General features: G+C 38.5%; 3 protein-coding genes and 1 pseudogene across 4 annotated transcripts in view; 2 read left to right on the plus strand and 2 right to left on the minus strand.

The window, feature by feature from the left end:
- The first annotated feature begins 12,695 nt into the window (after positions 1-12,695).
- Positions 12,696-151,321, plus strand: LOC112983244 (guanine nucleotide-binding protein G(q) subunit alpha). The gene is made up of 7 exons (XM_064500310.1): positions 12,696-13,541; positions 61,028-61,212; positions 111,857-112,011; positions 124,285-124,413; positions 125,428-125,557; positions 143,128-143,281; positions 147,221-151,321. The coding sequence occupies exons 1-7, from the start codon at positions 13,115-13,117 to the stop codon at positions 147,409-147,411; spliced, it is 1,371 nt and encodes a 456-aa protein (XP_064356380.1). The 5' UTR covers positions 12,696-13,114; the 3' UTR covers positions 147,412-151,321.
- On the minus strand, positions 50,766-54,165 carry LOC135324306 (uncharacterized; annotated as a pseudogene).
- Positions 151,322-169,065: 17,744 nt separating the features above from the next.
- Positions 169,066-253,168, plus strand: LOC135324308 (guanine nucleotide-binding protein subunit alpha-14). Its single transcript, XM_064500315.1, has 7 exons — positions 169,066-169,411; positions 204,273-204,457; positions 246,102-246,256; positions 247,929-248,057; positions 249,352-249,481; positions 251,518-251,671; positions 252,766-253,168. Exons 1-7 carry the CDS (start codon positions 169,291-169,293, stop codon positions 252,954-252,956), a joined length of 1,065 nt encoding a protein of 354 aa, XP_064356385.1. The 5' UTR covers positions 169,066-169,290; the 3' UTR covers positions 252,957-253,168.
- Positions 253,169-264,744: 11,576 nt separating this feature from the next.
- The window catches only part of LOC112983242 (intermembrane lipid transfer protein VPS13A), a 157,469-nt gene continuing 133,855 nt past the window's right edge, over positions 264,745-288,358 (minus strand). Inside the window, exons 61-72 of one of the 2 annotated variants that reach the window (XM_064500301.1) lie at positions 287,904-288,049; positions 287,718-287,799; positions 286,360-286,473; positions 285,884-285,959; positions 285,604-285,767; positions 285,211-285,256; positions 284,802-284,925; positions 284,311-284,425; positions 273,228-273,313; positions 272,416-272,539; positions 270,813-270,887; positions 264,745-267,885 (exon numbers count right to left, since the gene is read on the minus strand). In XM_064500301.1, the coding sequence (XP_064356371.1) occupies positions 267,835-267,885; positions 270,813-270,887; positions 272,416-272,539; positions 273,228-273,313; positions 284,311-284,425; positions 284,802-284,925; positions 285,211-285,256; positions 285,604-285,767; positions 285,884-285,959; positions 286,360-286,473; positions 287,718-287,799; positions 287,904-288,049 (1,203 nt within the window). In that variant the 3' untranslated portion in view covers positions 264,745-267,834. Of the gene's footprint in view, positions 267,886-270,812; positions 270,888-272,415; positions 272,540-273,227; positions 273,314-280,540; positions 282,665-284,310; positions 284,426-284,801; positions 284,926-285,210; positions 285,257-285,603; positions 285,768-285,883; positions 285,960-286,359; positions 286,474-287,717; positions 287,800-287,903; positions 288,050-288,358 lie in introns of those variants that run through there. The other variant, XM_064500302.1, reaches the window with a different exon arrangement.

The following is a 288,358-nucleotide window of genomic DNA, read 5'->3' on the forward strand; positions in this document are numbered from 1 at the left end:
TTTTGGACTCAGATAAGTTTTGGCATGCTACAGATTATACTGCTTTTTTAAAGACAATAAAATATAGGGCTTAACATATGTCAAATAAAGTTGTCGTAGTTGGTTCAGTAAAGCAAATATTTCTTTACACCAGCTTCAAGACAAAAAAAAGCTGACACATCATCTTCACTACTGCCTGCATTACTTCCTGTCTGACCCACAATTCACACATCAGAGCATCCAATTAATAGAAAGATAAACAGTCCAGAACTTAGTAAAACAAAGAAAATGGAATAGAAAAAAAAAATCAGAGTCTTAGAGGAAGAGGAAAATATAGTGCTATTTCATTTTTTCCCCTTTAAAGATTCTAAATTTAAATTCAATTTGTATGTTATTTTGGTAAGATGACGTTTCTGTTTTCATGTTTCTCCATCCATCATTTGGTTTACATCTAACAAAAAAACACCCTAGAGCCTAGTCGTAATAATCTCAAGTCAATAGTCTTCAATTAAAATCATTGGTATGCATGTCAGAACACATTGAAGATAATCTTTACTCACACTTAGGCCCTTTTTCCATGTGCCAGCTCATTTGAGGGCATTAAAAATAGAATACATATTTGACTCAAGAATATCAGGAAGTGAAGGAGGAAGGTAGCCGTTTATAATTACCTGAAATAGGATAATAGAGACATTGCCACTACCGTGCACAGAAATGAAATATGCTGTTTCTTATAAGCACTGAATTCATTCTTACAGCATGTCTTGTGCTTTTTCCAAGCAATCTGCAAAAAAATGCAACAGAAATGGTGTGCAATGCACTTTTGAACTAAGGCTTAAAAGGGGACTATTAAAGGCCATTGGTCTGAAGGATTTAGATTTCTAGGCTCCTAAGGGATATTTTCCCATAAAAAACATTGCTTTTTGGTACATTGTGCAAGAAACTACATGAGGAGCCAAATTCTGTTTTTCAATATATCCACAGGGCTTCTCTTTCACCAGTTTGAGCTATTTATTCGTATCCAAGGTTAAAAAAGAGCCCTAAGTAAATACTTGTGAAGTTTAGCCCTCACCAAAAAGCCAAGAAAAGAAAGTAAGGCTTTATATGTAGGAAAAGATGCAGATACATTCATGTAATATTTCATGTATTTGCTGAGCAAACAGATGTTCAAACAGGGAATCTGCTTTAGTTCCCTCCTAGAGCTTTTGGAGGAATAAACTGTATATTATCCTGAGTCAAACCTAAAAGCTCATTCTAATGTACTGGGTTTATGTCCACGATATATGTTAAAACCAACAGTATTGGTGCCAGAAAGTCATCAGCTTCCTTCTGATACCCATGCCCATATACTTGTTGTCATTTATACCCATGGGTCCTGAATTTGAAGGGCATGTCATATAAACTGTGGCCTGACAACTTTCTAGGCTACCTTTTATAAAAAGTGCAATTGCATTACAGCCAAATAAAATGCATTTAGCTCTCCAGCAGTAAATCACTGGCTAAGTTTTCTTTATTTCAACATTATGTCTGACTTTCAGACATAGTTTCCAACTATTCTGTAACAGGATAGGCTTCCACTGCCGGCCATGAAGTCTTATTTGGCTGCTGAGATGGGGTATTCAACCCTTATTTTGGTAAATAAAAAAAAAAGAGAGAGAGAGAGAAAGAAAACCAAAAAGCCATTGCCAAATTTCAGAAATATAACTACTAGAATTAAAATTTAAATAATGCCAGAAAGTTGAAAAGTCATGGGAAAACGGCCCAACTGTCTCAGGCTAATGGCTGATCAGTATTCACATAAAAAGTGCATAATTCTGATGATGCCTCTTTATGCCAAAGTGCAAGCTGCTTCTGAAAATATTCATATAGATAAGCATTTCCAGGAGCAAATTCAGCTCTCAGTGTTAAGAACGTCTATGGAGGAACCCATGAATATCCCTGTAATACAATACTGCTGTGGTGAGGCTTCTGTGAGTCTCTCTGATTTCATATGAGTGTGTATCTAGGTAAAAACACCTGGGAGAATGAAGGGAGGAGGTGAGAGATATAGTCACTCATTAGCAATGTCCAGAGCAACACACAGACTCCCAGACACCTAAGTCAGTAGCTGCTTTTCATCTTTTATCTGCATGTCTTTTCAGCTCTTCAATGTATCTGTGAAAGGAGATACCAGTGCTGCCTATATAGAGAGAAATACCGGCTTGCCTGAAGGCAAAGGAAGTATCTTTCTATGGATGTTTATTATTTAAACTTCTTTTTTCTTTCTCTGATTCTCCATCTTACAATGCCAAAACATATCCATGTTAATATCTTGTTGACTGTTCAGCTATGCGACAGTGCTAAACGTTCCTTTTGGAGGAAGACACCCTGCCTTGTTTTGACTCAAACCTAATGGCTCGGTCTACTTGATTTGATTTTTATCTGAAGCATCTGTAGAAAGAACAGCATCACAAGCATAAAGTAGTCAGCTTCTTCCAGACATCCGTGTGCCCATACCTGTTGCCAGATTATTGTCACGAGCCAGAGATTATCATGAGCTTCAGAATTTACAGTTATCAACATGTCCTTAATTCTTAGAATAATTCCTTACAGCAAAAAGAAATCATAAGAATATAATATGTGAAAAGCTTTTCTTTACTATAGCATCCAGGATTCTCATCATAGACGTGCAAATGGAACGAGATTAATTGTATGCGTGCACAGACATAAAACCGATAAATCTTGTCTGTGCGCAGGGAACTTTTGAAAATTGTTAATATTGAAGTATATACATTGCCATGCACATTATGTTATAAATGCTGAAAAACTTGAGACTGCCAAATAGTTTAAAAAACCCTCTAGTTCTCTCCACTGTTAGTAGCACGTTACCAGAAACTGAAAATCAGCATTTCCTTACTGATGAAATTTTTCTTATACCCGACAGACACTTCACCAGAACTACAGAAGCTCACATATGGATATTATTTGTGTCCTTCTTGGGATGTTATTGGCACTGTGAACTCATCAGGGTGAAGTCCAGGTCTTCCTGGTATTTGGGTACAGTGGAACAGTAGGGGGAGCGCCGCATTTTTTTCCAAGTAAAACCCACAGAATCACAACCAGGTTCTTAGAATAAGCATATATTAATGGTGGAATTTTCCCACCATAAATACAAGAAGTTTGGATCTGAAACATAATTCAAAGAATAACTCGAATTTTCTTAGGATCCAAGCTACAATTTAACCACGGATTTTTCTGAAAATTTCCCAGTCTTTTCAAAGGGAAGTTGCAGGGATGCTGAACATTCTTTCATTTGTATTTAGTCACTAACTCTTTGCAATCTCTTTAGATATATCAGCACCAAAAGAAAAACAAGATCTCAGAGTATTTTTCATCAGATACTGTATAACGTAATGCAAAGCCACAATTCAAAATGTAACCAGATTAGGAAGTGGACTAATGGAAATATAGCACCCTGAGAGCCTGCTTCATACCCACACCAGGGTAATAAATGGGTTTTATTCAAATGTGTAATTAAACCAGCTTCGCACTCTATGTAGCACTCTATATATGTCCAAGGCAGCATTTTGTAATTGTCGAAAAGTCTCTTTTCTGTCTCTTCAGACAAATTAAACCAGTCATGTTATCCCTTTCACCACCAATGAATTTCCATAATTTCCTCAAATATAACTATAGATTCACCAATCTTCATTCTTTTTTCTTCCTGCATTAGCAAACACTCTCTAAATGCAATGTTAAGTGCCAAGGGAATTTGGCTAATTGACAGCAATCACGGTAATACTATAGTTAGCTGTGCATCTCAGGCATGAGACGTTTTCAATTTCTACCTATGTTCAGGTTCAGAAATCATCCCGTACTGTCTTAGGCAACATACTAACTGGCTATTTCTGCTCTAAACTGAGGCTCACAGTACAATGTACATTTTTACTTCAGTACATAGCTGAGTGGCTTGCTTCCCGCACAAGTACCAAATGGAAGCCAGTTATCTGCTATTGCCTTCTAACTCAGTTTTCTCCACTATTTTAAATATATTTGTATATTTATATATATAAATATATTTATCTCAAGTATTTGTGATGGCCTTACATAAGACTTAAGGAGGACCATTTATGCTTGGTACAATAAGCATTTTTTATCTGTTCTCACATGAAGATAGAAAGACATCTCCACTGTTACAATTTTAGAGGAAGACATTGTTTAGTCATCTTCTTCAGATCCTTCTCTGCAATCACTTCAAAATAATAAAGACTGGAATCAGTGTCCCAATGGACTTCTGTTGTCATTTTATAAAATTATACGTAGCTATAAAAAGCATTCAATTGCCCATCCCAAACCACAATTGACCGGGTCATAATTTTGATCCTCATGTCACTTATCACTCAATGATGACAGACATTTCCTGTTGTTTTTCATTACGAGATTTGTTAGCAATATGCAAAAGATATCTGATGCTCCTATTAATGCAGGATATAAAGCATATGCACAGTTCAGGATTCACTACTGAAATGTCCAAATTCATCTTGCAGTGAATTTGTGTTTGAATTATACATTGTTGAAAAGGCAATTCTAAGAAGTTCTATTACACTAAAGAGAGTATTTATTTTCTGTTGGTATTCACTGGAAAAACATCACATTGGTTCATGATACTCTAACGCTACATATGGAAATTCTGTGGAAAGAGATATTTGCATAGTTTCTTAGCTGTGAATTGTCAGTTTGCATTCACATACAAATTAGTTTTTACACCAAATTTTTTTCCATTTATGCTCTTTTGTTTTGATTTTTGCTAATCAGGAAAGTAATTCCCTTTAAGACAACCAGGTGAAAATACAAACATAAATGTGAGAGCTAAAATGCATTGCCCCCTGAAATCTTCTGCTGATGACAGATTCCCTTAGAAACCTCTTTCATATGTGGTGTTGAATGATACCTGAAACTGTAATGATACACTGTGTGATGTCTGCTGGAATTGCACCAAGAGTATCCAATTATTATTTACTCTGCTATAGAATTATTCAGGCAGAAAAATACACAAACATTTTGACTTCCAGTGTTGCTGTAGTGATGATCACTTTATTTTTACAGTTATATATATTGCATTCTGTGCTGTAAGTACTTGATCCCGGCTGGAACACTTTGCTTACATTGAAATACAAATACATTCAAAAAAAATCTCCTATACCTACTGCATACCTGTGTTTTGATTGGGCATTGCTCAGGTGTTTTAACTTAGGAAAGATATAATGCAAGATGGTAATTTTTTCATCTTACATACTAACCTTTGGTATGAGGTTATGAAAAGTATTGTGGCATGCCTTGATTTTGGTCTAATCTTCCATTATAAAATTATGGCTGATAAGATAGTTATCCATAGTTATTCTAATAACATATTTTGGATTGCAAAAAAGTAAACTCAGCTGATACACTCTTTGGATAATGGAAGGAATTATGAATAAAAATTTCCGATGAAACACTAATGAATGACCTATCAATGAACTACCTCTACTTGGGTATTGAATAACTGTTTTCTCCCTGTCTTGTGACACAAGAAGAAATAAGGTTGGAGTGATGGCCTATCAACTTATTCTAATGGTCAAAGTATTTCTTGAGGATGCAGGATCAAATATTCACTGAATGAAGTGGAGGATATACACTGTGTATATTAAAAATCTTAAAAGAGAAGCTGGAGACTGATACTACTATATATAATGGTGAAAAACAGTATAATTCCATTGAAGATGATGGAGTTACAGTGCTGTAAAACTCAAATGAAATCAGAATTAGGCTGCATATACCCAATAATAGACTGAAGGAGAAGAGTGCAAGCAACAGTAGGGAAAGAATGCTTGAGCTCTTAGATACATAACCCAAACATCTAATACTCTTAACATTTATAACCCAGTAAAGCATGAGACTGACTGCAAATAAACTACTACACAAAGTCTCTATAGGTTAATAAGTATGCATGATCATATGCCTAAGAGTAACTTATTTCAGAGCTGCACAAAAATAGAAACCCTGTAAAAATAAAAGCTGCCTTGTAAAAAATGACGCTAATTCAAGAAGTTGAAAGGAAAGAATAAATGTACTTGAATGTTGAAGAATGTAAGAAAAAAGCATAAAAGTCATCTTGATGGAAATGGCAGTATTCCTAGGCTGCCAAAATAAAGATTCATAATTTAGGTTGCAGAAGTGGAGGAATAGTATCGAACAGACTGTATCTTGGGAGGAACATTTTATCAATCATAGACTTTCCCAAAACTTTTTGGGGGAAATTTGAAACAGATAATAAATCCCAAATCATAAAAATACAATAGCCTGGATAAATAATTGGCACCTGTTTCACAATAAAGACAGTAGATACACAACAGCGAAAAAAGTCATCAAAAAGCCCACAGATGCTACTATTGAGCATTTAATTATCTCCCTTTTCGAAGCTGCTGAAGTACTGTGGTATCACCTTGTACTCTACCAGTGTTACAGTGTCCACATCATATGGTGATATCAAGAGTTTTTCCAGTGCTGGAACTTACGCTACATTTCCACCAGACCCATGTAGACCCTATGGGAACAGCTGATCCATCCAGTGGCTCACCGCTCTGGCTCCCCAACCCACCGGCCATTTCCCTTGCACTAGCTCTACGGCTCCGCTGAATCTTTGTGAAGCCAGTGCAATTCCTTAAACTAACAGCAAATGAACTCAGAAAAACATGAAAAAATGAACAGTTTCATGCAGGGTTAAGGAGTTCAGTCAGCTTGCTGAGAGCCAGAGCTGGCAGAAGAGAAGAGAAAGACGAGATGGCGCAGAGCAGGGAAGGGAGCTGCAGAGGGTGATGGACAACGAGGGTCTCCCTCTGCCTCTTCCGTCCACCGTGACCACCACAGCCTGCTGCCCTCGGCAGCCATCTCGTGCATGGAGCAGGCTGCCCAGGCACCATCTCGCCCCCCACAGCCTGCTGCCCTCGGCGGCCATCTCGCACACGGAGCGGGCTGCCCAGGCGCCATCTCACCCAGCACAGCCTGCTGCCCTTGGCGGACATTTCATGCATGGAGTGGGCTGCCCAGGTGCCATCTTGCCCACCACAGCCTGATGCCCTTGGCAGCCATCTCACGCACGGAGTGGGCTGCCCAGGCGCCATCTCACCCAGCACAGCCCGCTGCCCTCAGTGGCCATCTCGCACATGGAGCGGACTGCCCAGGCGCCATCTCGCCCACTGTTAAAGAATAGCGAACTGAAACTGTCTAGAGGTAGCCGCTTAGCACAACTTATATAAAACTTGCTTAGCATGAGTAGCTAAATTTGCTGAAGCCTTAGGCCGCACTTAGATAAAATAATGAACTTTTACTTAGTCCAGTAAGAAAAGGGCCTCAGAGCTGGTTCAAGCTAGGAAGATAAGGAAGCTACAAGCAGTCTGCATTCCTGCGTCTCACACTCCGAAAGGGAGGGTGTCAAGGCTTTGAAATAAGACCAGTGCAGGGCATTAGGACCTTGAGGGACAAAGCCTCAGCTCACTGCTGGGGCAGTGTTAATTGTTATGATTTAGAATCACCTCCTCCTCCTCCTCCTCCTCCTCAGGACCTTGAGACACAACAGTAAGACCCAACAAAAACAGAGGTACAACCGTCATCAGAGACCTCAAAAAACAAAAATAAGGAGAAAAACAGCTTACCTCAGAATGACGATGAGACCCAATGAGGAGCAGGAGACCCCAGACCAAAAAATTACTATTGGTCTAACTACTGCATGAGGGGTGGGAAATGTAAGTTGAAAAAACTATAATTGCCCAGGATTTGTTTATGTTAGGGTCCCTCTTCGGAGGCACCCAGCTCGAGCTGTAATTACTGCACGCGCGTCATTAAAATTTAATTATTTAATTTGCTTTGATTTGGCTCTGAACTTTTCTGCGGGAACCTAGGGTCAGGCCCTGTTATGGTGGCCGACAAGCCTAATTTCCTTAACACCCACCACAGCCCGCTGCCCTCGGTGGCCATCTTGCGCACGGGGCCTTGCCCCAGGCCTCCGTGGCCCTCTCAGCCCTCACGTTGCCATGGCGCCTTCCCTCCACATCAGCTTCTCTCTGCACTCTCCAGGAAGAGGAACAAGAAGTTGTGGATGTGACTTTATACCACCCTGAGCTCGAGCTACCACTCTTCAGCAGAGGCATCAGAGGAGAAATACCAGGCCACAAGGAGACATTTTTTAGAGGATTTTCCCTGCGCTCCCAGGCATGGTTTGTGGAAGTAGCCGATGCGGCGCGGTGAGCCCGACATGGCGACGTGCCCGCCGGGGGCCAACACGGTGTGGTGGTGCGGGGCGAACAGCACCGGGGAGCCGGGGAGAATGACCCCCCCCCGCGCTCGGGACCCGATCCGACAAGCAGCGACAGTAACATCGCTAGGGCTCCTCAAGGGCGGGATGGCGGGGACCGCCACCATTTCCGTTTCAGGGTAAGGAGGGGGACGAGCGGGGCGGGCTGGGGGCCGCGGGGGTGCCGCCGGGCCGGGGCGCCGGGCTGGGCGCCCCTTGCCGCCGGCAGGTGGCGCCGCAGCTGCGCCGCCGGGGCGCGGCGCGGCCGGGGCTGCCGCCTGCCGCCCCTGCGGGGAGCCGGGCTCCCTCCTGCCCCCGGGGCAGGGGCGGCCGGCGGGGGCGGGCAGATCCCCCAAAGTGTCTCAGGGCGGGGCGTTGCAGCAGGGCTTCTTCAGTCGAGGAGCTCTTCCATCAGTTTTTACACACACGCACGCAAACTGGCCTTTCTAATGGTCTGTATAGGCAGAAGGATGGGCAGGATGCAGCTAGGGCGTACTGCATCCAGCTCCGCGCACAGCGTGCAACTGGAGCTATATGCCTGCTTGGCTAGCTAATCCCCTTCTGGTAGCTCCTCTTGCAGGTATTTTATTTTCCTTTCTGCGTTGCGCCGTCAAGATGGGATAGGCATCACCATCAACTGAGCCTTGCAACGGGACCATCAGAACTCATCGGAGTTCCCACTGGAGCTGTATGTGCTTTGGCAAACACCTGAAACTCACTGTTATTAAAGGCGACTTGTAAAAAATAAAAATAAAAGGAATATCTGGAAGGTAAGACTGCAAAGGGAAAAGAACAAATTTTTTTGAGGCCAATCATAATATGGCAGATTATGGTATAATAGACATGGTATGTAGAGCAACAATGCTATACATACCGTAGTTTTCTACAGATCACCTTCCCCCCAAACCTAACTGAAGTGGATGGAAACAAAACTAGTAGGGCCAAGAGAGCATATAAAGAACAGTAAAATATTGAATAATTCTCGCACTTCTTCAGAAATAAGTCATCAAAAGGAACAGTTGGCATGCAAACGAGTACAGAAAAAGACAAACAATAAAAATGACAAAAATATTTCACAAAAACCAAATGAATGAATGCTTTTTTTTAACCTTTTCTTAGTCATTGCTTCATACTGGAGGACCCTAGCAGACAGTTACTACTTTGCAATAAGTAACACTGAGGAACTTTTAGAAGGTGATTTTGTCAAAACAACACATACTCGAACAAACTGATTATTTCAGTTGAAGGAAATTGCAAATACTGGATGTTACTCATTTAACACTACACAACCAGCAGATACAATTTGTTTGTTCTTCTAAAAAAAAATGATTAGGAAGGCATACTGGAAGGATAATTTGCTCTGCTCAGACATACTGATGGCCTCTAAATTAACTCTAAGTACTCAAAAACAAGACTAAGATGTAATTGTGTATAGCACTGTGAAAACATCTTCTTAATGCACAACAGCAATCAAAAAGCACTTGTAAGATATTCCGTTGCTTAAGATGCGATGCTGACTAACAACAAAAATCCTACAATGTTGTTACATATGATCTGCTGGTTTACTGTCATGTGAGTACCAAGTTCAGACACTATTTGGAGGCTGTCAAAACATCACAGAAAACCTATCTCAAACAGAGATATGTCCGACAGAATGACAATAAATATCTTCAGGCATGTGGAAGGAAGAAATTAAAAACTGGGATTGATGGGTGCAAAGAATGATACAAAGATGATAAAATAGAGTGGTGATTCCCCAATCTTTGTTGGCTCGTGAGCAAGATTACTGGAGATGCTGCGTGTTTAATACCATTATTTGCTCCGTCAGTCTCACTTTTAACTTTCTAATTTCTTGTGGCAGTGAGCAACACGAAAATGTCTCACAGGCAACGAGTTGCTATGAGCCATGCACTGGAGACTACTTGGATAGAGGAATACATGAAATTATTAATGTTACAGGGACGGTTTATCAGGAAGTATCTGTACAGGGTTAGGTAAGAGTATGGATAATATCTATGGATAATAATTATCTGTATGTGTAACAATTGTATCTGTCATTTACTGATAATTCTTATTAGAATAAAATATTTATAAAGGATGTTTCATGTTTCAAAACAAAAGCCAGCCATTATGGAGATTAGGGCTGGAAAGAAATTTCCTCATAGGTTTATTATCTCATAATTGTCCATTATGGGTGTTTTTCTGACTTCCACTAAGTCAAAAAGCAAATGGGTAAAGCAGGGTGTAATGGCTATCAGCCAATGCTGTATTCGGGACTAGACGGCTTACCCATTAAAAATCTGAAGATACTTATTCAGTAGTGATTTTGTATCCAATGATGTCAATAGGAGTGGTACACAGAGATTAAACTTACGGTCCCAGGGGTGTCTTTTCTCATTAAAAATGCAAAATTAAATGACAGTTTCGTATTTGAGGTACACACAGCGTTCATGCCTTCAGCACTCAGCATATAAAAGAGTTGGTTAAAGAAAGCTGAGTCAGACTTCATGTACTGGGGATGGTTACAGTATTTTTTAGGTATGTGTGTTTTTATAGGACTACCGCACCCCCAATTTGTGGAGGGATTTTGATGAGTTGACCTATACGTCGCAGATTCATTGACTCATTCATTTCCTTTCTTTAGACTTGATGCCAGATGCTGTTTGCTGTGGACTTGAACTCTGCAGCAATGTTTTGGGCATGAAGCAGCTGCACATCCGTTGCTTACTTCTTGTAACCTGCGCCACACATCCATTTTCATCTTTTCAGTCCCCAACTTTTAGGAGGAACTTCTGGTATGTTGAGAATTTATCTCATGAAGAAAAATCTTTTCCTCATTGATTATTTACTCACATTTTTACATGCCATATCTGTAATTCCACGTAGAGAAAATTTTATTGGTCAATTTAATATTAACACAAAAACCTGGGACAACAACACAGACAGACAAACAAATACATACATAAACATTTTAAAATCAAGTAAATAGAGAAGATGCTTTTACAGACATATAGTTTTTGATTACTAATAATAGTATTCTGTAATAGTATTCCAGAATTTAGCCTAAAGTTTACATATTAGCTTACTGGAATAAAGAAAAATAAAAGTATTCCAAGTTGTATTAACTGTTTTTATGCATTATAAACAAAAATACTATACAGAATGAAGCAGAAATCATGCATTTACATTTTTTATGCTCTAAAAATTGTATTATTATATTATTACATTTTTTAATTTCCTGTTAGTCTTATGCCTTATGATGGACCTTACTACTTAATTCATATTGTCAATCTATACAAGCAGTTTTAAGAGCAAGTGACTATCAAAACAGATGAGAACAGACGCGGGAGAGGACATCCCATGTGAAGCTAGAAGATGGGGAGTGATGCGCCTCTACCTAATGGACTACTGTGACTTTCCTGGAAGATTTCGCAACATTCCCAGATACCGTTAATTTAATGTGGAGGTGGGGAAAGGCGTGGAAACTTCGCAAAGATTTTATGAATCCACAGAAACTAGAGCTTTAATCATTAATGTCCATCAAATAGCGTGCCATCCATCTGGAGGCTGTGTAAAGACAGGCTCTTGGGGAGCGGGATTGAGGGCATGCTGGTCTGGCACTGGGAAGAGAGGTGGCGGCTAACCGTGTTGGCTGAATAAAGGTCACAGCAGATTCCTTTAAATGACAGAATACCAGGTTCTTGGAAGCAAGGGAAGGCTCCTACTGGTTTCGTTTGTTGTAATCACTAGTGAACATCTTTGTTTTCTTCTGTATATGGCAGGAACTATTCAAGTATAGTTTTCAGGTGGACTGGCGTAAGAAGTTACCAGCGTCTAGCACGCTTTTACCCCCCCCCCCATTTTAATTTCTGCCTGAGGGTGGAGAACGCACGCCTCCCCTCACATAAACGCTCACATCCCCCTGAATCGAAGGCAGCTCTTCCGCGAGGAGGATGCCAGGGCACAACAGAAACGCGTACCACCGACCAGCAAAAGGAAGCAAAAGCGGATAAAGCGTGTAGCGTCAAAAAAAAAACAACCCCCCCCAAAAAACTGCTCTATCAAAAAAAAAATCTGCCCTCCAGGATAAATAAATAAATAAATGAAAAGGCTGCCGTTCCTTGCGGCCATTTGGTGTGCGGAGCCGCCCGCCCATCTCCCCGCGGCGGCGGCAGGCAGCGGCCGGGCGGCGCCCGGGCGCGGGGCCCGGCCGGGCGCGCGGCTCCGCGCCCCGCTCGCCCCCCGCCGGCGCGCGCGCAGCGGCAGAGACGGGCCGCCATATTCCCGCTTCACCACACCCGCGGAGCCGGGGCGCTGAAAAGCCCGGCGAGCGGGGGCCGGGGCCGTAGCCGCGCCGCGCGTGCCTCAGCTCCCGCCTGCCCACTCGGCCTCGCCGGCGGCTCCCCCTCCGCCCGCCCCGTGCCCTCCCTTACGGGCCGCGCCGCCGCCGCGGCTCTCTGCGCCAGAGGGGCGAGCGGCCGCCGCGCCCCGCCCGCCGCCGCGCCGGGAAGGAGGGTCGGCGGCGAGGGAGCTCCGCCGGCGGGCGCTCGCCGGGCGCGGGGGAGCCGGGCTGTGGCGCCGGGGCGTGGGCGAGGTGGGAGGATGCGTGCGCGGAGGCGGGGAGGCAGCGGCGGGCGTTAGCGCCTCGGCGGGGGCGGGGTGGGCACGGCGGAGCGCCGCGTTGCGCTGCGCCGCGGGGGTGTCGCTCGCCGGGGACGCTCGGGACCGCGCCGGCTGCGGGAGGCGGCGGCGAGGGAAGGCGGGCGCGGGGTGGCTGCGCCGAGCGGCTGCACTCGCCGGGTAGCGCTGCTGCGGCCGCCGCGGTGGATGTGTCCCCGCCGCTCGGCGCATGATTTAGAGGAGAGGAGGAGCTGGACGCGGCGGGCGCCGGAGGCAGAGGCGAGGGGGATCCGCGCCGCCGGGGCCCGGCGTCTTTCTGCTCGCCCGCGCGCGGCGTCGGGGGAGCTGCCCGCGCCTGCCCTGCGGCGCCCGGACGGGGGCCGGCGGGCAGAGAGCGCCCGTGTCTCCCGGGGCCGGCGCTGCGGCGGGGTGTGTGTGTGTGTGCGTGCGTGCGTTTTTAGGGGGGGGTGGGGGCCGCGCCTGAGCCAGTTAGGAAGAATGACTCTGGAGTCCATCATGGCGTGCTGCCTGAGCGAGGAAGCCAAGGAAGCCCGGCGGATCAACGACGAGATCGAGAGGCAGTTGCGCCGCGACAAGCGGGACGCCCGCCGGGAGCTGAAGCTGTTGCTGCTGGGTGAGTACGGCCGCCGCCGCCCGGCCCGGGCGCCGCCGCCGCGGGTGCGCGGGCAGCGGCGGGGCGCCGCCGGGGTGCCTGGCGGCGGGCGGGGGTTGGGGTTGGGGGGGGGGGGGGATGGGATGTGGCCTTCCAAAATGGAGCCGGGGGGAGCGGGGCTGGGGGGCGGGGGGAAGGCGGCGGCGGGTTGCTGAGAGGGCTGGCGGGGGGGGGGGGTCGCTTTGCGGATTGATGGTAACAGGCTTTAATATCCGCATTGTTCTGCGAGCCCTGGAAAGGCTGTTGGCTCGCTGGCTGCTCTTTTTTTTATTATTATCATTGCATTTTATTATTGTGGTTTTTATTTTATGAGGTAGATCGGGGTAAGGGGCTCGCGCTCAGATTGTGCACCGACTTTAATAATAAAAACAAAAATAAAAAGAAAGCATAAAGCCTTAGACGCATGCATGAAGCCGGAGTAACCTGAAGTATGCCGGAGGATGACAGGGTCCCCAGTACCTCGCAATCCACCCCCTGGCCAGGAAATGCGATTTATTGTACTGTTTCCCCTTAATTAAAAGGGAGGCTGTTATTTTGGGACTGCAAGTGTGCAAAGGCGGCATTTATCTGATAGTAATTCGGCTGGTGCTAAAATAAGCCTTTTGAATTAAAATATGTTTGGCCGTGTCGGATGTGCTCTGCTCTGCTGTGTAGTTCCTGTGGTAGCACAGCTCGTGCCTCGGACTCGCAGGCCTTGAAATATGTCCGCACCAGTGTCTGGAGCGGGGATGAGCCGGGATGGTCCAAGGGAACGCGAGCCGTTTGTGCCAAGGATTTTTTTCCTTGTGTCATGTATATGAAAATAGTGGTTTTATATTGGGGGGTAAACTGCCTTTTCCGTGAGGTAAGGAGAGCTGAAAGGAGAAGTCAGAATTTGGTGGCAGTGCTTGTTTAGGAATATGATATTTTCTACTTTAAATAATACAGTTTGTCTTCCATACGTGGAGAAAGGTGTTGGGATTCTTCACCGGTGTGAAAAAGGAGTGGTGGCGACGGATACGCTACCAGTAATAACGTTCTGCGCTACCAGTAATAACGTTCTGCCTCGTTTTGCCCTAATTTTGGTTGGTGGAAGTGCATGTTATGACTATTTCAAGATATAAAAAGAAGATAAAATAGGGGATCTATAGCTTGCATTTGCTTAATTTTATAGATGTTTAAGTATAATGACTTAATTATATACATCTGCTTCAGGAGAGGCAGTTGGCATTTTTGACTTACTCAGATCCAAATCATTTCTACATTTCTCTCATTTTTTTTGCAGTAATGCTAGAGGTTTCTTCCAAGTTCGAAAAAAATATATATATGAAATTTAGTGGGTGATGCCCATATATACCACCCAGAGAAGGAATTCAGAGGTTTGTTTCTGTGATCAGTAATGCAGAACTCACATTGCTTTGTAAGATCCACCCACTAGCAATGTTAAGTGTGTAGATAGGCACTGGTAGATTGGGGCCTGATTGTGATATTACTTTAGACCAAATGAAATGTGGCGACCTCAGAGAGAATAGAGAAGAGGCCATCAGTTAGAGATCTTTGGAGAAAACTTGCTGATTGCCTGTATGAAAGTGGGGTTTTCTTCTTATTTTTTTTTATACGTTGACATCAGCATAAACCAAGAGTGTTGCTATACTTGTGAAGGTGTAAGCATGATGTGCTTGAAACCAACAGACGTAAATGTTCTGCGTCATGCTTAATAGCATATCTCTATTTGCGTGGTGAAACCAGTACAGGAATTGTTGTATACACATTTTTCATATTGTACTTAGAAAAAACATATGACTGAGGTTGACAGAAAGTGTTTGTGCATGTGCAGCTGTTTGGATTAACACTTAATGATCTCATCTTGTAAAATGCAGTATAGTGGTGAACCACTGAAGTTGTGGGGTTGGGTAGAGATTTGAGTTTTGATTTATAAACAAATTTTGAGGAAAACTCTTTGTTCTTGAGTAGGTTTATTTTAGATATCTGACAGCACTTTCCTCCTCCTGCCTGCCCCCCACCTGCCACTGCTTCCCAAGCATAGTCAGCTGCTCAGTTCTTAAGTTTGTGTTGTTTGTGGGGGTCATTTGTATGGTTATAGACAGACAAAAACATTTTAACAATAGGAACGTAGTCACTAAAATGGTGAGACTGGGAAGACACATAATGTCTCAGCTTGGTGAAGTTTGTTTGGTTTTTTTGTTTGTTTTTTTTTAAATTGACTAGACTTCAAGTTAGTGTCCCATTACATATATTTCCCTCTCAAAATTTAAAGTAGTAGTATTGCTTAATTTTGTTTTGTGTAAATGTTAGACAAACTTTTCAGAAGTGCCAAATTCTCAGTCCCACTTTGAAAAGTGTTGTGGGACTTAAAAGCCTACGTGGGTTAAAGGCTTTTGAACATGGGACTTAAGATGTATTCTTTTGATCATAAGGAGAGTTAGCAGCACAGCTTAAGCTGAGCCATGTTAATTGGCCATGCAGGCTCCTAGAACTTGTTGCAAGTGTAAAATAAAAGGTTTTAACTTAAAAGGTTTTAAGGAACAAATGAGTACATTTATGACAGATATTTTTTTGTTATTTAAAACTTATACATACATACAAATGGAGCAAATATTTAAAAAAAATTTTTTTTCCTCCATGATTTGTAGAAATTATAGTGCTTCCTTGCAAAATGAAATAGCTTTTTTTTTTCCCCTCGAGTTCTGTAGGAAGTGTTTACTGTGTGACACACTGTGATATATACACCCTTATTGCGTATAAATAATTATATCTTTTTACTCTTCATGTGATCAAAGAGTTTAAATTGTTATAAGTCTTTTCTGGAAAACTTGCATTGCATTGTAAGACTATTTTTAAAGACTAGCTTAAAAATAAACCCTCTCTCTGATTAGATAGTAAAATACCACTTTTGGGGTCCTGTTCTGATCTGTTCTAAAAATTAGGGCAAAGTTTTTTTGTTTTTTGAACTATTGTAATTCTAAAAAGCCAGAACTCAGAAATATGCACTGAAATGTATTACAAAGACATATTAGTAGTTCTGCTAGCAAAATTGGCTGTAATTTTTAAGGCACTTTGCAACAAATTCAGTCTTCCACTGAATTTGTTTTTAATCTCATGTATTTTCCGAATTCTTCTGGATTTCATTACTGCTGAGCACTTTGTAAAAACTCTATGATTGTTCTCCAGAGCTTAAAGTTGTTAATATCCATTCATTGTTTGCTTATAGCCGTAAAAACACTTGCATTATTTTTTTATTAGGAAAAAAGATGTGTTTTTAATATGTTCTTTTACTGTTATATGCCAGACAAAATGTACAGTATTGTGTGCTTATGTTTTAAACCTCTATGTACATTATCTCTTTTTAAGTAGTAAGAACCATGTGCTCTAGCTGTTCTACGTATATCATTTTGGTTGTCATAAGTGGAAATTTTGCCTAGTCTCAGAAAGCAGTTTTGGGCCTCAGTGACAGATTGTAGCCATAAACCTTCGCCACCGGATGTACTCTACCTGTACATGGGCATATATTTATATTATACATTATTTTCTCAGCAGGATGAGCTGTGAGTACCTAAGAAAATCAACTAGCTGTATCTCGCTAGCTGTGTCAATATACCTGTAAACCTTGGCCAAATTAAGTATTGGAGAGCCTGACTGTGTTTGCTATTTTGCATCGTGCTTGCTGGTATTGTGGCATGCACAGATGTGGCTCTTAAGGGGTGAGCGCTCTTTATGTTAGAGAGAGCAGATGTGTCAGTGAAGCGAGGTGTCAGATATGAGTGTCCTTCCATTCGCTATACATTACCAAAGGAAGCAGGTGGAAGATAAGCCATTTGAATGAGCGGGAATTGCAACCAGTCTTCATGAGAGACCCTCTTTGAATCTAGGGTGGCTACTCAGTAAACCTACAGGATATATATGCATTTATTTTCTTATACTGTGTCAGCTGAATTAAAGATTCATGTGCAGAACTCAGTGAATTAGCAAAGGCTTGGATTTTCTTTAGAAATCTGAAGAGGAAGTGGGCCCATTAAGCCAACAATGGATTACACTGATTTTATATAACTTTTTCATCAATGAGAGAAACAAGCACGCTTCCTTGTTTTTTCATGTAATTTAACTGCTGCGTGTGGTTTATTAAAATAGAACAGAACAGAGTGGCAATTTCTCACAGAAGATATTGCAGTAAGTCCCTGCTGGTACATTATTGCTCAGATGTGTGTCTTGGAATGTGAATGCATTATAATGAGAATTCTGAGAAGTTGTACATAAATGAATTTCCTGTTTATATATACATTGACCAGCTCTTGCAGCTTTGGCCAAACAAACGTTGTTTGTTTGTTTTCACTGGATGTTTATTGTAGTTACTAAGCTGTTTAGAGACTAACTTTTGGGATGTTTGGCTAGTCAAATTTGTACAGGACAAGCCAAATAACAGAAATATTGAATATTAATAGGCATACTGTCTGTTAGCTTTATTGGTCTTGAAAACCATAGATCTCGGACAACAGTTTCTGTTACAGCCAAATCCATTCAAAATTGTTTGGAAATAAGTGTGCATAATACTTGCAAGTGTAATGTAAAGTAAGCCAGTGTAGTGATCGAAGGCTTCCTATTGTATCCGTTTCAGTGGTTTTATCTTCAGAAGAGTAGCATTTAGCATAAAGGTTCAAGTGCACCTCTGAGTATGTTAAGATACCTGTTTTTCTGTAATGAAGTTCTTAACTGTGCTTGATGAGAAAATGACATAGTTGTATTCAGCCCCTGCATATTTTTGGTAGGCTGCTTTGCAGCTCTTTGTCTGTTTCCTTAACTGCAAAATAAGGATGATGATAAACCATGAGACACTTACATATCTACTATTGATTAAAAATATATTCAGCACAAAAATCACTAATGCAAAAATGCTGAATGTTGTTAAGAATAGGTTAAACAAGGAGTTAAAATCAGTTTCAGGTCCGCATCTGTGCCCAAGTTCTCTGTAAAAATCTTGGTGTTTTTTTACAGTTTGGTTTTGTTATTTGGCTTAATCTTTCCCTGCTGTGTTCTGAAATACCTATGGAAATAGTCAGTCTCTTCTACTTATATAAGTAGAAACACTGATACAATGTCTTTCAGTTGTGTGCACAAAGTTAGAAATGCTGATATTGGGCAACATATTCTAATTGACTATTTTCTTTGCTCTTCATTAAATCAGAAAACTGACTATTTTGAAACAGAACTGTAGCCTTTTCTTATTTTCTTGTTATCTTATATGATTTATTATCTATCCTTATACTCACACTGAACACTTAAAAGTATTTCAAAGCAATTACTATAGCATACATTTACAACTAGGAAATAAACAGATGCTTAATATACATCCAGATGTCTGTTGTAGCAGTACTAGTAAGTATCTCTTACTCTGGAGAATCTGCTTCTAAGTATGTAATAATTTAATTCTAGATGTGAGACACTTTGCTATATTCCAGCGTATATGGGTGTATATGTCTTTATGTATGTGACTGTTTTTGAGAAAACATGATTCATGATTTATGATCTTGATATCAGTGTGATACCGCTGATCCATCACTAAGGAGTATTTTGTTTCAGCCCTTACAATGGAGTTTTTGTTTTTGTTTTGATTTCCCTTCTTTATAGAAGTGATCTGCTCCCACTGAAGTTAATGGGAATTAGCTTAGAGCCTGAATAGTCAGAGAATTCTAAGTTAATTTTATTCATATGTCAAAGAGCCAAGGGACCCCAAATTTTACCTCGCATTAAAGAACAGAATATTGAATTAGTAGAGGAGGGAAAAGTATATGCCGAGTAGAGGATTCTCTTGAGAAGGGACATCCGGATAGATGCGGCAACATTAAGAAATAATAATTCTGCTTTTTCAGCTCCTTCAAATTATTTTTGTTGGTGTATAATGACAATGGCAATTTCACAAGGGAAAGGATTTCTTTTAAGTAATATGCCAATCTGTGCAAAATTAATCCCAGGAAGGTGTGTGAAATAGTATTATAAGGTAGATGTGTGATTAATGGTAATTAACTTTGTTGCAATAACAGAATACTATAAACACTGAGCATTTTTTTTTCTTGCCCTGCTAAATGGAATAACATTCAGGAAAGATCTTTTCTCACATTTGAACACTACTATGTATGAACAGCTGTTACTAATAAAAGGTGAATGTTGAAAAACTTCCCATAAATTTATTTGCTCTACTTATTTAAAAAAAAAAAAAAAAAAAAGTCTGACTGGCAAGAACCAAAAGCAAGAAAGCAATAGAAAAACCAAGGGAAGACTTGAATGTAGGAAATACTAGGAAGCCATATATGCAGTATTCAGAGCATGAAGGAAGTAAGTGTGCAGCAGGCATTAAGTGTTGTGTTAACCCTGTGCAAAGAAATGAGGTGCATTAATATTGAAGGGCATGAGTCCAAGTGACACCACAGTTCTGAAAGTTTTAGGAGTTACTAAGGAAGTTCCAGGAAGAGCACAAATGTGTTTTCAAGCTAAATTTAAGATTAAATCTTAAGTGTTCTGAAAGCACATTGTTCCCCCAATAAGTAATGTTGATATAGAAACTAAACTGAAGGATGGTGGTCTATTGATTATTCTATGCAATTTGTCCTTTATTCATCCTTTGTGGGGTTTTAATCTGTTTAATTTGCATGCTATGTTTAGTGTTTTGAGCTGGGTCGGTACTGTGGAGTTTTGTTGCAGAACCCCTGTGTGGTTGCGGTTGCCAGCAGAAGAGTGCTGCTGTTCTTTGCTTATGCATTTGAGAAGGTAGTGTGGCTATGCCAGAAAACCAAAAAAAAAAAAAAAAAAAAAAAAACCTCCCCACCAAACAGAAGATTCCTGCTTTGGTCTGTTTGAGCAGAGTTGTCTGACAAACTACTGATAGGAACTACATGGCTTAGATAAGCCTCATGGTGGTTTTTCAGCTTATCTTTCTGTAAGGAGAAGAGGAGGTATAATATATGCACAGGATGAATAAAGCAGTAGGGCATCAGGAAATTTCTGAAAATGGAAACCATGAATGTATGAGCGAAGTGAAAAGATAGGAGAGGCAGTATCACTATTGTCTTAGCACACCTGGGCTGTGTATTGGCACTTTCTTCTCAGAACTGGATTACTGAAGAGTTAGCTGATCTCTATGTGTGAAAGAAGCATCTGTTAGGAATGGGACCGGACAGTATGCCTCATCTCAGAGCAAATAGGTAGATTGATCTGGATAGGACCTTGGGAAGACACTTAATTATCTATGCCTTTTGTAAAGGAAAATTATATCTAGGAAAATACTATGGTTGTTGGAATGTTTTGGGATTCACCCCCAGTCACCAAGAATTTACTGCAGGAGAGTTTGCTTTTTTCCTTGGGGGGAAAACTGTGAAAAGAGTAGTCAGCAGTTGAAATATACCTTGTTTTTCCTTTCTTTTTTCTAAAAACTCATCTCCTCTACAAAGAGATCAATGCAGTTAGATCTTTAACTCTGTTTGAAGTTAATTCAGAATAGAGCACTAATCTTGGTAAGCATCGCCAAACATGGATCAAGTTTTCTGCATGAGTTTAGCCAAATTCAAATTAAATCCTAGATAAGAGCTCAAGGTAATCATTCTGTAGGGGCTCCGTGTAGTCAGATATGATGGAATCTGTGATGGGTTGGGTCCCTTTCCTTAGGAGTCGGGAGTTTAGAAGTTGCTGTTCTAGTTAAGATATAGCTATGATCTCAACCAAGCAAATCATCTTGCTCATGACTTTATACACTGAGGTACTATGCAAGAAAGCTGGTGAAGGTACATAATGAAATTTTGCATTAGAAGTGTTTTAGACTTCACAGGGTTTGCTTTTATGGCACAGCTTGCCTCGTTGCCTAGTCGTGTTTGTCCGGCTGTCATAGTACCTGAGCGTGTGCTCGCTGGCTGCCAGGGCACCGCTTACTTGTACCTGGCTACTTCATTGCTCTACCAGCTGCAAACTCAAATGCAACATGATAAACTTTGGCAAGAATCCTTGTGCGGAGTGAAAACATTTATGTAAGTTAAGGGAAGTTGCTTTTCTCTCCTTGTTCTATAAACCCATCACAGGCGAGTTTTTAACTCTTAAGTCTTTAATCTCTCATTTTGCTAATTCTTTTGCTCATATTAGAGGATGTTGGAAAAGAATGCCTAAGCGATTCCAGCCCTTGTTTCTGGGTAAATGGGTGTTAGCCAGAAAGTCAAACAGAAGGTTTCCGTAGCAGCAGCTACTAACTTATAAGGCCAGAAAAACTCAAACACATAAAAGTTGGGAAAGATGCCATCATTCCTTGTACTTTTAGGAACCTATCAGGCTTGGGAAACTCAGGATCAAATATGGGACATTTATTTTACTCTGCTACTGGATTTACTAAGTAGGGTGTGTTCCACTTCATCTCATAGACCAGAAGAGTACTAGCAACAAAAATTAAATGCTGAAAAACCAAGGAATGTCACGTGTATCTTTAGAAGGTTACTATATTGCCATCCAGGTACTTGAATGATTTGGTGTTTGTTCTTCCAGAGTGTGTTGTCTAGATGGAGTTGAAATCAGCAGTTTTTTTGGTAGTGAAAATCTTTCAAAGGTGGTTTGCAAAAAGGACCCCTTTTTTTCTTGGAGACACTTGTTACAAGCATAATTTGCTGTAGTAAATCTCAGTTGATCTTCTAGGGGAGAAAATAATACGGATACTTTTAATACTTTCCACTTCTACATCATCTTTGTTTGTTTGTTTGTAAAAAGGAAATAATAGTAGCCTGGAAACTTAGATGCTGTATGATCGTGCTGTGGAAAAAACTCTCAAAGAATAAAACACATTGCTTCTGGTTCTACATATGTATTTAAATAGCTCTGATTAAGTTCTGTTTTACTTCTTTTTGTAGTGTGTGTGAGACCAATCTTGACACTTCGAAATGTTTTCAAAGAGGATGGTAATCTGTATGCCATTTTAATCTTTTCTGTTTTTGCTGATGCTTCCAGTTTTTATTAGGGTGGTTACAATTCATGCACCTGATCATCATTAACGAAGAAGAGATCACTAGCTTATCTCGGAGTGCAGGCCACCAAGCAGCTGTCTGACTGACTTTTGAACACTGCTGACCTGCCCCACTATTGAAAGAGATTTAGAGATCAAAGTCCCTTTATCTCATTACCATTCCCCTGATTCCTCAAGTCGCCTTTAAAGTGAACCTCTGTGTGGGGTTTTCATCCAGGAAATTACAGGTATTGGACATAATGCCAAAATGTTCTCATGTAATTCCTCATGAGAAACACTTCTGATGTAGGACTTTATTTATTTTATTTTATTTTTTTAAGATCCTGCTGTTTTCTTTCCTAGATGGGGAATTGTCTTTGGGGACCCTAAGACTCAGTCAAGCCATAACTTAGAGTGCTTTTAGTAATCGGCAATTTCCTAGAATTAAAGACTTTATGCCTCTTGGCAACCTGACTGCTGGATGGAACAATGCTTGATTTTTATTTTTTTTTCCCTCTGAAATTGCATATAAAACACAATTCTGTTTTTCTGATGGAGAAGGGAATGTTGAGAAGCAATAGTGTGAGACTTTTGTACTGTGTTCCGTTTCCTCATGCTCTCTGTTTATCCCAGTGTTAAAATGGTAAATAAACTGAAGGAGATAACATTTACTTTCATCCATGAAAAGATGGATTTCACTTAATGACTGTTTCTCCTGGTTTAGCAGCTGATTTCATAGAAAGGCAAAACAGACAATTTAGAAGTAAATTTGCTTTTATCAGAATGTAAAATTGAGCATGTGGTAGAAATAGGACTGAGATCACTGTTTCATGGGAATTACTGAATTTATGTATATTTTTAACCCGTAGTTAGCATGTTTGCTCTAACTCAAGTGTTAGCCTCCATAATATTTTATTTTTACAAAGAGTTGGCTTGTGATCATCTTAAACTGGGCTATTAATACCATCTGTGATCATAAGAAACTAGATACATTCTTTGTCAGGAGTAGCTTTTGGTCTCGTAGGATTTATTTATTCAATCATGTTCATTCTTGCTTGCTACCTATAAGACAATTCTAATCCAGTGGAGTTTAGTTCTGTGTTGGGATGTTCAGTAGAGTAATATGCTACAAATAATTATTACATCTAGTTAGAGTTAAGAACTAGATTTATGATAATCTCTGAAGATTTTAGCCTTTGAACCAAAATCAGATAAATGACGTGTACAGAATTTGCCAACAGCTTAATTGCAGCTGTATTCCCAACTACAGATGCCTTTGACTTGACAGAGAAGATAGTATGTATGCCTTTAAGTTGCTTCTCTTGAAGAAATTTCTAACTTGAACATTCTCTGGATAATAGTATTCTTGTGCTTTTGGTTTATATAAAATCTACCACCATGTTAGTTTTGTTAGCGCAGTTTTTATTTGGCTATTATTCTCAGAAAATCCTTTGGCTGAATCTTTTAATATACAACTTTTTTTTTTGTCAATGCACAATGTAGTAGAATGTGGAGTATAATATCTTAAAATTTTACATGTTTTTTTTTCCCCATCTGTGAGGTTTTCCCACTAAATGGTATAAAACCAGTGAAGCAGGAGGAGATGCATGGTTTTTCTTCTAAAGAGGCAAAAGTGTGTGTGTGTGTGTGTGCGTGCAGCTTTTCTTTTCTTTTTTTTTTCCTTGTAATTATGCAACTGTACTGCATATGTCGCTTATCAAGCTGGTAGGGTATATTCTTGTTAGAAGAGCTTACGAAGTCCTGTAATTTATTTATTTTAGTGCCTTTGCATTACAGTTTAGTTCTTTGTCTCGCAGGAATGATGTTACTTCTTGGAATAATATGTAGCTGGAGAAACAGGCCATTACCTTCCATGCATGTGTGTGTGCTTTATTTGTCTTGCTTACTTGACATCAAGCTACTTCTGCGTGGTGACATGCAGTTCTCTGATACCTATCCATCCATTTCTGTGGCTTTCCGTGCACACACACAACCTCGCAAACTGTAGGAAGTGGTTAGAACCAGAGTCATAAGAAAAACAAATGTTTGTTTGTTTGTTTATTTTATATTTATTTTCTTTAAAACAGTATTTCAGCCTACTAATCCAGACTGTAGTTTGGGTATAATTACAGTAGTTCTGTGTTTTGTGTGTATCTGTGTTGGATTCATGGCTGCCAGATTTGCTTGTGTTTCAATTTATTTATTTACTTTCATTTTATTTAGTTTTATTTTTAGCCAAAATGTATGCCTGTTCCACAAAAAGCAAACAACGTGTCAGTTCACCTGTTCACTGTTGAATTTATTTTTTGAACTAAGATAAAGTAGAAGAAATAGCCGCACTATCCTCAGTTTAAATAAATAGTTTTCACGAACATTGCATTTATTAACAACTCTGAAGACAACAACAAAAGAAATAGTCAAAGATCCTCTGTTTCCAGCTCAGTCTGGAAGGAACTGCATGGGGTCAGTCATTCCTTCCACAGGTTTGTTCACATATGTTCCATGGGTTAAATGCCCAAAATCTCTGTTGTTGCCTAGCGTGCTGGCAGCGTGATAGCGTAAGGCGTTGTGGGGTCAAGTTTCTGGGTGAGGTTGGATCCCTGCCCTACACCTCTTCTGGTTTGGGGTACTGTGTTTTCTAGCATTAATAATCCCCTACAGATCTGTGTGGTTTTTTTTGTTTTTTTTTTTTTTTTTTTTTTTTTTTTTTTTTTTTTTTCCTCTCTCTGGGCGTAATCGTATTCTGGTGTGTATGGTTGATTCTCTTAAAACCTACGGGTAAACTTAAAACTGGATTTTCAGTTGTGAATGGCTGAGGTTAATCTCCTGTGCTGACACTTGTGGCCCACTATTAAAAGGTGCTGAATGTTCCCCTCCTGTTGGCTTTTAGAGAGTCTATGTGAGTGAATGAATTCACCTGTATAAAAGCTTCTGTGAGATACAGGAGCCTGTAAGACAAAAGGAGTCACTGTGATAACTTTTTTCCAGTGGCTATTAAACTTCAAATTAGAGATGTGTGAACAAAGTCATTAATTTTAGAGGAAAACATGTAGCCTTGAGCTAAAAATTCTTAAGAGATGGGCGAACTTGCACAATTCTTAGTATGTTACAAAAATTAACTTTCCCCTATAAAACATTGTCTCCTGTCTTAGTTTGGATTTATCTGGGATTTGCATCTAGCCACTGGTTATATCTCCTCTATTTTGACCTCTGGTATTAAATGTCTGACCCAGGGACACTTAGGAAGTGAGACCAAGGTACTCATTCATCTTTGTATCTGTTGTGAAGCTAAGTAAATTGATTTTCTAACTCTTTACCTGTAGGCTGAATAAAGCAATCCTTTAATCATTCTCATCGTATCCTAGTTCTTTTTGAGTCCTTTCCAATGTTTCACCATCACTTCTGAAGTATGGACAATGAGAAGAGGACACTGGGGTACGTACTCTTTACTAGGAGTACAGAAGTAAAATTTTTTCCTGTAGTTGAGATATCACCATTGTTATATGTACAAGGAATACAACAGCCTTTTTATCCATAGCATCAAGCTAGTTACATTTAGATCACTATCCATAATAACTAAAATATTCTTCAAAATAATTGCTTTCCGGGGTGAGTTCATTCATCATTTGCAACCTGCTTTCTCTATTTCTATATAGCTAAACTTAGATTTAGCTATATTCAGATGCACAGTCTTTGCCTGTTCCTGGTGTACAAGCTATTCCAGTTACTTTACACTATCATATCCTCTTCTTAATTTACCATTCCTCAGCTTTTGTCACCTACAGGTATTGTCAATAATAATTTTGTTTTTCTTCTATTTCTTGGGTAAAGCTATTCAAGTCTCTCACCCGTATCCTAAAATCCTTGGGATCCCATTAGGAACAGAGCTGTCTGTTGAGGACTTTCTCCTATGTAATTTAATACTTACTGTTTAAACAACTCCAATTTATTTAATGTATGCTATGTTGGTTTGTTGTATGACACTAAATCAGTTGCTTAGCAGAAATCTAGTTTCTCAAAACCGCTGCTTTTATAAACCAAACCAGTAGAATTGTTGTTAACCACATAAGAAAGAAACTTCTGGTATGCACACTCTATCCCTCATCACCTTTCTGTCCTTTAGGTTTCTTTGTGGTATTTCAAGACTTCTAAGGCAGGAGGGCTTCTCAGTCAGTTCTTCTAAAACTCTTTGGTAAGAGGTGTCTGGACCTGCTGAGAGCAATGTTCTAACTTTAGTAACTGCTCTGTAACGTTCATATTCAGTGACTGCTGCAGTGGAAACTCTTTCATTGTCATTTTAAAAAAGATCTGTGTGTTTTCCCTCAAAACGAAACAGAAATATTTGCTAATTATGTATGGATTTTCTGTGTTAATACTAACAGTTCTGCTGTGTGCATCCAGTAAGGGACCAATGCTGTCTTAAGTACTTTGTGATACAAAAATGTGAGGTTTAAAAACAAACAGAAAAACTCTGGAGCCGCAGAGTTCTTCATTTGACTGACTTTTCTTTGCTTCACAATTTTTTTAAAAACTTCCCAAGGTTTTGATTTACTTAGAACTTTTTACCTCCCCTCTTAGCAAGAGTGCTTTTACTGCTTTTGTATTTCAGTCTTTTTCTTGTTTTATGGAATTGAAGCTGTCCAGCTATTTAGTGTAATGTTCTGAAATGGCTCTCAGTTGTTCCCATTTTAAATTTAAGTCAGTTGTTTTCACTCATAGTTCTGTCAGCTTTTGTTAAAATAGCTCTCATGAAACATGAAGTACTTGCACTACTGATTTTGGACTTCTGTTTACACATAGCAAATTTAATTTGAGTCATGTTCACAAGCTCCAAAAGTTACTTTTCACTTTAGTTCTGCCACAAGTTCTTTTTCTTAATCTGTCAAGATGCACGTGTGATTTTTTTTTTGTGTTAGAAAAGTATAATTTGTAAAGTACAGAAATTCCAAGGTCATTTGCTTCAGACCTTTAGCATCAGTTACATGGCTCCAGGAGATGATACCTCCTTCTGTTTTCATTAAAGTTAAGTGTTTAAGGAGCCCCACCAGATTTTGTCAATTTTTTTATGTATTAGGATTTAAACCAAAAACTTTAAAGGACATTGTGCTTTAGAAATGGCTTGTAGACAAAAAGAAGGCTATCACTGAATTTTCACTCATGTAAATCTTTGCTTCAATTATGTAAATTTGAACAGGGAATTATATTATATTAGCAATTCTTTGGGTGTGTCATTCACACATCAAGCATTTTTTACAGGCAGTTGAATTCCCTTTTTTAATTTGATACTTTGCTTAATGTTAATCTTACTTTGATTTTCTGCTAAATAATTGCACCTTTGTTCTCCCTTTCATTTTTGCCATTTAATAGTGTAATGATATTCAGACCCCTCTGGCCAGCCTGCCCTTTTGAATATCGTTCTTCCTCTTTTAACAATGACAGCTATACAAACTCTGCAGCTCCATCTTTCACAGAAAGCCGGTGAACGTTCCCCAAAACAAAGCTCTCTAGTGTCTGCTCTTTGCTGGTCTGGGAGTTTACCTCTAGATTCTTCTTTTTTCTTCTGGTATGGAACAGAAATGGTGTTTAAGTTGTGTGTCAAGATGATAAAGGCGGGGTGCTTAGATATTTATAATTTTGAAGAATCGTGTTACTTTGTTTTATACCAAACCTGAAGTGTCACCAGTGGATACTCGCCCAATGACTTTAGGCATGTGTTCACTTTTGCTGTCACTGCCTGTGTGAAATACACCCCTTGATCTGTTGGCCGGGACTTGCTTGCATCCTGATAGAGTGCACTCTACTGGAATAGCTATCCCATCTCTCTGCATCTACACCTCCGGGTATCTGCAGGCTTCTCCTGTGTACTGCACACACTCCACTTGTGGCTCATCCACCTCATGAGCACTGTGGCTGTACACCACTGTGTAAGGGGCAATGCTTGGTGAATGCTGGCAGCTGCTGTTTAGCGCTTCTGTGAACATACAGGAAAGCTTCCTGGGTTACACCATGACAAATAATGACTTTTGGAGGCCTGCTATAAGGCCTTCTGCATCTTCTGCAAAAGTGTCTCCTTAACAGCTTGGTGATTCTTGTTATCCTGGTGGAACTGAATGCTCCAGGACTTAACTGCAAGTAGAAGAGTCTGGGATGCTTACAGGATACCTCCTCTCTCTGATCTAGGTTTCATGGCCAGAGTCCCATCTTAGTTCCCCCCCCCCTTAATCCCATCAAGATGAAGAATTGGGGCTTATGGGACTAGTACTTACTTGTGGGACTGCATTGTCCTATGTGCCCATAGTGACTAGCAGGTCGTGCATGATTTTCAGCTGTGGATGGACACCGCTGAAGCATGATTGGGGTTTGATTCCTGCTCTCCAGCAGATGCAGCCGGAGTTCCTGCACCTTCCAGAAAAGAGTTTCCTCAGTTAGTGGAACACTTAAACCCCTGACATCCTGCTTTGTGGGCAGCCAGTTTGGGGTTAGCAAGTTCAGTGAGTGGTGCTGTGGCAGGATCTTGCAGATGTGTATCAGCTATGTTACCAGTTCACCCAGACCTTTAATTGGCATGGGGGGAAACCTATGGGATTCACGTCCCACTATACTCCCCTTGCTTCTCAGTTAGGATTGTGTTTGTGGGTTTATGAAGAACCATTTTTGCAGGCAATACTGGGCCACTGTGACTGGCTACTAGGGGAAAATCAGTGAAACCCTTAGTTCTGTAGTTCAGAGGTCTTCCGGTGGTAGCAGGCCACCACACTTACCTTCTCAGGGAGCAGCAGCCTCTCTGCTACTAAAGTAACAGTCTCTCTTGTGGGGGAGACAGCAGGATATCCACTTACCCTGGATTATGGCTGTGTTGGGTAGCCTAGAGCCACATTTCAACTGAGCCCTGAACGCGTACAGGATTGAGGTAGAATGTGTAGTTCATGTAGTTGACTGTGAGCCAAGGGACCTTCCCCACTGACCTTGTGTCAGTATTCCCAGTGCTGTCAGCATCACTGCGCAGCGATCCTGTGTAGGATCATTGTGTTAGAGAAGTTATAATTTCAGGGGTTTGGCAAATCATTACGAATAGATCGATCACAGCAGGACTGAGACCCTCCAATGCAGGTACACACACTATGGCATGCCCCTAACAGCACATGTGAAGTGCTTGCATGATGCTACTTACGTGTGCAAGCCTAGGCTGGTCCAGCACAGCCTGATAAATAGCACTTGATAGCGATCATAAGCTCAGCTGGTTTGCCCAGTGCTCAGAGGCACTCTGTCTAGTGCCAGCAAATTGCCTTTGCATTCAAAGCTCAATAACAATAATAAAAAGTAACACAAGAGAAAAGCAATCTCTCCTCTCTCCTCCTGATGCTTTCATTCACATAAGTGGGCTGCAAGGTCAGGGGTTTATTTACGAAGGCCAGAGTCAATCCCCTTGTGTAGCTAGATGAGGGAAAGAGATGGAAAAGACCTGTGGCTGCCTACAAAGGCAAAGAGACGCAGTGTGTTGCCTACATTCCAAATATAAATGTTTTCTAAAATACATACAAATGTGTTTTTAAAACAGTCATCCTATCCATAATATATGGTTGAGGTTACCCTGAGGTTATGTGAGGAGGGGAGGGGGAAGGTGCAGCCTGCCCCTCTGTAGCCCTGTCTGGCTCAGGCTGAGCACTGGAGCAGCAGAGCAGCTGGCTTGTACCTTGGCTCCTGGGGGAGGGCAAAGCTGGCAGGGCTTTAGTATGCAGTAAGTGCATGCTGCTGGGGGGGGCTGGCAGCTCCTTGTGAGGGGGTTGTGGTGGTGGAGAGGAGGGACAGGGGCTCAGGCACAGAGAGGCACCCACTTCCAAAATAACAGGTAGTCCTGCTCCTGCTCTATCGTTCCTTTCTTTGGGAACCCCTCTCCTAGTTACACTTGGAGGTAAGCCAGTACCCTGTAGCTGACAGTTGTGGTACACCACATCTCTGACATCCCATCTCCAGCACCCTAAAGCATCTGCAGCCTTGGCATCCACTGCTGACTGCGATGTCTGGATCACGCGACCACTGCTAGTAATGCCTGAAGCTCTGCAATGCACCTCAGCCCTGGTGCAAGAAGGAGGAGGATTACGGAAGGAGAGGAACGGGCCTGAGGGCAGCATGCTCACGATGCCTCCCTGCCAAGTCTTCCTAACCCAATCCGAAGTGGATTGAGAACCTAGCGCTGCTTTGGGAAAAGTGGGACCTTTGGAAACAGCGGCAGAGAGCCGTCTGTTTGCTGTGCTGCAGGGAAGAAGGAGGGTGCTGGTGCAGTCCTGAGGCAAAGCATCTCGTGCAGCTTGTTGTTTGGGAGAGGCGGTATGTTTGTCAGGCTGCGCTGGAATGGGAATCTTGGCCTTTCCTGTGGGCCCTTTTAAATATAAAACTGCCACTCAGTGCTCCCATGGTAACTGGCAAGTGAAGTCCTTGAAGAGGGTTAGGCTTCAACAAATGGGAGACCTCCTTTAGCCTCTGGGCAGTCATACTTAGCCATTCTTTTCTAAAACTGGCAGGTGAACTTCTGATTTTTCCTTCTCTTGTAGCTCTGTTTTTTTTTTTAAAACTGTAGTGGGCCCTCAACCTGTAGAATTTCTTTGCATCTTGAAAAAGTAAATGATGACAAGTTGTTTCTCAGGCTCTCCATGACTCATTCCAGCAGTGGGTATTAGTGGAGTCAGCTGTTTGATGCTATACTATTTTCTTTCCTTTTCCTATGGAAATTAATAAATGAGAAGAACGGAAAATCCATTTGAATGCTAGATTATCTCAGTCTCCTTGTCTGTCCCCTCCCAGTGGCCTGCTTTAGATGTACTAAGGCCTTTGTTTGCTATGAAGATTTCTCTTTCGGTCTTTTTTTTTTCCCCCTCCCTATGGAATAAATTATCTTACCAAAACACAAAAATCCATGCTATTGAGTAAAAGAAACGGAGAAAACCTTAGAGCTTTCGGTGTGCACCTTTCCTCCAGCCAAGTATAGTGAACTTGTTGTTTTTTCAGTATGTCTGGCTCTGTACCTTGAATATCCCAGGTTTCTTTCACTCAGAAGACTGTAATGAGGTTTAGAAATGAATTCTTAAATTTAGGTTTGCAGTTGTAAATGAAGATTTTTCCCTTCCTGCCATTCTGCCTTCTGACACAATTGCCTTACTAATGAATCCCCTTTCACAGCCTCTTTCCGGAGACCATAGGTCAGGACCTTTCTCACTCTTTTCCAATTTGGGTAGTTAAATAGAAGAGATTAAGTCTATAGGAAGGCTACTTAAAACCAGACAGGAAATACTTAATTGTTTCCCCTAGCACTTCTTCTCAGGAGCAGAGAGGGGAAAATGATTCTCTCTCCCATTCTTTTTGGAGTGGGAGACCTCCCTGACCAATTGATAATGCAAATTCAAGAGTTTAATGCCTTCACACTAATTTTGTTTTGGATTTTGGGCAGTCCTTTATGTCTGTCAGCAAGCAAGGTAGATTGTTTTTCTAATGATGTTTCTAATAATGCCGACTATTGTGATTGTATGTTGTGACATGTCATTTAAGAGTATTTCATCTTTTCTTAAACTAACGGTATCTCTGTTACGGTAAGTATCACAGGCCTTATTCTCTTCCCAGTAATCTCATTGTAATTATGAATTAATTTCCAAAAAATGCTGGAAATTACATGAGTCTTTATTCCTGTATCAGTTAATGAATCCACACTCACCATTATTTCTCAAACAAAATGATGATTCAGGCTAATCTAGGGTTTTTTTATTTGTTTTTTGTTTTCTTCCATTGGCTGTACGGTGCTTTTTGTGCTGTAAATTAACAGGGAATGGGTGCGTCTGACCAACATTGCTATTTGCCTGTGAATCACTTAAAATAATTAGTAGAGCTTGGATCCTGCTGGTGGATGATTCCGTTTCTAAATGATCAGGAGTTTGCCTTCTACTGAGGACTTTGTGTATCGGTATCTTATTTTCATGCAATAGCTTTTCTGTTTGTAAAAGCACCGCATTAACGCTAAATATTCAAGTTGGAGGAGAGAGGAAGGAGAGGTTACTCACAGATGATGCTGTTCTCCCTCTAGCTCATCATCCAGTTTATAGGCTGAGATGGAAAAGAGACCAAGGTTGATCAGAGGTGGCTTTTAGTAATTTATGTTGCACTAGAAATGCTTGCCTTGGAGTTAAGTGTAAGATATTTATATTATTCAAGACTTTGCTAAATGTCTGAACTAAGTTTCACATTTAAATATCTTGGGTACATCATCTTGTATTAATTCCATAAAAGTAACTATTTATAGGAGTTCCTTGAGAGATGTAACACAGGATATAAATAGATAATATAGAGATTTCTACAAGCTAGTTTGCATGTGTAAAATAACAGAATGATCCAGCAGGTATTGCTTATAAATATTTTTGATCCTCACAAATGTTCCCAGAGAACTAGAAGAAACAAAATGTTGTGTTGAAATAAGTTATAGTAGCTCAGAAAAGGGAAAGGAACCAGAGGTCAAAAAAGCAAAATATAGGAATTAAATGTTATTTGTTCTAGACTATGCAGTGAGAACTGTAAGGCCCAGACAGAATCAGAAGCTAGGACTCTGCTTTTTGACTGAGGATGAGAACATAGTAATTTTTGTTCCTTTTATCTGGTGAGGCTTCCTACTTTTCAACACATGGAAGATACACAGCAGTGTAGACAGACAGTGAGTGTGCTTTCTTGAGAAGTCAAAGATGGAGGGTTGTATCAGGCAAATGAGGGAAATGAATTATAATTTTTCTACATCCTGCATGACTCAGCTGAACACTAAGCTGTTCTATGTAGAAGTGGTTATTACCTTCTCTGGCTGTATTTTGAAGCAGAGAAATTGTCCTCACACTTCATGCCAGGCCTGCTCTGGTAGATGAACTCTGTCTGATGAATGCCTCTGAGAGGCAAAGGGATGTTTTAGTTTATGGACCCTGATGGGGCTTAAGAATGAAGGACTGAACTCCTTAGTCTTGTCAACAGCAGGATACTTTAGGGTAAGTCAGGAGCAAAATCCTAACCAGCTGGTGAACTTAAATGTCAAAAACTGACGCAGTATGGATTTTGCTCGGTAGAAATATAGAGCAGCAGAGCAGAGATTTAGAAACTTTGCAGTTGTGGAGTTGGGCCTAAATCCCAGATTATTCTTTCTTTCCTTATCGATGGGAGAAGAAATTCAGACCAAATGTGTCTTACAGTCACTGACAATTCTTGAGCTATGTTTTAAATTTATAGGCTGACATCTTGGCCCTACTAAGGACAATCAGTGAAATTCCCACCAAGAACAGCAGGGATACAAGTCAGTAGTATAAGTCAAAGCCTCAGTTCAGAGCCTTAGCTTCCAGGTAGGAAATGTGTTTTCCTTACACATCTAATGAATGAGCTTTTGTAACAGCATGTGTATTGCTCTATAATCTTAGATTCAGGGGTACACAAGTCTGAGTCTTCAGATTCACAGCAGGCTGTTGCTGTCCTGCCAGATCTGCTTTGGCAAGGAACTTTGGAATCTTACATATAGTGCTAAATAGATAAGTTAAAGATAATTAACAAAACGGCTTTTCCAAAAGTATTATGCACAAATACCTTGCATAATCTTTGGTTAAATTAAGAATAAATAAATAGAAGAGGTGAGTAAAAATACTAGCTGGTATTTGTTGCTTCTATTGTATATAGCAATGCCAATAAGAAGGATTCAATTAATTTTTGCGTAGCTTTTTTGGTCCTGGTTGGTAGATCTTAAATATCCTTCTCAGGCGTAGAAAGATTTTTACTACATAAAAAGGCAGGCTTCTACTTTACAAAGCAGCATTCTAACTAAAATCAACAAAAGCACTTTAAGTGGAGTGGAATGACAGAATTTTATGAACTTTTATGGAATAAATGTGCTATGATCAGAGTTGCTCGAGCAGCTGGAGCAAAGTTTAACAGTAGAGAAATCACGGATATTCCAAATTCATTCTTGTTTTCACTTTGCTTTCTTCTTGGATGATAACAGCATGAGAGTATTTGTAATAAAAGGGAATAGTTATATAGCACTTCACAGTTTCAGAGTGTTGTACACCCACTAGCTGAACAGTTGCTCTGTCACCTCAGTGAGAGAGGTAAGTAGGTAATTATTATTATCCCTGTGACTGTAGGTGGGGAACGGGAGACAAAGGCTATGTCTACATTAGCAAGTAGTGCAGACAGGAGAATGGGTCTGTAGGGCAAAACAGTAGGTGCTGAGAACCTGATGTTCATACTCCAGAGTATTTTTGCTTCAGACCAGCTCTAGTCTGATCCCAACAACTGAAGCCTGTTTTGGCTAGAATGCACTAAGTGTGCTCCTGAAGTCCAGGTGTGTACTTCTTCATTTCCATTTGCCTTAGTTTTCTTTGTAAAGGAATCCAAATCACTCAGAGGCTGTTTGATAATGAATGAAAGCACAGTAAGCAGGGATGATCAGGATGTTGCTTCAGAAGTGCATTCCTGAACCTAACTCAGACTAATGTAGATGTACCCGGAGGGATGCTCTGGACAGCGTTTCCAGGTGGGAGTTTTGCTGTGCCTGCAGGTTGGGGAAGGTCAGGTCTTCATTGTCAGAGCTGTGGAGCACAGCTAGCATTACAAAAGGTTTACGTTTGCTAGACATCTCTATGTAGTATTTTATGCACGTGGAATGAAAACTTGGCCCTGGTAATTGACTACTATTTTGCACAAAAATGGTGGAACTGGCATTTCACCTCAGGAATTTTCCTTAACCCTGTTGGTGGTGGGTCATAATGAAATATTAATTCTTTAGATTGATTTAGGTTTAGAGACATCCTTTATTTAATTAAGTCTGATTCTCATGAAGACTCATGAGAAGCTTATCCTATTTTTCTGTATGTCAGTGTCTGCAATAATTTAAAATCATTAGTCTGTTAGGTGAAAAAACTTTGAGCTGCAGAAAGGTTATATATAGCAACCTAAGTAATTGATTGGGGAAGTGTTTATTCTTTGATTAGGTAGTATAAAAACTGTTCAGTTATTATTTATCTTTTGTTAATATCTAAATTACCAGTCTTTGGTTTGATTTGATTTTTCTCTCAGTTAATGGTTATGAGTACTGTCGACCCACATCACTGAATGCTTCAAGCATCCATGAAGTAGGAGACGATGAGAATAAGTGTTTCTAGTGTTTTTAAAGCTAAGAAAGCAGGCTGGGAAAAATGTGAACAAAGCTTTCAGGGCATATTTTTGTCAGGGAGAAACAAAAGATAGCTCCCCTCCTGCCTTTTTTTTTTTTTTTTGCATGTATTTTCATACAGCCTTTAAATTAACTTTGACCTGTGCAGTGCGTGTAGCTGCACAACAGTGCTCTTAAAATGAGGTTTGAGGTTGGCTTTCCATGTGGCAGTTCTACATCTACTGAAATGACCCTGACTTTTGAATTTTTCCACATTTAAAGTGGAATAGGTGCCTTTAACTTGTTTCACGGTATCTTTTACATATTTCTCAGAAGTGCTTTACAAAGGTTATTGGTCACCAATAAGTGTGGAAAGGAAAGATTTAAGTTAATAAAGAGAAGTTTTTGGTCAGATAGATGACAGAATAGGTTTAGTGTGTTGGAGAAGTGTGTCTCAGAAAAAATCCTAGGCTGATTAGGGGGAAAAAATGAATTTTATTCAATCAGCTGAGTTTGTAAGAGGGCAAGCTCTTACACTGGCAGATGAGTCATATACTGCCCTAATTGTCGTTTTATATATTACCAAAACCAAAAGGCTCCTGTCTTTAGCGAGGCTATAGAATATGGCTGTAGGTCATGTATTATTGTTTAAAAACAAGAAAAATAGTTGTTTATTAAGTAATACGACAAAGAAAAAGCAAAAAAACAGGTGAAAACTCTGAGACAGGATTGGATTTGGAGCTGGGAAATTAGTTAGCTGAATTCATGGGACAAAACGTTCATTAACTTCATTGTCGATTGTTGTCCAGCTTCATGGATCGAGAGAATCGCAGACTGTTTCTCTCTCATGGCCTCATAGAAAATTAATAAATATCTCCCAAATTTGATTAGGAAGATGATCATTTGAAGTAAACAAACCATAGTCTAATTACGTCATGCATTTGCTTCTAGTTAAGATTGCCAGTAAAATATATAATGGTAAATATGAATAGATGAGTCTTTTTAGGTCAGTATTCCTTCCTAGCAGAAGCCAAAACAATATACTTTTTTAATAACAAAGTCTATTTTGTGGTTTGTCTCAGGGCAAATCATTTTTTGTGTACAGTATCGCCAGTAGGATGCATGTGAACCAATTGCCCTACACAAGTAGTAGACGTAAAGGAATTGTCACTTTGCTCTAGGAAGTAAAGTTGGTGATTCAGTAGCTTTCAACAATGAACTACTGTTCCAGCATGAAAATTGCAGATGCTATAGGTGCGACATCTATGATTAATAGAAAAATGAGTTCGTTAAGGTGCATCAATATGTTATGTATTTAGGCTCATTGATACTGAGGTTCTAATGAGATTCCAGCTGGGATAGTTAAATTCTTTGCTCTTCTGCAGAGTGATCCGTTGGTAGGTTTCAAAACCTTTTACACAAAAGGTTATTTATTACTTGCGCTATTTTAAAGGTAAGGAATGAAGCAAAGAAAGATTGCATAATTTGCCAAAAGTTACTGACCAAGTCAAAAAAGGTACCAGGACTAGAACAAATTACCTGGTCCCAGTCCAGTTCCTTTTACAGTGAGCCTTTGTGGCTCTCAAAGTCAGCAAAAATCATCCATAGGTAGCTGGTCGATTGCAATCTTCATGCTTCAGCCTACTGCTAAGCTGTACAACTCCTGGCTGCAACAGAGCTTCAGGGCATTTCCTTTACTATAAACCCCGATGATCTAGATAGTATATCCTAGCATGAGAGACCCTATTACTATTTGGTTGTCTGCAGGCAAAAAAGTTTGGAAGCCCGCATCCTTCTTGCTTGCTCTAAATTGTGGAGCTTCAGTAGTGGTTGGTGTTTGCAGCCATCTGTTACGCTTACCCAAAATGAGTCCATTTCAGCAGTGGTATGATTCAGCCCAGGCTTATGTCTGTAAAAGGCCTGTGGGTGAAGGTCAGTGCAGCAAAGAAACTTCATATTTTTGCATTGATAATGCCTGATTGTTCTGCATGGAATAGCCCAAAGCGAATGTAGCTTCAGACTATTTAGTGTGCCCTGAATATCATTTTGTCCTTTTTAAAGTATAGGCACATCAACCCATTAGGACATCATAATCTGGCCTCTTGCAGAGCCAGCCCAGGAATAATCAATGGGCCAAGGTAATTGTCCTACGAGCAGTTGCAGCCCATGAATGTTAACATATTCCAGGGTCCACTTGCTTTTCACCCCTGCTCAGAGTGACAGTAGTGTACACACATAGTCACTCTTTACATGCTTAGTAAAGCCACTGCTTTCTGGGAGTGCCAGGTTTACTGCCTGCATGCCAGCCGCATGTTTGCATTTGTGCAGAAAGCCCAGTGATTTTATGAATGTCAGGTATGTGGACGTGATAGACATGGCAAATAACCACCACTGGACAGTTCTTTTACTGCTTATTTGCCATAGGTCTTTACCTGCAGCAGGGAAAGATCATGGCCAGCAACATTTCCCTACATCTCGATAGTAGGTGTCCCTCCAACATAAGGTTTGTCTTCTGCTGTTCTACAGAAATGGGCATGGTTGCATTTCAGTCTTGCTAATTCAGGAAACAGCTGCACGAAGGAAGGAAAGAAACTAAAACGCTTATCTCAGGTTTTAGGCCATAGCATTCAGGGCTATAAAAATCTAGAACTTTGATCCGTTGGAGTAAGAGGCAAAGTATTTTCAAACTTCCAGAGTTTGTCAAGTACTAGATTGCCTGCAGTCATCTATCATTTGAGACGCAAAGTGAGTGGAGTACAACCCATTGCATCTGCAGTTATTTTATCCAGGGTTGTTTGTCACAGCATTTGTGTTTCCCATTGCATTTAACTGAGTATAGCTAACGCGCTGTCTAGCAATCTGTCAAAGGGAAAAACGTATGGTCATGGAACTGCATTAAACAAAGCTTTAAAGAAATTGGATGGTGCTGGTTTGAGTGGAGTAGATTTTCTGCTCAGAGACTTGATGTCTGATTTCTGCTTTTAAAAAATGTATCAAGGTGCAAAATGACAATGTAGGTAACAATTTTATTAACTGGAATATGAAACTGATAAGCTCATGTAGGAAAAAACTGTGTGTGGAATTTGGAGGGAAGAAAACTCTCACACAGTTGAAATGTATAGAAAAAAAACAAACAAAAACAGCCCTGAAATTGGTTCTATAGTTAAGTACCAATAGTTTTTTAAGTAATACCGGAAAATGACACTGATTTCTATTCCTTCTGTCTGTTTATAAATAAGTAAATGTGTGCTTTTTATGATGAAAAATGGTAAGAATAGTATAAGAACATTGGTGAGTAACTAATCTGAGAAGCGATAAATCACATTCAACTGGCATAACCACATTGTGCTCTAATCTGTTCTCATTCAGGTAGATGGATATTTCACCAGTGAGTTGAAAAGAAAGAAGATCAGGACCTGTACATCTAGTTTTACAATGTAAAGAAAAATCTTGCAAAGAACTGTTCCTCATGGATCTGAAAAAGAATTAGAGCAGGTTAAGAATAAACTTTAACAATAGAGCTGCATTAAACTAAATGTAGGGAATTAGTGGAAAATGAAAGGTTTTGCTCCTTTTACTTGACAGTTAAGTTTATAAAAATACAGTAGTTACTAGTAAATTATAGAGTGAACTCTTTTTAAAAAAAAAAAAAAAAAAAAAAACCATTGTCCTCATTTGTTGTTATGCTATAGCATAGATAAGTCACTCTTCAGGACAGCATTTTAACATGTTTAATCTTGCTAACTACTGAGTCTAATAGAATTTAGTGACATGAAAGAGAGCAAAATTAATTTGAAAAAAACTTGGCATTTGCGCATAGCTGAAATTACACATGCAAACAATTACTGTGGAGCAGCTGATATGTGGTAACTACTCACACCATGGTAACTTTGTTCTTAGACTCCTCCCTCCCATTTTAAAAAGCTATTTAGATATTTAGGTTACTATGTGATGTGCAGAAGCATTTCTAAAGCATCCAATGCTCCTTATTCTTTATTTTCAAGAATGCCTTTGAAATTAAAATATAAAGAGCGTACATTCCAATGTATCTCTACTCTCAATTTTCTACCCTCATTCATGTTAATAAGGCCATAGTTTGCAGTAATCTATTGGGACTACTTAAAGAGTAAGGATGGCAGCATAAAGTCCTTAATAAGGATCACAGAAAGAAGGTTTCTATGATTAACCTTTCCTGAGGTCATCATCACTTTCCTTAATTTCTTTTTCCAAGCTGTTCTGTAACTGTTAATTTTTTTGAGGTGTGACTGTGTCTTTCCTTGCTACTGAAAACAGTAGAATTGGTACTTTGTAATTGTGATCTCCTCTTATTTCTTTTTAATTGGAATGCCCTAAACATACCTTGGATCTGCATTGCTGCAAGGAGGTTTACAATTTTACAGTCTCAGTAGTGGAATTTTATTATTTTAACCCTAAACTGGATACTGTAATAATCCATATTTTTATGCAAATACAGCATGAGTTTTATCTTGTTCTTTTTATACAACTTAGATTACAGAAGTAAGTTTTCACTCAAGACTCAAAAATCTAGCTTTTTCAGGATTTTCACATTTTGATTTTTTTTAATTAACACGTAAGAAAATCATTTTCACTCTATTTTCTGAATTTCCACATTGGAAAAGCTCAAAATATCAACACTTGGCAGGTTGAAGTCAAGCTATGTGATACTTGACATAAGTCCTAGTCTTAGGCCTGTGCAGAAGCTTTTAAAATGGTGGTGGTGGGGGGGGGGGGAATCCATCTTTTGAAAGCAGATTAAAACATGAGGGATAGAAGGTTAGTGAAAATGACATGGGAAACTCGATTTTAAAGCTGTATTCTTGAGTCATTCAAAAATGCTTGGTTTCGATCTGAATAGTAACATTCATTTCAGTTTGTTTGTTTTTTTTTTTTTTTTTTTTTTTTTTTTTTTTTTAATCAGGGAATAACACAGGCCATCCAGAATTCTCTAGTCTGTCTGATTTAACACATTTCTATAATTTTATTCTTTTTCTGCAATAATGAGAAAGCAGTCTTTAATTGCTTAGTTACGCCAACTAAGTTGCTCTGAGAGAGTTCCTGTACTTGTTGTTATTTACTAGATAACATTTTTCTAATCAGTTAAAGCCCATTCCTAAAACACTTAATATTGTCTTTTATGGAACTGTTACCATAAGCAGGGGATTTAGAGGACCAACCTCTGTCCTCTGAGCATAAATGTAAGAATGCTTATAAAATAAGTTTTGTAGATCATCTTTAAAGTGAGCCTGCAATGTCTTCCTGGCAAACATTTCGTGACTGTTAATTAAGCAGGAGGTGTTGCCTATGGTGGATGTGCATACGTGATTCAGCAGCTGCTGTGTACTTATCTGGGAGGGTGCATTGGTTAATTTTTTACTAATGTGCAAAGACTTCCAGCAGTGTTTGGGTCTGTAGTAGAATAGTGTTGCAGCAGCTGTTTTTTTTCTTGCATTTCTTCTGTGACAGATGAAACAGCTGCGGTCAGTTAAGAGTGTCCAAAAAACTGGCAGCCGACCAGAGGAAAAAGGAGCGTTCAGAAGTATCTGGCTATCATGTTGTCTTGTACTTCCCTTCCCTCTTAAAAACAAAAATATTGTGAGACATCGAACGGCGTTGGCTGCAGGTACCTGTAAGTGTGACATCCTAATCCTTTTTCAGTCTTCTCTTGCTCCTGACAGCAGCCAAATGGCTCCATTTTTCCCTCTGCTTGAAAGCTTGGGAAAGCGCTTAAAATGCTGCAGAAATAAATTATGTGCTACAAGCTATGTAGGGAGCTTACTTCCCTACTTCTTTTGTATGAACGGAAGACAGGCTCCTTCCTTGTGCTCCCTTTGTAAGTGCTAACCTATGTGTGTGTCATGTGAAGCTTACAGCTAAAACCTTGATCTTGCAAACTGAGTTGATTTGTTCCATGCAGAGCGCTCTTCTGTTCACTTGTGTGGTTCAAAGATCCGCAGGGGGAGATTTAACAGCTGGTTGCGGGTTTGTACGAAGAAAATGTGTCTGAAGGGCATGTGCGGTTGGTGGAGGTGATGCCTCATTCTTTGGTGGTGAATGGGGATCTTTAAACTGCATCTTTTGCAAGGCGGTATCAAAAGCCGTATGGGAAAGCCATGTGGGGAGTCTGCTAATTGGAAATTGTGAAGTTAGTGGAGGGAGTAGTGTTTGTGTTAATGTTTTTCCTTGCATTGCAAGATGTTAGAATTTTCAAAGAAGCGGACTTTTGTAATAAAAGGTTGAAGGGCCTTCAGGGCAACAGTGTGGTTGCACTGTTTTTTTGTTAATGCATCTAAAAGGGCTAGGCTATTTTTTAATCATCATACACTTTTATCTGTAACTTCCTTCTTCCTTCCTTCCTTCTAGAGCAGGCCTGAGAATGAAGAAAACATTCTTAACTTCTGTTGCATTTCCCAGAGTTTGTTTCTCACAGGACGTTTTCAGACCTTCCTATCCAGGTTAAAACGGATTGAGAGGCTGCAGATTATATTATTATCTGTTTTAGAGGGGGCAGTTTATTTGAAAAAAAGTCTTTTTGTTTTTAACTTGATCTTTCAGATCAGCTATGTTTCTTCCACACGTTCGTGCACATGTGCCTTCTTACAATTGCTATGGAAGAAGGACTTATAGGGCTGGTGTAATTTTAAATAAGCCAGTTTTTCTTTGTTACTATATTTCTACCGCAAAGATATAAAGAGTTATGAAAAAATTCAAGTAAATATAGAAGTGCCAAATATAATCACCTTTCAAAATCTTAACATTGTAGTCATAGGACGTAAATCCTTGTTTGGCTTTTAACAGTTAACCCTGTGGGTTTTGTTGACAAATGGCTGAGTGCTTGGTTGTTTGGTTGTTTTTTTTGGTTGAACTGAAATTATAATATAAAAACAATATGAAGAATGTTGACATATGTGGATAACATTTTAATAATCTAAAATGTAAACTAAAAATTTGGACTGGAACACTTTTCATTTGACTGTTGTGCAAAAGAATGACGTATAAAATAAATGTTTACTTCCTGGAAGTAAAAGTTTCCTCTGGGAAAAAAAAATTGACAAACAAAAACTAGAAATCTTCCCCCCATAGTGTGAACTGCAGTTGCATTATGATGCTTTGCCATGGCAGTTAAATTTGTATGTAGTTTGGTGTACAAAATCAGAATGGGGACTGATTCCCTGCTTAGGCATGTTCTTAAGCATCTTACTCCGTAACAGTGGAAAAACAACTAGAAATGTATTTCTGAACTGTCTCTGTGAAAGTGGAAGCAACAGTAACTGGTGAAAAGTAGAAATATGTGAATGCCTGTAAAACACCAACCCAGCACCATAGAAAACTTAATTAGCCACTAAATTAAGAGAATTTAGAATTTTCTTTCGATTAAAGCAGGATTTATAATGTCAGTAGCTTTATACACCTGTGAACAGCATGTGGACTTCCATTAAACAGGAAGCCACAGACCATGTCAAGAGAGGGCAGGACTATAAAGAGGCTTTGGGAGAGAAAGGAGCTGGCTTTCTGTAGGGGACATGAAGTTGCATCCCAGGAGTGCAATTTCTTGGCTAGAGCTGAGGCTGTTTGAGTAAAATGGTAGCTGTAACTCAAAGCGGCTCTAATTCATGCCCTTACTAAGATTTCTTCTATACTGTGAAAGTATCCAGCAAATGGATGCTTTTTCTGAAAGGCACCAAGGAACATTGCTTAACCATAATTTTGATTATGTTCTAATTAATATTCTTTCATGTTTTTAATACCTTCATTAATAGGGAGCAGTTATTAATCTAGCCATTCTTGGTTGATATTTTATATATATGTATAAATGGTATAACAATATATTGCAAAAAAACCTAAAAGCTTTTTTAGAAGTTACTGATCTTGTATATACAAGGTAACATAATCAAATCCAAATAAATATGCATATAACAAGCTTCCAGGTAATTTAGTAGTAGTTTTTCTTGAAGAGAACATTGGAGTACTAGAACTTTTTTTTTTTTTTTTTTGATTTGTCTGGAATAGTGCCGGAAACCATTTTCCTTTTAGCTCCTGAAGTAGCTCAGCTAAGCAGGTCACCAGGATGGAGCTGGATTCAAGTGAGTCTGGCTGGAGGGGCAGTACAGGTGACTGCCGTCTGCATAGTAACACCATGCTCTGCTGTGATGCCTAAACATTTTGTGCAAGAAACGGCACATTAAAATGTTCCTTTTGGCCACGGGAAAGTGATGCTTTGAGTGACGTGGCATGTTAACACACTGTGCTGTGATGTGTGCAAATGCAAAATGAAGTGACCAGATGCTCTGACCAGTGAATTTTGCCCATGTGTCACTGGTGTCTTCTAATATCATATTCTTAGTGTCCCAGTAAAAGCTTCTGTCCTTCTCCTCCCCCATGTTTAAAATGTTTCAGCTTTTCAGTTATCTTCATGAGCAAATACTGCATCTGAAAATAACGCTGCATTTCAGTAATCATCCAGTTAGCATCAGAATACCTGTATGATATAGTGCAGAAGGCTAGCAAGGATGTCCTCTCAGAACTTAGCTATTCAATTTACTTTCTATTTTTTTCCTAATAAAAAGCAGGGATGCGGGGGGAGAATCTAATTATCTTTTTAATTATAAACTTGTTCTCTGGTAACATTACCCTTGACCTGATTTCTTAAACTTAGAGTGCCAGTGGTATATTTGTGTCTGAGTCTTCACTGCTCTGTGTGTGTGCGCGCACACACGTGGAAGTATGCACATAGGTGTATTTATTGTATTTATATCAAAATACACAAGGACCACGTGGAAGTATGCACATAGGTGTATTTATTGTATTTATATCAAAATACACAAGGACCACGAATAAAACATGAACTTATGTGGGTGTTTTTTGGCTGGGTTTGGAGTGGTTGAAACCAGACTTGGGCTCTCTTTCCTGGGATGCAGTGCTGCCGTGGCTGCATTGCCGCTGCGCAGTGGAGGAGGTGGCTGGCTCCAGGTGGCCTCCGGTGAGCGTTGGGCAGGAGGAGCCGGTTGGGCTGCCCCCTCTCCGTGGTGGGGCGTACAGCGTGCAGAGGGGCTCGTTCCCGTGCAGAGGGGCCGCTCCGTTAGCATACAGCTCTTCGTGGTGGCTGCGAAACCCCGAAAGTGCCAGAGGAGAGCAAAAACACCGAAGCGAGCGGCTCTCTGGAAGGGAAGCAGCAGTTAGAAAGCGCTCAGGAGCCGAGGACAACCTGCCACGAGCAGCAGGAAACGTGCCACGATACGGGGAACGGTGCTCCCCTCCGGGCAGGCTTTTGGCGCTGTTGCCCTTGGAGCCAGCGTGGGTTTCTGTGCGCGTGCTGGTGTGGGGAGGCCCAGATAAAACTGTGACCAGCACTATAAGCCTAGGGCCAAGGGGGAATGCAAATGCAACGCTTGGGTTGTGCGGATTATCTGAGGGATGAAAATAAAAATTGAGTGGTGTTTTCGCTGCCTTAGTGCCGTGCTGGAGCTCTGTAATACGAGCTGTTGGCTAGGCTGGGCCCATGTATTTATCAGGGGAGAAGGAGGTGAAGGAATACTGCTAGTTTTAAGGAACAAGTCTTTTGGGGGCAGAGCCCCTTCTCAGTGTTGCTTAATATCCTGTGAGACACTTTCGCTTCCAGCAGTCGCTTTCATAAGGGAGAACCAGGACTCTGCACGTAGCCAAGAAAGCCATAGCCACAAGGCTTTCACATTGCCTGGATGGCTGTGGAGACAGGGCTGCCAGGAGCAGGAGCCTTCACGTGAGGGGAAGGATTTGCCCGTGGACTCCTGAGGCTGGTAACTGGGAAGCTGCAGCCCCTGCAGCCCCCCTCACATCCCCTCAGGCATCCTCCTTTTCTATTCCTTCAGCGGAGGCTGCGGTTACAATTCTCCATATGGTTCCCAGCTCAAGTTTCCTGTCCTTTCTATTTATTTCTTTAATGGTCTGGAAGGGTGATTTTTTTTTTTGTTTGTTTGTTCCTTATCAAATGCCTAACGCACCTCACCAGCCCCCCCTCACCACCACCACCTTTACATTAAGTTCAGTTGCATATCCAAATGTAATGGCACTGAGACAGAGTAGCCAGGATAAGAGCGTATGGAAGTGATGTTGATGTCTTTTTAAGAGATGTGCATGAGTGGCCTTGACACCAGGTGGGTGTAGGTCTAGAGAGCTACTGCTTGTCCAGTCCCCTTCAGGGAGGAGGAGTGTAAAGTTCCCTTTATGCTGATAGGAGGAAGAAGGGCTAAATATGAGAAGAAAACACATAGTGTAAGACTTCATGTTTACATCTCAAGATGTATTTTCTTTGGAAACCACGGAGGTTATACAATATGTCATAAAAATTGTAAAATACATTGTTTAAAAATTCAGTTTTTATACGGGCAGATTCCTCACTGAAGTCAGCAGAAGGCTTTGGTTGCAAGACCCTGGGCTTGCGGACTTTTGTTTGTTTTACTTTGATTGAATTCAAAATTTTTATCACTTTAGTGCTAGTGGTATATTTAAGGCTTGAGAGCACATTTCTTGGTTTTGGCTGTTGTGCTGACTGAGTGACTGGAAGTTATGGATAAGGGAAACTGTAGGATGGGTATCTGAATATTGACATTTGAGATGCGGTAGCTTTGTTTCTAATGCAAGTTTGGTAATAATGCTAGTAAGTTGACTCTGTCTAATTATAACCTGCAGAAACAGCTATCGTGTTGTTACCTTATTAGCACAAAGGCTGTGGAATGTTCTGTAGCACCAGCATCAAAAAAGGGGGATAGCTTCACTATCTTCCCCAGGAGCATATAGCATAGCCTGAGAATAGCTGCATGGAAAAAATGTTTGTGACCCATCATCTGTTGGAAGCACCAGTGTGATCTGCATTTTTTTTTTTAACTGTCCGAACACATATGAAAATGTTCTCTCTTTTGCATGAATAAATACCATATAAAAAGGTTGTAAACCAAAGTATTTGTGTTGGTTATTGTATGCAAAAATAATTTTTTTTTTTTTTTTGGAAGGAATGCTCCATAATATCTAGGCGAAAGCCTAGAATTAGTGTATATTTTCTGGAAATAGTGGCCAACCATTTAAAGAAAGAATACAGGGAAGCACTAGAGAGCATTTGCTGTTCTTTGTCTCTCACTTAAAACAGTGGTATTTAGTAATACCAAAAATGTTGCTTGACACAGTTGTACTTCTGTTACAGTGCAATATTTATTTGTGTGACTTTTGCTTATAGTAAAGATAAGTTTATGCTGTTTTCAGTATAATGAAACAATTCATTTTGAAAGCATTTTCACATTCGAAGAAACAAAACTCTCTGCTGTATCCTTTCAGTTCCTGGATGGAGGCCCTTTATATGCGTGGGAGGTCAAAAGTTAATGTCAAGCTCTCAAAATAGATCTCACAAACATAAGATGTGCTAAATATTACCCAAAAAACTTTTTTGGAATGTGTATTTGGTTTTGTACTTTAGATGTTAACATGTTCTTAAAAATTAGCAAATTACATAACATACCAGTTTTCTTGATCTATATTTGCATATATTAGAAATAGTGATTAAGTATACTCTCCAGGTATTACAATCCTTCTCTAAAATATCAATTAGAAAATAGAGTACCAAATATTCTATCTACAATTCCTGAAAGCAGAATGTACAAAGTATAAGGTGGTATTTGCATGGTAAATGTTTTTTGTTTCCTAGATATCTTTTTGTATATGGTAATTACGTTTGCTACTAGAAAACATCAAGCGATTCAGATCACTTTTTTTCCAGTTATAACAACTGAAATTTCATTCAGTGGAGAATAACTGAGCAGTGGAGAATAATTAACCTGGGGGGGGGGGGGGGCGGCGGCGGCGGGGAGAGAAAAACAAAAAACCCTGTGGCTGTATGTTAGACATAAAGATCACATTTTCTAAAGATTTAGGTATTTTCTTTAAAAAATGAAGGTATCTTATTTCCCCACATTAAAAATACAGGAAAATCACTATGATTTTGAATGCTAACAGTATTTGTCCTTGCTTTTGGTTAAGCAAATAAGAGTGGTTTATACTGTCCCTGAAATGGTGTTGCTAGGAATACGAATTTTGTCTGTCTGTTCGTAATCCCTCTGAGTAACAGAAAATGAAAGAGACTTGAAAGGAATTTAAACAATAAACTTCCTCGTAAGAAACACTCAAAGCCTTCTGAAACATAAACTTGAAGAGTAGATGTTACTATTTCATTTTACAAATGTGTATAACAATAGAATATGTCACACTATTAAAATAAAAATATGTAAATATAGACTTTGATAAGACGCTAATAATATCTAAATTATTTACCATTGAGCCATCTTGATGCTTTTCTTGGTAATGTTTTTTTATGGTGAGCCTTAAGTCAATCATGTGGTGAATTTTTTTTCCCCGAATTAAAGAATCTTTCTAGGAGATATTAGATGAGTATTAACCAGCTTATAAACTGTTCTTTAACATGGTTGCATTTTTTCAACGTTATCTTAAAGCCTTGTATTAGATAGGCTTACTTAATGGCTCAGAGTCATACACCAAATATAGAAGTTAAGGACAGTTTAATGTCATTTTGGCTTTGTTGATCTGAAATAGCCTCCGTAATTGCTGACAAGTACTTCCTTTTTGCCTACGTTTTATGTAACTGTCTACCTCAATGAGTTAATAAAGTTAGAGTGGGCTCACTTGAGCCTAATATTACAGCACTTGAAACAAACTGAACTCAATGGGAAGTTCAGCTCCTGGAGATCTACCAGATGTGCAGGGTTACATGGTCCACACAATTTCTGGTATTTTCAGTTGGATTTATGAGCGCAGATGAAGGACAATAGGTGGGATATTTAATTAAAAAAAAAAAAAATGTTAGGAGATCCAGCCCCAATCATCATCTTTATTCAGATAGCAGATGAGTTGCTTTTCACAAAGTCAACAAACCTAGGATGTTTCTAATAATTTTGGTGGTGGTCACCATATTTATTACCATTTTCTATTTATTAATGCATTACAAAAAGCGTACGTACTGGTTTGTAGGTAGTTGTAAATGATATTGGTCTCCTCTAAGAAGGTTACAATTTAAAATAATAAGAGAAAATAAAAGGTTTGGTGAAGAGGCTTTCAATTTATCTACCTGGATTTTTGTATCGAGCTTGTTGCTATGGTGATAACCAAGCACCCTTGGGAGCAGTGATCAGCTCTGCTACATTTGTGCCTTGGAGTTTACTTATGTGAGTCTGGTTTCCAGAGCTGTATTCTGTTCTCAGATAGGAGTATAAAAATCCACATGAAAGCGAGCTGTGCAGAATTATGCAGAAGTTTCCAAAGATAGATTTGGCCCTTTCATCTGTGCAAGGAAAGAAGAGCCTGCATCACATCTTACACTGCTAATGCTTGTCTGCTTCTACTTCTGTTCATACTTTTTCTGTGGAAGAGCAGCATGAAGCAGACTGATTTTCAACAGTTTTCTGTCAGGTAGAGTTGTGGCTAGCATAAATAAAAATGTTTTTGAGGATAAAACTTTATTTGCAGCACTTTGGCTGTAAATGTATTAAATCTTTAGCCAGAACTTGTCAAAGCTTCATAGGAATATCTGTTTCCTCCAAACCATCTAAAATGGAGGGGCTAAACCTAGACTGTAACAAATTGTTTCCCTTTAGGAAGTCCCTAGTATTTCAGAAGGATCCTTTCAAAAGCAGGGAGAAGAAGGTCGCGCAGAGTGGGGTGCTGTCCTCTTCTGAACCCTCTTACAAAGCTCTGTAAGATCTTGAGGAGTTAGTGTTCTTCTCTGAAGGCAGCCCATTTATCTCTTCTCTCACTTTCTTGCCTCTAAATTGTACCCAAGCCACAAGATGATAACTCTAGCATTGTGAAAATTATCTGATTCTAGCTTGAAAAGATAAGGAGGTTTTTCTGCTTTGTTGTTTTTTTCAGAATTAAAGGTGGGGGAGAGGAAGATGCTGACTTCCAGTAATGGATTGTGCCTGGCTGCATAGTAGTAAAGCGTGATTTTGATTATCTGGCACAAAGCTATATTTGATTAACTAGATTTCTTGTAAAGGAGTTTGAGAGTTCTGTTTCAGTAAAAAGCTTGAATTAATATTCGTTTAAGGAGCTGCAGAACATCCGCTGAATTTTGAATTTTAATTCTATCTTCACAATTGTTGGCAATTCAGTGTCCTATTTAGGCTTTTTTGCAGTAGTCACTTGGAATGTCTTAATTTTGCCACTGGTACAATGAGGGTGTGTATTAGTTTTATTTCTTTGAGTTTAGTGGCTATGCTAGAATGCCAAGCAAAGTTTATTATCTGCTCAAACATAGCCAGATTAAATTTGTAAGAGGATTACTCTACTTTAGAAAGCATTCAGACTGTCTCCATAATGGGAGGGTGTTTCTTTCTTTTTTTCTCTCTCTCTTTTTTAAGAAGTGAGAGAATTAAGCTGCCATGCCTTGATGTATTGCATTTTGTTAGTACAGTATGATGTATATTCATATATTAATGAATTTGAGAGAAAAAAAATAATTCTTAGGTATAGGTAGTTGATACCGGTTTTATAATCCCATTTCAGAAAGGAAAATGTATGATAGCCTTGCTAATCTTTTTTAATGGATAACATTTGCTTAATTTTGCATAAACATTTAAAGAATGTTCAAGACTATTCTTGAAACAATTCACTGTAGATTGATGTCAGTCTTTCACACTACTCATTCAATATAATTCTTAACCTTCTGAGCTGTATTCATAAAACTAGCAGTTCTTGCTTTGGAAGGAGTCTTTACTTATTTTGCCAGGCTTTTTTTTTTTTTTTTTCTCCCCCTTTTTCTTTTTGTTTTGTTTTGTTATATGAATCATTCATAGTCATCTTAACTATATGTTTATAAATTATTAAAATGATACAAAGGAGATAATTTTATGAATAGCAAAATGATAAGCAAGTGGAATATGCAAATGTGGATTATGAACAAAATAAATAATTGAAAAGATGAGTATGTAGCAATTTTAATTTAAAGAGATTCCGTCAGTGGAGCAAACACTTGTGGCGGTCTGATTCACAGACTCCAATGTGCTGGATCAGAATCAACTTTATTCAAGCAAGCAAGCCCTTTATATAAGCTCTAGCCCGGATCGGTACTTTCCCAAAGGTCATGTTCCCATCATCACTCCTTCTCATTCCGTGCGGCTACTACCTTATCTACATACTGCTATTTATTCCTCCCAAGGCTTTCGGCTCCTTAACTCTATCTTGTCCAATCCCTCGCTGCCTGCCCCTACATCTCCCCCTTTTTTATTTTCTAAACTAAATATTGCCAGTGCAGTGTGTATTTGTACAACAAGTACTTGATGCAAAGCCCTTCGAGTCATTCTCTGCACAAGGCTTATTAAGCAGGGGAGATAGATAGCAAGGGCTAGAAATCTTAGCAAGATTACCAATCCACACGCCAGTACCTTCTTAACCCACGACCCCAAACCTAACGTCCAGTCCTATCCCTCAAAAGGGTTCCACTCTGATTCTATCTACAACTTATTAGTGAGGTCGTGTAGTCGCGGTAAGCTTTTATGAATCGATAGTGACCCTGCACGAGGCAGGCAGGTATTGCCAGAAAACGTCCCGACATGGGCTCATCTTAACGGGCTCTCAGTCCTCGTTTGGTGTTTCGAGGGATGCGTCAACAGGTCGAATCAGCCGTGCAGGCATCCAACGAGGCCCGTTACCTGTGGAGACACAAGCATAACCTTTCCCCCACGTTATTAAGTCTACTGGTTCACTCCATTGACCCGTTTCAGGTTCTTGTAGTGAACCCGAGGCTGTTCTTGCCACGTAGGGCATGAGAAATGCTTATTAACTGCACTTTGGTCCGTATAACGGTTTAAGAGGTTGAGAACATATAAGGCTTTCCATAGCTGCTCTTGTGGGGAGGCACCGGGGCTATTCCCCCTTTTTTGTTTTTCAAGCATGTCTTTTAGAGTACGATGGGTACGTTCCACTATTGCCTGGCCAGTTGGGGAATGGGGAATTCCGGTCACATGAGCGACCCCCCAGGTTTGGAGAAATGCCCGCGTTCGCTGTGCAGTGTATGCGGGACCACTGTCAGTTTTAATTTGAGTGGGAACCCCCACTGTGGCGAAACAGGCAAGCCAGTGACGACATACATCACGGCCTTTTTTTCCCCCAGCATAGGCAGTAGTGACAGCGTAATGGGAAAGGGTATCTACAGAGACATGGACGTATTTCAGTCTTCCGAATGAGGGATAATGGGTAACGTCTGTCTGCCAGACATTGCAGGGTTGCAGGCCTCGAGGGTTGGTCCCTGAGTAGGGTGGTAACGGGGATACATTTTGGCAATGGGGGCAACTTTGGATAATGTCTTGGGCCTAGTCCCTTGTGATATGATAAGTTTTTTGTGGCGCTTTTGCATTTTAGTGGGGAAAAAAAAAAAAGAAATCATGGGACAATTTAGCCTGCTGATAGGTGTTAGGTATCAGCACAGCTGCCGTAAAATGGTCAGCAACGCAATTGCCTTGGGCAGTCGGCCCAGGTAGAGTGGTGTGAGAGCAAACACACAAAACAAAGTAGTCATGCTCTCTTTGCTCCAACAGAAACAACAGTTGTTCCTTCAGAAGAAGAAACAATTGTTGATTCAGAAGAGTTTTTAAAAGGGAATCGTTCCAGGCATTGGATGACGCCCGTAACGTAAAGAGAGTCAGCAACAACGTTCGAAGGCTGTGCCTTGGACAGTGTGAAGGCTCGGACAGCAGCTGCAGAAGCAGATATTGGGTGGTTTGTCTGGGGTGTCTTCTTCATCCGAAGTCCATCTTCTTCCTTAAGCTGTTTATTCTCCTCCGGTAACCTCTGAACTTCTACTTGAAGCCTCTTATATTCTTCCATTACTCTCTTAACTTCAATGTCATCCAAAGAGGAACTTATTGATTTAGACATTACAGAAGAATCTGTCTTTGTTGCAGTTGCGGATACAATTTCATTTCTATGTCATAAGGCGTATCATTTTCCATTGGTAGCTCAAACACACGCCTAAGTTTCGAATGCATGAGTTCTTCTGGTTTTGCTTCTTTCCATACTGCTTCCATATCTGAAGTATCAGCTGGAGCAAGCATAGGCTGTTGGTTTTTCTTTTCTTTTTTTTTTTTTTTAAAAGCCATAAACTAGTGTTTACTTTTCTCATTAGGATCATAGTCCAAAGGCTGTAGCATCACAGAAACATTAATTGATGTTCCTGCATCGATAATTGCACTGTTAGGTCTTACACAGTATCTACATGGTGCCGTGGTCTTAACTTTGAAGCACACATTCCCGTCTGCAGGATTGCCGAGCTTCAGGTTTGCGGTGACACCATCTGTGAAAGGCCCTTTGAATCTGAGCTCGTGCTGCCGTTCCAGGCTGAGGCCTGCTCCGCTTTCGCCATGTTCCTCCTCCTGCTGCTCCGCGGTGGAGAGAGGAAGGGCCGGGCGGGAGGGGAAGGAAGGCAGGGAGGAAAGGAGGGAGGGAAGAAGGCAGGCGGAGGGGTGTCCCCGGCCGGTGTAGTCACGCCCCGCCGAGCGGCCCTGGGGCGATGGATCCTTCCCAGAAGGCCGGGTCAGTGTTGGGGGGGGGGTTGTGGGCAGTCCGCACTCGCAGGAGGCCCCGTCTCTTGAGGGGGGGGGTGGTTCCGAAGGGGCCGTAAGATGGACACAGCAAGGCGCATTAAGAGGCGGATAGAGGTCCGGCTCCTGCTCCGGATCGATTTGCCCTGGGTCAAATGGATTGTCTGGGTCGTTTCCTGGGGAGTCCCGTCCACCCACCGCCCCCACCACCGTGTCGCTTGACAGAGGTGCTGTGGGGGCTGCAGGTGCCTCCGGTCCCTGTGTTTTCTTCTTGCTGTGCTCTTTCAGAGTCTCAAGCATGGTTTGCCACGGGGCTAAAAGTCCTGCCGCCATCTTATCATTTCTTGTTGCCGCGTCCCAGAGCTTAACTCCGATTGAGTCCCACGTACCGAGGCTATAAATCGTGGTGGAATTCACCTCGGGACAGTTCGAGCGTGCCCACATCAATAACATTTTGAGGTCTTGGTAGGGGGGGGTATATCTCTGCCGTGCTGTTTCAAAGTCTTTTGCATTACGTTTAGCACGGACCTATCCTGCGGGGAGATTCCGTTTCCCACGACTCCCACGCGTTCCCGGCCGCTTACCTCCGTCCAGCGGTAGGTAACCTGTTGCGCGCAATGCCGCTCCCTTTCAGCGGCTCCCCTTCTGCTTCCTTTCAGCAGCTCTTTGTTCAGCCGGGCTCCGCCACCGGTTCAGCTAACCGCTGCCTCTACAGCCCTGGACGAAGTCAGTCTTCGGTCCCTGTTCGGGCGTCATTTGTGGCGGTCTGATTCACGGACTCCGATGTGCTGGATCAGAATCAACTTTATTCAAGCAAGCGAGCCCTTTATATAAGCTCTAGCCCGGATCGGTACTTTCCCGAAGGTCATGTTCCCATCATCACTTCTTCTCATCCCGGGCAGCTACTACCTTATCTACATACTGCTATTTATTCCTCCCAAGGCTTTCGGCTCCTTAACTCTATCTTGTCCAATCCCTCGCTGCCTGCCCCTTACAAACACTTGGCAATCGAACAATACGTACACCTCTCCTAGGCTTTTTGTTAATGACTCTTAATTTAAAGCTGTGATTTATTAGATTTCAAAGATCATCACTCAAATTTCTCTCCTAACTGAGCTTTTTGTAATTATTCCATTCAATTTTTAACATAAATACAAAGTCATGTGATGTAGGTACAGGAATGGAAGTCAAGATCCCTTAGCTCTCTTCCTGCCTTGTTTTGTTGCTTTGCTTGTAATTTCTGAGGCTTTCTTGTTCCATAGCCTTCTCCATTAGTGCAACTGAAATAAAAATTTGTTGTAACGTCACCTGACTCTTGTGAGGTGTAATCTATTAATGCTATTTAAGGACTTTGATAGTCTCAAATGGAAGATAATACAGAGCTACAGTTCATTTGATGGACATTGTAAATGTACTTACTGTATTTGTTATTAGGGCTCGTCATATTTTCTTCTGGAAATTTCAGTCCTTTCTGGATGATTTGTCATCTAAAAGGATGACAAAGATGAAAATGGTCAGTCCCATATATTAGTCTTTAATGGTATATGGCGGTTGATGATGTAGGATGGTACCTTAAATCTCTGTGTGCATGCGTCATGGAGATATGAGTTCTAATGATATTTTGGGGGCAATGGAGGGTGGGGGGAAAAACAGTTATGTTTTAGTACTAGGACTCCTTAGTTAGAAGGGCTTGCTTCATGGCAGCTGTGCCATCTAGAAGTCTTTCTGTGTGGCCAATGGGCAGCTCTTTAATTGCGCTGCCTTCAACAAGGGTGGCGATGGAGACTGTAGAGCCTAAGAGTGCATTTGTATGGGGTCAGGATGAGGAAGAGTAGGTAGGTGCTCGACAGAGCTGTTCGGTTCTTGCCTGTTTGGGACCCTGCTCGTTCTACTGGCCTCCTTTTTCTCCCCATGGCAGAGAAAAGAGGCTAATTTTGTTCCAGAATTTGCACCTAGGTGTTACTGGGTGAACTGGGGAGCTTCTCCTTCATCTCAAGCAAAATTTTTTTACAGGCCTGCTCAGCCTGATGTCTAGTCCCGTAAATGGCCTTCAAAAGCGAGCCTGAGAGTCTGCTCCAAGTGGTAGGACAGGCTGGCTCTTTTGCTCAAGCTCCTGGGATGATCTCATACATTCTGCAATATGTTGTGGCTATTTTGGCACCTAAAAAGTCAGGCCGGTCCAGCCTGAATTCTGCACAATTTCTATGGTTTCATATAGGACCATACTCAGTTTCAGCAGAAATGTGATCCTTTTGCGTTCCACCACTGGAACAACAACAAAAGAAATCATATTTTTTTGTTTAGCTGGATTAGTAGTAGCAGAGAGGACATAAAACTCTCTTCCAAGTGAAATACAACTTTATAGCTGAAATCAAATGTTTTTCTTCTCATGTGTCACCTCTCTACTACTGTTTTAGCTCTTACTTCTCATGGGAGTTAATCTACTTAATACCTGATGAGTTTATGATTTCAGCTTTTTTTTGTTGTTGTTTGGGAGACAGTTCACAACAGACTCCGTTTTCTTCTGGGTAGATATTCAGTGAAACAGCATAGGTATAGTAATACTGCAAGCAGAAAAACAAGCAGCAGATAGAAATGTCATGCTCTGTCCGCTCTGCATAGGATGTTAATTCCACTCAGACCCATAAATCTTCACTTTCCAAGTACCTCTGCTTCTTGTTGTCATGGAGCCCCAAGCTAAAAGCCAGGCTTCTATGAATGAGTACGTTGGTAGTTTAACAATTCTTAGTAAATTTATGTGGATGGTTACTAACAGGGTTGTGGGTTTTGATTTTGATGGCTTTTTCTTTTCTCTTTTCTATTAAGAGTCTCCTTTTCATCGCGCGCTCTCCAGGATTATCTAATTTAGATAGAAAACTTCAACCAATAAAATATGACCTTGTTTTTATTGCCTTTTTATAGGTCAAATTTAGGAAAAAACATGGAGAGCCAGGCCTAGTTTAGCAGCATTTGTTCTCTTAACAGATGTCAGTGTGGATTTTGCTTTGAGAAAGGCATTTTTGTTGCTTTAATTGAAAAATGGCCTTATATTTGATCACACAAGATACTACACTTCAGATTTATGTGAGTTACAATGTAGAGAAATGGGAAAACAAGTACAGGTATACACTGTGCACCAGTGTTTAAGAAAAGCTTGTGTACCTAGGCTCTGGATCTTGAATTATTTTCAAGTGATTCTCCCGAGTTTTCCTTGGCAGCCACTACATGAATTTTGAAGCCACACTGCCATAAGCTGCATTGCTCCTTCTTCAAAATGAACCATGTTTTAAGGTTTGCCATAAGTTTCACAGAGTTGTTTTTCCCATTTTGTAGTTTCGTTTTTGCAGAATGTGTACCAGGAAAAATAGCCGTAATGAAATAAATGGTGCATGATCTTTGTGTATGAGGGGTTACTGCTGCCTTTGAGCAACCTGACTTCCTTCCTGGCTGTGCTATTGGAGATAATACCACTGGGGGACTTTGAGATCTCTGGCTGTAAAAATCCTTGATGATGCAATAATATTTGTCAGTATTGCTGCTTGAAGAAGAAAGCTCCTGGGAGGTGTTCAGGGGTTTGTAAGGTGGGAAGCTGCTGAACTCTTTCCAGACTTCTAAGTTTGATAAGCCTTTATGCTCTGCTTGAATGGTAATTCATCCCTGTTTGAGAGAGTTGATCCCTCCATTTAAGACAGTCAGTTAAATCTTTTAGTTCAGCAGTTTTTTATCTGGAGTGAAATGTATAAAAACATCAAATGACCAACGAGCTTGGGTGCTTGAACCCACGAGCTCTCTTGTTCTGGTCACACTTTAGACTTCTCTCCAAAGAAGTGCCTGAGGGTTATATTGGGGTCATATTTTTGGCAGAGAGTTACTGTTTCTGGAAGATGAGGGGATTGGTTGGTGTGGTTGTTTTGGGGGGATGAGAGGTGGGGTTGGTTTTTTAAAAGACATTCAGGTATGCTGTGTGGCCTTTAAGTGTCTTCTGAAAGATGAAAACAGATCATTCATCTGGCTTCAGAGAGAGGATCCAGATTTGGATTAATTTAAACATGCAATGGCAGCTAGCAGAAAATTGACTTCAGGGCAGCTTTGCTCTACCTCCCTCAGTTCAGCTGATCTTCTATCTTATAATTTCACCTTTGTTTCCTCTGTTTATCAGCTAGAGATATTCCTGGGATGATGGTAGTAGCAGTGGTTAGCAGAAGCAGTAAGGCATCCAGGTCCCCTCTGGACATACGGATTTTTTTTTTATCCATTTTTAAGTTTTCTTCTTGTCACCAAGCAGAACAGACCCACTCAAGGATCCTGTTTAGGTTATTACCAGTGTTGTTGTTTATTATGGTGAAAAGTAAGATTTCAGGCATGCGTTGCCAGGTTATATTGCTTAACTCGCTCTGTAATGGCTGAGGCTATGGAAGGCACAATCAGTGTGTTAGTCAAAGTCTTGATCTTCTCCTAATGTCAGTCTTTGGTCTTAAAAAGGCCAGGGGGGTGTGTGTGTGTGCGCGCGTGTGTGCACGTGTAAATACATAAATCAAATCTAGGTTTGACTTTAGTGCTAGAATAGTAATAGTTCTCAACCCCAGTTTCCACTAGCAATAATACTGCAATAAGCAGCTTTGTTTAGATAACCTTAGTAATTCATTGTGCTCAACTCCTCCTTGTTTTGTTTTAGTTAATAACTTTTTTTTTCCCAAATTATCTTAGTTCTGGGGAAAGTATCTGAGTAAACTTCTAGGAACATACAAGTATTTGGTATACTATCACTATTAAGCAGTTTTCTTTTCACGTAAATTGAATTTTTAACAGAAGGATTTGACTTCATGGATAAAAAATGCCAAAATAGGGACTTTCTTCCCTTCGATCATAACAATCTAAGAGAAACTAATAATGTGAAGTGATAGAAGTTCCTATATATTGTGCCAAAAATGAACATTTTTACTTCCTCGTAATTTTTGTGCAATCCCCTAAATATTATTCTATCTGTCATTCTTACTGTTTTATCCTGGTTTTGTGTTTTCTGTCCTTGGAAATTTCGCATGACTTTCTTTTTCATCAGGACTACTTTTCACATTTTGCCCCTCTACACATAAGACTCCATACAGTTCAGGAGGACTAGAAATGTTCTCTTCATTGCTGCTGCCAGTTTAACCAGAAGATTAATCTGTGGGAAGAAATGGCTTGACTCAGCACCAGGAAATCATCTTGTTCACAAATTTTAGTATACCTTTAGATCTCCAAGTATAACTGGTTGTTCTTTGACTGACAAAGCCTTAGTCTGGTGCCACCCAATTGAAGAACTAGAAAGCTGAGTAAGATGTAGACTCCTTATGTGTTAGATTCTGCTTTGGTTTTTAATTTTGTTTGCCCATATATGGCAACTTCTACAGCCTTACTCTCAAAGTACAAGCAATCTGAGCTACTGTCTTCTCTAATGTAATGCAGATTGCTTTATCAGCATGTTTTCTTTCCAACTGATTGCTATGTAAACTTGCAATACAGAATTAAAAGAATTTAAAGCTTCGTTTTCTAAAGCAGAGTAGATAACACCAGCATGTTCTTTCCATGTCATGCTAAGTTTGCATTTTTTATTTTTTTTATTTTTTTTGAAGGAATCTGGTTTTCCTCTTGAAAAAGCATCACATTGACCAAACATGGAAGTCACTTTGTATTCAAATGATTTAGAGATGTTTGGTGCAAATGATTTTCTTATGCACTAGTTAGAGCAGAACTGTTGATAAAAGAGTTAATCTTGCCAAAAAGGCATGCTATAAAAATCCTGTGCCTCACGCGTTCATGTTTAACAGACTTTCATACTAAATGCGTGACATATATCTTGCAGGAAAAGCTGGGAAATATTACAGAATTATTAAAAAAAATGTTTGATATGGTACTTTATTTCACTTATATATAAGACCATGTGTCCATTGTGTAGGTTTTAGAAAAAGGGAAAAGCTGAGATCATCTAAGGGTAGCCACAAGCATTTTTCAGTATGTAATAGTTCTATTTTGTGTAGGTCTGTAGTTTTATAAATTCTCAAGAGAAGTCATATTTGCTCCCCTCCGGTAGGTTCCAGAAATACAAAGATCTCACCTGTACCTCAGATGAATTGGAAGATACAAACTTAGCATTGATCCAGGACTAAGTATTGCCCAAAACACGTCACCCTTTCTGCAGAGACCCTTGTTTTGCGGTTATTAGGCTGCAGGGGGAGACTTCTGTCTGGGGCCTGGCAGCGCCCTGCAGAGATGGTTGGTGCCACCCTTGATTGCAGCACGGGGCTGAGGGGATGACCGAAGGCTTGGTGTGGGAGCAGTCTCCATCTAACTTTACAACTTTGGAGAAGGTTCTTTTTCATTACAAAAACAATTGTTTGTCTCCTCTGGGGAAGTAAAATAGGTCTGTGTATAACACTGCGCTTGATTTTCTGGGAAGGTGTGGGTAAGGAAGACTTGCACTGGAAGTTTGTTTTGTACATGGAGGAGATGGCGCTGAAGGTTCAAAGCAAATCCTTGGTAAAGGGCAAAAACTTTCAGAAGCTTTCAGGTAGGGTTTTTGCAGTGCGCACTACCTTGGAAGTACCTATGGGTTGCCTGCACAGCTTCATGCTCTAACCTTACATTGCTCTGCTTGTGAAATACACTTCTCTGATGAGACACTTAAAACATCAGGCAAGGCATAAGGCTCCCTTTGTCTTGGAAGCCAAATATTACGGCATGAGGCATAAAAGCTTTATAAAAATGATCAAAATAAGATCTGGGCTGAAAGGCTGAGAAGCACAACACTGAACAACGCACCCAAGTGAATGTATTGCATTTCTTGAAGGTCTAAGAAGCTAGGTGAGCATACAAGTGTTTGTATGGCCATGTGACTCTTCCTTCAAGATTTATAGTTCTTCCCTATAAGAAAACAAATCACATGAATAATTTGGATAAGCCCCTCTAATTACAGAGGATGAGCTCACTGAGTTGAAGCAAAGGAAAAATGTTAGGTGATATATCCTGCATGAAATTTCCAACAGGCGGATCTTAACTTTAAATTGACAAATACTCAAGAAGTTCATTGAAAAAAAGTTATCATTTGTGCTTTTTCTGAAGTATATAGATGCAAAGACATTTCAAGGAAGACATTAGCAAATATGAGCCAAATTTTAATTACAGCTGATTTCATCTGTTTCAGAGGTTAAAGTTTGCAGAGCTGTAATTGTTATACTGCTTCCCTTCCCCCCCCTTTTTTTAAACAAACTTATCTAAGGGTTTTATTTTGCTGCTTATCATAATGTCCTTAAAGTTGGCCAACTGAGATAATTTTTTTCATATATATAACTTTCTGAATTTTTGTGATAGTAACTCCCCGAAGTTAGATGTTGCTGAGAATTTCATCTTCAGGAATGGAAATTTGGGCTTATTACTTTCAATATGCAGCAGTATACTTTAGAAATTTTGGATTGTGTCTTTTGTTTTAGTTATTAGTTTAGTTATTTTCTCATTGCTGTCCTTCTTCTATTCCTATTTTGTCTTCAAAATACAAATTTTAATTCAGTGTTGGTTCAGATGTTACTAAATGTTACTGCTGTTTTGATGTGGAACTGGTCGGTGTAGTTACCGTGCAAGCAGCATGAGCACTTGACACTGTTCTGCCTTGCACTGAACAAGCTGTCTGCTTTGTGCAGGAAAGTCATGTTTGTCCAGTGACTGAAGTGTATCCTTCTTATTTGTCTTGCAGGCACGGGAGAGAGTGGCAAAAGCACGTTCATCAAACAGATGAGAATCATTCATGGATCAGGTTACTCTGATGAAGACAAAAGGGGCTTTACAAAACTGGTGTACCAGAATATATTTACAGCAATGCAGGCCATGATCAGAGCCATGGATACCCTCAAAATCCCATACAAGTATGAACACAATAAGGTGAGATTTTTGTTTATTTCCATAGCCGAAGCTCTTTCTCCTTTTATCTTTAGAGACTCTCCATACATTTCCTAAAAACTATACATGGCATATAACTTATACTGTATTTAAAGTTGAGAAGAAAAGGGCTTCTTCTAGCTCTCTGCCCTCTGCACAGCCCTGACAAAACAGAGGAGACGAGAGAGCTCCTCCTAACAACATGTCTGTGGGATTTGTCAAGGGGAGAAAGTTAAGGGCAGGCTGGTGTTTGCCTATGGCTTTAGTCATCTCTTTCCCTTTCCTTCCAGCCCATGTTATGGCCAGAGCACAGTTAAACCATTCTTGTCTTTACCAATGCTGCTTAAGGTTTGCCATTAAGATTACTTGGGAAAAAGTTCAAATTAATTGAAAAATAGCTGGGGATATCTGCTTGTGTGTGAGTGTATTATGAAATAAAATTTGACACAAGGCCTTAGGACAAGCAAATTCATTTGAGACTGATGACATCACTGAAATTTAGAAGGAGGAAAATACACTTAAAGCATTTTTAAGGATTATCTTTGACATGCCTGACTTCTTTCCCTTTTTTTTTTTTTTTTTTATATTTGCATTTTTAAAGAAAGATAGGTAAAATATTTTAGGCATTCTGTGAAGGAGAGTGAAATGCTTAATATTTACTTGAATAGAAGGGAGGTTAATTGCATGGGAAGGCACAGAATTACGTGGCTATATCTCCCACTCCTTGTCATGGGAGTGGTACGTCTTTTGTTTGAGAACGGTCCTGATTTTTGCTGTTGACTCATTATCAGTAACTATGTCAGACAGGTTAAGTTCTCTCATGAGTGGAAGTTTCACCTTTCTTTGAATCTTGTGAAAGGAGATGTAATTCTTTTTTTAGTAATCTTGGATGAAAATTATACTTAAGTTCTTTTATTCTAGTATTTATTTAAATGTCAGAAACTATCAAAGAGCAGAGAAATTTGCTATAAAGAAATAAGCTTCCATTAACCAGGGAAAAGAGGACAAAATAAATTAGTGTTAGGATAAGAAGTCTTTTGTGCTTAAATATATGAAGTTTAAAGATTAAAATTGAACTGCAGTACATGTTTTAAGGTATCTCTTATTTAGAAGTAGGAAGGGTGAAGCTTATTACCAGGTAAAAAAAAACACTTTGTTTCTCCATTCAGGTCCACCAGAGTCACTGCAGCTGGTCATCACTTTGTTGGTGACATAATGCTGCAGTAACCAAAGAATCTTGCATGAGCCTGGGTTTATGCAGTGGGAAGTTAGGCAGATCCTGCTGTCCAAATCCATATTGTTAACCTTCTTTAATGTGGGGGGATGTTCTTAATTTTTCTGTGGGTTGTTTTTTTTTGTTTTTTTGTTTTTTGTTTTTTGTTTTTTTTGGACATTAAAAAAGTTAGAAAAACTTGTCTTAAATAGTAAAAGAGAATGCTGAACTGAACTTCCTAGTATGATTGAATGCTGGAGCTGTCAGATTTCCCTTTGCCCCTCGGAAATAAAAATCAAAGTAATTTGTATTTATTAAAAAAAAATGTATTTATGTGTGTGTTTCAGCTTGCTAGCTCTGTGTTTTTGCTGTACATGGAGCACTCAATTTCTTAACATACTTGAAAAGCTGGTTGATTGTGAAGCACATGTTTTCCTTCAAAACTGGTATTGACTGCTATTCTGCTGTAGTATCTGGAAGTCCTGGTTACAAATCAGGATTTTTTTTTCTTGTTTTTTACTACAGAGTATATATTCTATAGTTACTATTCAAAATTCTGAGTGTTGAATTTATATAGAATGTTTTTTATGTAGTTGAAGCCAATTGGTAAGATGTGGCATAGCTGTATACACATGGCCAGACCTTTCCAGTTAGGGCTGTTCACTTTCTCTGTGCTAGAATAACTTTCCTGAAAGTGAGAGTTTATCTTTGCACTCAGCTATTTCACAAGCATTCCCACCAGTTTTAATAGGGCTGCACGTGGAATAAAGTAAAACTCCCCAAATGATATGTTCTAGGCACGATTCCTTTAAAAATGCTGTCTGGAAATAGAGTGGAAGACAAACTTGCTACACAGTCATGCCAAACTACTGAAGACTACTTTTATGCTTTGTATACAAGGTCACAAAGCAGTAAACTTTTTTTTTTTTTTTTTTTTTTAGTCTGTTGAAAACAAACTCATTAGCCTAGCAGCCTAGAAAACACAGGAAGGAGATTCAAATTAATAGGAAGTGCCCTATCAGGAAATCCTATCTCTGGAGAGAATATCTCAAAGTTTGAGTAACAGCATATTTTTAGCACAGTACTTGTTTTCCACAACAGTTTAAAAAACTACAGTTCAAGCTGATATTGATGTGATTGGGCCTAAACGAATAATGGTAGTGTCCCTTTTAATCAAAGTCTTCATGTTCAGGGTTAGTTTTGGGGGTCACAGTAGAAATGTTTTTGTCTTACTGTAGCAGTTTTCTTAACTTTAGTAAAAATCACTAAAACTGGGGTGTTTTTTAATCTGAACGCTTCTGGAATTTGAAGTGTTATTTTGTCTAAAATTGGTGTTAAAATTTAGTGTCTCGATGCTAGGGCACTGTATCAAGCAAGATGCTTTTCTAGTTAAAGTGCAGAATATGAGCTCTGCTGAGGTTTAAGATAATGGGTCAGCATGATCCCTTCTCCTAGGAATTTGTCTGTTGTAGGAAATGGTGGCTAATGGATTGGGGTTTAGTTTCCTTTTGGGTAAATGTTACTGTTTCTGTTATTTATTTTTTAACTAGAAGTTTTGAAGTCTTTATATGCACCTTGAGTTGTAGGGTGGGAAGCATTTTATCAAATACAGAAAAGCCTTAGTTGCATATGGAAATGTGCATAAGCAATTACTAAAATTGCCCATCTTTGCAGAATTTTTGTGGTACAGTAGTAAGTTGGGGCAAGCATAGACATTCAAATTCACATTTTAAAAATCTAAAATGTAGATTTATATTTTTTAAAATTCTTTTTAGAGTGGCTTAGAAGCCATTGTTTCAAATAATATACTCCCCATTTCTCCTTTTTTTTTATCTCTTTTACATGTCTAATATTGCTGAAGGTGGGGAGTATACCTGGACAGTTTTTTATTTTTCTCACCCGTTGTTACAGCAGTTCTATGAAACAAATCTGCTCCTGTACTAAACAACTACCATCACAGTTACTGTTCCCTTTGAAGGCAGTTTCCAGAAGACAAGTTGCCCCTTCCTACTGAGAGGCAACCAGGAAGGTGTCACTCAGTGGTGATTAACAGGCAGGAAATCTTTACTTGAATCCCATGCCCATAATTTCCTGTGAGACTATATTCGTAACAAGATACCTAATGTGAGTAACACAGTAACAGAACAGGCTAGAAGAAAATCGTTAAAGAGGCTGAAAACGTAAAAGCAAGTCTTACTGTAGATCAAGGAGTTTGCTATAAGCTCCATAGAGTGGTTCCACAGTAGAAGTTGTTTCCATATTTACACCTATTTCCCATGGGGAATGTTTTTAAATGGATATAAGCAGGTATGTTTTTGAAGTCTGTGGTCTTGCTGACATTATCTTCAAGGCCAAGTTTACCTCATTGATAGCTCATTTCTTCTTAGTCCCCTGTAACATGCAAATAAAAATACAGACAATAGTAAGACAGCAGCAGCAGGTATGGATGTCAAGTGACATAAATTTGTAAGTAAACAAACAGGAGTCTTAAACTTCTTAGACCTCCTTCCTCTGTGAAATTTCATCTCAAATAAATGTATGTTGGGAAAAAAGGGCCTAGCTCTTATACCTCACTTGGTCTGCAAAGAGTATGAAGGATTGAATCCTGAGCAGCCATGTGCAAGCAGCGCGAGGTGCTCTGACTTTCAGATGGTGCAGAATGTGTGGGATTTCTGGCCTTTTTTTTTTTTCTTTTTTTCTTTTTCTTTTAAAGAACGCTATTCTTGGGATGTTGAAACGAAATGCTGAAGAATAGCTGTTGGTTTGGAGCACACATAATAAAGTGGCTCTTCCAGCAGATGGAGAAACCTGAACCATGACATCTGCACAAACAGTATTCTTCAGGGTCTCAAACCTGAAGCAGAGAATTTAAAAGCAGGTTGCAGGAAAAGGGGATTTATATTAATAATGTTAGTTAGTATTCAGCATATCCTAGTACTCTCAGATGTCCTCCTCCAGGCACGCAAGAATAAAGAAAAATTATCCAATAAATGGAGGCCACGCAGGCAGTTAAATGCTTCTAATACTGTGGAGCTCCAAATGCAATTTTCTGGCAAGAAATAGATTGCCTAAAAGCCAGCCAACGTGGAAAAGACTATAGTAAGACTTAAAGTATCATAATCAACTAACAACATGTCTTCGATTCCTTTATCTGAATCTGATTTATTTTTTCAGGAGCCTTGATGTGAGGTAAACATTGGCTCCCCAGCAGCTTTAGGAGCTGGGTTTTTTTTACTGGAGCTTTAGGGGCTCCAATGGGGTTGGTGAAGTCTTGCACAATCCTACATAGATCTCTCTCTCTCCGGCTGCTTTTCTCCTCTTTTTAAGTGTTTCCGTGTTAGTCACTTACTCCTCTCATGCTCGGCCTTTCTCTCTGGCATCTTTCTCTCTCCAGTCTTATATACGTGTGGCCTCATCCAGTCCTCGCCTATTTAACCTGCTCTCAACTGTTTTCCTTTTTCTTTATATCTGAGTGAAGTTTTAAAAAAATCATCTTTTATCTGCATAGTGACTCGCATCCTGGCCGCCTTCTACCAGTGCACTTATCTCCCCTCATTTGTTTGCCCTTTGATTAGAGCAGAGGCCTCTGGGGTTTGACTGTATTGCTCCAATGAATTTGAAAATTACTTGCTTCCTCTGTACGTTAGGCTTAACTGTTTCACAGTTTATTGCAACAGAAGTCAGTTTTGGGTACTTTTCCAAAGGTAGGAAAAATAATTGTGTATCAGAGGTAAAGCAGACCAGCAGGGCTGTGTGTTCTCGTGGTGAGTTGAAAATACTTTTCTTAAAAATAAATGTACAAATAAACATTCTTAGGTAATCTTGTGGTATATAAATGAGGAGACTGTCTTTAGCCTTCAGTTCTGCAAACGGAAAGGTTTACATTTTAGAACATCTGCAAGCCCCAAAAAGTCAATCAGTTAATTACATGTTTAGGCTTACACGTGTGCTTACAATTAACTTTGAAAGGATTAGGACCTCGGCTATGGAATATGTACACCAGCTACAGGATATTGTAGACATACGTTTGAAAACTCAATGCTAGCTACTTTTCGCAGTGCAGTAAGATTCCTTCCTTCCTCCTTTTCTATTTTAAGAGAAGCTCTTTATTTTTTAAATATAACATTTGAAGTGATTAACTGCCCTTTGCTAATGGGAAGTGATAAGTATATACAAAAGCACATGCGTGGGATGTGCTGTCCATGTTTTATCTTTCCAATTCCACTGTTTCACCACTTGTGCTAGTGTGGCGAAGGGGTGGTGATAACGCTTACTCACAGATTCCTATTTTATGATCGCTCACACAGCGGTTAAAGGACCATGACTATAGGAAAGCAGGTTTCTAATGTTCTTTGTTTCTTTTCTATAACTATTCTATTTTACTTCAGATATGTTTGTTGAGTAGTTACTTTGCTTAGAGAACACATTGTGTTGTCCGAAAGGAAACATCCATGTGCTTATGCTCTCTGACAACAAGAATGTGGAAAAACTCTTGGGGCAACATTTGTGCGTAATAGGGGTTTGGAGTTTATTTTAAGGTAATGAGTGAGCTTTTGTGTTATCGGAATGATTCTGATGTTTTACTTTATTAACAAGAGAGTTGTATATAACATAATGATATATAAATATATATAAAACATATAATATATAATTATAACTACATATATTTTAATGGAGTAAAATATTTAACAGTAATAGCTTCCTAATTATTTCATTCATTAGTACTAGAGATGTCTTTAGATTATTCAGCAATTATTTTTGAAATAGCTTCAGATTATTAACTATTTCTATGAAACTCTAAAAAAATTCAACTATGTTCCATTTATACTATGCAGCATTACTGAAAATTCTTAAAATCTCATGTCTTCATTGTTTATTTCTACAAACTTGCAAGATTTGCCAAAAATAAGATTTACTGCAGTGTGTTAAATCTTCAGCTAAAATGGACCATTTTTTCTGCAGATTTTGTCAGTCTCTCTGTTTGCACTTCCTATGTGGTAAAAGTTGTACATCTGAGATGCAAGAAAGCTTCCTCTTGTTATACAGTTCAGCTTTGGTTTAGAAAATTGGCTAACGTTAAGCAAAAAAGTTTTAAAATATATACATATATAAAAATATATACTATATATGTTTATATATATAGTATATATATTTATGTGTATATTTATAATATGTATATATGTAGAAATATGTATATAATATATTTGCATATATATTTTTAAGTGAGTTTGTTTTTTAATTATTATTGTTTTGTATTTATAATGGGATGTATCATCTTGTAGAAGTATTCACACAGTTACTTTTATTCTGTGCTTTCTTAAAAGCTGTTTTGTGGGGTTTTTTTCTCCCAGATCAAAATTTGTATAAGGTCTGCACATTAGAGTTGATTATATATTCACACTTCAAAGTCCAAAGCCATGAGTCTGATCACATGCCTCCCTGTTCTCAGAATGTGGTCCCATGTACCTTCCCTCTTAGATTTTGTGTTCACTTTACTGTAACTTTAAGTGACTACGTAAAGGTGAGGCATGAGACAAAGGTGTGGTTGTGTGCTTCTGGAAAATCCAAGCATGACATAATTGGTGTTATGTTTGAATTTCCTTTTGACAACCTTCTTTCCAGAATCAAAACACAGAACCTTTTTGCATGCTTCAACTTTGGCAAAAAAGTATGTATCAAACCCTCTTGACTGGTTTCTGTAGGTTATATTGTGGTGGTACTAAGATATTGGGTAAGTAGGAAAATCATTTGTTATGAGCAAGTCACTTCTGTGCACAGTCTCGGGTCTGACAAAGCAGAGGTTGGTATCAGGTTGAAAGGGTAGCAGCATCAGAGAATAGCTTTTAATCCCTTCCTGCACTTCGCATATTCTCATGTGGCTCTTGATTTCCTTAGTCCCTGTCATCTGTGAGAGTTCATGAGGTGCATGCATTGGCCTGGGCAAGTAATGTTTTGGAAAAGCAGTTACAATTAAGGCTTTTTCATGCTCATTAAGGTTGTTTCAGGTTCATGACTTTTCATTTTTCTTCCTGTATAAGGCAGAATTAAAATTTGCCTCCTTAATTAGTTAAGCTAATTCATAGATACAGTGTAATAATAAATTGCACGTACATGTTTTGCAAGCTTGCAGCATTTTCTAGAAAACTTTCAGAATATGAATTATGTGCCAAGTAGTTTGTTTGAAGATGTTCCTGTATTTTTAGATCTTTATTTATTTATTTTAAAATACAGCCGTTGGTTTGAGGACATATGCTGTCTGTATTGTTGGCTGTACAACTAGATAAATAAGTGCTGTTGGTGCATGAAGATGTTCTCTGCATCTTGCCTCCGGTTCTTGTCCAGCTATTTTTTGGACCAGTGAACCAAGTGCTGCCACTTGTGCAGGTTGGATAAAAGAGTGTCTTGTTACTGGAGCATAAAAAGGCCTTGGGCACACCCGCTTCCCTTCTGGACTCTGGTGCACCATATGCTGGGTGGAGAAAGAGTGGGGACGTGCCGGGGCAAGAGTGATTAGCACAGCGGCTGTGTAACCCTGGGGAATCCCACGGTGGTCTTTGTGGTGCCAGTTGCACCACTTTATGGCCCTTTTGATATTTGTGTTTCTGTTTATCCAAATAAGCTAAAATACTGGGATCAAAATTAATATTAGACTTTAATATTGGTCATATTTTTCTGGACTATCTCAACCTTAGAAAGTCTGGTCGCAAGCTTGTGTTTCTAACTGTACCATCTGTAGGGCTGCACTATGTCATTTTACATTTGTAAAACGTAAAGATAGAGAGGTTTAGAATAAAGTAGAAGTTAGGCTCTTGCATGTGTACTTCTGTTAGTCTGTTTATTCGATTATGATTATTCTCGAGGTAGTCCACTACTTTATTGTTGCTTCTGCTCAACTAGGTGCTTGAAATCGGAGAAAGATGGTAGCCCCAATTATTCAAGGCTCCTTCAAGGATCCTTTAAAACAAGAATCTGCTGAGTACTAAACAGACATTTAATAGCTTTTACACCTGCAGGGTTCACTAAGTAATCTCTCAGACTATGCTGGCAAGTTGCAATAGTGTAGAAACAGGATTTGTGCCCCATCTAAGTATTTTAACAGGTGTTCTGACATAACAGAACTTTTCTACAGTGTACTCCACAGTTGCTGAGTGTAGATGCAAATGTAATATCAGTTGTTAATCCACTTTTTCAGAAAATGAAAAGAATATTCAGTTTGGATTGGAAGAGGTGTGTGTTTTTTTTGGGGGGGGGGTTTGGTGGTTTTTTTTTTTTTTTTTTTTTTTTTACTGTCACTGATTTTTATTAAGGGTAGGAATCATGATGATATTCCATGAAACGTTCCATTTCTGTGTCTAAACCAAAACATCCTATGTTCATATATCATTTGATAATAAAACTGAGGCCAGAATAATCCATCGTACCAGCATCTGAAAGCTAAACTTCTTAAAGGCCCATGTCACAACCAAATAGGACAATTCTTGTGTAATTTTAAGCTTCTGAAATATGTTTTGTTTTTGTTTTGTTTTTAATGTCATTCACAAAACCATGTAATCAGATAAAACTGTGTGGGTGTGTGCGTGCATGTGTGCTGGGATGGAATATTTTTGTTTGTTTTGAAAAACTTTTTGTATACATTTTTGTGTTTCCTTTAATGCCCCATGCATTTGTTTTAAAGCTGGTTTCATTCAAACTCTGGATTGAGAATGGACTTTGGAAAGCAAAAATCTTTTACAGTAAGGCTTCTATTACCTTTTTTCCATAAAACCAGAACTTTCTGGGCTTCCTTTGGTTCTTTTCCTCCTCTCCTTTCTCTGTCCCTCTGGAACTTTTCAATACTGCCTTGACCTTTGAAAAGTTAAAACGGTAAAATAAAGGATTGAAAATAAAACCACTCAAAACAGTGCAAAAGTATACTAGGTATTATAAATTCTCTTGCAGTCAGTAGTCTGCAAATAAAAATAAGAAGGGCAAAGGAAGAATAAAATGTGGTGACATTTTTCAAAAATATTTTGTGGCACTTTTAATTTAGATGTGCAGTAACAATTTGGGGAAGAAAACTTCAACGTTTATTCTCTCCTTAAAAAAAGGCTGGATTTTTTTTTCTTCAACCACCTGCCACTTCATAACCGGCTTGTAAAGCAGCTTTTCTGTAGCTAAGAAAAGTTAACTGGGTCTATGGTAATAAGGTAGGTGCCATCAGGACTGGACTAAGACATCACTAAAAGATATGAAGAGTGTTTGAAACATAGTGTATTGTACAGAGTATAAAATGGAGTTTTACGGAAGAGAAAGTTGGAGGGAGTTACCTGGGCATGCAAATTTGCTCTGAGGGGAAGGTATTTAAGGGATACGCATGAGGAAATTGAGGAATACATGAATGGACAAGGTTTTTTTTTCAGGGGCTGCAAAGGAGTCTGCCGCACAAGGAGACTAAGTGAGGGATTTATGCAAGGGCAAACCTAGAGGCTGCAGGTAGTTTCTAAGGACTGCTGTGAGATTTGGAGGGAATGTGTCCACTCGCGTGAGCATGTTAGTTGTAGAAGCATGTTGTTTCTCAGTTTGTGTAATGATCCTGCATTGTGTATAGTTGATTCACCGCTTGTGAACCAAGCTTGCCAGCTCGCAGAGAGGAATCTAAATCTCTAACAGCATTTTTTCCCAAGCGGAGTCTTGGAATTTTTTGAACTTCATCTATGGGTAGTTGTAGTGCCACTGATCAGGAAAGCAAATCTTGTGATCTTATTAGACTAATTGTGAAAGGCCTCATTTCAAACAAGAAGTTCTTTAGCGAGGCAATATTTATAAATAAAACCATTCTAATCGGAGAAGGGCATGGCAGTACAGCCTTGTAGCTCACATCCTTCTTGTGCGATAAACAATGATATGCCCCAGCTGCCCTTGCCAGAGCCGGCTAGTCATTCACTGCATTGCCATTGCAAAATATTTGCAACAGCAACTCCCTCTCATGAAAAATTAAAGAGTTTTTCCTTATCTCTCTCTCAGAAAAGAAATTTGCATTTTAAAGAAGTTGATTTTTAGGATGCAGTTCTAAGCACTGAGAGAAGCAGGAGCTGGCTAGTTAGCTCTGTTGTTTCCTGATTCCAGTGGTGTGTGTGTATGTTCTCGCTCGTATGTCTCTGCCTATCTGTCCCTTTTTGGACGCTCATCATCTTTTGTGGTCTTCCTGTAGAGCTTCCTGTGTACTGCTCTCTGACGATACCATATGAATCAGCAATGTGGGTGGTGTTTTACCCATCTGACAATAACACTGCGGCAACAATATTTTTAATATTCTTCACTGAAATCAGCCCTAATTGGAGAGCTATCCAGTAGGGTGTGTGTGTGTGTGTGTGTGTGTGTGTGTGTGTGTGTGTGTGTGTTTTTTAATTTCTGCCATGTATTGACTAGGATATACAGTAGAAAACAGCCTTTTGTGAATGCATGCCAAGCAGATGTTATAACTGTCTGGGTGTACTGAAACAGACACCATCTACAGAAGCCTTGTCAACATAATATGGAATCAAGTTGTGGCTGATCAACACTGTAATGTAATTTTTCATTGTGTCCTGCATTACTGGGCTGAACTACATGAGAATTAGATTGTAGGGTTTCTTTCCTCTTGGGAAAGGAATGGAAATTATATTTCTCATATGAAGCTATCCCAGTGAAAGGAAATTTAAATAAATATACTTTGGAAAGGGTTTGGCAGAAATGTACGTATTGGTATAAAGGGAATGATGGAGCTGAGATGTAGGCTGAATTGTTGAGAACCTACTTTCAAGGTAAGGTTTAATCCCTGAAGATAGTTTTGTTAGTAATGCTTCTCCAGTGCTTAGATGGTCTCCTTAAGTCATTATTCTTTGAATGTGACATAGTTATTTCTCAGCAGGGTGCCAAATAAGTTTTTTCCCTTAACACCTTTTTTTCTTGGCCGTACTAGATTTAGCGATTAGATCTCTTTCATTGTATTAGGGGTTTTGTTTGTTTGTTTGGGGTGTTTTATGGTGGTTTGTTTGTTTGTTTTTAAGTCTTTCACCTTGGGTATTCTCCATATCTGATCTTGTGCAATTGTATTTTGCTGTAAGTGTTTTGAAGGTAAGACAAGTAAGGTAAGACTGTTAGACTGCTATTTTTTCCCTGGCTCCTGTATTCCTACTGAACCTTCAGTATTTTTGAAACTTGAGTTTCTGAGGAGAGTCTTAACTTTCTCCAGAAGTATGGATCATGGAATTCACCCCACGGGGTCATGCTTTGACATAACCTCGTTTTGTCCACCTATATGAAGCTAAGGTGGCTTTGAAATACAGTCTTCCTGTTTAGTAGAATTTCCAAGCGCCCATTTTGCAGAGAGAGGGTTGTACCAGCTGCAGAGTTCCAGAGATTTTTAATACAGTGCTTATTAAAAATAACTGCTGCAAATGAATGTGGAAACAGACAGACAGTGTCATAAGCTTAGGTCTATAGTTGGTGGTTTTGCACAAAGTACAAAACATCACTTCTATGAGCTGCATGTAAAGAAGGTACAGTATCTCTTCTTATGAGAAGCAAAAGTGTAATGCATGCTTTTACCATGAAGTAATTTTGACTCAGAAGCTGGAGTTCATAGATACTTTGAAAGGCTGAATAAAATGTGCTTAACCAGAACCCTACCACACCCAAAATACAGACATCTGTATTCATCTCCATCTCCTAATTATGCCTCAGTGCCTCAGCAGATGAATGTAATGAAAGTAACAAGGATAAATCCTCGCTGTTATGATACGTTACTGGTGCCAGCACTTACAGTTTATAAATAAAATCAGTAACTGAGCAAAGGATTTTCTTCTGCGCTGTATAGAATTTTTTTTCTCAGCACAACCAGTTGTAGAATAAGGGACAGGCTTGCACGCTTCAAAATGTTTCTTCTGTTTTGATGGAGTCTTGCCATTTCAAGTGTTCCTCTGTGCTGTTATTGCATGTTTTTACAGCATCCTGCTAAGCAGCAGCCCAGTGCTGTTAGCGACCAATGGGTAGTACTGAAGTATTAATACATAGGCTTTAAAATGCAGAATAGTGCTGGAAGAGTGTGTGTAGCTGTTATGCAGAGGCTATTTGTGTCGCACTTTTCCTGCCCCTGTTCTAGAGTGCAGGACTGTGGCTCCATCCACGGCCCCAGCCGCTGCATCCTTTGCGCCACTTGCAGGAGCACCTTCAAAAGGAGCTGTCTCAAAATAATCCCATGTTTGATTTACAGAGTAGTCATGAATGGAAAGTAGCCTGCCCAGCACATGGGTTACCATGAGCTAGAAAGTCTCTTTGGAGCTAGGTCCTCTTGTCAGTGTAAATGAGGTATGGTGGGCAGTAGTAGGGATCCTGCGTTCAATCCCTCTCTCTGTCACTGACTCATTATGTGGCCACAAGAAAGTCAATTTTACTAGAAGTGTTGAATGTGCTTGTTAAATCTGGGTAATCCAATCTAAATATCTATAGTAATGCCTTAATTTGTTTTACTTGCTTAATTTACTTAATTTCAATAGCTAGCTTAGCTGCCAATAAGTACATCAGTGCAGCATATCTAAGAACCTCAATATGGGTCTTGGATTTGATTCCACAGCATTTAAAATCACATTACTGTTGTTTACTTTAAAGATACAAAACTTTAAGCAAATCAATTTGAATATGACAATTGTGTCTCTCTCTTTTTTCCCCCCTTTTTCACTTCCGTGTAAAATAAGACTGTTTCCTCCCTTTATAACATTATTGTACCAAGGTGTTAATCATATTAGTTTGGAGTTGCTTCAAAACCTGTATGATTGCGGAAGTGAAGCATGTTCAATCATGTATTTGTGGCTCAGCACCTTGTGCCACTTTGCTGGCATATAGAAATACACACTCTGCGTGCACAGGAGCTGGTTCAGACAGCCAGCTGCAGAAGTTTTGGCTACATGCTGCCCACTCCCAACCTTTGGATCGCCACGCTTGCCTCAGTCCCGTGCAGCATTCATCTTGTAAGTGTATGGAGGTGTAATTAGATCACCGTGAGCTCTGAAGTAGGAAAAGCAGAGTAGTATCCACAAGATCTATTAGCAGCTGATGAAAGGTAGGGCACTGTGATGCTGCTGCTGCTTAAATCAGAGTAATGCCTGAAGCTAAAAGCTTTAACCATCAGGAAGGTATAAAGATGATATATCACTCACCACCTTGTGCTTAACTCTCTTTTCCCCTCCCATCTAGCTTTATCGAGTGCTTTGCTGAAGGTATATTGCTCGGCTAGCTTTCTGGATTTGACCTCAGCCCTCGCAGGCAGCAATAAAGCGTTCTAGAGGATGTCAGTTAGTCAATACCAGACTCTTTTTTTGGGGGTGGGGGATCTTAATGTACGCTCACTTACTGACTTCTTAGGTATTGCAGGTAATTAAATATGCTTTCTACTGGTTAAGGCAATGAACAAACTATTTTCCCTGAAGTAAATCAGAAAGCAGTAGACCTACTGTTAACGTGAGCAAATAAAATTTTACTGCCAGGTCTCATTTCTTTTGCACCCGATTTGTTTAAGACTTGTCCCTTTAATTTATAGAGGTAAAGAAATATCGTACATTTTCATCTGCATTTTGAGACTGAAGGTGTAAACTGTTACCTCTTTCCAGAAATATTTTTATATTCGCCAGTCTCTTAACTGAAATCTCGCACATTGTCAAGGAGTTTTTAACTTTTTTTGCAACTTGGTGGCAAAGTTGCTTTTAGGAAGTGAAATTTCATATGCTGGACATAAAACAGTAGTGATTTAAGTATCATTCAACTTGTAAGTAAGACTATTTAGAAAGAACTTTTGAAATACTTCCCATTTTAATATTGGCCATATCAAAAACAGGAATAGAGAGGCGAACTTCACAAATGCAGTTTTTCTCTGAAGAATCAAAAGACAAACTGCAGTAAGTTCCCTTTAATTTGACGAAATTAATGCTGCCTCTTCTGGCATCGGTTCTTTTAAATGTTTCAAAAGAAAATCTCCATTCTCTGCTAAAATGTTTCTGACAGCATTTTAAAGCTTTTTTAATAGCTTGCTAATTGTACTAACAGTTCCTAGACCCGAGGAGCAGCTTTGCATTGTTCCTTTGATGTCAACATTTTTATTCCTAAATCTGGATTCAACAAGGGGCCTCATAACTGAGCTGCTAATTCTACTTTCAGTGACACTCTTCTTTAATTTTTTTTCTTTAAGGTTAGCAAATCTGTCTTCTGTGATAAGCTCTCACAAATGAATCCTAATTTTGGAAATTGCCGGATTGGGCATACTCAATTTGTAATAAATAAGTGCTAATGCTTTCCCTCCTCATGCTCCTTTTTCCCTCTGCCTTACCTGCCCTCCTCCTCTTTGTGAGGTGCTTCATTTTTAACCTTCCACTGTCACGGTTTCAGTTATATGAAAACAAAGGGATAGATTTTGCAACTGAATAGAAGTCAGATGTAACTATTGGGAAGACAAAACTTCTTTTCCAGCTCTCTTAATTGAATGCTGCTAACCAGAAGTGTGTTCGTGCCTGATAGATGGACAGTGAGAGCGCAATGTGTGTGCTGAGAAGATTCCTCTTTTTAATTGCACCACCGCCTAGCTCTGCTAGAAAGAGCCTGACTCATTTTCCTCCACCCCGTCTGTGTTGTCAGGGCTGGTGTGCAGTATGTATTGATAGAGCATGTGACTTCCATACAGATAGTACAGTCACACAAATGCAATCTATAGTCCATAGGTCAGTTCAGTTTGATGTACTGACAGGGTGGGGTCTGCAGGGCAAGCACAGTACACTGCTGCTTGCTAGGAAAAACGCTCAGCCGAAGAATCGCCCGATTCTTACGTATTTAATCTGCAGTCACCTACTTTGGCTTATGGGGGGCTTTATTAACCACCACCCCAGCAGCACCCCAATCCAGTTGTCTGTGATTCAGCTGCTGTGTGAGTTGCATGCAGTTAATAGGAAGGGATAGTTTACCCCAGAGCTCTTTCTCCCACAGCAACCCCTTTGCCTCTGATTTTTCTTACTGATTTTGTTATAAGAGTTATTCCTGGCAGTTGAGAAATATTTAGCCACTCACCAGAAGCCCCAGTACTTGCCTTTCAGATTGGAAGGGGGTGGTCAAAGGCTTTGCTACTCATTTACCTCAACAAAAAAAAATGAAGGTGAAAGATGTAGTTGAAATTGTAACTAACACCACGAGGGCTCTTGCCTTGTGTTCTCTCTGCAGGCAGACTGCCCCTTGACATCGGTGCCCCTCCAAGCATGCTCCACAAGCCTAGTGCAAGCCATCATGTCAAAATCTTCTTATAAACCTGTAATTTGAACAAAAACTTGAGGAAATCTTTGAACTTTATAGTACGAATTGAAGTAGATTTGGCCTGTAGTTGTTCTTCTTTCTCCCCTGAAGACTTTCATGACTCAACATTAATTATGATGGGTCCAGTGGTTGTCCTCTTAATCATCTTGATGAGCACTTGCTCAAACTGATACCAGATTATTCACATAAGGATTCCTGAACATGAATGAAGGTTGCGTAATCAGGCTCAGCGTATTTGAAATATTTAAAGGGTGGATCTGTAACTGATTATCTTCCTCTCCCAAAATACAGGACTCATTCGAGTCCTCCTTAGAGAGGACTAATTTTTTTTTATGCTTGGTGTTAGAGCTGGATTTCAATCCTCAGCATGCAGAGTGGTGTCAGTTTAAAAAAAAAAATCTCAATTCAAGAACTCGGTTCACTTCAAGGAATTTGTAGATTTGTCTTATTCTCTAGTCTGCGTTTGTATTATTATTTATTATTATTGTAGCTAATTAAAATTAGGAGGAGTTGTTCTCTGCTTCAGACCAAAGCCAGTTGATGAGCTAGATGAACACCATTTTTGTAAGATCCTGCTCACTTCCTGAGGCTTTTCCTTGCTAAGCCAGTGAGGAGCAAGAATTGTTGATGTTACTGAATATCTTGTTTATTAAAATGAAAAGTTAGGGTGGACCAAATGTCCAGAGAACTATTGGCACTTGTAAGTAATTGAAATTCACTTAGTGTAGTCTTTGACAGTGGAATATTGTGTGGCTTTGGTTTGACTCAGTATATTAAATGCATGTTTTCCTTAATCTTTCAAATTCATGGCTTGGTCCTTATGCTTGTGCTTCTTCTCTCCCTCTTTTCCTTTGTCTGTACTACCCAAGGGGGGGGGGGGGGGGAATTAGCATCTCAAATCAAGAAGACTGAACTAATTAATTTTAGTCCTCTTCCAAGGACATAACTGCTGAAACATTGTTTTCCTTTTAAGGGAGGCACCAGGAAATTATAGGTATGTTTGCTAACAGTGGGTTTTTGGGTTTTTTTTTTTTTTTTGGGGGGGGTGGGGGCAGCATGTGGGGTGGCAGGGGGAGTGTTATTTTGGGGGGTTGGGTTTTTTGGTTTTATTTCTTTTTCTTTTTTTAGGTCTGCATGGGCAGCAGTGATGTAGCTTGTTATGGGAGTCCTTCCCTGTTAATGTATTGGTTCAGGAATAATATCCATATCCTCTGCTGTAGGTTTGGATACTTGATGGCAGGCGAACTAGGAATAACTAATGTTATCTAATGCATAGTCTTGTCAAGGAGAGTCGCTGTATAGCTACTTGTCATCTTTTTCTTGTCTGTTTCATTTGTAGCATTTGCATCTCTTAACTGTGAAATGAAAACTTACTGTAGCCCTTGATTGAATTAAATCCTCTAACATTGATGAGTAAATTGTATAATTTTAGTGCGTTGGCGTCTTTTTTTGTTGTTTCTGTTGTTGCTCCTGAGGCTTAAAATAAATGGTGAATCAGTGCAGCAAGTAGCTGAATTAAGTGGGAAAGGAAAGTCATTTTCTGGTTATCTGGCAAAGGCATACTCTTTCTGGCGGTTGACCTAACTTTCACGTTAGTCATTCATGTACCGGTTCCTTTCGACTTTGTCATCTTTGGAGACTCTTCATACCTTTTCCATCTAGCAGGGGAACTAAAACTAACAAGCTAGAATTAGACAAAATATAATAATTTAAAAAAAAATAAATCCACAATAGGCAATACTTTTTTTTTTTTTTCTTCTTAACATCTTGGCAACCTCCAGTGAATAGCTGCTGGAGGAGGAAGGGTGGTATTCTTTTATTTATTTGTGGTATAACCTAACGGTGCTACACTGAAATTTCTGGGAGTCCCCTTTATATTAACCCCTGATTATAAAGTGACTGATGGCTGCTTCAGTCCTGCTCAACTGTAGGAAGAGGAGGAAGGGCCTTCTTTACTGGTGAAAGCCTCTGTGTGTGTATGCATGTGTATAAGGAGACAGGCTGAAGAGATTCTTGTTCAGCTCCTATCCCTGAGAGCTGCAGAAGGGGAAAATGCTGAATATATTCTGTCCCCTTTGCTTAGTTTCCACAGCAAAGCAAGGAAGCTGTCTCTCTGGCTGGCTTTCTTTGGCAGTGTATTTTAGATTTTCTTCCTCCTCAAAAGCTCTGATTTAGAAGAATGACAGTTCTCCAGAACCTCCCTTAAGGAATTGCAGCAGAATACAGTTAGCACAATTTTTTTAATTCAATGGCTACTGATGAAAAGCCATTGGTGGGGCTGATTATGAACTCGTGGATTCCTTCTGATGGTATTCGACAGAGCTAGGAACAGCGGCACAGGTGACTTGGCTTTCTGGCCACTAACTCAGGAAGGCAGCACTGTTTTAGTGTGCGTGGGAGTCATGCCTGTTATCTCTGTAAATATAAAAGGAGGAGGCTAGCAAAGTAATAGTACTTCACTTAGAGCCCAAGTTATTCATGAAATATCCTTGAAAACTGAACCAAAACAAGCAGCTCAAGGGAGTTATGGGAGTGGCTGATACTTGTTATAAATCTAACAGGTTTTCACCACAATAAATGGGTGCTGTTATGTAAATTGTGAGATATTCCCGGGGGGGATGGATGGATTTTCCATTGTTCCCCTGATTCAATTTTAACAATAGATCAAGTCTGTGGGATTGTGTCTACTTGATGCATTGTTAGTGTCGATGAAACTGCTGCTCTTCATGCCTGGTCTCCATTCACTGTAAGTGCCATAGCAGAGGATGCTTCACTAACAAGTCCATATCTCTTAGCTGGCGAACTCGATCTGCCTTTATATCAGCTCTGCTTGCTCCATGTTTAGATTCAAATAAGCCTTTAGACTTCACGCTCACTTGATTTCAGTGATGGCTTAGGAGCCACATAGAAATTAGGAGGAGAACGCCTTGAATCTAGACTCATCTTGTGAGACTGACGTCAGAGGCAGTAATTTGGAGGGGAAGGCAGTGGGCTGTGTTGGTGTGTTGGCACTGTGCTGAACACTGCCTTGAAGGGATTTGCTGCTGCTGTCTCAATTTTTTTTTTTTTTTGTTCTTAGCTTGACAACAATGCAGTAAATCATTGTTAGACAGAGGTCAGAAAACTCTTCATGTGGGTAATCAAGCAGTAGTGAGGCTATGATAACATAGCTGTTTTCATAGCTGTTAAGCTATGATATTAATGACAAAGATGGATTAAAATGGTTACCTGAAAGGGTAAGGTCTGTCTCAGTCTTCTGAGCTTTTTTTTACAGTTCCTTGATTATCCCGGTTTGTTAACACTTATTAAATTGAGAAGTCGTATAATGTTTTGTTTTATTAGTATAGACATTCATGGGCACTTTTTCAAAGAGGATGTCATATTACAGCGTTTGCAACTCTTTCTTGAAAAGATGCAAATTATTTTGAATGTCTTTATCAATGATTGTCTATCTTCTGAGAGACTTTTTTCATGGGAGTCATTCCTCTTTTTCACACTGCTTTAAATAATTGTGGCTAAAGTAATTTTGTAACAGACTGGATAAATCAGTGCCAATCATAACTTATCTGCATTAAAATAATTTTATGTTAACTTGATTCTAAATGTTTCACTATTGTGTTGGGGGGGAAAAGGCATCATCATCTCAGATGATATCAGTTAAAAGCACAAGGCATGCTTTCAGCTCTGTGTGCTGTATGAATAAGGCAGCAATGAAAAAGTTAGGACTTGATTCTAGCTGAAGGAAAAAAAAAACAAAAAAAAACCCAGTATTTCATGCCACACTGGAACATTACATATCAATATCTCCAAATATTACAGCATGTATAATCTGTAGTAGGGCTTAAGGTCTTTATGAGTAAATGTTCAAGAAATTCCCCCTCTACTCAGCTCTGGTGAGGCCACATCTGGAGTACTGTGTCCAATTCTGGGCTCCCCAGTACAAGAGAGACATGGAGGTACTGGAGAGAGTCCAGTGAAGGGCTGCTAAGATGATTAGGGGACTGGAGCATCTCTCCTATGAGGAAAGGCCGAGAGAGCTGGGCCTGTTCAGCCTGGAGAAGACAAGACTGAGAGGGGATCTTACCAATGTATACAAATATCTTAAGGGAGAGTGTCAAGAGGATAGGGCCAGACTCTTTTCAGTGATGCCCAGCAACAGCACAAGAGGCAACGGGCACAAACTGAAACACAGGAAGGTCCATCTGAATATGAGGAAGAACTGCTTTACTGTGAGGGTGACTGGGCAACCTGTTCCAGTGCTCAGAGAGGTTGTGGAGTCTCCTTCCTTGGAGATATTCAAAACCCGCCTGGATGCGGTCCTCTGCGATCCTGTGCAACATGCTCTAGGTGACCCTGCTTGAGCAGGAGGGGTTGGACTAGATGATCTCCAGAGGTCCCTTCCAAACGCAACCATTCTGTGATTCTGTGAAATTAGAAGAAAGAATATTTAGCTCATATAAACTAAAGCATAAAGATTTAGGAGAAGACTTCTGAATTTCTTACTTTTTATATAGTTTAGCAGTTGTATGCACTTAATGGCTCATCACTCACTGTTCTGAGCATCATGGAAATAAGTGGAGTGTGTAGTTTTGTAATTTTCTGAAATGCTAACTAAAATGATGAGGGAATAAAAAATAGGGTGAAGGCTATAATTAGAAGTCTCTCAGGAGTTTTGAGGCTTATGTTATACAATACTGAAATTTTGTGTAGTTATATGACTAGAAGTGCCTCCCCCAGTGGAGCAGAAATGCATGCAGTGATCTGTTCCATCATATCCTCTTGCTGACTGTTAGATGGTTGTTCAGTATGTGCATGGGTAGTAAAATTAATCTTATTCTCATACTGATTTGCAGGCAAATGGCAGAGTCTATATACTTCAGTAGCGAAAATGAAATCTGTCTATGCTTTTCTGTAATGCCAAAAATAAGGATGGGATAGCAAGAGCTAAAATTTTTACAAGTGGCCTTCTATTTTTATTCAAAGAACATACTGCAAACTGATCCAAACCATGTATACAGGTCAAGGAAAATGTACAACTAGACAACACTTACTCTAATGTTTCCAGTTGAGTTTACTGTTAGTCTTGTGGTGCTTAATCATTATGGAAGTATGCCTGCTAGCTGGTATGCTACAGGAAGTAGTCTGGGGAAAAACTCATTGAAAAATGTAGCTAATGTTATCCTTGCACTATTTTGCTAGAATTCTTTTTTTCTTCTTCTTCTTTCTCCTGCGCGCTCTCTTTCCTCCAAAAAAACACCTGGTGCTCTGTCCCACTGAGGAATGTCCCTTCTGGAGCCAGCAGCTCTGTAGGCATCTGCTGGCTTGCCAAGATTGCAGCCTTCTCTAGATGAGTTATGAGTGTGCCTCTCCAAGAGGAAAGGAAGTCTGTTCTTTCCTGTACCTTCGCCTGACTGTGGTTCAAAACATGAATAAGCACTCAGTAGATTTAAAACACAGACATATTGAACCACGTTTCATTAATTTCCAATATATTCAGAATTGCCCTCTGACAACTTCAGTTTAATAATTACATGAAAAGTATTGCATAAATCCATAAAACCTCACATTTACAGTCATCCTGCTTAAACAGAGCCTTACTGAATATATAAGCGATCTTAATAAACCTTCCTGAAACAAAGTGACAGTTTCAAATATATAGGCTTCTTATCTCTGGTACAGTGTATTCTGGTTTTTTTTAATTAAAATTGGACTATCGAGGTATTAGAATAGATGTAAAGGTTACAATGATTTTTTTTTCCATATCTTTGAAAGGTAATTTGGAAAGTGTGGGGTGTGGGTTTTGGGTTTTGTTTTGTTTTATTCTTAAGATTAGGTTGTGTTTCAGGAGGTTGTAGAGTTATTTTGCAAGGAAGTGCTGGAAACCCCTCATTTTTAAGGTTCAAATATAAGAAGAGTTGGAAAAGATCTTAGACACAACAATCTTTAGTGTAAAGTATACTGTTGTAATAGTATCACAGTAGGTGCACATCAGTTATAGATGCTTTTACCATGCAGATTTCTGTTTTTTCCGTATTCCTAAGCTGCACACACCTTTGAAAGCTGGAGTGTTTATAGATCACATGGGGGCTAACAAACTGTTCAGCAAGTTCAGGCAGCACCCTGCAAGAGTTTGGAAGACTAAGGGCAGAGGGTGAGACTAAAAGAAGAAATACTGGGAACAATGCAAAATACATGAAGCAATGGAAAGGAACAATGGAGGGATAGAGTGGAGGCTGCAGAAGTAAGATGATCGTAACTTGTGTTACAGCAGCATGTGGTCAAGTATAGGATCCTACTTAATTTTTCCTCTCTACTTGTTTAATAAGACTTTTGTATTGAAAATGTTTCTTTTTGTAAGTAGGCCTAAAAGGTGATCACACTTCCAACGTCATGTTGAAGAGTTCAACAGTTTTATTCTGACTGATATTCTCAAAAGGATAATCAAAAATACAGGAAACATTATCAAATAAGGAATATAGTTCTCATCTTTAAGTCCTTTATTTCAACATTTATATAGGTCTCCTAGTTCTCCTGCAAGATCTTTAATGACCTATCAAGAGTTGCTCTCATTTTGGTTGTTTGCTGACATTGCACATCTTCATATGTCCTCAGAGACTTCACAGCGAGACCAGTTAGCCTGTGCATAGTTTAGGAATCAGGGCATTTCTCTTACGCTATCAAGAGAGATCCCTCCACAGTAAAGGCTCCTGTTAAGAGCATAATTCTGCACTTGCCTCTGGAATTGGTTGATTCCGAACTGTGTTGTTTTGACAGGTTCCTCCAGCTCATTTCATAGGCTGGATTACCAGAAGACATGTAGGCATTGCCTCGGGCTTCCTTATTTTCTTTTTTCCCCGTCATCATCAAAACCTTGGATGTATATCCAGCCCATCTACCCCACTAAAAGAAGGTTCATTCTGATGAGGAATTTATGGCTGTTTTTATTACTACTTCTGCTGATGTTGCAGAAAACTTAACTCTGGAAAAAAAACAACGTTTGAGACAAATAACTTGATCTGTTCAAAAGTTACTTAGAGCATGCCTAATATACTAAATAAGTTTATCTTTGTGCTATACATCATGTTTAGCTGCTCTGGTTTATTGTCTGCCTTCAGCGTGATTAACACATAACAAGTATCTGGAACTGTGGAAAAATTTCTTCTGAGTTTTATTTGACCAGGCTGGAGGTTTGCCTAAATGCTTACTGTACAGAAAGATTCATATATTGGTTATTGATGTTTAGTAACAGTGATAAGCACTAAAATGCATAGGGGGTGTTTTTATTTTATTTTTTTTCAAATTCTCAAATTGTGTTACAATACAACATACACTAGAGGAATGATACTCTGTTAATGTATGAAATATCCTCTGATTTTTCACTTATTTTGAGCTAAGATCATTTCAGTTATTCCATCCTGATAGATGTATACTTCTAAGTGCAAAAAACTATGATTTTCTTCATGACTCTGAAAACAGGGAAGTATTAGTTGGATCAGATATTATGAAGATGAATTGAAATAAGCCATTGCTTAAAATGGTCACTGCGGGGAGAGGAACAAAAAAGTTATCTTTTCCGGGGAATCTAAATTCAATAGTAAAGAAACAGCAAGCGCTTCCAGTTTCAGCAACAGGGAATGTTCAGCCAAGAAATGTAATGCAGGAAACCAAAAGTAGCAATAGTTGTGCCAGTGAATCCTGCCTTGTTTCAGTCACTTTTGTACGTGTACGTACGCACACGTACACACACACACACACACACACACACACACACACGTTTTGTGGAGCTGTAGTTAAGTTTTCACATACTTGATGAAAAAGCTAGACATAGAGAAACACTGTGTGCTGTGTTTGTTGTTACTTTCTCATTAAGCAGAGCTGTTGGCCAGGATATGACATGATGGTTTTTTTTTCTTTCTCCTTTCATTTGAAGAAGTTAATATCACCAGAACAGTTTTAAATTTACATTGTGTTCCCTGCTGGTGAGCCGTTTCTCTGGCTACCCCTGTGATAAGTACTTACGAACTGGAGACATTGTGCTGAACGCTTTTTTTTTTTTATACTCATACTGAACACATTTTTGACTACTTTTCTTTCTAGCTACTTCTCTCTTCTAAGATTTACAGTCAGTCAACAATACTTCTGCAACTTCATGGGTTTGGGGAAATGGGTTTATTAGATATTTTGACAACTCTTTGGTGAAGATGTGTGGACGTACTACTTTCTTCTGGTCGGATGGTCCTTTTGGAGTGGTTTGTTGTAAGATCAGATGACTTTGATGTAATTTTACAGTGTTACAGTCCATTCACAAAGTTTTAGTTTTTCTCAAATCATTTGTCTAATTTCAGAGTCTTGATGGGGTAAAGATAGCTTTGTGTTCGCTACTGTTACCTGGGGCAGTGCTACCATTGTATCATGTTTCATCATAATTTTTTATTATTATTATTATTATTATTATTATTATTGTTTTTAGACATTTTCTGTAGCAACCCTCCTGGAGCATGAGACCAGTTTTGAGACTGTCGTCCGGCAATTCCCGGAACAGCCCCACTTACCCTCCTGCTCCAAATGCCTTCCTGCTTGCCTGCCTTCCTGACAGTCTCTCATGTTTCAGAGTCGGGCTTTGCTTTGTTTTCCCTTTCCCTGCTTTTGGCTCCCATGTGATTCCAAATTATCCATCAGAGACTTCCCGCTGGGCCTATATGGAATTCCAAAAGTCCTCTCTGGGGCTATTTGCACGGTATAATGTCGGCATCAGAAACCCTACACCGTTCACAACTCCATGGGAATCATAATTTATGTGGAAACTATTCTTTCAGAAAAAGAAATCTTCCCTTCCCAATCTTATCTAATGCAGTTGAATTTTATGCCTGGAATTTGTTGGTGTTTGTGTTCCTGATTGGATTGTCCAAGCCCTTGCAGACGGGAGGGAGTGAAGGAGTTGAAATGGGGTTGTTTTTCTCAGTGGGGAGGAGGAAGAAGGCAACCCTGGGGAATCCTAAGAAAGTTTGGTTTGTTCTTTTCCTGTTTTTCACAAGAAGTTTTATATTCTGGTTGCATAAACTAGCTGAGTCTGTTTTTGAGTAAGGGAGAACAAAGGACAAATCATTAACTGTAAGTTGCATTGACTGTTTACTGAACCTTTAGAAGAGAGATGTTGATATAGTTGGATCATTTCTTCTGAAACCTTCATTATCTCCCAAAGATTCATCTGTCAGTTTACAATTAACAAACAAAAATTTAAAGGATGTTTTGTTTGATTTTTCATGTATTTTGGTGAAGCTAGCGGAAAGTTTGTTTCAGCCTTAATTATACCGAAATTACTATCTTTCCTTGGTTCTTTTTTTAATTCACTTCTGCACCCTTCCTGATTTTCTCCTTTACCTAGGCCAGCAAATCTTATTTTGTATTATTTGCAAATAAGTTGAGGGGGGAAAACAACCTTCATTAACCACAGATGAATCTCAAAGAAATTTAAATGGAAATGCATCTAATAAGTATTAGGTTAGCCCAAACTGGCACTTTTTTGTGCTCCAGATGCTCAAGCAGCTCTTTGCAAGCCATCTCTTTTCTGTGCCTTTTTTCTTGCACTTTCCTTGGAAGATAACCCTTCTGTCAAATCCGTTGAGTCCTCGCTTTTAAGCATTGTTGACATCAGGTCCAGGTTTGACATACGTGCGAGAACATGCCAACCTCAAAAGACCTAATACAACTTGTTCTCTGAAAATTATTGTTCTTCTCCTGATCATCTTCCTGATTATCAAGCTGGGAACCAGAAGGTGGCCCATTGCGAGCACTTTTATTATGGGGTTGGAGGGAAGCATGAGAAGAGTTTAGCTCCTTGAATGGGACTTTTTAGTGGAACTTCTCCGTAGTATTGTGTATTGCTTTGTTTATACTTCTCATTTTAATTGCGTCTGCTATGTAAGGGTTCTTCAAGGCAGGTAGATTTGCAGGAGTGCAAAACTGCTGGTAGTATAAACTGATAAATATATGAAGGGTTATAGGAGGAAGTAAGTCCAAATTGATGTTATTTCCTTTGGTTTCCCTCTGAGAAGATGTGTCCTTGCTTACTGTGTATAAAGAAGTCGTAGTGGTGTGAAACATGGCTCTCTAACTTATTTATTCATTCACAGTTTTGTCTTCTGAAGTACTGGAGCACCTTCTCATTTCTTTCTGCCTATATTTAAGTTTTCTCCAAATGCATTGGATAAGCAGCATTGTAATGCATTATTATGGTAGTGATTGTACAGTAATTCCAGGTTACTTCAGTTTTGGTTTCTATTGAAACAGAAAATAATGTGCAGCTCTGGGAGTTCTTACTCTTTGGACATCTGCTTTTTTTGGAGAGGGGGGAAAAAAGAGATTAAGAGATTAAAACAGAAGAAGAAAACTACCTATATATGCTGTTTCTTATTGTTCCCTTCGCAAAATAACTTAAGATAACATAGCAGGAGGAATAGATCACTTAATTTATTTTAATTAAAATTCAACTGTTAGTGATTTTGAAAAATGCTTGGAGCTTAGATGTAGTTAGAGCACTGTACATGTCCTTTGCCAATGAATTTCATCTGCATATGACTAAAGATGTGAGGTTTTAGAAATATTATTTTCTGAAACTTTCAGGGGAACAATGCTTTAAAAAATGTCTGGTATGGGAAACTTTGAAATGTGTGAAAAAGTTTAAAAGAATCCAATATTCTCTTCCAGATTATACTACCATGACTTTTTTTTTCCTGGTAATCTTAAATTATTACTGCTGTACTGTAGTCCTACAATATGTAATTGATATATCCTTTGAAGGCATTTACTTTGTTTTGAAACAGCGTTCACCATTTACAATTCCAATATACTGGAGGCTAAATTTAAATCTGATCCTCACTGCGGTACTGTTACATGCGTTATAATCAACATAAATGGAAAGAGCATGTTAATTTCCTAGGATTTTTTTCTAGCACTATGATTATCTGCATATAACACTGAATCTCTTTGGACTTCTTTAATCTTTAATCATCTAGTATGAAATCAAGCATAAAATACAAATTTTAACTGTGTTGAAGACCTACCTCTTAAATGGCATGTATTTCAAATCAAGCAGGATTTAGGTGGATCAATAGCAGCCTAGATCCCCCTTAATGAAAAGATTTATTTGGTATATAATGACCCCTCTTTAACCTTTAGCTTCAGATACATGCTATTTATTTCATACATGGTAGAAGAGATTTTGAATTCATACCATACATCTGTTGTGTACTGAGTTGGAGTAATATTCATCAAAAGGCAGTGCTTATTTTGATGATGTAAGGGAAGGTTTCGAATAAGACATTGGTAAAGGTTGAGAAATGCTGACAAATCAATGTTGGTTTTAGTGAATCTATGCTGATTCATATCAGCTGATGCTGCATTCAACAATTACAGATCAGTATTCATGAGATAATTTACTATTTTAGAGGGTTTTGGAAGAAATGTACTTTTATTTTCTAAAATACTGCATTTTAGCAGACATGAAAATAGTTTTCCTTAATTGCCCCAAGAAATTAAAACAGAATTGACTTCTCAATGAAAAGAAGCATTTTCATTTCAAAATGAAAGCATCTGCTTAGCATTTGCCTTTCATTTTCGGATCATATGTCACACTATAACGTATTGTCTACCTAATAGATACTATAGCATATATATATATATACACACACACACACACACACACACACACACACACACTACAGCACGGTTTCTTCCAGCCAAACCAGACAAAAGTGATTGAAGTGCCTCATGTGATTGGTAATGTAATGAAAGAAATCACTATTGTCTTCAAAGGCTTGTTTTTTATGAAGGAGGTCCAGAGTTTAGTTTCATTTTGATTTTTGTAGCTTTATTATATGGCTAGTAGGTCCCATCTTAAATAAAATCTATTATATGTGGTACTCACAAAATTGAGCTGTCTGATATGAAAAGAAATAACTGACCGAAGAATGAGACCGAAGTGGAGAGAATCCTCAGCTCATGTTGTAGCTTCTGCATTTTGGAGATGTCTTTCAACTGTACATCTTTCATAAGATATATATATGATCAAATCTAAATACTGCAGAACGGTAACAGAAAGCCGTAAGTCACTGAATCTTTTTCTTTTGTTGTAAAATATACCATAAAAGGTGTTTATGTCATCTATAGGGGAAGGATCTGTTTCAGTTGCAGAATTTTCTAAGAGATCCCAGTAACTGCCATGAACACCTGCAATTCATTTCTTTCAGTAAGGAATGGCAGGAAGAGAGATTTGGACTTCTTACTGTATATCTCTTAAGACTCATACTGAATAAAAAAGTAAAAATTTTAGGTCTTATGCATATTTTGCTCCTAGGTAAATCCATTCTTGTGCATGTATATTTTGCTTCTAAGTAAAATCATTCTATTTAAAATATAACTTAAGCCCTAAACTTCTAATACAGCAAAGCCAATAAATTTCCACTTAAAGATTACAATTTTGCAAAAATAAATGTTTCAGTAGTGTAATCAGTGTATAATTGATATTCTCTGTTTAGTGAGGTAGAAGTGATACTGACATAGCAATGGATCTCATCTAAAAAAAACTGCAAACAACTGATTTTTATTATTATTATTATTATTTTACAGCAGGTCTTTAGGCCACACCAGCTTTCGAGACAGAGTTTGTTACACTTACAGAAAAAGAACATGTTGTAAGTCTCTCCATTCAGGTATTATTGTAGTTTAGATTTCAGAAATCTGAACACCTCAGAAATTCTGTCAGCCAAAGAATGCACATTTTGAACAAGTTTGTGGAGTTTGTACTAAAATGAAATACTGTAAAATGTTTTACAGCATAAGCAGCCTAATTACATTTCTAAAAAACAAGTGAGTTTTTTCTATTACTATTTAAATGTAGCATTTCTAGCACATACTTTCTTCTAACATTAGCAAAAAAAATTATGGAAAGAAGAAAATAGACACTATAATAGTTTCCGTCTTAGTGATGGACTCATTAATGTTTGATGCAGTCTTTTTTGCAGCTTCCCTTCTCCGTCTTCAGTGGGTTGGCACGGCCTGGTGTAACAGAGGTGGCAGCAGGGGCACACAATATACTGAACCTCCCTGGTTGCCACCTCCTTCCCAAACCCTGTTTTTCACTGTGAAAAATTATGCATGTCTTGTGCTGTTGGGCAGAACTACTTTCAGACCTCCCCCCTGCAGCCTCCTGTCTGGATGATTCCCTTTGAGACGAATTTAACCCGAGAGTGAATATAGTCCAGTGTGTGATAAATCAAAATGACCTAATTTAGCTATGAACTTACAAACATTTATGGTAATGCTCTGCTCTTAGAGAAGCAAATCTAGCGCCTTGAAAATTGCAGTAGTCCACCCTATTCTCAAGAGTCCCCAAATCACCCAGAAGGCGTGATTAGTTTTCCAATCTCTCTTTTTCCTGGGCCAAGTAATTGAGAAAACGATAACTAACAGTCATCATTAACATGTGTCACCTGCTACCACCTTAAATGCCTGACAGTCAGGGTTCAAACTAGGACAGAGCTCAAAGATTAGCTTTAAAAAAAAAAAAAAAAAAAAAAAACCTTGGGGGAAGCTGTAGATACAAGCCAAGTCTCCCTTCTAATACAACTGAAATTTTTGGAGCAAGTTTTAAGAGTAGACCTAGTTTCTAAAGCAAATTAGGCTGATGAGAATGAAGGACCATTTACTGAATGAGTGTCCCTACACAGGGATGTTATGTGATCTAATAAACCTTTAAAAAGTTAATTTCAATTAGTTCTCCAAAGTGGAAAAGCTTTATTTACGTGTGGAAAAGCTATTAGTAGTGAGTGGCACCTAGAATGCTTATCACAATGCCTTGTGATACAGGAAGAGATTTTTAAAGGTGGAAGAAGAATGTAGGAGCTATTTCATTTATTTGTAAAATAGACTTCTTAAAAACTATAGTGTGGTACAATATTTCTCACTGTTCACAAAAGGGGGCACAGAAGTGCAAATATTGATGTAAAAAGTAAAATACACTCCATAAGCAATAACTGAATTTCATATCAAAACTAGTCAGTGAGCATACCTGCAGCAAACAGTATGCAGCACTTACTGGAGCCATAGTTGTGATATGAAGTAGCCTGTATAATGTACCAGAGAGAAACTGCAAGCAGTTCTTTCAAACCCTGTTCCTCAAGGAGCACGTGATGAATGCATGTGGCTTTGGAATCCGGCAGAGCCTTTGAGTCAGTGAAAACTCTTGTACTGCCAGGGAATGAGCTCAGTTTAAATCTTTGTTTCTTATGCCCAGAAAAGAAAGTGGCTATTTCCAAATAAGTCTTTTTTTTTTTTTCTTCTAAGTGATAAACCTATATTCAGGACCATAAAAGCTAGCTGCCTTCCAAGCTGCCTAAAAGAACCCAGAACAGTTTAGCAGCTTGAAAGGAAGTAAAGACTTAAATGTCTGGCTCTTGAACCTCTGAGTTTCAAGAGAAAGTAAGAGTGCTGAGCATTTGGCAGTGCAGTAACAAATGAGCTCGTATCTGCTTTATTGAAAGGGAGGACAAATTTATCAATCCATCCCCAAAGCCTTCAGCAAACAAAACAGTAAAAAATTGTGGAGCATTAATCAGAGCTATCCGTATACAGTTATCCGTATATATCTGGATGAGTACTAAGTCTTTGATATGAGGTAAAAATAAAGAATGAAATAATGGCTAATACAAGATTGGCCTGAGAAAAAATAACAGGAGCGTCGTGTGGGTGAAAAATATGAACAACATCGATAAGGATTCTGTGGTGACATGCACGTGAATGAGGTTTTTTTTTTTTCTTGGCAGCTTTCAGTTTTGATGGTTTGTCTGTTTAATAGTTCTGCTGGCTTCAGGAGACTTCTGTCTGGCTCCAAAGTAGCCAGAAGGCTGTCTTCCTCCAGCAGCCTACCATGGCGTTAACACAATTACATATGTTTTCCGGATAATTTTTATGACCTACTCTTCTTTTCACCAGCTGAGCAGAATGAATAATAACTTAGACATTAGTCTGCAGGCTAATTGTGATATAGACAAGGTGATCTGTTCTGAATGCGTGATCACTAATTTCAGCAGTTAATTAAAGACAGGATTTTTCTGTATAGATCAGAATAGCAAAATGATGGGTTCTAGTTCCAAGATGGAGAATGCCCCTTCATCCATATTACATGATATCAGGGAAAGCAGTTTTAATCTCAAGGGTTTTTTGCGTGGCTCTTTTTTCCTCTTTCATTGTGTTGTGTTTTTTTTTTTTTCCACGCCTAATCCTCTTTAGACTATGAACAGGCATATTTCTGCTAAATCAATAAATACAGTTCATTTTTTAGGTCCTGCTTTATGTCGCTATTGTAGCTAGCCGGTCTGTCTGTTTGGGTTTTTGGAGATGTGCACGTTTTGAGCAATGATGTAGTTAAGTATCTTAAGAAATGGGGTAGAAGGGAACCTATAATTGCTGTTTTCTAATGAAGCTCCATGTTTTCATTTTCACTAGGAATTTTGAAATGTTTCCAGTTATACCATTTTATGAAGTAGTGAAGCACATATGCTATATCTAGCATTTATTCTCAGTGTTGAATCTTGCTCTTCTGCTTTTTCTTATGTCCGTTCTCTTCCTCTCTTTTTAGGATTTTCTGAAGTCTTGTTTTCTCTTCCAGAGTCACTGCTACAGTATTGACTTTGCTGATGGTACGGATTGTATCAAAGAAACCTAGCAAGTCTCATTCAGTTAGATGGTGTCTATGGCAAGTTATTTCCATGATGTGTGACTTCTGGAAATGAAAAATTAAGATTTCTGCAAACAGAAACAGATCAGCATGTTTTAAATTTGCTGAACGATATGCAATATTGTAATGTGAACACAGAGAGTGAAAACTGTTGGCTGTGGTATGTCTAATGCATAGTGCCTAGTTGGAATTTGCATAAACCTGAATTACCTCTCAATAAAAATACATTCATGTAGTAAATTTATTTAGAATGTTCCTGAAATTACTTTCAGGCCATACAGAGTTACTTATTTTTTTACTTAAAGCCATACATGTGTATATGACATGAACATGTGACCGTGTAACCCAACTGATTAAGCTTTACAGTGAGGACCAGCTGAGTGAAATGTTTGTCATCCGTTTGGGAAGCAGCTTTGTGTTTTCTGTTTAGAACTAAGTAAATTCTGTGGGTGTTTAGTATGAAAAGTAAAGATGTACTGTGTGCAGTGTGCGTGTTTTAAATAAGTGTTAAGATGGGAACCAGAATGACTATCTTTTTTTTGTTTTGGGGTGTTTTTTTCTGTTGGTTTCAGCCTTCAGTTTCCATAAATTAGAGGAAAAATACATAGAAATACAGCCTAAAGGCAAGGAAGGAAGAAACAGGAAAAGTTTTCTTCTCATTCATAAATTAACCTTTCATAAATCAGCCAGCTTCCTGCTTTCCTCCTCTGCAGTTTTTAACCTTACCAGGTTCTTCAGTTTCAGCTTTTCTTGTGCAACCTGACTCGCACAACATACTTTAGGGATGGCCATGTATACGCCGCGGTCAAATCCAGTCCCCAGAATTCTGCAAAAGCAACTCACAGTTTAATACAAAACTAGAGAACAGACAGACATGCCCAGCTTCTGCAGTTGTGGAGAAACCATTAGCATCTCTTCCCATGTTGTGCTGGTTATGAGGGGCAGCTGTCTTCTGCTCTGTTTGATGCCAGTTGGGTATGGCTCACAACTCCTTGGCAGGCTGCCACCATGACATTTGGATGAGTAATTTGGTTTCTCCCAGAGCCCTTGTTCTGCTTGTTGCTCGTTTCGACGTCTTTCCTTCCAACGCGATGAGTAAATAAAGACCAGCATTAATCCAGGCAAGGGTTGTTGATGAAGAGAAAAGGCTACTAGTGCTATCTGTCTTTAATCTTTTCTGGGGCATGAACCCCTAGCAGCCTTTAAGGTTTAAGTCAAGTGTCTGTGTTGGCACTGAGAATATCACCTGAACACTTAATACTGAAAATGGACTTATCTCTTATGAGGTTTTGAGAGGGTTCTGCATGAAAGCAGCCAATAGGGTGGTGCCCTTACCATGAAAAATAATAAATTAAAAAAAAAAACCTAAATCTAGCCATATTATTAGAGCTGTGTTTCTCAGTTGCTTTGAATAAATAAATAAATATTTTACCTCCCCTGTTGTATCTCTGAATAAAAGTGAGGAGACCAGTGTAGCATCATCAGTTTAAGTATGCTTCTAAAATACTATTCTAGGAATGTTTTTATTACTTCCCTTGGTTTTAAGATATACCCCCCCCTTTTTTTTTTTTTTAATAACAGTACTCCTAGGACAGTAGGAGACAGTGCTGCCCGCAGGATGTTGTCTTTAAAGAAGTCATTTCCTTTCCCATCTCATCCTCCTTGTTGCTATCACATTTTTGTGGAACATGCAACAGGAAAATGCACTGAACAGCAGTACTTTCCTTTATATTAATGAAAATAGAAATGATGTAAATTAAGGCCACTGAATTCACCTTATTCTTTGCTGAAGGATTGCAGGGCATTTTTTCAGCATATGAAACCTGCAATTGAGCAGAACAGCCTTTTGAGCCACTTATCAAGGTTCATCAAATACATATGGAGTTCTGTTTCCAGCATGGTCTCCAATATAAAGACAAGGCAAGGAGGAAAACATAACTTCTAGAGCTTTTTAAGATCCTTACGGAATGTATCCACTTAATCACATAGGCTTCGTAATTTCTACAGTGTCCATTCAGTACAGATTTTGGAAGATTATCCTGTTTAGACTTCAGCAGAGAGAAGATGAGGTTGCTAAACACTTTGAGTTTTAGCAAATTCTTTCAGTTTATTGTTTCTCTCTCTCTCTCTCTTTTTTTTTAACATAGATGTATTAGTGCCAGACCCATGATATTGCTATTGATACTGTCAGTCATAGGTGAAGAAGGTTTGGGTAGGTGGGTTCCCCCCCCAAATCAAAGGCTTTGCTCACACTCATAGCAATGAAGTTACAGGGAGTTAAGGTATGTCAGATACGATGCATTACAGACAGAATTCATGGACTCCCATGAATACAGTAGTTAGGTTTTATGGGAGAGCAAGCATAATAAGATCTCTGATAACACTGGGAGACTGACCACAAATGTTTGCTTGCCTCAGTTTGATGAAACTGCTTGTCAAGCCTTTGGTCTTCATGGAATCAAAACATGAACTCGAATTAAACTTTTGTTTCCTCCTTAAGGGCCCACACTTTAACAAATTTTGGTACTTTTTTCCTCACTAATGGATCTTGTAGATGGCTTGCATGCAACCCACTTACCAGAGCTGAAACAGTATCTGAAACATCTGAACAGTATCAGAAACATATTCTAAAATTCAAACCATGCAGCAGAGCAACAGTTAGAGCAAACAGTGCTATAAAAGGAAATGATTGAAAGGAGGAAGGTGCAGGGGAGAAGGTGCTGAAATCTTCTGGAAATCCTGGGTTCTGGGGTTCCTTTATCCCATGCCACAGATAGAAAAAAAACCCTGAAATTTCTCTTATGAACTATGCTGTGAATTGCTTAGGTTTCTATTAAGTGGTACTTACGATTTTCTTAACACACTCGCAAGAAAATTCATTAGCGTGACATCAACGTACTACTCAGCTACTGTAAATCTACTGTAATCTAAATGTGCTGTCAGCAGATTTTGGGTAAAGACAGTTTTGTCAACGTGACAGAAACAGCAGCTGGGAGTACTGATACATAAAGGGGGGTGTTCCGATATCATGGTGATGTCTAAACCAATATCTGATTGTGTTTTGATCATAAAGTTCCAACTTATTGTAAGGAACATTTCCTGTTCCATCCCATAATTAGTGAGTTAGCACGTGTCTTTATCTGCTTAATGTTAATCTCTTTTTAACTAAATCTCTGTTATTTAAATCAAACATTTAAAAAGTGTATTACGAAATGTAGATCAAAATAATAGTCTGAGGTACACCAAAACATTAACAAGGTGACAGGGTCATGTCCTTATCATGTATGCTCTGTTTTCAGCTTTCCAGCCCTTTAAAAAATTACCCTCTTCTCATAATATTTATGACAAGCATTTGAGTGTGCTGCTTAAGGAAGGGGGTCTCGTGCTGCACAAGTCTCCTACTGCTTCCTACGTCAGACCCCAGAGGATGGGTAGGGGCCGTGAAAGCGCCCCTGCTAAATGTGTAGACTATAAACTATTGAATGGGCCCTCAGGTCGCTAACCCTCAGCGTATGGTAGTGTGACTGAGAGGCTGCCGGGCTTTTGCTGAAGATTTAGTGATTGAACGTTTCCAAGAGCAGTGTGGGGTGGGTGCAAAACAAGCCTAAAGCTGCTTCCCACTACTACTTCCGCTCCAGCTATGCACTTTTTAATTTGATTAATACTGGCCTGGTCTACCTGCAGACAGGCAGAGGTGCTTCTGATTTAATATCCATTCTGTGGGGAGTTTGGTTTTGTGAAATCAAAGTACTGCAGTGACCCAGTGAAGCTAGATATTGTTCACCTTTAATCCAGTTTGTGGTTCATTTTAGGCCAGAAGTCTTTCTGAATAAAAATACTTATTTACCATGTCCAAAAAGGAATTACGATCATTTTCTTATTGACAAGGAGTTTAAGGCTCACCGAAATCTTGAGGATGACATCAGTTGGTGCTGGGTCAGGTCAATAGTGCTTTGCTGTCTTTTTCAGTATAATCCTCTCTTGTTCCTTAAGGTGAATTAAGGCTATGTTCTGTTTTAAATTGCAGACTATTTTTGTTAACCATGCAGTTCAGTCTTAATGCTAGCATTTGCATTAAAACTGTAATTCCATTTCAAAGTGCTTGTGTGGATGTGTGTGGTAGCTGCATGCTGATTTGTTAAGTAGTTGTCTCTGATAGTACTTATGAAGAGGATAGGTCCTATTAATGTGCTTTTTTTCTGAACAGCAGAATGTACCACAAACAGTCTGGGTTTTTTTCAGCACCGACAACTTTTCTAAATTAACTTGATAGATTTGTCTTGCAGATTTTATGGGAAACTGCTCTTGGCATTTCTGAAAGAATTATTTAGGGAGTAGATTTGGAACATTTGTGGCTCCAGGAGATTTGGTAGGATATGTCAGTATGTCACTCTTGACTTTGTCCCAAGATCTTCAGCTCCTTGCTGTGTCCTGGAGACTCTCCAGAGTATATCGCACAGGAGGATTAAGCGATTTAGTATAGAAACCTTGCCATAATAATAATGAGAATACATAGTTTTTCTCAATAGACTGTGTTGTCACTTTATACCCTTTTTATTCAGTTCCCCAAAGCTGCTTCTAGATATAATTTAATCTAAATTAATTCCAAAAAGCTCAGTTTGGCTTTTCTTCACATAGATTTAACACTTACTGAAAATATAGGCTTTCTATAAGCCATGTAGATTACTAGAAACACCATGCAAACAAACAAAAAACTCCCTCCATAACCTGTTTCCCCTCTTAATGACTAATGGTTCACTTACAGGGACTGTGGCCTGTTTTGGCTAACATCTTGGGAGGATACCTCATTTATGCTTTGGCAGATAAATAAGCCTTCCTGAATGATTGTAAATAACCTACCTTGGCTTCTCCCTGTAAATACCAATTAGTTAATAAACAGATTTAATCACTTTAAAATACATGTTAATTAGGTTAAGTCAGAATATGGATCAATTTTACACACACCAGGCAACTGAAGAAGAAGCTTTCAAGCTCTTGTTTATAGAAGATGCCGTTTTGTGATTTGCAGAGAAAGATGTTGTGTTTTAGTTTGTTTTTCTTCCTTTTTCCCAATGATGAAAGTTGGCACAGTGTTTCAGGAGACTAGTAGTTTGCCTGAAACCCTGAAAGACGAGTCAGCCGTCCTTTGCTGTCCTTTAAGCAAGCTCTGCTTGGCGTCTGATATGATCCAGTAGAAGTAAGGTATGTTTCTAGGATTGAAAGGAGTGTGCCTGATTTATAAAAAAGCTGCCACTTCTTTATTTCAAACATGTCATAAAACTTTTTTTTTATTCTTCCTTAAGGCACGTTTCAAATAGTTACTCATCACCATGCTGTAATATGTCTGTGGTTTCTCTGGAGAAAATAATGTTGGGTTGCTGTCTTTAACATCTTGGGGCTAAATTCATTCTTGCATGACCTTGTTCAGTGCAACAGCTTTTCATCGGAGATTAAATTTTACCTCTTACTTCAGTGCTGCCTGTTCTTTGCTCTAGACAAATGCTCGCATAAAGGGATTTGGGAAAGCACCCGAAGGAAGTAGGTGATAGGATACCATGTAGCTTTGCATGCCTAGGATGAGTCTGAAGCTCATTTTCAGAATTCATTTCCAAGAAATGAGGTAATTGCTTAGAAAGACAATCTTCTCAGTTGGAAAACACACAAATGCAACCATTTAAGTTTGATGCAATTTTTGCAGAGGAAAATTCCCACTGGAATCATTCATCATTTTGAAAGGGACCCTCCCAGTCCTCTGATATTTCTAGAAATACAGTTTGAAATTACTTATTTCTCACAGTTATGCTTTAGGCAGCAGAGGGCACTCTCTTCCTTTAAAAATATAAGAAAGTATGATTTAAAAATACAGAGATGAAATGCTTTTCTTTGCAGTGCTTAATTTCCTTACAAATTATGTTTGTGAAACTTATAATTGTGAGGTGATGTAAGTAAAAGATTATTTTTAATGTGATACTTCCACCTTTAAATTGAAACAGATGCAAGGATACTATATCTTTTTTTGAAAAATCTGCTATTTGTTTCCTTGTGCCTGTGTTATATTCACTGCAGGCCTTTCTTGAGATAGTAAAAGCCGCAAAACTCCTGCAGTTCCTTGGTGCAGGCAATTGAATGGGATTGCTGAATTTCTGAACTGCTTGAATCAACTGACCATAACCTCTGCTCTACAAAGAGGCATACAGTCTTTTCAGTTGTAGCTATTTAAATCTATGAAGCCAAGCAAAGCTGTTATTCCCCTGATCCTTGAAAGCATCTCTTATGCAAGATTCATTCAGGCTTTGTGCGGGAGCGAGGCTCAGCAGGAGTTTGTGCATGTGGGCACTTCTTAGGTGAGAAGTCACCTATCTAAACTTTTTTTTTTTTTTAATGCACTCACTATTGTATTGCGACGGTTGACTGAGGCACTGGATTCTTGGGGGCTTGTCAAGTACAGCCAGTTATTTCACTTGAAAATGGAATGAAAATTTGAGTGTGTACATGTTTGCATAACAGTCCCTTCAGAAAATTCAACTATATCAGTATACAAAAATAATATTGCAGAAAAATTTGCCATTATTTACAACAGTATTATTGAACACCATTCTTCAAAAGCAAGTGCTGGGACATGAAGCCTGCTATAAAGCTCTTAAAACCTGTGATGCATGTAAAGTAGGAGAAGGATTAGTTAAAAATTACAGCAATTTATCCTAGCTCCTTGTGAAGTCGCTGTCGAGAGATTGACAATTGAATATATCTCTCTTTAACCCCTACGGGTTTCCAGATCTTCCTCGCGCCGTGTGCAAAGCAGGTGGAAGATGCTCTTCAGGAAGGCTTGGGAGGGGGTGATTTTGGGTTTGTTTGTTACCATGTTGTATACCATGGTCCAATATGCCTTTGACCCTGGCTATTGAACCTTGTGCACGGCTAGCAAGCGCGGTGGCATAAAAAACACGTCCCTGACTCAGGAGCTGGTATCATTCTCTGCTCGCTGTTGTTTAAAGCCTAAGTCTGCCCCAGTTTATACTGGCTAAATATGGAGAGAGTTCTTTGATTTTTTTTTTCTGGCTTTGGGTATTTTGCCCTTCTGCCTTTGCATACCTTACTTTGGAATTGGCCTGAGGAGAGCTCCATCCAAGTTTGATACAGGCATTTTAGTGAGATTTATCTGGGGTTTCCACTGGAGTAACTCTAAGCAGCGGTCTAGTAGTTCTCATTTTTGTTGTGTATCTACTAACTGGTTTAGCTCGCTTGAGAAACAATGGTGTTATTGCTTATGTGTCTATGTCTGTAATTACGTGTTAGAATTATTTGCACAATTACTGCACAATATTTATTTGAAGATGTCAGATTAAAAACAGTTCTTCAAAAAAAAAAAATACCAGGATACTTATTTCTATGAAAACCTGATTCTGTATGTACGCTTGGGATGTGTTAATGAAAAACATTTATCGATGATACTATTAGAGTACTAATTTGGATTATTGATATTAGCTACAATAACTGTTGTGGGGGGAGATTTTGTTGTAAATTTTTGCTTATGTTGATCCAAACCTGAAATGTTTTAAAGTCAGTCTTTACCACAGCAGATTTCTGTTAAATTTAAAAATAAGTGACAAAAGTGTTACCACTTGGGCTTGTCAGTTATTGTAATGGTCTGAGACTATCTCCTTTTTAAAACGAGTAGTAAAATAACTTTGGAACCCAACCCTGGGTCTCTCTGTACTTACATGGCCTGAAATGTGCTTGTTGCTTCATTTTCTTCGAAGTCAAGTTAGGCAAACCCTGGGAAACAAACTGAACTTGCTGAATTAATAGAATAAGGTCCTCAATTTATATAAAGAAACTATACTGAATTCCATAATCAAAGAAGCAGGGGAAGCTATTTCTTTGTTCAAAATTAGCTTATCCTTGCATATACATTTTTTAAAAAAAAAGATTTCAGCATAAGTGAGGGTAATAGAGGAGAGTACTACATCTAAATATGCGGCTTATCCTGAGCAGTAACAGGGCAGAATCTCTCTCCTCCCAACAGGACAGCAGTAACAAGTTGGAGGGGAATTGCTGAAGCAGTTGGAAAGGACAGAGCTTGGCAGACCCATAAAGAGGCTTTCCGAAAGTCAGCAGCAGCATTTGTCCGGCTTTGCGTGCTAAAAGCCCTGTCCAGAATGTAAAGTAGTTTCTGGTTCAGGGAACCTCAACTGGGGAAGAAGTGAGAGATTTTTACAGCACCTGTCAGGAAAATAGTCCCTAGCTACACAATTTCAGAACCAGTGTGTAAAGTTTCAGCTAGGGTCTTACATTTATTACAAGCAGGAGATGTGAAAGTGCTTGATTTATAATCCATTGCAAATGTAACATATCACAGACTCCGAGTAAACATTAGGCCTGGTCTTTTTCGGTATAGATCTCTGCAACCCACTGTTCAGTTTTTGGACGTTGGTGTCGTCTGGCGGCTCTGCTTTGCTACCCCTGGCAATATTGAAAGATTATAGCAGCATACACAGCAACTAAAAGCCAAAGTCACGATGCTCAGAAAGATCTAACCTCATAAAAATATTATCTAAGAAAGAGAGTAGCCAAAAGTTCCTAGGAAATCTTGAAGACCTGACTGAACAGTTAGGGATATGCAACTTTTTAAAGAGATGATAAAACAGTGTATCATTTTTGCCTAACAGGTCTGATTTTATATAGAATATATTTTATTTTAAATCTAAAAATGAAGCAACTAGATCTAGTGAAAAAAGGAAGGGGAGAACAAATGAGTAAAACGTGAAGTTAAATTGCGAGTTTCTTCCTTTCACCTCTGTTGTCAGAGAGAATATTTAGATTTAGTGATTCCAACAAGTGCCTGTCTGTAGCTGTAACAAGGGAGAGTGAATCCAAAGAGACAAGATAAAGAACTTCTGCTTCGTGTTGGACAGTGTACCTGCCTGTGTTCGTGAGCTTGCTCTGAATGCTTAGGACATCTGAGAGGTTACTGAGTTATCTCCTAGGATCTTGTGTAGTCACAAGCTCCCCCTTTCCCTTCCAAAGGAAGTTATGTTTGATTTTAGCGGTTGTTCTTCCTTCTCAGTCCAGGAGCACAGAGAATAAAAGCTACTTAGAAATCACTGTGACATTAGTAATTATATGCAGTCAATATTTCAAGGATTAGACCCCACACTGTTCAATGTAGTTTTGCTTTTGAAAAACAAAGACATTTACACCTGTAATTTTTATCAAGTCTGAAGTCTCTGACATGCCACAATATACCAGTGCCTGATAAATTGCCTGGTGTACCAGACTCAGACAAAAGGTTGGAGATATTTCAATAGTTAACGCTTTTATGACTGAGCAAAGAAATGCTCCAGCTTACTACTGTTCAGCATCTCCTTCCTGGCACTTGGAGCGCTAAGCTTTTTGAGTGATGGCTCAGAAGTTACATACAACTTTGCATCTTCATGGAAAAGTTTGTCAGCAGAGCTGCCCTTAGCCTGTTGTTATTTGCTTATTCTTATATATGCCTATCTTTCTGTTTTTAGAGGAGTCAAGGTGAGGAAGGTGTTGGTCTAGCAAGTCTGCTGAGACTCTGACTAAGTGCAAATGCCTAAATTTGTAACACATACTGACTTACAGCTGCAGCCTTCTCACTCTCTCAGTGTTACGTATACATCTATAGATTATGCAATTAGGTTTTACCTACCAGAAAGCACTGGGACTATTAGAGTTGCTGTGATGTTTGTTATTCACTATGGGAGATTTTGTGAGGTGCATAGGTGGAATAAATATGTCTTAGTATGTTTAAACACAGTGTAAAACGTTCTAAATCAGAGGTGTTTAATATAAACTATGGCTTGCTTTTTAAGTAAGAAGAAGTAAGGCCTGTCTATATGAACACGTGCAGTTGCAACTGCATTTTAATATGATAACATAGGAAAATTGCATGGTAGTATGGACAAGAAGCTATTTAGTCATGAATTAAGTTATAAACTTTTCAGGTCAGGAGCCATGTCATATCTGTCTTGAGATTTTTCATTATTTTTGGATGCTATAAAACAATTTTGGACATTTGTACATGTAATTGTTAGAAATGGACTTACTATAGCTGCTGTCCAGCTTTTTTAAAATTACTGCCATTAAATAACTTCATGCATGAGATTCAAAATTTATATTTTGTTTGTATTTTTATATTATACAGTATGATCCAGAAGTTAGACATTACATAAAAAGAGGGTATGATTTGGTTTATTTTAGTGTCTTTTTCCATGCTGTGTGTGTTGATAAGGTTCTCTTTTTCCCGCTTTGTCTTATGACCTGATCATACAGAAAAAAGCTAGGTAGCGAGTACTTTTTAGTGATCAAAATAAATAACAATAGAGCGAAAGGATAAGGCAGTTCTTCTCTGTGCTTTGCCTTCATTGTCTGTTGATCTACTAAAATGAGTTCAGTCTTTTTTGGAGCTCCACAACACCTGGCCGCCTCTAGACAGCAAGGAGAGACAACTTGCTGCTTAGCTCCCCCTGTTTACCCGCTTTCCCATAGTCTGGCAGTCAGCTAGATCTGCAATCCTGTCACAGAGGTTTTCTGAGAGAGAAATTTCAAACCAGTTTCTGACTCACAGCTCAGTTCAGGAAAGGGACGTGTCTTTTTAGGGTGTTTGTCCCCTTCACTCCATTTCCTAGGTGGTGCCTGCTCTTCACAGGAGAGGGAGATTCAAAAACAAGCAAGCCAAAAAAAAAAAAAAAAACCACCTCCAAAAGTTCTGTTTTTTCTTTCCCTGTCCTGATGCTTCTACAGTTCAGAGTGGCTTCCCTGGTCTTGCATGCTTATCATGCACCAGGCAGTTGAAAAACACATTATTCTTTTTGGCTGTCTTGTCTTACATGTTCTGCGGGGTCATGAACTGTCCAGGAAAAGATAAAAAGACAGTCTTCTGGCCAGTAGGATCTTGGCAGGTGCTTTGAGTGTTGTTGCTCCATACTGAGGTTACAGAGGAGAGAAAGCAGTGTTACTGTTTTGTGCCTTTTTGGTAGATGAAGCTTTGCCTCAGATGTCTGGCTAATGTGCCATTCTCAAGAGTGAGGCTGCTTTACAGCAAAAGACTGGTTTCGTTCCTTCTGTAGCTGGAAAGATTAAATGGATATTTGGCACCATTTGTTTTTTCAAGGTTATTCTGCTGTTACTGTTCCCATAGTTAACTACCACGGTAATTCACTAAAGTATTACTTTAGGTAAATTAGTAAAATCCAACCCGATATGAGTGGACAGAAATATCTAAAGGTAACTACTTCATTGTAAAGTAGCATCAAGTCACTGAGGAAAGGAGGTCTTGCACAGATCCTGATCACCATTAATGCAACGCTACATGGTCAGAGAGCACTTTTGTGAAAGGGTGACCTTTTCCTTAATAGCAGTGCTGAATTACAAGAACCTTTTCAGCAGTATGTTTCTCTCTTAAAGTAGATTTTCTAGGATCTGGTATCTTCAAGTACCTTTTGGAATCCTGTTATTTTCCTGTTACTGGGAGGAAAAAAAGGGAGGGGGGGAGATCTTCTCTAAAGTTTTAAATCCAATTTTTTCTAGCCCTGGCAATACCAGGATGTATCAGTTGTGTCACTTCGTTGGGTATTCTTGTGTGACCAGCGTAGGTTTTAAAAAGCACATGGTGACCTATATTTTTCACAGTTTAGGCAGTTTAGACAGAAACGGCCATTGTATCTTCACTGTATCTGTTGGGAGATTTGTAATTCTGCTGGGTTTTGATTAGAGGGAATGATGCAAATACATAATTCTACTTCAGAACTACCGTCTTTCCCTTCCTGGAAGCATATTGTTCGAAAATAATTCTCTTAAAATTAAATACTACACTGTAACAAAATGAGTAACTGTAAGCAGTGGTGAACAGAAAGCTGGCCTAAAAAAGAGGGGCGGGGAGAGATAAATACTGATAGCAAGGTGAAAGGGAGTGTCGTGGGTTTGTTGGCGGAAATTCCTGGGTCTTGCAACAAAAGAAATTGTTATTCTTTCCTTCAGACCCTTTTAAACACAATTTATACTTTTGGAAACCGGGCCTGATTTATCCTGCCTGCTGAAAGCTGTGTTTTGGCATCTAAGGACAGAGTATTCTCCGGTTGTCGGGGCCAAACTTAGTTCTTCCCACAAGTAGCAAGCAAACAAAAGCACGCATTGTAATGCATCTGTAAAACTTGTTACTAAGAGGAAAATTTTCTTCAAATAAGCACAGATACGGTTCTCTAAACCCACATGACTGGACAAAGTGTATTTTTGTAGTCAGGGATGTTTAGGTGCATATGTGTGTGTGCGTGTTTGTGCGTGTGTATTTGTGTAATATTGTTACGGTTTGCCATTTAATACTTCCATGACTAGCGATGTAGGCAGATCAGGTTTTGTACCGTCAGGAATAGAGTTAGAAATATTTATAGAACAGTTTTCACTATTTCAAGCTGACAATAATTTCCCCTTGCAGGACGGAAACCAAGTTCATTATAAGTTATGTATATATCTGTACTATCCACATTTTATACTAAGGCTGCTAGTAGTCGCTAGGAGATAGTTCTAGCTTGTGTTCAAGAAACAGCTCCTTGTGACTTTTCATTGGTTTGTGTTTACCAAAGGCTTTTCATAATGCTAAATGACATTTCCTTTATTCTTGTGATTAACTATCTGAAACAGATTAATAATCTAGCAGTAATTACTGTTAATTGGACACTAATATGATTATGCTTTCACCAGTGAAAATGGTTGAGCTATGCATTGTGGTAATTTTATATAACTGCACTTCCTTGTAAAGTGCTTGGAGATCTTTTTAATAAAAAATATGATGTTATATAATACAGAATCTAAATGTCTCTATTTGTTTTGCAGAGTTGTAGATTTAGGAAGATGTTTATCATATTGAATGTGGAGGTATCAATTCTCTTACCAGAGCTTTTGTAAAGTACTCTGCTTAGACTTGCCACAAACAGCAGAATTAGGATGAACATCCAGAATCTAGCCTTCTTTTGAGAGAGAGAGAAGTAGCAAAGTTTTTAAGTTACTTATCTTAACATCCCTGTAAGATTGCCCGCTTGTCCTTCTAGTAGAGAGTGAATTGCTTATGGATGCTTCATTTCTTTTTTTTCTCCATGTTTTGTTTTGCAAACCTGCTTTCTTCTAGATAGGGTGATTACCAGAAGTGTTTGTTTGAAGAAGTCGTTTCAGTTAACGGAAATATTTCTATGGATACAGGGAGGGAAGGAGTGAATAGACGTAAAAGTGGTAATTTGGGCCTTTACATGCAAGTAGATACTCTACCAAAATAACAGTAATATCCATGTTGGTAAATTTACGTTGCTTTTATTTGTTAGGCAACAGCTTAACAGTGATAGCCAGCCAATCTGAAGTTTACGTATGGAAAATGTGAAAGCTGGACAGTAAGTGACAAAATGATCACACCCTTTTGTTGCTCTGTAGTGTGATTTGCATTAGCTGAACTAGTCCATGTGTGTTAGCTTTGGACTCTTCAGACCTATTTACTTTTAAACAGTAGCTAAATAGTGCTGCTGTAATTGCATCTTCCTATAGCTTTCCTCTCCCTGAATAAACAAAGGCTATGTCCCATCTCACAGGAGGGAAGTCCACATTTCCTGAGGAGAACTGTATGTTTTATGCTTAATTTTATAAGCAGATTTCTAAGTTATTTATGCTGAATGAATTAGTTGTTGGAGACTAACATAACTTTTTACTCTTCTGAATGACATCAGAAAAATCTCTTATTTTGTCTCTAACAAACACTTTTGTTTATAAAAGAGGATTGGAAACTTTAGGATAGAATAGTAGGATAACTGTAGAAGAACGTGCATCAAGATACTGATTCTCTATTTGAGTTGTACCCCTAACCTCCCCTTTCTCCCCCTTTGGCTTGACTCACAGTGTGTGTGTGTCTGTCTGTCTAACATTTGCAAGAGAAATCTGCTAGAGGGACAGCAATTTGTGTTTTCATGGTGCTTCTCTTGCTGTGTAACTGAAAAGGGTTTTGATATGATCTTATAATGTAAGTTTCGGAAGCCTCTTCTATTATCTTTATAGACTTTGTGATATAATCCTAGGTGAAAAGCTTACTTGAATTTTCTGATCACAGCCCTACAGCAATGGCGTAGTGTTTATTGTCCTTCATGTCTGATGCAGCTTAACAGTAAATAAGAAAACAAGAAAATTCAGGGCTCAGAATAAAATAAACAAATAAAGTTCTGATTTATTCAGCTGCTTCCTAAGCTTTCTTTCAGCTCAGTGAAAAAAAAAAATACTAAATCTCATAGGTGTAGACATGACATTTTTTTTCTTCCATTATTTCAGTGTTTTGTTATGTAAAATTTAAAGCATTAAAAGTAGATTTTAATGATGCATTTTGAATGGAGAGATTTGCAAACTTAAGTCACAAGATTTTTTTTTTTTAATCCTTATTCATTGTTTTATAGTAGCACCCATGAGTCATGGGTTAAGACCCATTATTGTAAGCATTTTACAGACGATGAACAGTAACAGCAACAACAACTTACTTTATGCAAACTCAAAGTTGTAGATACTGTTATGTGTCTGTGGCATTCTTTTTGAAAGAACATGTGCTATTTTTTCTTCTCAAAAGTTAGACTGTAAAATAGGAAAGGATGACAAGTTTGCATTTAGGCAGTTTGATACCGTATTGACCTTTTTCAGTGACTGCAGGATGATTAGCATTGTACCAAGCTTCTTTCCAGCAATACACAACACATTTTATTAATTAAATACAGTTCTTCAGTATAGTGCACTATGAGAGCTCTTTCCTGTTTAGCCTTATGCATTTGGTGCTCTAGGGCTGCTCAGAGGAAAAAACTACCTTTCTACCTGCTCTTCCAGCCTGCGTCTCTCAGGCTGCTTTGTGAAAACACTTTCATTTCTTGAACTGATCATCAGTCAGAGATTTTTGCTTTCTGACACTTTAAGGAACGCGTCTCCCGTCTGTTACGTGTCCGGGACAGTGAAGTATACCTCAGTATTACTTTCCTTGAATATTATACCTGTTCCAAATGTGTGCAGGTTTGGGGAAAAGAGATCTGTACTTTTGCATTTGCTTTTCATTTAGTGGGTCCAAGGAAAAAGAAATGAAGGGCAGAGGACAGATGAAGATTTCCTCCAATCTGCATATCTTGCTATGCAGCCCAATAAGGCAAGGTATTTGCATGAACCACAGTTGTAGATTACAAGTCATCAGGGTCTGAACCTGTAAATGACTCATGACTCTTCGTTGACTGGCATATATAATCATTTCTGTTATAAGCAGTAGCCACATTCTCAAGAAATGAATCATTTTGGTTTTTTAGTCCTCTGAAGACAAGAGACCAAACCGTGGCCATAATGATGGCTTTGTACTGACTTCCATTTAGCTCCCAGACTGCTTGGATCCGATCACATGCCATCCCTGTCACTTATGCAGTTGCTGTGAATTCGATCATCCAGACCTAATATCACAGTGCTTGATGGTTTAGTTGCTAACAGCCAAGCACTACAGCCACAGGATTTTTTTTTTTTCCTGGTACATTGGGAAATCCTGTTACAAAACGGGAAACATTTACTAAGATATATTCTCCTGTGCGAGGGAGAGTCTTTAAATGGGAATCTTAAAATCAGCTAGTCCAGAGAGAGCATTGATACCAAACAATTTTGCCCGCTCCATGTATCTTGCTTTCTCCTGTGAATTTAAGACTATGAGAGGAAATTCTTTTGAAATGGGCTGTGCAGTTGTGCATGGTCCCCCTGGTAGGTTAGAAAGCTAGCTTGGAAAAATCAGAGAGACAGTATCAAAATGACTATAAGAATCTGAAGCTTTTCCAAGCTTGCTACTGCCTTGACTGTGAGACCTGTCGTAGGATTCCAAATGCCTGGTGTTCACATGGAGAGAATATGGGAACCGATCCATTGCTGGCCCAGTTAGTCACTAAGGAACATCAGTGTTTTCCAAAAACTACGAGGTGATAGGTAGTAAATTGACACTGTGGAGCCTAGAGACTCAAAAACTAAATTTATTTTTAATGGCGCTTATGTGCTAAATAGTATGGCCAGAAAGACCAGCGTAAAACCATAACGTTATTCAAGCTCAGGATTAGTTAGTACTAATTGTTTTTAACACTGTGAATAGTTTTCTGAGGGGAATGACGAAGAAGGAGAAAAGAAGATAGCTTTTGGTATCTTCTCATGCTTGTGTATTTCCTGGTTTCAGAATCTGATGGTATTTTAGGAAATTCCAATTTTCTTTGTCTGGGATAATTTTTAAAACACTGGCAGGAATCAAGGAAGAAACTTAACAATCTAGGATAGATGCAATTCTCTTTAGCAAATCACATGAGTGTTTTTATAAGATCTGTGGCAAATAATGACCAAATTATTACAGGCATTCTTATATCCTCAGAAGGCCATGAAATGATGGCCTTCGACAATGTCAAAAATGTGTCAGCCTGAAAAGTCAGCTACACCGTCTAGTTTTTGCTCATGGAACATTACAGCTGACCTAGTAATTGCATCTTAATTACCAGTTTGAATTTGGTGGTACTTGCAGAATCTTTCAGTTTTGGAGGGGGTTGTTTTGTTTTGTTTTTTGTTTCAGTGCTCTGATAGCAATTATTAGTGACCTAAAGAAAGATCTAAGAAGGCACAATTGCCTGAGGGACAGCAGCTTGAGTATTTTGTTTCAAGTAATGTTGATTTGGGGATATAGCAAAAAGTATTAGTGAGGACTAAAGTTACGGATATAGTTTGTACTGCAGAAACTGAATTAATGATGAGTCCTCAGGTTTTTCATGCAAGTAGTTTTGAGTGCTAACATTAAAAGTAATGTTCCAGATTTCCTATTATATAAGTGGAAGGAAACTAAAGCCAATTAGCAGTAGTGACAGCACACATCATGCATGATTGAGTCTTCTCTTGCATTAAATTTATGCTTCTGCCTCTCATTAGGTTTCAGTAGAATTACTTTTGACTTTTACCAGAGTAAATGAGAGAAGAATTAAGCCAATAGATGAGATCCCATATTTTAGATCTCTGGCTCTGTGACCCGAAATTAGAAGCCAGCAAAAGATACTGACTGACAAAGACTCCAAGAAAGAAAAATTGTAATCTACAGGAAAGTATAGTACTTCTGGGGAATCAGAAGACACAGCTGAGGGTTTATAAAGGCTTTAAATCTATATGAAGGGACTTTTAAGAAAAGAAGCGTTGACGTGAAGAGCTGTATGTCAGTAGGGTACAAGCTGTCATGAGTCTACCCAAGCAAATCCCAGGGAACCAGGATCAGTGTTCACTGAGGAAATATGTTTTCTTTTAAAAAGGCTCAGCTAGTTTTCTGATGGATACAACTCACTGGCATATATCACAATTTATTTCAGAAGTTTCGTTACATAGTGCAAAGTCATATTAGTTCTAGGGCAGGACCTACAGAACTGAGAAATAAAACAATGTAAGACTTTGGACTATTCTGTAGTAATTATAAGTCTAAATAGATAACTGAGTTAAACACTTATCCTTTATGATTATCTCTACTGCTGATGTAGAATATTTGAGCATCTGTTGGAGAGCAAATATTTCAGTTATGAGGACTTTCAAGAGCAGCTTTTGAATAGTGAAGCAACTTTTGAATAGTGAATTTTGAATGCTCTGTTAGCATTTTGATATCGGCTGGCCATAATTTCAGGGCTCAAGCACAATAAAAAATCAGTATCTAAGTATGTTGTTTTATCAGTTTGTCATAAGCAGTGAGCAAATATTGGGGGCATCATTCTTTTGGAAGAATACGAAGCCAATTGAATATATACCTGAGCTTGATAAAAGACTTTTTCCATTAAAAAGATCTTCCTGTTTCACAAAGCATTGGCTCCTGCTTAATAGGATAGCATTTCTTGCTTGTTTATTGTAAGAAGTTGGAAGCCCTTCATGATTTGTCCAGACATTTTGGGGATGGGTGGACAAAATGTTCCAGAAGAAAATATACCTCCTTAGAATTTACAAACATAACATGTTTTGATAACAGAGAACATATATTCTCTGTACACACATCCTTCATATTGAACTTGCAGCTTTGTACTTCCACTTGAGTTAAACAATAGTTGCAGGTACTAATATATATATATATTTTAAGTAATGAGCAGTAGCATCATTCTCCTGGGCTCTCTAAAAAAGGATGGTGGTGGTGGGGTGGGGGTGTGTATAAACAGAGGATAAAATTCTTTAAAAGAATAAAAGCAGTCCTTTTAGTGTGCATTCATCTAGTTTAAAATGGCAGTCCTTTTAGTGTGCATTCATCTAGTTTAAATGGAAAGGGGTTTGTGACTTACTTATTCAAGGTTATTCCCAATTAGCAACTTCCAATTTTAAGAGATTCCTTTTTAAGAATCTTCATAATTTATAGTACAAGCTGTGGCTAGAGACTGTTTCTAAGAAACTAGCTTTTTTTCATTAGTAGTAACTTCTGTTATGCTTGTGGTAATATTAAAATCTTTTTTTTTCTTTTTGATGAATCTCTTTGAAAGGCAAGTTGTCTCCCTCCTCCCCACGTTGCTCCCATCATAGTCTAAATCTACCAAGTTCATTAGCTGCTTATCATAAACTAAAGCTGCATATCATGTACTAAAAAGCAAATATTTCGTATGCCCTAAAATCATACCTGAAAAAATAAAAATGAAAGCTTTCTTTAAAAATACCTTAATTAAACATGAATTTTAATGTGACCTTTTTGTGTGTTTCATCTAAGTAACACTGGATTGGGAGGAACTTGTTCCAGAAGTATGGATGGATCCATACACACATTTATTAATTCCCCTTCTCTCATATCACCCCTATTACTATTTTTCTTTGTTGGAGCACACCTTATTATTGCTTATTCATAGTTTATTCAGTATTTTTATTTATTCCTATTCATTTACCATTTTCTTTTAAGGTCTTCTCCAATTAATCAACATTACTGTTTCCTTTCTGCACCATTACTAAGTTCGTTCACCGAAATACAGATTTGGATAAAATACTTGTCTTTGAATGATACAGGTTTTCATTGTCTTTTCTATCTTTATGTTGTCCAAGTAGCACAGGTTCAGTTGCTAATGGGTGGTTCAGTTGGCAGGTTGGATGGTAGGTATTCTGTCTGACAGTGTCTAGTGGCATGAAGGTAAACAATATGTTGATCTTTCTCATTTCTGGAATTCCCTATACCTGTTGTTTCCTTTTCCATCTTTACAACCTTCTTCATGATAGTTGATTTTCGAATTGTATATACACAGTGGTGAGATGACCAGTCTGAAAAAGTATTCCTAATAATTATGTTCACTGTATATGAACTATCTGCAACCATAGAAAATGAAGTAAATTTTATTGTTTTCTTTGTTTCAAATTAGGCTCATGCACAGTTAGTTCGAGAAGTGGATGTAGAGAAGGTGTCAACTTTTGAGAACCCCTATGTAGATGCAATAAGAAGTTTATGGAATGACCCTGGAATCCAGGAATGTTATGACAGACGACGGGAGTATCAGTTATCAGATTCAACTAAATAGTAAGTATACAGTGGTTACAAACAACTGTATCTTATTTCTGTTCTTTATAACAAAGCAAATTTTAGCTTCTTATACTATATTTTTATATATGTGTGTGTGTGTACAAATGTGTGTGTATGCATGTGCTGCACAAACATACACGAATATTCACTTAAACTGAATTTAAAATCTACTTTAGGATAAGGTAGTGTATCTAGTTTAATACTATATGTTTGTCTGTTTCCCAGAACATAAGCCTATGATCATTTGAAAATCTCCAGAAAGATAATTACTAGGGATAGTTAATTGCTGATGTTTTTTTCTTGTTCTTTTATTAAATCTTTTCAAGGCCCTACTATTCTTTGACATAAGCTCACAAATGTGAGCTGGGCAAAAGTACTTTCACGGAGTATAATGACACTAGTGAACACTGAGAAATGCAATCAAAAGTAGACCTCCGGCTGGTTGATAAAAAAATTATAATGTCCTAGAATTTCTGTTTTCCAGAGTTTTCCCCTGTCTGTCAGATTTCTTTTGCAGTCTTAGTGGTAAGGTAATTAGTACCAAGCAAGTGTTCTTGTGTTTTATTCAACTGCCCTTCCTTTGTGCAAACAAGACCTAAACTTGCAAGAACGTGCCTGTCATGTATGTAACTGAAAACAGACTTCAATTTTTAAATGGTGGGAAAAAAAATACTGTGGTCTCCACAAAAAACTGCTGTTAGAAGACAAAAGGTGACTTTAAGTGCAGTCCATAGGAAAATGGGAAATGGAAAATGTAGTAGTTATTTCTGAAAGCATTTTATGTTAAATCTCATTTGTTATAGAGCAACAACAATAAAAATGTTTATGTGGCTAAACTTGGTCTTGAATGCTGTGCTTGTACTTTCTTGGCAGAGTTTTGATAAAATAGTGATGTAGAATTTAACATTGGAGCCTGGGCACTGTCTAAAAGTTGCTTCCAAGAAATTCAGTTGCTCTGACAAATGTAGCATATAACTCACGTAGAATGTCTTATCTATTAAAAAATGGATGATGGTAGGGCAGGCTGACCTTTTGGTGTTGCTCACTACGAAAAAAAATTGGCATACTTGGTTATTAAAGCCATGGCAAAAACTTCCATGGTCTGCACTAGAAATTTTATATCCTCTATGAAAATTAATGTGATGATATCATTGCAGTCTCCATTTGTCAGGTTGGCATGAATGGAAGCCTCTCATTGAGAAAAGCACTGGAGAAAATTAAAGGTACCATGAAGCTCCCACTAAAGTCATTGGAACATGGCCATAGACATAACAGGTCTGGGATGAGATTTATCGGCACAGCAGTCTGTGGATTCTTATCTAACACAACCCATTATATGTGATTGAGTCAAGACAAACTTATTAATACCTTGCTGATGTAATGTAGGCCGTTAGGAAGCTACCAGTGCATAAATCAGGTCTACTCAGATTTGCTCCAATGCTCTGCGTTACTACCGCACCACATTCTGTTTCTGCTTTATCTGCCCCATACACAGGATTTCTGTTGTCCTATGCAGCTTGCTGTCCTGTCGAGCTGATTACCTTCCTAACCTATCACTTCTGTTATTTGTATATGCATATTTTGGTGCACAGGGCAGTGGAATCTCTTCTGTTGCTTGGATTCTCATTGTCCCCATTTACACAATATTGTGTTTTATTTCTCAGTGGTAAGAAGGCTAACAGAATATAATAGGAATTTACATATAAATGATATTCTCTGGAGTGTGAAAATAGTAAAAGAAAATTTTAGGGACAAATTAGGCTGACAGTATACTTTCAGACTGTTTTCATATTGAAATGAATAGCAAACGTAAGTAGAATGTGAAGCAGAGCCTTCCTTGTACTTTGGATTTCTTATATTTGTAGGTCCTAGCTTTGATTCCACAGTAGATATGATACTGGAAATTCTTAAAATTGAAGTACATACATATATACATACATAAAAGTGGTTGGAAGATAAAAATGGAATTAGTGAGTCTCCAAAGTAGGAAATTAAATATCTGATGCTACTTCAGATCAAATGTTATTGAATACCTTAGTTTTGACCTAGTTCTAATGAAATTGTCACCATAGCAGATCTTTTGAGCAATATTAAAAATAGTAGGAAACACATAAGGAGCTATAGAAGCAAATTTCTAGTACATTCCCTTACAAAAGATAAATATACTAGTTGATTGGTTATTTTTAAAACTCAACATATTTAGCCATTTAACTGCATGAGTTTTTGCAGATTTGCTGATTTTAATTATAGTAGGCTATAATAGGTTCATATAAACAAAATTCACACAGCAATTAAAAGGAAGTAAGCACCCAGTGCTCATCAACTTATTGAGACTTAAGTAATTTATTCTGACGATGTATAAAACTGAAACAATAGTTTGTTGCCCACCAGATCTCTTTTATATCTTTTTAAGCATATGTGCTAATGTTACACTTGTTCTTAATTAATCCTTTGTGTGAGTCTGTCCTTTCATCTTCTCAGTGTTTATTCCACCATGTTTTTACAATATCATTATTTTTATCTGTTCCTTGTATTGCTTTGTTTTTTCCACTATTAGCACACATTGTCTTCTAAATCTCTCACTCTGGATTTTCTGTTTCTGTCACTGTTTCTAAATTCGATTTCTAGTTTCTAATATGACCTGTTCTTTCACTTCCTGTCATCTTTTGACCTGCTTTGTCATTGTTAGCAACACTTTTGATGTTTTTATACCCACTGCATGTATACCCACATGTTTTATACCCACACTGCAGGAATACATCTAGATATGTTTTTACCAGAAGAGGTGAGGGTAGTGTCCAAGAAAAAAAAATCCCTGAAAGGTGGGAGTTGATTTGAATCTCTTGGTAGCTCAGCAGTTATATTGCATTCTCTCCCTTTACCATTGGATGCTCCAAAGGTCAGGTGTTCAAAATTGTTTTTAAAGTAATTTCTAGACTCGACTCTTATCTGTAGCAAAGTGAAGAGCACATCAGGTAAATAGAGATCATTCACTTCCCATATACATTACTGGGCAACTTATCCACTTATTTACCACTAAACCACTTCCGTTTATGGCTTCAAAGATACCGTTTGCACTATGAGCCAGATGTAAACCAACACAACAGTGTGGAGAGCCTGAAATAATAGCTGTGGGAGATGAGATCTTGTTTTCCCTCTTTCCCATACAGGGTGTTAAGGCCTTCAGCCAAATGAGAACAAGTTGCCAGTCAGGAGTCTGACTGTATCATGTTTTTTCAAAACCTGAAGGAAAGGGGAGCAACAGCTTTGCCAAGAAGAGGAATTTGTTAGAAGTAACATTTCACTTTTATGTTGCAACTTGCAGGATTTGGATTATAACTGGAGTTTGTGGAGACTCCTCACCTTTTTTTCCACAGCCTGACAGTTAGGGATTTTCCCTTGCTGAAGAAAAAGTAGGAATTCTTTAGAATTTAACTGGAAAATTTTCTATAATGGAAGAATTGTATCATTGTGTACCTACAGCTAAGGATTTTCCTGTTCCTACACAAGCAGTCTTAATGATACCTGTTTAGCATCCCTTCTCTAGCTGTGTTTTGTAATGCTTCAGGTAATGAAATATAATTCTCTCCCAAGTCCCTACCCCACTTTATCTATGCCAGGCAGTGTTTAATGCATTACTTTGTTAGTCATACATGCAGAGAGTCCTTCAGACTTTTGTTTCTGCATTTGCCGCTAACTTTAACAATTTAGTTTTGAGCTCCTTTGTTATTGTATGATAATACAGCTGTGCATACATCTATGATCATGTGAGCTGGCATAGCTGGACAGTCAATACATAAAAGCCAGTAGTTTCCTTTGTAATAAGAAGTGGTGCAGAGCTCCAGGGTGCGACTTCCAGGACACCTTCAGAATATCACTGATAGTTAGCCGGGAATAAAAGAGATCAATCTGAATCATGTCTGCTCATTCATACATCAGCTTTTGCCAAAATAGTGTATTAAGTGTAGTGCTTTGGTCAGCTAGTAATTTTTGTATGCTAGTATGCTATCAGAGTTTTAAGTCCTCTGTAGCTTCAGCTGAACAAGTAATTCTCTCATCTCTCCTTTAAAAGTAGCATTCTGCTTCCATGTTCCACTTCAGAAGTAGATGCAATTCAGTGGAGTTGACTGTGTGCTCAACAGAATGTGCTTGGGGACCTTAGGGACGTCGGGAATGTGCTCAAGGGTAAAGATCAGTATATGAATCCAAGTTATTACTACAACAGTTTACTGTGTTAGCTGCTATTGCCTCTGGTGATCAGAACATAAATTCTTTTGTTTCAGGAAGCTCTAGGGAATTCCTAGGGCATCCCATGTCTGTGTGAGATCTGAAAAAGGAGTACTATTGTAATTTTTTGCAGGAGTCTGTGGAAAGCAGAGACCTGTTATGCTGCTAGCTCATGTCACTGGTGTAACAAATTGTAAGTGAAAGAGCTAGCCGTGAGAAGAACAAATTCTCGTATACACAAGCATACCGTTATTTAATAAACACTTTTATATTCGTCATTGTTTTTTTCTTTCATTTCTTTAAGAATATACTTGAATATTTGTATTTTTTGTGTTGCAGAATAGTAGATTCTGGTTTTATGTATTCACAGTTTACACAACCTTATTTGTGGATAGTTTACAATAAAAGAAAAACAGCAAACAAAAATGACAGGTCTTTACTACGTGAAACAGTCTAAGGTAAAGTAGAGTAGAAGAACTGTACTTACCCTGTCTTATACAACAGACATACTCCCCAAATATAAGAGGAAGGTCTAAAGAAAGATGGGACATAAAATGTGCTGCATACCATATTCGTGCATCCTATAGAGAAAATGAAAATTAAGTGGTTGAACTAGGGAAATTCAGGAAAGGAAAGTATACAGCATGTATTTCTTTTGGGATCCCTTTTTCATGCAATTCTGAACGTGCTTTTAATATCTGCATATACTTTTAACCCCGTTTCCCATTAAGAAGTTTTGAAAAGTTCGCACAAGCGTTTTTAGGTTTGATGACTTGCTTTTTCAGTCTTCTGCTAATGTTGGTCTTTAGCTCTGTAGGAATTCTAAATTCAGAGAGGAGGTAAGGTTGAATTTGGATGGGCATAAGAATAAAAAGAACATGGTGCAGCCTTCTTTCCACCTCCAACCTCACTTCCCACCTCACTGCAAAAATCTTAGATTTACTGTATTTACTGTAGACTGTGATTAGATAATCCTGGAAATGGGTAAACATGCCTCAACTTTTTGCCAGTGGTGTAGAGGCTCAGAAACACAAGCCTCCGTGGAAATTGTGAAAATGCGGCCAATGCTTGTTTACATTTAGCTTTGTTCATGGCTTGTGTTAGTGCATTGAAAATTGATTCCATTTACTGCGTTGCATGTTACCAAAGAGGAACTTGTCTCAGTTATTCTGGCAACTCTATGAGGTAGGAAAAATCCTGCTACAAGAGCTTTAACATTTTGCTTATGAGGAGACAAAGTTATATCTATTTTCAAAAATGCATAAAAAGCCTTTTCCCTTTCAAAGCTTATGGCTTTTCAGCACATGGTCAAAATTAGTGCTAGTTTAGGGTAGTCTTAGCAGCCCTTTCAAATTTTTGCAAAAAGAAAAAAAACAGAAGACCACAGCAACCCAGTAAGGATAGCTCTACGCAATTCCAGAACATCCAGGCCCCAAAGGACAGCAATATAGCAAATTTTAATTAAATAGTTTGCTTAAGGAGTCATAGGTTTTGATTAGAGCTTTATTTTCACTTGAACTGTCACTATGTGTGTATGAGGGATCATTTTGTAGAGGATCACACCTATAAACTATTGTAACTTTAAGAAAACAGATTTTTGCAATAACATAATAGCTTTAGGGTGGAAAAGATGTAAATGTTTACTGTTATTATCGTATGTGGAAAAAGTCAGCCATGCTGTATCTGCCTTCCTGTGTGGTTGAACACGCTGAAACCACTTGCGTATGAGATGATACTGGTAGACCTTGCCTTTTGTAGCTGTGGTTATACTGAAATCTCCTGTACAAACTGTTTGTTAAACAGCAAACTTTATAGTGTCTTGGGCTTTCGTCCCTGTTCCCTTGTAGTACCATGCTCCCCATATATATTAAGAAAATGTCTCACCATTTGCTGACCATGTTGTAACACGCTATTTTTTACTAATTTTACATTGACCCTTTTATTAGTGTCACTAATTAAATTGGGCTGTATGCTAAGTTCAGGTTAGAGTTACAGGAATTCTGGTGGGAGAAGCGCTGTGGTATCACCCCATTACTTGCAACACGGATCGGATCTCGGAGCTGTTGAAGGAGAGTAGTTCAGGGTTGGAGGGGGGTCTTCCTTTGAAGTGCTGGGCCTGCGTTTGTTCCTTTTGAAGCTGCTAAAAAACACTTAATTCAAAGTGAATCCAAATAAGCTTTGATAGTCCGTCTTCACTAGGCGGCGTAACTCTGGGGAAAATGGATTAAGGCTGAATGAGTTCCTTGAGCTGCAGGATTGTGGTGAAAGGGGTTATACTTAGCCAGTAACCCTGGTCAGGAAGTTAAAACTGTTCTGGTTCGTGTATTAAGGTTAGGAGTCCTGTCACTTCTTTGCCTGGTTACTATGTGCGAAAGACGTGGGAAAATCCAGAGCTAATTAGTCTACTCCTATTATCCTGTGCTTTCTGCTTATTTTGAAATGCAGAAAAACAGTCCCTTTAAACACCATCTCTTGCAAGGGTACCATTAGCACCCGGTAGCTTCCTTGGAGGTTGGCTGCCATTTTGGCCCTCGCCATTGAGAATACAGACTGCATTGAAAATAAGCGCTTCTCCCTCAGCACTGGTGAGGAAACAAAAGGTCGTCTCTGCCGCCAGCCCGCGTGCAGCTCGCAGGCGTGCTACGATGCCGCGCAGCCTGCCCTGACGTCAGGAGAGCGCTCCTCTCTGCAGCTCCTTGCACGCCCGCTACCTTGGTGATGCACCGGGTGCCGGTTGCCCTAGCAACCCTGCCGAAAATTGCCTCAGCAGCCACTCAAATTCATTTTCACAAAACTAATTACAGCTATAATTAACTTTTTGAACTTGGTCTGTACTATAAATTTACTCAGACCTATGCAATTTTTTTTTGTAATTCTGTGCAATTTTCCCAGTTTTGCTCTTTTGTATAAAGCTTAGCTGAGTAAGTACCGTTTGGGTGAGAGGCCATAGCTACAATATGTCTCATCAAAATAAGGCATTTGCTGGCGGATGGTAAAAATAAATTCAGAGTGCCATGTAGTTCTGCCCTGAGTTGTTTGCACAGTGGCTGCTAACTGCAGAACTGACTTCTCCATGATAACTGTGGTTTTCTGGTTTCGGACTCGGCCACGAGTCAATTGCCAGGATATTCCCAATATCCATATCGTTATTATGATTTTAAATTTTGACCTTAATAAATGGAGAAGATACCTGGTTTTGACAATCGTTGGCAACACTTTTATTTTTTCTGTGAAAGCTCAAGGATGTGAAAAGTCTTCTGGTTTGTTTGCAAGACTGCATGGGTGTAGCAACTTCTTGTTAATACTGAAATGGCAGTTGTGTTACAAAAGGCGATTGCAGAATTTGTGTGTGCATGCACGTGTGTGGCGAAGCTCCTGCAGGCTTGCAATATTTACTTTTTTTTTTTTAGTTAGGCCGTTATGCTAAAATACCCTGTGCTTGCCTGTTAAGTGCTTAAAACTTTTGTATGTACCTACTAGGACAAAGACCTGTTTGTCCGCATGAATGAAGTGTTTAAATTTGTCACTAGTTTGATTAGGACTGCATTAGATAAGTGCTTAAAAGCCCATGGTCAATCAGGTCTTTAATAAGCAGCTATACAAAAAAATAAATAAAAATCCTCACTTTCTGAAAGTACTGATAAATTTTAGAGCTCCCTTTCAGTCTTCACCCAAAGCAGCTTGAATTCAGAGACCCTCAGGATATTTCACATAGCCCTGGCGTTTTCTTGGGGGGTCTTATAAATCGAAAGTCTCCAAGTCCTCCACCAGTTGCAGAGACACCGGTGGAGGAGCCAGCTCCACCCCGCTTCCCTGCTGGTGGCTCTCACCTTCCCGCACTACAGCAGTGTGCACCGATGGTCCTTTTCTCTGTTAGGCAGATAAGCTGGCTTAATTTGAACAAATTCAATAGTATTTCTTCACTGGTCCAAATCACTTAGACAGAAATTAGGTTGTGGAGCAGTTGCACATGCAAAAGAGCCAGCAGCTGGGCACAGACAGTGACCCTCGGGCAGAGGTGCGGTGGCAAACAGCTGGAGCGGGGCTTCCTCCTGCACAGTTGTAGCTCAAAAAAAATTTACTTTAGCTAGTGTGTTTTGCTGTTTTTATTTAAATTTGCTGCTTGGTAAATGATTTTTTTCTTTTAAGTTTTTGTCAGTTTAATAAGCAGTAGGATGCAAAGTCTGTGTGTACAGTGCTGCCAATCCACAGTATCACCTGGTGACTGGTGAATTTCTTCAAACCCCAGCTCAGCTTTCATGTGAAAAAAATGAAGGAAATTTCAACCCTATTGATATGAGGAAGACTTGAAAATATAAGTTGCTGTTGTTGCAGTGAATTAAGCAATGATAAACCAGCTAGATGAAATTCTAAATGTTCTATGGGGTTATGGTGATAGCTATATTAATATTTGAAAATTTTGTGTGCCGTTAGCATGTGTTTAAATAGTAATGTTATTCCAGTTGTCTTTTTTATGTAAATATTCACTTGCATTCATTTACGTATTACGTATTCCTTTTCAGCATTTCGAAATAGCCAGTCAACCCAACTACTAGATTATTTAAAAAAAAAAAAAAAAAAAGTTCATCACCCTGTTCCTCCTAATGCAATGTAAAAATGTTTTCATCTTCTCTGAGAAGAGAAAATATCTTGTTTTTTTGTGAATGCAGTTCTGTGGACATAAAAGTATACTGTTATGCAGATAATGCAAAAATCATGGTAATGACATTGAACATAAATGGGTTGATTTGTTTCCTTTGGCATTTTGGGAATATAGCACATGTCTAAGGAGAGAATTCATCTCTGCAACATAGCAAAATATTCAGATGTGGTACAAATATTCAGATGTGTACTGGGTGCAGTAGAGAAGAAAGGCCTATGTCAATCCCATAATTTCTTCTGTAATTAATTATGCTAGTCTGTATCAGAGGAGACATGAGTTTTAAAGAGAGACTTAAGGAGATTTTAGTGATTTTTAGAAGTGTCTTGAAAGAAGCTTTGTATTGCTGCTGTAGGCAAAGCTTTCAGTGTGATTTTCAGAAACACGTTTAATAGATAATTTTAACAGTTTAATTGATAGAAGAATGTGAAGTTATATGTACTAATATGGTTACAGGAAGCGTGGCTGATCTTCATCAAAATCCTGAAAGTAATTGAACAGAAAATATGGTCATGTGATGAAAGTCAAAATAAATAAATCTCTATTCCTTTACTTCAGAGCAAGACTGTACAAACTGCGTTAAAACATGAATTTCAGCACTAGTATTCTTCAACAGGGACATAAAAAACCTGTAAAAACAAAATAAAACTTACAGAGGAAAAAGCTCTTTATTTTAAAATAATTTCATTGAATATTTGCACCATGCTCAAGACATGAAAACAGAAGTAAAAGCGAGGTTATGCAACTAAAACCTAAGTAGTCAATTTTCATTTAAAAAATGAATACAGTGATATGTATATATCTATTAAGCGTTAAGTTAGAAAGAAAGCAGCAGAGGCTAATGTCATTGTTCTAAAACAAAAATAAATTGCAGATGATATATTCTAAATTGCTTTTGTTGGATTAGAGATACTGGTTATGATTTGTCAGTAACACAAAGATTTTTTTAAAACAGTTTTATGCATGCTACTTTTAATGGTTTTGATGCTTCTTCCTTGATTCTGGTTTTGAATGCATAATTTAGGAGACTTCTTAGAAAGCTCTGCATCCCTAGATCTGTTAAGTGAAGACCCTTAGGGAAAGAAATGGGACTGTGTAAGGATGTGTAAAGTCTCTATTATGGGCTGTATAGGCTCTCTGAGGTGGTAGTGGTGAAATGAGTAAGACTATTTCTGTTTAGTGCACGCGTAAGAGCTGAACTTGAGCAGACCTGAATGAGGATGAGGAAAAGGTTTGTATTTTTGAAGGATAATTTAATGCTTCTTAATCTTAACAGCATCAGTGAGTTGTGCTAGGACGGAAGAATCCCCATCTGCCCTCTAAACAGTAACACAAATGAGATTGGGCTGTTTAATAATGTCCTTTTAAATGATTGTCTTTCTAAAATCAGTCAGGTATGCACTACTGCATATGTTGTCCGCTGTGCTTGCAGCGTAGAGGTACAGTAACCAGGCTCACGCATTGGAGACTGCGGCTGAAGCTTTCCAGAGGAGCACAACAAGATGATTGCATGGAGGATCCTCCTACTAATTTATTCTCTTAAAATACTCCTGCTCTCCTGAGTACCACTGTAGTATGTAATGACCCACAATGCTGCTTTGCACCTTTTTTATTTTTTTTCCCCAAACCAAAACCATGTCTCTTGTTGGCATGAGAGGGGAAAAAGAGGCCAGTTAGTGTTTCAGCATCTTTGTGGGTTTCATGTTGTGGCGGTTATAGATTTTGCTTGTTTGTTGTTACTTCCCCCCCCCCCCCCCCCCCCAACAAATCGATGATCAGCTTGTCTGCTCTGCCTTTTGTGTGAAAAACCTAAGGGCAGGTGAAATGCTCTGATTCTCACAGCCTTTTTCCTGTGGACAGAAACTAGTCAGTGTCCTGAGAAAATATTTTCAGAGTAGTAGCTTCTGAATACAGTAACGTGTCTCACATATATGGTTCAATGCATCTTTCTAAATATGGGTAATTTTATCACATTCAACATTTACTATCAGCTTAATCTTTCATGAATAAAATCATAGTGAGGAAAATTTGGTAATATTTTGGGCTCCCTCACAGATGTAACAAATTAATTCTTCTGTATTTTCGCTATAAAGTAGACCTGAAACTGCTTTGTTTCTGTCATCATTCATAATAAGTTACTTTCTCTATTTCATAACAAATCATTCAGAGCATCTAGAAGTAGTCTAATTATTCCTTGTGTGGGTTTATTTAAAAAAGAGCACCTGGAATAATAACCGCGAAGAAAAAAAACGTGTTCAGAGCTTCAAATACGTAGTGATTTGAGAAGTTGCAGGGAGTCCACTGCTGCCTCCCTTGGAGTGCATCAGGGCACCTTAGGTTAGTTTGTCTTGTCCATGGCTAACTCTGACCAACTAGCCATTCTCGTGCTTGGAAGTAGCCAAATGCACAAAACCTTCCTCTTCTGTAGCACTCTTGCACACAACGTACCCTGGGGAGACCTCAAACTGTCTGGTGCACTAAATTCATATGATGTGCAGCTCCTGCTCCTGGATCCAGATAGGCTGTCCCATGTTGCTATGTTGTCCCTCTCTTTTTGAAGCCTCTCTCTTATGAAAGTTCATTAAAACCTCCTGTACACTGCTGCTTTATGGTTGAAAATCACCATTAAGCAATAGCAGTGTGCTGTAGCTAACAAGCCCTTACAAGCAATTTTATTGCAGTTTCCGATTATTTGCGAACCGGCTGGGATGTATTTCATGTGCTGCAGGTGTATTAACTTGATCAGAAGTTTCAGTCCAGATACAGGAATTTCAGGTGCCAGAGACCCAAATAGATGATCGTAATGCTGTCTTCTGAGAACAAGAGCTAGATAATTTTTTAATTTGTCAGTGGGGTGGGGGATTTTTTTAAATCTCCAAAGAGTGCTGTTTATCCTCCGACCATTTCATAACTGATGATGATTTCTGCTAAATCAGTTAAGTATTATTTGGGAGATTCTTGTTTATCTATTGATGTATCTGTGCCGACCTTGCAGAGTAAATATCAAGAAATACCTCATAGTTTCAGATAAAATGTGCCATTTTATTTCTTGCACTTTTTTCTCATATTTGTCTTTAAATTGCCTAGAATTGAGTAGGTGAAAAACTTGAATCTGTGTGAAAGCCAAGTGAATTGATATGAGAAACACAGTAATCATGCTACCCCTTTGTAGAATTTGTTTGAAGCTAGGAAAAAATACAGGAAGGAAGAAAGGAGCGCACCTTTATACTTCCTCCCCTCTCTTACGTCGACAGTGCTCTTTTTTCCACTGCCCTTTCTCCTATCCCCCACCCCGTTTCCTTTCCCAGCTCCTCCCTGCTCTTTTCCTCCGTGGGATTATGGTGTCACCGTCTTGCATTCCTGTTGTTTCTCCCTCTCTGCAGCTATCTTAACGACTTGGACCGCATTGCAGATCCGGCCTACCTGCCAACTCAGCAAGATGTGCTTAGAGTTCGAGTCCCGACAACAGGGATCATTGAATATCCATTTGACTTACAAAGCGTCATTTTCAGGTAGGAAAACGTTTATGGAACCCATTTGCTTTGTTTCTTCTGTTTCTTTTTACATTAGTAATACCATGTATAGGACTGGTTAAAATTCCATAAACACAAATTATTCCATATTTTTAAATTTTGAGCTTGGTCATATTATTTTTGTGGTATTGTCCATGCGTGATTAGTAACTGACATTAAAGATGTCAAGAGGATGAGAGACAAATAAACTTGTCTTTTTCTAAGTATATATTATGGATGGGAAAACTGGAATTCATTTTTCCATGAAATGATTAATATGATATTTTCATTATGAATAGTAATCTGGTAATACAATCATGTGTCCTCCTAATTCATGTAAATTATGAAATACAAAGATACAACTAATGTACTTGATCTTTAGAGAGAAATGACATTTTGCAAGTTTAATATCACTTCTGCAAATACTTTTCCCCACAGCTCATTTTGAGTGCAGATACGGTTGCTTAAAAAATAACTATGCAATTACAACTGCAAGTTAGACACCTGAGTGTCTAGTTACACTGAGATGCATAATGAATTGGGAGTACACACTGCCAGCAAATTTGAGTTTTTATTTTGGCTATTAGCAACTTTAGTAAATACATATTGTATTCTGGTTATACTCTTAAAAATTGGACAGCCTTGACAAATTGAGAACTTTGGTGATTTCCTGGGAGAAAGGCAGGCCACCAACTTGATTCTGTGCACACGTTTTTGTACTTGAATATACAGGGCAGAACTTTGCAGCATTCCAAAATCATGGTTAAGAAATGCTGACAGCTTTGAGATCCGTAATAACTTAAATTCAGAAAGCACATAAGACTAAAAAGCAAATACGGTAATTTTTCTGCTTACAGCACATTCCATTGATCTTAAATAGAAATGGAAAAATTATTAAGGAAAACAGACCAACTTTGTTTTCAATTAAATTCTTGAATTTGGTGTTCGATATGTGGATGTTTATCTGTTAATAAGCTATTCATGGAGTTGATGCAGATGTTGTTAATATTGCAGGATGGTGGATGTAGGAGGCCAACGATCGGAAAGAAGAAAATGGATACATTGCTTTGAAAATGTCACATCTATCATGTTCCTAGTAGCTCTTAGTGAATATGATCAAGTGCTTGTGGAGTCAGACAATGAGGTAAGCAAGCATCAGCCTAAAACAGTATTTTTGAAGAAAAAATAATTTCACTAAAATTCATTTTAAATTTAAAATATGAAGAATTGATTAAAACATGAGTTTTTAGAGAACTTCAGTAGAAGCTTGTGTGTTTTCACATAATTATTTGGGGATGCAATTTGGTGGACCAGTAAAGTATGTTGATAAAATGAATACTCCATGCTAAACAGCAAAACTCAAAGTTGCTAGTTCTTTTGAGACATTTTTTAAAAGCTGACTGGATTCTCCAGTCCTGGATGTTTTCCAAATGTGTCTACAGCATCATACACAACTACATGTAGTGGAGGCACTACAGGGATCAAGAGGCTAATGCTCAAAAAATACAGCACAAACTGATCTTCTGCATGGAGTGTTGGTGGAACCAATCTATTTTGTGTTAAAGTGGAATATAGTTGACTATAGAGAAATGTTCTTACTGTAGCTATTTGTACAGTTAGTGTTGTGCAGCAGAGTCGTAAAAGTAGAGCTTGGATGCTTTGAGTGGTTGCAAGGTTCTTACGGTTCACAGCAGGCAGTGGAAATGAAAACAAAATTCATCGGTTCTTTGAAGACAGTAGAACAAACACTGAAGTAATAAACTTTATTCCATCGACTTAAGGGATAGGATTTGTATTGGTTTATACGTTCTGCTTGTGTTGTTATTTCAAAGAATAACAGAAGAAAATGATGGATGGTGATGTATGAACTAGGCAGTCAAAGCACGCTAGTACCCACTATTTGGTGTACAGTTTACAGAGTGAGGAGATGATCTAATTTTTAGATTTTTTTTTTCTTTCTTGAAGACTTTTCCAGTTATTCATTAATCTTACATGAGTTACTCATCAACGCTGTTTTATACTAGTCTTTTTACACTCATTTACAAAAATCAGAGGAAAAAAAGAGCATTTTAATGTTCTTCATAACTGTATACAGGTTGATTTCACTGCTGAAAGAGAATGGATGAGGTAGCAAGGTAAAACACATGTCCCTGGGCACTCATGATTGTATACTCAACGTTCTTCAGTATTAATTTTTTTAATGAAGTCTGGGAGCTCTGAAATCCTTTAGATTTATACTCTTTCCATAAAAGAAAAAAATCTCATTACATTATTTGAATCTTCTCCATCTCCTTAAAAAGCATGGCTGTTACAGAAAAGAAATTTTCAATTGCTTATACAGTAAATACATCTTCTCATTCTGTTTATTTTTGAATTCTTTTAACTTGGCAAGTACCAGAATGTTTTTATTTTGTTTTTTTAAGATATGTATCTTTGATGTAATGTTAATTATTTTTCCCAGTGTAATGATCTAACAGAACCACACCAGCAGTGTTGTGTTTTTAACTGGAGCCCAAGTATAGAGCACAGAGTAGAATATGAATGACACAAAAAAAATAGAGCTGTGCAAAAAGCTTATAGCATAACATACACCCTACTTTAGGGAGTCAAGAGAACATTTGTACTCTTCTGGAGATGAATTTCAGACTGAAATATGTGGTATAATCAGCCTTTTGGTCTTTGTGAACCTTTTTGTATTGTGGTAGACGTGAACAAAAATATATTGAATTAGTCTTTTTATAGTTAAGGAGATTAAACAGAAACTTCACTTTCATGATTTTGCATCTATGTTAGTGTGTTAAATTATTTATAACTTGGCCATAGTAGCAGGTTTTATGGGAGATGGTGGTTTGCTTGAATCTAAAATGAGGGACATCCCTCACAGTGAAAGTTGATTAATAATGCATGCCAACCTCTGTTTTAAGAGAACAAAGCATGACTGAATTTAATTTGGTTGGTAGTAGGAAGCTGAATGAAAAATCTGTTCTATGGATTTTCACTGCAGGCTGCATACATAAGTTTTGGGATGTAAATCTAGTCTAATTTATATATATCAATATAAAGTACAGTAATAGAAGATACTGCCTTATAATATACAATACTGAATTCAAGGTTGAATTTACAGAGAGGGGTAATCTTAAAATGAATGGTTGACATTTTGTCATAGTGATCTAATCTTCCCCAATGTGATCTCTTGTAAATTTGGAAGCTAGACATGTGTAGATAAAAAGAGGACTCAGTCAGACTTGGCTCACTTAAAGCCAAGCCAGAAATGTCTGGTTCTGTCTTTTTCTGCTTTTCATTATTCTTTTGTAGCCACAGAGTCAACACAGAAGTATCAAGCATTTTAATTATACAAGTCAGAACAAAATATATTGGAAATCCCATAGAGCAAAATTAGTTACGATAGTTCTCAAATACTGTTCTAACTAACCAAAATAGACTTCCAAACTTTCTCAAGTTAGCTATTTATCACTCTGTGTCCATCCTTTATAAACAAATGGAGGGATCTGTCTTTATGAGAAAGAGAAGTTTAACACTCTCTGCTTCTCTATTAGGTGTATCCTGTTCTAAATAGGTGGCTTGTCCAAACTTTTGCGCTTGTTGGTCAGATAACTTTAATTTGCAGATTATGACTTAGAGCGTCCCTACTTTTTCAGAAGATGGAGCAATATCATCCTTGGCTGACTCATTCAGAGTGTACCATCTTGCCTTGTGTTCTCATCAGCTGAAAGGGTTCGCATGTTACGAACCGAATGGAACGTATGAACTGAACATTTCCTTTCCGTCTTGGGCTCTCCTACCACTCTGAAATGATGCCTAAAGTTGTGATTGCTTTTCCATGACTCTTTTTTCAGCTCTCATGGAAAAGATCTTACTTGTAAAGCTGTTTTGATTTTTCAAGTTTTCACTTTCAAAACATTTTATGGATGTGAAAGCTCTAAAACTCCTCTTTGACTTGAAGATGGTTCTTCCACCTCACTGCTAAACTATTTATGTTTCTCATTAACACCAGTGAAAAACTTTTGAACCTTTTTGTCTTTTGGTTTGAAGTATGTTCATAACTTTAATTGAAACCAGTTTTTGTTTTCAAGTCATACATAAGGACCGTGGTGGCACATTCCAGCAGCTTTAGGCCTGTGTTCCTCTAGCTCTGGGATGGATTCAGCCTGTCATGGAGCTAAGCACCCATCTGGGCAGCTTAATTCTGGCTTTCAGTAAGCTGTACCCTGTCTGTCTAGATTTCGTTGGTATACCAAAACACCGAGTTATTCCGCTCCTTTTCCCATCCTTGTATCACTAAGCATTCCAGTCCCAGAAAGCACAAGAGAATATATTTCTATATTCCACATAAAACAAAGTGTATTTTATCTTAATGGTGATGTGGCAGAGGTATGGAAAGGTTTTAAATATGTTAGTTCTCACCTTAAATATAGAAATTTAGAAGAAATATATATTTTTTTCCCTCACCTCAGTCATTGGGTATTTTTTCACACTCTGAAAAATTCAAATCACCTTTAAATTGTGTAACAGTATTAAAATTTCAGCACCAAAGTGACAGAGTGTGTGTAAATGTCCTGCTTTCTTCTTATAGTTAACAGCAGTATTATACTATGATAGAATCTAATCCTCCTTTCATCCATGTGCCTCTTACTCAAATTAAGAGATCTGACTCAACAACTTGCAGTGTTTTGCTAGTCCCTTTGCATTGCTTTCATGGCCTGATTAAACAGTATGATTTTTGTAAGATGGCCTACTTTCTTTTTCTAATTAGTCCACTGCATGATATTGCCTGAAGTCTTTTTCCTTGTAGTGTGTATTTATGAAGAAGATGATACTTTCTTAATGATCTGTGTGATTCCTTTTAGTTAATGCATTGCTTCATTAATCTCATTTTCATGTATGAACATAAATCTGTAAGAGTTACTGTTTGCCATTCAGTGCATCCATCATTATATACATGACCCTGTATCACTGCGAAACTGTTTTAGAGCTCTTAAGACTCTGGTTTGTATTTTGAAAGCATAGTGCATGGTAGACTTCCTGCTGTAAATCTGTTTCTTCCCTTGTTCATCTTATAATCCAAATGTGGTTCTCTTGAATAAATCAAATGAGGATACAGGGAGTTGAGAGGTTTCACTCAGATCTGTCAAGGGCTTTTACTAACTGAGTATGGGGGGGTGAGTTGGGCACCATTTCTGACTTCGTACTCTTGGAGGTGTTAAGTCTTCAATGTTTGGGCAAATGTATCATAACTACTCTGTAAATGGATGTCACGCATGGAGAATGAGGCGAGTGTTCAGACTGCTCAGCGTAGAATGACACTGAACTGATATGTTCATGAAACTGCACCTCAGTGACAAAGAGCTGTAATTAAAGAACTGGAGGTTTCCAACCTGAGGAAAAGCATCCATGGCTGCCAAACTCTTATTATAATTATGACTCCTCTAACAATCAGCACTCAGAAACCACATCATCTCGCTCAGCTGTGTGTCTAGTTTCTACATAGGTAAGCATCTGATTTTGGTGCATAAAGAGAAAAATTGCTGAGAATAACATTTTAAAATCTCTTTCAAAAATTTCAGCTTGTGTACAAATTTGAAATGCCTTTCTCTCCTTAAATGCAAATAAAAGGAGGGATACTTAGCTGTTCCAGATTCCGTCCTTAATAAAACAGTAAGTTTATCTAGATTCATACGTGGAAATGAGGACAAAATTTCGTCCAGAGGACATAGTATACTAATTACATCATTAGTACTGTAAATTAAGTAATCTTCTCTCAGTCTGATATGACGTGACAAAGGGGAACATGTTATAAGTTAAATTAACAGGCGTGTTTGACCTTTCCCCTTTTCCAGAAGAGTCTGACAGGGTTAGTGGTGAGAGGAAAAAATGAAGTCATCAGCTCTCTGATAAATTAGTTTATGATATCTTATGTTCTATAGGTCAGATTTTTGCCGAGTTATACCCACAGATCTGGAGAAACTTGCAATTTTATCAGAGCAGAATTTAGAACTTTGCAATTTTTTAAAATCAACTTCTCTTTTTAAATAAAGGACTTTTCCTCGGAAAAGTATATTAGTCCATATTCCGGGACAGCCTACATTCAAGCATGGATCACAGAGAGCTTTTCTAAACAGATAAATCTCATGGTATCAGGGCAGTAAATATGGAAATGACTTCCAGCTTTCCAGGAAAGTCAGTAATCACTTGCAATTACGGGAGGACTTGAGACAGTATAGTATAGTTTTAAAATCTGGGTTCCTAGAAAAGAGATTTTCATGACCTTTACAGAACTTGTTAAGTAACTAGTACTAGTAGGAATGGCAAAAAAAGGGACGGTATTTATTGATGTTTGGACATATTTGTAAATGCAAATAATTTGAATTATATGACATCATACAGGTTGCGTAGGTTTGTGCTGGTCTGTTTAAGCGTGGGCTTTTTATACTGAGGGCTCTTTCTTTTTCTCTATTCCCCGAGGAAAACAGAAAAGAGATACTTAGGCCACAGTTTCCTCAGTTCAGCTAGATCAATGAATTAAATATTGTTAAAATTATAATAGGCTAAATGAAATTTTGAAATTTTCTAAGCTATCAGAGATAAAAATTGTATATTCTGAGATATCATCAGGGACTGAAAGGTTACAGGGGTGTTGGACAGCTTAGAATAGTCACTGATGAAAGGTGACTTTTAGAGGTAAAGCAATAGGATTGATCTGAAAATCTATTGCACAAAATAAAATGGGGAAGAAATGCCAATTTAAATCATTTTGACCAGAGTTAATACATTTTGGCTTTATTTTTATAAATATACACACACACACTTATATTTTACAATTATATATATATTTATATATATGTTTGTAACAGGATTGAAGATGAATATTTAGAACTGTAATATTCTTTCCACTTTGACTTTCGAGTGAGGAATTTCATTAATACTCAATTATATAAATACTACATATGTATCCTATATATATATACATACATTTTATATCAAATATCCATCTCTGTGTTTTAGGAAAACATTTTCTCCATTATTTTACTTGTTAAGCACTATATTTTCATTGATAAATAGAACCAAGTATAAAAGAATCATTGAAATGTGTCTCTGTTACTACAGACAGCTTAAAATATTAACATGAATATAATCTTAAAAGCCTGTATTTCACAAGAAGTTTACTTCCTGGTTTTTCACTGATCTTGAGTTCCAAAGCAAACAGAACCAGTCATCTTTACTTTTAAGGTCTAATTCATTTATATGCCCTATCCAGACAGGTAATTTGTAACCCTCCTAAGAGAGTTGCTTACGTTATTGGTTCTTATTAATTAGAAAAGGAAAAGGTTCTTCTCAAATAAAGACTGCTTTTTTTTTTTTTAAGCTTTTGTTTGGGTTCTAAAGCTCATACTGTGTCTTAATAAATTATTCCATTTAGCTGCAGCTAAAATTTGTTAGTGTTTTAAAATAATAATGTGTAATTGAATTTCTCTTAAACCAATATTTCTTTCTCTTCTCTTTAGTCATTAGAGTTGTCATCTAGTTTGCATTAAAGATTTAGAAAGTACTACCTAATTCATGTTTTTACAGGTTTGATCCTAGATTACATTTCTTGTTGAAAAGTATTGCAATATATGAAGCAAGCTGAAATGGCTTGAGGCTTTGAATTTTTAAAATCACAGCAAAATTGATTACTTAGCTCAAGAAATTCTAGACTCATGCCTTCAAGCTATGTCTAATCTCGCCTTGACTTCCTGTGTGTCTGGCTTTCCTCTCCTCACACATGTGAAACCCTATCTAAGCTCTTGTCATCTTTTCTGTGGTCTTGACAAATGCCATATTGCTCAGTGTGTATCCACAAAAATGCTGCCACAAAAGCTTTTTGCTTTTACCATGTATGCATCTTTCCATTGGCTTTTGTTTCCTTGCCACGTGGAACCAAATTACTTGTTGGCTTTTAAGGACATTTATCATCTAACCTGACAGGATAACCAAATTGATTTTTTTTTTCTGCCAGTCTTGATCAATCGTTTGTAAGATATTCCAAGAAACACTTTTGCATTCATTTATTACCTTTCTCCTCCTTCCAAGCAGAAAGAGTTCCCCAGAAACTTTCCAGATCTGCTTCACCGTTACTGTGTAATCTTCGTTCTGCTGAATTCCCTGCTGTGGTGAAGCAGCCAGAGTCCTGCGATGATGACTGCTTCTTGCGCTGCTCCTAATTCTGTTGCTATAACTTGATGCTCTCTCTTTCTTCTTTCAGTATCCTGGTTGTCTTCTAGCTTTATCTGTGGATGATAAACTTTTAAAACAGTGACTGCTATTTAGGAATGTGTGTGCCAAGTGCAGCTGTAGTCCCCCATTGAGCCTACTGGATTTCCGAAATGTAGAATAGTGGCTTTATTTAGCAATAGCTGAACAGTAGCCGTAGCTGAATCCTTCCAGTAGCATTTTTAGTGTGGATATGAACAGAACAAGTAGGTCCGGAAGTGACTGAAGCAACATTTCCAAAGACCACTGTACAGACCTTACAGGAACACAAGTGGGTACTCAGAGAAGTGGGAGAAGAAAGATGGAAGGAAGAAGGGCCATGTGACTGATGGAGTCCTTTTTGGAAACAGTGTAGAGCTTAAATAACCTGAGAAAAGTTGTTTTTAAAAATTCTCTGTCCAAAACGTTACTACCAGGGATTCATTAAAACTGTCTAATGACTTACCTTATCTGTAAATGCAGTGGCCCTCAGTAAAACTGTATTTAGCTCAGGTTTCATAGATCACTAGGGCTGGAAGATGATGACCACAGATGAGTAAGGGAAGTAGAACAGTTTGCCCCAGAGAGGTTGTAGGATCTCCATCCTAGGAGGTGGTCAAAGCTTGACTGGACAAAGCCCTGAGCAAGCTGATCCAGTGACAAAATAAGTCTTGCTGGGAGCAAGGAGTTGGACAGGTGACCTTCACAGGTCCTTTCCCACATAGATTCTTCTGTGATTCTAGATAGAAAAGTCTTAGTTGAGTTTGACCAGTGAAAAGGAATTTTTTTGTTGTTTCCTTGGAATGGATGGGTTGTGCCTTTGTGGTCATGAGACAAGGTTTTACCATAGTTGCTTTAAAACCCTGAAGAATTCCACTGTACTGAATAGTGCATATTTGATGTAATGGTTTTCTGCCAGCAGTTCTTTTTATCAGGCTGGTCTGCAGAAAGATTCAAGATAAGTGAAGAGAATAAAGGAATCTTTCCTGAGCTCTGTATGTGTTTGAAGTAGTCTCTTACTGCATCTGAGTTACTCATCACAATATTTGTATGGCCATTACAGTTCTCTCTCAGATGGCTAGTTATAGAAAATTTAAAGCTCTTCTAGTTTTGATACTGGATTTTTGGGGGGTTTTTTTGTCAGCTTAAAATAATGCTGGGATGTGATACTAAATAACTTCTGAAATATTAACCCCCTACTCAGTGATCTTTGAGGGATTTTTTTGAAGCTCTCTTGTGTCAGTTCCTCTTCGTCTGCAGTTATCATCTCTGTTTGAATGCCTTCTCACTCTGTTATTCACATATATTCGTCTGTTATCAGAATAAACATAGATATATATGCAATGCCAGTTCGTTACTAAAAAGTACATCTCTGTTAATCTCACTGCATTCTCTCTCCACATTTCAATGAAATTCAGTCCCTCAAAATCCTTGAAATTATAGTTTTGTTAACATAAATTATTTAAATTACTAATAATTTATGAGAAAAAATTAATACTGTATTTTGGGGTTTTATATGTTACTTACAGTGTGCCCACTAGATGCCACTCTAGACAGTCGTAAAGACATCTAGTTGTGTGAAATGTTCCACTACTGATTCTGTATTGGTTCAGATTAATATTGTACACAGTCTTTTCTCTTGAAACACTGGGAAATGCTTCTTTTTCCCTTCAGTGGGTACCAGTAGATGTTGCTTTGAAATGCTTCTTTTAGTCCTTTTCAGGTATTTCTCAGATTTGACTTGCTAGAGCCAAATGACAATAAATTACACCAATTCTGTTATTTCTGTAATTGCAGAAGTAATGCAGATTTTTCCAGAGCAAGAAACAGCAGAGAGAATTTTAACATATGCATCCAAAATAGAAATCAGTCATCTTAACATGAGACTGAAAATACAGGATTAAAAAAGTATGTGGAAGCAAGTAAACTCTTTTCTTGTCTTTTAAAAAATGAGGCAGAGTAAGAGTTTGGATTTGGCTGAAGATGTGAGAGAACAGTTTGTTCGACTGATTGTATTTGTGTCGATGTTTAACTGTCATACAAAAATTTATCAGCATGAAATGTTTTATCTAGTAAAAGGTACATGGGTAGAATGAAATTTTGCTTTATTTGTGCTGATATGTTTCATGAAACATGCTTCTAGTCATGGAATTGGATACTGTCATCATTTGTGAATAAGTCGAACCTTTTTTCTTAATGTTTGGTAAGACACTGGAATAAGATTGCCCAAGATTATACGATCTGTCTATAGCTAACAAATTTCAGTTCACGCGTGGAGCGTGCCCGCTGTATTTTGTTTTGTTGGTGTTACGTGAAGGGGTATGTGAGTTGGAGCGGTGGCTGCATCAGGTCACGCGGAGCAGGGTGGAAGAAGCCTGCGCTGGCAGCGGGAGGAGTGGAGTACCTGCTGGCGATGGTACCATGGCTGTGTGCACGCGGGACTGCCTGCAGACATAAGCAGAGCAGGGAAGCTGCCTAGGCCAGCAGGTCTTGGGCAATGGCAAAACCATTGGTCCTGCTGCTGGTTGTCCTTAGGGCAGGCGCCTGGAAAGCCAGGGAGATCACAGCGAGCTGCGGCTGCTGCTGTTAGAGGGGCTGCCGCGGAGGTTGGCACTGCTGCGGGGAATGGCTGCTAGGCACTGAGAAGCCTTGAGCCAGCTCCGTCTGCACGGTGCTATGCATTAGTTATGCACAAGTTTCTTTCTGCAAGCCTTTTCCATTGCCACTGAGACAGGATTTTGCCGTAGGCAGTTGGTGAGGTAGGACTCGTTGGTAAAATCAGACCTAGTGCTTGAACTAGCTATTAAATACTGCTCCCCACTGCTTCTGCCCTCTCCCGAAAGAGCCACACTGTCTTGCTTGGCTTGGCAAGGCTTCCCTCCCATTCCTTCACATAAGGTCAGATCTCCAATGCTGGCCTTGCCTCATGTTCCTTCCCATCTCTATTTCCAGAACTAGTTCATAATTCTTTAGCTGTATAAAACTGACAAAACCTAGTTCAGTTAATGTGTTAGTGGCCTCATGTTTCCCTTAGTAGTTTAGAAAATTAAAGACTTAAACTTTAAGTTAAAGTATCTGTATTTTTCAGAGTTGCAATAGAAACATATCTAGTGGCTATGAATACAAACTTTAGTATTGCTGGCTTAGTAGAGATTTAAGTGATTGAACCATGCATGAATTATAGGGCATAATGTGCCAAGAACAGCTGGTTTGAATTTAATTTGAATTCCTTTTCTAATACAAGTTTTCATAAAAACAGTTCTAGAGTTCCTTCTGTGATTCATAAAGCTTTTCTTATGAAATATTTTACAGCTCTTTTTGTAACCTCCTGTCCAATGCTGAAAATTATAGACATGATTTGCACTTATATTAGGGACTTCTTTACACTGTTCAAGTAGGAACTTGTAAAGCATAAGCATGTTTTCTACTCTTTCACTGGTATAAATTGATTTTTAACTAAATGAGAACTGGACCCATGATATATACTCATGCATACTGTGACAGTCTCCCCCAGTTTTTCTTCTGACATGAGAGGGTTTTGGTTTATGGATGATTGAGAATCTCAAAAGCATTTCCAGATCTTTTGAACTTGGCAAGCTAATGTTGGGCTGCTTCATGATGGCAGCTTTTTAACACTGGGAGACTTAAAATACTGAGAATAGTATAGAGAATAGTATAGAGACTAAAGAATATGATGCCGCATTCAGAAAGAAGATAGTAATTTGGCATCACAGACACATTGGGTCATTCCCCCATACTTAACTAGTAGATCTGTGAGCAAAGACAATACTTCACATATATTCCAAAATAAAATGGGAATGTTGCTTCTAATTGCTCCCTTTCCAAAAACAAAACACAAAATTTTCTTTCGCAGAAGTGGACTGCATTTTACAAGTTTCATAAAATCTTGTAAAATAAAGCTGTTAACTGCAAAAAAAAAAAAAATACCGTAGCATAAAACTGTTCCATAGTTAAGAAAAAGTGTGCCCTGTTAATGAGAAGCATTTTTCAGAAAATAATTCAATAACTTTGTGTTGTCAAACATTCTTTAATTAAGCTGATTAAAAATACTATGGTAGTTATGTTGCATATATGTTTAAGAAGGAAAATGTTAGGTATGCAATGTTACAGGCTATCATTAGCAATAGAAAATAAGAAGCTCAAGAGAAGTTTTAAATAATAGTAAGCACGATCATTGGAGAAATGACATCTGGAAAAAAAATAGTTTTATCCGTCATGACATCCATAAAAGCTGATTTGCTCCTAGACATTGAATAATAGAGGGATGAAAAACTTGAGCAGGCAAATAAGAGATTGATTAATCAAAAATAAAAAAAAGAATTAATTGCATATTTTTGGAGTAATCCTTGAATCTCTTTGAAAGGAAATAGTGAAGCCAGCTTAGAACTTTTAGTCAGTTCAAGGTAAATCTCAGGACTTACATTACTTTACCTGCTCAAGCAGGTACAATCTGCTAAAGAAAAATCTCTAGGCCATCTTTCAATTACTGTAAAACATCTATAGAGTACACATCTGAGTGACCAACCATTAAAATGTCTTTCCACCATCATTAACACAGCACTCTTCCATTCACTTCTGAAATAATTGGAAAGGGTTTAAAAATGCAATTTGACCGTAGTATAAACTGTTGGGAAAATCATGAAGGGCAGGGAAGTTCAGAACCGCTGACTCTACGCTGCTCAAGGGCCAAGAGCATGTGCCCTGCAAAGAGGGGGAGAGGGACCGGAGCTTGTTTAGTCTGGTGAAGAGGAGGCTGATACTTGCCAACTTGAAGAGCAGTTGCAAATGTGCCACGGAGACAAATTCTTCTAGGTAAACAACACAACAAAGATCAGAGGCCACAAGCTGTGGCTTGGGAGGTTCAGGCTGGACATCAGGAAACGGCTTCCCCTTGGAGGTTAGTTTAGCCCTGGGAGGAAACCCAGAGAGGTGGGGAAATCTCCATCCATAGCAGCTGTCTAGACTTGTCTAGACAAAGCCATGACTGACCTCATCCCGCATGGCCAACAGCGAAAGGCTGCACGAGGTGAGCCCCGGAGGTCCCTTCCAGCTAGCGTTTCTGTGATAATACCCTGCTGTCATTTCGGTGGTGCTTCAGAGGAAGGTATGTGACGGTCACTTAGAGAACTGTTTACTTTTAAACAGGTTAAATATATGATTGTTACTTGTTCGTATCATATGGTGCCTAATGGTCTCAGCAATGAAGCAGCATCCCTGCTGCTCTACACACAGAGTCGTGCTGTGTCTTCACCCTAAGTTATGATAGTAACTGCTCTCATCTAACTGCAGTGTTTTTATCACTGATAGACCCAAACTAAATGTGTATTAGGTGTAGGAGCAGTATTATTGTATTAAAAGTCTGCTACTGGAAATAAACATAGATTTCTGTTTCTAATTTTATAAGGAGTAAATTCTGGTGAAATAAAGGGAAAATTCTTCTCCAAAGTTAAGTGACACAGTGTCTTAGTACAAAGAGTATAGACTGTTCCCTCTTGGGAAGAGCTACGTAGAGACAGAAGAGCAAATGGTAATGTTCTCCTCCTCCATTTCTAATACAACAGCTTACAGAAAGATTTCTTTCTTGACCTATGCCTGATGGTAAGCAAAGGAGTCATTTTGTCAAAGTACATGCATATTTATGATTAGAATTGTGCTTAAGTACTTTGCTGAATCCAGATTCTTTACATATTAATAACAGTTTGTAAGAAATTAATTCTTCTGCTAATATTTATCTTTGGGGCTTAAGTTGGATATTTATCAGCTACCCCCAAATTTACTGCACTTGCTCTTCATTCTTCAACTCACATGCTGGGTTGTTTAGTGACAAGTTTAACAAAAAGGGTACTTAAACTCAAAAATTCAAGTGGCAATATTTTCTTAGACAGTCCATCACTTTCTATTAGTATTTAAGCTATAACATTTCATCTCCATGCTGGTTTTGTTGTGCCTTTGCTTTTTGTTAAACTTTGTCTCTCCTCTGTCAAACACAAACTACAGAAAGCAGTTTTATTCTAGTATATGGGCCTTTCCATAGAAGCCAGAGGCCAACAGTGTTTCATAATGATACATTTTAATTTCAGGTTTTCAGTGGTGGCTTCTGGGACAGTTTTTAAAAAGTGTTGAGAGTTTAGTATGTATTTAAGGAGCTCCTGTCTACCTTCTTCATAAAGACAAGGAAAGAGAAAAAGCCAGTGAGATCTCCCTTAATTCAGGCAGCTGATAAACATTTTATTCACTTCCTGAGGGGCTGTTTTGCAAAGATCCACCCATCTGAAGGTGGGGATTTCAGGAAAGGAATGGAAGATTTGGGCCCTATGTAGGTTTTATTATTGTTAAAACTGAACACCAGCAGAAGATACACAAGTATGGTCAATATGCAGAGAGTATTTGTCTTCTCTTTAAAGCACGTTAGGAACTTTATTTTCTCACACTTTAATAGAGGTAGTACTGTCCATACTGTAAGTGTAATTTGTGGCAGCAAAAAAGCAGGCAACAAAAATGTTTTTAAATGGTTTTAAAAAAAAAAACAACTGACTGTGAAGTTAGGGCATGTATTCACTAGGTTCTTTCCCCTCCTCTGACTCACCACAAGTCTTCCAAAAGTTTTCAACTATGATATTATTGTTAGATCTGTGTGTTATAAAGTTGTAAAAGAAGTGAACAACAAAGTAAGGAACAGAGATAACATTCCATTTTAGATTTCTTTGGTCAAAACTATGGTCCTGCCGTAACGTATCACTGCAGTAACAGCCCGGTAATTTATGACACTGTCATATATACCTAGCGCTTTTCTTTCGGAGGGTTCCCGTGTGCAACACGCAAACACAAAAGCAAGCAAGGTCTGTAGGAGGAGGCGAAGTCTTTTATTAGACCAGCTGATACCATTGGAGAAAACATGCAATGAACTGAAAGGGAATGTGAACTTTTTAAGTTAATATCTTTACAAGGCTTTGCAAGACACTCAAATATACGAATGATATGAAATCTGCATTGAATCCTTGGAAGCGACTGAGCTCTCCTCTTGACATTCTTGCTCTATCATCTTACTGCAAGCGTCTTTTGAGAGGGCAGTTATCTGCAGATCATTGCGATGTGGCCAATATTCAGAGGATAACTGGTGACATCTGAAGTCTTCCCTCTTGTAAGTGCAGACAGCAGCATTGTGTGGCCTTTTCCTTGAGGATTAAGGAAATTCATTGGCGTCTCAGTTATGGATCTTAAGGAGAGTGACCTTTTTCTTAGCTGGTTTGGACAGCTTATCACCCTTTGCCAGATTCCTTAGAAAGTGTTTCTGCAGCCTTCCTGATGTCTTAGTCATGACTGCTTCCTTTGTTCTGCAGCCTAAGATGCTGTAGGCTGTGCTGTAGTAATGTGCACCCTGAGATAACCCCTGTACTGAGGTAGTTACCTTTCCTCAGAGCTACCCAGTCAGTCTGCAAGACTTTGCTGTCTCCCTTCCCAATAGCCTCAGCTGGTACCACTGTGTAGAGCAAGATCCTCTGAACCTTAGGAAATAATTCTCCTTCAGAGGACTCTGGCAATGTACTGTGCTTTTTTACCATTTCTCACAGTCCTCTGGGTTTGTGTTAATTTTGTTTATGACTGGATAACTGAACACAAAATTTGCGAGGACAAGTGTCCACTGCTGTTGCCTCTTTAAGACCCGTTCTCCCAGAATCGGGGGATGGATTCAGACTTAGCCTGGCTCTTTCTGGAAGTACTGTACAATTAACTGGATGACTTTTGAAGGCAAGTGACTTCTGTATGAAGTGAAACTTATGACTAAACTAGTGAACACAATGAAGAGAAGGAAGCTGGGATAATCCGATAGTGTTTTATTGACTTCAGTTACTGACATCCTGAACTACGTATTTTTCTAAAGCAGTCTAGCCTTTCTTTCAGCTGTGTTAGGCTACACATGTTAACCATTTCTTTAAATGATTTCTCAAGGCAATAATTATTTCCTATAATATACTAATTTTTCAGAAGAACGTCTTCTAGACCACCTTCTTAGTAGCAAGTCTTCTTTCATGGGATCTCAGAGCGGTCTTGACTTAACTGAACTTTCTTTGAAATCATGGAAACCTGCTTCATCTCTCTCTGTTTGTGGTATATTTGGTAGATATCCCATCCAGGAGAGGTTTAGAGCAGATGTCTGAAGTCAAGTCCAAAAGGCCTTTAGAGACGTTTATAAACCTGTAATAGGAAAAAAGTGATTATGTGGTATAGAATGGGAATTCATATTATGTGGAATTCATAATTGATGTATAATGCAAGACATACTCTTTTTACATTGAAGACACACAATATTTTGTTTTTTATTGTATATGTCTCCTGGGATTTTTATGATTTGCAGCAGTTACAGAGGTAATGTTGTAGTTGATAAGATGCTAAAAATTGTTTTAGGCATGATATCAGCATGGATTTAGTTAGCGTGCCTTTTCTGCTTCATCTTGTTTGGCATCCATTTCAAACAGAAAATGAAAATGCATTCTGTGTCTAATAACCATCTTTGCAAAACCATTTTTCTGGAGCTTTCCTGAAACAAAGGTCACAGATTTATCCAAACTGATATTTTTTTTTTTGTCTGTGCAATTCTGTGTTATGAATATGAAAGAAGTATCAGCATTATAGATGAAAATGTTGCAGCACTTTTGAAGAGTTTTTGCAGAAAGCAAGTAACCTTTACATAAGTAATTTCTATCTTTGTTTTCTGTGCACTTTTCTTATTGAGAAGTTTTCAGTAGCTCATAAGTTTGCTATGAAAGAAGAACACACTGCTAATCCACTGGCGATGCTCTTTCACCTTCTATGGATGTCAGATTAGAAGATACTGAGTGTTAGTGAGTTCAGGTAGAGACTTAGAATTGAAACAGTGGCATGTAAGTTTACAGTGCCTTCCCTATCTTTTTTGTCAAGCTATCAAAGTGAAAATTATTACTATGTAGTTTCTATTGCCATGGCTATGTACCCTTTGTATAGGGTCCTGTATAGTCAACATGTCTATACAGAACGTTGAGAGGAAACGTGGTCTGATTATGCTTTAGTGATTGATCAAAGGACTTAGGTTTTATGCTCAGTTCTGCTGATTTTTTTTATTTTCTGAATGAAATCCTTGCACCATTGAAATCAAAGTGAATCATAAGACCTGATTGCAAGAAAGCAAGGGTTTTAATCCTCTACCTTAGTTTCTCCATCCATAAGTTCAGCTATTTATTCTCAAGCACCACTCCAGCAGGCTGTAAAGTTTGATAAACTGCTTGAAGATCTTGTGGTGATACAAGATGGCTAAACTTCTTCAAAATTGATTTTTTAGGTTTCTTTTAGGGTTTCTTTTAGAGTTCCTATTCTCCATGCTTATGCAAGTCTCTTTAAAATGCAAATTAATGCAAGTCAAGATACATTTACTGCAAAATTGTCTGAATTTTCTGACAGACTGTTGCACGGCTTGGCAACAGCAGAATCTGCAGGATTCACCTTCTTACTGTTGTTCTCTGGAGCCCTGCTGTGTGATGAAACTGTTGTTTTCAGGGGGCAGCTTCTAAAACATTTCGTAGGTGGTTATCAGCCTGCCTTAGAGTTTTCCTAATAAAGAAATAAGTAGACTTCATTCCCAGTGCTGAACCCAATATGTTCTGAATGTGTACTAACTGCATTACATCAACCTGACAGTTCTTCAGAATTGCATTGAAGCACAACATAACTTTGCAGCATCAGAAAGCCCATACAAAAGTAACTGTAGATAGGCTTCACATCTATTTCGGCTATAACGCAAAGTGCTTTTCAGGAGCAGTTAATCAATTCAAATAAAGGCTAGCCCACAGGATTAGAAACAAATTTACCATTTCTGTGGGGGGTTTTTGTCATAAGCCTTTCACGTTGGGGAAATAGTCTCAGGTTATCAATGGGTAAATGCGAAATCTATCTGTAACTATTTTAAAGCTGATCTCTTTCTAAGAGTTAAGGATTACTTGCTGGTCAAGTTTGCGAAAGGCATATAACACAAATAAAGTTCTTAAAACTTGACTTGGGTATTATATCTTGTTGTGGTACATTTGTCCCTGCCTTGAACTGCATGCATTTCAATACCCACAAGTTTGTTGGCTGGTCATAACTGTGCGTATTTGGATTTTACAACAGTACCTGTTACAGCTTTCATATTCATGACCTGTGTTTTAAAGAATACTTACGCTTGAGCAGTTGAGTTTGCAAAAGGAAAACTGCCTGCATATTTAATTAATTGCCTACTTATGAATAGTAATTGAGTCAGTTAAACTTTATGTTTCAGTAAGAAGGTTGCAAAGATGAAATGGTTCTGTTTATGAAATATAATGGAATTGTATGGATTGAATTCAAAATTTATTGTAAAATTGTTTTCATAATAATTTCCTAATTTTCACCACATACATTCTTCTTTCTTTTTTATTTTTTTTTTTATTCCAGAATCGAATGGAAGAAAGCAAAGCACTCTTTAGGACAATTATCACGTATCCATGGTTCCAGAATTCTTCAGTCATTCTGTTCTTGAATAAAAAAGATCTCTTAGAGGAGAAAATTATGTACTCCCATCTAGTTGATTATTTCCCAGAGTATGATGGTGAGTATATTGCCACCAGAGCTCATGCTCCATTTACACTGCTGTAATGACAAAATGTAATAGCTTTGTCCAAATGGTAGACAGACAGATCCTTCAGTATATTTTGCTTAAAACAAAAAAAAGTGTTTCACTCATATTAGGCTTAGAGGTTCTCAGGGCAAAGATTATCACCCATTGTTTGCATATTCATTGCAAATATGTACTTAGTACATCAAATGATTAGTTTGTAGTTTAGTGGTTTGCTGGTCATTTTTTAAAATAAATTATGTGAAAAGGAAAAACTTATCAAAAATAGCAATTTTTAATAATCCAAATTTTAAAAATGTGATGGAAGTCTTGTGGGATTTTTTTAGATTGCTAGGATTTCATTTTATACCTTTATTGATTCTGAATGGGATGGCAGTACCTTTCATGTAAAATTGTTGATCCTAGATAAATATCATACTAGCAGTGGACCACATTTTGTCCTTGTTCATAAGTTGGACTTGATAAAGTAATTAAAACCAAATAAAAACCAAAAAAAAGAAAAGAAAAGCATTTCTCATTTTTACACGTTGTCTTACTCTTATTTTTTCTTGAAGTTTTGTTTTGTGGCTGGATAGCTGAAGAGAAGTGTCATAAGTTCTCTGTGGCACGCAGAGAAACCAATATCACTCCTCCCACCCTTTCATTATACCATTTTTATTTTATGTTTCCTTTATTTTAATTTTGTCACTTATGTGAAGTTTAATGTGTTTGTCCCAGAAAACATTATGTGGATCACATAGCTGTTTCTAAGGAAACTGTACTTTCAGAAAGTTCTCTTGAGGTGAAATGTGAAGTATTTTAAGGTAACTGAGTGGAGGCTTTGGTAACAGAGAGAGAAAACTCTTAAATTCAAATAATAAGAGGATTGAAGGACTACATATCCCTAAATTTTAAAAAATAAAATCTCTTTTGTCCCACCAGGGGGTGAACAGCAGATTTGAAAGCTTCAGGAAAGATTAAATCTCTGATTTTCAAAAATTGAGAGTAAGGATAGAAAAAGTTACAGCTTTTTTCCTGTTTGAGAAGAAGGAATCTGTTCACAGTGAACAGCCCACAGGATCAGACCATACTTATTTATCCATCAGTGTGAGGTTAGTTTGACAGTGCTATATAGAAGGCAACTGGCAGGTGAATAGATAATATTCTTGTCCTTTCAAGCTTATTTCATGTGACAAGTGTCCTGCATGATGTCCTGAAGATGGGAAGATTTTACAGGCCCCTCTCTATTCTCATCACTCAAGTGGTGATACACCTGTGTTAAATGTTTGTCCGCAAAGACAGACAAAATTCAACCAGTCAGCTCAGAGAAATCCTCTTCCTCCTGTCCTTTGCCACTGTTTGGGGGGGGAAAAGAAGGCTTCAGACCAGCATAGCGCTTGGAGTCAAGACCTGAAAGTCTTCAAGCGTCTTTGACTCTAATTCTGCCGATCTTGCTGGGCTGAAGGCCATAGACGAGGTTAGAGCTTGGTCAGATTTCTTCGGGTGGTGAGGTGGGCTTACACAGCCCATGGCTCACCCATGTCACTGTATGGTCCCCTCCACTGTTCCAGCGCCCTGTTTGAGGACCTTGGCGGGGGACAGATTTGGGGAACTGATCAGAATTAGATATTTTTCAGCTGCATCGCTTCTCTCTTGCATTTTCCTGTGTGGTAGCACAAATGGAGAAGATAGAGTAAGGGTGAGAATCAGTAGGCAGGGATGGCAAATGGGACTGAGTAAATTAAGCAGAGCGGCTCTGCTGCACAGCATGTCATAATAGCTTTGGATGAGGGAGGCAGACGTATCACATGAAGGTATCCTTTCATGGCTAGTACTAGAAGACCAACTGGGACTGGAATGAAGAACTGGGAGAGGGAGAGAGGCGAAGAAAGGGGGGGCCACACTTGGGAGGACAAGAAAAAGACCAGTCCACTGGAGCACACTCCTCTCCAGAGTCTCCAATGAAAATGAATATGCTCACCAAACTATCCAAGCCAAATTGTAGTACTTTTTACATTGAACTTGACAGTGTCGTGTAGACAGACCCTTTGAAGACTGCTAAATAGGGGGCAATGGACATCAAAACTGCTGGTCACCATATTAGGTCGTAACCACTTTGCATTGTAAATCTAATATGGAGTCATTACCTTTTTTTTAATTCCTGAGGTGGCAAACTTCCTTTTTAACCTCAATTTTACATACTTCAAATCCACTCAAACAAAAATTTAAATTACATGATAATCAGCAGAGCTATTATTAGGTAAGAAAATTGGGATACAGGCAGTAGTGCAGTAAATTTTGAGACAGACAGCCCTACCTAAGTCTAGGCTATAAAACTGTTTAACAAAATTCTGGGAAATTGATTAAAACAGTAAATGGCTTATTTTGAAGAAATCGTTAACGGTCTTTGAAAGTCGCAACACTGTCCTTTAGAAATATTGCAAATTTATTAAAAGTAGAAAAAACACTAGTGAAATTCAGTGTTTCTGCTGTTTCTATAGAATCTGGGTGACCAGGCCAAAGGCTAGAACCTGTTGTGTTTAGAAGCTGTAAAAATTGTGAACAATAGGTAGTCCTGCCTCAGAGGTTATGATCTATCTCCATGCTCTTCTCTACATCTCAGCAGATGTGGTCTGTATGTACGTGTGTTTGTATGTGCATATGTATAGGTATGTCAGTGTGCATACACCACTATGTTGCAGAGTCATCTTCCCCCTCCACAAAGATTTGCAACAGATGGATACCAGAAAGCATGTGATTTCTCTTTTGTGCCTCCTGTGCTAGCTAATGTTTGCAGCCTTATCCAGATTAGGAATGTTAGTAATTGTTAGCATTAAAAATAAGTTTTATTATGCAATTACTGCAAGATCGGAGGTCAGCATGTGCTCACCTAAGAAAATAATTTCGTAACTACTAAAGGATAGAACTATGTAACAGCCGAGCACTGGTATTTATATTGCTATGTAACAAGATTAGGACTAACGAGGAGCCAGGAGCAGGAGGAGGCACAGCAAAAAGTGCCGCATACCTGTTGTGTAGAAACTTATGCTCCAGAAATGGGAGGGCAAAGGGATAATGGCCTATGAAAATCGCACTGGATTAGTGGAGCAGAATTGCAGCATAAGAAAACGACGGCTTGTGGCTAATGTTCCTGCTTCCGCACTGCTCTTTTGGCTGTGAGCATGAATGAATCCTTACTCTGCTAGATCAGAAGTCGTCGTTTTGCCTGCTGTCTCATGTAAAGCTGAACATGCGGTTTGGTTACATAGACTCCATGTCCTTCTGAGAATTACAGCCTTAATTTAGATCTAAGAGGATCGTTATCGTATGTAATTTAGATGATAATGGATTTGTTAGAACATTAACTTTTTGCAATTGAATAGCTTCAACTAGAGAGCATGTGTATTTTATTATCACTAAAGTAAATGAAGTTCTATTGATGACAGTGTCAGACGAGTTTAGGATGTTCTTTATTATGCTATCTATTAAAATCCTCATAAAATTAGTAAATGTTGCAGTGCTAAAAGAATTTTCTTCTTGGCGTAGACTGAAAATTGGCCAGTCCTCAAAATTTAAAAGATTTATTGATATAAAGTAACTAATTCTTCTGTTACTCATTTTGTGTGGTTATAGATCATCCATTTCGTCTCTCCATTTTAAACATTACAAGGGATAAGCAGCAGGAGAAGAGTAGCTCTGACATGATCAACTTCTGGAATTTCCTTCCATTTTTATTTTTAATAGTTCCTACTGGGAATAAAATAGCCAGTGAATGGTAGTATATATTAGTAAAAAAAATTTTCCTTTCTTCTCTTATACGAGGATCACAAATTAAGTCTTTCTTCTGTTTTCTGCTCGAAAATTTCCCCTGTTGAAGAAGCTCAAATATTGAATTGACTTAAAGAAAACTGACTTTCTCTTCTTCATTATCAGGACCACAAAGGGATGCACAAGCGGCACGAGAGTTCATCTTGAAGATGTTCGTAGACCTGAATCCAGACAGTGACAAAATTATCTACTCCCACTTCACATGCGCTACAGACACAGAGAATATCCGCTTCGTCTTTGCTGCTGTCAAGGACACGATCCTACAGTTAAACCTGAAGGAGTACAACCTGGTCTAACTGTGCCTAGGAGGCCCTCCGAGACCACCTTTGCGTGATTGAAGATATACAAGAGGGACTGTATTATCTGTGAAAACAATTTGCATAATACTAATTTATTGCCGGCCTGGACTCTGTCCACAGAGTTTGTAGTTAATATTATGATTTTATTTAAACTATATGGAGGAAAAACAAAAGATGCTGAAGTACATTCACAGCACATTTCCTCATTTTTTAGGCAAAACCTTGTGACTCAATGTGTTTTAAATTCTCAGTCGTACACTCACAAAGGATAGCAGTTTTTTGCTATTGAAGCAAAATCAAGCTGGCTTCCTCTTTCCCTGACCCTTTCTCTCTCCCTCCTTCCCCTGCCTTCTTATCTTTTTAAAGGTACAATGGCCTTTTTTTTCCCAGTTGCATTCCTTGGTAAAATATTTTCTCTTGAGTGATTTGGTCAGGAAAATACTATCATCAGAATTTAAGACATCAGGCATTCTAATTTTACAGCATGTACTTTCTCTGAAGGATCAAAAGTATTGATACTGTGATTTTTAAATTCTTGACATGGGTGTTTTCATTCTGTCTTCGCTTTTGGGGCTAGAACATTTGCGATTGCGAAGTAGAATTACAGTTGTGTATGGGTTTTAAGTTTAACCATACTCTCGCAGCACGGGAGGATACACAGAAGACAGTAATGAAATAATTAAGACACAGACCTGGGATGTACGTGGAATATGATAGAATCTCTTTTTAATTGCCATGTGCCATTTTTTTCTCTTTTCTTTTACTCACTAATGCCAAACAAAAATGTCATAGACACTACATTTTCCCCAGTGGCTACAGCCTGAAACAGTTTTTCTTTCTTTCTTTCTTTTTTTTTTTTTTTTTTTTTTAGTTGTGTGGGTTTTTCCTTAAGTTAGAACTTTTTTAAGCGTTTTTTTCCACAGTAGAAAAATTATTTTTATTGTATAAAACTAATGTTGCCAAATCTGGCTTTTTATAAAACCGAGATACTCTTGAAGCATAAGATACTGATTAAAATGCCAAATTGATGGATTGGGAACTGACCTGATTGAGTCAACTGCCAAATGATAAACAAACATAGTTTCAGCTCATATGTTCCCTTTTTTAGAAAGTGTTCCATTTTCTAATGCCAAAAACAACAGTGTGAGTGAATATGCTACTAGGTGCACCATGCACACGCATATGGTCTACTAATTTAAAGACAGTTTAACTCTCTCCTTGTGTCAGTGATGGCATGAGATTGCATAGAATGTTTTCTGTAATAATATCGAGGCACCTTTAGTTGCACAACGTCAAATTATCGATGAGCGATCACATTCAGGAACCTTTCTCGGTAAGGTTGTTAATTGATCCATAGATGTTTGATAGGCTTTGTGCAAAATAGCCTCTCTCAATGGTCTTTAGAAAGATTTATTAATGTAAATGAAACGGTGAGGAAAAAATCACTCTTGCAATTCAAACGTGCAATTTTTTAACAACAAAAATACAGCACACATTGATGAGCCTTTATTCTGCAGCTTAGGTTGGAAGAAGGTGTTTTTTGACCCGATACGCGACTGCTAGCAAGCTACAGAGAGCTTAGAGGTCAGACGTAATTGGATTGATTATCTGCAATGCCAAGTAGCACTAGAGTGCACTTAACACAGAAATTGCTGCCTCATAGCAGCCAAGGGGAGGTGGAAAAAAGAATGGCTTGTTAGTGGAGTACCAAAGTTACCAATAAATACTAATGAGGCGTTTTTCATCCTTAGCCCTCCCAACTCCAAAACAACAATAATAAGAACAGTTGCTATTTTTTGCTCCCTTATAAAACACCTTGTAATTTAAAACTGGTTGTAGGTATAGTGCAATTATGAATGCTATAATCATTGTACATACATCTATATATATATATGGCAGCATCCATATTGGCTTTGTAATCATTAATTTTTGGCAAATTGAATGTGCTGTATCGATATGTATCTATGTAATTGTATTGTATGTCTTATAGCTAATTCACATTTTAAATAATGTTATTTTATTTACTTTTTTAAGAGAGAAGAATGTAAATTTTGTCAGTTTATTTCTGACTAGGGATTTGTTGTTGTTTTTTATTTACAAAACAAAAAAACTTACTATAGTACAGAGCGGTACTAGCATCGTGCTGTATAAAATCATTTGCACATTCCTGAGTAGAAGTAAATTTGAGACACCCAGAGGACCTTCACATTCAAAACAATGCTTAAATCTTGTCAGGGCTTTACACAGATGTAGAAACTGGTTTTGTTAGAACTTATGCCATTATATCTAGGATTGGAACGTAAGCTCTTAAATATAAACTTAATTTGTACTTGGCAGATTCATGTTAGGTTAATTTTACCTTTCTAATAGCCTTTTTTTAGGAAAGCGAATTTAGAGACATTTCGAACCATTGTGCGTAAGTACCAATGGGTATGTTTCCCTAAGAATACCACGAAGAAATACAGAATGTCAGACCAATTAAACAGTACTTGAGAAACTGTAGATCTAACAACAACAACAAACAAGTCACGAGCATTAACAATTTTAAGGAGTCGGAGCATTTTATTTAATAAAGCTAAAGCAGGTAGATGTAGGTTATAAGAAGTGACGCTGACATTCTCAGTAGGCGATCAGAGCAGTTAGTCTTCTTATATATGGCATTATAGAGTTGGTCCTGATCTTGCTATAAACACAACGGAGCTTCTGCTTCCACTGTTGACTCTGGGGTGTGTGAGAAGATCCCTTCTTTTAACCCGGGAATAGACGGGCCACCTTGGCTTTAGTGTTATAAGCAGAACTGTAACAAAAAGAAAGAGAAAGCAAAGATGCCAGTGGTCTCTAACAACGGTTTGGGGGTTTTTTGATTTTGTTTTGTTATGGAATATTGGGGGGGGGGGATGGGGGGAGGAAATGTGGTTTTAAGTTTTGTATAAAAACAAAACTAAAGTTTACTCATGCTTTATAGTTATATTGTGGTTGCAAAAGTTTTCGAGAGTGTGTGCCACTGGGCTACTTCTGGTATATTTTAGGTAAGTTGAACCTGTGGCAATGTTTAGATCATTTGAGCATGTTCTGAAAGAAAAAAAAAAAAATTACTCAGCATGCCAAGGCAAGCTTTACATGAATCACCTAACACAGCATTGCAGTGTGACAGTTTACAAAAACATTTCCTTTTTAAATGACACAGCTGTTCCCACTTGCAATATATTCCTTTGTTGTCGTCGTTGTCGTCATTGTTGTTTTAATTGGTGGTTTCTACTCTGCCTTATAGTGCTTGAGTCCAGAAATTTGTGCCTCTAACATGAAACTGAAGGCAAAAACACCGAGACAGAAACCCTTTTAATTTTGCCAAAATTATATGATTTCATTGAATGTCATAAGTGGGGGAGGAGGGAAGGAAAACGTCTTGGGAACCTGTGTATTCTAGGTGTTCACTAGCACAAGAAAGCTGTAATATGCGTTTTACAGAAACCTTAAACTTGCCTTTTTCACAAATTAAATGGCACTGTCCTGACATATAGAGGATGATGCAGCTATAAGGGCAGTTTACTTTTTATAATTCAGACTCTTTTGATTGTCAAGGTGTATGAACTGTAATTTTTAATCATACTGCCACATGATCGTGAATCACTTTTCTAAGTTTGAAAGTGAAGAAGAGACTTTTTATGCTGGATATCAGTCAGAATTGACTGCATGATTTGCAAAAACTTTAAATGGGGGGGAAAGGGCTGCCTATAAAGACGTTGCTAGACTCCCAGCCTTTGGTCGTAAGGTGCAAAAGACTTTCAGATTACTCGGCCTAATGACCCTTCCCTTGTGATGCATTCTTCACGAAAGAATGAAGTAATAGGAGAAAACAAAGACATGTTAACCCATGTGAAAAAATAAAATTTACCCAAATAATTTATTCTATGTGCTGCTGTTCTTGGAGCTCTGCTCATGGTTATCCTGCATACTATTACATTTAGTAAACTAATGAAGTGTGCACAGTACATTAACGAGGCCTACAAATGACCTACCTCTAATGAAGAAACCAATGAAGTAGATGTGTTTTGGAGATACGTCATGAAGTTAGAAAATTAAAATGGCCTGGTGTAGGTGATTAACTACTCTATTTTAGACATTAACGCTTTTGTAAATACAGGGTTTTTTTGCTTCGTGGTTTTTTGTTTTTTTTTTTTTACATAAACCATAAATTCTAACATTTAGTATGCATTAAACAACTAAGGTCATCTGTCCCTGTCCAATTCTTTGTAGTAGAGATTTTACAAAACCATGTTTTAGTTTGGTAAGAGGAGCCACTGGATCTCCTCTTCTTTTGGGCTTTTATTTACCCATAATATTTTGAGTTGTGTCAATCAAAAAAGAAACGTTTTCATGTAATCAATCACCCATTGATGCTCATTATTTAGCTAGCTAAAGGGATTTTACTGTAACTTTCACTCACGCTTTTTCACAGTAGCCATGCTGCAGAGAAGGGAGGAATAGAGGGGTTATTCGGGCAAAGTTGATATTGGAGATAGTGTCAAAAACACAAGATAAAAGTCAGCCAGATCAAACTTACTGTAAAGCTGTTTATTTTCTCTCTCTCGAAAGATAGTCTAAGCTGAAGTCTGTTGCTGGATTCCTCATTTACCATGCTGCAGGAAATCCTTACTTGACCAATATATTTAGGGGGGGTTGTCAGATACATTTTTAAACTTGCAGTATTTAAAAAATAAAGATCATATTTGCTGTTCTTAAAATGTCATTTAAATGCATGTATTGTCTGTTGTTTTGGGACATAAATAGTTTTTGGAGAAAAAAAAAATGTTGTATAAATACTGCCCCTCAAAAATCTTCCTGGTTAAAAATACAGTATTTTTGGCCATAACTTTGTACTATAGTATCTTCGTTCCTTGAAATTTAACTTTTCTGCAATATATTTGGACTTACTGCTCTCCCTGAATGTTTCTTGCTATGATAAACATTGGATAGATATTTTATTCCAGGGATTACTTTTTTAATTATACATACTTTGTCCTCATTGTCCAAATATTAAAATTTCCTGCATGTCTTTATTACAGCCAGAAAGTTCAAAGCATTTCAGGTTCAGTACAGTGGAGGCACTCATTTGACAGTATTAATAAAGATTTTTTGACTTGTATACAACAAACTCAGAAGCGTGGGGGAAAAGAAATAATAATTGATGTGTCATTAGTTGAAAACTTTCAGGATTTGTAGACCGTGAGGTGAATTGCTTAAGTGTTTTGGCAGATTGCAGTGGTACTGCAAGAACAGACTGTTTTTGTGGCTTCCCCCCCCCGAAGTGATGGTAGGAATAACAAAGATGCCTACGTGTTGCTTTTCAGGAGACTAGCTCATATTTGAATGACAACCAGTGGGTCTCACATCTTCATTACTGAAGAAATAGCATTTCAGGCCACTTGCTAAAATTAGTTTCTTCTCCTTTATGTGACTGCAACAGTTTAAATAAGATTCTTGGAATGCTTGGCCTCAGTCAGGACTTTGGTGAATTGCTGTTGATTTTTCTTTCCCGTTGCACCACATAAGGGAGAGGAATCAGTGAGGAAGGATTTCTTTTGCCCTTATGTCTCACTGAGGATAACATCAATAAAAATACAGCGTAAGCTGTGATATTTAGATATGTGAAACAGATATAGGAACGGTATCTGTGTATAAACTTGCATCACGTGCTATGATCACATCACCCGATTGCCAAACCGTTCTGTGCTCTACCATCCCAAGCAGCTAGGAAGTTCAGACTCCGTAGAGCGAGGGAGCTTCGTCTGCCGCTGAATGCCTGGTTGCCAGCCCCTCAGCAGCGCTCCTGGTTTCGGCGGCAGGGAAGTTGCACGGGGCGGCTGACCCAGTCTGGTAGTGTGTGGCTGCCGAAAGCCGCTCTCCTGCTGCTCCTCCTCAGGTGCCGTGTCTCAGCTCCCCTCTCCCTGGTGTCACCTCAGGCCTGAGCCAAGGAACTGAGGGGAAAAAACTCCTTTTGTGCTCCTCTTGCTTGGCTGGTTGAATAGCCTAATTTTCAAGGTTTTGAGCCAATTTGGCTAACCAGCGGTTCAGACAAGTGCCAAGCTGACTAAAGAGAGGCAGGCTTAGCAGTTAGGAAAAAGGGAGTACGACTCCTAAAAACCTAATCATTAAATTTCTAGGAGCACAGTAAATGGTATCTAAACTCTTCACGTGATGTACCTCACATGCTGTTAGCTCTTCTGGCTTGGGAGGATTGCCCTGTTCACTTTGAAAGGTTTTGATTTCATTTTTTTATTTAGACAAAATAATGGTAGGACAAGGAAACTCTTTTCTGTTCCCCTTTAAGAATAACATCTAAATATGGGCTAAACCCAGCTGTAGTCAGACTGAAGCCAACAGCTCGTACTTGGTTTTAGGAATGGAGATATATAAAAATTGGACTTTTATTCATCTTGCAGAAAAAAAACAAGTTCCTGTTCATTTGCAGTAAGATCATAACAAGAAAAAAGAAAAAGTCTGCCTTCCAGAGATATTAAAAATCCTATGGCACTCTGCAAGACACTCAAGGTTTACTCTATCCTTGCCCAAAGCACTCCTTCCTTCTCCCATCCCATTTGTCTATCACACCAATTAATTGCTTCCTGCCATCTAAGGAACCCCATTTTACAGTACTGCTCCTTTCTGGAGTCTTTCTGATCCTCCTAAGTGAGGTGGGCTTCCAAAACTGAACAACTGATGAAGTGTAAGAGCTGAAGACGACTGGCACTTTTGGCTTATTCTCCTTCCGCCTTCCTCCTACCATTCTGTTCTGGTTATTTTCCAGCACCTTTCCTTTATTCTGTGGGTCATAAAGAGGAGGTTGCTTGGCATGTTGGATTCAGTTCTGGTGCTGGTTACAGATTTGATCATACTGGCTAAATTAAAGTTCAGCTGTGAATAAGAATAGGATCAGAAAGTTCCTGTAGTTGGAGGCAGATCCAATTAACCATGTGGACGTGGACTTCAGAAAACAAAACTACTATAACAATATAGTTAAAAACACAGTCCACTGAAGGAGACAGTGGGCTAATGTGGGCCAAACTGGGGCAAAATTGCCCATTTTAATATATGTCATTTTGCAGTTAATAGAGAATTGTATTTGCCAAAATGTTACTGAAAATTTGCTTTTTTTTCTACAGTCCTGTATGAGGTAATTAATTCAATGATCAACAACTGGCACTCAAGAGGTGCATTGATTTGACAATAAGTTCAAATGTATTCTTGCAGAGATAAGTTATTACGTAAAATTACTTTCTATGACGCTAACAAAAAAAAGTTGACTTGCATGCAGAAAATATTTAAGATACTGCACTTGTATACATTTATTATAAAGAAAAATCACTCTCTCCCTAAAAAATAAAATTCCATGTATCTCAAGATGAAGTATTTGGAGTCTCTTAACAATTTTCAGTTACATGTGCACACTGAGTTTGATTAACTCTTGTGTTCTGGAGGTAAAGAATTGGTTATCAATGCTGTAAAATATTTGTTTCATTCTAACTGCTAGTTTTAGAAAGATGGAATAACACTGTGTAGCAGTATCTTGATTCCTACTTTTCTCAGCATGTCTTAGGAGAAAATGGAGGGCAAACAGTTATCGATAAGACCTGGTTTATTTTAGGTTAAGAGAATGACCACAATGTGGAATCCATGATTAAGGGCTTTTTTCAGATAATCTGGATCGTCACGGTTTTGTCTGAACTTACCAAAGTTAAGCAACCTGAGTATTATTGCGGGGCAAAAGGCCAGATGTATACTTAATCAAATTGGGTACTTCCCTTGCCTAATAATCTTTCGTTGTAACACATAAATCAGTAATATCACTATACCTTAGCTGATGGAACTACTCCTCTTGAATTACAACAGGCTACTGTGGTACTAAGGCAAAAAAAGTCAATTTTCCTCATCTTATGTACGTCATCATATAATTCAAATTCTTTACCAGCTGTCAGATGTGTTCAAATTATGTTGTGACTAATATCTGTAAAAACAGCTTGATTGTTTTTCAGTAATATTTAATATGGTCTGGATATTGTTTGTAGGAAGGTGTGTAGAAATGGTGGCACAAGTGGAAGATTTGTGTGGTTACAGATTAAACAAGTCTTTTGATATATATTCATATTCATACATGTTGATTTCATTTCTGCTGATATGAAACAAAGCATCTCCGGTGAATATAGCAAGAGGTCACTCCATTTAAAACCAGAATAGCAAAATATTATGTAGCTCCGGAAGATGAATACCTCAGGCCATCCTGGATGGAGATGGTAGTGTGAATGAGCACAGCAAACTTCAAAAGTAGGGAAAAGCTTAAGTAAACTGAGCGATGCTTTTTGAATAGGTTAGCTAAGCGGGCACCTGCATGAGGTTAACAAAAGTCACAACTGGGCATGAGATACTTTCTTGGCATCTCTCTCAGAGGCTCCTTTACACGGCCCTGTCTCGTTTGTCGGAAAAGATACAGGAGTAAGGCAGATTAAGAGCTCTTTCTTCCTTATGCTAACTGCTAGGTCTGTGAGAGCTCAACAGCCCGTGCCATCGCAGAGTGCACAGAGTGGCAGCTCCAGTGGGCCGTGGAGGGGCCGAGCGGGAGGCTGCAAGGCACGGATGGCTCCTCTTGCTCTCCCCAACCCTCCAGCACAAAAAAATGGAGCTTCTTGGCAGGGGAGGCTTTGGTTAGAGCTGGTCACCTGAAATCTCCTAGCATTTACTTGCCCGTTTAAGTTGTGTAAGTAAGGGCGGCTGAAGCACTGGTGTAAAGAAAGTGTGCATAACCAACAGGGATATAATTCTATCTCGAGCAGGCTGACTCAGGGCGATGTGGCATTGCTTAAAATGCTAGTAATGACTTGGGAAGTCCTACATGGTGCCCTGCTGTTGCTGTGACCTTCTGTGCCTCCTGTGAACCCAGATTCCCGACGGGTAGAAATGTTAACAGAAAGTCCAGGGGTGTGATGATGTTCCTTCAAAGCAGAGCTCTGCTATTCTCTAAGTGGAACACAATTTCTTTACCACAGAGCTACCTTATTGACTTTCTTTCTTTCTTTTTCCTTCCTCTCATTTTCATTAAAAAAAAAATAATACTCCAAGGGAACCAAGAGGGCTAATAATTCTAATAACTCATGTTCCCAACAATAGTTTTCGTATATTCATTGACATTTACTACATAATTGCCTTTGCATTCAAAGAAAAGCTTTATTATTCAGAGTGGGGATTATTCATCCACCAAGAAAATAAAAAAAGACTGTTCTTTTATAGTCTATGTTCCAGCAGAGCAAACACGGTGACAGCAAATGTTGTAGAGATACAAATGCGCACACCCATGCACGCACCCGCACCCTCGACAGATTCCAGAAGTCTGTATAATCCCCGTGCATGAAAATTTCCCACTGGGCAGTCTGGCAAGTCCCCGACTTAAGTGTTGGGTAGAAGGTCACAGCATATCAAACTCAGATGAACAAAACGAAAAATACACCTGTAATTTCGTGTTGAATTTCCATTCTCCCTAGATGAGTGGAGACAGCTCGTTGATTGAGGGTTCGAGCCAATTAATTTGTCTATAACTGGCATTTATAACTTGCATTTTAGTAACATTATTTTTAGGCAGTACTGCAATTCTGTCGCACGAGTGCTTTGACACTGGCTTAAACCAACCCTCACCACTGCTTAACATTGAGATGAGCATCAGTTTAGGCTGAAAGGGAGCCAATAAAGAATATCACAGCTGTGGCCCTCTCGCGAGCAGCTGCTGATCTCGGGCCTTCGCTTCCTTCTTTGCTGGGGTAGAAATCCAGCCATCCAGGCCCAAGTTCAGAATTTGAGGGCTGTAATTCGTTGCAATTATCCCAGGGGTTTGGAGATAATACTGGCAGATCTGCTACGATTTCACAGTGATGGACTCAGTGAGCAGATAGCTTTACTGAAGTGCAGTCCATTTTATTCAATACAAACATGTTGCAGAGAAAACGTTTTGTAAAACCATAAACGGCATACACACCTGCTCATCTGTCATTCACAAACCAGCCTGACAAGGGCTCTAGAGGGATTTTTAGCACTTTATATTTACCAAATTCCAATACCAAAGATATTTTCTAATTTCTGCCAGGGCTGTGTGAACGTCTTTGTTCCGGATGAATGTTCCTACTTTAAATATCGAGATGACTGAGTGCTTAGGAAAAGTAAATGAAACATGCTGTTGTGGGGGTTATTTCCGACTTCCTCTCGTCTCTGGTAAATTTTTCACAAATAGAGTTTCTCAGTGGGCACTGCTTAAATGTTATGTCAGTTTAAAATCTCACCACAAGGCTGCAAGTTAATGATCTGTCAGTTACTTTAGCCTTCTGCTACCAGTAGGATGGGAAATCATGTCAGAAATAGAGAGAAGGATGTTTTCCTGACAGAAACATTAATTATAACAACAACCAAGGATGCTGAAGAGTTAGATGTTAACGAAGTAGCTATTTCTCACAAGTAAAGAGGACAAGTAAGGCTTTTTTGTAAACTTAGCAATATGTATTTTGACCAAATTTGCATTTTAAAAAGAAAACCCATTTTATCTGTTGTTATAAGGACAGAATACTAAAAATCTGTACATTGTAATCCGTCTAGAGCATCATGTCAGAGACCTTGTCCTTTGTGCAATCACCCTTGCATACTTTTTGATAGTCTGTGCTGGAGTTTCCTGAAAATGACTGGTAGCTTAAACATTCCCATTGAGAATGATCTGGCTGAAATTGTTTTATTTAAGACAATTTTTCTACCTCTTCCTTTCCTCAGTTCCTAAAAGTTATTACTTCCTCACATAGTCTCATTTTGAGGTTTCTTAGACTGCGGGAATCTCTTATCTATATGGCAGGTGATTAATCACACATCAAAAGGTTAAAATTGATGAGTGGTATCCTGATAACCAGACTGTTAGGGTGGTTCCATGCCAGTGGTTGGAGCACACACTCTAGCACTTCAGATGAGTACATCAGTAACCCTGCTAAAGAATATCTTCATTTTGAACATCTGCACATCATCTATGTGTACTACTGCTCTCACACACAGCAGGCACTGCAGGATTGGAGAGGTTCCATCTGTTGCATGTGATACAGAAGTTCCTGGCTGATACCTACTTTGAGGGACACAGAGAACCTACCTGCAAGTAATTATCCCTGTGGGAGAGGTGATTCTTGGAGTTGCTCAGCATGAATATATGTGTGGACTACTGTACGAGAAAGAAAAATGGTAATTTGCCAATAACCAGAGACCTTCAGGGTATGAAGAACATATGAAGCTACATGCATGTTCATTCCTGCCTTCATCAACAGATGGTGTGTGCCAACCTATGCGTAAATCACACGGCAAATATGAGGTGGGGTAGGATGTATGCATGGCATAAAGGTATTGCAAAAATTTCTGTACCCACGTGTTAATAAGTATGTGAATGAATATCACAAACTGTTTCTTTGCCTTGTGAAGTATGGGCTACTGAGCTCATTTTTGCCATTTTAGATTGCTTAGCGTAATATGGTTGTATGTGTTTCAACTCTATGCAGTACTCATTTCTACTTGGATTCAGAGCCTTTGAGTGAGTGTTTAAAGTTTGCAAGCAAAAGGCCTAGGGAAATGTGGGGTCAAGTGTCTTTTTCTAATGCCGCTACTTGTGTGAGAAGTAAATGTATTCTAGTGTTTAAATGGAGAAGGCTTCCTCATCAATGATAGACCAGGACCTGGAGCTCTAATACAGGTCTTTATTCAGTAAAGTACTTGATGCCCCAAGTGTATTAAATTTATCTGCAGTACTTCAAGAAAAGTTACCCTCACAAGGAAATGTGTCAGAGAATGATAAAGGAAAGAGATATGAGAATAAATGAGCCCCACAGGAAAGTTCATTATGTAAAATATAGGCAGAGTGCCAGTGGTCTCATAGTTCTAGCACTGACACGCCAAACTGACTTATACCCCAAGCCTTTGGAGCTGTAAAAAATGCTGTGATAAAATGCTTTTCTACTTCAGGCTCTTTCACACATCTGTGTCTTATTCTGACTTGTTCCTTCACTGCTAGTGAGTCTTCTGACAGATCTGGATACGTGCTCGGTCTCTCTCTCTCTCTCTCTCTCTCTCTCTCTCTCTCTCTCTCTCTCTCTCTCTCTCTCTCTCTCTCTCTCTCTCTCTCTCTCTCTCTCAAATTCTTTCAGCCCTTTGCAAACAAACTTCTAGTTTCCGAATGCCACCCCATCCACACATTTTGCCTGCTGAGACTGAAGGAAAGCAGTCGTCACAGAATTAGAATGAGTCAAGAGCATGGACACAGACCCTGGGAGAATGCCATAAACTGCATTCACAATGGTTTGGTTTGTTGACTTTATAGAAATTAAGATTGCTGTTGGACAAAGAGTTGGTGAAAAGCTTACTGGAATGAGTAACTTCCAGAAACTGAAAGCCTTGGATTCTAAACAGAGCAGAACTGTACTAATCACATTCATGGGAGCAGTCCTGCAAACTGGACTGCGGAGTTCACGGGGGGGATTTGATGATGACGAAGTCTGCGGAGCAGCGGAGTTGAGCTCTTAGGTAGAGATGGAGGCAAAATGGACAGCACGTTCTCATGGCTAGCCTGGAGACTGCTTTTGATGATAAGTATGCAGTTTTCTGAAATGAACAACAACTGTGTAATACTGCAAATACCTATTTAACTTGTGTCTGGACTGACACTTACGCTGAGTGGCACAAAGACATTAGGAATCACCAATAATGAGGCAAACGACTTTGATTTCAGACCACTTGCATGATAATGGCACAAATAACGCCGTGAGAAATATTTTGCACTTAGCATGTTCTTCTATTTTTATTTTGATTATACATTGAAGTGTATTATGCTTCATTTATAACCTAGCTTTGTGTAATTCTGTTTACAGGAAGAGATATTTCCCACCATATATATATCTATCTTACTATTGGAAAGATCTGTCTATAGTTGGTCTGAGACCCTCAGTGGATTACTCTGGTGACTGCTAGATCTTCCCCGATTCTCCTCCCAGATTAGCTAGCAATTTCTAGGGTGGGCTTGTGTGTCATCAGGGTAAAACGAGAGGGAAGAGCCAAGAGCACTGCACATGTTCTTCTGTTGTTTTCTGAAACATATCTTATTCTGGCCAGAATCAGATCTAGTTCTAATCTGATTTACGTTTGAGGGAAAAGAATTTAACTATGCCTTACAGTTATTTCATTATTGACTGTAATAGCCATAATATTTAGCTATTCAAAATGTTTTGGGCAGAACTTAGAATCACTTTTGGCATTGCTGTTCCTTTCTCAGTCATCACTCAGTCTGAGCTTTGGTACTTCTCTCCAGCTTTGGCTGTCATTTTTGATAATCCAATTCCTTAAAAGATTAATATAATTTTTAAATTAACTTGAGTTAAATTAGCCTTTTTTCTCCTAAACTAGCATTGCCAGGTCTTGGCATTGCTGCTGAAATTATCAGCAGCTCTAGAGTTGTTCATTGTACAAAATAATAAATAGGCATTTTAATTATTTTGGGTTTTATCATAATTTTTGAAGTCAAACTTTCTGTCATATATCATGCCTAATTCTTGCTGAACATTTACCTTAAACATTTTCAGAAACTTTGCGACTGATTTCCTAGATTATTCCTTTTCGAGATTTGTTTCAGCTGAATAAATCCAAAAGCCTGTCTTCACTAATGTTCCTCAGTCTTCTGATAATTCAACTGGGTGGACAATCATCTGTTTTATTTCCACTGGACAGGTTTGCAGACCTTCTCATACTGAATCATAAAATGTTTTATCTTAAATACTTCAACAGTGTTGTCATTTAGAGACTAGGCTGTATATTCATAAAAGGCAGCATTCATTTTTGGAAAAAAAAAAAATCCGTTTACAGCTGTTGCACTATACCATAAGTTCTGAGCCTTTTCCTTTTGTCTTCATACTTTCAACCATATTAATCTATTCTTATTACTTTCCATATAACTTATGTGCTACAAACAGGATTTATAAATAAATTTTATTTTCAGGATTTTATATAGTTTTGATTCAATGGACTTAATTTCCAGATATAAACATGATTTTGTTTTGTTCCTAACCTGTTCCTTCTGAGTCTGTGAAGATAATTTTGGGATAGAATTTCCCCCCTGACTGCAGTATAAAATTTCAGTATTACCTTTGACTCTGGTTGCAGCTTAGATTTTGCCCAAAATTCAGTCACAATTCAGACTTTATTTCAGCTATCCCTACGTGATTCTTTTAACAAAGTGCTTTCCTTTACCATTACCCACAAACTCAATTTAAAAATTTAACAGTAGCTTTCAGGGCTCTTCATTTTAATATGGCTTGTGTGTTGATTTTTGTATCTATCTTAGCTCATACCTGATGGAATGAGTTACAGGCGTGGAGCATGGATGTATTTGATTGCAACCTCTGTACTAAGAAAATGGGCTATTTGGCAGTCTTAGTTAAACACGTCTTTTCTCTGTCTTTAGTTCTGGTAACTCCCAAGCTTTGAGGATAATAAATATATATGAACCAATGCATTAACTAAAAATCCTAAAAGCTGGCAGGGTTAGGAAGTGAGGGAGGAAGGATATTATAAACTATTGCATTAAATAAGAATACAGGCAATTACTCCTAAAGCTCCTGCCTATGGAGTTAGAAAATTGTGTTTTGGGGGATAGTAACCTAGCCAGTAATAAAATATAATTTCTTTTTCTAAAATTATATGCAGGAACTCTTGAAACACAAAAATCTTTGCACACAACCTGAAGTGGCCTTTTAAAAATTTGCATTATGATGAAAAAGATTAGTCATCTAACCAGAAGCCAATTATTGCAAAGGAACCCATAATAAAAATCTGATTACATTTATTACGGGCAAAGAGAAGAGAGTTCCTGGAAGTAATCTATGTACTTGATACTTCAAAAGTGCCAATTTACCAAAGCTAAGGAAAATTCTGAGTTAGGTATGGAAGAAAAATAAGCACACAGTAATGCAGAGAACTAGAATTTTTACGACATTTATTAGATCCAAAAAAACTCAATAACAAGACAGCTTTGGCTAAAAGTTCATCTTGATTCAGTGGCAAAGGGAAGAAAAAGAAAATGCAACATATATTAAAAAAAATATGAATACCCATCATAAATCATGGAATTAGAAGGTTGGGAGTATAGGAAATGTTAAATGGAAGTTTAAATACCAAAGTAAGGCTCTTAAGGGTAAGGGGACACTAAAAAGGCAGATGTTTTGAAGTGATTAGGAACAAAAATATATGAGCAATGGTGTAGGCCCATGATGGAAATGGCAAAACCTGAGGCTGAAGAAATTATGAAGTAGCCATACCGGATATGTTAGTATCTGGTCTATGAAAGTAGCATAGTGAGGTACTGTCACACAAGCATGATTAAATGCATTCTAATCCATTAGTAACCAGGGATAATTGTGAATAACATTGACTAGGAATTAAAACAGCTGCAGATAACTTGCAGCCAAAAGTCCCGAGGAGCTCTTGTTCTGTTTGACGTGAAATTTTAATAAATCACAAACTCCAAGAGAAATACCAGAAAATTGGAACAGTGCTGCTGTTGTGCCACTATCAGCTACAGTGAATTAATTAAACACTGCCATCAGTCAGCACAAGTAAACACCCTGATAAATTTTCCAAAATATTTGCCTGAATGTTACTGAATGCTGTATGAGAAACTGAAGAACAGGACTAAAAGTGATAGAATTGGGCTTCCTGTTCCAGCTCAGCCATGGTCACTGTCTGATCTAGTGAAAATTGATTCATCTCTCTCTCCCCTTTCAAACAGGGGTGCTTGCAGCAGAGACAGAAAACACACGCCATCCCAACAGGCTTTTGTGACAGGTAATGTATTAACGTCAGTGAAGCTTAGACCACGCAAGAAAAGATAATATAAAAATGCAAAACTTGATTGTATTTGCCAGCAATGGAAACGTATTTTTTTGCAGAACATCTTTTAAGCCACTCTGCTTCTAAGCCGCTCTTTGAACCTGGAGCTAATTACTGTGTTATTTACCATCACCGGGAAAAAATTGAAACTGACAGTATCTGAAGACCATCACTGCAACAGGAGATTGTGGTTTTAATTCCTCCAGAGAGACTGCAACATTTCTGTGTTAATTCTAATTAGTGGTTGTAATAGTAAAAATACGGGATTTCTTTCCTCAAGCAACAGGATTGAGAGCTTGTAGGTAGCGTAATGCGCGTTAGCTCCCTTATTCTTGCACACCGTAAGCATTTACAAAACACAGCATTAATAACTCTTAATAGCAACATGTACACATGGAATTAATCAGGAATTTTTGCCTAAAAACAACAGATGTAGTCAAACCTGTAGGATTTGAGAAAGGATTCTTTCCTTTTCTTCTTTTTTTCCTGCCACATAAGACAAAGATCATCTGACAGTTCCTTTGCTTCCCCTTTTGCTGCTCTTCCTTAACATCTTTTTTATCGTTGTCATGAGATAGGCTATCAGCAGTTTCACTTTACTGTCATTTTTTGCTTGTTTGTTTGCAGTGTTATGGTAGAGGATAACTTCACATTGCAAAGATGCAATTAGCCTACCACGCGATTAAATTAGCCAAATTTGGCTGCGGTAACTCTCAGTCATCTATCAGAAAGAAACCTGAGCTGCTGTTGCTTGTTTTCCAAGTACTTCTACTGCAAGGACCAGTTTTCCCTTTTGAGAATGCTACTGCTTTGTAACCTTATCCAATTAATTATTCATTGTTTAAGTGCAACTTTAATTGGTATATTTTAATACAGGCTTTTCTGTTGAGGAGGAGGAGTATACTAAATAACGTGTGCTTGGAAGATGGTTGAATCTGGGATATTTTTCACTGCACCAGTATTTGGGGTCATTAAACCTGTCAAACTTGTTTGGGCCAGTAAGAAAGTTTCTCGGAGCCTATGCCTTTTAAGGAGTGTAGCTACTGTGAGTTACTGAGCAATGAAATGCACAAAGTACACAGAGTGCCAAAGAAAATAAAGAAGTCAGCTGGAGTGAAACTTCATCACTGTGTAAAATAACAATACAAATAGAAACTAAACCACCCACCCTAAAGAGAAAGCCACACATGATTGTTAGTGCAAAATGCTTATTTTAATCTCACAATTTTGAAATATGCCTAACATTTCTAGTCTGTTTCTCTTTGAATCGCTGCATCTTACATAGCTGTTTATTCTTGAGAAAAGTGGATATAAAACACTACCAAATAAAAATCCTTTATCCATTTTTCACAGGTTAAAATGACCATGCTCTGTGAAGGGCCAGAAATAAAATGACCATGCTCTGTGAAGGGCCAGAAATACAGAATTCTCATTTTTCAGTACTGCTGGAGCACTGAATGAGAGAGCGGGACATCCAATGCTTTTCCACCACTGCTCCTGCTCATGGTAGCTGAGAACATTGCCTTAGCTACAAGTAGTTCATAAAAAAAATGCATGTGTAATTTAGGAGTAAAACTGAAGGCTGGTATCAGGTACCCAGCCTTGAAATTCTCTCTCCATCTCAACAATACCCAAAAGGCCACCTTCAGCCTTCCACAAAAATAAGCTTTCAAAAACAGCAAACCAAACCAGTTATTTCCCTCGTTGAACCTACATTTTTGCTCATAGTTTTTCTAAAGCTCAATCTGCCTCATTTCTATACTCTACCTTTTTCATTCAACCAACTACCTTCGTGTAGAGCATATAAAAAAGTCCAAGGTTATGAAACAACTGCAAGTTCATTCCACTATAGCTGCTCCCCAGGTCCTACCTCCACCCAAAACCACAACATCCAGTCCCTTCCTGGTTGTTACAGAGCACTGTTTCTTAATCTTTTTAGTTGGTATCCTTGTTTGAAGATGACGTTCACTGTTATGGTAAGGAAAACATCGAAAACCTGATGAGCAGTAAAGAACGGCATATGGATTTTGTGTACCAGTGCTCTTGAAAAACAAGAATGTGCAAGCAAAGGGAAGTGCAGCTCTCTATATTTGTTTCATGATCTTACTACAAGATATTCATTGAAAATGACTTCCTGACTGTCCTTTGCGATATCAAACATCCCCGCCACCCCAGCTGAGAAACAGTAGTGAATTAAAACACCTCTTAACAACTGCAGGCAAGCACAGCTTTTTTCGGCTACTTTTCAGAAAGATGGGCTCGTAAGACAGTGAGAGACCATTTTTTACATCACCCCAGATTTAAAAAAAACCACAAACTCACCCTTAGCAAAGTACACTCTTCTTTATTTGAAGGCAGAATTTTCACCACTGATGGTTATTTATATTATGACCAGCTCAGAACTGAGTCCTGTTTCTGAAATCTTATCTGCTCTCAAGAGAGACTGTACAGACACCAACCTTTTACGTACCCCTTGGTTTTTTGGCAGCCTTCTCCAGATTCTTAGGAGTTAAGATGCCTGCATCTGTGGGAGTAGGCAGGTCTGGTTAACGGCAGATCAGCCAAAACGGTTAATGGGAAATGCTTCTGGGTGCTAATAACTGGTCTAGAAAGTACCACTGAAGGCTTAATGTACTTTCTGCACAGCCTCTTCAAGTATAACTCTTAATAAAGCCTAGACGCAGCTACAGAAAAGAAATGGCTGTCAGGTACTTTGAGTGCTTACGTTGCTCTTCAACTGCACAGAGAGAGATACAGCAGCATTTTGGATAAACAAAGCCCTCAGAGGCTCAGCATAAGATATGCATAGCCTTGTAATCTGCACAAATCTATTACTCAGCTACAGGATAATCTAACTGTAAGCAGTGCAAGTTTATTCAGGAAAGCAACGAGCAAGCTGGAAAAATAACACTGATGATGGGAAGAAAGCTCAACTTTTGACATGAATGCTAATTTCAGGAATAAGTTGCCTAAAGGATTTCCTACAATATACTAACTTACTCTTGGAGAACTGGATGAAATAAAGGGTAATATGATGGGAGGAGAATTGTTACAATATTTACTAGTAAGGAACTCCTCAGCCACTGAGAAATTCTCCAGAACTTGACTGTGTTACAGCACCCAAGTCTTCCAAAGAAACCTGATCCAGAAGCCTAACCCTGTGAGAGACATAAACCTCTGTAGTGTCCCTTTTCCTCTCCCCTGCCTGTTGCATCATGGTGCTTTCTTTTTGTTGTTAAAGAACCACTGATGAGGGAACTGGGATCCTCATCTCCCGAAAGATAAAATTTGTTGCCACTTCTTGAGAAGTTAACAGATGTACTTTAGTTGCACCAATGAGAAAACCTCATATAGCACAATCCTGAAAATACTTCCATAGATGCTTACTGTTAGCTTTAAGTACTGCCAGTAAAGGTAAGAGACATACATTAAGACTAAATCTGGATTACACAGCAGTACAATTCCCACTTTGAGTTTTTCCTCCAAGAGCCGCCCCTCGTGTGGGAACAGAGATATGATGTGAATTTTCAAAGTTGTTAGGGTAGTGGGAATTGTACTGCTGTGTACACCTTTCTCTGGTTCACTAAAAAAACTAATTCTGACACTTATCTCAAACTGTATGTACTGGTCATTAAATACTATTTGACAGAGCAAATATTTACCTGCAGTAGCAATGAATAATATTATTCACAGAATGACCACACTTGTATGAAACTCCAGGATCAGCAAACTTAGAGGATCTTGACTCCTTTAAATCCTGCTCACGTGCTTTCTCATATCAGGGAGATATTATAAGAAGTCACTATCACTATAAGTACAAAAATATTGAGCTTTCAAATTATGAAGCAACTTCTTCATAACTGCTTAAATGCTCCCACATTTAATTGGTGAAGGTGGAGACATCGTTTTCTACCCATACCTTCAAATACTTAGCTTTATATTAAAAAAAAAATTATGTCCACAACACAAATACATGCAACTGCCTATGGTGAAGAAATCAACAAATCAACCAGTTATGCTTGTTTAAAAAAATATTTGCTTATCTTTCTAGTGGTTTCACCTATCGCTGTTGCATAAACTTTAACTCAGAACCTTGCTGCCTGTTATTGAATGCATTTAAAACATTGCAAGTTCAAAAGTTCAAGTATCATTATAGAGTTTGTGTTTTCTTTAGAATAGACCAGAAGAGGAAGAAAAAAATGGCAGCAGGATGACAGAGTAAAGAATGAGATTCCAGGGAAACTTTGAAAAGAAATACACAGAGAAAGCAGAGCTGAGAGAAAAGCTCCAATAATTTGATTTTTAGTGCATGCACTGCATTATTACAAACCTCAGGGTCTAGCTTCTCTGCAACATATGTTTTTCCCCCAGCCCTAAGAAAAAAACAAAACAAAACACAAAAATTGCTTGCTAGACCTGAAATAACCATGAAAACATACCTACTTAACAGATTTAAAAATCATGTGCTGATTTTTCAGACCTTCAGTAGAGTTAGAATGTCATAAATATCCTATTCTCCACAGTTTGCAAGCTCATAAATGAATTTTCAAACTCATAAATGAGTCTTCACATGCTTAAGACATGGGGACACACCTGCTCATGAAACACAGAGCAGCCGTAGAGATGGTTTTGCACTAAGACAGGCCTGAGCTGAAAGCACTCCCTGACCCATGGGATCTCCCACCTGCAGCACCTCAACCACCCTCAGCACACAGCTGCATTTGCCACCTTAGCACAGCTGCACGTGGAGCTCTTCCCCTTAGCCACCACAGCCCTTCAGCACCTTGCTTGCAGCTCCCTGTCCTCAGAGGAGGGGGTGAGAGCTGCTCCCTAGTAAGTCAGGGTTTTCTATATTTAGGAGCAGTGAACACGCTGCTCGTAGTAACGCTGCTCAATGCTACCTGTTGGCAGGATTCACAGGAGCTCAGCACAGCTCAGCCAAGTGCCTGCCAACACTGAGCTGCGAGTGGCTGGCACAAGCCAAGTGTTTCCTCCCCAGGCAGTAAGGTGGGCCTGGGACACACACAGGGCACCTGGGACACACCTGCGCTAATGCTTTCTACTTGCACGGAAGCATCCTGACTTTACTACTGCGGGCAAGACTCGGGCCGTAAGAGATTTCCCAAGACTGTATTCCTTACAAAACGCAAACTCAAGTTTGTAAAACTAAACGTTAAGTATGTGAAGCAAGGAGGGAAATACAGCCTCCAAAACGAAGAGCCGTAGCCAACACCGAGCACAGACAGGTCTTCCCACGCAGGGCTTTCATCTGCGTCGAGGAGCAAAGCTGGGAAGAGCAATGCCCAAATACCCCGTTTGACGATGCTGACCGATTTTAAATGAATACGTTATGCCGTTTTTAAACAGCAGCGGAACCAACGCTGGGCTCAAACCACCCACTCCCGCCGCCCAAGCGCCCGCACCGCCCGGCCAGGGCAGCGGCCGTTGGCGCCCCCGGCAGCCTTTAGGGCGCCCGCAGCCGTTGGGGGCACCGCCGCCTGCCCCCCCGGGCTGCCCCCCTCTCTCCCCCAGCCCCGCAGGGCGGCGAGGGAAGCAAACTCCCCTCAGCTTTCGCCCGTGTGTGTGTTTTGTGTGTTTTTTTTTTCTTCCCCCCCCCCGGGTCGGCAGCCGTGTCACCGCGTCGCAGCCTGCGGGGCTGCCACCTCCTTCCCCAAACTCGGAGCGCTGTGGGAGGACCGCGCCCGCCCCGCCGCAGCGGCAGCCCGGCCGGGCCTGCAATCATTAACCAGCGGGAGGAGGCGGGCCCCGGGCACAGGCTCGCACCTGCCTGCCCCCGGTCTGCCGCGGCAGGCGAGGCGGAGGCGCAGCGCCGTCCCGCCGCCTGCGGGCACCGCGCTTCCTCGGGGTCGGGAGGCGCCGGGGGGGGGAAGGTCTCTCCACGCCTCCTCGCTGGCGGCGGGAGCCGGCGCGCCGCGGGCCATGGCCGGCTGCTGCCTCTCCGCCGAGGAGAAGGAGTCGCAGCGCATCAGCGCCGAGATCGAGCGGCAGCTGCGCCGCGACAAGCGAGACGCCCGCCGAGAGCTGAAGCTGCTGCTGCTGGGTGAGTGCGGGCCGCCGCCGCGCCGGCAGGTCCCTGCCGCTCTCTCCTGCGGTCGGGTATTAAAACACCGAGCGCTGCCGGCGCCTCTGCCCCGAACAGCCGCTGGGCGTCTGCAGGCGCCGCGGGAGGGCGCTGGCGGCGGCGGAGGCTGCGGGGAGGCAGGTGGCCGCGGGCGACGTCTAGTTTCAAGTTTTCGCCGCTGCTACCATGTGCGTAGCTGGACTGGGGATAACGAGCAGGTTTTCCTGTCCCCTGTGCGTGTAGGTTGCTGCCTGTTTTTTTTTTTTTCCTTGTCATGAAAAGAAAAGAAAAAATGCGACAGGCACTTAAAAAGGCAGTGACGTTGCTGCTATGCACCTGCCGGTGCACCGGTGGCCATCCAGCTTGGCGAGGCATTGGTGGGAGCAGTGGTGGGGAAGGGGTCGACGGCTCTGAGCCTTTCGAACTGTCATGGCTTAGAGCAGGCTCCACACGCACCTACGATGGAGGTCCTGTCGCTCTGGTGGCAACTGGAGGGGAAGCCAAGTCCACAGTGGTGGCAGAAGGAAAACAAGAAACTTGAAACCACCTGATACAAATCCTTAACTAAGGGGAGTCAGGCTAGAAAAGGTTGTTGTTTTTCCTGTGACACTTCTGCTCAAATAACTTGATGCAGAAGCTTCCAGGCCTCAAAGCTCCCAGTGTGGAGTGGGAACAGCTCCTTTCCCATAACCAGCGCCTGAGGAAAAGTCCATGTGTAGTGTTGGGAGTCAGTGAACTGGCTTTACTCAGTGCTAGTGCTTATGCTCCCCTCTTGCAGTCCCCACTGTCATCTCTACCACAGACTGGTCAAGATATGACAGTTTACATGATCTACCTAGTCAAATAACCAACCACCTAGGAATAGCTTACAGGGAGGCTTCAAACAGTAAGTTTTTAAGAAGACTCGATAAAACCGTTGATCAAAACCAAGTTTAAACAAACTGTTCAGAATGTTGCATTATACAATGATCTTAACATAAAACAGATTTAAAACAAGGAAACCCAAACTACTGACTCACCCTCAGTGGCATATGTCTGATTTGCTATTGCCTCTGCCTATTACCTGTGTAGAAATCTGTGGTTAATTGATGTGACAGTCTAATGTCTGTTTATCTCGTACAAGATTTTGAGGCAAATAGGAAAATATTCTGGATTTTGTGATCGAACTTTATTCATAAGAAGCGAGATTTGTGGGTTAAAATGTTTTATTAGACCAGTTAGCTTATCTGTGTTGCAGGTATCTTTGAAGATTGAGAAGTATTTACTTTTCTGCTATATGATGTTCTACATTATGCAATTTAAGTGTTATAATGTTAACTAGTTTCACGCTTTCTCCTCTCTTTGATCCTTGGATATCACACACCATACAATATTGCTTTGCTTTAACTGAAAACACAGTGAGGGGGAGGTGCTGTATTCATTCACCATTTTTAGCAGGAGAATAGGTGAGCATGGCTATGTGATTTTGAAAACAAACAAAAAACCCCCACAAACTAAATACCTTATATTAGCATATATTATTCATATTTTGCCCTGTTGAAATCATTATAAAGCATATCCTCCCCAGCCATATACAAGGCCATACAGCTGTGAATGTTCTATGTTACGCACATTATTGAAAGAATTTTTCTGTTGGACAAGTCAGTCACTTGGACATAAAGCAGAATATACAAATAATATTTACTGATATGGTTTGGGGCCAAGCATAATTTCAGAATCTCTGAACAAGAATTAGCAGACTCTCAGTGTGATTTTAGTAAAAGATACACCTCTGGGAAAGTAAATGGAATGGCAGGCTCTAGTAGGCAACTGGTAAGGAGGTGCTGCCTCTAGATACTGAATTTGTATAGCTTGGTTCTGGAGTCTGGATTTCTCCAACCTTTGAGGTTTTTAGAGGAAAATATCTTTCTTTACTGTCTCAAAGGAATGATTTTGGTTATCTTAAGGCTTAGGTTTGATGGAGAAATTAGGGTGAAATCCCATGTCCCTGTTAGCCAAGAAGTCAAACTAGGTTATTGGTTTGTTTTGGGGCCAAACCTGCCCATTACAGTGTTTGAACCCAAGTAAGCAACTGTGATGTTGTAACTTTAAAATCAAAAGTAAGTTTGACTGTTAAGTTCATCTACGGGTTCTTGTGCACCATAGCGAACTTTAAAAATATTTTATTTGCTTGTTGTAATGCAAAACCTTTAAGGAAAACCTCAGGTGGGTTGTGCAGAAATGGCAATGATCACTCATACCAAAAGATTCCAAACCTGTCAAATAAAGAAAAGGCTCCCAAAGATGAGATTTTTCAAAAGTACTCATCTGTGACAGTACTTGTGGGTCTTGGGGAAATACCAAGCCTTTCTGTACTTCCCCTTGGCAATATACAAACTGAAACCTCCTTCTAACCTAAGTGTACCGTAACCAATGATGGCAGCAGATGTAGTATTGTAACACGGATAATTTGTTTTTGCTAGTAATTAAAATATTTTCTAGAATATGGATGAAACCATGTATGTTCAGATATTGCAAATATACATGAGAAAGTGTTATTTGAATCATATAGTTCCATGATTTCAGTAAAAAGTAAAAATATATCTTCTTGTTTTGCAAACTTAGCTGCTACTTTAGTCTTTCATATGATAAGAATAAAAGAGCAGTTATCCTGGGTTACTGTCTGTCCAGCCATGTTTTGCTTCCAAAAAGCAGATCCTTAAGAAATGATATGAGTGGCACAAGCATGACTTTTCCCCTGCCCCCAGCCTGCATGCTCTGCCTCTAACTATTCCTGTCTCAGAGGCTTCCTGAGCCACATGGAGTTTCTGAGTTTTTAGCCACCATCAGTGCATTTACCTGCCGTGAATTCATCTAGCTTCCTTCTGCCATCCACAACATTTTATGGCAAGAGATATTCAGCTTACCTGTGTGTTGTATGAGAAACCACTTCCTTTTGTTTTCAGCTGGCCTCTTCCTACCTTTATTTAATACCTCTCAATATTTGTTTTGGAAGAGCAAGCAGACTGCCAGTGTCTATTCACTCTCTTCCATGCCTCTTCTGTTTTTACAGACCTCTGTTTTATCCTTCAGTAATCTGTTTTCTAGGCTGAAACAAATGATTTTTTTCCTCATTATGCCCACATACATGCATGGTGATGGTGTGCTAATGAAGGGAGGGTGGTGCAATTTACTTGGACATCTCAAGTCTACTGCCGCAAGAAGCTAATATACTGAGAAATGGCTGGTTTTGTTATTTTTTTTTTAAACCACTGACTTTACATTATTACCCTTGAAATTCTGTTCCGTACCTTCTATTGAATGCACCTGGATTCCCTTCTTGACAGGGATGGGGCAGACTTTGAAAAGAGCTCAGATCGTTCTGTAGTGCTGAGACACTTTGCAGAATGGACTCCATTGCAGGTGTTACGTGCTTCTAAAATATGTCTCTTAATACCACAACTACATGAGAAAGCTTTGCTAGCTAGGTTTAGCTCAGGGTGTGAGAAATTCATGCTTTCTTACGTGACATTAATAGATGCACTTCTGTTAATAAAGAGACCTCATTAAAAACTTTTAGTTAAAGGGACTTAATGTTGCTGGGGGAAGCGGGCTTTTAAGAAACAAAAAAACTTTCATGTCTAAGAGGACAGATGTTGCATTTTTTGTAGGCAGCTTATTTGAGGACATAAGTGTTTTTAAAAGAAATGCTTAGATTGTGATTGTTTGTGAAAACTGAGTGTGAAACCTCTGGAGGGAAGCCATAGGGAAGATAATGCTGCTTCTGAGAGCACCTAGGCAGCAGAATTGAGCGGGGGGGGAGAGAGGTAGCTCAGGTGGTCCTTTGAAGGCTCAGTGGAGGCCATCTCACATGGATTCTCCTCTCTTCCAGCCTGCATCATTATAACAGCCAAGGGTGGAGAGGGTCACATTTGACAGGCACAGTCACGGCTCCTTGATGAGCCACAGTAAGGTGTAACAGTGGGAGTGAGGAGAAAAGGATGTAGGTTGTTGAGAAAGTTAGTTACCTCGGAGGTCCCCAAAAGGTGTTCAACCAAAAGGAATAATGTGGCATCCCTGCAGTTTTTCCATAAGGTGGCATCTTGCTGCTAGTTGTTTTGTCTTTTTGTGCTCTATCATTTTTTTGAGATATGTGATATTCACTGTTCGTGTTCCTTGAAGAAAGCAACAAAACAGAGTAAGAGAGAAAATGCAATTAGGTTTTTCTGTGACTGCTGTCATAAAGGAGGATAATTGAATATTTTTCTTGTTTTATCCCATCTGGCTTTGTTTCCAAAGTAAATACTCCCATAACATGTAGGGCAAAGCTTGAATTTTCTGAAATGGTATGATTTTACTTAAAAGGGAGGTTAATGAGTAGTGTAACGTAGTTATCTTTAGTCTTCGAGAAAGAAAAAGAGTTAAGAAATGAACAATTAAATTTTTATGATGATGCTATTAAATTTTCAATCTTCTGCTAACTGCTATGTGATTCTTGTTAGGATTGCCTTCAAATTATTTTCTTTTACTATATTTGCTTATTTGTTCTTCATATAAGCTTCTGTCTGTACCTAGTATTTCTTACTAAAAGTAGGAAAAAAGTAAATTAGGTATTACATCTTCCTGATTTGAAACTGAAATACAAGGCCTAGATTAAAATAAGTTCTCAGGATTCAACAGCTACCCTTTTATTCAAGAATACCACGTGAAGCATTGCACATGAGCTTGAGAAAATGAACATGGGAGCTGGTATATGGCAGGCTTTGCTTTTGAAGTATCGAGGAATTCCAGCTTACAAAGGATGCCCGACTCTTGCTTAAATTGCCCTCTGAGCAACCATGGCTGGGTGAACTGTGCAATAGCTTGCTTTGTCTGCACAAACTAAAACCTCCATTTTATCTAATTCACCCTGATTCATACGGTCTTGCCTATGGCTTCAATATTGTTGCACAAAATCTTTGCAATGAATGACGTGTTTGACTGTTCAAATATATTAATAAATGGTCCTGTTGTATCATGATCACATTTTTGCTCAAGTAGTTTATCTAGATCTGATAACCTGATCTACTTTTTTTTTTTCTCCCCATGACCTGCATAATATATATCTAGCTAACTAGCTTCCCTTTCTTCTGCAGAATAACTTACTGCGAACAAAAGCAGCTGAAGAAGGCAAGGACTGCTGTATGCTGTTCCTTTACCTTGTTTTTGTGGTTTAAGGGTGGATGTAGCACATCCTGATGCTACAAATATGTTTTTTGTCCAAAAAAAATATTAGCAAAGTTTGTCATATATCACCAAGTCATTTTCATCACGTAAACAGAAAAACCTTCCAAGTAATAGATGTTGATTTTATGTCTAGCAAGTGGCAATCAATGACAGATTACTACTTGGCTTCCATTTGAGTAGAAGAATCATATAAAGCCACTATTAATTTTGTTCCTTTTTGATTTGTAAGAGCAGATGGTCAGTTTGAACAAATAAGTGCTTCTTAAAGAGCTTTCCAGTTGGAAAGAGTAAAACATAAAACCGAAATATTGTCCTGGGAAATAGTTTAGCTCTAGGTTATGCAGTGAAATATTTAATATAAGCTTTGGTTATTCTGTTCTCCGTTTTACTTTTCAGTAATATTTCTTTTTTCTGTAAATCAGTTCCAGATCTAATGATTTCCTCCACTGAGGAAAGCAAGATAATTTTTCATGAGTAGTAGTATACAAACTGTTGCCTCAAGAACTGTTTGTTTAGAATGTACCTTCAAAGCACTTAAGATTGAATTTGCCATTCCCTAGCTTTGTAAATGTACTTTGTTTAAGTATTTAATCTCTTTAATGTGGATAGTCATCTAAGCATGTACCTCTATTTGTAAACATCAAAAAGAGATCAGAAGTCATTTGGAATTTGTTTTTCAAAGGATGTAGATGTAACTTTCTGTGCATCTGAGATACATGTTGTATTATCCAGCATGCTGGAAACTAACCTTGGCTATGTTACATTCCTCTGGCTTCAGTTTGTTTTAATGTATTTAGATACTGCTTTTTTTCTTTAGAATTTAAGTCCTTTAAACTTAAAAATTGCAGCATGTAACTGCTATTACAAATCATGTATTTTGGGTCAATATCATTGAAGAAAAGTTTTGGAAAAAATTCTCATACTGTCATTGGTCAGATGCCAGATATTGCTAATTGCAGTATTTCACAAATCAATGTGACTATTTTCTACTTGAGTGGTATTAAGAGTTTGTTTGTAGTCTTGTTTTTATAGAGAATGAGCAACTTGCCGAAGAGTCTGTGGGATTCTAGGTAGCATGAAAAAACTTACTTGAAACATGCTTTTGGGTTGCTGTTGAGAATGCTTAACTTTTAGCTTAGTGTGTAATGTTGTGCGGGTTGTCACTTGCAATATGCTAAAAACGAATTAAAATCTGATTCAAGTAATTAAAATCTGATTCAGTATAATTACAATGAAGTGCATAAGAAATCTGAGGAACAGCAGGTAATCCATTTTAACCAAACATTTTCTGATCTTTAGTCAGTGGCTTGATCAAGCCTGTGTTTTAAAGGGCTCTGAAGAAAGATTTTGATTTCTGTAGCAGATGAGAGAGGAGAAGAGGAGGGGAAAAAAAAAAGTAAAATTAGGTCCTGTTCTCATCACTGAAATTTCCATTCTCTGTGGTAATATTTAATAGCTGAAACTAGCAGTGGCTCACAGACTTTTTAGGTTATTTCTTTTAATCTTTCTGTGCTAAGCAGCCTTTGAGCTTTCTTCCATGTTAGTACTTCTCTGTACTTACTGTGTCTGGCCTCAGTTCTGTTGTATGTATAAAACGGTGTGTAAATTTAGGTAAAGATTTTGCAGATAGGGCATCCTTTGGAGTATTTTTTGAAAGAGTAAGCTAACTTTTCAGTAAGACTAGCAGAGTGGTGTTTTCTAACTTTGCCCTATTCCACTTCTCAGATATATTGCTTGGAGTTTGACTGGTGACTGGATCTCTTTTTCTTTCTTTTTTTTAAATTGGGACAGTAATCTGTTTTCTCTTTGACATGTTGTGTCTTGTGAAGTGTTCCACCAATTCCTATGGAAAGCAGTTTGAAATGTCAGTGCTAAAAGTACTGTAAAATATCCTTGAAAAATGAAAGTGTCAGCATATGGCAGCCTGTTATGAAAAAGCTGTAAAACTTGACAGTTTATTTAGATTAGAATCATAGAATGGTATTATAATTTCTTGGACGTTCCAGTTTCCACCGTTATGTAGTTAACCCACTAGTGATAATTACAGCATTGGAAATTTTGAACTAATTTTTCCATCACTTATATTTGGAAATTTTTCACTGATAAATGGGGTGAAAACAGAGCACAGAGAGGGAGCACTTTCCACTTAAACTTTAAAACAAATATTATTAATAGCAGTGTAAAAAAAAATGTTAAAAAACTTCTGCAGTTTTGTTTTAGTCTTAGAGCAGCAATGCTGCTTAGCACCATCACGTTGATGTTTCAAATATGTTAAAGCTGTATTTTTGTGCAAAACAGAAGGCAAAAAGAAATGAGATTTGATATCATGTTTAATATCTTGTTTCTCTTATGTTTTGTATTAAGAAAATTGAATTTGAGGCCTCTTTAACTCAAGTAATAGGAACAATTAGATGTGCATCCTTTTTTTTTTTTTAAAAAAAAAAAAGATAACAGCCAACCTCGTTAGCTGGGCTTTTGTCCTTGTTTTGTCCAGTGTGCTTTTAAAAAGGTGTCCTTTCCTGATTCACTGACTAGTCGCTACTTTGTACATTTCTTCTAATATTTGTGCTCTTCTAATAGACTCATCATATGAAATAACGGAGGGATAATTGACTCTGTCTCTAGATAGCTTTCTATACTATAAATAGGAAAATGTCCTGTACCTGGAAATAAATGCCTTATTTTTTTTTTCCTTGGTAGCTGGAGAGAGGCAGTTTTGCTGTCTGAACATAGTATCTTCTGCTAGCAATGGTGACTGCAGTGCATTTTTTAAATTAAACTTGTATTGATTTATTTCAAATTTATTTATACTGGTCATGTTTAACCTGGAATTTTATGAGCTGAAGATTACAGTTAGGAAAAAAACGTAATAGGAATGAAGTTTTACAGCTTTAGTAGAAATCGATTGTCTGTGTTTTCTTTTAGCTAGAGACAACAATATTTTGAGTAAGTATAATATGTGGGAGATGATAATCTCCATCATATTGCATACTCACTCCCTTTCAGGTTTTCCAGCACTGGTGTGACTGCTCAGCACGTAATGCAGGGTTCCCATTTAAAATCTATCATTTCTGTATGAAGTATTAGGTTAATGATGGGACTTTTTTTAATATTGAGCTCGAGCTGAATTAGCTTATTGGAGATACAGGTTACCTTCATTTGTAGTGCAAAACTGAAGGTATTCTTTGGAAGATAGAATTCTTTTAAAATGACATTTAAATAAAAGGGAAGACTGGGTTTCTGAATGTATGGTTCCACTGCTAGCCCCAGTCTTCTCTAATTAATTTCTTTTAAATGTCATTGGTTTTCCTAGTGCTTGTGCTTGTGCCCATCTTTTGCTGAAAAAGCTTTAGAACTTTATGCAGAGTGTTTTGGAAATATCTGTAGTTAGTCACTGGTTGGGAATTGTACGAAGTGACAACTAATAAGCAAAATATTTAAGTGAATAAAAATTTGTGGCATAAAATGTCTTGTCTTTTCTTTTTTTAAACTTAAAGTAAAATACTTTTCAGACCTAAATATTTCCAAGGTAATTGTGTCATGCGTTTACCCATAATCATAAAGACATTTTAAAAGGCAAGTAAGTTCCCAACCTGACATATTTTATTTGGTAGGAAAGACCAAACAATTCATTTTAGCCCTTAGGACATGTCCCTTTCACAATTCCTAGCTTTCTGTTTGGAATGAAAATGTGTTTCACATAAAAACTTGGCATTCATTACCCAAGCAGGAAGCTTTTATGCTTAACTGTTTGTTTTATTGTTACTTTGCAATCTTAAAGCCACATGTTGGCCTGTTACATCTTACGTAGCACCTTTTGTGACACCTGGGGTTATAACTTCTGCAGCAGGAACTAGCATCTCGTACTTGGCAAACACATAAGAGTCCTAATTTCTGGCTGAAGTTCTTAAATGCTATCATGATCGACATCAAAATAAGGAACTTCCAGACCTGTGTTTGGGAAGAGCTCTTGCCAATCCCCTGCTGCAATGTTGCCAAACCTTTACTCTGCATGTGTGCTAGTGTGCTGCAGTTTTCCTTCTTTGTCGCAACTCAGCATGAACGCTGTCGAGATAAAACCAAAGTTTATTTCACTGGGAATTTTCACCAGTTACTAAATAAAAGATTTTTAAAATTTTCCATTGTCTAGTCATTTTAATTCTTTCTAGTGCTTTGCCTGCCAGTTGTCACAGTCTGCATGCACAGTCACCTCTCGATTCAGCTGTATCGGCAGAGTGTTGTAGAATGACGCCCGAAAAATCCTGTTCAGATTACTGAAGGAATCATGAAAGGGAAGTAACAGGTTGTTGAAAGATACCAGCAGATCTGAACACTGGTACTCTGTCCCTGCGATTAAATGTGCCATAATTTCCAATGCCAATGAATTGAGGCCCTATAAAATCTGGGGGTGGCAGTATGTTCAGCTGTGTACCATTTCAGAGGGAAAGGGAGAGAGATTTCAAACCTTTGTACTTGTATCAAAATTACTAATGTGCTAAAACTCCAGTAAAATGAGATGAACACAATTCTTGTGGATTTAGAAATGTGTCCTCTATATAACACCAGTAGGTTCAGTGAAAGTCATGGGAATTCAGGTATTCAGGTGATGTGAGAGCTTTTTGTAAATGTTACCTACTGATTTCAAGTCATTTCAGGGGAACAATTTTACTTTAGCATGTATATTAAAAAAAAAAAAAGTCATTAAAAGGATACATTTTTAAAGGACAGCAGTTTCTTACACAATTGCTTTTCATGTGTAACATAAAGTAGTCCATTATTGTCATCAGTGCAAGTATGCTATCTTGTAATTTTAAAATCCATGCAGCAGAAATGTCTTTTCATGAGATGTACTTATCTCTGTGAAAATAGAAATGTTTAGTTTTAAATTTGAAGTTATTTTATTTTGCACTACTCTAGCATCCTCCTTTGCTTCTTCTTTTTTATCAATCCAGTCTCCAGCAACATTTAATTTAGTAATTCCTGACACTTTAGATCCTGCAGTTCTCATCATCTGATTGTTTTTAATACCCAGATGTTTGAAAATTACAGCATAAGCACTGGGAATGGTAAACAAGGGATCTTTTTGAGATTGCATGTTACTCAAGTTTTTAATTTGGCTATGTGTAGAAACAGCTGGTACTCTCTGAGATGTACACTAAATGGAGGAACCTGTTTAGTATTTGCAGTCTTTCTATTGCAAATTAGATATTTCATATATTTCACACTTTTGAGCTTATGTCTTAGGTAAGAGTTGCACATAGATTAAATATGAAACATGATATTTCTGGTGCATTGATGACTGATTTAAGTGAGATGATAGCAGCAGGGGAATGGTGGTACACTATTTCATTGACATGTATTCTTGATTCAAATGTTGTTGAATTGTGAGCTATGAAACTGGATGAGATTGGGAGATCATGTATTGATACTTTAGCATCCAACGTAAAGAATGTGGAGTGGTCTAATATTTTGCTGCTTTGGAACAGATTAGGGCACTGTATATCCCTTATCACATTTTGGGAAAATACAGAGCGTATGAGCAAATATATTGTTGTGTCAGTCTACTTCTTGATTATTATTTTCTGAAAGAGTTATTGGGTATTTTGGAGCTCAGCAACTTTTCTACTAGCAACATTTGCTGTAATCATATTGTGGTCTTGCTCATTTGACAGTCTTGATTAGAGCCAGTCTCGAGGAGATTCTTAAGTGAATTTAACCTTAACTGCATGATTTAAGCATTCATCTAGCATTTGTTAAAGCAATTAAATGGCTTCCACTGTATTTAGTGTGCTTTGGACCTAGGGAGCAATCCCTGACTAGTGTCTATTTTACTACTGCTTTTCTGATCATCTAGAAACATCAAAGATTCCTTCTGTCGGAATCTTACCATTCCAATAGAAAATGAGGAACAACTATATGTGTGGCTATATGTTGTAAGAAAATAAGTATTCTTTCACCAATATGTATCACAATAAGTAGTTTGTCAACAAAAGCTTTGTAAAATTCCTCTGTCTGTGAGCTAGCGTTATCTGTATTCACATGTGCAGTCCAGGGAGATGTGTGGTGATATTTTTTCATGGTCTTGTATTACAAATATTTAATTCAATAATTGTTTGCAATTGAAAAGACTTTTAGTAACAGTAAAAATATTCTCAGAAACTGTAATGAAGGCCATTTAGATTAAATGAGATAGTCAGCGTTCAGGCCACTCCAAAGCTTCCAAAAATCTCTGCCTTGAACTGAAGAATTTCTATGATTTGTCTCAGGATGCTTTCAGTTGACTGCCTTTTTGAACTGGCTGCTCTTTTCTTGCACCTATTTTCTGACAGGCCACCAATCCCATTTCTACTTCCTTGGCAAGGACTGCAGGAGTAATCTTTACTGAATGTCTTCTGTTCCTTAAATTGTCACCTGGCCATTTGTCTATTCCTCCTGGGCCTGGAGTAGGATCTTGTAGTTGTTTCTTAACTGCTATGCATAATGTGTTTAAAAGATTAGCTATGGACTTGTTACATGTAGCAGTAAGGTGCCTGTGTAGATCTGGAGACAATATTTTTCTTCACTGCAAATCACAGTCTCTAGATCATGAGCTGTAGTCATTTCCTAAGGAGTAAAACTGCATTTCAGGAGCACTGATTTACTTTCCTCTTTTTCTCTCTAATATGATCCGTCAAGCTGAACTCAGTTTAATATAACTGCCACAGGAAACCAAATATTAATAGGTTGACCTGTGTTTATGTTCTCTGCAGGCCCAGATATACGATATAATTCTTACTATTAACTCTTTTAGTGTTTTTGAGGGGGAGCGAGAGGAGTATCTATTGCTTTGCCCTTTGAATTCAAATGTTAATAACAACTGTTTTCTTTTCAGGTTACAATGTATTTGATTAACGTCCCCAAATCCTGTTTGGTTTTCCTGCAGTTTACATGGATGTATATTACTGTATTTCAAATATTGCATGTTAGTGAAGTCGGTCAGCTTTTAAAGTCCACTACAGAATTCATACTAGTTTCCTCTTAAACTTGCAGTCTTTTGAGAATTTCTTCAGCTGCCTGAGTGCACCCGAAAAACACTTCCCTTCATAACACAATTCTATTTTGTGGCTAAGGTGTAAGTTAGCACGACACCTGCTATCATACCTGCAATATTAATCTCACTATTTATATGACAAATACAAGTGTACCACAAGGAATTTTAGCTATTAAAACTAAACTTCAGAAGGGTTCAGTACCACTAACTCTTTGCTGGCTCTTATTTATGTTCTTAGCATTGAACAGTTATCTTAGTTCTTAGTTATGCCCTACTAGGTCCTGACTTCTCGGAGAATTGGCAATAATTGTGGGTTCAAAGCCTGTTTGGAAGTTTGAACCGAAAACATATTGGATAAGTATGTGTTTGATGTTAGCAGCTGTGGAGACTGGAATAAGCACAAAGGAAAACTTAATACTGAAGGAGGGATGCTATGTATTAATTGAATGTGTACAAGTGTTATGTAACTTGACACTTGAATTTAGTGATCAGACTTGCCCTTGTGGCAATGTCTGTTGAGATATAAATCTAAAATTTTGTATGAAATGGTAGTAAGTGATCTCAGGTAGTTGGACAGTCATGCACTGGCATATAGTTTGGGCCCCTTAAAGAAATCAGATTCATTGTCAAGGAATTATAAAAGCAAATGAGTGTGGAAAATGTCATATCCACTCGACACCTGTGTGCCCACTAAGCCTCAAGGAAAGACTATATAGCATCATTCAACGAAGAATAGCTAGGAATTGGTTGCATTGAGTAAAACATACCATTTTGGACCTCATCTACTGCAGTACTGGTGTTTTTGGACTTGGTTAGTTAGAGACAGTGATGGGGTAATTTGGGGATGGAAATAAAAACTTTGGGCTTGATTCAGGTATTTTGAAGGTATAGACAAGCAGTTGGGCAATCATGTTCCCCAGAATCAAATTTATTCTCTGATGCATTACTGACAGCAAAAATAGGGCAGAAGTGACATTTGCCAGCCTAGATGAACTCACCCTTTCTTTCTCCTGCTGTTGTATAGAATTTTAGTAAGGTGTAGGCCCGGTTCAGACATTTTTCCTAGGTAACCTCACAGGAAATGAAGGCATGACAAAATAGACCGTGTGTGTGTGTAACCTACAGTCCAAGTAGATTAAGTTTTGGTGGTAAATAGAATTGGATGCGCAGGAGCTGTGCTTTGATCCTGCTCCAGCCTCTTGGGAGTCCCTGTCCATTTAGTTGTCCCCCAGAGCCATGTAGGACTGATGGCATTCAGGTCTCTTGTCCTCTTTGTGATCCAAATAGCCTGTTCAAACTCAGTATTATTTTAGCTCAATGGAAGCCTTATATGAAGTATCCCTGCTTCTGCAGACTGGGTTTTAGTCAACTTCTAGATTCTCCATACCACACTATTAGGTTATTTTGGGGTTGTGTTTTTATCCAGTCAGTCACAGAATCATAGAACTGCTGAGGTTGTGAGGGACCTCTGGAGATCACCTGGTCTAACCCCACCTGCTCAAAGAGGGTCAGCTACAGCAGGTTGCTCCTGACTGTGTCCAGGTGGATTTTGAATATCTCCAAGGAATAATAATTTTGTGTGTGTGTGTTTAAATGGATATTTTTGTATTTCAATCTCTGCCTGTTGCCTCTTGTCCTGTCACTGGATACCACTGAGAAGAGTCTGTCTCAGTCTTCTTTACTCCCTCACATCAGGTATTTATAAACATTGATAAGATCCCCCCGAGCCTTCTCTTCTTCAGGCTGAACAGTCCCAGCTCTCTCAGCCTCTCCTCATACATCAGATGCTTCAGTCCCTTCATCATCTTTGTGGCCATTAGCTGGACTCATCCCAGTAGGTCTATATCTCTCTTGTACATAGAAGCCCAGCACTCCAGATGTGTCTCACCAGTGCTGAGTAGAGGGGAAGGATCATCTCCCTCCATCTGCTGGCAATGCTCTCCCTAATGCAGCCTGGGATGCTGTTGGCCACCTTTGCCATGAGGGCCCATTGCTGGCTCATGGTTTACTTGTTCTCCACCAGGACCCCCAGGTCCTTCTCTGCAGAGCTGCTCTGCAGCTTGTTTGGCCCCCAGCTTGTCCTGGTGCCTAGGGTTATTCTTCCCCAGGGGCAGGACTTGGTATTCCCCTATGTTGAACTTCATGAGATTCCTGTTGGCTCATTTCTCCAGCCTGTTGAGGTCCCTCTGAATAGCAGCACAACCATCTGGTGTACCCGTTCTTCCACCACTTTGCAAATTGTAGCTTCCTCATGGATATAATGTAGAACTGCTAGTCATGTTTAGCAGACAGAGCTTTTTTCAGGTAAACTTCAACAAGAATGAGGTCTGTGCCATCCTGTTCAATACTGGTGAATGGAAGCTTTGAGAGAGGCTTTCCCCCTTTTCTGCAGTTCTGCCCTTTCTTGCAGTCACCGCTGCCATAGTGCTTGTAAAAACTAACCGCTAGTAATGCTACAGTAAACAGCTTTATCATGAATACATGGCAACGTACTGTTCTTGAAAGATTACAGAAGCCTTCGTGGAGATGAATTGTAGCAAGGAAACCTGCCAACTGTGAGTTTTAACATAAAGTAAGAGCCAAAAGAAGTGTGTCTTACATAATACAAACATGTCTTCTCTCCAGAAAACTTTATTTCTCTCATAGAAAAGCATCCACAGTTGTCATACCTACTTGAGCCAGAATTAACAACAAACCAAATTCAATGAGGTATGATTTTTAAACATTTTATTTTTAGGTAGGCTGCTGCACCAAACTTTGAAGAAGATAACTTTTAAGATAACAAGGAAGGTAGTTCCTTCAGTGGCCCTTGGATGAAAACTCTGTGTGTTCATGGGAACTATGCAGACTAGAATTTGGGCTGTGTATCAGGGAACATCACTGTAGTATAGCATAAAATCAATCAGGAGAGAGAGAGGGAGGGAGGGGGAGAGAGAGAGAGAGAGAGAGAGAATATAGAGAATATCTACTGAAGTTGGGTGTGTGTGTTTTTTTTTTTTTTCTTTTTTTTTTAAAACAGTGACTGGCAGTCTTCTGAATACTGGCTGTGCTCTTCCTTGATCTAGAAGGAAAAGGACCAGAGAAAAGTCAGCTACTGAAAAATCCCCCTGGGCTAAAAATGTAGAAATACTAGCTGGTCTCTGAGAGGTCACCAGCAGGGCAGCCTGGGGTTGACTAGCTGTGCCTTCATTGTTGATGCATGTCTCTTGTGTTTAAAAAGGAGATACGTTGAAAATTTCTTAGACAGGTGGAAAATATTCCATGAACACTCAAATGAAGGCTTAGAGTGAGGAGGTTTAAAAAAATAAGTATTTGGCAGGTTTTCGGTCCAAAGTTGCAGCAAGTCACTTTCACCTGTGTTGCTCTAATGAACCTTCAGAACCAGGACAGTATTTCTATTTGAACACAGAAGAGAAGTTAGGCTGTTTTGTCTCTTAGAAGTTAGAATAGTTTTGTCTAACTTAGAAGTTAGGATAATGCTCAGTACCATGCCCTATAGTTAAATTATTTTTTGTTAATTTGCTTTCCTATTTCTCTTTGAAGTTGGAGTTCAAAACTGTATGTGACAAGAAACATCTTACTATATGCCAGAGCTTTCCTTTTGCTATTCAACGTCTCCTTTGAATGTAAGCTCTTGCTTTAGTTATTTATGTAGTTGTTGCATCCCAGAATGTGAGAGTCTGATGACTTCCTTTTGGGCATATTTAACCTTTGGTTATACGAGTAGAGTTGCATCATTTCTTCTTATAGGATACTGTGATACCTAGGATATCAAGGGAACATAAAAATTGAAAAATAGAATAAAAATATCAGATATAGGCCCACAAAATTAAAGATCCCTGACCAAGTGGATTCCTCAGCTCAAAATGCAGTATTTTGTTACTTAATGACTGGAGGAAAACTTGTGTCTGAATTGTCAAAAATTTAGACCCAGCTCATCAGCAGATCAGAATGATATCTCGTGGATTTCTTCAATTTATTCCGTTGCTTGGATCCAGGCACAACCTAGACAAAAATGTATAACTTTTAGGAAAGTTTGTTTTACAAAACTTTCTACTGAGAATTAACTTCCATAAAACTTTTCACGTTCATTTGCAAACCTCCTATATGAGGAACTTCCTACTCTTTTGGCTTCCTTTTTTGTAAAACATGTGAACTTAACATACACGTTTCAATTCAGGTGAAATGCTGAACACTAACCTAGGTTGTATATTAATCCAGTTTTTACTATTGTTCTTTCTACATAATACCTATACACAGCTAGGGGAATATGCTGTAAAAGAGGAGAAGCTCATTTGCGTAAGATCATATTATGAGTTTGTCTTGCCTTATCAAATATTTACCAGAGAAGTAGTAGTTTTAGCTGTCTAACACCTGTTCACCGATTTAGTAGACTGTCAGCATCCTCACTTTGCATTTTGGGAAAATCTAAATTATTGGAATGATAACATACTTTAATAAGTACTTTTAATATTAGTTAAAATGTGAAAATTGTGTATTAGGAAGCTTGGATTTACACACAGTTTTGGACTAAGTCATTAACTAAGTTATTTTACAGTCATCCAGGCATTCATTAGTTTGTAACTTGGCCTGTAAAATTTTGCTCCAAATATGAATGGTATTAACTCATAGTCCAGGAATACCTTTCCTCCCTAAATGTTGTACATTTTAACATTATCATAGCACAAATAAAGAAAAAAGTTATTTCATGGTCTTGGTGCAATAGAGTAATAAAGCATTCTGCAGGACACAAAATGAGTGCAGGAGAGTGTAAATAATTGCATACAGCCATGCAGATTTGTTTCTGATTTTCAGATTTTTCTGGCATGTTTAGTATTTGAAAAGTGAAACACCAAAGTACTTCAGAAATGATGCTAGTAATTATGTAGGTGGCTTCTCCATCTTCCTCGGTGAGGTACTGACTTTGTACATGGTACAGCGTTAGCATGCACTGTGTTACTTGATGAATCTTCTAATATGAGGGAGGTTAGGCACAAAAATACTTGATGCTTTTTTGCAGACTATAGCTTTTACTGATGTATGTCAAGCTATGTGCATTTCTGTGTGTGTGTATTATACTTCAACATGCCTGTGGTTTTTTTGCTGTTTGTTAATATGCAAATCTGTGTACTCATAGTTTGTACTTTATCTCCTGAGTACAGAACAGATGCATTTTCAATAAAATAAACACAGAAAACTAATTGTTCTTGCATGATGTACAGGACCCAAATCAGCATCTCTCTAAATATTGTAGTGGTTTGAAATTATATCCTCTGAACAGAAAATGTTTTTTCGGTTATGCTTTCATTAATAACTTAAATATCTTGTGTCAGCATAGAGAATACATTCCTGAATGACCTTAGGATGTTTATACTGTGATAGTTAAACACATGCATACATCGACAACTTATCTCAGAAAGTGTTTATTCATTTGCCATTCACATGTGTGAGTGCTGTTGTCTAGAGAAAAACATCATTCCAAGTTTAGGAAATGAAAATAAATGGAAAGGGATTTCTACTGTCTTGTCTGTATGGATAAGAACAGTGGTAATTTCTTTTAAGAATTGGAAGAAGTAACCTGAAAATTAGAAGAAATAACCTGAAAAATCTGAAAAGTATGATTTTTTTTTTGTTTTGTTTTGTGTGTGTGTGTGTGTGTGTGTGTGTGTGCGCGCGCGCACTGAATTCCAGTGGACAGACTGACCACACTGGTGGTGCTTGAGGTTTGCTATTGCCAAATATCACACAGGAAGTGCTTGGTTCACGATGCTTCTGATGATGATATTGGTTTGTGTACTTCTAGGCCCGAGGAGCTGCTGTGTGTTTTCTTCTTCCTCAGCAGGAGAGAGAAGCCCAAAGGATCAGGGTATTTTGACCGTAGCATGTGAAGTAAGGGGAAAGGAGGGCTGAGTATAAAGTTGAATCTTACTGGAGATGACTGGTGAGGGGCTGATGTGCCAGACAGTGAGACTGGATGTTAGTCTCATCCAGGATCAGTAAATCCTGTGCATCTGCAATGAGTAAGGAGAACAACCAAGTCACCTCTGAGATTCTTGGTGATGGACCGAAGACCAGTCAGTTTTCCTTGACTCTTCATGAGAAGAAGCTCTGTTCTTTACTCAAATACATGTGATGTTATTGTGGGAAGGCTCCTGATCAGCCTTTTTCTGGTAGAAAAAACTGCAGATAAATGAGATGTGAAGTGAAGCCTGCTGGCTGAGAATAGGATTTTGGGATTGCCGGTATGCAGCAACATTGGAGGTTAAGACTGAAATTCAGATGGCATTTGTGTTTGTCATTCGAAGACCATCTCAGTAAATCTTGCTCACTTGAATTATAACTTAATGCTTTGAAGCTATGGGAGAAGAAAAATAATTGAGATGACTGTGGGATGGTATGAGAAAGTTATGATACAGCGAGGAGTGTTCATCTGACTCGTAGTTGTGCATATAAGCTGGCAAAAGTTGGGAGAAATCTATTGAAAACAACTTTGTATTTTCAGATGCTTTGGCTTCAGATCAACATTCTTGATGACAAATTTGTTTATCAGCAGTTTAATAAGGAATCGGATAAAGTTCTTTGGCTTTTGTAAATACTTAAGTACTCTCCTTCTGAAACTGGAGTTTGTGTCCTTGCAAAGTTATATGTAATTACCAATAACAGAGTCTTGTGTTCTCTGCATGGGGTGATGATGGGGGTTGGAACTGTTTTTCTCTCTTTCTGGAAGTGAAAGAAAGCATAACTATGGGAACAGCAAATTAGCCTCCTTGTGTTCTGCAGCACAGAATGCTAATGTAAGTACAGACTAATTAAGGAAAATATTGGAAAATATTTTAGAAAAACAATTTGATATTTATATATATATTATTGGATCATACTGGGTGTGAGGCTGCTTGTGATTTAGAGGTAACTCAAGAGTAATTCGCAGTAAATTTTTCGCAAGTGACTTCAGACAAGTGTCTAAATCTCATAAAAAGTCAAGAACTCAGGATGCTAAATTGCTTAGATCCTTTAGAAGCCGATAGCCTCCCTCTTCCATGAAAGACATGAAAGTGATCTTGCTAAATACAGACTTAAATTGTAGTGGGAAAATATATACATTTTTTTCATTGAGTGCTTGCTATACTGATCTACATGTGGTTATTAGATGAACTGAGAAAATTTTGTCAAATTCTGAAGAAATGTTTATAGATTAGGGTTTAAGATTGGAGCTCAAATTGGTCTTTGATAAAGTTTAATGTGTGTGAATGCTGAGTGCTGTGGGTCTTCCACATAGCCTTTTCATCTCATATGTAGTTTGGGTTTTTGCTTGTCCCATGTATCACAGGGCTTGTTCAGGTATTTCCGCGTATTTTCATGGCTCTGTGCCGACTACACATACAAGAGTTCAGCTCTATGGGCATCGTTCTCATGCCAGCAAAGCAGCTTGTATTTCACTGGTGGGGTGTGTATCAGAGTTGAGATCCCTTGATAAAACATCTTTTAAAGTCAGAGTTGGCCTAACTGTTGTTCCAAGGGAATTTTCATACCTGCTGTGCGTGGGGTTTGACTTCTCTTACATAGTGCAGCATGACTTCCAATTTCAGACCTAATTTCTCCTCTCTCCTCTCTTTGTACTTGATTTAATGGATGCAGAAAGTTCTAAGCAGTGAAGCCTTGTGAGCAGCTTAGTTGCATTCTGCCTTGTTCTAGAAAGATCTGCATCCAGCACTGCTGGAATGACAGAGCTGAGCTCTTGTGACAAATCTAGCCCTATTTTATGAATACAAAGTGTTTTAGCTGTTGCCTACGTGAAGTTTCCTTCTGACTTCTAGCTAGACTTCCTGCTTTTTTTACCTTTTTATTTGTAAGTAGCTTTTTTACTATGTGGTCAGGATGTTCAGAATGATTGTGGTTGAAATTAAAAATGGTTGTCATGTTCTTCCACTTTTATTTTGCCTTTATAATGATGGCATCTGTAGTTTTAGCTACGTAGAGAACAACTTTTGCTAGGTTAAAATTATTGATGTGTTCTTGCCATTTTTATCTTCTGACCGAAGAGATCACGTTATAATTTTTCAGTGCAAGTGTTTGGTTCTGGATAATATTAGATTTCTTCCAGGCTTTTCTCCCCATCTTTGTTTTGAGATAACTGTGCAGAGTAGGGAAGATGAGAAACAAGACGGAGATAAAGATTTAACAAGTGTTCAAAATGGCTGTATGGCGTGGATAGGGAAGGAAGTGGATGCACATTATTTTCGGGGGCGTTAGCTTCCAAATGTGGCCAGAGCAGGGAGCCGTGAGCCACACGGTGAACCCTGGGTCCTGCTGTCGCTGAGCTTGTGGAGAAGAGAAAGCCAGCTTAACTTGTGTGTCTCGTTAGTTCTAAATTCTTTGAAAATGTTTAGAAGTTGCTAGTTGCCGCTGTAGCCTAGGTCCAAGCCTAAAGATTTAGCAGCAGTCCTCTCTGTGCTTGCCTTTTCATAGGCTAAGGCGGTGACTCCTTGAGCACTGGTGCTTTTTAATTTTGTCCAGTCTGTCATGTGGCAGTGCAGGGAAGGACGTCTGTTTTCCTAAACAAAGCCCTGCATCAGTTGTATTGGTTTTTGCAGGCCTCGGCTTGTGGCAGTCAGGTGTGGATTTCTTGGCTGATTTCAGGAACTAACAACAATAGGGTTTTTTTCCTGCTATTATTGAGAGTGAAAGTATTCAGAATTACGGGGATTTTTTGATTAACTTAAAATCAGTTCCAAAGTGTTGTAATGAAGAAGTGCAAAGAAAAAATTTGTTCTGTCTTTGAATATAAGAAATGGTTGTCTTCATAACAGCTGTCAAAGCTAACTCTATTTACAGTGCAGAAGAGATGAAATTCAGAGGTTGACTCTTGTCATGCCCTCAATTATGGTAAAGGAGGGACTTCATAAGCTTGTTCTGGCACTTGAGTCTGCCCTGGACACACGCCTTCTGCTAACACCTTGTAGCACCTAATCTAGCAAGACAAGTGTCTTGTCTTGGTGTTCTTGCTGTCTGATGGAGTTTGCCAAGCTTTAAACAAGCTTTTTCTTGGGTTTAATTTTTGTTCCAGCTTGCTACAGCACTTCCAATTATGCGCACACACACAAGCAAGAATATAAACTGTTATTGGCATCACATAGCACATCCTGCAGCAGTAAAAGAATTTCCATTAGGAAGCTGTGCCACTGTTTCCTTCTATTTAGTATAAAAAATGACTTTTCAAGTAAATAAAAACAAAATAGAACGTTCAGATGTCAAGAACATGTTTCCATGCTGAAAACTGGTAGTTACTTATTGTGAGGACTGAGAAATCCAGGGAAAGAGGAAAACTTAATTGAAGGAAAAAATACAAGTCTGCATGTACACTTTGTTACTCCTTAAATATACATTTGTTCTGTCAGATATGTAGTGTCAATTTGCTATAATGTAACGTGAAGCCTGGGCAATCTCTGAAGCTCTTGTAGTCCACAGGGATTTGCTTACTAATGTACAGCTACTTCTTTATTGTCAGCTGAGGAAAACAGATATGGGATCCATGGAAAACACAGGTTGCTGGCTCTTAGGCTCAGCCTGCTTCCCCAAGGAGAGGGAAGAAAGGAAACAGTGCTTGCGAGGAAGATGGGGCAGGCTCAGGAAACCAGCTTGCAGTATAGTACTGTTGCATGATTTCTGGTAGTCCACACTCACGTTGTAACAATTAAAAGGATAAACTCCAATTTGTTAAAGTTAAAAGATAGAATTTGTTGACTTTTCAAGGAAGTTCCTTTTGAAGGAATTTAGAACAAATATTTTAGATGAAAACTAGTGCATTGAGTTGTCTCAGGAACACTAGTTGAAGTATACTTGGAAACTAATACACATGATCAGAGAAGAAACTGAATGAATTTTATCTTCTAGTACATGAAAAGCACAAGTTAACTGTCATTGAGCATGTGAGAGAAGGAAAAAAAAAACAAAACAAAACTTTGGACTGTGTAATTTCAATTAGTTCCTGGATGTTATTCTCTTAATTCTTACTATTCAGTGTTTCTTTAATGATGAAAGACAATTTAGAAACAAGCAAGACTACTGCAAGGTGACAAAGCATTGCTGTGCTACCGTGTGCAGTTTGCTCAGGCCTGTCTGTTCTCATGTATGTGTGTCTCAGTCTTATGTAAAACTTTCAACTTGAACAATGACAGATTTATTTTAATTTGCAATTCATTAAGCTATTTAATAACATGGCATTTAGATTTTTTTCTTTAAGGAATACCAGGAATCTTTGAAAATTAAAAAAAAAACAGTGGTCAGCATTGATAATCTCCTTAGATTATGGCTGTTTTAATCATAGGGTTTTTTTTCACTTTTTGACTAGCTTTTATGTACTGCATAGGAAATTATTCTACTGTAGTGTAACTGCCAGCACTACCAGCAGTGTAGAGTTTTTTTCCTTCCTTCTTTCTTTCTTTCTTTTTTTTTTCTTTTCCCTGTTGCTAAAGCTAGCTGTAGCCCATCCAGAAAAGAGAGTTTTTCTAATTCTGTTCTGGGACTCTCCACAGTCTGTTTCCTCCCCCCTCCAGTATTTTTTGCCTTTCAGAGGAGTGGTGGGACCTGTTGTTTTTGGCTGGGGAGTTTTCTTGCTTCCACTTTCTCATCTAGTCTCTGATGCAGATGGGAAGAAGCATAAACATATAAAAGTGAGAAAAGAAAGGCTCATTTCTTTTTCTAGACTGCATCTGTGACCCTGGTATGCACAAATGCCTCAGGCTGTTCAGCCACTACAGCACAGCGATTACTTGGTGCCAAAAAGAATGGAAATGGAAATGGGTGGCCCCAAGCCAGATGGCTGTGCTTTTCTTTAGGTCACCCTTGATGAGCAAAGAAACATCAGGAGTGAGAACAGGCCTCCCAAGAGCAAGTTTTGAAGGTTTGAGAATCGCTTGTTACAATGGAGCTCTTCTCAGTGAGGGCAGGAGGATTAATTTTAGAGGATTAGGCTAAACCGAGCCAAGGCTACTTTACTTCAGAATGCTAGCATCCTACTTAAAGATTTAGTGTGTTTTAAAAGATTTTTATAGTGATCCTACTGCAGTGTGTCTTTGCACATTGGCAGTTTCCTTCTCACAGATCTCCTTCTGCCCTTACGTGAGAGATGTTGCTGCAACGTCCTTGGTTGTGGGGAAGGAGAACATGTGGGCTTTGCAAGAAGTGCCCCGAATCCCCAGTGTGGAGGAAGGAATCAAAGGGTGACCAGCTTGAGAGTGAGTGCTGAGGTTGGAAAGCTGGTGTCTGGTCTTCAGTATGTGCCAAAACTTTTAGTTTACAGTTTTTAATGACCTGCAGGAATACCGGAATACGGAGTATTTGGTTACTAAGAAAACAAATAAAATGTAATAGGCTATAAAGAGCTCAGGTAATGACTTCTTGGAAAATTATAGGAAAGGAAGCTGTCTCTTTGCATTTATTTCGCTGAACACTGTTGAAGCAGGATTTTGGGATTGCAGAGAGATGTATCAGGACCACTGGTGTATCAGTGTCATTTTCTTCGGAAATGAGCTGATGAGACTATAATTTTTGTTTGATGCTGTGGGTTAAAGAGCAACATTAGAATTGATCATGGAAAATGATCTGCTGTGTATCGGACCCGTTATAAAACAAAGCCACAGCAAAGATGTCCTGTCAAATGTTCACATACGTTGTAATTTTGATGGAGTGAAGGAGCTGGCCTACATAACGTGCAACTTGGCATAGTTTTAAGTGTGTTTGTTGTAATTATAGCAATTTTATTTGGTGTCTTTTTTATACTACAGTTCTGTCTCTGGGGTTTAGTATTAATTTGTAATATGTTATTGCCTGAAGGATTGCACAAAAATGGAGTCAGAAACCTACTGATCCAAAAAATGTAGTCTCAATAAAGAAGACAGATGAAGAGTATGAAGAAAAGAATATAATATGGAAATATCTATTAAGGCGTTGCTATTTATTTATTTGTTGCCTGCTTGGATTTTTGTGAAGTCTTGTTTCCAAAAATACTAGCTAAACTGAAGAACAAAGGAAGAGGGATGGCAAGCAGACTAGACGGAGGTCAGGAAGACAAAGTATGAGAAATAGGTAGGGCTGGGGAGGAACAGGGGCTGGATGAAGAGAAAGGGAGTCTGAGAGACTGTGAAGGGGGGGGCGTGGGAGAGAGTGAACTCGGGGACAGCCCTCTATCAGTTGCTCAGTGTGCTATTTTACTTTCTTTTTCTCCTTTACATTCGGAGGAACAAATCTTTTTCCTTCAAATCGCATCATTGCATGGCAGATCCTTGCTAGCAGTAGTTTGCTTGACTTCTTGTTTTCATTTTACATGTAGTGATAAAAGAAAGCTGCTTTTCTTAGCATCGAAAGAGAGGGTTTTGTTGGCGTCTCTTGAATTCCTGTGTCACACTTGTACCCAGCTCTCTGCCATGGGGACTCTGCCATGGGAACCAAAGGCCTTTTGAGAGTTTGGTCATTCCGATACTTTTGAATGACAAGAAATTAATCAACAGCACTCTTAGCTATTTTATACAGCGTAACTGAGCCTTCTCCTTCAATGCTAGTCTTTAATGACAAAAAATTACATAACACTCACATGTATATATTATCTAATTTTTTTTTATAATTGTTTGCCCCATTTTGCATCACTTTATGATATGTTGTAGTCAGGAAAGGTATAGCATGCTTGAGGTGGAAACTTGCTTCTTGTCATTTGATTTGACAGTATCTGAAGGAGTAAAAGTCTGGGGAGAGGGTTAGATGAACTATAAATTCTCATATTGCCATACCTCCTATTTAGCCTGGTGTTTCTTGGTCAAAGAAGAATTTTCAGACTTACGCTTTCTTAAAATATTCACAAACACTGAAGTCTATATCCTCTCCATCACTGGCAAGACTGAGTTCCCTTTGAAGTGAGTAGGAGCCAGCCATGTATGTCAAAGGCAGGATGTGGCCTTTTACGGAGTGAGTTTGCTGTGAAGGGACATGCACATCCCGGGGTCTGTTACACAAGAACATCTCCATGCCTGGGCATGTTTTGTGGCCCATCGTAGCTTAAAACAAACGTGTGTGTGTGTATTGCCTTCCAGAAAAGCATTTACTGGGAATTTTAATGCAATTCTTAATTTGATCACAGAGTAGGTATGTTTTTAAAGAGGTAATAGCAAATCTGGTATCTTTTTGTAGTGTCTCAGGACTCCTGAATACACCTTTCTGGATTTTGCAGGCGTGTGTTATTTGTAAATGAGAGTATCCCAGCAGAAACCACCTTACAGTACGAATGTACTGAAGTCAGCCACCTGCAATATGCAGAGGAATTGTAGCCAAAGCAGAGAAGTACTTGGCAACGAGAATTGAGGAAATATTATGGAAAGTCTGTCTTCGGTTTGTATGTATGTTGCAGCCAGTTTAAAATCAGTGGTTGGAACATACGACCGCTGTCTGAAACAGCTACTGCTGATGGAAGAGGCTTGTCTGTATAAATGTGTGCATATAGAGCTGACTTTCTATTCTACAGCATTGGGCAAGGCTGCAGCCTGTTGTCGATGCTGTCTAATACTGACATTTCACTGTTCGCTAGCAGCAGCTTTCACTGCTTTATGGATTAATCTGGAAAAGGCGCTTGAATTAAAATGGTAAGCTCTTAAAGTCAGGGGGTGATCTAAAAGAGGACACGTGCATGATTTCTTAGATGCAGGGAAGGATTTGGAGGGGCAGATAATCAATCATTGCCTTTCCCAGCTGTTTCACAGTAAGCAACAAGGCAGGGTTACTGCCACGACTATTCAGGTGGCAAACGCTGCTTCAGCTGTGGTGCCTTTTTGGTGCAGAGGGAGTTTACCAGGGACTTCTGGTCTATAACCAAAGCTGCCAAAAGCTGGGTTAGGATGTGTCCGCTAATGAATGTGGCTTGTGCGTATAGTGAGATGGCCTGAAGTAGATGGCTGGAGTTTGAAGTGGATGACCTGTGTCCTGTAGGAAAGATGTACTCCCTGGCAGTAAATTGCGAATAACGTGAGACTATCGTGTGACTTCTCTAAAGCAGTAACCTCTCATCAACATTGATTACTAAAATGAAGATATCACTCCTGAGTGAGGTATTAGTTATGGTTTAAAACCTGAGAACCAGCTAAACCAGTGAATTTGGATCGTAATGGAGTCAAGTTTGGAAGAAGGAGTAAGGAAAGGGCCAGGTGGTTTCATCTTTCTTAGGAGGGCGAAGAGCTGAGCTGCGGAGAGTACTGAGGAATTTTCATTACTCTACAAATCCATTAGGACTAGAGTGAGTTGTGCACTGGCAGCTTTGGTATAATGGCATTCTTCAGAGGATTAATTCAGTTGATTTTAATGAAATCTACTGAGTGACATTGATGCAGGAGAAAAAACTGAGCTGAAAGTTTTTCAATTATGTCCTTATAGGATAAGAAGCTGTACACATTTGTCACGTTGAAAACTGACAGCTATTACGGTTTCAGACTCAGCCTTCTATTTGTTGGAGATTCAACTTTTCTTTTTCACGGTTGCAGAAATGTTCTAGAGCTTGCTTTCAGTTCTCTATCATTAACAGAGGTTTTCTTAAACTAGTATCTTTAATTCTGTGTAAATGAGTTGTATGCTTTGTGCAGCATCTCCTTATGTAAATATATACCTTAGTTTGATTCGTTATAGGAAATGCTTAACATGAACAATCTTACTGATATGAAAATATTATCCAAGGAAACATGACTAAATGTGTTTTTCAACACAAAATACATTTGCATTTCATGAATATAATTCTGAGAAACTGAGCTAATGTCTTAATCGTGTCCTGAATGACAAGTTTTTCCTGAGAAGTTCTTCGGTTTCCCATTTCAAACCTGTCCAGGTGATACTGTTAGTTTTATAGTATATGTACACACACGTACACATGCAAACACACGTGCAATATAGAAAATCTTTTTCTTTGTAAATCGCTATATAGTGTGAAAGTGCTGTGTCTTGCAGTTTGTGACAGCAATGTGCATTAGTGCACAAATTTCAGGGACCATTTTATTTTTCTTTCGTTAGAACCCAGCCACTTCTATTTGCTGCTGGATGCAAACGCCCTTGTGTCGATAATTACATATTGTCCCTGGTGATCTCTGTTTCTATTTATTGCATAAAGTTAACAAAATTAATATTTTTAGCATTGACATTGTTCTCTACTCTCAGCTTCACGTTACATTACGTTGTAATACCTTTGCATGTTAAGCTTATGAATCGTTTTATAAAGCCCTATATTCCATTGGTGAAAACTTGGAGAGTTGCAATCAGAGTATGTAACGTTTGATTCTAGATACTGAATTTGCCCACCTGCTTTTTTTTTTTTTTTTTTTTTGAAGGTGTTTGGAATGACTTAATGTGATGGAATCAAGTCTGCCTTGAACCTGCACTTTTATAGCACAGAAGACCAGAATGACCTATGGAATTTCTGTTGTGGAGTTCTTTAATTGTTCCTCTCCAAAATATTATTTATGTATTTCAGCTTTTTTTTTTTTTTTTTTTTTTTTTTTTGGTGCTGTGGTTCGTTTGCGAATAAATTGCCACTCCCATGATTTATACTTGGTAGCAGAGAAAACATTGAAATGATGTAATTGTGTAGATGTCAAATTGGTGATGGCCAGTGCAGGAGCAGGAATTCAGTGAAATGCATATAAGCTCATAGATAATTAAAAAAACGTATCTTTTTTCTTTACAAGCTTTTGATGGTGATTATTGAATATGTTTTGAGCTTCTCCCTGTGCTAATTTAACTTTGGAAATTGCAAAACTCTCTTATTCTTAATCATGTTCCATGTCATCAGCAGGGGGAAAGTCACCAAAATGTGCTTTTAATATGTGGGATTGTAGAATGAATGAGAGCTGTTTCCCTGGTAACAGATTTGGAAGCTGCTTTTGAATACTACAGAAAATGAATGGAGTAGCTGAAAGAGCTGCTGATTTTGCTTTTTCTTTCCAAATTTGTATCTTTATATTTTTATGTATTTATTTCTTAATTATTTGTTTGGATTGTTAACAAAAAGAGGCACATAACACTTTAAAATACTGCTTGGCAAAGGTCTGTGGAATGCAAATAGGTGATTGAATAAGAAAAGTGAAAAAAACGCTTCACTTTTGGGTTACATTTCTTTTGGAAAACAATAGCTAACTGTGTATGAGTCTTAGAGATGAAATGTGCTTTGGCTTTTTCCCAGGTCGTTAAAAACACTGTCTTGTGTCTGCCTTTTAGTAGCAGGAACAGTTGTGGTTTTGTTTTCATGTAACTATGTGCATTATATTGTGAAGCTAATTTCGCCATTTAATGTGGTAGCTCTATGAAACAAGGTAACAGAATAGGCAGAATAATCCTCCAAGATTACTGAATGACCCTAAAGATTTTTCCTTGATCATAAATCCAAAAAGAATTCGCTTTCTGCTGCTTCAAGTCCCAGCCTTGAAATAAGCAGGGCTTCGTTCCTTATATTTTTTTCTGCCTCTTTTATTTTCAAACATAAGCTGCTGTTGCTCTAGCCTTTTAAATTTGCCGTGAGTCAGGATTATTTACTTGAAAGCCATTTTTGTTATGTCCTCATTTGTACACCAGCACCATTTGGTTCTCTGTATCAAACAGTAAATCTGACGGTCGTAGAAAGATGTTCCCTTCTGTCGGCTGAGCAGCTCTTGAGAGCTGTCTTGCAAAATACTGCAGACCCTGTTTTAAATACAGTTTAGTTTTTCATGCAGGCAGCAAAGCTCTTAATTTAATTGCTAAATGTCGGTATAGTTATTCTCATGATTGTTTTTTTCCATGAAATAGCTATTTTTGTTAATGTCACTTATTTCTTTGTAAAAAGAGTCAGAAACTTGGCACAGCATGTCAGTGCTCCTACAGGCTTCAAAGTGGTACTGGCTCCAGAGCTTTGCAGAGCTGAGAAGTCTCAACTATAGCTAGAAATTTGATTCTGTCAGTGAGCCTTCTCTGGTGACAGCTCTGATACCTGGGGAAGAGGTTTAATACTAGATGCAGATGTGAGGATGCCGTCAAATGTTATCTTTATGACCCTGTCCCTTACTCCTGACTAAGAGACCTTACTGATGCTGAACTAATGCTTGTGACTGGTAATGTAAGCACTGATGTAGCACCAGCATTTTGATGTATTATATTCAAGCATGCAAGAGAAAAGGTAGGATTAGACCGTAGTACTGATTTTAAGATGTCTGATAACTGCGCTTGCTTTTTATTTTTATTTTTATTCATTCATTTTTTTTTCCTGTAGCATGCCCAAATTTTTTTGGGCGTTGCAGGCAGCTTTTTGTTTTACCTGTGGCATGTTGGTGACTTCATCTCATTTATCATGCTTGACAACTGGGGAGGGAACATGTATTTCTCTTGCTCCAGCTGGGAGCAGGAGGCTCGCTTGTGCCAATGTCCAGCGACTTGGCCTCTGTCAGCACCACAAACGCTGACTGAGGCTCGGCTGCATCTTAGTGGGGCTGCCCAAACAGGGGTGATGAAACCCCCTGTCATGCACCAGCAGAGGAAACATTGATCTATTAACTAGCCTACATCTATTAATGTATCGGAAGTGGATGTGAATGCATAGGGCCTGTGCATACTGTCCTTGTTGGTATCATTGCAGCTTGAGAAACTAGTAGTGGAGGTGATAGAGCAACCCAGATCTCAGTGCAGTTCAGCTGCTCAAATATGGACCCAGGGTTTCCAGGAGGCTTTACCCCTTCTGCCAAAGCTGTCGTCGAGCTGTCCTTAATGGTGGTGGCAGCGTTCTCAAAACTAGGTAGCTTTGTTCTCTCCTTACCAATTACAGCCTCCTAGTTTTGGTATGGCTATATTCAGTCTGTTCATTGGCATGACTAAGTTGCAGAGACAAAGTCCTTAGGGGAGAATCAGGGAGCAATTTTATTTTTTGTAAGTTCTTGTTTCTTCCTTAAAGAATTGAGGCATTAGACTTGGCAAATGAAGACAACAGGCAAAGGAGGAGGTAAGGATGAAAGAGATGATGGTTAAAAGCAACAAAGATAATGCTGTATTTCTTGAATTGATCGGCTAAATTCTAATATTTCTTTTGACTGAGAAAGCGGATTTGGGTAGGTAACAACTTACCTATGTAGCAGTCAGCAGTGGAAAGCAGAGAAAAAAATGAAGGCTTGACGTGACTGGAGAAGGATAAATATGTTATGCTTAGCTTGTGTATTTACATCTCACCTTTTGAAAAGGTTCTACCTCTTGACCAAGTCAATAGAACATGTACTTCATGTTTTGGCAGTAATGATTCAACAAATCATTTCCTGAATATAAATGTGCTAAATATTTTCTAGACAAGTGCTTACCACAGATGTCACTGAGGAGTAGAAATGCACTCTGCCTGAATTTTTTTCACCAAAATAGCCCTTTTAAACTTGCTTGTAAGGAGGTAATTCCTATACCTCGGAGGTATATAATCGCATTTGAATGCCCTCCATTCTCTAATGCTTCGCTAATGACGGGCATTCAAATGCGATTATATATCTCCAAAGTATATAGTATGTCAGTATTTTATTGTTCTATTGTATTACTTTCCAGATTACCTGCTTTTTATTACTCTATTGCTATTTTTATTACTCCTCACAGGAAAAGTAAAGTGTACTCCATTTTCTTAAGCCCCACCATCTTAAGTCCTAACACTAAAATCCCAATGTGTAGTTCCAACTATTTTAATTAAAAAGATATCCAATCCAAATCTGATTATATATGCAATTTCATCCTGAAATGCAGTTTATCTTTACCTTAATATCTCACAAGTATGCATGTTGGCACAACTACTTCACATTCAGACTCTTTTTTTTGAAAGCCCTGCCACTTTTTAACATGCTTTGAAATGATGCTCTGTCAAGATGCACTTTGATAGCCTTGTTTCATCTTAAGCTAATGAACCCTGAAGATTTGTTAGACAGCTTATGGGAATGGAGAAACAAAGAGCGAGTATTGTTGGCTTTGCACAGAGAGCCTGTATTCTGCGCCTGTGACAAGAGACGTGGCGAGGCACATGGGGAGTTGCTGCAAGGAGAAACACAGAAGGAAGACTGTGCGCCCTGCTTAAGGTCAGGGTAGGGAGCACAAAGCATTTAAATCAACCGTGTTTTCAGCGTTAGGAAAGGTCGAAGGGTAAAATAGGGTGGTTCTGTTTAGTAGCCATGTATTTAACTCGCTTGAATAGGCAATTTGCCTTTGCTGTAGGTTGATATAAATTAGATCAAGTAGCACAATAAAACCCGCTAACCTTAATTTCCTCAGAAACAACAACAAAACCAAAAAACCCCCTCCAAAACCCTGATACATATAGGGAAGAATGGTAGCTTGGATTACAGATGATCTCCTCAAACCTGGCCCCATCTCTGCCAGGCTACCTTTGCTTTGTGTGGTTCTTGGAACAAAGCATCTTTGTTTAAAAATTAAAAGTGGATATACAGTGCTATGTCTGACTTCTTCCGTGTCTCTGCAATCTATAGACTTTTTCCTTCTATATTTTATGCTCTCTTTACTTTTTCCTACCTTTTTCTTCTGTGATGAAATGTCTTACTCTCTTTCCTTAAAACAAAACAAAACAAAACTGCCTTTGCTTTAGGTTTAAGCTTAATTTTGGTGCGTAGTTACGTATCCCTGAAAGTAAAGTTAACAGTTTCACAGTGATTTTTCTTCAACTCAAACATTAGTAGAGGGCACTGCTGTAATGTGATAGGACTGTTTATTCTAAGTTGTATAAAAATTAGGCCAACAGTTCAACATGGATTAATCAGCATGTTTTCCCCTCAAAAATAAGGGTTCTGCTGGCAGTGGAAAAATCTGGTTTTTGTTTTTTTTGTGTGCATGCTTTTTTATTTAAACTGAATTATATTTGAATTGTATTTATGTTGACTTCTTTAAAGCTGGCATGCCAGGACTGCCTATCTGAGGGCTGTGATATGTAATATAACATCAGCATTTCACTAAAACAAATTCCTTCAGGAACTTGTGTTTTCCACGTATTCCAACATATCTCTCTGTTCCATCTCTCTCAAGTAAACCAATACAATACCAAAACTAAAAAAGAAAAAATCCAAAACAGTTGTTGGAAGAACAGCTACACTAATCTTTTTGCAGATATCAGTATTAAAAGTATTTCTTATTGCTTGCTTAAAAAGTTGCTTTGCTTTTGAGCTCATGAGCGCTGTAGGTCCTGTTGCCTGGAGAGTACAGCTGGGCTAGCAATGTCCTAGAGAAGGGTTGTTGAAGAATATTGGCTGGAGTGAGAAACGGCTACGACTTTGAAGGAAAGTCCTCAAGGGGGGATGCAAAACAGGAAGGGTCATTGGACCTTTATGCAATAGGGAGTAGAATAAGAACTGATGACAATTGTAAATGTTTCAGAAAAATGGCTATGATATACAAATAACACATGATAACATATTACACTTTACCAGATGATTTGGTTTTTTGCTTGTTATCAGTGTTAATGCTTGGAGCACTGTAGTTACATGATCTTTCAGTAATGATATACGATGGCCTACTATGGTACTGAGATACAGTATGGAGAAGTAGGGACCGACTGTATTTTTCTGAGATACAGTATGATGAGGTGAGGACTGACTTTTTCTGTTACAGCTGAAGGAAAGATCACTTTCCCCACTGTGCTGTTGATGCATTTTCTGACATCTAGTGGCAATAACTGTAAATTACTGAAAGATTGTTAATGGGCATACCATCTTACTAGCAAATAAGTTTTAGTAGAGGGGTGAAGGCAATCCTTTTAATCAGTCAAAATGCATTTAATTTCTCATCTTCCTAAGGATTACAGTGAGGGCTTTAAGAAAAAAGTATAAGTATTTTTGCCCTTGTGCCATCCTTTACTTGGGAAAGAATAAGAAAGTGTGGTCCGTGACTCTGTTTTTACATAAGCTCTGTGGGATAGGAATGGGTTTGTTTGGTCACATAGCTCTGATGCTGAATAACAGAAAAGTTACAGGAGATGATAGAGAAGCTGGGAAAGACGTTGGGCAGTCACACAACAAATTTTTCTGCTGATATAGTATTACGTTTGTAAGGATGACTAAAAAATTGCAGAAGGCTATCATGAGAACGGGCAGGGAAATGGCAGATAAAGCTAACTGTAGATCGATCTAAAGTGATGCAGATGGAGAACTAGATAGCGTTGCATGCTCTTTCTTTCACTCCCAGTACAGAAAACGTTATGATGCCAACTCAAAAATTCATATTTTAGGCCATGCTCTTGATAGCGTTTGAAGTTTTTGTCTCCTCACTGTATCTCAGAGGTGCAACAGAACTGAGATAGCTTTAGCAAGAGGTAAGAGGGGTGATCAAGGTATGGTGTATTTTCCCCATGAGAACTGAACCAGGCAGGTTAGGGCTCTTAAACCTGGAAAAGCTACAGATGAAGGTGACTGTGATAGAGATCTACGTGTGTGGAGAAGGCAGATGAGGGGATTTGTTGAATACAAGAAGCAGAAATGAAGGTAGGAGGATCCAGCTCAGAACAGATGAAAGGAGAGAGGTCTTTGTGCCGTGGGGGATAGAGCTCTGGAGCTCCCTGCTGGCGCACCTTGAGGGTGCAAAACCTTTCCATGGCTTTAAGGGGAGGCTTGTCGAGTTCTTGAGCGATCCAGTGGGGTTACCAAATAGGTGACATCCCACAAAGCAAGCCCTACGCTGCAAAGGATACTGGGAAGGTTTTGTGGGGAAGTATCTCATATTCTGGCCCTATTTTCACTCGTCTCTTGGCCTCCATTTACAAACTTGATTGAAGATGACATTGGGCTGGTTTGACCCTTAATATCAGTCAGTACAGATATCTTTCTGTTGTAATGTTAATAGGAAAGAACAGAGAAACAAGGCTTGAATCCTGAATAATGCTAGGAAATCCATCGTTATAACCTATAACTATACTTAAAGCAATGTGTACATGCAGAATATTACTTGATTGATGTAAGTTCATATATAACTTTATAAAATCTGTAATTTTTTGTTTTTATAGCGTTAATGTTTCAAAGAGTAGCTGACATAGATGAATGCATTTTTCATAATTTCAATTAGCATGTTTTCAATCAGTACTTTGATATAAAACTCATTAGAAATGTGGAACTAAGCTATGTAGCCTAAGGATAGAATTCTTCCCTAAGCTCAGGATAAATGCGGGCTTTATTATGAAGATGTAAATGGTACATAAACTTTGTGCAGACTTTCAACACTGAAGAATTTCATCCTTACAAAAAAAATTTTATGTGACTTCTGCTTACAGGATGCTTAGATCACACATGATAGGATGTATTATGATAAGCCATTTTTATGTATCATTTACCAAAAATCCCCAAACCCAGAAATACAAATATTTTGTTTAAAACAGTACAGATTATGGAAAATAGAAAACTCAGAAATGATGCTGAAGTGATACAGTTATTGATGATTTTTATGCTTGGTCAGACAAGGTGTGCTTCATTGCATACTCTACAGAAAAAAATGTTTACCTTATTACTGTAGAGATGTAAACTCATATATGTTCTCAACAGCCAGGATTTACAAATATTACACTCTTTCTCCTCTCCTTTTTTTTTCTCCCATATGCAGGCACAGGTGAAAGTGGAAAGAGTACTTTCATCAAACAAATGAGGATTATTCATGGATCAGGTTACACAGAAGAAGACAGGAAAGGCTTCACAAAACTGGTTTACCAAAATATATTTACTGCCATGCAAGCTATGATCAGGGCCATGGACACTCTCAAAATACAGTACACATCGGAAGAGAACGAGGTAAGAAAGAACCAAGAAAGTACTAGTTTCAGCGCCTGAAATTTCAATTTGTACACAAGTAGTTTGAGTCTTAAGTTTCTACAAGCAGAACGTTGAAAATCCACATGTCCCGTAAGGAATTTCCTGCACCACAGTCCGATTTTTCCAGAGCAAAGCGGGGCTCCTGTTGAAAATAGGGCTCTGTGCAGGGGAACGGGGGATGGAGTTGGGGGGGGGGGATAAGGAAACAGAAATTTCAAAGTTGCAAGTTGTTCGTACGTAGAAAAAAATTTTTAAAATCTAAATTATAGACTGTTCATGACAGCAATATGCACAGAGCCTGGTTTGTCAGTAGGGCTCCAGAATGAAGAACTTTAGAAGTTTTGTAGGAAGACGTCAGATCTGTTGGATGCTGGTATGCATAGAAATATACCACTTAGAGCCCTTTTGTAGCCATGATAGCAACCTTTAGGCACTTACTAACCTGAAAATGTGGAATGTCTTCTCTAACCTTTTTTAGTTTGAATGTGTATGTCATACAATTATATCTTTTGGTTAGTTAGGATAACACAAAACTTTTTTCTGCTTTGCTTAAATCAATTACATCCTCTCTGGGGTATTTTCTGTTGGTGTGTGTGGGAGAATGCAGCCTAGTTTTTAAGGCTTGTCATGTTCTAAAAAGTGTTTATTTGCTGAAGTATCATGCAGAACATGTAAAAGCAAATTATTGGGATATTTGTTTAATTTAAGCAGGAGTTGCAATTAGCTAAGTTTTGGTGTTGCTGTAGGGAAGATTGTGTGTAGGTAGTGTCAAGGCAGAAGTTTATAGAATTTATGTTTGTTTGGTTTTTTTATTGAAGTATTATGAGGAAAATGTAGCTGGTAACCTGCTTTTTGTCAAAAAAAAAAATCATCACCTATGGAGAATATAAAGAAAAGTTCAGATCAGGCTTCTTTGATTTTTTTTTTTAATTGTTTTATCTAGTGTATTCTCCTTTGGGCTAGAGAAAAGAGGGATAGAAGGTAATTTGTTGGGTAAAATAAAGGGTTGTAAAAATTTTTTTTATTTTCTTATCTTACAAAGAACAGTGCCAGCAAAAACAAATTTTGGATTTGAGAGAGCCAAGGTGTTAGGATGATTCATTCCTACATAGAAAGAATATTCTGAGGGTTAATAAGTTGTTCTTCATAAAAACACTTTAGCTCCTTGGGAAGAAGGTGCTTACAGAAATGGAAAATATGATCTGTGAATATGCTTTTTTTTTTTTTTTTTTTAAATTTATTTGACATCCTAATTCAGATATGTGTGTTATCACAAAAAACAATGATAATCAGAATGTATTTGTAGAAATGCATTTGCCCTGTCTCTTACTGAGTATTGGATTTTGTTTTGTTTTGTTTTTTTTTTCTTCTCAGTAAGAACAAAATATAAAGACTTACTCATCAGCCAAGTTTTTCTCATTCTGGGCTCTGCGAGTTGAGCTGGATTGTTTCCATCTCATCAGCCCATAACACAGTGTTCTGGCCACATTGTGTTCCTGATGATAGTTGTGATGGCAGTGTCTTCAGATTTGGACGATTATAATGCTATTTGCACAGTTGTCGGAGAAACGCCAGACCAAATTCTGCCTTTCTTTAATAAAGGTAACAGTGCTAAGTGAAAAGCTCAGCTTTGGTGACAGTAAACAAAATCATTCTGTTTATACATCGAGAAGCTCTTGAGACACAACAGGATGACAACCACATATAGCTTCAGTCACTTTGTAGGGGATGGCTATATTTTAATCCTTCATTTAGTTGATGAATATAATGTGAAGTGTTATTAACTGTATAATTGCCTTTCATTAAAGGACTGCAAACCAGGTAATGCTAAACAGTTAACAATAGCAGTGGTAAACACCATGGTTCCCATTTTAGGAATAATCGTATTGTAGCAGTGTGTCCAGTAATCACACCAAAGTGTCCAGTGTGCTCCTTTGTGCTTCAGTGTGTCCATCTTCTCCCTGACAGCCCTCCTTTTCCTTGAAGGAGTCTGTTCCCTCGGGCCCTTTTAATAGCTCTTCTGCTTTTCTTCTATCCAGCTTGTTCCTTCACTGGTTCAGATTTTCTCCTCCCTGGGCCCTGAAATTCTGTGGCTGCTGAATCTCTCTTGATTTAGTGTTTTTTGTAGCAGAGAACAGATTGTTCTGTGCTAAGTCTCTTCCCTGTAAATGTGACATCTGTGCAAATCTGTAACTTATGGATGGACTGAATGTCCAAACAGGCTTCTTAATGTTTGCAAATAAAAGCAAGCTTTGTAGAAGGTCTTTAAAGAGGTTTCTTATTGCTATTGTCAGATATAAGTATTTAAATACATAATCTGACTCCCTACAAGTGCTGAACAGTTTCTAACTGCCATGGACTGTGCTGCATTAAGATGGGCAGGGTTTTGGGTGGTGGGGTTTGGTTTGGTTGTGGTTTAGCTGCTTGGACAAACTGTTCATCCGTGTGTGTGTGTGTGTGTGTGTGTGTGTGTGTGTGTGTGTGTGTGTACACATACACACACACACACACACATATATACACACACACACATATGCATATACACGCATATACACACATATACACATATATATATACATATGTATATATGTATATGTGTGTGTGTGTATATGTATATATGTATATATATATATATATATATATATATATAATATATGTATATATATATATATATATATATATATATATATATATAAAAAAATATGTGGTCGACCTCTATCTTATTTTAGTAGTACTTTCTCTGAGCAGGCAGTTTTCTTCCTGACTTCAGATTGTATGCTCTTTGGGATACTTTGTCCCATCTTCAGTTTGAAGTTGGAAGGTGTCATGGCATGTTTAGGGTATATTTTAAGCCTAAATCCTGCAGATGCTTAGGAACCTAATTATTCAAGGAGTGATTATAGTACTCTCTGAAGCCCAGGGAACATATTTAATGTTACCTTAGTGGAAATATTCAGGATAGGAAAGATTTTCAGGGAATCATTTGTAAATAGTATTTGAATATTTTTCTTATTTCTTTTTTTCTTATAATTGATTCAGGTTTTTGGTTCAATGACTATTAGATCTTCTGTTATGGATAACAAATTTTGCTTTAGCTGTTACATACATTGCAGCATAGGAGGCAACTTCTGATCGTGAATGTTGAAATTAAAGAAGTCCTCACACCTGTTGGTAAATTAAAATATATTAATAATAATTATTAAATTTCTAGAACGTTATTACAAGACAAATGATGTTTGAAAAGAATATTTATTGTGCTTGCTTATTTAAGCTTCACTTATTTTACTTTGAAATGGAAAAAGACTTAAAGACTTAAAAAAAAAAAAAAAAGAAAAAAAAAAAAGAAAAGAAAAAGGCCATAATATTGTTTATGTAACAGTAATGCCTAAAGGATTGAAGATTATCAAACTATATTTTTTTGTCTTCATTCTCTTTAACAGATGTATTTTTGCCTACTCGTTCTGAGCACTGCTTTTTCATGTCTGTTTTATGTATATTTTTGGAATGTATCTATTATTTGAAATGATTTTTGTGCTGCTTAAGACCATTCTATGAAACTTGCTGCTAGAGGTAAGCTAACTGAAAAGAATGCATGTTTATTGTCTGTATGCCAGTTTTGCAATGACGTAAGGTGGAAATTGGTGAAAACTGAGTCTTGGTTAGGTGTCCAGTTAGAGTAGAACATCACTTGTTCCTTCCATATGATGATAGGGACAGTCAAAAAGCATGCCTGAAGCTAATGGCAGCCTGTCTCTTGGCTTCTCTGGGAAATTGTGGTTGAGCTACTGTGAATGTTAAGGTTTGAAAGAGGGAATAAGTGGAAGGGAGAGTGCACGTGTGAGGCAGATAGAAATGAGAAATCAGTTGATAGCCGAGAAGTAGTAAAAGCTCTTTTTCACTTGCCCCAAAATTTTTTTCATCAACTTACAGTCAAAGAGAAGGAAAAAAAAAAAACAAAACCTTGAAATAAAAGGAGGAAAAGACTGGGTGGTGCTGGAGGAAGCAAAGTTACAACATTCCACTTGTGAATATACATCAATCTTCAAAGGCCGCTTTAAAAATATTTCTGAGTTTCTTAAATCTGCCAGTCAGTCACAGTTTGCTGTATGACAGTGCAGGAGAAACAAGCTGTTTAAGCCTTGACTGCACTGGATGCATTTTAGAATATTAGTTCACCAAAACTTTTCCCTCAACTTGTGAACTAACACCTATCTTATATCCTAGGTAACTCACTCTCCTTTCCTTCTCCACTTAATGACATTAGAAGTTTCAACTTATTTACATTTAAAAAAAAAAAAAGTATACACATAGGCTGCTGGGAAGACCTTTTTGGTGTAGCTCTTTAGTGTGAGGGTCATGGAATAGGAATCCAGTCCTGTTGTTGTGGTTGGTTTGCTTTTTAAAATACTCTGGTAAGATGACAGTACATATGTTTGCAATTAACAACAGATCTTTGTGGCAATGGGAACAATGATATTTTTTTTTTGTAAGGAGAAAACAGAATACCGTGTAAAAAAAGAACTTTAGAAAGAAATCCTCATGTTTTATCTTCAAAAAATTGCTTGCTTTTCATAAGTAATAAACTACTATCTTTGCATCTTACAAATTTTCTCTGGTATGAGTGTTAGCAAAATTAACATTAGTCTGACCAAAAGAAGTACTACACTGCCAAAAATGAATTTTACAGGACAGGTAATTTGCCTACCTCAAAAAAAGTGCAATGCAAAAAGCAGAGGAGAGTAGGATGTGACCTGGGAATTACTGAAGAAACCCATGAAACTGGGACAAATGGAAAACACAGTAAAGAATAATTACTGGTTGATTCTTTGGATGGTTGCAGTTGATGATGTGGAAAATGGCAAAACACAATTCTTCCTATCTGCAAGTTTTAAACCTTAGTAGAGAAACCATTACTCATGGCAGATGCTTTATGTTAAGAGTGATCTGACTGTGACCTACTTGATGCTCTTAAAAGTACTTTTTTATTACAGTCAAATTTAACTTTAAAGATGCTGTACTTTGACTGATTTTTCACTGTGCTAGCATTAATGCAGGTGAGAAAGGGCTGGAATTTACCGGCAGTCTCGATGTATTTTTAGCAGTTTATTTTATAGACACACTAATTCAAAACACTCCAAAATACATTGCATGCTCGTTCACAGTAGACGTGTTAAATCTTGGGCCAAAGCCCAAAACGTGGATCTAGGTATTCCTAAACAGAGGTTTCAACTTGCTTTCCCAAGGAAATGACACTTACGTGACCAGGCTATTTGTATGTCTTTTGAACCTTCTATCTGATTTCAGATGAATTCAACAAAGAGGTTGAAGTGGAAAAAAAAAGAGATTTCTCAGCTTCTCCAAGTTTAGTGCTGCTAGTCAGGTAAGCATAGATAAAGGAGAAAGCTTCACTAAGTACTGCAATTGAGGTAAAAAGCAGAGGAGAAGCCCCTTTCAAAGTACCCGCTATAGGACCTGGGGTTCAGATAGTCACAAAATATAACCCTGGGAAACCAAGGAGTGATTTAGCTGCCCACCTATGGACCTGTAGCATCATATGTGCAGTCGCCTGGGCATACAGTATCTGATCGTCAGCTTGCTCCCTGGAAGGGCATGGATTTGTCTCAGATTTTACGTATTTTCTGCTAGCCTTCATCGGCCAGGACCTCCAATACTCGGTGGTGTGTAGAATGGCAGGAGATGTTTGCTTGTATGCAGCTAGTTCATCCCCCAGGTCTCGCTAGTTCTGTTGCCCACATAGCACTGTGTTTTATATTTTGATCAGATACATCTTTCTGTGAGAGGGGAAGAGGATAAGGAAGTTATTTTTTGAGACGGAGATTCTAGAGAACGAGATGCAAGTATCTGCTTTGGGGGATTAAAGTTGTGTGCTGTTATACATGAACAAATATAAATCATGTTAATACTGAACTAACAGCTCACCACTTGGAAGTCGGGAAGAAACTTTTCCACTTCTCAGACGACCACCTTCCCTTCCCTTCCCTCTTGCCACACGTGGGATGTGCGTGTGTTTGGTTGTGAGTTGTATGCATGTCTGTTGGCATAACATGGGATATGTTTTAGGTGTGTGTTTTTGTTTGTTTGTTTGTTTGTTTGTTTTTTTAAAACACTCCAAAGACTTCAGCGTGCTTTGTGTTTAAAAGTTGCCAGACCACTAATGGAAATGTTTCCAAGTAATACAGCTCCCTTGAATGCTGGAGGTCCCATTCTGGTTGAAGTCATAGTACAAGTGTGTGTTAATAATAATTAGTAATTGGCATTATCGCCTATAGGGAGACCTATGGGAGTGTTCTACGTGTCTCTAAATATATGGACCATGGCTTCCTCTTACTTTAAAAACTTCTGAGTTTCTCTAGCATGGTGTCTTATTAATGATGTGAATACTGGAATCTATTTCATTTACTTATTCTCTCTATATAGAGGAGAAGTTGTTTGCATCATTGTTTGCATTGCTCCATTGAGTTTAAGTAAAATATGACTGATTGGCTCTCTCCAGATTTAGAGTCATTATTTTTTCCTTTCTCTTTGGTAAACTCCATCTCATGGGCAGAGTTCCTTCCTAAATAATTTCGAGAAAGATCTAGGTGCAAAAACAATATTGGCATGCTTTGGCTATTCTTAGCACTCAAGCTCCAGCTACCTACTTGTCTCTTTTCTGGTGACATTGCTGTATTTGGTTGTCGTTCCAAATAATCGGCTGTTGCTTAGAAATCTTCAGGCATTTCTTTACCTTTAAACTCTTAGAGCTACCAGAAATCCAACAGAATTTTTTTAAATTTTTTTCACAACTTATTCTGTGTCTCTCTTGTTATATAGCTCTTTCTTTTTTTCTCCATCAGTAAAATCTTACGTTTAAGCTCTGTATTTTCACATTGGTTTTTAGTCTCTTGGAGTAGGGGAGATGGTTTACCTTACCAGAAACGTAGAGCTAAGCTTTCTGTTTTTTTGTACTTATTACTAGTGTGTTTTGGATGTATTAGGATAAATCATGTAAACAACTTGAACTAGAAGAATATCACAAGCAGAAGAGTGTAAAGGAAGAATAAGTATATCTTAGAAAACATACACAGTTAAGGCTTGTGGCAGAGAATTGAAGGAAAGAAGAAAGATTGTGTGTGCATGTATGTGCATGTAAAGGATTTTTAAGGAAGTTCGGGCTGAACTGACTTAGTTGGGTGTCTAAAATGACTTTCTCTCATCTGAATATGTTTGGATTTCCTTTAACATTGATTTTGAATTTCTGCAGTCCTGGTCTTTGGGGTAGTTACATAATCCCTTTTGTAGAAGGAATATATTTCCTCTAGAAATACTAATAAGCACACACATGTTTTAAATGCTGTTGTTTTTCAGAAGAGCAAAGATGACAGATACCAGCTTCATGGTGAGAAACATTAAAATTTCTCTTGCCCATAGTTGGGCCTGTATTTTCCTAAATCTGAAAGTTTAGCCAGAAGTGTAATAGTAGAGCTGCTGAACATTTCAAGATCTGCCTGAATTCTTAGGAAACATTGATCCAACCTAAATGAATTTCATTTAAGTTTTGGAGTTTCAGCCTCTTTGACCACAATTGGGGACTTCTCAGGGTTGATGATTTGTTGCACTTTTTCCAAAAAGTGCCAAATCTGTACCTTCTGGAATTCATTGAGGCCTTCTCTTTTGACATGGCTTTTCACCTAAAATGTTCTAATTTTATAGTTCTCATTCCTGTGCAGCGTTAGCATAACTTACACATAAGTAACTAGGCAGAATTGTACTGTGTTGTGAAAAACTGGGCAGCAGTCCATGGATCAGTAGTTAATTCATTGCACCAAGTTCTTCTCTCCCTTTACACTGATATAAATTGTATTGGCATAAGCAAGACATATAAGAAGTGATCTGATGATAAAAAGGGAGGACTGCGATGATCACAAAAGAATCAGTGATGTAGGGCTAGCAAGTGAATGCTTCAGACATAAGTTTTGTGCTCCAAAATAAAGGGCTGCATATGCAGGCAAACACTAGAAAGGTACGTACAAGTGGTTAACAGCTTTTGGCTTTTTAGAGTAGACTTTAATGTTCTGCAGACCAAACATCCTTGCTGCTCCCTGTACTCTTTCCTTCGTAACAACCAACTAATTCCATTGCCTTCTTTGCGGCTGCGAAGGCATCATTTATTGGCAACTGAAACAAAATGAAGCTTAGTAAACACATCTGTTAACGGTGCACAAGATGGAGCAGAGTCCAGTTCCCTTGTTCTTCGTGCTGTGGGCTAGAGAGATGAAAAATAGTAAAACTTTGTTTTAGAAACTGAAACGAGGTCACTGAACAAAGACTGCTGTGGCTGAGTACGCTATCTCCGCCAGCTCCTCTGTCAGAAGTTGCTGCTTCTGTATGGGAAACGCGTGCCTTTGGCGCTGCCGCCTGACTTCAGTCTGGCAAATTCGCATCTGTAATCGTCACAATAAAATTAGCCAGAGTTCATCTCTCAGAGCCCTTGGTCAGTAGGATGAGGGTAAAAATTACTCTGAAGCAGGGAGCAACTATAAATTGTCATTTTCATAGGATTTGTCAAAAGCTTGTGGAAGCTAATTGTTAAGAACAATGTAAAGCTCTGCATTTTCTTATTTGCCATCAGGAGACAGAGACTGGATCGGTCCTAGAGGAAGATGAAAGTATGTGTCACAGCTGGAGGCTTTTGATATGTGCGCACAACTGGCTGTTTTAAAGATGTGTTCTCTGTGTCAAAGACTGTAAGACTGTTTTTGCTGACAACTTTTTCCAGTTAATGAAGTTTCATCGCACAGTCTTCCTTGCGTACTTTACTTTTATTAACAAAGAAATTAGTTATGTGTGTGCAGTTGAAAAACCTTCATTCTAAGAAGGAAGACATTGACTTTATCTTACAGAAATATTTACTGTAGTGTGAGACCAACTCCTTTCAGTGGAAAATTTAAGGAATTTTTAATGGAAAGTTTAATGGATATTTTTATAAGGGGAAATTGGCAAATTTCTGTGCTGCTGCAGTTAAATCTTTTAATGAACAAGAAGACAAATAAATTAACGGCAGATGAAAAGACCAGTTAGTAGCAACTCAGCCAAAATCACTTAAATCAGCATCTGCTGTCATGTTAAAAATGAAAAAGCCACTTCAGAAAGGGAGGCAGCTAGAAAACTCCTCTAGGCCTACTCTTTCCTTAGTGCTAAAATCTGTGGCATGTTTTGTGAATTTATGATCTGCCGACAAAATTATTCTTTGGAATAAATTTGCCCCAGTGAAGAAGTGCTTTTAGTGTTAGCCTGTTTCCTAGCAAACAGCATGGTGCCATTTTTTACTTTTTTTTTTTTTTCTTTCCATGTATTGAAACGTGATGCGTGTAGATCTTTTCATGATGTAATTTAGATATTCTTACTTTGAATAAGCTGATTCTACAGACCCTTATAGTGCTGCTGGTCTGCAAGCCCCTATATCTGCCCTTTTTGCAGGGAAAGATAAGCAGCACTTTTTAGGACAGAAAATGCTACTCTTCGACTGAATGTCTCTTTGCATGTGGTCGGTTGGTTTTTCTTGTGAGCTATTTCCGCAGCCTTGGTGTTTGCCTAGGAGATGAATTTAGAGGAAGCCTGCTGCCGTCTGCAGGTTGTGCTGCCGATGTGCAGCCCGGAGGCTCCCCTAGTGAAGCAGGACTGAGGGTCCTTTCTCTGGACAAGAAGACATTGATTGTGTTACCTGTTTTTGAGGGTTGGACAACTCTGATTAGGTGTCGTGCTCTGTAGTTGTCAATTAAAAAGTCTATCAAGGTCCTATTTGCTTGTGTAAAACAGAGATTTGGATCCCTCTGACATGTAAAACACTTGTCCATAGAGCAACAAAAGTACTGTAAATTAAGGCCAGCCAGATTTGTATATGCAATTGTTTTCCCTGCTTCATAAAATTGCGGACAGTGGTGTTCATTGTGAATTTAGCTTTGCTGAGAGCCAGAAGACCGGGAGCGGTAGCAGGGGGAAGGCAAGCTGGGGCCGTGCAGACCGGCAGCTCACAGGAGAGGGAAGCCTGCACCAAAGATCGGTGCCTTTCAAAATCACTCTTTCTGTCACTTGTTTCTCATCACCTTAATTTCCTGTTGAAAATCTGCAACAGTGTAGACTTGTATCCTACTTGGTGGATGTTTAATAGTGGACATAAATCCTGAATTCTTGCTGAGCAGTGAGCTGAGTGTACAGTTTGAAAATCCTAATTCTTAGAAAAAGACCACAGTATATAGTAGAGTTGGCGAATCTGCCACAAGGTTATAACACATTTCAAAGCAGGAACAGAATAAATATAGATAGTTAGTAGGGAATTTGCATTAAAAAGGAAAAGGATGAGAAAGCTATAATAACATGTGCAGCTATTTGGGATTTAAAGAACTGATGAATTTACAGGGAATGACTTCAAGTCAGATTTGGTTTCTCTAGCATATCCCTGTGAACAGGTTTGGTAAAACAAAGTTCTGTACTGAAAAATATTAAAGACAATTCATTTTTATTTGGGAATTAGAATTGGGTTTTGAATCTTACACTGAGACTAAGTTTCTCTGCCACTTTTGAAAATCACTTTTGCTTAAATTCTGATTCTTCCTGCATCTGCAGTTCATGTTTAGATGCCTAAAGTTCTAGACATGTTCTGCAATTTTGAAATTTCTAATATTTCTTTAAGGATTTTTTTCCAATTTGAAGTACACTTTCTGAAAAGGTTGGCAGAAACCTCGTGTGAAAAATGGTGGGAATTGGCAGGCACACTTTACAAATGGAAGTCTAGCTGTGCAAGGCAGAGGAAACTGCAAAGCTGGTGCCTGTAAGGGTAGGGATTGTCCATTGAATATAGGGTGACAATTTGATTATATAAACAGAGTAATGGCCAGCACTTGAAAAAGGGTGCCTAAAAGCTGAGTGCATTGCCGAAGCCCTCCTGAGAGAGGAGCTGCAGTGACACAAGCTAATATCGGTGTCTTGGCATAACTACCTGAAGAAGCATGAAGAGCATGACAGCGCTGACAGCGACTCTTACGCGCTTGGCAGTATTTATTTGTCCGCATTTCCGCAGTGAAAACACTCTGACAGAGTCTGCGAGCCCCCTGCCACGGGTGCAAGCAGAATTTCTCATCAACTCTTGCGTTTGCACACAAGCGTCTGAGCATTTCAGCACTATAGTTGTGTGTTCAAACCACGTGGGCTAACATGAGCGAAAGGCAGCCTCTGGGAATTAAGTGAGATAACAGGCAAGTGGATAACGGGCTAAGAGACAACCTTCAGGAAAAGAGGAGAGTTCGAGCTACCTGGCAGGTGATGTAGTGGGGGGCCCTCTGAGCAGTGTAGGAAGAGAGAGTCTGGAAAACAGGTAGCCCAAAAGGCTCTGGAGCATTCCTCTCGGTGGAGACCCGAGAGGCCCTTTTGGTATTTGCGGACCTGACGTCCCCAAGCTCTCGTCTGCCTCTTTTTATTGGATAGCGGCATGGTCAGACAGCTCTGGAGGGTGAAAGCGATTCCTGAGCTGAGGCAATACCGATGTGCAGGTTGAAATGTGTTCTGGACATCCTTCTGAGAGCGCAAATCCTAAGGCTCTATTGCAACATAGGAAGGAAAACAGTATCCCTGGGTCAACATCAGCCAACCTGATGAGACCTGAGATCTGTGGAAATGACTGCTTTGATAATTACTATATTCATAACTTGCATTCAGACATGAGAGTTTAAGTGCCTAATTATCTTGGAGAACCTGGGTGCTGAGAGCAGCCACAGTAATGGCAGGATGTTTGTGCATTTTAGACCCTGCTTATGATTGCCAATTTGCTTAAAATAGCTACAGCGATTAATCAAAGCCATAAAGCTCTCTTTGTCCCGAGACTAAAATGAAAGTAAACATTTTAATAGTAGAAACTTATAATCCTAGAATATTCGATGCATGCGTACAACTGAATTTGGTTTAGTAATTCTAGCCCTAGCATAGGGTTGTGCAGCATGTATGCAGGCAGTACAGTCATAATGTCTGTGACAACAGAAGTAAGTAAGGGCTGTTTTCCAGGCTTCAATTTGATTTGTTGCTATTGCAACGATATATTTGTTTTTAACTGATTTTGCCTGATTATGCAGTCTGAAGATTTTAGCCATATCTTAGATTTTAAACATGTTTAGAGTGCATTAAAAATATTCTCCAACTCATGGAGTACCTATATCAATTATTTTATAGATATTTATCCAAACTTTAAAAAAACAGCATTCCTTGATCTTTTTATATCCAATTTATGTATTGAGACCACTTGGGAGAAAAAGATTTTTGCATCGTCTGTGTTCTGTATTATCACACAGTTGGTCAGTTTGTTGGAAATTAGCATTAATCAGTTCAGACTCAGAACATTTCAGGTAGAGATGCATCTAAATATGGACTGTAGGAAGTTGGTCAAGAAGGCAATTGGAATTTGGAAGGTGCACTTTCATATGCTAATACTTCTTTCGAAAAAATACAATCTGCAAGTGTGATAAAATATTTATGTTCCTTGTCATTACCATTCTTACTAATAGGAGTTTTCGTTCCATTGCCATGTCTGTGTTTTTTTTTTAATAGTGAGAATATTATTTAATGTAGTAACTGAATTAACAAGTGTGTTGTGAAAGGGAAAAACATATTTCCGCTTTAGTAGTAGGAAAACTTCATTATTGGTGGAGTGACTAGACAGAAAAGACTCTTCTATTTCTTCTTACCCTAAATCAAACGAAGCAGAAAAACTAAGGAATTTTCAAGAATAATCCTTGTCACCCCAGGGATTCTTAAAGTATTCTTGTACAGAAAGAAACGGTTGGGATAAAGGAAGCAAAAAGCATCAGAAAGCAGTCAGAGAAGCTTAAGACAGGGGTGTAAAAAATCCAAAGAGAACAGGGGAGAAAGAATGAACTAGAAAGAGGAGTAGGAATTATAAAAGTAAGTAAAACTCAATACTGTAGAAATTAATATTTTATTGTTAGTTGTTCTTTGTTAACTCCTGAATATTTCCTTTTCCCTGTGGTGCTATATATATGCTCGTAATTGCCCTGTTCTGCTGGCTTCTGGCCTGTGTCCATGCTAGGAACAAATTAAATTAAAACATGGAACATAACACATGCTGTGCTGAATTCCAAGAGACAGCATTTCTTAAAAGTACTGAGAGGCTCACTACTGGTTTTCTGTTATGCCATGCAAATATGATGACAAAAAGTGCTTGGCACAAAGATGCGCTATATCAGTAGCGTAACATTTAATCTGGTGTAGTAGAGAGCCAGTACTGTGATTATCTACTCTGATTTGCTGTACAACACAGACCATAGGACTTTCTTGCATTTATTCCAGCTTGGCTGCTTTTATAAAAGTTATGCTCCAATTCAAAATAAACTAAAATAAAAATCATGGTAATAGTAAATGCATTTCAGTTCTTAGTAAAATATACCAGTGTCTTGAACTCTCATAAGAGTGGATGGAAAAGGCACGTCCTTGTACTGTTCTGTGCCTAGCTTCCACTTTTGGCATTTGGATATTTTTATATATTTGTTGGTTATCTTGAAGAGTCATCTGTTACTTTCTGTTCTACACTGAGCCTGGTTGAGTTACTTGTGCGTATTCTCTTTGATCCCTTAATAGTTCAAGTTTTCTCATGAAGGCATGTACAGGGCATGTTTTCCAGCCCTTTGATCAGAATCAGTTCCAAGCCCCTCCACAGCATAGGGTAAAATTCAAGTCTGTGGGGAGGGATAGAGTGGCTGAGCTAGGTACAGCTTTTCCCCAGGCCTCAGTATGACATGATGCCTGGCTTGGACGGGCACAAAACAGCTGGGAAACTCTTAGCTCTCTGCTTTGGTTGGGAGAGCAAGGAGCATTCCCGCGTGGCAGTGGTCTCCGTACTCCTTGGTCTCTTGGAGCTCCTTTCCATTGCCCTGACTGGCTCTTGTCTCACGGATCCTTTAAGTGGGTTGGTGGATGATGTCAAGGTAGGGTGCTGATGGCAGCTCCCTTATTTGTGAGAAATACCCAATTTTTCATCTCTGCTCCCTGCCCTGGAATCATCTATGTTGCCTGCTGCCCAGATCTCCTGTGCAAGGCAGAGCAATGGGGAGGGGCCAGGGTATGGCAGGGGAGCGCATGTGTCTCTCTCAGCAGCCTCAGAGTAAGGTCCACCCTTTGGAGAAGTGCTGCTTGCCTTTACAGCACCGTGACCAGCCTAGCTCTGATCTTCCTCTGTGGCTCTGACTTCCCCACATCAGCGTGCAATGCCAGCTTAACACTTCTGCCTCCCTGATTTGTTTCCTCTTTGTGGCAAATTCAAAACACCAGTGAAAGCTCACCTCCATCTTTTATCTTGAGCAGCATCCCGTGGTAGCAGAGGAATCTTATACAAGTAGCAGACAGTAGTGAAAAATAAGCAAATAGACCATTTGTCACCTCTATCCCTTCCCTGCTCAGCAGTTCTACATGAAAAGAAATATAGTGACAGTGGAGTGCAGGTCAGCCCTTTCAGCTGCCTCCATCAGCCTAATGGCAGCGGTCTCCTCTTTCTAGGCTAAAGTTGTCTGCCTTTCACCGCTCTTGCAGCTTTTCTGTGAGCACTCTCCAAGTTACTGGGTAGTAAAGACGAGTGCAGAAAATAAACAATTCCCTGAAAGCCCTGTGAGTGGGCAATAAAATGGCAGATGAAATTCAGTGTAAAGAAAGGTTGAGCGAGGCATATGGGGAGAAAAATCCAAACTTCACACAAAACGATGGGCTCTGACTTTTGCTAGGAGTGATATTTTGGAGCCTTAATAGATAATTCTGTGAAAACGTCAGTTCAGCATCCAGTCAATTTCAATGAAAATAGAAATCCATTTTTTAGGAAAGAAATGGAGATCTCTCTGCCACTGTGTAATCCTCAGCTTGCCCAAGCCTTTGAATACGGTGTGCTGCTCTGGCTGCCTGTCTCTAAAACCACATAGTAGGCTTGGAAAAGAAGGCACTGAGGATGAACAAAAGTATCAAATAGTTTATCAAGAGAAGTTGCTCAGGAAGTGACTTCAGTCTGGAAAAGAAACAGGTGAGAGGGTTATGGTAGAAGTCTACAAAACCGTGAGTAGCATGGAAAGAGTGAAAAGAGGTTGAGCTGGTCTTTATTTCTTTAATACCAAGAACTGTAGGGCAGCAAATGAAACTGAAGAGGAAGACTCAACCCAAAGGGTGATGGTTCTTCACAGAACATTCGTCAAGCTTTAGACTTGCTGTAGGATGTTGCAAGTGGTAGTTCATGGGGGGTTCAAGAGGTCAAGCAGCAGAGTTCATGGAAAAGAAATCTCATGAGGGTTATTAAATATATAAAAAAACACCCCCCACAGATCATGCAATCACTGAACTGGAAATGGCTGGAGACTGGGAAGATACTCAGCGTACTGTATATACTCACAGAAGCATTGTGTATGCTTGTACTCTTCCCTAGACGTACCCCTGGGCACTGCTGAACACTGCGATAGAAGGACCTTTGGTCTGATCCAGTATTGTCCACGGCTTCTTGACTCCAGAATGAATGTGGAGTTCCTGTAGCAATGGCATCCATGTCAAACGAGAGATAATGTTCTCTGCTACTGCCACTCTGATGTTCTTTGATTTAACTCCCAAGAGTCACATCAGCCTTTGTTACCTCACTGTTGGATCGGAAACTTATGCCCGACTGTCCACATGATGTGATTTCCAAGTTTGTTTGAATTGCTGCTCCCTAGAATAGAGTTCTCTCCCATGCTTTGTTTTTTCCTCCTCTTTTCCCTAGATTGTTCCATTTTCATTTGGCCATGTTGGAGCATACGCTGTTTGCTTGCATGCCGTAGCCCAACAATGTAATTTGCTGTCAATGAAATGTCATCTTCTTATTTTATCCCTTTCTTAGTTTTTGTATCATGTGCAAACTTGATTAGTTGTCAAAACAGAATGGAAGTATGAAAAGAAGCCAAAGAATAAAATGTTGAAAAATATATTCTCTGTTTAAATGTGGTCATTCTTTGTGTTTAAAAAAAAAAAAAAAGGTTAAAGTAGAGGTTTTTAATAACTAAAATGTATCTTTAGAAGACTAACTTACTGCGTTGTAGGAGTTGATATTTTTCATGAAAGGTATATTTAGTATGAACTCTTTTGTTTGTTTCTATTGGAACTAAGGAGTGTATGAAACTCCTTTGGTACATCTGAGATTGCAGTATCCATGCAAACCTAATTTCATCCTCTTGTACATTTATACCACGATGAAATATTCCATTATATGAACATGTATTTTTCCTCAAGGATTCCTGCCTCACTCAAGCTCTATGTGACTTCAGTTTCCATTACTAGTTGTGGGCTTGTTTTTTTAACGCTGTAATTACAGACATTGTTATCTGCCTGTATTACGTAAGAAAATATGGATGAAAATTCATACGTATCAGAACAGGCAAAACATTGAGTAAAGCTCTTAGGACCTTTGTCTTTTACTCATCCCCTCTACAGACAATTTGGAGTAATTCTGCTATACTAAAGCAAGTTTAGATCAGTGACAGTTAATATGCTTAAGCTGAGTTCTTCTCTATGTGTTCTTTAAGATCCCGTGACACTCCTAACGGAGAACAGATTGCTGAAAGTCCTACTCAAGGTAATTTTCCAGGAAAATGAGTTTTACCATGTAGTTATCTGAGTTCTCTGTAGTTACCATGTAGTTATTTAGGCATTCTGGAATGCATAAAGCATGTATCCACATTGGCATTTTACTTTGGGTGAGGAGTGTGCTTTTGAAGAGAATCTCCTTGACATTCCCAGTGACAGTTCTTTGGTTTGCATGTTTGCTTACATAATATATTTTAGAACATCAGAAGCAAAGAGTTGCTAAATAGCAAAGTGAAGAATCCTTCGGTCTTGTAGAGGAGGTAAGAAGTAAGATTAGCTTGTTGAGCACGTTTAGTCTCATGCTGCAGCCCAACAGAAAAGAAAGCCTGTGGAATCCTTTTGGTCTCTCATAAAAGTATACAGACTGAAGGATGGCTGCAAGGAGTGTGTTCAGGAGTGATTATAGCAGCTTTTCAGGGAGGGAGAGAAAAATTTGTCAGAGAATAAGCTTGAATTTGATACTGAGCACTCGTTCCCATTGCTCTGACTCTGGATGCTAGGCAGTCTGGGCAAGTTTAAAGTAACATACCTTGATTCCCAAGGTTGTTGAGAATACTCATTTCTTGGCAGAATTAGGATCTCATAGTAGCGCTCTTAATTGATATCTATTATTGCTCAACAATAGATATTTTTCCTACCTATGTTAATTGATTAAGCAAAGAGTAATGCTTGAGGAAGCAGCTTTGAGACCAGGTAAGCTAATGGCTTATTTTTAGCACAAATACTCTACCAGGGAGGGTTCTGGGAATTAGCTAGTACTTGCATATAGCTCTTGAGTATCATGCAGAAATTGTTTTGTATCTACATGTTACTCTCACTGAGTAAGTTAATTTTAGCAGTCAGTTACATGGTAGCATCATTATATAGATTTGGCTCAATGGAGTTTTGGGATTTAAACTACGTTTTTTGTTATGTATTGGCTGGTGTATATTGGCTGGTGTAGAACTTAAAGTTCAGCTATTGATGATGTTGGTTGTTAACGACCACAAGAGCTCTGAATGGTGCTAGCATTCAGCATTGCTATTTGTGAACCAAGATCCTATTATATTCAGCCTTATAATACAGCTAATTTAGACGAATGGATGAGGCCCAGGGAGTTTAAAATCAGACAAAGTAAGAGATGTAATGTGTATGATAGAAAGTGGTGGTCAATATGCGGCCCTCAATCCATACTGACCTCCTAGACTTGCAAAGTTTCCTTGGATATTGTGGCAAAGAAAGATTTCCTTGAGATATGGGAAAGAAAATAATGAGGTTGATTTCTGGAGGCTCAGAGGGAGCTCTTTCTAAGCTTGCAGGGGACTTTGTGGTAGAAAAAGCCAAAGGGCTAAGGATAGGATGGAGTGTGGGCACAAGAGAGATCAAGAAAGCGTATGGAACTGAGTCACTATACGTCTGGGAAGCTTAGATAAGCATCAGCGTCTGTGGCAGAAAAGATAAAGGTAAGTGCAGGATGGCTGTAGTTTCTTGTCTTGAGGCAAACTGCCAGCATGCAACAGTAAGCTGTTTGTCTTGGTCTTTTGGAATCCCTTTGTAAAACACTTCAAATGTTTGGTAAAACTTTCACCTCTTATGTGGGCAGAGATGCTTAAGTCATTGAAGTAATCTCCTTTGTTAAGGGAGTGCTGCAAACATGCTATTTCCACTTGTAAAAGATGCTGTTGAATCAGGCACAAATGAAAATATCCTCTTCTGTGGGGAATTAGAAACAAATACTTGACAAAGCAAAAGCATATGGCAAACAATATTTTGAAAAATTGTGAAGGATATTATAGGGCAATGATATTTAGAGCTGGCAGGTGATTGTTGCCAATATTATTGCACATTTTCAGTTGATTAAAAGAGTACCCAATCTTTTCAGGGTCAAGGTCTATTCTTTACTTCAAGTGAAATCCAGTGACGTGACTCGATGGGATAATTCATCCATTCTCCTATCTGATATGGTTTTGGGCTTGTCTCCATACCCTTGAGACAGAGACATAAATTTTGTGCCAAAAGCAACAGTAAACATGTCTGCGCTTGTTATTTTCTAAGTGTTGTAACAGGAAAATTAAACTGTTTTGAATTCTATAAGATGGCTGCTTGGCAAGAAGGTGCCGATGCTTTGTACTATTAATGATCATCTGCCTTCGGAGCAGAATACTCTTACAAGGAATGGAAATGGCAATTCATGAGCAGCGCAGAGTTAAAATGCTGGTTAGCTTCTTGTTTATTTACTGTGAGTTATGGCACTGCGGTTTCCTAAAGAAGGGAGTTTTCTTTGTGTGGGACAGCTTGTTGGAGGGAAGAGAAGGCTGAGAAAGTTAAGTAGCAGAGTGAATTGGTTAGATACTGTTTACATCGCAGTAAGATAGCGGTAAGTCAGGTGTCTCATAAGGTGTCTTCAGGGAATAGCTACTCTGGACTCTCTCGGTAGTAATTACTGCAGCTCCTGTTGGCACACAGCCTTGGTTTTTAGGGGTGGCAGGCACAAAACCTCGAATCCACTTTGTGATAATGCTTTCTATGTGGCATGCTCAACTCCAGGATAGACTAGCCAAAATATGAACATGAGCACTGACTAAAGCATTTCAGAGCTAATACCTTCTGAGAGCTTCCATCCAGCGTCCATGGAAGACAAAATATAATTTGCTAGAAAAGAAGGACACGGTTGTTCACGGCAGCACACTGGGTGAAGCATCAGAGAGAACGTGCTAGTTCAGATGTGACTTGTTAGTGTTGATGTTCACATTAGAAGTCTGCTCCTAGGCTGGGGAAATGCAGATACCCAGAATTTAGTGGAGACCTCTTTGAAGAAGAAAGCTGAAAGCTGGGTAACAGTAGCTTCTTATACTTTAGAAATGACATGCCTATTATTTCCTCTGCAATTGTACACAGTGAATTTGATTTTCTTAAAGGCCAAAAAATATTCTGGCAGAAAGAATGTTCTTCTGATTTGTGAGATGATTGTAGTTGCTGTTGCAAGCACTTCTTTAATGATGTAAGGAAAAGGGACTTCTGATCACACAGCAAGTTTGTTGATTCATAATTTATGCTTGTAATTTGGTACATTTGGTTTTAGTCTTTCCTATAGCAGAAAAGCTTATGATACTGTATTTATGTGACTTCTGACTCTACAGTTGCATACATTTGGAATCCGCAGTAGGAAGCTGCAGTTTTGTGGGGTTGCTAATGTTTACATCCTAGCTTCTTAAAAATAAGCAAAATCATAAACCTTCCTCATCTACATCCATTGCTCCTCATGTGGAGATTGACTGGTTTCGGACACAAACAGATGGATCCAGTATTTCTATATGGAATAAATTTTACAGTCTATTTGATACCAGAAACATTTTGATAGGTTAAACTCTATACAGTAGCAAGTCTATGCTGAAGATTCTTCCATATTCACAAATGTTTCGAAACAGGGAGGGGCTTTCCATAGAAGTGTATGACATGCAAAGGAAAAAAGAACTTGATTATCTGCTTTGTCACAATTAGGATGATTGTTACTAAAATATCTAAAATTGATTTTATATGCATAGAACTAGAAAGTCAGTCCAAAAATAAGAATAAACAGATCAAGTTGCATTTTTGTTTACTCTAGGTGTGTTCTGTGTATGTGTGTAAAATTGTGTATATTTAGAATACATAAATTATATTATATTCAATTAACTATAAACCAGAACTCACTGGTAATCACAGCCATTATTTCAAAGCCATTTAATATATGCCTGGCTCTCCTTAAGCTGAAATAGATTTCTTAACAGGCTTTTATCCTTACGGTTGCTGTTTGTTGAGACTGAAGTATTTTATGTAAATTGGAGAGCCTGGTTTTGGGGCACTGCACAAGATGTAGGTTTAAAAAATTACTTAGTGTTTTGTACTTCTCAATTTTGTTCCTTGAAGCAGTTGATCTAATAGTGCTATTACTCCTGCCACCCTCCCTTAGCTATGCCACCCTGCCCACCCCTTGCTGCCATAAACAAACAAAGGGACAAAAACCCCACTACAGTCTCCATTTGTCGTGGTCACCTTCAGTCCTTCTCAAAATCACAATGATAGTCTATGAAGGTATAGAACAAATACTTCACTCCCATATAAATAGTGGGAAGAGAGCAGTAGTTGAGAGAAATAAAAACATCCATATTGATAATCATCTATATGAATATATTCATTGTCTTCATTGAGATTACTTGCAGTGTGAAGCAGTATTTAAAATATGGAAAACATAGGAGACTTCAGTGATGTTTAGTAGTTTTCTTAAAGTTTTAACTTTTCTGAAGTCAAATTATTGTGGGGTTCCTGGTTTTCAATGGTCAACTGTTATGGCTGTGGAGAAAACTTGAGCATTTGTCTCAAGCTCAGATAAGAGAGACCAATTATAGAAATTGATTTTTAAATATAGTAGAGTTTGAGGTCCAGCTTCTGATTTGTGAAAGGCTGGGCTTGGCAGCAGTGGAAACAGCATGTTTCCTTTTGCGAGGGAAAATCTCCGCTTTGCACCTGGAGTGTTGCGTCCAGTTTTGGGGCCCCCCATACAAGGTGGAGATTGACAGACTGGAAGAAGCCCAGTGAAGGGCCACTGAGACTGTTAAGCACTGGAATGGTGTGTCCAGAGAGGCTATAAAATCTCCCATCTTTGGAAAAAAACTCAAAACTTGCCTGAAGAAGGCCCTGGGCAACCTGGAGTAACTTTAAAGTTAGCCCGGCTTGGAGCTGGGGTGGGAGGAGATGGCACCCAGAGGTCCGTCCAGCCTGCATTACTCTATAACCACATGCGTTGGCTTGTCTTTCGGGCTCTTTGATGCACTAGGATGTTTGGCGATAGAGAGCATGTGACTGTTGTAAATGTTTTGACTTCAGTACTGCACTGTAGTATATGTTTGGCAAAACACTTTGGAAGTGTTCTGTCTTTTGCTTTCATGATGTTTGTAATGAATTTTAGGCATGCTGGCATATACAAACATAATCAAGAGTAAATGCGAAGAGGAAAAAGCAGGATTAAGACCTCTTGTTAAAGAGGCCCTAATGTGGACATGATGTTCCTACTCAGTCCCTTTGATTGGAATCTCTTTGAACTGGTTTGCTATTTTCTTCCTAACTTGCCTGTGCGTTATTCCCTTCATGATATTGACCAAATACGTAGGCTTTTAGATTGTAACTGTGCTTCCTACATAGCTTGGAGTTGGGCTTCTTTTGGAGTTCACTACCCACTTACAAAAGGGAAAGGTAGATCCACCTTAACTGAGACAATTTTTGAGCTGAGAAATCAGAGCAGGCTGCATTCCCTTTTTTCTCTCCATTTTCCTATCTGAAGATGTTACTTATGCAGGGGTGAAGAAAAAAATAATACAAAAAGACATGTTTAGACTGTAAAAGTGGCTATGAAACTTGTATCTGAAGTACATACTTTGTTTGTGGGGTTTAATTTTGCAACCTATTTTGCAAGCAAGAATTCTTAAGTGAAGAAGATCCCGCAACAATTTGCTGTACTGTCACACCACTATTCCAATAGACTTGTCAGCTGGAATACAAACAAGTGCAGGGTGATTTAAAATTTGCAAGAGTTATGCTTTATAAGTCACTTTTTCTGGAACTGTACATGTCTAAAAAATTGTTTACATTTATTAACTTCCAAGGTTTTCTCCTGAAAGGCTTCTGGCTTTCTTCCTCGTGAATAAACTTCTGGGTGGTCTGAGAAAGCAGATCAAAACCCTACAATGTCAATTTTTATTGGAGAAGGCGTGCTGGTGTAACGAAAACCTGCTTTGAACAGTCATGAATAAGTGATTGGATATTAAAAATTCAAAGTCATTGCTTATGTGAATGCTTAAAAATAATTCTGATTCAGACACCAGAAAATCCAAAGAACACTGGCAATAAGCTAGATGTTTCCATTACAGCTATGTAGCTTTGGAGGGAGTCATTTACAATTTGTTTTTCCACAGAAAAGTAAGTGGTCAGTCAAATGGAGCTAGTTGAATCCCACAAAAGATCATAAAACTTGTTCTGCCAAGTAAAGCCAAAGGTCCACGCAGTCCAAATAGCCTGTGTTGCTACATTGCCTACGAGTGAGCTCTTAGGGAAAGATTATGAGAAATAGGGTATGATTATACTGATTCATTATAATGATCCTTTTTGGTATCTGGGTGTTGTAGGACTTTTGAAACAGCACAATCAAGATGTTCTTAGTTGCACTAATGAACAATTCTCATGACATTTTTTGTTTTCCAGTTTGATTTGATCTGTCACTTAATTTTCCGCTTGCTTGGTAGTGCAATCTTCTGCACTTGCTCAATGTCAGCTTTAGCTTGACTGCCACCATTAATTTTGTGTTATCTTCGGACTTTGTTACCTCAATGTTCATTTCCTTTTCTGGATTATTTGTGGATTGCAGCAACAGATACTTGATTAAATGGGCTGCTGAACACCCTCTTCTGTGAGGACTGGCCATCAAACTCTCCTTTTATCTTCTGTCTTTTAACAGAATTTATTTTAATACATATATAAGAATATAAGAATTAAAATTAATCCACAAGATTACTCTCCTCTCCTTCTTCTGTGATAATTTACTATCTCTAACAGCATTTATTTAAGGGTTTTGCTGAAAGATTTTTGGAAATCCAAGTGTATTATATCAGCTGTATCACTCCTCTTAATATACTTGATGACTTTTTTTTAAAAGAACTCTAGTAGATTTGTGAGTGAGGTTTCCTTTTACATGAGCCATATTTCTCAGTGCTGTAGAGGAGTCCAGCCTACAACAGGAGCTGCTGAGAATTGCCATGGAAGCAGGTGGCAGTGAAGAAAAATCATCAAAAGTTGAATTCTTCCATGTTATTATATGTGACAGGCCCTTTGTGCATGAAGGAATGTGTCCTTTAATGTAAGAATGTCATTTGGGCTGAAGTCAATAACTTGGGCTTTGGCATTGCTACATCCAGCATCTCAGCACTCGTCCTTTTTGATGTTTACCTGCCTTTGTTACAGGGACAACTTAAACGCAACATACTGCGTTTAAGACACAATCTCAAACAAAATAGCCCCTCTTGCTGGAGCTATTACACTTTGTATGGAGTAATACAAAACCGCAATATTCAGAAATGCTTAGTACCCAGCAGAGCAGTGACTAAACTTTAGGTCTCATGTTTTTCAAGTGAGGGCTCTCACCTCAAATGAGGCAGTGGGTGGGATGTCTCTTTTTCCCTCCTCTGCTTCTGTAAAATGACTTTGAGTGTGAAAGACTATTTCTCTGTGCTGTTTAGACTGTCACCTGAAAAAGGCAGGTGTAGATTCCTTAGGATCCACTAAATATTTGCTGTAAAAAAAGTGGCATTTAGAAATACTGCTCTGTTAGAGGTTTTACAACTTCAGCAAAAGGCTTGGAAAGTGCCCATCTCTTGAAGACCCCATCGCCTGGCACTCAGTGTTTTGGTTTCGCATCACGGGAAGGGGAGATTCAGCCCAAGAGGTTGTTGGGATGCAACAGCATGCGATCTCTTCCATGGGCAGCTCATGTACAGCCTTATTTATTAGATGGTTGTGGATTCTTACATATCACCACTACTACCACCACCCCCAGGTGGAAAGTGCTATGACTACATTTTTCCATTCTTAAAAGAAAATTGGAGTTACTAGTAAGTAGTAAATGAGCAGCCATGAAACCCAGCTATTTGTCCAGCAGACTACTTACAAAGTATGCAAGACACTCAGTTTTAACAGGCTTATACATCTGGAGCAGTTGGGGCAAATAGGATAAGAAAAGAGAATCTGGAATAAAGATGTCAAATCTTCTAAATTCAGAGTATTCTTAGATGAAAAAACTAAAATTATATATACTAAAAATATATTATTGATTGACATGGAGAAAACATGCAATTCTTCAGTTCTCAAAAAATATAAAAAATTATTAGCTTAAAATTCCCTGGTCCTTACTTTGCAGACCTATGTAACAAGTTATTTAGAAAGAAAAACAGAGGCTCATACTGTCCTGTATTTGTAAATACAATTTTGTAAATAATTACTTGTAAATATGACCTGTCTCTATTACAAGCAATATTTAATTTACGTTAATGTAAAATATTGACAATATTTAATTCATGTTACTGTAAAATATTAAACGGGTGAAGTTTAGTAAGACTGGGAGGGAAGCACAGAAATTATAAGAACTGGTCAGATATTTTCTTTGCAGAAATGTTTTCTAGACATTTCGCTGGAAAGTTTTGCAACACCAGAAGAGGGACCTTCTGTTCCTCCCACAGAGCTAACTAATGCAATTAGAGCCCTTACCTAGGATTTGTAAGGCCCATGACAAGGCTGGCTGGTATGCTAAATATAAACACAGTCACACACAGAGGCACGCACACTCACTCTTTCCCATGTTCTGTCCCAATTTATATAGAGCATTTAGAACAACTGACCAACAGCATTTTATCAAAACACATAATCTAAAATGTTGGTTGCTCCATTCATTTAGTATCTCTTCAAAGTTACAGTAGTCCTCAGGACAGAGGAAAATAGATTTTCCTACATCTCTTGTCAGAGTAAATCATTAACGAACTGGGCAGGCATTTAAGATACATCTTCTTGGCTGTCATACAGTTTTTAATAACTCTGATTTTTCAATAAATAAGCAATACATCAACCTTGATGCTCAATTGACAGTATTTTTTTAATATCTAGTATTTTCCTCAGGAGATATGAAACCATCAAGGTGTTAGTGAAGCAAGTGGGTTTCTGGTCGAGGGTCTCATTACTTAACAAGGAAATGAAAATGTATCTGGTCCTTTTCCTTCTGCTTCTCGAAAGACAAAACCGAAATGTGGTGTTTTCCCCTTCCCCATACTTGAGGAGATGTGGGGAAGGGGAAGGGAAGAGACTGGGGGAAACAGCTTTCATGTCTGTAGTTTTTAAAACCTCTGGTGGAGAGTACTGAGGAGAATGGCTTTCTTGAAAATGTGGGAGTAATTTCTTAAATAAAGCTTATTGAGTCTATTCATTATTTAAACCAGGTATCTGATAACGGAATGGAAGTCATGAGAAATGCAAAATCTTCAGAGCTTGGAGAGAGAAGCACTACAGCAGTTGATAACTGTATTAAAAGCAGTCTAATAAAAGATGTAGTCTCAAACAGACAAAAAAAAAGTAATGTTTGCATTTTGCAGTCTTGTCTTCTCTTGCTTATGTGCTGGGTACTGAAATCAATAGTGCTCCCTAACCTGTTACCTGAGGCGAAGGGGTTAAAAGGAGGAAGCCTTGCAGCCTGCTGTAAGGCACACCACATTCACGTGGGCCCTGAGGTGTCTGAAGTGTCTTTCGACTGTAATCTCTTTGGGCAGGGACATGTTATGTTTGGCAGCATTCACCTATTGTACAACACGGTGTACCCATACAATGCTACATAAGATAATATCCAAGGAATTCACTTAGCAAGGAAATTAGACAGCTGAGCAGCTTGGCTCAGGAGGAAAGCATGTACTCCCAAGGACATTGTCCTTGAAAACAGGCTTTAGTAATGGGTGAACATCAAAAGACTTGGAGTTCATTTTAGTTCAGATAGCAACAGCATCCAAATTAATTACGCCTACAAATATGGACTGGAAATCTGGTAAAGCAGATTGTGAGATATTGTTAGAGATCTGGTACTTCCTGTGTTTAAAATTCTTTAGAAATTACAGTTCTGCATTACTGCATGATGATGGTCAAATCAGTGTTTCAAGAAAGGACGCAGGGGGAATTTGGAAGAACTAGCCTAGTGGTAGTGCAATACGACTAAAATGTTAATACTAAAGACTGAAATGTTAAAGATAGCTCGTAAACTAAAATAGTGTTTTGGGGGAATCATCCAGCAGATTTAAACTACCGCCAGTTGAGGCTTAAGTTTTCTTCAAGATGCATTTTCCTAATAACTTCTTTAACTAATTCTTTCACATTCCCCTATATATTGAATGAATGGGAGTAATATGCAGTGTTTTCAGTGAGAAGTGATATCTTTACTTTAATGCATTTCATGTTATGTCCTCAGTCAGAACAGACAGTCAAAAAAAATCCAGACAAAACCCAAATCCCATGAGATCTGTGTTCCCTTTGCCTCTGGATATACTGAAAGCTAGTCTCTGAGACAGGGAAATTGAAAACCCAGAGCCATCTTTTATATTATAAAAATGGTTTCATCAGTCTTGTTCTCAGTAGTTTTATCATTGTTTTCACAACAGTCACACTCAGCTCTGATGGACTTGTTAAGATCTTAGTGAAGCACACACAAGAAAAAGTATCTGCATTTCAAAACCATTTCTGCAAATAGTAAGTACGTTGGTAGGGCCACATACTAATGAATATGAATTACTGAGGTGTGGTGTGCATTGTCGAATACTTTGAAAATGTCCTGTTGGTTTAAAAAACATTTTTATAGAGTGGTGGGTGAATATTGTATGTTGCATGAGCAACCATGGAGAGGCATCACTGTGCCCTGGCAGGTATCAGTGGAACTGTGCTGCATTTGCTTCTTTTGGTGCTTTAGCATGTTGCAGAAACCGAAGATGGCCAGAAATCCTGTTTCCTCCAGATGCTCTTAACATGGAGTCTCCAAGGGCTATGACCTATTTTTTTATTCTTATTTTTAAGTTGGATGTGCACACACATCTTAAGTATGAGACCACACAGGATTTGATTCAAGGTGCCTACCAATGGCATGTATTGGCATGTATTTTCTTTATTCAGGTCAGGTTTTGTTGTGTCAGAAGTAATGGGGTGTTCAACAGGGATTGGAAATTGTGTATAGAGACCAACTGACGATCTCATTTTAAGAAAGCACTTTTTTTTCCCCCCAAGAAGGGCTTCATTTGTCATGGTAGTTCAGATGCTTATAGGTCAGGCTTTGTCTAGAGCTGTTTGAGAAGAGATAAGTAGTAGATCTTGTTTTCTCATGCATATATGTCAGGAGGCTGTGGGAAAGATGGACATTTTTTCTTTTGAGATGCTTCAGATTCTGTCATAATGTCTAAATCATCTACATCTGGTCTCCTGCTGCTAGAGAGGCTGACCCTGTATACGCTGGAGTATAAGAATGGAGCAGGAATGTAGGAAGGCTGAATTCAGTTCAGTTCTTGAAATCTGGGCATGCTCTGAATATCCAGAATTGTTGTTTGTACTTATTCACTGCGTAACTTCCTCTGCATGATGTGTTTTCATCCTCTAGAATCCAAGGAAGAAGAGTATTTTCTGTTTTTAAGTGGCTAAGGTATTTTTATGGCAGAACTGCACAAGTAAGTAAGATGAAATTTAACTGACAGTGTCAGCGTTTGTTCCTTCAGAGCTTTGGTACTTAATGGCTGGAGACATATGTACTTTATTTGGGGAAATCTAGTAAACTTCCACCAAACCATAGGAGTTAGACATCCACATCACTGGCTTTTTTTAGTCTTCAGTTGATGGGAGAACCTCTTTGTGACCCCAGTAACTCTTAGGTATATATTAGCCACATCTGTAAATAACTGTTTCAAGTTTCTCCTCTCCTGGCCAGATGTCAGTATGAAAATTCCAGGGTTTTAAATCTGTACATTTTAGAAATAAGAAAATGTATCCAAGTTCTGCCTGCAAACTTGTTCTCTTGGACTAATAGTTGCATTTGTTGCTTGGCCAGAAGATCCTTTTATTTCATCTTAATACTTGGGCTTGATTTGTTTTGCTTCCGGACTGCAAATTCACTAATTGAAACTCTTCCCCAGCCTAGGAAGTCTCTAAGTACTCTGTATCAACAGGACTCCCACTTCTCCCGCTGATCCAAAAGTTTCCTCTACATGCAGGGCTGCGCAGCACAGAGCCGCCGGCTTTTGGATCTATGAATCTCATGACTTCCAAGGAAGGAAACTAAGACATGGATGAATTTCCTATTCTTAGCCAGCTGCTAAGATTTTTGTTTTGTTTTGATTTGAGATGAACGTTATCTAATCACAACTCTTTGCAGTGAATTTGCTTCCTTCCTTTCAGGAATCTACACATATTGTACCTCCAAAGAACTTTATTCTTGCTTTTCCCACTTGAAAACCAAGTAGCCACTGCAAATTGGAAAGACTCCATTGCAGTCAGTGGTGGAGTAAGTGAACAAACCGACTTAAACAATATGAAAATCGCCCACAGAAATGTTCTCCATGAACATTTCCTTTGAGAACATCTCCTTTGAGCACATATAAAAGTGAATCACGTTTTTTAGAAGCATACTTTTTCTCCTTGTAGCAATCTTTTTAATGAACTGTGACTAATTCACAAGACTTCTTTATTGTTTTGTAAGGCAGGGATAATTTTTGGAAGTATTAAGCCTGGTTTCTTAAGTCAGAAGTATTCTGTGATCTCGTTGCATGGCCACCTTTCTTCATCCCCTGTTAACTTTTAAGCCCATTGACATTTATCAGCCTCATGTACAGAGGCTAGAGAGCGCAAAGGAAATTAGGTTCTGGCATGTTTTGCATAAAAGAGAGGGTTGTTACAAGTATCCGGGTGAAGGAAAAGCTGGCGGTACTAGAAAAGGGATGTACAAGGGAGAGCGCCAAGCCCACACCTCTGTAGAGCCCAGAGGCGCAGGCTTCATTAGTGCTTGTGTTCCCCGACCTGTTATGGAGAGAAATTCCTTGAAATCTTTCACATTGAACTTGGTTGCCTTTTTTTTCACCATATAAATAAGTCAGAAGCTGTGAATGGGATTTGCTGGACTAAACTCTGTATCCAAAGTTAGCCTATGTTTCAGAGTTAGCTAATCAGAATGAGGGCTTCAGTTAAGGGAACAGTGTTTGTTATGGCAATATATTTCTGTACTACTCTTAAGGGGATCAAAATTCAGTTTAATTTATTTTCTTAGGCGCTCCTGGGAAATGCATATAGAAATTCAGTTGCATTAATTTATCATGCCAGTTGATTTAACAGTGGTATATTAGTGCATTATTTACTATGATTGTTCTAAGCTTTTTTTTTTTTTTTTTTGATTTATTTCTTTTTTGAGTTTCTGGAAACCATATTTACACCAAAGAATCCTGAAGGAAAGCAAGATTAAAGCTTTTTTAAAAATATCTTTGGTAAGAAGAAATGGATTTCTGATCTATATCTTCAATACATGATTTAATTAAACTGTAAATTTTGGCACACTATGGGCAGCAAGTTGATAAATTTTCCTGAACAGAACCTGAGCCTCAAATAAGTGGCATCTTATTGACATTATCTCTGATAATGTGCTCAAGATCAGAGGAAAGGGACTAATTGGAAAAGAGAAGAGTTTGTGAGGGGTAAAGACTATGGAGGAAACATTTCAAATATTCATGTGCAATATTAATAGGTAATATTAATAGGTAACCTGCCAGTTTTACATGTGAAAATAGTGGTGTGTTTTGACATTTAAATATAATTTATACTCATTCTCTTTTTTTTTTCTTGCAAAAGCTACAAGCTCTTGCAAAAACATACAGCATTATCAGATGAATGACTTTTGCCTATTTATCTTTCTGATAATCCAATAACTTCTTTACTTCCTGATCATTTCTGTCCAACAGGGGCACATCTGTATCAGTGACAGATCAATTTCAGAAATTGCTAGCAATTCGGTTAGGTTCAAATATAATTCACTGATGTTTAGTCAGATTTCTGCTTGAAACCACAAGGAGAATCTCTCATGTGAGATTGCTAGTGTTTGCCATTTGTGGAGGAGAGGAAATATCCTTTTAATGGTATTTTAGCACTATTGTTTGTAGGGCTAAATAGATCAGAAAATAAGGAAAAATAAGCAGAAATGAGATTCCTTAAGGTGGGCTGGGGAGTTGCATTGAATCAACCATATTCCTGAAACCCCATAGAAGATTAAAATAAGCAAACAGTTCTCTATGAAAAGGCATGGCATGCAATCCCTTAAATCAACTTAATGGATTAGACCAGATTAGCTGATTAAAAGAATGGTGGAAAAATGCTAATTATAAATAAATGGGCATACCCAAGGGCTAAAGGGAGGTAGGCTGCAGAAATCTGTTTGATATCTTTTCTGGCAAGTGTTCAGATTTCTGGGGTTATAAATAATGAGGTTGCATTGAATAACATGAAATATTTTATAAAATGGGTTTACTCAATTTGTTTTAACTTTGCCAAATATGGTAGGCTGTTTTAAGGAATAGAGAATGTTGATCTGACTATATTTCAGAAAAGAATTAGGGATCAGAGTAGATAATCAGTTAAATATTGGGGGGGGGTGTTTGTATATTGTAACCGAGAGAAAGAACCTCACTGTTGGATGTGTAATCAGGGGAAGTTGAGGAGCAGAGAGAAGGTGTTATCTTGCTAAATAGTCATGGTGCCGCTGCTACTGAAAACTTGCTTTCAGTTTTGCTGTTAACCCTGAAGTTCAAAAAAGATTGATCTGAGGATATAAAACATACCATATTAGTATACAGACTGAGGAAATGCAGTCGGTTCGGTTCACTGTAGAGAAGCTCAGAGGTGACCAGCTCGTGTTTTGGAGGCACCTGAAGGAGCAATAGGCTTTGTTTTCAAAAAGCCAACAGAAAGGTGCAGCCAGAGAAATCTGTACTGGAATGAAAGAGCAAATTGAACAGCTTTGACCTCGCTAATGGCATTTCTGACACTTTAAGTGTTTACATAAAGACAGCGTATATAAAGATCTGACATCTCAAGTCAAAATTATGAATGTGAGCAATAAAATGATCACTATTGCTGTCTGTGATAGGAAGTCAGGCTTAAGTGAATATGATAAACCATTCTGTCTCGCCTCTATGAGAGGAAAACAACAGATCTGAGCATGGTGTTTAAAAGAAGAAAAACACCTTTCCCTAATATATTTTAAATTCTGTGATTTATTTTAAGTTGTTTTATGTTTGCAAAAATGTGCTGATCTCTTTATTAAGAGCATAAACATAGACCCCGCAGTCCTAGTGTAATGTTTCTGAGAAATTCTTAACACTGTCCTCTCCTCAGAAAACAGGGTTATAATTTCTCAAATGCATTTCAATATATCCCATATTGTGTAGGTGTCTCTGGATGCCCAGGAGCACACTTCCAAACATGTGCTGCAGTATCATGTGGTCAAATTGGTTACTAGAATTATTTTCTATATTCTCAACTTCAAAGTATTACCTTTTTTTTTCTTTTTTTTTGTCTTTAATGAAGTATTGGATTTGATACAGCCTTACCTGAGAACTGGTCCTGGCTTGCTTTGAAAACATTGCTTCCAGTTAGAAGGTGGTTTAGTTAGTCTAGGCCCCTTTTCAACCCAAATCTTTCTTTGTACCAAGATTGCTGTTGCTTGTATATTGCTAATACTTATGTTAAATACATACATTGAACAAGATGAAAGAATTGAGAATAATTCATTGTTCTTGTTCTTAGCATGGCAAATGGAAAGTTTTGTTTCCATGACTCCGTGTAATGTCAGGAAGGTCCCCAAAATTGTCAGTATAGAGATGCGAGTTTCACACTAGGCACCAAAGAGAAGAAATTGTGCGCAGAGAGACCAGACAACTGATGATATATCTGTCTTCAGAAAAGTATGATTAATAACCATCGGGGAACATACCCACATGGCCAGGATGTAGTGTGAATTTTCTTCTTTTTACTTCCTAGGAAAATGACTAAAGCTTACCTTTGTTTTATTGCTTTTCAACTAAGAAACAAAGCCAAACCAAGATGCGTGCTGTTTTAGGTATATTTTTACTTGTACCTGTTTTAATAGTCTTGCCTCTATAAAGGTTTTATTCTTCCCTGTGTGGCCCTAGCTTGCTTCCAGGAATATTGGTGTTGCAGTCCAAAGGCATGACACACAAAAGGCAAGTTCTTGCTCTCTCAAATTCCAGTTATCACAGGCTAAAGAAATAGTGGAATACTGTAACTTCTAGCCTAGAGGGATCATAAAGTATCAGCTCTTAAAACTATGAATGGTCTAGGAAAGACTATTACTAGCTGATATTCCATTAAAAATAATGGAATAAAATATAATGGAATATTATGGAATAAAGCAGATTGTTTTTTCCTTAGCTGGAGAGAGCCTCATTGATCCACCTCCCTGCTACGCCATACCAGCATCAACCATTTTCATACAATTCTTGGCAGAGACTTGTGTAACCTGTTCTTAAAGACCTCCAGTAATGCAAATTGTTTAACACAGTCTCTTATCGTTCACACGGTCTCTTCCAGGGCTTCTCATTACCATTTTGTCCTATCCAACTCTCCATTTTATCTAACAGGCCATGTTTCCTAAGTTTCTATTGCTAATTTAATTTTGTGCTTTGGACACTCCAATAGTCCACCTCATTCTTGAAGTCTGTGCTGAGAAGCAAAAGTAGTACGTCGCACGTGGCTTTGTTGTGCTAAACATGCTGTAATGTGCGCTCTTGCCTGTTCATACTTGCTCATACATGCTCATACTGAGTTCTCTGTGTTTTTGCTTTCTTGCAAAATGGTATTTCTAATTCATGTTCAGCTTGCGATTCACTTCGAGTCCCAGATCATTGTTTGCAGAGTTTCCTGTTGCTGTCTTTGTGTTCAAAAGAAACTTCCAGGAAACTCATTAGTGTCCACACAGAGAAGTGGCATGGGCAGATGGTCCACTGGAGCTGTTCAGGTACTGGCGATGCCTGGAGCCTAGGACCCAGGGTGGCAGGGGCACAGATGCCTTCAGAAGGGAGTCACCAGCAACTACCATCTGCTGTTTCCTCCTGTGAGTGCTGGTGGGGAATCTCAAAGCCTTCAGGATATGGAGCTTGTCCTTATTTATCTTTAAGAGTCTATTTCTACTTATGAGATAAATATTGTAAAGGAATAGGAAAGAAAACTTTTCAAAGGAACCTAGCAATCCCCCCCCCCCCCCCCCCCCCCAGGTTTTTGTTTTTGTTAAGAAACAGAAACTTGGCATGCTAGCTGTGTGTCAGCCCGGTGAAAAGTTACACATGTTCTTAACTTTGAACTTGATAGCATTACTTGCAGGTTGAAAGTGAAGCTTGTGCTTAATCTTACAAATAAGATTTCGGTGCTCATTTACCTTACTGGGAAGCAATGCGCCATTTGCAAGTCTGCAGTCGTACTCTGTCTCTAGCAGGGCTGAAGACTTTAACACTGCATACATTTTCTACAAAGGTGACAAGTTATCACAGTTTATACACATCAGAGTGTGTATGAAGAGCCCTACTTGGATTAACAGACCATTAGAGAATTCTGCTTTAGAGGCGACATTTTAATTCTTCAGGAGAGGAGCACTCTGTCCCTCTAGCCTCTTCTTGCTTCAAAAGAAAGTTAAAAAGTGTAATACTTCTCTTCCATGTCAATATATGCCTTCTACTGACTGCTGTAATAAAAGGGGAAATTCCCCCTCTTTTTAAACGTACTATGGTAAGTAAGCAAGGCAAAGAGTATACATCTCATTCTGGAACACAATTCTCTAAAACCATCCCTGGCTGATGGCAATGGGTACTTAGGAAAGAAAACAAAGCAAAAAAAAAGCATAAAAGATTAAAACCACCATTTCAAATGGAGATCATTAAATCAAGCTGTGACCCAGATATTTTTGCAGCGTGCCAAACAATGGTCTCTGTCTACTGTAGAGCAGAAAAATGAACCAGCTAAGACAGAAATACAAAATGTCACTTGATTGTATCTGCTGACATTAAACTGATTCTTTTTCCCTTATCCTTCCCCCTGGAAACTGAGCTTGAAGTGTTGGAAATCTGAGGTTTGGAAGTCACAAATGAGATATACATGACACTTGTGTATTTCTATATGTACATTTACATTTTAGTCCATGTGTAGGTACTCTTGCAGAAACAACTCTTCCTTTTGTGTCTGAAGAAGTATGCTGTAGCATTTACATATATATGCATGCATACACATATTTTAACCTAACAAAAGGCAAATATACTTAAAGATTAACTGTAAATGGTTTCATTTTGTGAAAATGAAGACAAACATCTTGTGTTTCTCTTACTCTTTCAAAGATAATCCATTAAGCTTTGTAAAATCTGACTTGTTTCCAAACAGCTCTTTGCCAAAAATTTCCCATTGCTAATTGAGCTCTAGGTGGTGGTTTGTGCTGGTACTTTTACTGTCATGTTGCCTGGCCGTGGCTTTGCTTAGTGCCAGCTGGTGCGCTCTTTACCATTGCCACTGTTACCGCCGATGGGAGAGGGGCTGGTAATAACAATGATGCAAAACTGACAGCGCGAGCTTACTCCAGCCTGCAAGTGCAGACCAGGCTCAGGAGGAAAGACATAATCAAGACTTACGGTCAATGGTGTGTGGTTGGTGCAGGACCAAGATGATATCAGTTCATTATTTGTAATTTGCAAAAATGTATTCCTCAGTTGAGCTTCCAGTTCTTATCCAGTTATCCAGACTATGGCAAGGTGCCTTGTCATGTGCATCAAGCAGTGCACTATTAAAGCTGAAAAATGAGAAACTGCAAAATAAGCAAAATTTAGTTATCTTAAGAATATGATGTCCTAACTCTGAATGTTTGAGTCTGAGTCCCCTGATCTTTTCAGGTCTAATTTTCCTCTTTCATAATGTTCTTTCAGTTAAAAACTGAAACAAACCCTAAGGTACTCTCAGGCTTACCTGCGGGTACTTACCTTCCATCTTTTCCCTCTGATGGCCATAAAGTGATATTGGTAAGAGCAGCAGTGTATACATTTTATGTACAGCGCAGCCATTTCTGTTAGCTTCATCTTCCTTCGTTTTAAGCTGGTTTGTTCCTGCTTAGTTCCTCTTGCACCCAATTAGATAAAGCAATCATAGTGATTGTGTTGCTAATTTTACAGGTCCCTCAGTGCGTTCATCCGAGTGATTGCTACAAAAATAGAAGTTGAGATAGAAAGATAGCGGGCTTGGATAAAAATCTGAGGAGCTATATTTTGCACTGCTTGTAATTCAGCAAAACTTGGTATACAGCAGCCTTGCTAGTACTGAGGTTGATTACATTAAGCATTTGGGTTTCTATTTGGTTCCATTGAGACGAATTTTTTAATGAAAAAAACCCCCACCCCACTTTGCATAACTTCATTGTAAAACTTAAAGCGTTATTTGTTAACAACTTCTACTGAAACTATATGTGGCCTGGGAACAGCAGCCTCCCATCCCAATTGTACTGAATTATAAAATCTTAGATTTTTTTTTTCTTGTCCATTTTATGCATTCTCATTTTCTTTCTTTAAAGAAAAAATGCACCCTATTCGATATGTCAAATTATCTGATGGGACTGTATGATGAAAATGAATGCAAACATGGTTTTAGTAAAACATTAGGACTTCCAAAATAAATTATACTGAAAAAAAAAGTTCAATTTACGGGCTTAACAATAGTATGAAGAGGAGGCAAGTACTTAATTGCATATTTCTATATATTCTGTAGTGAGGGATAATCCATATTTCAGTGGCCCCGTAAAAGTAAACATGAAACGAGATACAAAATCTGTTTATTGATGGACACAAACTTCCTATTCACAGGGCCTGCTAATTTAAATCTCCTCTTGTACCTAAATATCTGTTGATAAATATTGTTTATTGAACCAATTTACACCCCTGCTTGGGTTTTCTTGTTACCTTCCAACACTGAATAACCACTTGTGTCCCATCCTGTGATCCTCCATTCCCTGCGAAGAACCTGGTGTAGCTCTGTATTACTTTTACAGAATATTTTATAGTTTTTTTTTGCCCAGCCAAATGAATCGGGATCTGAGGTATGATTGTAGGTGCAAAGGGTGTAAGATGCTCAGTAAAATAGGAGCTTCATTTGTTCTCACAGTACTTTTTTAATGAATAATTCCTGCCTTTTCCAGTAGGTGTTTAGGAAACAGGCAACACTTTCAGTAGTTATGGCTCCAAACCAGACTGCTCTTCATAGAAAGCTATTTAAAGGAGTAATAATCTAAGTTATAGGCGAAGAAATAAATTTGTAAATAAAGTCAGGCCTCGTAAATCCAAAGTGCTTCATTAGGTAATACCTAAAGCCATTTTTTTTGCGTTAGATTTAACATTCAGTTTCCCAAGAGATAGGACATAGCTGCAAAGGATCAAATGAAACTTTTTTTTTTCCCAAGTGTTGAGATTCAGACCCTCCAAATGCAGCTTTGCTGAAATAACCAGCACTATGCATCACATGCAACACTTGGAGATGAAATATATTCCTCTGTTTAAAATGTGACAGTTGTTGCTTGTGGTATTATCCGTTTCTTGTCCGGCAAAGATTTGTCCGTACTAAAAGTTGAATTTAGCATTACAGGCGTTCGTTGTGACAGTTTCTTGGCACTTGTGCAAAAGACGAGCAAGCTGCTTTTACCCAGTGGTATTACTGCGTGAAGCGAAAGAGGAGGAATATTCAGGAACCCTCCTGCTTATTTTATTTCTCTCTAATGTACCTTTCTGATGAAAACAAATTGATGATTGAACCCTAAAGTATCCCTTGTGGTACATTGTCTGTTAGCCTTTAATTGCTGGATTAAATTTGATTTCCACTGTAGACCAGTATAATAGATTTTTTTAAAGGCTAATAGATTTTTAATATTTTAAGCAGCTTAGATACATGTTCTGAATGTATTTGCCAAATACTTTTTCCACTCTGTCATACGTGATCCTTTTTCTTTTCAAGATCACAGAGGTTTTTATTTATTTATTTATTTATTTATTTATTTATTTATTTATTTTAATGGGACTAGGATACTCTTATACTTCTGTTGTCCTCAAAATTAGTTACCTTGGTTTCATCACCTGTGTTCTTTTTCGCTCTCTGCACCATACCATGTAAAAGCAGAGATCTGCTTAAAAAAAAAAAAAAAATCACCCTGAAATAAGGTAGCTTCGCTGTAGGGATTTTTGAATGTAAAAATCTTACAGCACTTTTAATGCTGCTTCTGCTGTTCCTCCTTTTAGCATGTTTAAAGAGAGCCTAATACATAGTTTAATTAAGAGTGAATTCTGGAACTTATTTGTTGCTTGTATTTCATTTAAAAAAAAATTTCTGTGCCAATAACTGACATTGTTAACATGTGCTCGTGCTGGTTTGCATTTCTCCTTCTTTGTTCCTTGGTTTGGGCTGTAATGAGTGTAGATATTTGTTTTGTTTTGTTTTCTTCTCATATTAATAAGTCCTTTCTGGTCTTTCTCTAAAACACCTACTACTCCTGTATTACAATACTATATATTTTCATGCTGGTTCTTGGTCTGACTAACTTCTTAGTGGTAGGTGACAATTTCATCAGCTTCCACTCTTGCTTTGAGAAATGAAAATTAAATTTCTAGTGCACTTAAAGTTGCAGTGGAAAGTTTTAAAATATGACCCTGTCCATTCAAAACACTCAGGACCACTTCCTGCCAAAATCCCATTATGAAGTTTCATGATATTTATTTAAAATACTTTCATGGTATGTTGTTGGCAATATCAAAATACACTTGCTGAAATGTAAACCTAGATTATTACTAAGTGTTGACAAGATTTAATAACCCTTTTCCAGAGTTCCTTGTCTTGGGATTCAGTGGAAGAATAACACAAACCCTGTAAGCCTTGTGTAACGGAGCGTGATTCCATTACCTTTTACAGTGCTCAACCAGAGGGGGGAAAAAAAGGCAATGCATTTTATCGGACTTTAAAGGGCTGTAACCAGTAACAACAACAACAACAACAACAAAAAAATCAAAAATCCTTCAGTCCAGTAGATGCAGGAATTAAAAAAAAAAAAAAAAAAAAAGTCCTGATTAGCAAAACTGTTTCTTATTATCCACTGAAAGGGCTGCGTTTAGAGAATTTGTGGGGTTTACTTAATTTTCCTGGGGCTTGCAAATTTTCTGTTCAGTTGCAACAAATATCTGTGTTGACTTTGAATAAAACACAGAATATCTGCAAATAAACTACAACAGTGTAAATGTTTGACAGTCAACGTAAGTTACTTAAAACTAGACATACACCCAACCATCCAGTTCCCTTTAGCACAGCTGTGTAGAAAAATAATTTGCTTCAATCATTACAGTAGTCTGAGGCTGAAATAACTTGCATGGCTGTGGTTGTTACTTATGAGGAATATTTGCTATTAGTGCTAAGTTGTCATCCCGCCCCCCCCCCCCGGTGCCCCTGCCGTTTAGTTAGAAATGCCAACGTGACCCGATATAGATGCTACAGGACTCTCTTACTGCTGGGTTTGAAGGACTTTCTGCTTCTTCTAAGGCCCTTCGAGTGTATTTATTTCAAGTCTAATCCCCTTCTCTATCAGTTCCTGGCTGGATTATAGCACGTTGTCTCCTAAGATTACTCATTTATCTTCATGACTGCATTGCAAGGAAACTCAAATTTTCTCTATCTAGCTTTTGTGTCATATTATCTGCCCGCAATCCATCCCAGAGGCATTTTTTAATAGTAATGGGCTTGTTTACTGAGGATGAAGAATACATGCCAGTAGAATGAGGCTAAAATCACAGAGTGCCTTAAGTATTTTTTCACTTGATTCGTTGTTTTTGAAGATTTTTTTTCTTTGACTTACAAGAGAGGGACTAGTTGTCACTGTTGAGCTCTATTTATTAAATGCTATGAAATGAAAAATTAACCTGAATTATTTTCCCAAAAAGGATTTTTTTTGTATCACAATGGCACTTCACCAGGTAAGATGACTGAGGTTTGCAGATGTAGACAATTACGAAATATCTCTTTTCATAAGGAACTTATACCAGGGTTGGTTTTGCAGCTGCAACTGTGTGAAGCCCTCTTAGATGCGTGCAAAGTTTGTGTGTGGAATGAAGCCCCAGTCAAAATGCTTTTTTGATGGGCAGGTCAAGTAGCAGTTCCCTCCATGAAAGAAGTTGATGACTTCTCCCCATCTCCCCCCTCTCCCCCCCTCCCCGGTGGCTTTCATCTTAAAGTTAACAAGAAAATAATTTTGAAAAATTCCAAGTAGAACAATTTGCCACTGTTTGTATCAAGTTTTCATTTATATGTGCAAAAAAAATCCCGTATCAAAAAACCATTGTAAAGTGAGCATCTTTATTGAAATCTTTAAAATGTTGAATAATTTCAATGTAATTATGTAAACAATAATAGCATGTTTATTTTAGGTAAAAAAAAATATATATACTGCAAACATCCCTTAAATGAATAGTTGAGCATTTCTCTGCTGTGTGCTAACACAACAATACAAGAAGTTAGTCTTTATTCCTCCTAAAGACATCATCATTTAAATGGTGTTTTCCACAGCCTTCTCTTAATACTGGATGTTAAAAATCACACTAAGAGAAATTTTCCGATAAGGCTCTAGAAAAGAATGTGTGTTCTGTGACTTGAGCAAACTGAAGGAAGTGTTATTTGTAATCTGTACAATCTGCGTTATTCTGCACTTGTATTTCACCAGAGCAGCCTGGGAACATGGGCACAAGCTATTGCTAGCATGCCAGGTCTGTAACATCTGGCCTTATATTCAGTGCCTCAGTCAGATGCAAGTCACGGGTTGAGCTCGTCCCCTGCTGCTCTAGAGCAATCCTGAGTATTTGATGTAATAAATAAGGAATAGCAAAATCTATTCGATCGACAATATTACCTGTCTTGTTAACATAGTTGCACTGTTTAAGGTAAAAATTATTATGGATTACCACATGTCTGCAAAGGAGCAGAAAGAAGTACTAACAAGAGTATTTATAGCATACTGTGTTTTAAACTATTTTAGGTTGATTAACTATTCACAGTGTAAGAATGTAAGTATAATACTTATGTTAAAAGTTTTTAGGTACTGTTTTCATTATATGCCTAGATCTTCTCATTTTTGTGTAACAGAATAGCTGTAAAATTAAAGATAATGTTCTAATCAGGGAAAATTTGCATTATGACAGTATTGTAAGTCTTAATATGAAAACTCAGGAGAAAAGTATTTTCAGAACATCTTATAGACTTACAATATTTAAAATGAATTTGAACTAAGCATGGCAAAGTTGCTTTTGAGGTATTTGGCTCTATGTTGCATAGTTTTGTGGTTCTCCACAATAATTGAAGATACAGAGTCTTTAAGAGTCCTGTTTCCTATCTAATGTCCATCTCATTTTGAGCTAGTAGATAAACAGGTCTACCAGTATTCAGATTTTTCTAGTTAGGACCCCAGATCCAAAACAGGTCTGTACGTAACCTTACTGTTTGTTGCTTCTCAAGCTAAAACACGAGGGAGGGAAGAAACCTTACTTCACTTTTGAAGATGTAAATTCAAATCTAGATGATATCTAGCAATGTACTGGCAAAAGCACTGGCAAACTAAATTCATGGTAACCAATCTGTTATATTCCAAACACTAAATAAGTTAGTTTATTTCAAAATTAAATGCATTTTGGAGCAATACTTTTCCAGAGTTCCAAAGGTATTCTCAAATGTCAGTATATACCCAGCTGAATCATTGCAGAGGAGATGATAGAGTCCTTTGTTTCCCTTCTTAACAGCAAAACATATATTTGTCTTTGTGGTAGCTCTTGGAGACCTACCAGCAAAGAGCGAAGAAAATTATTTCTTTCCACAGAGTACCTTGGCTGTATCTCAGTGAGACAGGCATTAAGCAGAAGATGCCTTGTAGAAATTTGATGCCTGCGTGGTGATTGTTTACACAAACTTTGTTTCAGAATGAACCAGAAGCTGAAGGAGCTATAATAGACATTTAGAAAAATTACTACTGTTATGAATTGGGATTGAAATACAGCGAGTTTAAAAATGGTAATTTCAGAGCTTTTCCTTCACTGTGCAGAGCTCCCCTTTCCAGAGGAAAGAAAAAAAAAAAAAATCACATCAGGGTTAACAGTAAGCAAGACTAACTTGGTTAAAATATTCAGTATCATTTGACTTGAAAAATTAAATGTATTCAAGGATTACAATCACTTGTGTTCTCCTAGGTTTCTTTTTGATGCTTAACCTTATATATGGGAGTGATTATAATAGTGTGTTCTGCATGCTGACTGTTAGCAAACCTTTTTCACAGTAATGTAATCGTTTAATTGATTAGGATAATGCTCAGATGATCAGAGAAGTAGAAGTGGATAAAGTGACAGTGCTGGAAAGAAAACAAGTTGAAGCAATCAAGAGGCTCTGGGAAGACCCAGGAATTCAAGAGTGCTATGACAGACGAAGGGAATACCAGCTCTCGGACTCTGCTAAGTAGTGAGTACCCTGCCTAGTTATAAGGGCAATTCAGACTTCACAAAAGTTACTGAAGAGATATGTTTGCTCTGCTTTTATTATCGATACCTGTGTTGGCCTGAGATAAACAACATACTTTTAAGCCAGAATAATAAACTAATTTTTGGCTTTCTGAACATACTGAAACCATTAGCCCTCCCAGTTCTGAGGTCAACACAGCTGGTACATAACTAAGTTTCCCTTGGGGAAAATCATGAAGAACAGCTGTACAAAATACATCGACAACAAGCAGGCAGGTCAGACGGTTCACAGTTACGTGAAAAGTTTAGGATATAAATAAGAATGAAGATATGCCCCTCCCCCAGCTTTCCCTGAATTTCAATTGCAAAAAAGATTGCTTTAGTGAGAACAGAAAATGACTTTCCTGTGTCTGCAGAAGATGAGAAGTAACAGGTTTAAATTTCAGCAAGGAAGATTTCAATTAGGCATTTATGGTTACACTTACAATCTGTTCCTGGGTCTTCAGCCCAATCATTCTTGACAGATGTCTGTCCTGTTTCTAACTAATCTGCCAGCCTTGGAGCAGAAGGATGCCACTTAATCATCTATTCCAGCCTCACTTTCTATGAAATCAGCCACAATTGAAAATTATTTTTATTTTAAATTTGAGTACATCTTCCTTCTACTATTAATTACAATTGAGGTCTGAATAACAATTTGCTACATTGTCGGAGAGGAGGAATATTTGTAAGAAATCTTTTCTGAATGGATAAGCGGTACATTTCTTTGAGTATTTTTGATTTTGGTGCCCAAATCTGAGGGATGATTGGGCAGAAAGGGAAGAATACATTGATGCTCTCCCTCTTTCGCCTAAAAAGGTTTTGCTTAAATAAAGGAAGGTTTGTGCTACAACCCCTCTTACGATTTGGAACATATTTTTACATTTTAGGTTGATCCAGTGTTGCCTTCTAGTGGTGAGAAGAGAGATTGCAGATAGCAATATCCAGCATCAGTTCTGTGTGCCCAACTTGCAGCATACGCTGCTCCTTTATTTAGGCACAAGGCTGTCGTCCTAGATTTTAATTCCAACTATGAAAAGCACAAGTGAAACTGAGGAGGCTAAAATTATGAAAGACTATGGGAGCAGAGGAAAAGCTAAATGCATTGTGTTTTATATAAAATATGTAACATTGAAGCATCCATATTTGCAGTGCTTTCCATTAATTGTCTGAATTCTGTCCAACAAACTTTCACCTTTCTGTGTGCCATTAGCATCACAAATGAAATGACAGAGGATAGTTCTGTTGGAAAATATTATGACTAGGATTAAGATTTATACTTTATGTTCAAATCTCAATTCCAATGTTTATTTTGGGGTAATAGAGCAAACCTTATACAAAAATTAAAGGTCATCATTTTGGGTAGGGGCTGATTTGTCTACAGAGTATTCAGGCAGCATCTCTTTTGACTGGTATTAGTCAGGCTGAAACATGCGCAGAGGTTTCAGTAAAAGTTTCTTACTGTTTTATGTCAGCAGCAATTATTCTAGGCCATGCACAGCTGTCTTCCCATCCAGCTACTTTTGTGGGAACACTAGTGTGATTGCTGATAGGTGGTACCTTGGGTTTGAATCTGTACAACTAATTTATGACAGTTCATTAATTTTGTTTCTGTTAAATATTTAACTTTTCAGTTATCTTACTGACATTGATCGAATTGCTATGCCCTCATTTGTGCCGACTCAGCAAGATGTTCTTAGAGTCAGAGTGCCAACTACGGGAATTATTGAGTATCCTTTTGATTTAGAAAATATTATATTTAGGTAAGCCTGAGCGTCGGATGACTTCATATACAGCTGTATTATGAAAGTAGTTGTTGGAACTTCACTTGTAAGATTCTTAAAGCTTTTTTGTATGTGTTGTCAGCCTCTAAATTTAATAAAGTAACTTGCCAGGTGTTTCAAAACTTTCCTGTTGAGATTTACTGAAATTACATGAACAAAAGCCTTTCCGAGTCCAAGCAGTCCAATTACTATGTATTCTGAACTTCTAGTTTAATTAAAAAGGCAGGTGGGGGCTGCAGAGGGAAGATATTTGAAATAATGTATGAGTTGCCATATGAGAAGATAATTTAATTCCATTTTGAGCCAACAGTTACTGCTGCAGCCGTTTGGAAGAGAGGCCTTAACAGACCTGATAAAGCCCCTCCCATGAACTGACAACTTGCAGTTAAAGACAGGGAGGAGAGATGGAAACATAGAGGGAAGGAGGAGGGGAAGGAAAAAAAAAAAAAAAACAGCACAGTTGTGACAGCAGATACCTCCTACCATTATAATGCATAAAGACCTGATATTCAGCGGAATCGAGAGGAACACAAATGTGCTCCTAAAGTTGAAAAAAAGCCATATAAAGCACCTTATCTGGTATTGGACAAGCTACTATAACAGTTGGGGTTCCTGATTTTTATAAGGGAAAGCATATTTTTGTATTCCCTTGCAGAATTCCCACTAGCATCGTTAGAGATGTTCTTCCACCCAGCTAGCCATTTTGTCATGAAATTGTCTGCAGTTGAAACACAGAATCCACTGTGATAACACATTATCAAAGCAGCATAACTGTGACTTGTTTTTTTTTCCTGGACATGTTCTAGGAAACATTTTAACCTGGATAAAATGTGAAAATATGTGTAGAAACTGTCTGCAAAGTTATAGGAGTTTAATATGGAATTACAATACTTGTGAGCATTTGGATTGTACATAAATGTGACTACATGGGTGATTTTTGTGTTTGTTTTTAATTTTGGAGTACATGGGGAACCAAATTGAACATATTTAAATAAACATCTTATGCCTTTGCTAAAGCTTTCAGCAACACAGAAAGAACCAGCATTATTGTGCCTCAAGATGGCATATATGCTTTATGTATGTACACTAAACCACAGTGGAAGTTGTGGCACTTCAAGTGAATCAAGTTTGAATATTGAACATAACATATAAAGTTAAGATATCTTTTTCATGGTTCAAACATCTCAAGCAGGCAAGCTATTATAGGGCGTTTTGGTATATTTAAAGCATCTTATGAAAACAATTAAATGCTGACTGTATTTCTGTTTAACAGGATGGTGGATGTAGGTGGCCAAAGGTCTGAAAGAAGGAAGTGGATTCATTGTTTTGAAAGTGTTACTTCCATCATTTTCTTAGTTGCATTAAGTGAATATGATCAAGTCTTGGCAGAATGTGACAATGAGGTAAGGAGTCGGGGTATCTACATTAGGTACAGACAAAGATGTGTGCTTTTGTAAGAAAGACAGCATTCATATGTATTTTATAAACGCATTTGCAAATACTAGAATTACATTAAGAAGCTCATCAAGCAGTAAGTACACAAAGGTGTATTAAATTAGCAGCCGAAAAAGTGAACTCTGTCTTAAAAGACGAGATTTAAATGTTTTAAATCAGCTAAGTACTCTTAAGCCATGTCTCAGAATGTTTGAGGATCTGAGTATCAGCAATATCTCTAAACAAATAAAACTGCCTCAATCAACTGTAATTATTTTTTTAATAATAACTATGTGTGATTCAAAAACCTAAACATTATAAAATGGAGTAGCATGTAAAATATACACAGTCAGTATTGAAAAATTCACACTGTAACTGTGGGCTTCAAACACTGTTTAAGAGGAAAACGGGTATATTGATTAAGAACTTTCGTAATGGCAGCGGATTTATCCTACTCTCTTGCACTCTTTCATCCATTTCATAAAAGCTTAGGAAATCTTTAGCAATAGAAGTGCATTGCCCTTACAGAAGAGCTTATACAAGATTGTTTCCAGGCCTTCTGAACTGCACAAGTCAAAATATGTGGGCTACAAACTAATTTTTAATTAAAACTTTTGGTTAGCTGATTCTAAGCTCTTTGAATGTGATTGACCCTAATAAAAATGTGAAGCAGACCATGCTTTTTTTAAATATCAATTTCCAGGAAAATACTGGATATAAAAACAGTAGAAAACACTTATGCCAGATTCTTTTTGTCACCTTGATACATGCTGTACACAAACCAAAGATGATAAGTTATGTAATATTGCAGCATCAGTATATGGCCTCTTCTCTTTGTGTATCAAGCTTTTATCGAATCATTGCTGTTTTAAATGACACACATTCCCAAAAAGCTCTAAATTCTATTGAATATTTAGCACCTTTAATGTACTGTCCCACTTCTGTAGTTACGGGGTAAATTTTGTTCCTCCGTGAACCCAGCCAAGTCCCTGAAGTTTCAGAATTAACATGCACAAATTCAAGAATACTGAGGTAGAGTAACTTACAATCTCCTTCCCAAGATCTGAAAATGTAAGATGAGCTCTCCATCTGTTTTAAAACTGCTGTTGTCATCAGTAGCCAGATGTTTTAGCGGAGGATGCAAAAAAACAAAATAGCCAATTAGAGAAAAGCACACTGATTGAACTACATTACTTTTAGTAGAGATTGCTTTACATCCTGAAGTACCGAGGATGCCTTCAAGCATTCTCACTAAACTCTTAAAACCTTTGAAAACTTAATGTCCCCAAGATCTGTTTGAACCATGAAAAACAAACCCTAACATTGTAGGTCCTGCTTAACATTTTTCAAGTTGATTCACTTGCTGAAGTGCCACATGTTCAAAGTTTCCTTTCCTCTTGTGATGCATAAACAACTTTGGTTACTGTAAGTAATTTTCTTTTTCCTTCCACAAGTCTTGGAAATTTTGCCATTTTCACCTTAGAAATTAAGAAAGAAGATAAATAACAAACTGTCATCGCAAGTTTTTGTCCAGGCACTTCAACCAGTAATGGCCAAATTTGTTGTTCCTTAGCTACCACTCTCTTAAAAGGGACAGCATGACCACACTTTATTACTAATATAGATGAGTAAATATGCTCTTGTCCTTTAGCTATGTTAGAATATGCTAATATCAGATATTTGACCTGATATACACTGCCTCAGTTCTCACTGTGAGGTCAGTAGAGGCTCCCACTAATTCATACAAGAATTCAAATAATTTCTATTACTGAGGCTTACCTTGAATTTCATGTCTCATCATGCTATTCATAGTTGTGATGCAAAACCCAGTGAGCGAGTGGGTATAAAACACCAAGAGTAACAGTCAGCCAGTGCATTGCAATTGTGCTTAGTAAAAGTAATATTAAACAAGCCTCCAAAGAAAACTTTATGATCTGTGGTTGATGTGATTTGTATATGCTACTCTTTAGAGAGTATAACTTCATATTCATTTTTGTACTTGTAGAATCGAATGGAAGAAAGCAAGGCCTTATTTAAAACTATCATCACATACCCCTGGTTTCTGAATTCTTCAGTCATTTTGTTTTTAAACAAAAAAGATCTTCTAGAAGAGAAAATCATGTATTCCCATCTAATTAGTTACTTTCCAGAATACACAGGTAAGCATTTACCTCAGAACTATGTTCACAATATGATGTCATATTTAAATCAGTCACTGTTTCCTTGTTAAATTGAGCAAGGAGAATGGAATTATCCAAACTACTTGATATCTGTCCTTTGCTATGTTAGCCTTTCAAATACAAACTTAAGTTGCTGAGTTTTACTGTAGCAATTTTTTTTTTTAAACTGGAACATTGAAGACAGAGTCTTAAGACATTTCTTGCAGCTGTTCTGTTAGCATTAGAATGGCAAAATCATTTTCATTTAGTCTGAATTCTTATCCCAATACATATTATTCCCTTTTGAATTTTTCCCTTTTTTGAATTAAATGAGCATGATACATTTCAAATATTATCACTACTAAGCGATGAGAAGCATCTTTTTCACCTAATCATCTTCAATCTCAAGAGACAAGATACAGGGGAAACCTGGGTAACATGCTTATTAATCTAACACTTTATTTGGTAAAAATCCACAGTATAGTTTTGCCTTGTGGGTCTGTATAAAAGTGCAAAGTTAAAAAGCAGCCTGAATGACTTTCCTGAGCAAACGTTACTGAGACTACAGTGTCAAAAGAATGAGGCAAATGATCACTGATCATTCCATTACTTAAAATATTGTTTTGTACTGCAAGACATGTATCACACTGAATCCTACAGTTAACGACAAAAAGAATTATAGTGACTTAACAGCTACAAAGAAAACATAGATCCACGTTTTGGCCAAAGAGAATCCTTTATACCATGTGTATTTTAAGAACAATTTGATTTCACTTACCATCTTTGATAGACTACAACAATGTAGCAGACTATAAAAATATGCTATATAATTTCAGATGTGTATGCTGTTGTAATAGATTACTTTGAACCAAGCAGTTTACTGTTGAAAAAAGCAAGCTCCACAGGTGTTAGAAAGCCGTAGTATAATAAGTTGCCCCACTAATACATTAATGAGAAAATGCCAACAGGGAGTATGCCTTTACAATTATTCCGTATTTAAATATGAAATTAGCCTTTTCAGGTACTGCCATGTGTTTTTCTCCTGATGTGCATCTTTTAAATGTTCAAAAATACTAATTGTGCTTTTTGACTAGGACCTAAACAAGATGTCAAAGCTGCCAGAGACTTCATTTTGAAGCTGTATCAGGATCAGAATCCAGACAAGGAGAAAGTAATCTACTCCCACTTCACTTGTGCCACAGACACAGAGAATATTCGCTTTGTCTTTGCTGCTGTCAAGGACACAATCCTGCAAATAAACCTGAGGGAGTTCAACCTGGTTTAAAAGGAAAACATTGTTTGCATCCACAAAGTGCGATTTACTCATAGTATAGCCTGCGTTGATACGAAAAAGATTGGAGTCTTTTTAAATACTATTTATTTACAGAAATGTAAGGGGGGGTTTATATTTACTGAAGAAGTAAGGATTAATGAATGAGTTTCAAAGTTTACTTTTTTAAGCTATAAATTTAAAACACTATTTTCATATTTCCCATACTAGTTTTGGCTGTGAGTTATTTTTTCGACAGCTGTGGGAATTAAGTATATTTAAAAGAATGTACATAACTACATTGCTGTCCAGCCTAAGGGTTTTTTTTTTTCCACTTATCATTTACAATCATAGCTTATAAAATTTTAGCAAATGATGCCTTACAAATGACAAGTTAGTGTTATTTTAGGGTGCTAGATACTTTTAAATGTTCTGAGCAATGTAGTTGAAACACTTGAGTAAACATGTTAGACTTTTTAGCAGCATCTCTCCATCGACCTGATAGGCCAAAACCACTAATGTTTTTGGAAACATCACAGAAAATTAATTATTGGTGACTCGTGTTTTTTTTTTTTCTTCCTTTTTGTTCAAGTGCCTAACACTAATAAAATATCTTCCCCAGTTAACAGAATGACAGATTACAATCTTTGCAGGTAGCCTATGTAATTCATTCTTTTCTTAAGGAGAAAAGCTTGTCTAAAACAGCAAGGTGATAAACTTTCTCAGCGTTCACTGCCATAGGAAGAACTAGCAGGTCATCTGCAAAGCTGCTGGTGATGATAAACTGGGCCTTGAATTCCTCAGTGTCAGTACAGGAGCTCCCCTTCTGCGCTTTTCAATTTCCAGTCATTGAGCTTCACAGGTAGTTTTGGCACGGATTAAATAGCAGTAAAACCTCTCCTCTACAAGCTTTTCCAGCATTATCTGATCTCTTCCGCACCCTGCCGAGATACAAACCTCCATTAAAGACGCCAGCACTTCAGTCAATTGTTGCTTGCTGTGTCAAAAATTTTCAGACCAGCAGCCTTGAAAATGCGTTTTACAGATGCAGGACTCATGGCAGTCACTGGCACTTGTTCAACTAACCCAGCAACACTAGTGTTGCAGATTGTTTTAGTAGAACAACCTTTTTTCCCCACATCCATTCAGCCCAAAAGATGTGGTAAGATTCTCCTGCATATAAATACATTAAAATACTTTTTTTTTTTTCCAAGCAGAATTATAATACTAATGGTTTTTAACTAAACAAAATGGCAATAATCAACACTGAGGCAACAGGGCAGTAGTGTAGTATGCCCTGGAACAAGGTACAGGGTACAGTGACACTTGTTGAACTGGGAAAGACCAAAGAGGAGTAACGGGTGCCTATAAACATTGACAATAAATATTGACATCATATGAATCAACCTCATCACATCCTCAGCTCTGCTGTCCCAAACTAAATACTGTTGCTCCAAGAGAAAAAAAAAAAAAAAAGAAAAAAGAAAAAAAAAAAATCTTGCCATGAAATCTTTACATTACTTCAGAACTTCCAGTTATGTAAAAAACAAGACAAAAAAAAAAAAAAAAAAAAAAACCAAAAAAACCCTCCCTTTTTCTAGGACAGCACATTTCATGGAGAAAAGCATGTGACATGCCCAAACCCTTGAACTGCCTGGAGTCCAGTTTGGAGCTCCCTAGGGATTTCTTGGGAAAACCATCTAAACTCAACTGTTTCATATCCAAGTCGCTGTTTATTGTCCACCTGAAGAGCCCACTGCTAACATAAATTCTGAGTCTGGCTTTGCAAAAGGTGAGACTGCCACCATTTTACAGGCCCCATCAATATGACGGGCCTGATTTCTTTCGCACCTCACAAGGAACAGTCAAAAATCAATGGTTAGGGCACCTGCCAAAAACATACTTCTGTATATCAGTCTTGATTTGCTTGATACAAGAAGAACGCAAAACCCACAAAGGTAAAAATCTGGATGAGAACGAGCAAAAACAGAACTCAGTTTTCCTCCCTTCTTGGAGCCCAGTACCCTATCGCAGCGGGTCTGGTCCTGCAGTCAGGCATCCAGCTCAGCCTCTGAGGTACTTTTTTCAGAGCTAGTCAGTTAATAAATTAGTGGCGTGGAAGGAGACTGACTTAAAAACCAATTTACTCCTCCTTTCAAAAGTATTATAAGACTATTTAAATTTCTTGTTCCAGCTTTGCCACAGAAACAACCTTCAAAAAAAAAAAAAAAAAAACACCACACCAAACAAAACAAACAAACAAACAAACAAAAAACCCTCTTCATAAAAATCCTGTGTCTGCTATAAGTAGAATTTTAGATATTTAGATTCCTCTTACAGCCACAAAAGCAAAAATTGTGATAAAGATCATGGATGCATTTCTAGGCCAAATAGCAAAGTTCAAGCTTTCAGGTGAGGTATATGTATACTTGCTTATCCTGACCAACAAGTTTGAAATTAAGCCACCAGTAAGAATATTAATAGTCAAATCCTGAGTGGGTAATAGCATTTTAAGCAGAAAAAAGGTGTCAGTTATCGACTAATATGTTCAATTTTGGACAGAAAAGAATATGGCCTTCAAGAATGGCATAACCAAAAACATGAAAATTAGCTTTTCAAGCAAAGCTGATTAATGCAAATGTTTTTTCTGTACAAAAGTGTAAATATTCTTAAATTTTAATCTACTTAATGAGGCAAACATTGTCATACACATGAAAAATTAAATATTGATAAAAATCAGAAACAGATTTTGCAGCACCTCTAAGACATTCTCAAAGACACAATTCCTCTTAGCGGTATTTTTCACCTACAGTGCCCCACATTTCATAACTCTGTGGAGGACTGGCTTGAGGGCAGAGGTCATGTGAAGATTGAACAACTAAAGGAAGCAGAACTAAGTGCATATCGCACACAGTTGATGTGAGCCAAGTCCCGTATGAGAGTAAAAACAGCTAGAGCCAAGGACACATTGTCCTTGGCTCCAAGGTGTTATCAATGATTAGTCCTGGGAACTTGCGGGTGATGTAATGCAGAAGTTGCTGGGTAAACCAAGTTGCTGTTACCAATAAGGAGCTCAGCTTTTGCAATATGTATGAGCCTGATTAGTCCTGTGCTATATAAAGAAAGACCACACCTAATAAAGTGGAAGTACACTGATCACTCATATTGAGCGTCTGGGTCTTCCCTCCGTCGGCTCCTCCCGTGCAAGTTTCCAACAAATGGCGCCCGAACAGGGACCCTGCCGAACAGGGACTCGGTGATTAAAAACTCAGGAGTCGACAGAGTGCTAGAGACAGCTGGTCCTGCTGTGCTAAAGGCGACGTGACACAAAAGGGGGTCTACGTGCCAGAGTTACAGAGGAGGTGGAGAGGACACAAACAAAGGGGGTCCGTGCCCAGGACAAGACGGGGTCCTGCCAGAAAGTCTCGCCGCAGGTCTTGCAAAGGTTGCAACGGTACGTGAGTAACCATGGAGCGACAAGCGGCTTATGATTTATTAAGATGCTTTTTAGAAAAGCGAGGTATTCAAGGAATAGAATGTCATAAGGAACTCCCAGGGCTATTAGCTTACGGAGTGGCTAAGGGGTGTTTTGTTAACCCAGATACCGTGTTCGAACAAACTGAATGGAGAAAATTAGGGGATAAGTTGTTTGATGAAGTAATAAGTGATAACAAGACAGCAAAAAAGCTGATGAAGCCGTGGAGGGCAGTTACTAATGCTCTTGCAGTACATCAGGCTGAGCAGAAAGTAGCTGCCGCCGCCGCGGAGCGTTTGGGACGCCCCGATGGGTTCAAGGAACCCCCGCATGCAGAGGTGTCCCCTGTGTCCCCATACCCATCGCCCCCCTCGATCCGAACCTTTACTATTGCTCAGGGAGGGTCTGGGAACACGGGCCTGCCAAAAGGAGTAACATTGAGCATGCGGCAGACCCCCTCTCCTCCCTCAGCACCTCCAATAGAGGATGGGAGGGGGGGGGGGCGGGGGATCGGAAGCAAACCCTTTTTTCACAAACACCAACCCATTTGTATCAGGTCCCGCGAGTAGTGCTAATAAGTGGGAAAAAATAGCAAGGGAAGCTATGCAGGAAGGGAATTACGAGGCAGCAGTACAACTAAGTCAGGCATTCCCCGTGGCATATTCGCCCCCCGATGCTCAGGGAAATGTCACCGTAAATATGACAAATCTAGATTGGAAGTTGTTAACGCAATTGAGATCTACTGTAAATGATTCGGGAATAAAGGGGGAACCAACCCGACAGATATTGGATTATATTTGGGGAACAAATATATTGTTGCCGGGGGATATACGCAGCATAATGAAGTTAATACTAACACAGCATCAGCAGCTGCTGTTTAACGCGCATTGGCACGCAGTATGCCAGGAAGCGGTAGCTGTTATAAGGGCTCCAGGGGACCCGTTGTATGGAGTAACGTTAGATGAGTTGATGGGGATAGGCGCGTATTTCCGTTTAGAAGCGCAGGCCCTGCTGGGACCAGATAAAGCTAAAGAATCAATGAAACTAGCAAGGCGGGCGCTTGATCAATTAAAGGAGCCAGGGGGTATCCCATCTTATATGGGAATAAAGCAGGGCCGGGAAGAGCCTTTCGGCTTATTTATTGACAGAGTAGCCAATGCTATACAAGCAGCAGGGGTACCAGATTATCTGAAAGGGACTATCTTAAAACAATGTGCAATACAGAATAGTAACCCTTCAACGCGTAGTATTTTAGCCACGCTCCCGGGAACATGGACTATTGAGGAGGGGCTAGAAAGAATGGCGCAGGTACCTGTAGGACCGCAAGCTATGCTAGTAGAGGCGGTGAGACAATTAGGAGAGAGCATGAGAGAGCAAGCACAGGCGTTGCGGGATAATATGCAACAGAATCAAAGACAGGTATTCGCTGCCCTTGCTCCTTTGCAAAATCCCGGCAGAAATATCCCCCCTGATCGACGATTGGCACGCTGCTACCGATGCGGCGTTGCGGCACGCTGTTACCGATGCGGCATTGTTGGCCATCTTCGCAGAGAATGCCAAGCTAGTAGAGTATGGTGTCCCAATTGCAAAAGCAGTAGACATGACGGAGCGGCTTGCTGGAAGGCTGGTTCGGGAAACGCCCAAAGAAGCGGGACGAGCCGCCCCGCGACGACACAAAAGGCGGCCTTCACCACAACAACAACCCAGCAACCCCCGCAGTTAACACAACTACCGACCCCCCCGGCGCCCAGCTCCACTCCGAACAGCATGAATCCCTTTGTCTTCGACCAGCCACCAGAGGGAGTCTCGGACTGGACTTGGCAACAGCAGTAGATGCCACCTTATTGGATACAAAGCCAACAAGAATCCGGACGAATGTCTATGGACCAGTAACTATTAATCATGAGCCGATAGGTGCCTTACTGATTGCAAGATCGTCCGCTACAATGAAAGGATTACAAGTTTTGACAGGATTGATCGACAAGGACTATTTCGGGGAAATACAAATTGTGGTTTCAGCAATGTTTCCACCTATGCACATACCACAAGGATCGAGAATAGCTCAACTTATTCCGCTTCCCCACCTGACTGAAGGGGTGGCACCAGCGAAAGAGCAACCACGAGGCTATGGTGCTTTTGGTTCCACTGGAAGTGCAGCATTACTGACTGTCGGAATGCATCAAAGGCCCCGACAAACCGTGACTGTAAAGTATAAAGAAGAATCTATACGCACTAATGCCTTATTGGACACTGGAGCGGATGTATCAATAATTAGCACTAAGATTTGGCCCCAACATTGGCCAACCCGAGAGACCAGCTCTATGGTAGCTGGGGTAGGCGGGGTCACCCTCGCCCGAAAATCATCGACGCTACAATGGACTATAGGGAACAAGGTGGTGAATTGCTCCGTTTCCATTTTACCCCTACCTGAAGGAGTGCAAACATTAATAGGGCGCGATATCCTTGCCCAGATGGGTATGGTGCTTACCTCGGAACACCCTTTATAGCACCGGCCATTGCCTGGACTTTCCCAATCCCACTCAGCTGGAGGACTGATCAGCCTGTGTGGGTAGAGCAATGGCCACTGAAACGGGAAAGTCTCATTCAAGCACATGAACTAGTAAAGGAACAGTACAAACAAGGTCATCTAAGACTATCTACCAGCCCTTGGAATACCCCAATATTTGTGATTAAGAAAAAATCCGGCAAATACAGACTTTTACACGATCTACGTGCTGTAAACAGACAGATGCATGACATGGGTGCTTTACAACCGGGGTTACCCAGCCCAGCAATGATCCCAGAAGGCTGGCACCTGCTAATCGTAGATTTAAAGGACTGTTTCTTTACCATAGCCCTCCATGAAGATGATAAACAGCGATTTGCATTTACACTCCCTGCTATCAATAGAGAGGGGCCAGACCAAAGATTTGAGTGGACAGTACTACCGCAGGGTATGCGAAACTCACCAACCCTCTGTCAACTCTATGTCGATGCGGCACTTCAACCGTTACGTCAACAGTGGCCAGAGACCATGATATATCACTACATGGACGACATATTGTTGGCACAAAAAAACCCTTTTTCTCCTGAACAAAAATTTGATCTAATCACACAATTAAAGAAAAAGGAACTTGTGGTGGCTCCGGAAAAGGTACAGGAATCCAGCCCCTGGCAGTATCTAGGTTGGCATATTTCGAATGCCACCATCAGACCACAGAAATTGACAATCAGGACTGACATAAGAACACTCAATGATGCTCAAAAACTATTAGGAGACCTCCAATGGATCCGTCCGGTTGTCGGCATTCCTAATGAACTTTTAAATCTGCTACGCCCCTTGCTGAAGGGAACAGACCCAGCGGCTGCCGTCACGCTCACAGAGGAACAGCAACGGGTACTCCAGGAAATTGCATCCCTAATTACTACGCGTGCTACGCACCGACGCCTGGAAAATCAGCCACTTGATCTTACTATATTATGTGGCCCACAATACCTAATGGGAGCCATTACACAACACAAAATAAAAACGGGGGAAAGAAGAGAGTTGGCGGAACCCATTGTACTAGAATGGGTAGCACCACCGTTACAACCAAAACGAACTATTCAAGAAAAAATTTCAACGCTGGCTGAACTCATTAGGAAAGGAAGAAACCGAATATTGCAAATTGAGGGAGCACCACCGAATACCATTTGGCTGCCATTGAAACCCAACGACCTAGAGTGGTATATGCAAAACTCAATGGAGTTACAAGCCGCCTTGTTACAGGATGGGGCGAATATAGTAGCAAAGCCGCTGCCGTCCACTACATTAGCGTGGATGGAGAACCATAACTGGATAATTAAGCCCAAGCGGTCTGCGTCACCGCTGCAAGAGGCACAAACAGTATTTACTGATGCGGGAAGACGGTCCAGGACTGCTGCAGTGACATGGAGAGATAAGGAGGGCTGGAAACATAAATTATTAGCTGCCCAGGAAGGAGATTCGCTGCAAACCTTGGAACTTTTTGCTGTTGTCTGGGCATTTGTGAAATGGAAAGATACACCACTAAACATAATATCGGATTCGTTGTATGTAGTAGGCCTCGCTGCTAGAATCGAAGACTCCAATTTACGAGATATCAAGAATAAAAGACTGGCGAGCCTACTGATTAGTTTGCAAATTGCTATTGAACAGCGACAGGAACCATATGCAGTAGTCCACATTAGGAGCCATCTCTGGGAGGAAGGTCTAGGAGAAGGCAATGCCAGGGCAGATAGACTGGTGGCTGCTCCAGCAAGGGAGGCGCCGCTATCGCCATTTTGCCGGGCCAGAGAAGCACATGCTACCTTTCACCAAAATGCAAAAGGACTCGCCCGGGTCTACCAGATAAGCAGGACCGACGCGCAGGCTATAGTAAAATCATGCCCCATATGTAGTCACCATAATGCGGGTGTAGGAATAGGGGTGGGAGTGAACCCACGAGGTCTAAAGGTGAATGAGATCTGGCAAATGGATGTTACTCACGTGCCTAGTTTTGGTCGGCTTAAATATTTGCATGTGACGATAGACACTTACAGCCATATGATATGGGTGACACCACAGTCTGGGGAAAGGGTGCGAGATGTACGCCGCCATCTCACCAGCTGTTTTGCTGTAATGGGGGTCCCAGAAGCCATAAAAACAGATAACGGCCCTGCTTATGTCAGTAAAGCCATTAAGGAATTTATGAACTTATGGAATATCAAACATGTAACAGGCATTCCCCATTCACCCACAGGTCAGGCGGTTGTTGAACGAGCAAACAGCACTGTCAAACAATACATAGAAAAGTTTAAGGATATCCTAGACGTCAAGGAAAAAATTGATAAGACCCTATTCGTACTAAACTATTTGTGTGTATTCGGGGATGACAAAGAACCACCAGCAATCAAACATCATATAGAAGAAGAAAAGGCTGGTAGCCGGACCTTTAGTGTAAAATACCGGGACATGAAAACGGGAGTATGGATAGGTCCAGCAGAGGTAATATATGTAGGGCGCGGTTATGTGTGTATATCTTCTCCCACAGGACCGGTTTGGGTTCCCAGCAGATTTACGAAACCTGTGATAGACGAAGGAGCGACTGTGGACAAAGACTATGCTCGGAATCGGACAGACAACTCTGCGCAAAATTGTCCTATTGATCATGATAATTGCTGAAGGGTCTACAATGTTGTCTCAGATTGATATTCAACAGAATATGTGGGTTACATGGGCTAACGAAACTAACCAGCGTACCTTTTGTTTGTCTCTAGCCTCAGGAGGTGATCCCTTCCGGACGTGTCTGTTTGGGGTGCCTATAGGAACTCCAAAGGAATTGGTCAAGCTGTTAGGCCCGTACTCAACTTCGCTTACTCTCTTAAGTGGGTCCTTCTCGAGCAACCTCTCAGACGGAGTGGTTGCTGCACTGCAACATCTTAATATATCGTTGCCATGGGATCCACAAGAATTAGATTTGTTAGGGTCAGTAGCAGTAGGAAACACTAGTGATAATTGGACACAAACCTGTTTTATACTAAATAAAGGTAAACAAAATAAGACTCATTGGACGAACATAACGTCTAGAACTTTAGGGTTTAACGCCAACGGTAATTATTGTGGGTGGAATAACTCCAATAATAGTGAGCCACTTGGGGCCTATGGAGTAAATGATCACAACTCAATGTGGCCCATGAGTGCCCCTAAGGCACTGCCTCCTGGTATTTTTCTAATTTGTGGTGACAGAGCATGGCAAGGTGTGCCAGGAAATGCTTATGGGGGACCTTGTTATATAGGACGCCTAACACTCTTTGCCCCTGATTTACATGATCAGCGTTGGTCAAATCTGACTGCAGCAATCAGACATAGAAGAAGTGAGAATCGTCGAGGCAAGCGTGAATTGAAAAAACTAGGTTCAGATTGCGCTGATGATGTAGAATTATGGGGGCCTGCGGAAAGGTTTTTCGCCGCAGCTTTAGCTCCTAACGTTGCAGTTGCGCATGCCATGTCTAATTTAAACAAACTTGCTTGTTGGGCTGTTAAACAATCAAATGTTACTACACAAATTCTCTCTGAAATGTCACAGGATATGGATAGCCTGAGACATGCAGTGTTGCAAAATAGAGCAGCTATAGATTTTCTGCTTTTGGCACAGGGACATGGGTGTGAAGATTTTGAAGGAATGTGTTGTTTTAATCTTTCTGATCATGGACAGTCAATCCATGAGCAATTGAAATGGCTAAAGGACCACACCCAGAGAATCACCGTACAGTATAATTGGTTTGATGATCTGTTTAGAAAGATGTTTGGTAATGTGAGTACCTGGATTTTGAGCTTGATCAAAGAAGGGCTACGTATTCTATTCATAATTGTATTAGTTTTAATTGTAGTAAGAGTGATTTTTAGCTGCTTAACACAAAAGCTTGAACAATTAACTAAAAAGGTCTTTCTCGCACAAAATAAAAACGGGGGAATTGTGGAGGACTGGCTTGAGGGCAGAGGTCATGTGAAGATTGAACAACTAAAGGAAGCAGAACTAAGTGCATATCGCACACAGTTGATGTGAGCCAAGTCCCGTATGAGAGTAAAAACAGCTAGAGCCAAGGACACATTGTCCTTGGCTCCAAGGTGTTATCAATGATTAGTCCTGGGAACTTGCGGGTGATGTAATGCAGAAGTTGCTGGGTAAACCAAGTTGCTGTTACCAATAAGGAGCTCAGCTTTTGCAATATGTATGAGCCTGATTAGTCCTGTGCTATATAAAGAAAGACCACACCTAATAAAGTGGAAGTACACTGATCACTCATATTGAGCGTCTGGGTCTTCCCTCCGTCGGCTCCTCCCGTGCAAGTTTCCAACAAAACTCTCTTTCCGAAATGCATGGTCTTGAATGAGCTTTCCATAGTCTGCACACTGCAGTGGGAAAGACAGCTCCTTCACCCAGTCAGTTCATAGTAACACATTTAAACTAAACACCGAACCCCAAACCCCTCTGTAACAGAAGTTGCAGTTATCAGGAGACAGCATAATCTTACAGCCCACAAGTGCCCAATTTACTGAACAGCAGGAAACGTGTGTTACTTCTCTGTATGCATCACTCAATGTTAAAAAGCACAAGCTGACATAATAATCAGAAGATCCTTAATTTAGGCAAAACAATCTTTTCCCAGCTTCAACCCAACCAATTCCACCTCCCATTCAAGTTTTATGCAGGGACTTCCTATTCTGACCAATTCTCATAGTTTTCTGCAAAGAGAAAAACCTCTAACAATATGCAGATAAATTGAACATAGGAGAAAAAAAAAAAGAAAGAAAAAAAAAGAAAACCTTACTCTGGAATGGACTGTTAGGGTCTTCAGCTACGTATAGCCTTGGCTCCTGGGAGAGAAACATTTTATTGGTATTGGATGCTTCTTTAGTTCTTGCTGTATCTATCTATCTGCACTAAGGGTTCATCAGGTCACATGGAGAAGAGGTCGCCTGGCACAGTGTCACCTAATGCTGGAAAAAAAGCCTGCTGTCGAATTGTGCGATGTGCTGAAGAAACACTGCAGCCTCTTGCCTTGTACAATACTTACGTGATTCCAAGTAGTTCACTTTTTTTAAATAGTTTTTTTCTGGAATTCAAATGTGGAAGGATCATGAAGGAATAATAATAATAAAAAAAAGGCTTCTGAATTGTTTTGTGGAATATTCTACTGATTTTTGAAGCTAATACAGTGCCAGGAAATACATAAAACTCAAACAAGTTATACCGGTGTTAACATCATACAGCATTGGATGGAGATACTTACAAACAAGCCACAAGATTTAGAAGATATGTGACTTATTTATTGAAACCATTTTACATTTTAGAATTATTAAGCAACTCATAGATTGTAGTTCAAATTCAAGAACTGTGCTGTAAGTATTAAAATTTAACTACCAATACGTAGTAATACTGATCTTGTATTGACTAGTGTGTGGCATTTAATTTGCTATTTGCAGATACATGGTTAAAAATAACTCGAACAAAAGACCTTACAGATTTTTTGAGAAGTGAGTGTATTTTGTGAAGTACCAAGGATAATAAATAGCTAATGCCATATTTACAGAACTTTTAGGAAAAAAGGATTTCAAAAGAATCTGGTGATCTGGTGACATCATCTATGATTTTCAATGCATCAAGAGGAAAAAAAAAGTTACATTAAAACAAGATTAAATGCTATCCTGAATTTGTAAGTCCAGTTATTATAAGGTCAAGTTAGCTTGTCCTTATAATAAACCAAAAGCAAAGAAAGACTAAAGTCTGAATTCTGCTCTCACTAAGCTTGCTACAGCAGAAGCTGTACCTTGTGTTTTCAGAGACAGGATTTGGCCTAAGTTGTCATTTTCTACCTGAAAATTCTGAGTAATGGTAACACTGATTAACAGTAGGATTAAATAAAACATTCAATTAATGCAGTATGTAAAGAATCAAGTTATAATTATGTCCAATAAAATAAAATTCAGTTTCACTTTATTGAAGGTGGGGAAAAGGCCTGGGACAAAATGAAAAGCCATGCAAATGGCCATGCGGCTGAGTGAAAAGAGATGCAAGTAGTTTGACTTATAAATGTTTTAGTAATGTGTCTGGCATATTTTATAGCCCTTTTCATAAGCTAGTCATCTGGACCCAGCAGAACTATTGGTCACCATCTTTTCTTTTATATTTGTTTTTTCTCTGCTTTCATAGACCTAATTCTAACCAGTAAGAAATAAAAACAACTACAGAGAAGCCAAATGACTTTTCTCAAAATAAGTAAATCTAGGTAACAGTCATCTAGAAAATATTCTTCAATAAAGGCCATGGTATACTCTTAAATGCTACAGTGTACAGACCTAAATGCCTGCATTTTAATTTTTATTAAGATTCCCTTGTTTAATTGCATATAAATTATTAATAAAAATTAATATTATATAGAAAATTTTACTTTCTTGTTGAAAAATGTATATATTGAAATATGGAATGAGGCAGAGCAGAGTAGATACCTCAACCTGCAGTAATCCAGTAAACTACACAGTGGCATGACTGAATACCTTTCTCCTCTCCCCAACCTGCTTTATAACCAGCCAAGTAAGTTCAATATTGCCAGGGAAAGCCAGTATTTTTTAACTCAATTTATGTTAAGGGAAGTAAACGCAATATCTAATGAAAATCATGTTGTGATTACAAGCTGCGAAAAGGGGGGTGGGGTAGGGGGGCCAAGTCTTATGCTAATTTTTTAACTCTCTGGATCATGATGGAACCAGGACAATTTCCAATGCTTTTAGTTCTCATGTTAAGGCTTTCAGTTAGCACACATCAAAATAGTTTATAGCAAAATAGCAAAGCAGAGGGAACTGTTAATTTTTTCAAAGTATGCACTGCCATTTAAAACAACTCCTTCATCATTAATGGTTACACTGGTCTATCATTACTGAAGAGCACTTGACGAGATTTGAGAATCAGGAGTTTTTTGGCAAAGTACAAGAAAGATAAGAATTGGAGATGATAAACTCATCAAAACAGAGGCTCTGTGAAGAGAAAATGTATAAAAGAGGGTGAATTGAAAAGCTGCACAAATGGGAACATACAAAATACTTGCAAGAGCAAGGAGAAGTGGAAGTTGCAGCAGCTGTACAGTAAATACTGGGGATAGAAGGAGAGAGGAGGAGACAACTAACAGTATTCAGGAATCAGGATCATGATGAGGCTGTAGATGCAACTATCATGCCCAAGATGTAAAGTGATAGCTTAAAAACAAGTTACAGATGTAGAGTGGTACTCAGTGCAGCTAAGGACACTACTCATCTAAGGCAAAGTATTATTTTGGCATGATTATAACCTGAGTTATACTCTTGGTACATGTTTCTCATACAAACCAGTGGAGGAACATGGTCATTGCTATAGTTTGGAACTCACTTATCTTTTGATTCAATTTACATCAAAATATCAAAGAATAAAGTTTATGGGAAAATTACAATATTATATGTATTTTTTAACCAACTAAATGGTTACTCAACAGCAAAGACGAGACAAGTAAATTAAAAAACTACAGTTGCAAGTTAGCATGTCAGTCATTTTAGATTTTATAATAATGCAACAGCTCGCCTCTCAAGCACCACCAGCAATTTCAGAAGAATTAAAAGCCATAGCTATGAACTTTCCAAACAATGGCTTGGAAAGAATACGTTGGCAGCAGATACTTACTACATGCACCAGATATTTTGAGGACTTTGATATGGGAATTTATTCAAAACTTCATGTAACACTCTACTCTTTCCTTTATCCTCTATATCAATTCACCAATACTATAATTACTGAATCTGAGAAACACAAAGTATCCCACAGCTTCAGGCTCTCCCTTTTGCAGTTCTGCTTTATGGATATGAAACTTAAAAAGTTTCATTGGGTAAGTAAAGTTGATAAAAACAACTGTGAAATATTGTATTTATTATTAATATAAATTTGATTCTATTAGTCATTTTAGTTTGCTTAGCACGCAATACTGCATAATCCAAGGGATACTTTTTGGTATACAACAGTGTCCTTAAACCTCAAGACTTCCTCATTGAGTTGCAAGTCTGTTGATAACTTTTATTTAGAGTAATAGGGTTTCATTCACATTCCTGATGTAGTGATGTATTAATTTCCCATATTATATGCTTTTGTAAACTGACAGAATTTCTTTGAATATTTCCTTGAGTAGAATATAAAAAAGTTTACACTAAAAATGATATTGTGTTGTAAGTTCATCATAACACATTGTATTCGTTTACAAAAAGAAAAAGATATTTGTTAACCAAGCAGCCCCTCTTGTCATTTATACACTTTAATTAGACTTTTCTGATCAGCAGCATCCTTTTAGAATTCGAGTTGCACGACTAGTGCTGATTAAGTTCACATTTCTCCAGATGAAGAAATCTGAATTTCAACACAGCATGATGCCTCAAAATATATGAAAACTGAAGACAAACCAAATACTGATTTTCAAATTCTTTTTGGATTTAAATCAAACATCTGCTCTGTATAATACCATAAGAATTATTCCAGAGCTCAATTTCAGTATCAAATGTAAAGAATTGGAGGTAAAACATTCATTTTATACTGTATTTTCAAAAAGTGAAATCTGGAATTCAAAGTAAAAAAAATCCAACATGCAAAAAGTTGGCAGAAATTTTTGATCACTAGTTTTTTGTTTTTTGTTTTTTTTTAACTTAACAGCAACTATTTTTGTGACGATGATTTGAAAGTGATATATCAGTAGACTGATGCAACAATAATAAATAGTTTCCTCCTTCCCTCCTTTTTTTTTTGTCTTGTTGCTGATAATTCAGATATTTCTGGCATGTTAAAGAGGAATTAAAAGGTAACTTGTATACTCAGTGTTCTTCATGTCTTGTTGCTTCTTCAGTGATTACAGTTTTGGCTGATTCTCTCTCACTTCTTCCAGTTTAGAAAGGATCCACTGTGTGAGGCAAAAGGAAAAAATAAAAATGTTTCCTTAGTAAAAACCATACAGAGCAACTGAAAATTTGACTGAGATGGCCAGACACTTCACCATATACTCCTTTCCTAGCTGAGTTTTAGCACAATGCTAGCAATCCTCCTGAAGATTATTAATTCCCGATTTTTGTGCATGAAGATGGAAACATTAAATACCAACACTTGACATGGTGACACTGAGGACCACAGCTAATTAAGTTGACTGGGTTGATTGAACTGCAGACCAGCAGACTGAACTATGAATGGTATTTTATAAAAATAAAGGACTTTGCATTGGTCTAGGACTCAAGGCAAGTCAGAAGAGAGTCTAGAAGCAAGGATAACAGAAGACAATGGACAAGAATTGGTTGTGGCAACGTGATAATACAGTTATTCAGAAATAAGTTAATGTCAATTCTTTTTGGTTTCTTTTCATGAATTTCAAATTCATGTGTATATTGAACATACTGAAAGGGGAATTAGTTCCTGAGAATTTAGAAAAAACACAGGGGACAGTGACATGGGCTACATTTATATAAAGTTTTCAAGAAAGATGAGCAGATTATCACAAATCAGATCCTGTGTTAAAGTGGGGTCCTAGATCTGTAGGATCCCCTTCCATCACAAGCACACTCCAAAGAAATGAGAGCCTGCTTAGCAAGATGCTGAAGGTTTGAAAGAAGACATGGCTCTTCAACAAATCACCATATTCAGCCTAGCATATGGCACTTCTCATAGATGCAGAAATACCCTGTAGTGTCCACTGGACGAGCAAGGGGAAAAGTGCTCACAAAGTGAAGAGGAGTGTTCACACGAGTCTCCCTGAAGTGCCTTTGTACCCTTACCACTAAAGGGTGCAAGTTTCATTTTCACTGTCCCTAAAACACTTGCTTCAGTGTCTCTCTCTGTGCACAAACACACGTGTAACATCGGTAGGTGTGAGCCATCAGTTAAAGGCCCAGAAGCAACTCTCAGAAAAGCCAAAATTGCCTGGTAACTTTGTCCTTGAAAAGTGCCTTGCTACCTGCACTTTGGGAAGATTAGCTACATGTGCTTCACTGGGACAGCATTTTGCATAGAAAAAATTAGCATACATCTCAAATTTAGCATACAGATGTGATAAGATGTATAGCAGGTACCATCCCGTGAAAACCCCACAGTCAACTGCAGCTTGCATTCAATAGGACAGGCCATGATGGCCATTTTTGAATACATCTGTAAAGTATTCCTTCACTAAGATAAAGCCACAATCCATAGCAAGTCTGAGAGTGAGCTTTCCTCCTCATATTCTCATTCCTCCTACATTTGGTTTTCTAAAAGCGCACAGGCTTTTCCAGGAAAATAAGCACAACAAACATTTTTGTGAAAGGTAAACATAGCCTTTCCAGTTTTCTTTTCCTTGCATCCCTCTTGGAGATAATCCCATCTTCCCCAGCACCAAAAAAAACCAAACAAACAAACAAAAAAAAACATTGCAAAAGAGATAACATCATATTAGGACACAAGAGTATCAAAATAAGTGGTACTGAAGGGAGTCTGCTTTCCATCTTGCTCTTAAGACCAGGTGTTTGTAAGATGAGGTACTGATTTGTTTTTTGGTCTTCTTTCTCATTTAGCTGCGTGTGAATATGAGATTCACTTTCCGCAGTCTCCTGGACCTCAGGAGAGAAAAAACCACCAAGAGGTCCATACCTCAAAAGGGTACAGAGAAGTAAAATTCAGCATGGGGCCTCAAATACCTTGACGGTATTTGCAATGCTTCTTGGAGTAAGAATCAAAAGGTACCACTCAGCTCTAGTTAGAAACTATCCTTAAGACGACAAAAGCAACTTAAACTTCTGATGCAGCTTTTGTAGACTGTCTCAAAGCTTGATCCCAGCGTACCATATCCCACTGGTGTGAATATATAGAAGCCTGAAAGATTAATTTATTGCTTGTGAAAACAATGAGTTAGATGAAAAAGATTGAGCTTAAACAGCTCTGCTCCATCAGAGCTCTGCTACCACACCTAAGCCACCTCCATTCTCTGCTGTACTGAGAACTACAGCAGTGTAGTGATGTCAAAACGTAGAGATGTTGATTTGTATCACACATTAAAATGTGTGATATAATTCTTCAGTCAAAACTGTATTTTGAGGAACAAAAGAATGAACCCTAGTTATGGAGGTAATTTATAAATATCACTCTATTAAAATGTGCTATTTATTTCACATTCCTGACTGATTAGTTTCTTCTTAGCAGTACTGTTAAATCAGCTGTCTGACAGACAGATTTCATTCCATTGATTTAAGTATGGAAACATTTGGTGTTGGGACCGACTGTTTCTGAAACTGAGTAGTGAACAGATCATTGAAATTTCCAGCTGTATAATGGCTATATGGCAATACTGAATTTAAATATACACAGCAGTTTCATAAGAATCGTGTTCTAACTGAATTAACTACAGAACCTCTCCATATAGGGGAGCACTCTGGCTTGTACTGAAGCACTGCATAAATAAAATTCACTGAATAAATAAAAACAATTATATACTTTTTACTTCCATTCACAAAACTTCATATCCGTATCTACTAAATCAGCAGCCATTATGGCTGGCAGAAATAGGCAGGTTTATTAACTAATATTTTTGACAGAGACGGGGTGATAATGTGCATTATATGAACAACGAAAATTCTCATAAGCATCTACTTGAAAGTGGAAAAACAGCTTGCATTTCACACTGTAAATACCAGCTAGCTGGTCTGAAAAGCTGCAGGTTCCAAAACCCACAGTCATTAAGACAGTTCACCTCCAGTGGGAAACAATACAAACCACAAAACATTTTCTTGCCAACACTCATGAGGCTAAGAACATTTCTATTTCACTTATCTCTACAGCAAATTTAACATTTCAATAATATTTTGAGTTTACCTTAGCATCCTCCGGAGTTTTAAAATTAATAATTTTTCCAAATTCTTTGGCATGGAACACAGACTTAACTCGTTCCTAAAAAAAAATAAATAAAAAAAAAACAGAAGTGAATTTAGTTTCTTCAAACTTGATGAGTAAGAGGTTATTTACCATTAAGGCAGCTATGGTTCAGAGAGCAACATGGACCCATCATGCTACTCTACGTACATCCACATGGCATGCATGCGCCCCGAGAAACTCGGCTCCTTGCCTGAAGGCACAGTGGAGTGGCACATTCCCGCATTACCTTTTGCCATGGAGTCCCTGAAGACCAGACTATAAAAATAGGCAGGAATGGAAAGCAGATAATGAAATACGTGGGATCACAAAATCCCGTACCCTCTAAATTAGTAATTTTTCATTCTCCGTCAAGTCACTGCCGGTGTGGACATTCCACTAACACTGACTTGCAAGCAGTGGCCTTAGGTAGTGAAAATAGCAAGAACATAGGCACTGCTCTGCCAAATACAGTTTTCAACCCCAGATTTTCTTCAATAAAGAGCATACTGCAGACATGTGAACTCTCAAATGGCTGCTCTATAGAGGTTCAAAGAAAAATGTTATTCAGCATTGCCTGAAATGGCAGAACCTAAGAATTATGGTAGGATTTCCTCTTGTAAAAGTTCACACACAGTCAGATAACCAGCTTGGAGGATTCCAAGCCAATACAGTATTGCTCTGCCTTTCATGCTCTCTGCAATAGAAATAAAAAAACTGACTGAAAAACTGAATGACGCTGTTCTTTGCAGATACAATGTCAAGACTGCCCTGACATCCAAGATGTGTAATTACATGTGAAGCTTATTAAAAAAACAAAAACAAAACAAACAAAAAAAACCACTGGCAGGTAAATTTATTGATTCAAAGGCAATTCAGTCACCGTCTCGACAAGAATTTAGGATTAGTTCTTTAGACACCTTGCCTCTATAAGCAGGCTCTGTCATCAGCACTTGGCTCACTCCTTTCTCCTTTGCAAAAATACCAGGGAAGGAAAGATTTTTGGGTTTGTTTTTTAATGAAAAATTGCAGCCAAAAGCAACATTCTTCAGCTAGAGCTGAGAGGGATAAGTGTATCTCATTATGATTTTGATAATGATATAAATACCCCATTATACTTTTGAAGAACTTGATCACTAGCAGGTGGGAAAAAAAATCCTTGAAGCATAGTGTACGCAAAGGGATTGGTCTAATATATTTGAATCTTTGGGACAACAATAATTTTGCATATTTTTACATGCTGACTTTCAATTCCAGGCAGAGTACATGGTGGATATTCTGTGACCCTCTGAGAAAAAAAAGAGTGTTTTGCTGCATCACTATTTTCCAAGTTATGAATACACCACAGAGGTGCATCCAGAAAAAAGAAATTGTCTGGAAAAGACAAGTTACCATTCTGCTCAAAATGATCAGAGGCAAGTTATCTCAGTACTTTTCTAATGCCAAATTTCAGTTCTCTTTCCCAAGTGCATCTCAGCTAGGAGAGATGTCAGGAATTCAGAGCTCAAGATTACGAACAGTAACACAAAAAGGAAACAAAACATTAGGTTAGATTAGGTTAACATACCTTGGCTTCAATGCGTAATCTTCTGCCATCAACAATGAATGGCTCTTTGGTAAATTCATCATAAGTGTATTGCCATTCACATGTCAGCTGTCCAAATGTGCCTTTTGTCACAAATAACACGCCACTAGACAGAAGAGAATAAAATTAATAATTTAAGAATTAATGTTAAAATAAAATACTTAAAAGTTATCAAGTTATGTGCTAAACCCTAGATCTAGTGATGCCATTCATTGTTTCAAAAGAGTTCTCATCTAATTACATATAGCAAGCACACAGCATACCTTTTGAAAGACTGAATTCTGAAGGTTCACCTAACTTATTTAAATCATTGTATTTTATAGCAAAACAGTAATGCTACTTCTAGCTTTATTTCTAGGAAAAGTTTTATGGATTTTTCATCTAAGAAGGATGCCTGATACTCCACTGCTAGATGTTACTGACTTTCCATTCCTGTATTATCCTTTTTCCCTTCAGTATGCTAATTTATAGACGAATCCCACAGTTCCACCAGCTTCAGCCTGACCAGATTTATAACAAATCTGTCTTGGCTACATAAATCACAAAACCCACATCCTTTTTCTCTCCTTAAGTAGAGGAACTACTATGACACCCAAAATAACGTACTCTCATGCTCAGCAATGCTGCTCTAAACAAGACAATTAGTACACTAAGCATGCTTCCCTCATTTTTCCATGTACATAATGTACATAATGCCAGACACGTGAAAGCACAGTTACTGATCAAGAATGAAGGCATGCATATTTTGATGATACAGTTTGAACTACTTATTATTCAGAGACAAAACTGTTTACCTTTTTGTTACCATTAACAAATCCGTACTGTTGACCATGGCATGTGCAATATATCTGAATTTTGCAAATCTTCCATTTTCAATTTTCTAAAAGAGATAAAAATTTTATAGCTTTGAATATGCTACTATAAAGTCATGCATTCATTTGGTGCTCAAAATATATTTATCCCAATAAGTATAAATTCTAACAAAGCATATTACCGCATACTTTTAAATAAAAGGCTACTTTCATAAAGTCAGAATGTGACTGATCTGTGACATCTTACGTTCTTGACTATGTAGAATTACTTGGTCTCTGTTAATGCAGCTACACAAACTCCACTTGACCTAACAGATTTTTAAAAAAGATGCCTTCCTTCAAAGACGCTGATTATTTAGTGACCAAAATACACAAGCATTTGAATAACAGGTTTCCAAAACAGAACTTTCCAGGAAAAACATAAACAGCATGTCAGAAAGTTTAGATTATTTCTCTCTCTCTCTAACCCAGCTGGGCTGCAAAATCACAACTACTGATCATGTGTCTACCTACATGAGTCACTACTTGAATTTAGCCCTGCCAGAGCCATGGTAAAGGGGAGGAAGAATTCAGTAAGAAAAATGGTATAAGAAATAAATAAGAACGTTAGGGCTTGATAAACTGGGATTTTTTTTTCTCTCTTCTAAAGACATTTTTGGAAATCCCTTATTCAGGTTCTGTCTAGCAGTCGCCATGCTTCTGATTTGAATCTCTCCCTGCCTCTCGTATGACGTAGGAGCTTGGATCTCTCTAAACTGGAGGAAAAAAAAAAATCTCACTCAAACCAGCATCTACAATGTTGCAAAACATGACATATTGGCGGGTCAGAGAAGAGGACCTGCTGTAGGGACAAACAGCACGGATGGGACACCTGACCAAAGATACCAGGCTCCTGGTCTGGTTCAAAGTACGAATGGATATTCCTGGCATGAGTGGTCTAATGAGACAGACAGGGAAAGGGTGAAGGAGAAAATTGGCAGGAACTTGCACATTTGGGGAGATTTTTTGTGTGAAAGAGGAAGGACTGGTGAGTAGAGATAGCAAATTCATAGTTGTATTTAACGTGCAGAACTGTGCGACAATGCCAGCGATTTCTCTTCCTGACCAAACCTATTCTAAACTTTTCAAAGCATGACCATTATCTCTCTTCTATTAAAAGTAATTGTAGGGAAGAAGTATTTAGCAACCACCACCACAGCCTCATTAGGATGAAAAGCATCTTCAGTCATTCTCCTGCATCAAAGCAAGATCAACTTTCTTACGCTTTGCGTAGTGCGGAAGTAAGGCTAGAGCAGGGCTTGAGAGCGCTGGGTTACCTCTTTCTGTCTTTTCCTTTGCTTGCTGGGTTATTTTGGACAAATCATATCACCCCACTGTAACTTTTATAGATGAACTGAGAATTACAAAAATTATTATGGATGCACACTACTTAACTGTCCCACAGGTTGCAATCCTATACAAAAACTATTTCAACGTCCCCCAAAGTCCACAAAATGTATTTCATTCTACTAAGATTCACAAACAAATTATTTACTCAGCAGAGAAGTACTGCTAAGCACGTGGTGTGCTTTCTTTCCAGAGAGTTGAACGAAGAACTAACACCTCCTCAATGCTAGCTATGAGCTATAGTTTTGTAGACAAGAGAGATTAATTGGGAAATAAAAAAAACATGACAAGTGCTGCACAGTCCCGCTGCAAATGTGACACCTGTACCTACCTTGATGCTGAGAAGTAACTATTCTCCCCAAGGATACTTCATTTTTTAGATACCCCTACCCCTATTTTCCAACTTTTTGTTACTTTTAACATTAAACTTGCACCTATCCATTACGAAATACCTCATAGAGGGACATCCCAATTTACTGCTGATAATTCTCATAGCAAGAGCACTGCTGTGCTCTGCTACTAAAGTAGTTTATAGAACTCAGACATAAAAGGACTTATAATTAATCTGTCAATATAGCTGCTTACATATTTTTTAATTTTACAGATCATTAATTATTAATGTTTGGAGGAAGACTGGAGTAACTCAGTTGCAGTATGTCAGACCACCATTTGACTGATGATGTAAAACTACTAGGCAATGAAAGGTTAAGACCGATCAATTATTGCTTGTTAATATTAGTTTCACTACTGTAAGAAAACAAACACTGTTTTTCAAAACATAATTTCCATATTTTACCATTAAAAGGTTCAGTAACCTGGCTATGTTAGCAAACGTTTGAGAGTTCATTCACTAAATAAGGAAATGACATGAATCTCTTGAGAAACGATACTCCAGCAGCTGTAAAATGCAGACTAATCCAAGCACACATCTCCTCCTATTTGCAGATTAGTCTTATCTGTAGTACACTTACCTGTCACTGCAATAATCAAATACCAGACATGACCATCTATCTAGAGATAGACATGCAAATATGCTCAGCGTCTTAAAAGCTTTTAGAGTGCTATCTCTGCATTTGGAAAGCATCCCAATCACACCCCTAATTCACTGGAGAGCACAGAGGCCTCTGACAAAGTCAGAAATGGGACAGAACAGAGTATAAGTAGCGGACACAAATTTACACGCTACTAGTATGCGTGATGCAAAATGTCAGAATATGTTTTATGCCATTCCTGAACTCATTTCAACTGAATCAATATGTAAAAACTCCTTTGAAGACTGCTACTGCTTAAAAGGTGGTTATAAACGTCTGCTATCCTTTTTCTCTTCATCTTCAGATTACCTTTAAGTTTTTAATTGGATTTTAGACTGTCCATCTATTTCCTCATGAATCAGACTGTCCAGATGTGTCAATTCTGAGGGCAATTCACTGCTGTTACATCAGCAATATTAAACCACTTTCTCAGCTCACGTCATAAAGTGAGTTCTTCAAAAGCTACAGAATTACTATAATCAGCAGATTAACCTAATATAATGTTCATCTTCCCCACAGAAACATTTTAATAATTCCAAACAGTATTCCAGTCATTTATTAGATCTAGGTTAAATGTGTGCGGGGAAAAAAAAGAGGTGTTAAATAAAGAAAAATTAACACGTAAGAAATTCCTTTTTCTGCTGGGCAAAATTCTCTCATCCTTAATTAATAAAGGGTTAATACTGATTCTCTTTAGCTGTCTACTATCTCCTTGCAATTGTCCCAAAATGTGATGGGCCTGCGTAAAGGCCAAAAGCTACAGCTTTTGTCCCTGAGGAACGAGCGCCTGTGTTCTAGATTCCCTTTGGCCTTGCTGAACAGCAGCTCTGAAGTTATGCTGAAATCAACAGAAATCAGCAGTCAAGTTAATATTTCAATCTAGGGCCGCAGTAGGCAGGACAGTAAAAATGAAAGAATACCACCTTTGTTTCAGAACTTCATTTTTCCTCATGCCAGAAATATAATTTGCACAAACTTGGCTGACGTTTGGTCTAAATACCAAGAAAACTCACTTGAGCTGAGTGGCGAAACCATACTGATCTACACATTCAATGTCATTTCCAGGTCTAGATGTTTTTTGTGCTTTCCACCAAAACAACCAAGGCTCTTTGACTATCTGTAGCACCTAAAGTGTTTACAGGATTAGGGAGAAAGACTTCAACTTTCCTTTCTGTATTCTCTGTGTTGGCCAGCATATAACCTGACATATACTTTGCCTAGGATACTTCAAGTTGTTGCGTGCTTTTCCACAGTATATAAGCATTCATGCTCCAGCCACAAAAACTAAAATGAAACTGTGAGTCACCTAAACTTCCATGTTCTTCTGAAACAACCAGTCTTAGCTACTCTCTTAGCCAGCTTCCAGCAAATATATGGAAGTCTTTTATTTGGCAGGGCAGGCAACATATGTCCAATAACACCCAAATATTGCACACGTAAGTGGGGTCCTTTCTCTAAGCTAGCAACACAACAGGTTCCCAGGGAGGAGGGATACAGACAGCTGCGACCCAACTACGGGAGCAGCAAACTAGATCGCATGCATGAACGGATGTCTGACAAAAGTCAGGACAACATAGAATAAATGAAGCTATTCTGAACTTCTGAAAGAATTTCTTATAATCTTAGGAAGCGAAACCTCAGTTTTAGACATTCGCATCCTGCAGTATGTTTTGATGTGAACTCAGCCCAAGGCGGGTGACGGAAGGGGAGAAAGGAGGACTATGACACCCTTTCCCCATTCCGCACATATTTTTCAACTCATTCCAACACTCTGCTGCCTGATCTGAAGCTCAACTCATGACCAAAAAAAGGATCACTGAACTGAAAGCCAAACAGACCCAATTCTTTTCATCTTACAATAGCATAAAATACGGAAGCAAGGCTTTGTACCATAAACTCAGATCCACAGCAGCATAGCTGGGGCAGCGACTCTTACACAGCACTGTAACAGAGCCCTCAAACTCTCATACTACAAAGGCAAGAGAAAAGAAAAGGTTTTGGATTTAATTGGGCTTTGGTTAGGTACTGAGCTGCAGCATACAGAGCTCCACTGACCTCATGGTGCAAGTATCAGCGATTTAGGTTTGTAAACATAAGACTAGCCTTTCTTTCAAAAGGCCTTATTTCCTGGCAGGGGAAAGATCAGCAATTTCTGGAAAAAGGTCTATAACTTCTGTCAATAACTAATGACAAGAAAGCTGTAAGTAGTCTTTTAAATGATTGCAGAAAACTCTCTATAGTAACTCTGCACTGACTTAAGCCTACAGAGCCTCTGGTGATAGAGCAAAGGGACAAAAGGATCCTGATTACGAGGGATGTACTAGACGACATCAAAGATTAAGAGCACAGCCAATTCTTTACTTCAGCAAAGAGGAAACATATGAATTAGAGCTGAAAATATGAACTGAAGTATGAATACCACTGTGCAAGTCAATAATGTAATAAAACTAAACACTTGAGAGAAGCTGAATCGCCAGCTTGCTCTGCAGCTGACAGCCTGAGCTGAAAGGATGGCACTTGGTCCTGGAGTCTTCGGCAAGAACGCCAGACCTCAAACTCAATTCATCAGTGAAGAAGAGGGGGAAAAGATGCTGCGCAGTCAAAAAATAAACTATTAAAATACATTAAACTAGAAAAAAATGCATTTCAAAAGTTAGTCTGTATTTCTGTAGGTCTGTTATTTTAAATAACAAAAAACTCCCCCCAAATCTTTAAAGCGCTTGTCTTTGTGCATTTTTGGTACATTAAAATGTATGGTTAGTTAGCTATTATACCTTTCAAAGGTTTTGCCTCCATGATGTATGGAGAAATGAAATTCTAACATCACAGGCAATATAATTATTTGTCATCCTAAATCCAGCTTATTTCTTTTCCAAATGCATATTCAGAGGAGGGTACTCAAGACAGAAACAATTAAATATTTGTACAAAATGACTGATATAAGTGATATAAACACTTCAAAAATACAACTATCCTCCATGAAATAGACAAAATAATCAAAGTTATATAATCATATTTGCTGACTTTACTAGTAAATATTTTTTCCTGATTTTTTTTTCCCCCAGTTAGCATTTTAAAACCTCTACATCTACTCAGGGAAAAAGAATTCTTTTTAGCTATATTACAAGGGAGCATAAACTAATGATGTCTAACCGAGAAATGCTGCAATTTACACAAACTTTTACTTCCAGATGCTATAATGATTTGCAGAATTATAAGTTAAGAAAATTGCAGAGTTGGCCCAATTTGAGATGCTAATTATAGGATTTCTGAAAACCAGAAGTCTTATTTTTGCAGGGATGCTTCTTCAGTCAAAAAAATAATGGCACTTCTATTTAAAACTGTTTTAGAATGAAGGTATACATCTTGTTATAAAATTGAGATGCACTGTTTTGCAAGATAGGTCACTACAGAAGAAAGACACAATTTGATGGCACAAAATAAAGATGAAATTGTACTATAAAGTCAATTATATGTACTGAAGTACCATAGAGGAAAAAGAAATGTCAGATAACACATTCAAAAGTTACTGTTTTCTATCAATATAGCCAATAAAACATAGCAGTAAGCTTTCAAAAAGCTGAACCTAACAATTTCCTCAACTTTCAGGCATAACATGACTTTTCGGCAGGATTAAAGACCAAAATCATTTCCTACATTCTTCAAACAAATATCTAATATCTATTTATATCTAAAACACTCCAAATCTTTTCTGCAGTGTTTCAGGCAATAGCACATTGCAATACAGACTTTAAACTACTTCTCCAAGACTTCCTTTAGCGATTCTAGCATTACAGAATAAGTAGCAATACGAGATAGGTAGCAATCTTCAACACTAGTAGCTCCAGCTAAAACGAGCTCTCAAGTCAAGCTTGTTCCTCTTTTTGTAGAGGGTAAATGCACATTCTTCGGTTCATTGCCCGAGAGTAGGCTGCAGAGCGGCTTTTAAAGGCGTAAAGCCAGAATAAGCAGAATTATAGTTTTAAGTAATTCTTTCATCAGAATTTTGAAAGCTAAAAGACAACAGGCTGTGAAGGACACTTCGTCACCTCTGATAAATACCAAATGATTTTGGAGGCACTTTTGCTCAAAGCTTTCTTAATCTGTACTCACTTTCGAGTGATTCTAATTCTTCAGACACTGGCAGGAGAGCTCTTATTTACAGTAATTATTGATACATAACTATTTATTGCAAGACCTCTCTAGAAAGCAACACACAAGTCTAAAAATATAGCAATGAACCAAAAAACCAAAACAAACAAACAAAAAAAGTAGGAAAACTATGCAGGCATTCCAGTGAATACAGAAATATAAATCACATAATTTTTAAACAAATAACATGTAAAGTTATACAGGAAAGTTTATAATACAGAATTATGGTGGTTCAGTGTTTTTATTTTGTTTTTCCCCCATCTTGCTTAATTAAAAACTAAATACTTTTGCACGTTATACATGTTTTACCACGCAGAGCCTGGTAAAAGTACTGTCATTTTCTCAAGCTGTCAATGTTTTTTACATAGGGTTTGGTTTAGGGGAGGGGTTTTGATTTCTGTTGTTGTTGTTTTTATGAAGACAATGAAGATTGATTTAAGAACCAAGTAATTTATAGTCACAATCAGAAATAACTAAATAAACACTTGTATTTCACACACCTCAGGATTCCAAATGATACAGAAACTGAGCATGTAAAAATTATGTTAAAACAAATGATGAATGAAAAATTCAATATAGTTAAATGTTCTTTTTAAAATAAATATATGATCTTTTAAATACTTTTCTAGGACATTTAGTGTTTTTATATAATCTAGTTCCAGGAAACATGAGGAACAATGTTGGAACAGAACAGATGAATCCATTTTTAGATATAGTTTTTACATGTTTATTGGTAAAAAAGAAAAGCAGACAAAATACTTATGAAATATGAAATAAATAGAATATAAAACAGTCAAACAGCATTTTAATACCAAGAATGACAGTACAACTCAGTAAGGTTACACTAAACACATTTAAAGGCATTGCATCTAACAAATTATGATTAAAACTGTAAAACACTTATGTAAATGCAAAAACAGATTAAATACACTTAAGAGAACTGCATCTGGAAATAAACTCTAAGTCACAGTATGACTATTTCTTTATATTGTTAAATACTTTTTTCATCTAATATTCAACTCTCTATATAAGATAATTATTTTTATTATATTCTTTGTCCCTTTGCCTAGCACTTGCCATCATATACTTCATTTGCCCACATTTTTCTTTTGCACAATTTTAAAAATATGAGGTTAATATCGGACAATGCTGATTTCTCAGTGGGAATTATAGCAGCAACATTTAATTCTCAAAGGTCAAAAGAATATGACAAAAGCCATGTACATCTGTAACAGTCCATATTATCCTAACTATCATCATCATCACTACTATTGTGAGTCTTAGTCCATTCCCTGTAGGCCTGTCTTTTCTGAAAGCATGATAAGGGAAGAAGAAAGCAGAAGTATTAGTTCAGAAGTATTAGTTTGAGCTGGCAAGTTAGTTGATTAAAGCAAAATAAAAACCCCAAGAGAAACTAATTCTGAAGTGGCATGTTAATTTGGGGTACAGTACAAGCACACGAAATCACCTATATCCTATTTAATCAGCATATGCAGTCACTAAAAGAAGCTTTACTTAGATCTAACCCGCGGAGCTGTTGAAAGTGCTACAACACAGTGACTGCAGGGAGGCCAGTCACCAGACCTGCGCGCACAGAAATAATACATAAGGGCAAACTATTCTTATTTTTCCGTAAGAAAATACTATGCTAGTAATAACTACTTCAGATAAGGGACATGTAATACTTTGAGTCTCATGCAAGTGAGAGAAACATCTCTAGAACCAAAAACATTAAGTACCAAAAACATTTATACGCTTCAGAAGCGGTAAGATTAAGACGTCAAAGATACTATACCAGAAATTAACACCTGTAAAAAAAATTACATAATTTGTTGTTTTCTGATTTGACTGTCTACAGTGAGAATTACCACCCTTGTTTGAAGTTCTCAAAACTTTTCTTCAAGAACAATTTTATTGAGAACTGCCAACAATGAAAACTAATATGAAACATATCATTTTTCAACTTTAACTACTTCCAAATGCTGGCTGCCATCCCAAAATTACAGTTATTCCTTATTCTTTATGCTTTTCAAGTTGGAAAATTGTAGGTGGTGGTACTCATCCACACAATAGCAGAAAAATTAGAACCATGTATTTTAAAGGTACATCTGTCAGTGCTTGCAGAACGTTCTTCATGTTTTTCAAAACAAGAAAAGAAAAAAAAGAAAAGATCGCCAGATCGCCAAATGCGAACCTGTGCAAAATTAAGAAGCAAAACCAATGCAAAGTCATTACAGACTCTAAAAGCTTGCACCTTTTAGATCTGAACTTGTTGGCTTGCTAGCATTCAGGTTTCATGCTACACCTTTAAACAGAAAAGGGGATGTTTTGGAATCCATTTTCTTACCAGAAAAAAGAGAAAGATCAGCAGTTAAGTGTTCATTATGTGGCGGACAGATGAGTGAACTTTTGCCTTAAACATTTCTTGGTGCATGGGGTGCAGGCAGGCCACAACCCCGAACAAGCCATCTGTCCCTGGCGGAAACAGGACTGGGCTGCTGCGACCCCCGAGATGGTCTCCCTGCAACCACCTGGGACACACCGAGCCTGCACTGAACGAGACCGCAATCGGGCAGAGACTCTGGGATCTGGACTGTAAATTATTGTCCGTTTTTAGCACAACTTCTATAAAACGTGCTTGGCATGAGTGGCTGAATTTGCTGGAGCCTTAGGCCGCACTCCCTAGTACAGTGAGAAAGGGCCCCAGAGCTGGCGCAGGCGGGAAGGATAAGGGAGTTACCAGCAGTTTGCGTTCCTGTGCACTGCTGAAACGGTGCTAATTGCTGGAGTTACCACCTTCTTTGTCAGGACCTTGAGAGCTAATGGCTGGACCCAAGAACGGAGACACACCTGTCAGCAGAAACGGCAACAGTAAACGGCCTACCTAGGGACAGTGATGAGACCCAATAAGGAGCAGGAGACCCCAGACCCAAATATTACTATTGGTCTGAACTACCGCGTGAGGGGTGGGAAAACAATTTGAAAAAGCTATAATTGCCCAGGGATTTCTTTGTTTGGGGTCCCTCGTCCCTCGTCGGAGGCACCCAGCTTGAGCTGTGATTCGAGCGGAGTCAGCGGAACATCATCGGCCTCGGAGTGGTGGTAGCTAGCTGCTCTCCTTTTCCAACTTTCTCTATCTTTTCCCCTTACCCTTGTTCTGTTCCCCTCTTCCCTTCGCCTCCCCTTCGCCTTCCCCCCACCTTTTCTCCCCACTTCGTGGAAAATAAAGTTAAAAGGTTGTACGATATTTGACCGGTTTTAGCGTCTTAATCTCGTCCTTGGGATCGTAACGAAACCCCCCCGATATTGGATCGGGACACATTGGCAGCACCTTTTAACTGTGCTCTTTATATTAGAAACCACAGGGAAAAGCTACCTCAGGGAAAGGCACAGGCGTACTGCTTATTATTATAGATCTTTCACAGTTTACTGAGCTAGACTGTCAGTTAAAGGCATGACATAAACATAGTTTAGAAACCACAAACTGGACGATCCTCTCCTAGCAGAAAGCAGAAGACACACTAATGAGCTTCAGAAGGAACAGAAACAACCAGATTGGAACTGGACACGAAACAACCATGACAATTCTCAAAACAGTCTATAATCCTCTGCAACAGCTACTTAATTCTTATGAAATTCTCCAGCATGAGTTTTGATGCTTCAAAAAATTTCTTATTTTTGTATGACTTCTCCAACATTTCCCTGGCACACTGGTAAATTAAATTGTTCAATGTGTATTTAAAAAGGTCTATTCTTTTTACATCTCTAGTTTTCATCCAGCTAGTCACTATTTGCATCTTTATTTTCTATAAAATGCCGTTTTATTTATATCAAAGAAAAAACAGAAGCTATAAACTCTGTAACAGTTGAAATTATTTCCACTTGAGTGGAACAAGTTCAGTTGTTGACAACTGAGTTGTGGTCAATTTTCAAATATGCTTGAATAGCAGCTGAATTATTAAAGAGTAATTATTCAAATTAAAAGCTGCTCAGGACGTTCTCGATACAAACACTATTCCACTTCAAGAATTTTCACATCCTTTCAATGGCTATACTATGATATAAATACAACTATTTTAAATATGTTTGAAATGGTATGTTTTACAAAAAACTGAGATAAAAACTGTGCTTAAAATGTATATTATAAAATTATTGAAAAATGTATCTTTGTGTCTATCAACTGTTTTATCAAACATAAAAGGTTAAAGAATCATATAAATCTTTTTCTACTTTTAAATTGCTCTGCGTCTTGCACAAAGCTCTACAGATATGTTGGTATAAATATGGTGTCTTTCCCAAAAGTCTTATCACAGAAACTAAATCGAAGTGGCCATATTTCTTTAAGAAACTAAATGGCACTTTCTTGACCACTGAGTTACTTGGTAAGGAATGGAGGGTGGGGGGTAAAAAAAAAAAAAAAAGGTAATTCTGTAAAATATTTATTTCAATATATGATGAGTTAAATTTTATGCCAAGTTATCTTTCAGTTTCTTCACCTGTAACATTTGACTTCCGGTTCCATCTCTTAATCTGTAAGGTCTAATAACTCCATCTTCACCAAAGAAGCGAGGTGGGCGCAGGCTTATCACATCTTCTGATGAATCTGTAACTCTGAGAATAAAGTAGCAAATTTAAAATACATACCATATCTCTCCTAAAACTTTTAAACTATAATATTTAGCAAAGGTCAAAAATTATTTTAAATACAAATTAAAGTCAAGTACTAGTAAAGTGACACCTATATACGTATTTTGGTATATGAATACACACCCAGGAAATATTCTATGAAACAGTAAAAGATTTAACTCAGAAATGCAATCTCATTCAGAGAATGATTATTAGAAAACTAGATGGCAGAGGGCAACACATGGCTGCAACATTAATTTAGTGTTTGAATAAAAATTTCTCACACAAGTGATACAAAGACAATGTACTCCTACTATTCTATTTCACACAATGTGCCAGTCTTCATACTTATTTTACTTACTTTTTAATGCCCTGAAATGTGCTGCTTGCCATGTCTATGATTCCTCCAGTAGGCCTAGCTACTGCTCCCACTAAACCTTTTCCAACACCTTTGAAAAAGCCAGCTGCTCCTTCTTTCTGGGCTCCTAAAAGATTTAAAAGCAGCAAGTCATCATAAAACATTTTGACTTTTTTCTTACTACTATAATCTTAGCAAATGTAATTAATACATAATTATCTAATTAGATATGTAAGTACATAGTCTCCTCCATACAAAGTTCAGCATCAATAACACCTAAATTATAAGTCAATAAGAATATAAAATCTTGATATGAAGTTCTACAGCTCTCAGATTTATAACCCCTCTCATCAAATATTAAGAATTTAAGATCATATGAACACAGTTAACACATCGGAAGACCTGCACTTACCTCTTATTGGTTTTGTAACTATTCCTGTTATACCACTGACAAAACCCTACAAAGAGAAATGAGGGAGATATAACATGTATGTCTTCAGATTATATTTTTCACACATTATTACATTTTTCTTATTACTTCAAAGGTGAACAACCTCAAAGTATATGCTTTGAAGTATTATAAAATCCACCACAGGTTAAAAGAATTAGAGGTACCTGATTCATAGTTCCTCCCTTCTCTCCAATTCTCATACATTTTTCTTTAAAACTACCACTCCGTTGTGGGAATATATTTGCAAGAATAGGATTAAAATAAAGAGGTGCAACTCTGTGGTAATTATGGCAGTCTATATGTATATTACTCTTGCTTGGATAAAATCTATTAATCATTTTTTTTTCTCCTTACAGAAACTAATCCTTTCCCTCCACGAGTGATACCCTCTCTTAGACCAGTGGGCTGTCTATTCATAGCTTCTCTCCTTTTCTGCTGGTAATCCTCATCCATAGTTATTGCAGCTACTCCTTTTGCCATAGCACCAGTGATTCTCGAAGCAGCACCAGCTAATCCACCTAAGAGAAAATGAAAGATTCTAAGTAAAATGTCAATGCAATCTATAAATACTCTGTTATATTGCTCTCTTTGTATTCACTATTAAGTATACTACTGTAATAACACTGAAACTTACCTACAGCTCCCCCTACTAGTGCTTTAAGTCCTAGTGCCATTCCTTCTATAAATTCTTCAGGACCCTGGATGGCTCCCTGAAAAATGCATTTAAGTTATAAATAATATGTTTACAGACATATATATTATGTACACATACACACACACACACACACACACACACAGAGAATGAGAATTATTTTTAAATACTAATTCATTCTCTGAATTCTGCTTAAAGACAAATGCAAAAAACAGACCTACTGAGAAGTAAGGAACATAAGGAACAGTCTTTTGTGAAGTAGACGTAACAGACTATTCTCTCTTTTTTATCTCATTTGAATTTTCTAGTAACATTTCCTGGCACTTTCATTAAGAATTTTCAATTATAAATCTAAATTTAAGACAAAAAAATTATTAATATATATATCCACATTTTCAATAGAATCCATATGTAATAATTTGTGCTATATTTCATATGCAGTCAGTAGAAATTTTTACCTGATAAGGTTCATAGAAGAATGCTTCTACTCCTTCAGAGAGGCCTCTTATGAATCCAAATGGATTACCCAAGACATCAAGGCCAAGAATAAGAACGTACATTTGTTTAATAGCCTAAAATAAAATTATTTTTGAGTAAAATATTGCAGAAATTACATTACGAGTAAAGCAAACAGCATACTCAAAACAGTATACTCAGATGAAAAAGATTAGTAAGATAAGTTTAATATCAAAAACTCTATAATTCAAAAGAGTAGAAATAGTTACATTAAAAAGAATTTTACAGTGAGTAAATCATAGAAGTGCACAATAAAGTCAGCCAAAGAAACTCTACTTCTTACAAGCAGTCACAAATAACTGAGGTTAACGCTCCTGAGATTTTACAAAACAAGCACATTAGCCAGATTTCTCTCACACTGCACGGCTACTGGACAAAATTTGGTCTGCTTCCATATGCTGAGGGGAAATTTTGTTGATTGTGATTGAGAGATGTTACAACTACATCTACATGAAGGAGAACTGGATTTAAAAAAAGGCCAAGCATCTCCTAGGAGGTTTCCAACCTTCTCTTTGTATAGAAGGACCAAGAGAATGATAGACAACTCATTCCCCAATTAAAACAGGATTTTTCTCCTTTAAAGTCGGTAGAGTGCAAAATAAATACATCCTAAGAACGCCTTAATATTAATGACTCTTTTTTTTTTTTTTTTTGCAATAATGTGTCTACTGGTATTTCTCCTCAAAATGTTGGGACCCAGCAGTACCTACAGGTCAAAGAGATAATTCTGATGCTACTGGAGTCTGAGAGAAAGCATTCCTGGTTTGATACAAATTCTGCTTTATCAGAATTGCATTGTCTTTGCTTCCACTGTCCACTCCATAAGTTGTTTTGTTACCCGTGCCATTTTTCCTCTAGTAATAATTTAGAAATGATGCAGTTACTTGTTCCCAGAATAAAGGCAATAGGATTCAGCTAATGAACAACAGTTTCATGTAAGCTGGATGTCTCATTTATTCAAAAATGCTTTTCTTTGTCACAAACAACATCCCGCCAAAATGGTGAGGAGAATTCAAAGAGTAGTTGATATTTAAGTCATTTCCAGGAAGTATTTAAATTGGCTACATTAAAAAAGGATGTATTAAGAGAGGAAACATAAGTTGCTTATTCTCATTTTAAAATGAGCTCCTCTTTATAATTAGTGGATCATAATTTAAGTCAATGGCTTGTTCCTATGATGTATACAAATATACAAGGCTGAAAGTTATTTTACATATTTTCATAGAACTAAAAGCACATAGTAACACACACACTTAAAACATAGATATTTACTGAAGAAGTGAAATTTATTTATTCCAACCTGTTTTGAATAATGCCTTATAACTGCTGATTGCAATTGTTGTGTAGTACAGAAGTGATAGTTGAGTTCAAAGAATGCCAACCTGAAAAAAAGGTATGCATCTTATTCAGAGCAAAACAAAACCTAACATAGGTAAGATTGATGTAATCTTCAGAATTTATCCTTACAATTATCTTTTCAACCTACTTAAAGACAACATCTTGTACATCCGTGAGTGTGGCACCTATACTCTTCAGCAAGAGATTCAAGGACTGAAGTGGTATCAATTCATTCTTTCTTTCTTCTTTGTTACTGTCTTCTCCACCCGTACTAAGTGAAAAGCTTAAGTGTAACTGAAGGATAAAAACAAGATTGGAAAATAATATGAATGTCTATTAGAAGCATCATATTTCTATTTTTATAATCTTGTTAGAAGATTTAAAAATTGAGATATGGCATTTCTAACCTTGATTGAAATCAGACTGAATACATATTGAGAATACAAATACACCATTTAAGGTGACGAAAAAGATACTGGAATTCAAACTGAATAACTACAATTATTTTTAAGAAAAGAGGAACTAGGAACTGCTTACCCATATTTTTCAATGAAGTCTCCAGAATCTTTTAGTTATAATTTAGGTCTTTATCTTGTTTCCAAA

This window comes from Dromaius novaehollandiae, chromosome W (genome assembly GCF_036370855.1).
Source record: "Dromaius novaehollandiae isolate bDroNov1 chromosome W, bDroNov1.hap1, whole genome shotgun sequence".
Classification (NCBI taxonomy): Eukaryota; Metazoa; Chordata; class Aves; order Casuariiformes; family Dromaiidae; genus Dromaius; species Dromaius novaehollandiae.

Excerpts from the sequence above, each read along its gene's own strand:
- LOC112983244 (XM_064500310.1), top strand. The coding sequence starts at position 13,115 with ATGTGTCCCCGCCGCTCGGCGCATGATTTAGAGGAGAGGAGGAGCTGG. Across the intron at positions 61,213-111,856 it reads ACAAGTATGAACACAATAAG|GCTCATGCACAGTTAGTTCG; the intron begins GTGAGATTTTTG and ends GTTTCAAATTAG. Across the intron at positions 143,282-147,220 it reads TTATTTCCCAGAGTATGATG|GACCACAAAGGGATGCACAA; the intron begins GTGAGTATATTG and ends CTTCATTATCAG.
- LOC135324308 (XM_064500315.1), top strand. The coding sequence starts at position 169,291 with ATGGCCGGCTGCTGCCTCTCCGCCGAGGAGAAGGAGTCGCAGCGCATC. Across the intron at positions 248,058-249,351 it reads TTAGAAAATATTATATTTAG|GATGGTGGATGTAGGTGGCC; the intron begins GTAAGCCTGAGC and ends TCTGTTTAACAG. Across the intron at positions 251,672-252,765 it reads TTACTTTCCAGAATACACAG|GACCTAAACAAGATGTCAAA; the intron begins GTAAGCATTTAC and ends CTTTTTGACTAG.